Source organism: Acipenser ruthenus, chromosome 11 (assembly GCF_902713425.1).
Source record: "Acipenser ruthenus chromosome 11, fAciRut3.2 maternal haplotype, whole genome shotgun sequence".
In the NCBI taxonomy this organism is placed as follows: domain Eukaryota; kingdom Metazoa; phylum Chordata; class Actinopteri; order Acipenseriformes; family Acipenseridae; genus Acipenser; species Acipenser ruthenus.
The window spans coordinates 21,908,962-22,197,319 of NC_081199.1; the positions used below are offsets into that span (position 1 = coordinate 21,908,962).

The window sequence follows — 288,358 nt, forward strand, 5'->3', positions numbered from 1 at the left end:
AGGCAGTATAATTATTTTTAAGTAGTTTTAGACTAAAAAATCTCTCGCTCTCACTTGCATGTTGTAATGATGAGTCCAAGCGTTATATTGTTTTACGTTGCTTAGAAGCCTGTTCTCCAACTAATCAGGCTATTTTTAGTTGGCTAATTTACAACCGAAACTCATTTACCTAGCACTGCATAAATAGACTGTTCAAAAGAGTAATCACAAGGTCATTAATCTGTAGGCTGAAAAAAAGCCTACTGAATTGAGCAAAATGTGTACATTTGTGATGTCCCCAAATTGTAAAAACTGTTCACAAACTAATTACCGGTAAGTGTTTTATTTATTTATTTATTTATTTTGATTTTTTGGAGTGGATTCTCATGCTCTTTTCTGTATACATGAGAATCTGCTAACACTCTTTATGGTGATGCCCTCTTTCAAAGCCTGCTTCCCTTATTGGCTGGCAGAGGATGAGATAAACACAGGCTTCCCATGAGAAATGACTCCTGTAATCCCCCCCCCCCCCCCCCCCCCCCCCCCCCTTTGCACAGAGAGCCTCTCTTATCTGATAACATTCCCATTGAAGATGTGTTCAATGCACATTTTGTTTGTTGGAACAAGGGACATTCTAGCTTTGCAAGTGCTTCCTTGTTATGTTAAAATCGTTCTATTCTGTGCAAGTTATACTTACGGTTGTGTCAAACAATTAACTATTTATAATATGGTTCAGGAATATTTCATTTAATTGTTTGATTAAGGGTGCATGTAGATTTTGCACTACACATAATACATAAACCAGTGAATGCACATAAAGAGGGTCATTATGGCCAGTCAGGTAATAATTGTAGTAAAGGTAAAAATATTTGTCTAAAAGCAAGAGTTTATCGGATTATAACCAAATGCAATCCAAAACATCTACAGCAGACTAGAAGGGTAAGATAACGGTTTGATGAACATTGTTGCAAAATCAAGGCTCACAGTGTGACAGACGGATGGACGTGATCAGTGCATAAGGGTCTTTTGAATGAGGACTCTAAACACTAACCTGCATGAAGCAGCACCGAGTTCATAATCGGCTCTGTTGTTTTTGTTGTGAAAGTAGCAGTGTTTGTGATTTAGCAGCGGTCACAAAGGTATTAGAGTGGGCTGTTGAAAAGGAGTAGTAGTAGGGATGTTGCTGTGAACAGTCTCTCCCTGAAGGCATTAATGCCCTTAGCTTTAAGCATCTATCATTTTCTATATTTACTGCTGCATGCCTGTAAATCGCCCAAAAATACAAAAAATGTAGGTTGCATTTGTGCAACAGACTCACAGCTCTCTATTAATAACTGATGGACAAACTGCAATAACACTGACCATCTGTTATTAATCTACTAATATTATTATGTTTTTAAGCACATGTATTGACATAAGTGTTGAGATTAGCACCATTAATTGCTTTTTGGAGTTTCTAACAAGAACTTTATCTAGAGGTAACAATTATCATTTATCTTTTTGGTCAATAAAGCTGTGCGGCTACTTACATGGATGTGTGATGTTTTTTAAGGTCTTGTATGTATTACTGTAGTTGGTTGTCTGTACTTCTGTATTATACTTTTAAACTACATTTTTTCACATTTACAGTACTGCAGATTTAACTTCTGTGGTGTGCGTGTATACATCTATTTAGCCTAGAACAAAGAAGATAATTAAGAAATTAAAAGAATTAACGCATAACTGCAATCTGATTACATTTTTGCAGTAATTTGTAATTCTTTTTTCAGCAGGTAACTAAATGTGGTAACGGATTACATTGTATGTGAAAAAATAATAGTTTATTTTAGTTACATTTAACTTTTTTATAGTTGGCTGATATAAAACTAGCTATCTTATTGTCTTACCGGACTTGCTATGTAAAGTATTCATAGAAGCTTCTCCACCACTTTTGACACAAAGTCATTTCAGACATATTTATCACACCTGTTAATACCTCTGCAATTTCAACAAAGAAAACTGAATTTCTGGCACTTGGTTATGGCAGTACTCTTATTGGTGTGTGGGTGTGTATCTCTGTGTTACCCATGCATACTGTATCACCAATGTATTCCTTTTGAACATCAATATCTTTGTTTCCCTTAACAGTACCTTTTTCTACATCGGCTAAGCCTACCTCATTAGATGATTTAAATTTTCTTTGGAAGCAGGTAAACCTTCCCTCAACTGGCTAGATGTTTATGGAAAATAAACGTGCTTTGGAACAGCCACCTACATGGCGTGCAGCATGCTTAGTGCGGGTCTGCCACAAGTATACAAATCTGAGCAGCAATGAATAACTCACTTGGTCGTCTCCGCATGCAATTACTTACTGATCTGAAATGTGTTACCAGGGCAGACCCCCTGCAATGTAACATCTCATTAACAGGACTGTCTTGATGACAGTAGCAGCAGGAATAACTGAAGAAGCAAACATTGTGTGTTTAAACACCAGCAACAGAATGTTTAAGACCCAGCTGTGTTACATTACTGAGTCCTTGGAATTCTCACACATGGTTCTGCATATCTATAATAAACAACCTGTAAATATTAAAGGCCTATTTTCTGAAGCAAAGGCACTTTCTCTGAAAGGAATAACATTGCAGAACAACAACTTAGTTGCAGGCAGGAAATTGTCCTGAGTAGTTGCTTGATAGCTTTATACCAGTAGAAGTGTTTTATTTCTTTCAGACACTTTGTACTTCAGAACACTGTCCTGTTTTTGTTTTTGTTTTGTGATGATATAAAAAAAACCAATTATCATTAACCTGTTGACTGCCATGATACATATAACCTCTCCTGCTTTGCCACCAACTGCCCAATTTAGAATGTTGAATTGTGTTCCCTCACCACAGGAAGCATCCTCCGATCCCACAGCCAGCCTCTTTACACCCAGGAGCTCAATGATAGATGTCAGTGAGCTACCAGCCCCTGGAGTGCAAAGGCCAGCCCTGCAGGTATCTGCCTGAGCCCCCTGGGCTCCTGGGCCTCCATAATCTGCAGGAGCACCATGCCTATGCAAAGCTTATCCCCTGGGAAGATCTGCAACATGACACAGCAAGGACGCAAACCCTGACTGTATGATTCACCCTGCACACAACACGACCGTGCCTTTACCAGGTCAGCTACTCTGACACCCATTGTCTTAAAACCTTTGATTGTTTTACAACCACACAACATTATAGATATAATCTAATAGAAATGATTCAGTGAAGAGAAGATTTCAGAAACCATTATAACCTGTGTCTGTGTTGTAAATCTGCCTCGCTTCGCACACGCTACTCCACTACTCCGCTCGCTCCACTGGCTCCCGATCACCGCTCGCATCCAGTTCAAGACTCTTGTACTAGCCTACAGTCTGCACCCAGCTACCTCCAGACCCTCATCTCTCCCTACACCCCCACTCGACCTCTCCGCTCCGCCTGCACTAGAAGACTAGCTCTACCACCGCTACGCTCCCCTGCCTCCAAAGCCCGCTCCTTCTCCACCCTTGCTCCGCAGTGGTGGAATGACCTTCCTACAGATGTCAGGACTGCCCAGTCCCTGACCACATTCCGGCGCCTCCTTAAGACTCACCTCTTCAAAGAGCACCTGTAGAACTCTTCTGTTTGTATCCTGGGACACTATCACCCTTCATGTAAATGTGCTTTATTTTGCTCTTATCAGCCCCTATTTTACTGCATTTAATCCTGTACTTCAGAATACTGTAATCTGCCAAGTTTTTAACCTGTAGTACTTTGTATTTAATCACATCCTGATGTAACTATCACTATTTAATCATATCCTGATGTAACTATCACTATTACCTGCTGTATTATTGAATTGTGGTTTGTCAAACTTGTACTTTACTTAAACAAAAGTTATTGTATTTCTTGCTCTTATTGTATTACTTGTATTGTAACGCTTGAAATGTTTTTGCTTACGATTGTAAGTCGCCCTGGATAAGGGCGTCTGCTAAGAAATAAATAATAATAATAATAAATTTGTTTACAGAAACAGCTGTCTAATCCTGATTGCTTACAGATATGTATAAAAACTTGTGCTATTGTAATGTAAAACATATTTCATATATCTAAATTGGTTATATTCCTCATCTATGTTTTCTAATGCAGACCTTTGAAAAAAACTTATGCAGCATTGCATTCCTTCCAGAATCTGTATTTTAAACTCATTTCCATTTAGCTTTTTTATGATACAATCTGTCACTATTGTGCAGAAGTAAAAGGCTAAGGATAATTTGGTTTATAAAGCATTCCTCAAAGGTAGCTTTAGGGAATTATTGGTTGCAAATGACTGTTGTTGCTCTTATTCTTGTAACAATTCCTTGAGGAGAAAAGTGTGAAAGACTGTATATCCCTTGCTTCTCAAGGCATCTGTTGTGGTTTAACACACATTTTAGTGGGTTTTCTTTCATTAAAATGAAAATGAATACAAAATTTAATGCACATTGAAGTTGTCGATTCACACTGAAACACAGTTAAATGTTAGCTGTTATTAATTTATAATCCCTTCTACTTATCTTTCCTGCATTATGGATAGATAAACGGAAAAGTATGTTCCCAAAATGATGAAACAGTTGACCTGTCTCTGCTGCAAATAGTTTCCATGGGAACGCAACATGTAAACAGAAGAGATCTTTATTAGGGTAAGAAGCAGCATTTCAAGTGATTAATAAGTAAGTGTATCATGCAATAGCAGTAATTTACTTGTTGGGGTTAATGTCAATTCAAAAAAACTGTTTAAAAACATATTATCAGTATAACTGTTGTTTGCCGGTTTGCTTGGTGTATTGAAACACTAAAGGCAATAAAAAGACAATGGTATTAGGAACCTTGTAATTATTTGCTATTGATTGCAAATTGTAATGGTTATTACCATTATGAAATCAACACAAAAGTAATTGTAATAAAATACAGGGGGAATCTTTGTATTCAATGACAGAATTACTCAAGCTGCTCCTTCTCAGGTTTCACAGAAACAGACAACAAAGTGCATTGAACTGAGAACTATATTCGGTGTCAAGAAGTAATGTTACTGTAATCTGATGACATTTTTCCGTAACTTGTAACTCTAGTGGTTCCTTTTTGAGACAAGTAAATAAATAAGGAAATGCATTACATTTTACGTGGAAGGTTGTTTTTTTAGACTACAGTAATGCCTAACGTGGAAATCATAAAGCGCTTAAGCAGTGCAGGTCAAACCTTACAGTCCCAGGAACACGCTTCTCATCATCTTTCTAAAAAAAGGCATCAAAGGAGGGAACGAGTGGGTTCGATAGCTGGGTCTTCAAGGAAAATTTCAAGCTGCAGCCTGAAAGGTCCGCCTAGCGCTTTCTGAAGCTTATACAAGCGTAGACGTACAGACCGGATCTCATCATCAATTAATTAGTAGACAGTTTTTATATCAGAAATTCAAATTTTTTATATCACCAATTCTATTTTTTATATTGACTATTCTATTTTTGATATAAAAATAAAAGGTACTATTTTTGATATCAACAATTTTATTTGATATAAAAAAATATTTTTGATATTGAAAATAATATTGAGAATTGTTCATATCAAAAATGTTGTGAATGTTACATTACATTCAGCTTGCATTAATGACATGTTAGGGTAATGAATAACATGTAGAAATTGCCAGCTGTTTAACCTCATTAAACAAGGATGTGTTGGGTTATCAAATCATGTGACTTACATGCTACTCTGGAATTGACCATTTGACGTAAAGTTTTATTTCGTGAGTAAAGGCTATGACTGAAGGCTTCAAGCCTCCCCATTTACATTTGTAAAAAAATGTTGCTAACAAAATAACAAGATTTACAATAAATAAAATGCCACTATTACATGTTGCATTAAAATACCATATAATGTCTTCATACATAAAATTTGGTAGTTATGAAATGTTTATAGACAACCAAGTATGAATTCCATTCCAAAACCATTTAGTATGAGGACAGGAATAAAATAACTGTTCTAAAGATTCAATATTAGACAGCCAAAATACACAACACTTGTTTTCAAAACTAAATATTTTATGAAAAAATTCACTGGCTGGATATATAGAGCTAATGATTTTAAAGTGAGTTTCTTTAGCTTTTGGTGGAAGTGGGCAGGTTAAATAGAAGATTCTTGATTTTCTAAGCCTTAACTGATCCATGATGTCATGCTTGTACTTTGATTTGAAATCATTAAATATGGCCATATTTAGAGCATCACAAAGCCATTTGTTATTACATTTATTATTTAGAAAGTGTAAATCACTAATCAATAAGGTTGGGTAAGTAGGATTAACTTCATAATACTGAAGTGAACCTCTAATGAGGATTACTAAAGCATTGCATATGGCTTTAATAATTGTATTTAATTGTTTGTTAGTAATTAAGAGGTTGAGTTTGTGTAGCAAATCATTATAAGATAGATGTAAACACTGAGCATCCAGTAAATCACTGTCAAATAACATTTTTATCAAACCATTCATTTTTATACACCGATTTCTTATTTCTCTATTATTCCATAGCTATGAGTTGTGAAATTGTGAGAATATAGCATTGCCTGTTTGTAATAGTCTTGAAACATCATAGTCACATTTAAGCAAGAACTCCAAACCTCCAGAGAACTCCAGTTCTCTAAATAAATGATTTGGAATATGAAACCCCATAGAATCACTATTGTATATACAGGCCCTTAACCAGTTTAGCTTAAGGTCCCGATAAAGGATTCAAAGTCAATGGCTTTGAGCCCACCATCTGAATAATCTCTGGGTTTTGTTACGCCACATACATTTAAATATGATATAATTTATGTGCTTAATATTTGGGGTGGAAACATATAATGACTGAGATGGGTTTATCAATCTGGCTAACCCCTCTGTATTTGATAAGAGAATATGTCCAAAGATAGATAGATCTCTCTGTAACCAAAAGCTGAGTGCTAGTTTAGTTTTTTCCAGTCTATTGTTGATATTCAACAACTCTCTATTTTTTTTAGTTTTTAGCAATGGCAATTCCTAGGTACTTCATTTCATTTTTGATTGGAATAGAGTCTATGTTGTCTATCTCACATTTATGAATAGGCATAAATTCACATTTTGTTAAGTTAAGACACAAGCCTGAAGCCTTAGAGAACACAGCAAATTTATCAACAATCGGGGGGGAGGATCCTGAACTCAAGGAAACAGAGCTATTTCTCACCAAACCCAAATGATTTTAGGGCTCTGAATAGGAATGGGTTTTCCAACGTATCAAAGGCTTTTATAAAATTAAGAAAAAAATAAACCTGTTTTCCTCTATTAAATCGCTATAATCCAGCATATCTAATACTAGACATATGTGATTATGAATATGCCTGCCTTTCATAAAGGCTGATTGGGTTTCACTGATAACTTAAGCAATGCATTTTTTAATCTATTTGTATAAATGTGGGCTAATAACTTGTAATCAGAACATAATAAAGTAACTGGACGCCAATTATCCAGAAATAAAGGGTCTTTACCCGGCTTAGGTAACAGAGTTATAAGGCCTTGTTTCATAGTATATGACAATGAATTTAATTTAATGCATTCACTGAAAGCTGAAAATAAAAGCTCCCTAAGATCTGACTAAAAACATTTATAGAACTTGGCAGTTAAACCACCAGGGCCAGGTGACTGTCCATTGGGTAACTCTTTAATGGCAATATCTAGTTCCCTGATTTCAAGATCAGATCCGGTTATATTTTTGTAGTCTTCATCAATTTGAGGTATAAGAAAATCAATGGCATTAAAAAAATTATCTAAGTCACTTTGAGAAAATGTGGAATTTATATACATGTTTGTAAAAATTATAAATTTCACTAGCAACTTAATTTTTATCATCTATCTTTTGATTATTAATGAGGAGAGTAGTTATAGATTGTTTAATTTTCCTTTGCAGTAATTGAATTGCTGGTATCAGAAACTGAGAATTAGTTGTTAAAACTGCTTCTTCAAAAAGGTTTTCCTAGAGATTTTTTAAATTAATAAAAAAAAGAAAGTACTGTTTGTACTGATCCTGCTGACCCCAAAAAAATCTAAATGTTTTCTCATAACCTTTAACAAAACAAGCAGCAACAGAAAGGGATGATGGATTTGTAGGGCTGTCTTTATAGGTTACTAATTGTGTCAGTTGGTTAGGTTCTCATTATCAAACAGGTCAGTGTACTCCAAAGCTGTAAACGCTCCTTACAATGTAAATGTCAAGTAGTCTAAGCGATGCAATCCAAAATATAACCTAAAAACTCATTAAACAAATGTTGGTTAACAGCATAAACAATTGGTTAACAGCATAAATACCATCCACAGAGGTCACTACTTGTAAATAATGGACCTTTTTATAAGCACCCTCACTTTTGACTTCTTACACTATTTATTAAAATATTTGTAAACTATTTACAGTATCCAGTAGTTACTACCCACCACTTTGGAAGACATTAATGCTTAATCATAGACTGATGAGGATTTTTCAGCCAATCAGAGCACACATTTCCCCTTCTGCATTCCACGACACATCATGGAGAAACTGAATTCAATACATCAGCCATGCCATTTTGAGTTTTTACTGTGTTTTATTCTCCATATCAGTGCGGCTGACATCATGAATATGACAATAGATTAAATATAGGTCAGTAATGATTAGTACATGATACAGTTATATGGGTTCCAGTATTTTGACAACACGTAAACAGATGTCGCCTTTAGTCTCGGCCCATTCACTTCTATATTATATACCCTATATGATATACCTAGTGGAATGTTTGACACTGTCTCAGCCAATCAGGATGCAGGGTTGCCAGTCTGGGACTCACTAGTGAAAGCTGCATCACTTTGATTAGGTTCTAATGCATTTGTCTACCACAGTATGCCTTATAATAGGTAAGGACCACTGTAACACCTAAAAGCATTGTGAAGTGCAGGCAAGCAAAGTAAATCACAGAGAAGTACTGCAGGGTTATTTTATACATGCACACAAGCTAAGGGAACCCAGCTAGTTTACCAGTTATGTCAGCTATATCTAAATGTTTTAATATATGAAACAAGTTGTTTTGGTTAAAACATGATGCTGGTCTTGAGACATGGCCAAGAAGTATAAAGAAAATTGACAAAATCAGTATCTTCTAGTGAACTTTACACGGTAAACAATGTGTTTTTTTTATATAAGTATGTATGTAAACTACGCAATCAAGGGCATTTGTTTAATATCTTACATTTACAAAAAAAAAAACTTGTTTTAACACTATAAAGATAGCCGGAGGCACTGGCTCCATTAGTTTTCCCTATCTGCAATGGACTTCAATACAAACTGCAAAAATTCACATGTGCTTTAAAAGATTTTTCATTGGATGAATCACACCATTTTTCTTTTTTTTTTTTTTATCAAGGGAGGCAAGTCTCCGGAAATGCTTCCAACCTTGCTCATTTCAATATAATTATTATCTTATTTTATTATACCCAATGTTATTACACATGCGCTGTTGGAGTTAGTGGAGAGAGTATATTCAAAGTTGATAGTAGACATCTTTGCCCGTATTAAAGCGATTTAATTTAATACAATTCTGTATGTGAGGTAAATATTATTCAATTTGATTTTGGACGAAGGTAGGAAACATTATTTAATTTTCTTATATTAAAATTACAGTGAATTCCGCGGTGCCAGTGCCACTGTGTTAAATGGCTGAGGCCATGAATGTGATGGATCAGTTGCTAATGTCTCCCTTTGGTACTTTAGAATATACTGAGAAAGTTTGTATAAAATCCGAGGGTAGACCTCAGCCTCAAAAATAAAGAAGAAAATACTGGGAAGAAAACTACTACTACTAGATCATTTCATTGTCATTGTCACTGGTATAATAGAGTGGATTGGCTGACAGGCAGCACAATTACAAACCGCCTGTATTGTTGGCCTTGTTTACTTTTCTGTATTTCTGCTAGTACTTGAACAAAATACGGATATAATGATATAAAAAATCTGGATTGAGCAGTAAAACGACATTCCAAAGCAAAAGACCACGTCAATGACAAAGAGAAAGTGAAGCTGCTAGGACAAATTCGCATTGAGCATGTGTGACAGTCTGGCTCGCAGTGGTGAAGTGTGATGACGTCACAGACCAGGAAGTACAGAAACCAAACAACAGTGGATGGGAGGGTGAAGCTGAATGCAATTGCATTCAGCGTATTTAATAAACAAACAAATGATTTTAACAAAACACAAAACAAAAGGGCACGAGGGCCGAACAAATAAACAAACAAGTAAGGGTCGTGCTGGATAATCAAGCACGTTTTAGCAATTGTTTTTAAATGTTGTTCTTTCTCTCCGCTCCCCGTACTCTCCTCTCTACACTCAACCCCGAGTGCAGAGAGCTGCAGGTTTATATACTCTGGCCGAGGGATTAACTAGTTGTTAATTATCTTATTACCCCTCGGCCAGAGTCTGCGCGCGTTTGGTAAGGATGCATGACTGTCAGCTAGTTAAATAATCAGTAGCTGATCAGCCATGCATCCTCACATGGTTTTTAAATATAATAATAAAAGACGCAGCGCTTTTATCCGCGCCGCAAAAAATAACACAAATAATAATAATAGGGGCGGGACACTCCGCCACACATGCCCCCCCTTGTGCGCAGCACACATGTCCTTTTCGGCCACCTTCCCCCTTATTCCCTAAAGTCCCGGTTAGCAGTCCTGGCGCAGGAACAGGGGCAGCAACGGGCCAAAGGTGGCGGCCACAGTGGGATGTCCTCCTCCCACCCAAACAACTGTAGCGTCCCAGTGGACCACACACAGGCCGGTTCCTCTGGCCAGAAAAATTTTGGGGGTGGTCTCCAGACCTGCCCCCCCTTCTTCATGGCCGGCAGCTCCCCTCCGTGGGGCTCCGGCCACCCTTTCTCCTGCAGTGAAATTGTTGCGGGGGAAGCTGGTCTCCTGACCTCTCCCCCCTTCTTCATGGCTGGCAGCTGCCCTTCACGGGGCTCCAGCCACAGTATTTCCTGCCACGAAAGTGCGGCTGGGGGAGCTGGTCTCCTGACCCCCCCCCCCCTTTTCCGTGGCCGACAGCTGCCCTTCATGGGGCTCCAGCCACTGTATTTCCTGCCGCATGGCAGGACTGGTAGCGACCCCAGGCAAAACAGGACCCTCGGGAGGCGAAGGTAGCAGCTGCAGACCTTCGGCAGGCAATGGCAGCAGCAGCAGCGGACCCTCGGGGGGCGACGGCAGCAGCAGCAGACCCTCGGGGGGCAACGGCAGCCGCAGCGGACCCTCGGGGGGCGACGGCAGCAGCAGCAGACCCTCGGGGGGCGACGGCAGCAGCAGCAGCGGACCCTCGGTATTCACCCTCTGCTGGTAGAGGTGGGAGGGGAAAGCAGTCCTCCCACGGCGGCTGAGGCGGAACCAGCAGGCATTCACCCTCTGCTGGTGGAGGTGGCAGAGGCAGAGGCAGCTCTTGCTGCTCTGCTCCTGGCGATGGTGGAGACAGAAGCAGCTCCTGCTGCTCTGCTCCTGGTGGTGGTGGAGACAGAGGCAGCTCCTGCTGCTCTGCTTCTGGTGGTGGTGGAGACAGAGGCAGCTCCTGCTGCTCTGCTCCTGGTTCTGGAGACGGCAGCAATGGCTCCTCTCCCTCTGGCGCTGGAGAAGGCAGCGATGGCTCCTCTCCCTCTGGCGCTGGAGAAGGCAGCGATGGCTCCTCTCCCTCTGGCGCTGGAGAAGGCAGCGATGGCTCCTCTCCCTCTGGCGCTGGAGAAGGCAGCGATGGCTCCTCTCCCTCTGGCGCTGGAGAAGGCAGCGATGGCTCCTCTCCCTCTGGCGCTGGAGAAGGCAGCGATGGCTCCTCTCCCTCTGGCGCTGGAGAAGGCAGCGATGACTCTTCTCCCTCTGGCACTGGAGATGGCAGCGATGGCTCCTCTCCCTCTGGCGCTGGAGAAGGCAGCGATGATTCCTCTCCCTCTGGCGCTGGAGACGGCAGCACTGGCTCCTCTCCCTCTGGCGCTGGAAACAGCAGCGGGGCCCCTCCCATATCTGTTTCTGTTCCCTGGCCTCCCAGCGCTCCCCATCTCTCGCCCACAGGAGGTTGATCACAGCAGGGAGGGCAACCATTATATCCCTCTCAGGCTCCACCAGCCAGTCCCAGATTCCCTCAGAGGAGGCAGGATTCTTCCGCCTCGGAGGATGTGGGTCCTCTCTCACCCTTGCTGGATGCTCGGGCTCCTTCCTCTCCTGCCATGGAGGGGGTTGGTCCGGTACCACGTGCCCGACCTCACCAACCGCGAAGCACCACTCCTCACCCTTCAGGCAGGTGAGGTAGACGTCCAGCCTCCTGCTGCTGTTGTTGTTGCTGCTGCTGCTGTTTTCTCCTCCGGCTACTTTTCCCCATTTTTTTTTTCCTCCCTTCACAAAAAAACAAACACTTTTTTTGAAAAAATGAACACAAAAAAAAACTTCCTTTGCTGTTCCTGGTCCGGCTGTTGGAGGCGTTGTTTGTCCCACGCAGGACACCATATGGGACAGTCTGGCTCGCAGTGGTGAAGTGTGATGAAGTCACGGACCAGGAAGTACAGAAACCAAACAACAGTGGATGGGCGGGTGAAGCTGAATGCAATTGCATTCAGCGTATTTAATAAACAAACAAATGATTTTAACAAAACACAAAACAAAAGGGCACGAGGGCCAAACGAATAAACAAACAGACAAGTAAGTGTCGTGCTGGATAATCCAGCACGTTTTAGCAATTGTTTTTAAATGTTGTTCTTTCTCTCCGCTCCCCGTACTCTCCTCTCTACACTCAACCCCGAGTGCAGAGAGCTGCAGGTTTATATACTCTGGCCGAGGGATTAACTAGTTGTTAATTATCTTATTACCCCTCGGCCAGAGTCTGCACGCGTTTGGTAAGGATGCATGACTGTCAGCTAGTTAAATAATCAGTAGCTGATCAGCCATGCATCCTCACAGGGTTTTTAAATATAATAATAAAAGACGCAGTGCTTTTATCCGCGCCGCAAAAAATAACACAAATAATAATAATAATAGGGGCGGGACACTCCGCCACAGCATGTTATAGATGAAGGTGTACGGATTCAAGTAGCAAAACACAACGAAGCCATGAGAAGGAACATGGCTGTTTTAAAACATCTAATAGATTAAACAACTTTCTTGGGATACCAGGAATTATCATTCAGAGGGCACGACAAGATGGCGGATTCTTTAAACAAGGGGGTCTGTCGGGAGCTTACAGAGGTAATAGCTTGCTATTATGAATTGCTTGCCACTCATATTGAACAGTCTAGTGTATTTACAGGAATGTCAAAAACAATTCAAAATGATTTGATTTCTTCTATCTCCTTATCCGTGCTTCAGGAGATAAAAAAGAAAGTGAATACTGCCCCTTTTTTTGCATGGCAGATAGATGAATCAACTGACATTGCCTGTCATTCTCAGCTTTCTATAATTGGCAGTATGTGGAAGAATTGGGAAATATGCAAGAGCGTTCCCAGTGGGCGAGATATGCAATCAGTTTTCAACCTCGTTAGCTCAACAATGGCAGAGTATGATTTTGAAGAGAAACTGGTTGCACAAATGTATGGTGGAGCTGCAGTGATGGCTTCTGAATTAAACAGGCTACAAGCCAAAGTATGAGAAGTAGCTCCAAGTGTTGTCTTTATACACTGCAACGTGCATCATTTAAACCTCGTGTTAAGCCAAGGAGCAAAATGAATTACACAGGCCAGGCTATTCTTTGTAACACTAGGGGGATTTCCGTCATTCTTTTCCAATTCCACCAAAAGGGTAGCTTTGCTGGAAGAAACTTGTTGTCCTTGACTGCCAAAAAATGCTCCAACTCACTGTAACCTCAGTTCAATGTGCTTTGTTCTACAGAGGAGAAAAGGACTGAAGGAGCATTTAATACATTGTACGAAAAAGCAGCCATCTTGACAGAAGACCCAGCTGACACACGCAGGAGAAGACTCGACAACGGCAGGGTGAGCTCCAAGACGTAAAGCAGCAATACCGCACACTGTACTTTTCCATTTTGGACAATGTAATACTCCAGATTCGTCATCGATATGCAAGCCTGGATAAGCTGCAATTCCTTGAGCTGTTGAATCGTGAGAAATTTGCAGCCATGAAGAACGTATTCCCAGATGAAGCATTTAACTGCTTAACTGAGGTATATGGCTGATTTATTGACATGGAACATTTGAAAACAGAGCTGCACGTTTTCTATTTGGACACTGATTTGCAAGGTGACAGTGGCAAAATTTCAGATTTGCTGCGGTACTTCAAGGGCAGTAGTCTTGACAAAGATATGCACCAGCTGTACAAGCTGATGTGTTTAATAGCAACAATCAGAGCAACATCTGCCGATGTGGAAAGAAGCTTTTCCTGTCTCAGAAGGCTAAAGAGCTATACAAGAAACACAAGAAACACAAGGGCACAAGAACGCCTTAAAAAAGGTAATTGTGAAGGCTCTGGAAAAGAACCCTCGCTGGTACAACCAGGTCATTGACCATTTTGCAACCCAGAAAGAGTAAAGGTAAGAAAATGTTTTAATCAACTTAAGTATTCTATTTTTGAACTTGCCCTTTACTGTTAAATTATCAATTATAGTAACATTTTTTTTATTTAGCACTCAGTTTTACCATTTTTATGTATACCCTTTTTTTCAAATGCCTATTTATGCAAAAATGCCTATGATACTGAGTTGAGAAAAAATATACTATAAAACATATATTTTTTATTTCTATACTTCTGGGTATTACTGTATGATTGTTATCTGCTCTGACTTATAAATATATATTGTCAGAAAAGGGAAGCAAGTAGGCACATGCATTTAGTCCAGTCAATCCGTGGTTTGATCGAGACAAAATTGCAACAGAAATGGGTTTTGCTGTAACTAACCCCGCCAAACCCTCCCAAACAGCATATCAAAAATGTAGGTGGGGCAAAAATGTTAATTTGCATAAATCCAAGATGGCCACTCGATGCACTATTTTCTGTCAATGTGGCTCTGCGTATACTATATTTAGAGGAGAATTATTCAAATGATGCCAAAAACTTCACTTAGGTATTCATACTGATTACTTTTAGAAAGACCTTGGCCAACTAAATTTCCAAGATGGCTATCATTTTCAGATGGCCGCCGGTTACCCCACCAATGTCCATCTCCAATACAAGAATAGATGTAGGAGTCCGATTTGAACGTTCTTAGTGTCTGATTGTATGTTTATGACCATGCTTAATACCACAGGCTTAATTCCATCTGTGTTTTTGGCATATATAGCATAGCAGAGTAGCATTAAGTAATAATGAATCCATTCAATCGTAACTCGAAACACTGTGTTTCCAAGTTCCTCACTCATGTCATCCATAGAAACAAAGGATGAGTTTGTACAGCTGACACCCCTGCACTCTCCACATGCAGCTGTGCATTCTAGCCCATGCTTCTTGCAGTTGCACCTTTGTGTATCACAGTCTGTTTTGCAGTTACATCTGATGACCCTCACAAGAATCTTAGGAGCTGATGGCAAATCTGTCATTCGTGGCTCAAGATGATCCTGCATTCAAAGCCATCCCCATTGTTCTGGGTCTAAGTTGCCAGATTTTCCCATCCACTGCTGAACATGGTGATACGAGCAATGTGATGGCAGGCAGCCGCTTCTGTGGGGGGAAGACTGTGCACCTGTACACAAGTGATGCTTGATGACACCTTCTCACAGAAACGTCTGTAACGCAATGCATCCGAGCCCTCACCAGGATGGCCTCCATATAAACAAGTGAGAGCCTTCTCGCCAGCACAGACTATGTCATCCTTAGATGCTTCACTGGAGAACACTTCAGACTGTTTCTTGAAATAAGGATCAGTACTCATCTTCCAGAGAGCAACTCCCTTCCCAGTGCCAAACAAGCGTGATGTGGTGTTGCATCCAGAAATTGCATGCACAAATGGCAACAAGTGGCACATCTCTGGCCCCAACACATTCTGCAGCCAGTTATTGTTCCAAATTTGTAATTTTTATGTGTTCTTTCTCCTTTCTGACCTGAAAAATAGGCCAAATGAGTTGGGGTCTGCATGAAAACACAGTAGCACTAAGAGATCTGTATCTTCTCCTATGACAGTAGTGACACGTTTAGCAGCACAATCCACTGCTGTCCGGGTAATGAGTAGGTCGGCAACACCTTCCGCATGGATTGATTTAAATCCATTTCCATTCAGCTTCTCGCTGAGCATGAGGATAAACCTGTTTGTACTGTTGGCCAAGAAGTGTTCTTTCTTCGTCTGATGGGCATCCCTCCAACAAAGTTCACTTGGGCACTGTAGCAGGGCGGTAGTGAGCCCTGTACATTTATTTGTTTATTTACTTTTAGATAGGGGTCTCCCTCTCCGCCCCTGTGCAGTGTGTTTTGTATTTGTTTTGTTTGATTTTAGTATTGTATTATGATTTAGTTAGTATATTTATATGACGGCGAAGCACCGCATATTTTGTTATGGTTTTGTTTATAGAAGTGTCGGCGTAGCCATTTGTTTGTTTATTATTTAGTAGCGTGGATGGGAAGCCCCATCCACACAGTATTTAGTAAACTCGTGCAGAAGGTGGCCATCTCCCTGAATATAAAAAGCCTGCAGCTCTCCAGCTCGTGGTGGGTGTATGAGGCGCGAGAGTAGAGAGCGAGGAGTGAGGAAAACATAAATTAAAAAGATACAGGAACAGTGAAGGCTACAGCCCAGCCTGACCTGTGTGGTTTGTTTATTTATTATTTTGTGTTCGAGACTTGTTTTGTTTACACCTTTTATTTTGCTCTGTGAGCACAGTCTTTTTGTTCAAACCTTTCATTTATTTTTGTTGCTTAATAAATAAACGGCAAACGCCACCTTGAACTGCAGTACTTGGCTGGTGTCAGTATTTTTCCCTTCCTGCTTCTGCCTGACGTCACCGCCCAGTCATTCCTGTCACAGGCACCTACAACACCTTTTCATCGCCAAAGATGTGTGGTATCTTTTGTAGATTAGCCTGCATCGTAACCATCAAAAACAATGACAGGGCTGCTGTATTTGCATTGAACATAATCTACATAGCTGTTGCAAACGCAGTCAAATGTTGCATCTCATTTCCACGGTAGTTGTTGGATGAGTGAGCCACCATCAAGCACACAACACATTCCTTCTTTGTCTGGTGCAGGCATATCATTCCGTCATCCCACAGTCCAAATTGCATCAGCAAGTAATGGCTTGTTTGCCTTCCAAAGGAGTCCAGTTGGATCAAACAGAGATGATGGATTGCTGCAGAGCTCATATTTAAGATTTCTTCAATGTTTTCCGTGACTTTACCTGCAAATGTTATCAAATGCTGGAAAAGCAGCTGAGGATTCACCTGGATGGACTCACTATCAACTTTGGCAGAAACCTTGTGGCCCATTGTGACTACCAGATAATTTTTTCTTGAATGTGTAATCCAGAGCATTCTTCCCCTCCATGGTTCTAAGATGTTCTCCATGTTGCTTCCTACTTCCTTCGCTTTATGAGCATTCACAGTGACGTCAGCTGTAACACCGGTGGCAATGTTTCTCAGAGATGGATCCAGTACAAAGGGATTTCAGTCCTGAAGGAACCCAAGGAGAGACAGGTTATCTTTGTCATCTTTTGTAATCCTGGCCTTTGCCACATCTTTATGCTGATCGCTTGTCAGATTGATTGTGTCTGTGAGATCCTGCATGGCACCATTTACATCAGCACATGTTGGCATAGACAGCAGCCATGGTGTGTGTTGTGACTCGGCCATTCCCCGACCACATGTCAGTCCACCTGTTGTCTTCATGCTTCTCGTTAACACCTGTTCTATTACCAAGTCTGATGACAGCCCCGCCCAGTAGGGATCACTATGCCGAATAACATGGTGCCCAGCAATAAAGAAAGCATAAATGTCTGGATGCTGCGTCTCGAGCTGAAGCATTTGCTGGAGGCAAATGTACACTGATTTGGCATATAAATTATGCCCCACAGCAGCAAAATATGGCAGCATTCTTGGAGTGGCTGTAGATGAAGACTCCAGTTCCTCATCTGTTCTGCTTTGATAAACTGGCGGAGCAGACCAACCATTTCCATATGCTGCACCCACAGACGTGCGGTTGGGTGACTAGCCATTACAGTTTTTTGTTCCTCCAGTTTTTCATGGACTCTTTCAAGCAGATTTTCTGAACAGACTGCATCTTCAGAAACTTCGCCAGCAATAAGTTTGTCTGCAGTTGGATTGTGTTCTAGAGGTCTTCTGGAATATCAGCCTGCGTTTCACTTGGCTCTGTTTCCCTGTGGCAATCTACCAGCTCAGGTTCTTCCACTGTCTGCTCTATGTTCTCAGCCATGTGGACTTCAGGAAGGGGGACTGGAGCAGGGCAGCAGGAGAGAGCCCTGCCCACTATTTAAGGGGCAGGACAAAGCCCTGCTAATATAAAGTGTATTTGTTTTGTTATTATTATTATTATTATTATTATTATTATTATTATTATTATTATTAGTAGTAGTAGTAGTAGTAGTAATATTAGTATTATTATTAGTATTATTATGTATAAATATGACAGCAAAAAGCTGTGTGTTTTGTTATTGTTTGATTTGAATGGGTATTTTGTTTTGTATTTAAAATACAATGTTTTGTTATTGTTTGGCAGCGTGGATGGGGAAGCAATTTAAGATTGAGTGGTTTTTAATATTAGCCGTCTCACTGTCTGACAGTGTCCATATTATACAGTAACACTATAGAATTGTTTACAGCACACTTTCATGTTTGAAGTTTATGGTACAGGTAGCTCTGTGGTGTATTTTACTCTTTGTACACATCTGTAAATGTTGGTAACTGTCAATGACCCCTAAGTTGGTCTGTATATCCCTAAGTTGGCCTGTATATAATTAGCATTCCACCTTAAACAAAACCACACATAGACTGGCAGAAAGAAATGTTCTGGTAAAACTCTCCTTTCAGCCTACAAATACAATCAAATATATTTTCAAATAACCATCTGTCTATAAAGACCCAGTTTTCGATGCATTTCTCATGGTAAAATTCAACCCGCTCATATGTGCACCAATTATATAAGGACCAAACCCTAGTATGCTAGTCATCCAGCACTACACTCTATGTGCCTGTCAATGAAAGGGCTGCCATAATAATAAAAAAAAAGCAGATGCAAATGACCGCTTCAGTATGGGGTCTGTCAAATCTCAACATGTTCTCACTTGTTCCTTTAATACCATGACTGTTTAATTTCACTTAAGTACTTTAGGTTATCTTGGTGGGATTTTATAAACTAATAGAAAGTCATTAAAATAAACAACGGAAGTCATATGCACGCACTTCTCGCTCTCATCTGGGAAGTTTTTATGGGGTAGGCACATTTATTTGTTTGAAGATTATAATATAGGCCCACTACTGGTATATAATGCACTTATTTTGTATTGTTGACAGCTGAAAGCAATTAACAGCCTTTAGAGAATACAGTGGCAGCAGACCCAACAGCAACATGTGTCGAAAACACTTTGAATAAATCATTTTACATTTGAACAAGGTACTTTCCCTGACTGTTTGGATGTGGTTGTAATTCATTTTTCATTTAAAGAAGATACAGACGTGCTCAAATTTGTTGGTACCCCTCCACAAAAAACGAAGAATGCACAATTTTCTCTGAAATAACTTGAAACTGACAAAAGTAATTGGCATCCACCATTGTTTATTCCATATTTAATAGAAATCAGACTTTGCTTTTGATTTTTTATTCAACATAATATTGTAAATAAGAAAACAAATGAAAATGGCATGGACAAAAATGACGGGACCGCTAACCTAATATTTTGTTGCACAATCTTTAGAGGCAATCACTGCAATCAAACGTTTTCTGTAGCTCTCAGTGAGACTTCTGCACCTGTTAACAGGTAGTTTGGCCCACTCTTCCTGAGCAAACTGCTCCAGCTGTCTCAGGTTTGATGGGTGCCTTCTCCAGACTGCAAGTTTCAGCTCTTTCCATAGATGTTCGATAGGATTCAGATCAGGACTCATAGAAGGCCACTTCAGAATAGTCCAATGTTTTGTTCTTATCCATTCTTGGGTGCTTTTAGCTGTGTGTTTTGGGTCATTATCCTGGTGGAGGACCCATGACCTGCGACTGAGACAGAGCTTTCTGACACTGGGCAGTACGTTTCGCTCCAGAATGCCTTGATAGTCTTGAGATTTCATTGTGCCCTGCACAGATTCAAGGCACCCTGTGCCAGGCGCAGCAAAGCAGCCCCAAAACATAACCGAGCCTCCTCCATGTTTCACTGTAGGTATGGTGTTCTTTTCTTTGAAAGCTTCATTTTTTCATCTGTGAACATAGAGCTGATGTGACTTGCCAAAAAGCTCCAGTTTTGACTCATCTGTCCAAAGGACATTCTCCCAGAAGGATTGTGGCTTGTCAATATGCATTTTAGCAAATTCCAGTCTGGCTTTTTTATGTTTTTCTTTCAAAAGTGGAGTCCTCCTGGGTCTTCTTCCATGGAGCCCACTTTCGCTCAAAAAGCGATGGATGGTGCGATCAGAAACTGACGTACCTTCACCTTGGAGTTCAGCTTGTATCTCTCTGGCAGTTATCCTTGGTTCTTTTTCTACCATTCGCACTATCCTTCTGTTCAATCTGGGGTCGATTTTCCTCTTGCGGCCGCGCCCAGGGAGGTTGGCTACAATTCCATGGACCTTAAACTTCTTAATAATATTTGCAACTGTTGTCACAGGAACATCAAGCTGCTTGGAGATGGTCTTGTAGCCTTTACCTTTACCATGCTTGTCTATTATTTTCTTTCTGATCTCCTCAGACAACTCTCTCCTTTGCTTTCTCTGGTCCGTGTTCAGTGTGGTGCACACGATACCAAACAGCACAGTGACTACTTTTCTCCATTTAAATAGGCTAAATGACTGATTACAAGATTGGAGACATGTGTGATACTAATTAAAGAAACTAATTAGTTTGAAATATCACTATAATCCAATTATTTATTATCTTTTCTAAGGGGTACCAACAAATGTGTCCAGGCCATTTTAGAATATCTTTGTAGAATAAGCAATAATTCATCTCTTTTCACAGCTTCTTTGCTTTATTCTATGACATACCAAAGGCATGCAAGTATACATGATAAAATAGCTTTTAATTTCATCACTTTTCAGGAGGAATGAAGTATTATTTCAATGAGCTGTAAGGGTACCAACAAATTTGAGCACGTCTGTATTACAGCTGTTGACACAAGTCCTTGTAAAACCACAAGCCAGGTACAACATTAAGACAGATGCAATAATCTGCCTTAAACTTCTCTTCTAAGGCACAGTGCTCCAGGCTTCTGTCATTTTTACGATGCTTGTTATGTGAAACAGGTGTTTAGTATATGAAGTGTGTCATGTTGCTGCCAACAGATTAGCAGCTCATCCAGCTAAAGGAACAAAGTGCATTTGGACTTGGGAAGAAACTCGTTTTAGAAGTGCACCCTGTACTTATTTGAATGTGTTATGGGTTATTATTTTCTTCAAAGGCTTCCTTCTTTGTAGGGGAATAATGTTTTGTTTACAGAGCGACTAGCTTCAAATTTGACATTACATTAGATGTTTTGTTCCCCTACCTGCTGTAAGTATGATCTGAAACAGAAACGCCCAGTTATCAAAAGTGCCCAGCCATTTAAAATGGCAATATTAAAAACACAAGCCCAAGTTTTAAGAAACCATTGGGGCAACCTTGCCCAGCACAAAGCAAATAGGCACAACTGTAAAACCGATGGGGGCCAAGGTTGTCCCAATTGTTGCCCCAATTCCCGCCAATGTCCAGCTCATCAACCAGTCACATCCATGCTCTGCAACCCCCGAAAACAGCAACACACATTCTCCCCACTCATTCACTCACTCCCACATAGATCTTTAATAGTGGCTGTGAGTTTTTAACTCGATTCAATTTCTTATTAGTAGACCCACTTTGTGTCTGAAGTAAAAATGAATATTTTACCCCAGCTTCTAGGAACACAATCAGGTAATGTATACAAAATGATGGCTTGATTATTGAAGTATAGAGCAGCTATATATCCACTTGGTTGAGAGTCCCTATGGAGACGTTGCTGGGTGGTACTTTTTTTCAAGCACCACATGTTTCAAGGTACCTAATCAGTAAGGGTCTGAGGTGAACTGTTCTTAGACGATTTTCTTCCCTAACTCACTTTTCTTTTATTATGTATCAATCAATCAGTGTGCATATGTATCAATATGTGTCTGTGTTTCTGTCTAATAATCTTCCAGCTGGCAGTATCTAAGGTTTCAATCCCCAAGGCCCCATGTGACTCACCCTTCTGACTTAAGTGAGAAAATACTCCAAATAGCCAAAGTTTGAAATATAATCAAAGTGCATTGGCTTTTTTTTATCCCCACCTGTGACTATTAAATCTCCTACCAAATTCTAACTTCACATTTTTCCATGAAGATGCTCATTATTTAGATTTGTCTGTGTCCTGTTCTTCAGGATGGTATCATTTTTTATATTGTGAGTGGTGTGTTGTGTTGAACAGTCATTGGCAGAAAGTTTGTAACATGCATGCTTTTAAAGACAGGAGCTACAATGAAGTCGAAATTCAAGAATAATAATAATAATAACAATAATAATAATAATAATAATTATATATGCTTTTTATGTAGAGTGGTGGACATGCTGGCCAATATGACCAGTATTATAAATATGATCACAGTGACTTACAAACTGTCTCAGTTTGACTTCTTGGGAATTGATTCAGTCAAACACAGGACCAGCATTATTTCCCTGTTCTATGGTGTCTTAAATGTGCTGACTTATTATACACCAGCAAAAAGCCGAAAAATTTCCAAACTTTTGTTCCATTTTCAGCAGGGCTGGTACCCACTTGTCTAGTGAATAAGTCTGTCTAGGTTGTAAGTGATCAGAATTCAATCTATTCCAGGACCAATGGCTGGATTAATTAGTTTCCACGCCACCTTCAAGGTGATTGAGAGGTCACACAAGTACTCCACAACAAATGAAAGATGTATTCAATACATACCAAGTAGTATCCGTTTGTTTTAGTGAGGGGTTGTTAAGCCACCAATGTCCCTGTGACAGGATGGCGCAAGGGATGAGGCCCAGAGACAGTCTGCAGTTCAAACAAAAGACACAACATAAACAGACACAAGGGCCAAACAAAAAAGGTTCTTAAACACAAAGACAAGAAACACAAAGTAAAACTTACAAAAATAAGGCTTCCAGGCTGAGCTTTGCCTTCACTGGATTGCAACATGAATAAAAAAACAGCACACAAAAAAAACAACCTTGCTTCCTCAGCTACCTCTCCCTACTGAGGTGCTGAGGCCTCCATTTATGTCAGGTGGCTGGGTGTTAATTGATTGATAATTGCTCCCACCTGACACAATAAACCTGGGCAGGGAGGAGAATTTAACCCCATCCCTGCCAATATTTTCAAGGGTAGAGCCCTGCTCTGCCACACACCTCCCCTCACGTACAAAGTACATAGGCCGCAATTGGCCAAACCCCCCCCCCCCCCCCCTTTGAACCCAAGTCCTCCCCCCAAGAGTCCCTTTATGTCCCTCGGGTGGGCTATTTCAGCAGGCAGTGGTGGGCGGGGTTGATGTCGGATCCCCCAAGCTTTCTTCAATGCTGGGGGTCCCAGACCTTCAAAGCACGCAAATACTGGCAGGGAACCTGGACCCACCAGCAGGAGCAGCGCTAGTGGCACCTCTGGTGGCGGAGGCGGGAACGGCGGCCCGTCCCCCTCTGGTGGCGGAGGCGGGAACGGCGGCCCATCCCCCTCTGGTGGCGGAGGCGGGAACGGCAGACCCTCAGGAACAGCAGGCGGACGGCGGATCCTAGAAGCATCCTGCCCACTTGTGGCCGTATTCCTCGCAGCGCTCACACCAGTCCGCTGGTGGCACCTCTGGGCAGGATCTCCAGCAGTGGTCCTCCTTCCCACACCAGGAACACCAGGGGAAAAGGCTGGCTGGGTCCTCCAGCTGGGGTAGCAGCAGCTTGTGTTGCTCACAAAAAAATTTGCTAGTCACAAAAAAAAAAATCCTGCAGTACTGCTCTGAACCTCCTGGCGGTGCTATATCCCACTCTGACACCACATGTGACAGGTTGGCGCAAGGGATGAGGCCCAGAGACAGACTGCAGTTCAAACAAAAGACTTTTAATAAATAAAAGACACAAAATAAACAGGCACAAGGGCCAAACAAAAAAGGTTCTTAAACACAAAGACAAGAAACATAAAGTAAAACTTACAAAAATAAGGCTTCCAGGCTGAGCTTTGCCTTCACTGGATTGCAAAATGAACAAAAAAACAGCACACAAAGGAAAACACCCTTGCTTCCTCAGCTACCTCTCCCTACTGAGGCGCTGGGGCCTCCTTTTATGTCAGGTGGCTGGGTGTTAATTGATTGATAATTGTTCCCACCTGACACAATAAACCTGGGCAGGGAGGAGAATTTAACCCCATCCCTGCCAATATTTTCAAGGGTAGAGCCCTGCTCTGCCACAGTCCCTTTGGGAAGTTTAGGGGAAATCAAGGCAGGCTGTATCAGTGCAGTTCAAAATGGACAATTATCCACACAGCAAACCACATATCACTAATGACTCCAATTGTAATCCTTGCCTCCTCTGCCTTTGTAAACGGGCTAGTCCTTCCATGAGTTGAGGCACACTGTGTGCGGAAATGGATACGTGAGACTGTGATAGCATATGCTGTGCCTGAGGATCTTTTAACATACTAAATTCGCCACAGAATGCCTGTCTAACACCTTCTGTGCGCCGAACCTGTATTCAGAATGCAATGCATCACTTTGAACCACAGTAGAATTATTATTTTTAAATACTGCTTCAGATGCTAGCTACTCTTTTTGATCCCAGACAGCATCAAACTACCTTGCAATTCCTTATATAGCATGGTTAAAAAAAAGAGGGCTGGCGGTATATACATAGAGTAATCAAGAACTTGGTTGTTAGCGTTTCTTGGTTTGCTGTGTATTTCATGAGCTTCAGGAAAAGCACTTGTCGGGGGAGCAAGAGTGTCTTTGTGAGTGCCTGAGCCAAGGCTTCTCTGTCACTGTCAGATCAGAGAGAAGACGATTCCCAGACAAGTGCTTCTTACTCCTTCTGATACATTAGAAATCAATTATCTATGCTGCTCGGCTGAGGTTTCTTTAATCTTTTTCTTTTATCCAATTAAACAGTAACAGAGGAGCACTGTGGGATCTGAACCCCCCCCCCCCCCCCCCCCCCCCCCACTTCTATTCCACCGAGCTTCCTCAGACCTGGGATTGGAACTTGTATTTGTTTTATCTGTCAGGGAACTGCTGAGGCAGGATGATAGGAAGAAAAGTGCAAATGTACCCTGTTGAATAAAGAAATACTATGCTCTGTTCTCGAAGCTCTACCACATTCGAAACCCACTTTTTCTGATGAGCTGAAGGATAGTTTTAGGATAAACCTTAAATGACACTTTTATTCAATATTCAGATCATTCAGTAATAATATCTGGTACTACGCTGTCATAGTTTTATTTTTATAGACAACCCAGAATGTGTTTAGGTACACCACAGCATAGTGTTAAAGTGTTAGAATAAGAACCATTAGTAATTATAACCTATACCATTTTTCATAGCAAAAGTAATGTAACATATATTATATTACATATATTTCGCTGTTTGATAATGTATACAATTATTAATAATATTATAATCCATTATAGGAATGGAACATGCATTCTGCTTTTTATTTCTGTAACATGGTGTTATTAATGCTGTACAAATCTGATAATTCCTAAATAGGTTGACCTCATGCATAATTGGTAGGTTAACTAGAATGAGTCAGTGTGTCGTTTTTTTGACTGTATTCTGCAAGGGTAACTGTCATCAGAAGATCTCAATTGGTTTATTTTTATTTTCAGTTTTTTGTGAATGTTTAGGGTCCTCATTCAAAAATCCAGAATTCTCAATGGTGATAAAACAGAGATGTGGCTTTACTTTTGTGATAAACAGAAACAGAGTATCGATGTATTGAGCACTCAGTTATATGATAATTGCATACAAAATCAGTAAACTGACATTAACATCAATTCCACACATTCACATTCTCAGTTCCACCCCTGTCATTAATAAGTCTGAGAGGAGGGGCTCCCGAGTGGTAAAGGCGTTCCGCGTGGAGTGCAGGAAGCGCCCCGTCTGATTTTCTGCATTTTTGCACATTTTTGACACTGAATGTTATCAGATCATCAACCAAAATCTAATATTAAATAAAAGAGACCCTGAGTGAACACAACGGTGCTCAGCGTTTTATTAACTAAATAAACCAAAATATTTAAACAAACAAAACACAACAAAACAAAAGGGCACGTTGGCCAAACAAATAGAAATAAACAAATAAGCGTGCTGGTTTTACCCCAGCACGATACTTAGCAGTTGTTTCTCTTTTCGCCTCGCTCTCTCCGCTCCCCGTACTCTCCTCTGTACACTCAACCCCGCAGCACGGACAGCTGCAGGTTCTTATACTCTGGCCGAGGGGTTAACTAGCTGTTAATTATCTTATTACCCCTTGGCCACAGTCTGCACGAGTTTAGTAATGAAGCGTGACTGTCAGCTAGTTAAATAATCAGTTGCTGATCAGCCACGCATCCTCACAAGAATTTTAAAAATACAAAAAACAATAACAAAAGATGCAGTGCTTTTATCCACGCCGCAAACAAAAATACAAATAATAATAAATATATATATAGGGGCGGGACACTCCGCCACACCCCTTAGACTCAATAACTGGTTACGCCACCTTTAGCAGCAATAACTGCAACCAAACGCTTCCTGTAGTTATTGATTAGTGTCTCACAGCACCGTGGAGGAATTTTGGCCCACTCCTCCATGCAGAACTGCTTCAACTCAGTGACATTTGTGGGCTTTCGAGCATGAACTGCTCATTTCAGGTCCTGCCACAACATCTCAATAGGGTTTCGCTCTGGACTTTGACTAGGCCATTCCAAAACTTTAAATTTCTTGTTCTTCAACCATTCTGATGTAGACTTGCGTGTGTGTTTCGGATCATTGTCTTGCTGCATGACCCAGCTGCGCTTCAGCTTCAGCTCATGGACGGATGGCCTGACATTCTCCTGTAGAATTCTCTGATACAGAGCAGAATTCATGGTTCCTTCAATGATGGCAAGGCGTCCAGGTACTGATGCAGCAAAGCATCCCCAAACCATGACACTACCACCACCATGCTTGATCATTGGTATGAGGTTCTTACTGTGGAATGCAGTGTTTGGTTTTCGCCAGACATAATGGGGCCCATGTCGGCCAAAAAGTTCCACTTTTGACTCATCTGTCCATAGAACATTGTTCCAGAACTCTTGAGGATCATCCAGGTGCTTTTTGGCAAACTTGAGACGAGCATTCATGTTCTTCTTAGTGAGCAATGGTTTCCGCCTTGCTACTCTGCCATGAATCCCATTTTTGCCCAGTGTGTTTCTGATGGTGGAGTCATGAACACTGACCTTAGCCGAGGCAAGACAGGCCTGCAGATCCCTGGATGTTGTTCTAGGATTTTTTGTGACTTCCTGGACGATTTTATGCCTTGCTCTTGGAGAGATTTTGGCAGGACGGCCACTCCTGGGAAGATTCACTACTGTCCCCAGAGCCTTAGATATGACTTTGTAACCCTTTCCAGACTGACAGGCATCAACAACTTTTTTCCGGAGGTCTTCAGGAATTTCTTTTGTTCGTGGCATGATGTGCCTCTAGAACCTGTGTGCTGACAACTTCACTCTGATGGTAAGGGCCAAAGTTAGTCAGATTTATATTTTGCAGAGCTGGCCCAAATCAGGCCTGGTTGTTAACCAAAGTACTCAAACAGCTGACCCTAATTATCCCTTTAATTGGGTTGAGTTAACTAGGGGGGGGCAATAACTTTTTCACACCTGAAGATTGCATGTTTGATTACCTTGCACACCAAACAAATGAAAGAAGCACCAAACTTTGGTGTCATTTTTTCTCCCAGACTCCCTTTATATACTACTACAACCCACAAAAAAATCTGACTAAATACAATGTGAAAAATGTGCAAAAATGCAGAAAATCAGACAGGGGGCAAATACTTTTTCATGGCACTGTATACGTCGCCGGTTCAAGTCCAGGCTATTCCCACGCTACTCCACTACTCCGCTCGCTCCACTGGCTTCCGATCACCGCTCGCATCCAGTTCAAGACTCTTGTACTAGCCTAAAGATGCCTTGACCAGACTGCACCCAGCTACCTCCAGACCCTCATCTCTCCCTACACCCCCACTCGACCTCTCCTCTCCGCCTGCACTAGAAGACTAGCTCTACCTCCGCTACGCTCCCCTGCCTCCAGAGCCCGCTCCTTCTCCACCCTTGCTCCGCAGTGGTGGAATGACCTTCCTACAGATGTCAGGACTGCCCAGTCCCTGACCACATTCCGGCGCCTCCTTAAGACTCACCTCTTCAAAGAGCACCTGTAGAACTCCTCTGTTTGTATCCTGGGACACTATCACCCTTCATGTAAATGTGCTTTATTTTGCTCTTATCTGCCCCCTATTTTACTGCATTTAATCCTGTACTTCAGAATACTGTAATCTGCCAAGTGTTTAACCTGTAGTACTTTGTATTTAATCACATCCTGATGTAACTATCACTATTTAATCATATCCTGATGTAACTATCACTATTATCTGCTGTATTATTGAATTGTGGTTTGTCACACTTGTACTTTGCTTGAACAAAAGTTATTGTATTCTTGCTCTTATTGTATTACTTGTATTGTAACACTTGAAATGTATTTGCTTACGATTGTAAGTCGCCCTGGATAAGGGCGTCTGCTAAGAAATAAATAATAATAATAATAATAATATTCCACTGCCGACCGTGGACGGGAGCTCCGAGGGGGCGGCGCACAATTGGCTGAGCGCCGCCCGGTGGGGGGAGGGCTTAGGTCGGCCAGGGTGTCCTCGGCTCAGCCCTAGAGCCGTCCCACGAGCACCACTTGTGCCGTTGCCCCTAGTGGAAGCTCCGTTTGAGCGTATTGGGATGGACATACTTGGGCCATTAGAAAGGAGTGCGGCGGGATACACACACCTATTGGTCATTTTGGATTACGCGACGCGTTATCCAGAGGCTATACCCCTCCGATCTGTGTCCGCTAAGTCTGTTGCCAACGAGCTCGTGAAGGTTTTCTCCCGGGTGGGGATCCCCAGGGAGATACTGACCGACCAAGGCACCAACTTTATGTCCCGGCTAATCCGCGGAACATGTAAACTTTTGGGAATAAAGACCATTAGGACCTCGGTGTTTCATCCTCAGACCGATGGTCTTGTGGAGCACTTTAATAAGACCCTTAAGAGCATGTTGCGCAGATTTATTAGCAGTGATGTGCGGTACTGGGACCAGCTGATTCCTCCCCTTCTCTTTGCGATCAGAGAGGTACCCCAGGCTTCCACGGGTTTTTCGCCATTCGAGCTGCTGTATGGGCGAAGACCCCGGGGTGTGCTCGATCTGGTCAGAGAGATGTGGGAGGAACAGCAGGATAATTCGACTAATACAGTCCGGTATGTGTTGGACCTGCGCAAACGTCTGGAGTCTGTTGGAAAATGGGCGCATGATAATTTGCAGCAGGCACAACACAGACAGGAGACCCAATACAATAGAGGAGCCCGGTTACGCACATTTCAGCCGGGGGATAAAGTGCTTCTATTATTACCCAGTTCTGAGTCAAAACTTCTGGCTAAGTGGCAAGGACCCTTTGAGGTTACACGCCGGATTGGGATGGTGGATTATGAGATCTGCCAGCCGGAGCGACGGAGAGAGAAACACATTTATCATGTTAACCTCTTGAAGCCCTGGCTGCAACCGGAGGCATTGGTAGTGGCGCAGGCAGATGACGTCACCGACCTGGGACCTGATCTTTCTGTGTTGGCGAAAACAGGGTCGGTACAGATTGCAGAGAATCTGACACCAACACAGAAATGTCAGGCTCGGGCGCTGGTGACGGAATTTCCTGATGTGTTTTCTCCCGTCCCGGGGCAGACTCGAGTAGCCCATCATCACATTGAAGTTGAGCCGGGGGCGCCAGTTCGCCAGAGGCCATACCGTGTACCTGAACGTAAAAGACAGGTAATAAAAACGGAGATTGATGAAATGCTGAGACTGGGGGTAATAGAAGAGTCCCAAAGTGACTGGAATAGTCCAATTGTTTTAGTGGATAAGCCGGACGGTTCAACTCGATTTTGCATTGACTTCAGGCGAGTTAATGAAAAATCGAAGTTTGACGCTTATCCCATGCCCCGGGTAGATGAGTTGCTGGAGCATCTAGGCACGGCTCATTTTATGACGACACTGGATTTAACGAAGGGGTACTGGCAGATACCCATGACCCCGGAATCCAGAGAGAGGACGGCGTTTTCGACTCCCTTCGGGTTATACCAATTTAGGACCATGCCCTTTGGGTTGCACAGAGCACCAGCCACTTTCCAGCGGATGATGGATCGCATTTTGCGGCCCCATCAGCAGTACGCCGCTGCTTACATAGATGACGTGGTTATCCACAGTGAGGATTGGCCGAGTCATCTGTGTAAGGTAGCGGCGGTATTGCAATCCTTGCGGGAGGCTGGGCTCACTGCTAACCCAAAGAAATGTGCCATTGGGAAGAGTGAGTCGGAGTATTTGGGGTATCGAGTAGGGGGTGGCCAGATCAGACCGCTGATTGCTAAGGTGAAAGCCTTGGCTGACTGGCCGGTCCCTACAACCAAAACCCAGGTGCGCTCTTTCTTGGGACTAGCGGGCTATTACAGGAAGTTAATTCCGAACTTCGCCACGCTTGCTACTCCCTTGACAGAACTCACCAGGAAGGCTGCCCCAAATACGGTTCAGTGAACGGAGCCGTGCCAGAGGGCCTTTCTCGCTTTGAAGCGGAGATTGTGTAGTAAGCCAGTGCTATACAGTCCGGATTTCGGTAAGAGGTTCACCCTGCAGACGGATGCGTCAGAGACAGGTCTCGGGGCAGTGTTGTCTCAGGATGTGCGGGGAAGCGAGCACCCGGTCCTGTATATCAGCAGGAAGCTCCTTCCCCGCGAGAAAAACTATAGTACCATCGAGAAGGAGTGTCTCGCAGTAAAATGGGCAGTCGAGTCACTCCGGTACTAGCTTCTGGGGCGACACTTCACCCTGGTTACAGATCATGCCCCCTTGGCATGGCTTCACCGGATGAAGGATAACAACGCCAGAATCACGCGGTGGTACTTGGCCCTGCAGCCCTATGCCTTCAGGGTTGTCCACCGAGCAGGAAAGCTGCATCAAAACGCAGATTTTTTCTCTCGGGAAGGCATGGGGATGTAGGATTTTCGAATGGACCGGTGGTGCCATTCTAAGGGGGAGGATATGTAACAGGGGGAGACCTGTGCTGACTCTTCTGATGTGTTCATAGTGCTGCAGGGAGAGGGCAGCAGGCCGTCAATATCCGCCTGTCAGTCATGGCAGTGACACGGAGAGGGGGGAGAGTGGATGTGCGGACTTTCCTTCTCTCTGAGTGGCTGAGAGGCGGGTCTTGGGGGAATTGCTGGCCCTATAAGTTAACATTCTGCTGTTCCCTCAGGTCTGCCCTCCGAGACATAAAAGGTGTGCGGAAGCGCTGGAGAAAAATCAGCAGGGACGGAAATCCCCACAAGAAAAATAAATAAACAAATAAAGAAAAGAATTAGCGGTAGCGGGGAAAACTCTTGGGCAGCCCCGGTAAAGAGTGTATAGCAGGCTGAGGGAGCCGCTAGTGTAGGATGGAGACCCGGGCCGTGCGGGTAGTGACGGTTGGGGTGAAGCTGCCGAGCGCAGCACCTTTTATTTTGTAGTTTTGTTTACTGTGTTTTATTTTTCCTGTTCCTTTCGCCTTTTGATTATTGTTTTGTTGAAACTCTGTACCCTGTACCGCCCTGGTATAGTTGTGGCTCTGTCGCTACCTTAGCTGGTACGGCAGACCACAGACAACAGCGCGCTGAAAAGAAATTAAGCTCCCATAATAAAACTGGGCACCTGTGCGGTGTTTCAGAATTACTTCTCTGTGTCCTGTGTCAGTGAATTACCCACCACCCTTCCACAGGTAGTTTTTAATAAGAAGGGTCTCTTGGTAGTAAAATGAGTCAATTACAATCCTGTAGTCAAAGCTGCATTCCTTATTCTCCAGCCAGTCACCCTTTCTGAGTGTTTTTTTTTCAGTAAAGAGTCTTGAATTCAGCAAGAAACGATCTACGCATGCCAGGGTACACATGCCACTGTATCCAGTGGTAATCTGTTTTGAGATGAAATTGCTATAGAATTTTGTCTGTCATTGATGAGGAAATATGTGGAGATCGATTGTCAAGATTATTTTTAGCTCATATGAATGGGGGAATATTTATTGATTGTCCCAGCTCTGACATTAAATATGAGAAAAACAGAATATATTGAAAACTAACCAAGAGTGCGTATAATTACTCAAAACTGGCTTTAAGTATCAGTTAACAAATTTACCAGCTTTGAAAATCAGATATATTATCCCAGGGTACATTTAACAGGATTTTAACAGTCTTCAATTAGAGGCTGAAAATATCACTGCAGTACAGGGGAGAAGCCACAATATAGTACTGTGGATCTTATTTAAAATGGGCTATAAAGTCGCTTCTTGGGTTTTGCAGCGTTTTTCAATATATCTGGAAAACTGCATATCCAATTGTGCTGAAACTTGGTGTTAACATTGTTTACCATAAGTTATTTAGAGTAATACATTTTGGGGTTATATGGAGGTGTCTCACTGTCTGGAATTCCATTCATCAGTATGTCGCACTAATATATTTATTTGTGTCTAGAGAATACAGGAAGGTATTTCACAGCCATTGTAATATACTTCATCATGATATATAACACTAACTAATTTGCTTACATCATGACAGGTCTCCAATATCACGTTTCCTTATTAAACTATTCAAATGCCATTTCTAAATCTATACTATTCTGTACATACTGTTGATGTACGTCATGGTTGCAAACGTTTTCGGGATATATGTTACTGACATACTTGTTTTAGACACACCTGTTCATCCACCCAATAGTTCAAATAGTTTCTTTCAGAAATGTCTCTTCAGCCGTCTGTATAGTTAAAAGGACAAGCTACACTTTGATATGCTTTTACTATGGTACACTTTTATATGGTTTGCTCTTGGTTGGGCTCGCTCCAGGGTCACAATGTCTCTTTGGTACTGTGGTGACCAGAATTAGACACAGTACTCTAAGTGTGGTCTCACAGTGCATTATACACCCTCATCATTACCTCCTTTGATTTGTACTCTACACGTTTGGCTATGTATCCCAGCAAGACCACTTTGCAGGGGATTTCATCCTCGGCGAGGGATAATAGTAATAATAATAAATAATAGTAACCTTTATTTTTAAAATGGTTATTAAAGCATTCTCTAGTCAAGTTGAGTGAGCACATATATACAGACGTGCTCAAATTTGTTGGTACCCTTACAGCTCATTGAAATAATGCTTCATTCCTCCTGAAAAGTGATGAAATTAAAAGCTATTTTATCATGTATACTTGCATGCCTTTGGTATGTCATAGAATAAAGCAAAGAAGCTGTGAAAAGAGATGAATTATTGCTTATTCTACAAAGATATTTTAAAATGGTCTGGACACATTTGTTGGTACCCCTTAGAAAAGATAATAAATAATTGGATTATAGTGATATTTCAAACTAATTAGTATCACACATATCACACATGTCTCCAATCTTGTAATCAGTCATTCAGCCTATTTAAATGGAGAAAAGTAGTCACTGTGCTATTTGGTATCATTGTGTGCACCACACTGAACATGGACCAGAGAAAGCAAAGGAGAGAGTTGTCTGAGGAGATCAGAAAGAAAATAATAGACAAGCATGGTAAAGGTAAAGGCTACAAGACCATCTCCAAGCAGCTTGATGTTCCTGTGACAACAGTTGCAAATATTATTAAGAAGTTTAAGGTCCATGGAACTGTAGCCAACCTACCTGGGCGCGGCCGCAAGAGGAAAATCGAACCCAGATTGAACAGAAGGATAGTGCGAATGGTAGAAAAAGAACCAAGGATAACTGCCAAAGAGATACAAGCTGAACTCCAAGGTGAAGGTACGTCAGTTTCTGATCGCACCATCCGTCGCTTTTTGAGTGAAAGTGGGCTCCATGGAAGAAGACCCAGGAGGACTCCACTTTTGAAAGAAAAACATAAAAAAAGCCAGAGTGGAATTTGCTAAAATGCATATTGACAAGCCACAATCCTTCTGGGAGAATGTCCTTTGGACAGATGAGTCAAAACTGGAGCTTTTTGGCAAGTTACATCAGCTTTATGTTCACAGACGAAAAAATGAAGCTTTCAAAGAAAAGAACACCATACCTACAGTGAAACATGGAGGAGGCTCGGTTATGTTTTGGGGCTGCTTTGCTGCGCCTGGCACAGGGTGCCTTGAATCTGTGCAGGGCACAATGAAATCTCAAGACTATCAAGGCATTCTGGAGCGAAACGTACTGCCCAGTGTCAGAAAGCTCTGTCTCAGTCGCAGGTCATGGGTCCTCCACCAGGATAATGACCCAAAACACACAGCTAAAAGCACCCAAGAATGGGTAAGAACAAAACATTGGACTATTCTGAAGTGGCCTTCTATGAGTCCTGATCTGAATCCTATCGAACATCTATGGAAAGAGCTGAAACTTGCAGTCTGGAGAAGGCACCCATCAAACCTGAGACAGCTGGAGCAGTTTGCTCAGGAAGAGTGGGCCAAACTACCTGTTAACAGGTGCAGAAGTCTCATTGAGAGCTACAGAAAACGTTTGATTGCAGTGATTGCCTCTAAAGGTTGTACAACAAAATATTAGGTTAGTGGTCCCATCATTTTTGTCCATGCCATTTTCATTTGTTTTATTATTTATAATATTATGTTGAATAAAAAATCAAAAGCAAAGTCTGATTTCTATTAAATATGGAATAAACAATGGTGGATGCCAATTACTTTTGTCAGTTTCAAGTTATTTCAGAGAAAATTGTGCATTCTTCGTTTTTTGTGGAGGGGTACCAACAAATTTGAGCACGTCTGTATTTAATGTTATGTTACTGATTATGTTAAAGCAAACTTTAGCAAAAAACTATGAGCAAAAGCTTGGTGCTCAAAGAGAATGCATGCAAGCATGCACATGAGATTGTAATACTGGGCAATGGAAATTGAGTTTCTATTCACCCTGTATTGCCAGGCTGGTTGGGGCTGTGATGGATGGTAGCTTTACTGCTTTGCTGCTTTAATATGAATATCTCTCCATGCAATGCATTATCAAACATAATCAATTTCCATTTTATTTTGTCTGGGATTGACAAATTGTGTTCCAGAAGGGCAAATGTTTTTATTTCAAGGGAGCACTTTACAAATCAATACAGGTATAACGTATCCCTACAATGGGTTTGTCAATATTTAATTGATAATGATCTCTGTAAATATTTCTAAAACACTAACATAAAAACACAAGACATATGTTACATAAATTGATAGAAATATCCACAAATGCCATCAGGCACAGTACAGGATTTTTAAGCCCATAACCGTCACCATAAGGAAAACATATCCTTGTGTACAACCTTTTAATTCCACTAGACCACACAAATAAAGGTTTGGTTTCACCCTTTGTTATGCTTTATAGTGCATGTGGATGTATTTTTTTGGAAAGCAGACTAAATCCTTGACTTGATTGTATTGTGCTATAATCTTACTCTAATCTTCCATTTATCTGAGGTCCCGTGATTTAGATTTACAGTACATACAGGAAACTGCTAATTGGTTTATGTTATAGACCAGGTTAATTAGAGTGGGTTTAGTTTAGGAGCAGTTTAACATTGTGTGACAAAGAAGGAGATTAAATCTCAATGTAGTGTGCTGCCTTATTTTAGGCAGGATGAATGTCGTCCAACTCCTCGGGATTAAAACAAAAATTTAAGATGTCACACCAGTGGTATTTTACAGATTCTCTACAGCTGCGTCTTGTAGAGGATGTGCCATTTAACGTGGTATAAAACACATGAATTCAAGAATGATATGACCTGCATTAGGTAAGGTGGGTCCTTATGAAGCATAAACATTTAAAAAAAAACAACAAAACATATACACACAGTATAAAATGGGAATATCACCATATACTGTAATACACCAAACACAACAAAATATGTATATAATAATGATATTTAATCATTTAAAGAATCATTAAAACCCAAATACAATCTTGATATCTAGCTGTATCGATTTATTTTACAAAACTGAATAGCTAAAATAAAGCTGTTTTGTTTGAGAAACAAATACATGTTTTGAAGTTGTGAATGCTCTATTATTGAGTGACAGTCATTAACATATTTAACAGTTTGTTGGCCCTTTTTCTTCATTTTTTTAAGCTTTTCACACATTTTAGTTATAAGGAATGCAAACATAAGGTGTAATAGGCCTACAGTCTGCAGGAATAGGATAACAGTCAGTAGTAGGCCTGTATATAATTTTCTAGAGCACATACAGTTTTAAAAAAACAAATAGCATCATATTTTTGCCATTAGCAATGCATACCAACACCCCCCTCCCAAGGGACTAGCATACTTAAATATCACAGTGATGCTTAAATTAATAATGAAAGAGAGAAATACATGTTTTCTTCCATCTGTTGTTGCAAAGCTTCTAATGTGGGCGTCAGTGCTGAATAGTGAAAATTGTACTTCAGTGCCATCCCAAGAAGTCAAATACCTCCCCTTATATCTGCCCTTCCATTTGCAGCATTCTAATTTTTTGAAATTTGCACAGCTTAATAGAATGCACATGCCGCCTCAATTGTAGATGTAATGTGCCCCAATGACCATGATTTTAAATGCAGCTTTAATAATAATGACAGGATAACAGGTTAATCCAAACATACAAGCAGAAAACCTTTGAAAACATCTATGTAATACTGGAAATGTATTTGTGTGTTTAAAAGAAGAAGGGAAGCTATTTACAAGGTGAAGAGCTTCTAATATATGTATATCAACACAACAGAATGAAGCTCTCTGCAATACCACACACAACACTGTTTATCTGATCAGCTCCTTCTAACAGACAAGCTGTTAGGGGTAAAATCACAATGTATTCCAGGGTCATTAGCACCATGTTTTTCCTGAAAGAAGAAACACCTGTGGAAGATACGAAACTAGAAAGAAACACAATATAAGAATACACAACGGCCTTGAACTCATTTCTGATTTTTGTTTGTTTGTTTGTTTGTTTTATGGTTTGCAACAGATGGGTTTTTTTTGTCTTTTCATAAATGTGCTAATGACACTGGAGTAAATTTGAGAATTTCTGACTTTGTCTGCAAACAACCTATTTTGTTATTTATCCGTCTATTCCAAATATTATAAAATATTTTTCATCATGGAATTATGAGTCAAAATGTAACAACTTACTGTCATTTTTAATTGGTATAGTAGTTTGAACAACCATGTTTTAAGTAGCTAGTGTATTTTCATACTTGGTCCCATGCTGGCTGTGCTGTCTGAGGTGAAGTCCTGAACACCAGCGGGGGTTATCACTAGTTTATTCCATGATATTGTCAAATTCAATTGAAAGAATCTTCTAAGACTGGTCTAGCAATTATTAATACTCTATGGCAAAGGTCTTCAACTACTGATTTCCATTACACGAGAGTAGATGTTAAAACTTCAAGCTGATTTGAACTCGGCTCTCACCAAGAATAGCACCAACTAAGATGTAGCTTTACAGTAAACTAATGTGATCCATCTGTGTCTCCATCCATTTGCGTTTTCTTCCATATGATGATGTAGATATAATTCTGCCTGGTGTTGATGGCTGAAGTGTAATGCTGGCTCCAGGGATCAGCTTATTTTGCCTCCCTAGCGCATCAGCACACACAACGGCTGCGATGCTGGCTCCGGGGATCAACCACAGTGCGGCCTCCCCAGCGCATCAGCATGACAACCGTCTGGATTGAGCTAAGTAGGGTACATCTCTGGGGTCTTCAAGTGGGCACCTTCTATCCTCAGTGTTTCGTCGACTAGCCCACGACACCTCAAGAGGGCTCGACGGTGATTCTGGCATCCCATCATCACCCCCCTCCGTCCCCCACTCAACTCAGCCCAGCTTACTTACCTGTACATCAGCGTTTCTTTCTTTCTATTGTGCTTGAGATCCCCAGCCAGAATCTTTCCGTCTCAACCACAGCCAGTTGCTGCTCCTCTCTGCTGCTTCAGATAAGTTCTTCACTGTGCGACGCAACTCTTGGCCACTGAATCTGACGTCTCTGAGAAACTGGGTTGTAGAGTGTGCCACAAATCCTCGACAACCCACCTCCACTGGGTAAACCCGGACTCTCCATCCTCGCTGTTTCGCTTCAGTGGCTAGTTGAGCATACTGCAGTTTCTTCCTCTCATACGCCTCATCTACAGCATCCTCCCATGGCACTGTTAACTCTACCAGGTGAACAAGGCGTGCTGATCCAGACCACAAGACAATATCTGGTCGAGGGTTAGTGGTGGCAATCTCAGGTGGAAAAATAAGCCGTTGACCAACATCTGCCAGCATTTTCCAGTCTCTAGCAGCTTCCAGTTGTCCTGGGCGAGGATTGGTTTTAACACCTTTTCTTGGTGGTTGCTCTCCTGGGTGGAGGAATGTTGTCTTTTGTGTGTAATGTTTTGCTGGAACAGGTGGCAACTGCTCAATCAATTAACTAGTATTATCTGAAATGAAATTCATCTTTCTAATTCTATAAAAAGGGGGTTGTAATGTACGATTCAACAGGCCAAAAAAGTGAATTCCATACAAAACATATTTAGTCTATTAAAATAGTTGAAGCTTTGTGTATAGTGCCAAATGTCACTTTAATCTACCTTGGAGCTGGTAAAGTTCAGTTGTTAACTTTTAAAAGTTTGTAGACAAGTATCCACCTAAAATCTGAGATATTTCAATAATACATTGCAGCATATTGGTACAGCACCATTGAAGTTCCTGTTCGTTTTATAAAGGCTAGTCAAGGGAACAGAGGTAATGATGTTGTTATGGCTATGTATAAGATTACCATAAAACTTCAAATAACTGCCGGGTCTCAAATAATTGCATGTCTCCAATACGCGTCGGGTCTGCTGGCAAATATTGTAAATAAACGCTGGGTCTCTGTCTTCGCCATTGAAGCTGAGGAAGATGAGGAGGAGCTTGAGTGTAATAAAATGCTAATAAGTGACAGCGATGAAAGTGACCCTTAGGATTAATTAATAATAATAATAATAATAATAATAATAATAATAGAAAATGTAATTTAAGGTAGGCCTACATGTAATGCATATTTGTTTAAAGTCCATATGTCACCTATTTCACATTACAATCTGATTATATTTTATTAAACTACACTACAATAGTGTTCTAAAAATATATATATATATATCATTTATACTTTTGCGCTGTAACTGTAAGAAATGTACAATCATAAACCTTGTTTTGAGTGCTTCCGCCAAAAAGCCTTGATTTCGAATCTTGTGACATCACTAGGGGAAAACACAAAATATAAACCATAAACATACATGCATGTCTCTGGCATAAACAAAACGATCATGCATACAGGCCTATTTTGCAATGGTTAAACTGCGTCAAAAATACATTTCACCTCAGATAGGCACAAAGGAATGCATTGCAAGAAAAAAGTACTGTATTCCGTGAAAGTAAAATTAACGAGTTCGTCAGCGCACAATGCAACGATCACTTCGTACAACAAGGAACACAGAGACTAAAGCTTTTGTTAGTTGGTTTTTTGCAGGTACAAATTTTATTTTTTCTCTTTTGTAAGACACTGGTACACAAGTTCACAAACACACGCTTTACAAAGACAGCTGTTCACAAAGACAATCAAGTGACCGTTGATTCATTTTCCCCTGACAACAGCGGAACCATTTAGAAACTGCAATATATATATATATTTTTTACCAGCCTTAATTAAACAATTTTGTACCAGCCTTAATTAAACAATTTTGTACGTTTACCTGCGGAGATGGGGAGCGACTACGGGAGGCCTGCACATCGGAGATGCCTAGCAGGGGGTCCTGGGACAGGTCATGGAGGAGGGGCTCTGGGCCTGTAATAGCCACCGACTGCAGCACTGTTTCTCACAGTGAAGACACATGTTATCGTCCCAGATAAAACTTACTAAAAGCATATCAAAGTTCAATAAAGCATAGTAAAGGTATGCTAAAGCATAGGTAAGCATTGTAAAACCCAGATAGGGATGATAAGGCATATACAAAATATGACAAACCATGGTAAAAGCATGGGAAAACTAAAAAAATTACTGTTATAAATTTGTATAAGGGGTAAACCTTCCATACACGTCTGTTTCAGTCTGAAATCTGTATTTTATCACTGCACTGCATTGCTGTCTCCTAGGTAATATAAACAATGTAATGTTATGCACTGGTAAAATGCTTTAGCAAAGATTTGAATAGAACAAATTAAAATTATAACAGAAGTAGAGTAGTAACACCAACTTGTGTGGCAGTCAAACGAAACAGTAAGTATTACATTGCCTTGTGATTGTTATGGAACATCAGCATTAAAACATTGTGAAAAAAAGAGATCCTGGAGGATTAGCACAGAAACTGGTGCAAAGTGCCTTAGCAGTGCCTCAGATTTTTTGTCGTGCACTAAGTGAACAATTTGGACTGAATGCAGGCGTGATTTGGACAGTTTTGCCCAGGACCTTCAGGGTCCCTGGGAGTCACCATCAATTGAGGTGAGACTCTTACTCTGTCAACCAAGGCCATTTGGAACATTTTGGGAGCAGGCAGGCACTGGATTTAAGCAGTAGCTTAACCAATGATGGTAGCGAAGGGAGATTGTAACCTTGCTGCTAGAATCACAGCATGCCTCTATGTTTATGATGCACTGTATGCACAGAGTACAGACCAGCATTGAACTCCATCTCAGATGTTTCTCAGTATGCAAGGAAGATTTTTGTATGAGCCCTGAAAAGGTATTTTTGCACTTTTCCCATGGATATACTTCACATTTACCATAGTTTACCCTGGTTTGCCATAGTTTTCAATATTGTTTACCATACCTCGCCATGCTTTACAGTGTTTACCTGTACCACTGTGCTTTACTATGGGGAAAAAAAGAGATTCTCTGTCTTTGCCATTGCTCTTGAGTGTCCTAACAACTGGTCACTCTGCTGAAGCAGATGAGTTCATCATTTTGTACTCAGTTGTATGAAGGTCTCTGTGAATAGGGCAGTGACAGTTTTACTGTGAATACACAGCTCTTAAGTAGTACAAAATAAATCACTGGTCTGGTTACACTCTCCTCTATAACTCGCACAGGGTTTTGGACCAGATTTTGTAGTGGCCTAGCAGTATATTATACCAAATTAGTATGTAATTGTTTTCAGGTACGCTGTAAAAAGTGATACGCAGCGCACTGCTATTGCTCACACATGCCTAAACAACTTCCGCTTAGAAAGCACAGAAGTGCCCATTCAAATCTGGTATGTTATGCTGTTTTCATTCTTTTTCATCTTTTTAAATTAATATTTTCCCACCATTAAGAAAACAGTATGTGAATATTTATCATATGCAATACATTGGGTTCTTGTACATTTTTTTTTTTTTACTTCTGCAACTTTGCGGTGGACTTCTCATTTTGTCTTCGTCGTGAATTGCTTTTTTTCTTTTTAGAGAAATTGAGTGTCTGTTTCCAGTTTAAGTTTGCAAAAAAATATGTATTAATGACAAATGTACCTCTCTTTGACAATAAGAAAAGACATCACATCGCAATTGGTTGCACCTGTACCAAAATTTAACAACGTACCGCTTTGAATGTGACAGCGTATCACTTTCTAACATTACACGGGTCAAGTTGTGAGAATTGCGAGGGTCTGGAACCAACTCCCCAGTAATGTTGTTGAAGCCGACACCTTGGGAGCCTTCAAGAAGCTGCTTGGTGAAATTCTGGGATCAATAAGCTACTAAAAACCAAACGAGCAAGATGGGCTGAATGGCCTCCTCTCGTTTGTAAACTTTCTTAACCAACTCTCTGCTTAAGTTTTGGTACGCGTACAACACTGTAACGATGTACCGCTTTACAACACTACACCATGACTCCATATTTTAATTATTATTCTAATCAATATACCAATGAATATTTACATATCTTATATTGTAGTCTTTCTACAGTTCAGCCCATTTACTGGAAAATGTGTTTTTTTTCTTTCTAAACTAAGTTAAATGCAGTAAAAAATATATATATTTAGCTAAATGATATTAAATCATAATTGTTGCTCTCTGTAAACAAAATCACTTGCTTTTTCACAGCGCTGCCAATTGCTTAGCAGCATTCACCTGCCAAACCTCTTGTAACCCAATCGCTTATTTCCTCCCTTGCTCCCTGTTTGTCCAATCAGCTTTGGGGAAAAGACTGACAGCTTGCAACGAAAGAAGCCCAGTCAAAGAGCTTGTGCGCGCTTCTGTCCTTGCCGCAGTTTGTGATAGGCTTGGAGCTTTTGGGGCTGTGTCGAGTAGAGCGTATGTTTCCTTCCTTGCCCAATCAGATTCCGCTTGTTTTGTTGATGCTCGTTCGCGAGGGGAGACTCCGTGAGAGTGGCCGTAGTCTTTCAGTCTGAGATTGGATTCAACGTGGTGTGTGTAAGATTTGAGAGACAGTAGTTGACTACAGGCGGTGAATAAGTGTGTGATCAAATTTAATGGCGGAGGAGCTATCCCAGATCTAAGACCATCTTCTTACAAACAACTGGACACGGTAAGCGTAGGGGTACTAGGGTAGCGTGTAAGAGGGTAGCGAGGGATGCGGATCTGCAATTCTTACGTGCCTGTGCTAGAGTATTTGTATTAAAAGCTGGGTTTGTAAATTTCTTTCGCTAGTGTGTCTGCATCCCTGATGCAGTTCGTGGGTTTCCGATCAATACCAACAACGTCAATATTGTTGATGTTCTTTTCACGTTGTTAAAACCGCAGTGGTGGTTGTTATTGTTAGTCTTTTTGTAACAGAAACAAAGATCTTATTTGAAAACTAAGATTCATTAAATGTATCAATTAGTTGTGAGTCGTCCAGTGGGGACACAGTGAATGAATGAACATACTAGGGGTTGAATTCAATTAGGCTAGCATACTGTTGCTTAATTAAAACGAAACAATACATTGATACCCCCCCCCCCCCCCCCGTTATTTTATCAATCCCACCATGAATCATCAAACGCATGCATGAGCAGAAACTGTTGTGTAATTGTATGTCATATTATTATTAATAATTGAATCTAGTGTTATGTACATCTTTATTCAAACATAATTGCTTGAGTGCTAACTTAAGAGTGTGTATGTGTGAGGTGTTTTATATTTTTCATAACTATAATTGTACATTTTCTTGCAGTATTTCTGTGTTATAATTTACTGGGCATATCTTTTTGATTAACTCTTTGACAGGTGGCGGGGTTCAGAGTAACATGTTAAGTAAATGTTACCGGCTGCCCAGATTCTTGTAGGTTCAATCTATAGTAACTTAGGCCTTGTAGGAAATTAAACCTGGTGTTATTCAGCCTGCAACTGACAAATACAATCTTAATTACTTTGAGTGTTGATTGGGAGTTGCAGAGACAGGCTAACTGACTGATTTGAGAAGATGTCCTTCCATTTGCATCCTTACTCCTGACAGATCTGTAATGTGTGAATAATGCCTGTAGGTTTCATTGGTAGTAATTATATGTGGGTTCAGGCCAGATGAGAACAGTCATTTTCTGTGTGAGTTGTACAGCTCACTGGGTTTTAGTTAGTTGCATAAATATATTCGCTACAACCTTTTTGCCTTACAGTAGTGAGTGTTCGGTGTACATAGCTCTATGGGAATGGACAGATGGTGACAGGACAGCTTTGTGTTTTAAATAAATTACTGTAAACAAAACATGCTGTAAGGTACTGGTGCATTGATTTGGTGGGTTTCCTGTTTGAATTTTGACCAAGATGGATCAGCAGCAGTACGATTGCTGAGTAAATGGTTTGCTATCCCAAATTAGCTTGTAGTCAGAATGCGTAGAGGCCAGATTTAACCTTCGACTGACCAGTGAAGGGCAGAGGTACAGTCAGCGTGATGTGGTTTTTGACATGCTCATACTCTTTTGTCATTTAGAGACTAACACAATCCCTGTAATGCGTTGGTAGCGATTTGTGCAGCTTTTGGCTAGTCTGCAGCAATTCGTAGCTGTCTGTGAAAATTACACTTTTTGTAGGGTTTCGTGCCTTCACTCCCCCCCCCCCCTCCCCCCCTCAGATTTTCTCCCTCCACGTCTTAGGAAAGTGAACACCTGTCTTACTCACTGGAGTCTAAATGGGGCTGCAACCCAGCTCCAAGTCCTCCTGCCATCTTCCCTGGCACTGTGAGGACTCTGCATTCTGATGCAATGGTTTGACACACTAGCACACTAGTTAACTTGTACCACCACAGTGGATGTTAACTTACCGTTTCTTGCCATTTGGTGGTGTGTCCAGAAAGGAAAGTGCCATTTATACATTGAATAAGAGTTATTTTATTGTTTTTGTTTTCTTTGTTTTTCCCACAAAAAGTCCCATTTCCTTTCAAAGTTCCTTCCAAACTTAATCAAACATTGCACAAGGTTTTGGAGTGTTTGTTCGCAATTCATCCAGCAGCTCTCTTAAATCATGACTGTGTAAATTAACATTGTAGATAATGTAGGTTACATGGTCATAGAGTGTTGTACGGTTACCCTGTAATTTAATGCCTTAATAAACAGGACAGTATTTATTTCCCAAAACTAAAAGCTTAATAATGTGCTTCCTTTTATTTATTTAATTAATTTTTTTGTGCATGGATTGGATGAGGACAGGGTGCACACAGCATCTTCCCAGCTGTTCAGTACTCCTGTCTGGTGAAACTACAACTGCAGTACGTTTCCTGCAGCCCTAGGTTTCAGACCCCAAAGCATTGAGAGATACAGTTTACTGTTCACAGCTAATTCGCCCCAGTGTTACTTACCGCTGTTTAACATCTGATGCAGTAAAGCTGTCTATATGCAGTTTTAAGTTTTGACCTTTTTCCTGTTTGGGTGGTTTTATTTTTTTTGTATTTCTGTAAAGGACATTACATACAAAATGAAACGTGTTCGTATCAGAAGGCCAGTGCACCTACAGGTAGCCTTACAAGTGTCACAGGCATCATGTTATGTAATTCATACTTTCTGAGTATTACTTCTGTCATGTTTACCCATGCCCCCTAGTTTTTATTTACATACTGTCAGAGTAAATCACTATTTCACATGGGGAGTGGGAAAATGTCTAGTCCATTGAAATTGAACTGAAACCATAATTTGTGGAAACAAAAATGCTAAACTGGTTAACTTTATGCTAAACTGGTTAACTATTATATTTGCCTAGGTCAGAAGCATAGCTATACAATCAAGCGTTATATTGATCAGTTTTAGGAGGTCTGGCGATTTTGACATGACCTTAATTTAGAAATGCTAAAATAAACTTTAAATAAATACAATGACAAATGTCTCTTTTGAATGTTTTTGGTTCATTTCTAACAACAGAAAATTGCAGTGCAGTGTGCTTAAATCCTTTTATTTAGTTAAAATTTAAACTGAACTAGGGGTGCAAATCGCTTATGATTTTTATGGTTTTTACTGTTTTTTGATGTCCAGTCGTTTATCTATGTATTTAACTTTGTCTTAAAATGTATAATTTAATATGTCACCTAGATTTATGTCAGCTAGAACTAGAACTCAGGCCGTTCTTGTTTAGTATGTATGCTGGTGTATTGTAGCCCGTTAACTGTAATGCATATGATTCTGGATAAGGGCCGTACACTTGAATTCAGTCAATATGCCTATAGAATGCAGCATTGGAATATACAAAACTAATTTCAATAAGTGCACAGTAAATGAAGCTACCTTAATACAAAGAAACTGACTTGCGCACATAAGCATCTAATTTAAAGCAGCGTCCAGATATTTGTCTGCAGTGTCCCTTTTGCTTGTTTTGCAGCTTCGCAATGGTTCGGGACCTCCACGTTTTATTAACTTTCAATACTGTTGTATCTGGCTGTTTTAGTCAGTTTAGTATCATGATTACATTTTTTATTAGGTCTACAGTACACAGAGTAAAAACCTGAACACCCGGACTAAATATGAAGCCGTGGTTACCTCTACTGAGGACAGTCAGGTACGGCTTGTCGTAGCTTTTTACTTATGATACCAAATTAAAATTGATAAGGGATGTTAATATGAACAGTCTACAGTACATACAACAAAGTGCGCGCTAAGCTCACGGAAATGTTGTTGGCTTAGTGCTGAAACTGCCAACATTTTCATTGTACAAAGAAATGCGGTTTTGGTTCGTTTTATCTTTTGGCAGTATAATTCGGTTTGGAATTGTATGCGTATTTCGGTTTCGTTTTGGGAAAATCCTAACCGTTGCATCCCTGCTTTGAACTCAAGCAAGATTTCTTGATAGTACAGAGTACAGTAGGAGGAACATGTAGCCTGTATGGAAAAAGCTGCATGTTTTGTTCATACTGTACTGTGTGCTTTTCCATAATATTTTGTTTTAAAAGCCTGTGTGAAGGAAGCACAGCATGAAACACAAATTCTCCTTAAATAAAATAATACCTCTGTTTTGTGTCTTTTAAAATATTGTTGTTTAGTACATTTATTTTGTACTCCACATGTATTTGAGCATTGCAGTAGCCTATAACATTAACCAGATGGTTGCAGTTTCATCTCTAAAAAGCATCCAGTAACACCCGTCTTAAACCTAGAATATGAACTAACATCTGTTCAGCAAAAGTCCTGTGAAAACAAACATGAGTTATCTTTTTACTACTGATTAAATATCTTAGATGATAACATACGAACTTCAGCTTTTACTCTGCATTTTTAGTTTGCATGTACACTATGTAAGGGATAACAATATTACTGTGTTATGCTAGTTAAAAATAGAACCCTCAAGTCAATACATTGCCATTATCGCATTTTTTACAACTTTTTAAATGTATTTACCTTTGTCTGAAATACCATTGTTGTTCACTGATAGTTATTTTTTGAGAGCAGTGCTCAAGAGTCCTTGTGAAGCGTTTCATCAATAAGCAGTGGTTTTTTTTTTTTAGAACAGGTGTTGTTAATTAGTGTTGTCTTTTTCAGACATGCTTTATTTGCAGTTAAAAACTTAATTTTATCCAGAAAACCGATTTGCAGGAAAGAGCAGCTTGGGAATCGGGTTTAGTTTTAATTTGGGTTATATTTCCTTATATTTACAAATGTACTTTAACTGGGATGGAATTATTGTCTGCTAAGAAATAAATTATTGCTTTCTTATACACTGACTGGTCAAAAAAAACAAAAAAAAAAACAGAATACTTTTTTTTTTTTTTTTTACAAATTTGTGATAATGTGATGTCATGATCCGCTAAACCTTAAAAAAAAAACAAAAAAAAAAAAACCCGGTATTTTCACAGTGGTGAGTATCTGTGCAACTGTCAGCCAGGGGCGGACAAATTGGTAGTCCGGAAGACCGGGACTACCGAAAATGAGGTCCGGACTACTGAACTGTGATGTTCCAAAGCTCGTGGGACTACCGGCGGCTTCCAAATTATTATTATTTTTAACCAGTAGTACAGACTTTATACTTGCTTTTTGTCTTGATTGATGAAGCATGTGGGGGCGAGTTCTACATGGGCTGTACGCTGAACACTGAGCTGTGATTGGTTGTTCACTGGGCTCTACGCTGAACACTGAGCTGTGATTGGTTGTTCCGCTGGGTTTGGTGCAGGCGGAAGTTTGCAGAATGCCTAAAGCAGACGTTAAAACTGCATTGTAAAAAAACAACAAAATTATATATATATATATATATATATATATATATATATATATATATAATATATATATATATATATATAATATATATATAAAATCATCAAAGTAATGGTAAGCCACATTTATTAGGAATTCCTGTTTTTAAATTGTAGATCGTGATATTGTCATTTAAGTCGAGCCCCGTGTGTGTAATTGTTAACAAGGTGTTTGCCGTTTAGTTGTAAGACTGCAGTCTTTTATATATAATTTTGTGTGAAGATCGCTCGCTGTCTTTGGATTCCTCGCAGTCGGAAGGGAAAGTTTGCAGCAACATTTCATTTATTTATTTATTTATTTATTTATTTATTATTTTTTAATAACCATAGGGTAACTGTATTTATGCACGAGGGCTGATATGGAGGAGAAGACCATTTCTCTGTCCGGATGAGAGAGTGTATGCGGGAGCTGCTTTATTGTCCTCGAACTCTCACAGACCGATGTGAGTCCCATTGCAGAAGTAAAACAAGGCTTAATTGAATTATTTTATGCGCTTACTACGCCTTAACTTAGAACCTTCACAACTTGTTGCTATAACAGGCTCATGTTGCAGAAAGCACGTAGGCTACTGTTTGAATGTACATGGATATATGTCTAAAATTTTACATTATGAAAGTTAGCCTAATTGAAAACGTATTTGTTTTACTGGAATGCGTCACCATGTCTGCATGTGTTGACTGCTTGTCTTCTTAATTTAGCTGAGGGCCCTGATCACATGGAGAAAGGAAAGGACATACAGTAGGACTAGCATATCCACTGAGCAAATCATGAGACGAGAAGAAACTATGACAAAATATATGACAAGAATAAACGCAGGCACACACATAATTTGCATTGGAAAAATACCTTCAGTTGGTTAAATACAAAGGACGTCCCTGGTGGTGAAAAAGAAAGCAGTGATAGTGATGGCGAAAAAATAAAGTACCCAGAGTCGGCAGATAGAACTAGTCCGTTATTTGCAGGCACTAGTAACTTTCGAATTGAAACTGTTGAAAGCACAATGTCTCTAACACTGCCTATGCATGCGCAATGAAAGCCAAGCCTCTCGCTGATTATCAGCTTGATTCTCAGAAAAAGAATGAAGTAGATATAGGAAGTAACTGTTTGTCAAGAAAGGCAGGTGTAGAATGCATTGCACACAAAATGCAGATTGATTTAAAAGAAGAGGTAAATAAGGCAAGATACATATGTGTTTTAGCTGCCTCTTCTACTGACAAGGCAGTTGTTGAGGAAGAATCAATTTTTCTGAGATATGTAGATGGTAATGTACCAGTCACAAAACTAGTCGGTTTGCAGGATCTTAAACATGCAAATGCTAATGGTATTCTTCAAGCTATTAACTGTGGCTTAGGAACGGTAGACCTTTCATTAGAAAAATTGACAGACAATGAGCCTCTTTAGTATGTTGTAACTTTGATGGTGTTGCACTCATGATGGGGGTTTGATCAGGAGTTGCTACTCAGCTTCAAAGTAAAATGCCTTGGATCATACCAATTCACTGTGTTAATCACAAACTGGGGCTTGGTATTTTAGATTCAGTAAAAGAGTTCAGTTACCTTGCATAATTTGAAAAAAGTATGAAAGGCTTATTCAAATTATACTACTTTTCTCCAAGAGAAGACGAGAGCTTAGTGAAGCGTGGGGAAATTTTAAATGCCGAAGCGTCAAGGTATGGTGACATTAAGTCAGTTAGATGGGTTTTATCAAAATTAAGATCTGTAACTGCACTAAAAACACATCTTGTACAATTCTTCACTTGGAACATTTGAGCAGCAGCAGAAATACAGATGAAGCTGCAAAGGCAAAGAAACTTCTCCAGACAATGAAATTGGTTAGGTTTATACAATTCATGTATGCAATGCAAAACGTTTTGACCCCAGTTACAAACTTGTCTTTAAAGTTTCAAAGGCACTGTTACCTGTTGTCTAATATTCTGGTGGATCTAGATCTCCTCAAAGAAACATTGCTTGATCTGGCAGAGAATGGTGGTCTAAGCATGAACTCTTTTAATGTAAGCTGCAACAGGGAAACTAAGAAACTAAGCTAGGGCAGAGGTGTGGAGTAATGGTTAGGGCTCTGGATTCTTGACCGGAGGGTCGTGGGTTCAATCCCAGGTGGGGGGACACTGCTGCTGTACCCTTGAGCCAGGTGCTTTACCTAGATTGCTCCAGTAAAAACCCAACTGTATAAATGGGTAATTGTGTGTAAAAAAATTAATGTAATTCTATGTAAAAATAATGTGATATCTTGTAACAATTGTAAGTTGCCCTGGATAAGGGCGTCTGCTAAGAAATAAACCTACTAATCACTTTGAAGAGACAAGAGAATTTTTATTGTGAAACAACAGTTAATGGGAAAAAAAAAACAAAAAAAAACCTGAAATGTCTTGGTTAGATAAGTATTCACCCCCCTGAGTCAATACTTGATAGAACCATCTTTGGCAGCAATTACAGCTGTGAGTCTTTTGGGGTAAGTCTATACCAGGTTTGGACATCTGGATCAATCAGATTCAAGTCCGGCCTTTGACTGGGCCACTCTAGGACATTCACTTTCTTTTTTTTAAGCCACTCCAGTGTTGCTTTGACTGTGTGCTTGGGGTCATTGTCCTGCTGAAAGGTGAATCTCGATCCCAGTCATAGGTCTTTTGCAGACTGAAGCAGGTTTTCCTGAGCTATTGTTGACACATGGACAGTTTCTTCCATCTCAGCCATGGAACACTGTAGGTCTTTCAGAGTTGTCATTGGCCTCTTGCTGGCTTCTCTGACCAATGCCCTTCTTACCCGGCTGCTCAGTTTGGGAGGACGGCCTGCTCTAAGCAGATTCTGGGTGGTGCTGTATACCTTCTACTTCTTAATGATCGACTTGACTGCTCCAAGGGATATTCAATGCCTTTTAAATATTTTTATACTCCTCCCCTGATCTGTGCCTTTCCACAACTTTATCCCGGAGTTGTTTTAAAAGCTCCTTGATCTTCATGGTAGTATCTTTGCTTTGAATGCACTACCAAACTGTGGGACCTTACAGAGACAGGTGTATTTAATCTGAAATCATGTGAACCACTTTTATTGCACACAGATGGACTCCATTTAACTTATTGTGTGAATGCTGACGGCAATTGGTTGCACCTGAGCTCATTTAGGAGTGTCATAGCAAAGGGGGTGAATACTTATCTAATGAAGACTTTTCAGGTTTTTATTTTTAATTGATTTGTTTTTTCACCCCCCCCCCCCCCCTCCCATTTTTTCACGCATTGAAAGTGTTGAGTAAGTTGTGTAAAAAAAAATCCCATTTAAATGCATCAAGATTTCAGGTTGTAACACAACAAACTCTGAAAACGTCCAAGGGGTGTGAATATTTCCTATAGGCACTGTAGTGCTGAATACTAAATGACAGCATGCACTTGGCAATACTAATTGGTTAAAACGTTGATTCATGACTTTTTTGCAGGCTGTGCAAATGCTCATTCATAAACTAAAGTTAACGAGAAAAGATACCGGTGCGACCGTACCGCAACCACACCCCTCCCTCTGAGCACCCCCACTTCCCGTGTCCCTGATGTCAGGTATTCTAGAGTTGGTTAAGATTCTTCTTACTATTAGCCAAGGGAACTAGACACCTACAAGGAGACACTGCACCCACCCAAACCAAGTCTGTGTCAGAAGAAACTCATACTGACTTTGTTTCTGATGATAGTATTGACAGTGATTTTTGAATTTAAAGGATTTGAATAGAAAGACACCTCTTAACAATGCCTTACAGTACTTTTTATTTTACACTTAAACTTGCAAAACAATATTTTTTTTCCCTAACATCTACAAAAAAATAAAATGCTGGAGATTGTCTTTTGTTTTACAGAAATTTGGGATGATTTTATTTTGTACTTGTAAAAACTGAATAGCATTTAGTAATGCTGTAGTCCTTTTTAAGAGGCTTATCCAGGCTTAACATTTTATTTTCACTTGATTTATAATTTAAGGTGCACTTTATTTGATTTATTTCAGCATGTGTACTTTCTTCTAGCCATAGGGCAAAAAGTTTCACATGACAAATATTTGAGTGGTGATTGTTGAAACATTCGAAAAACAAAAGAAAAAAACAAAAAACATAATTACATAAACTATCTTATGTACTTGGAGTGTTTGTCTGTTTCTTCTCTGATCCTTTTACCACCTTACAATTGTATCTGTCTACATTTTTTTTAATGGTGCGTTAAATGGAAATGTTTATTCAATGAAAAATATGGGCTAACAAAATGTGTGGTTTACCTTTTGGTAGCCCAGTGGAGTTGTGATTTTTCCACCCCTGTCAGCATTTACCAGCATGTCCATCAAGGGCAGTCTCCTGAGTGTGCCTGGTATGGCAGTGTTTGCAGAAAGCTACTCTAGAAAGCTCAACTGATCGCAAGTGGGTAATGATGGATAGAGTCTGCAGATGTTTGAAGCCTATTAGGACAAGCAACACATGTGATACACAAGCCCAAATCACAGAAACCTTAACTGGACAAGGTGCCCCTGTTTCCACTGGGAAGTTGCCAGTCTGCATATATTTATTGTATACTTGAGACATTAATTATCAGGTAGTATGCATTTTAGGGTTTCAGTAGGACTAAATACTAAGGTTGTACAGTATTTCTACAAAATGTTATCCAAATCAGATCATTAGTTATTTAAGAAAGGTGAAAACAGAAGCTGGGCATGTTTTGACCCATTTCATGTATTTCCCAGCAACAGTAACCAAGTTTATACTTCATTCATTCATCTGTATAGCGTCACTTGGCATCATTACTTTTTACTTAAGCCCTGTAATGCCTTGTGGCGTCCACTGTTCTGCTTCCCCCACATGGCGTCATGCCATTTATGACTTGTTTTTCAGTAAACCAGTCCTATTCCAGCCTTTAAAAAAAAATGCATGGACCAATAGAAAAGCTTCTGCCCAAGACAGTATATCCAAATAAGGTGGGGGGTTCATATTGAAGATAAAACAAAGATTGTGACTGGGTGATCTGTGTTCAGTGCTCCTGATGTCTTGCATCACGCATCACAGTTTGCCGTGGTTCCAAATGAGTTAACTGTTCAAAAGTTAATCTGTAGTGGATCAACGAGTCCACTCCTGTTGTGAAGATGTCAAACAGTACTGGCTTGGCATTGTGTGACCTGGACCTGGTTGTCACAATTTTTGGCTGTCACTTAGTTCACCTGTCCGATAGTAGCCCACTAAGTTTGTGAGATACGGAGCATGAAAAATGAACAGACCAGCAGATGGAAAGCACCCATTGTAATATACTGTGCCTCATTTTACATGGCTGATGACAATTTTACTTGTCTAAATGTAGCTAAAATGCACAAATCCGGGACAGGTAGATTGTATTCAAGAAGGAAAAAAACATCTTGATCATTTGTTTGCCGTTTTAGCTTTAAATGCTATTAAACACGATTTTATCAAAAAAAAAAGAGCTCTATGCTTAGATGCATCCTACTCTACCTTTTATCTGGGCTCTGAGGACATTCAAATTTCTGTTTTCTGTGGCTATGGGTCAGGCACACTTTATTACCAAAAAAATATAACCAAACAGGCACTGGCTGTGACAACTTTGTAATAGCAAACCTCATGCTGGGCAATAGTTAGGGTTTTGGGCAAGTGGCTTAAAAAGGGCTCCAGATAGATGCAGTTACGGTATAACTTCAGTAGGCTTCTCTACTGATTTCATTGAAGGCTGTGTGGTCCAGTGGTTAAAGAAAAGGGCTTGTAACCAGGAGGTCCCTGGTTCAAATCCCACCTCAGCTACTGACTCATTGTGTGACCCTCAGCAAGTCACTTAACCTAGTTGTAAGTTACTCTGCAGCTGATGCATAGTTCACACACCCGGTAAGTCGCCTTGGATAAAGGCGTCTGCTAAATAAACAAATAATAATTGAGCATTACGCTGGTCTGCTGTTGAGGGTAGCAGAGCCATTGATCTGCAGAGACGAGCTGTAGAGCTGAGGCCTGATTCATACCAGAATCTTTCCCTTCTTTTACTCCAGCCCAGGGACTGCTGCTTTAAGCCTTTCCTTTATCCTGTGGTCTCAACACACACAAAAAAACAAACAGATCACTCGAATGGATGACTTTGGGCCATTCTAACACCAGCTCTCTAGTGCATACTTCTACCTTATACACCATTTTTTACATTTAATAAGATATTTGGTCAAATCTGTTTGTGTTTCTTTGATTGTTTTAATATACAGGGAAACCTGAACCATGTTTGGTCCTAAACTGAATGCATTCGGACCTGGTGATGATTGCTAATGCACTTCTGCACTGTCTACAGGAAGCAGATGGCTGAAATGCCACTTCTGAATTTGGCATCTTGCACAACCCCTGCGAGCCAACGTTCTGTTTGAGGCAGCATCGCCATCTGTTACGGTTTTATGGACCATTTTTGATTTGTCGACACTGTCCAACTATTTTTTTTATTATTATTTATTTATTTAATTACACACGCGCTGACTTACAAATATTTGCACTGCATAGTGTGCAGTCCGGTGGGAGAAATACTGGAATCTAATTTCAATTTGAAACATCCATTTCAAATTACAGAGATTTTTAAAGATCCAAAATAAATATTTCAAATAAAACATATGTGATTTTGACCTTTCGCGGTCTATTGCATTTTAAGAGAGTGATCTGTTTGTTTTTTTTGTGTGTTTTTTTTTCATTAGATAAGAACTCATTAGGTTATCGGGATCAAGGAAAAAAATATCAGCATAGGTCTATGACGACAGTGGTGATTTTGTCAGAACAATAATCCCTCCCGGTATTTGTCGGGTCCACAAATGTCACAAATGAAAAAGGATTAGTTGACTTATCTGTGCAGAGGAAACCTTTCTCCATTTTACATACAACTGTCTATTTGATTGCTTTGCTTTCTTTCTTGCTTGAATGAAGAAGCGGTACTGCATCCTGTGTAAACATCTGGAGAATTCACATGATGCTGTGTGCCTGTGTCGGCACTCTTCATTCCAGTACTGTGAGTCCCAACAAGGGTATTTAAACCCACAGCCATTGTAGGTTTCTGAATACTGCTGGCCTTTTTCTGCCTAGTCCTTTGATCCAGAATTTAAATACGGCTGTCATACCTGCAGAACACTCATCATTTTGTTGTTTAAACAACAGGGAAGGGTTAATCTAATAAATCGTGGGGTGTACTTTAATAATCAAAATGGTGACGGATTAAATAGTCATCATTTAATAGACTGTCGGGTGTGCAATTTTTAAAAAAACTTCTTGCCCAAGGGACAAAATGCTAGAAGAATCTACTTATACTTCTTAAAAATATCTACTTGTCCCCTCCCCGACGCACAAAACACGCACATAAAAGTAGAATTGTAGCTTGACTGGTTCACTACATTTTTCACAACCGGTTCCCTGTGACCCCACCTCACCTCAACAAATGTATAACATACTTTAAGTAAATGTTCCTTTCAGTGCAGTTTGGAACATATTTGCTAGTAAATGTAAGTAACATACAAATAGTACAACTCTAATAAGAGAACCATGGGAGTTATTCAGATATAAAAATAGCTTCACGGGGCGGAGCTATGCCACCTGATAGTGTTTATTGACAGAGTTAGTAAACATATACACATGGAGAGAGGGGCTCCGCCTCTTCCAGGCCCAACATTTACTTGATCGATAGACACGATAAACAGGAGGGGGGCCACCGTCTTTGAGGTGACCCGACATACCAGAGGGGCATCGTCTCTAAGGTTACCCGACATACAAAGAGGCTCGCGAACCGGAAAGAAAACATTAATTAGTATTGATAACACAAAAGAAGTTCCGGCTCTTCCTGACTCAACATATACAGTAGGGGGGTTCCGTCGCTGAGGAGACCCGACAAACAGGAGGGGGGCCACCGTCTTTGAGGTGACCCGATATACCAAGAGGGGCACCGTCTCTGAGGTTACCCGACATACCAAGAGGCTCGCGAACCGGAAAGAAAACATAAAGTTAGTATTTGTTAAAACATATAATGCATGGTGTTCCACCTCTTTGAAACCCAACATAATAGAAGGGGGGTTCCGTCGCTGAGGAGACCCGACAAACAGGAGAGGGGCCACCGTCTTTGAGGAGACCCGACAAACACGAGGGATGCCACCGCTTGGGGACCCTCACATAGAGGCATCAGACCTGAAAGAAGAATCCCAAAAGAAACATACATGCAGATGGAAGGGTTTGGCCGGGGGTCCCCTCTGACTCATGGAGAACCCTCCTCTATGAGGTAAATGAAGCGGAGCTTAACAAAGGGTTGGAGAAAGTGGAATCACTAACCCCTCCGAAGAGACCGATGCAAAGGCGGTTGAGATGCTAGAGGAGGAGGAGGGAGGAGGAGGAAACGAAAAAAACACAAGACAGCGAGGTAAAGGTGACTAATGTTTAAATAAGGTAGATTTAATTGATGACAGGAGATGATAGGTTGTTGGTGCCTAGCTCCGCCCCCTGAACCCCACCTATAGGTTAACATTTCTGTCTGTTTTTTCCAGTCTTCGTCTATACGCTGAATTAAACCCCTGATGTACAGGTGTTTTAGTTTGTTGCATCACAAAAGTCATTGCCAACTATCACTGCTGCTTTGTGGAATTCAGATTTTTCTTGACGTTCTTTCAGTTTTGTAACGGCTGAACCCCAGATTTTTAAAGGACTTTTGTATAACCTGTCAAGTTTCTCTGCATTTTGTACTGTTGTTCTACCAAAATGCACACTATTTACAGTAGTCGCCATCAAATTGTGCAAAGACAAAATATTGTACAGATAATCCTCATATATGTGCATTTCATTTCTATCATATAAACATATTTTTCAATCTTCATGTTTTAATAGTTTCACAAATCAAAGGATTGTGCATGTCCAATAAATAACTAATATTGCTTCTGATAAAATCTAGTAAAAAAAAAAAAAGAATTAAGTAATATAGCGTTTAAATCTTAAAAAATATGGTTAAATGGCAAACTAAGTTAGCAACACTACAATTGAAATCTTTTTTTTGCCAGGGAAAGTTTGTCTTGAAATCCTCCTAACAGTAAACTATGTTTTTTTTTTAAAGTACACACTTGACCACAAAATAGACTCAGAAATAATTGTATAAATGATACAACAGTTTTTTTTTTTTTTGTAATCCGCTAATACCTCATAGCGATTATGATTGATTTATTTCTTTTCTTTTCTTTGTAACTTTACTAGATTGCTGCATTTTAAATGTCTGGTTCATGTATTAAGAAAACAGTATCACTTGTTTGTTAATTTACAAAAAACGTAAAATAATACCTTCAGTTTTTAGAAGAGGAGTCTGTCTCTTGCCAGGCTTCCTTGGCAGCCATTTCTGGGTTTCTTTGTAACCAATAGAAGATCAACTTTTTCCACAGCTAGCCAATCAGAAGTGACAGGGGTGGGACGTAAACACTTTATTAACATGTTTGTGCTCAGGTGCTAGACTTCCAGACAGTTTTCAGAAACTTGTGTGGCTCTCTAGAAATATACCCAGAGTGTTTTTCTAGCAACAGAACAAACATAGGGTATTTTATTTAAATAAATACCTTTTCCACATATATTAAGTCTTTGTCATGCATTGATATTTGTTTACCAAACAAAAAGAGGCAACATAGAGCACAAATCCTCTTTAATTGCATCACGATTGTATCACATTGATATGTGTACTGGTACACCTTTCTAAGTTTCTGTTATCTCCTTCACAGTTAATCTCGATCCACTACAGGGGACACTGGTTTCACACAAAAAAATGCTTCTAGGCTGGCGCGGTTTACGCGATCGTACCACAAGGACAGCTTCTTGATCCAGCTTTCGATTTTGTCAGTGAGAGAAAAGACAAATATATCTCGTCCATGGAGTGATGTGTTAAGAATATTGAAGCAATCACAAATATCTGCCCGTAAACCATGCAAAGCAAGGCATTTAGCAGAAGCTTTTTTTTACTGCTGATCGGGTTATTGTTGTCGGCACTTCTTTTGCTGCAGTGCTACTCGATTCCCCTTCATTACTCCCGTTTCAACACTTTTCTTCAGAAAACTGTCAATTGTTTGATATTTATAAAGCAACTTATTGAACTCACTTCACAAAGTAAAAAATGGCAATAATAATACATTAATGTACCTGTTTCTTAAACATAAATGTTTTTATTTTTATTTCGCAGGTATTTGACACATAACTTCGTTTTGACCGCTCCACCTTTACACACCTCCCTTTTCTATTTTGAAGCCCGCTGCTGGGCTCTGCGTGCGAATACTGGAAATCGACAGCTTGAGACTAGTTTGATAGATGCGTTTTCAGTCGATTAATCATGCCTAACCTGACATCATATGTTGCCAAATAAAAAACCAAGAGAGCACAGTTGAGACGGTGCAGGGCCTTCTCATAAGGATTTTCAGGCTCACGACTGGCATAATAATCAGTGTTGGCACATCTACTGTGTCATTTCTTTATGAATGCTTTGTTGCTCTGTGATCAAATTAGTAAAGCCTATTAGTTATGGTTTGAATGTCCTTTCTTTGATACCGCTATATAACACCAGAAATGTACTTTTAGGACTTTGTTTGGACTGTACCCAACACACTTCATGAGAAGAACAGATAGGAACTTACAGAGTAAACAGGTATTGAAATGAAGTCTGTCTCCTGCAGACTCCAGTTGCTACAGTCTATTTGCTCTCATGGTTTGCTCAATGTCTTGCCATCTCAGTTTATCTGATACATTACAGTACCAGAATGTATTTGCATACCCCCAGGGTTAAAAGAAGATCTTTCGCTTCAGCTGGGTGAGATGGAAAAAGTACCTCTGTCCCTCATGATTGTATGTGAATAAAATGATCCAGCACGGCTCTACCTAAAACAATACACCAGGATTCATACGGGGCTTAGGAAAATCTTATTGTTTTTTGGATTGGCCGGGAAAAGCCTTGAAAATTGTGGAACCGTTGTTCCACCGTGTTTTCGTTGCGTCTTGCTATGAAAAGTATTCTCGTTATCTGTCTAGACGGAGATGTGCATGCAGCGTCTCTCCGTGGAGTCAGTCACAATTGTTATTTAATTTAATTTTTTTTTTGTTTTTTTTGTATGTGAACGTGCTGCATCACAAAACTGGTTGAAGTATGGTAGTTTATTTATTTATTTATTTATTTATTTATTTATTTAATTTAAATGTTAGTAAACCAACAGCACTTAACCTGTTGTATGGTTCTAAGCGACTTCATTTTGTAAAATGACATCTTTCAGAGATTACTTTATTTTGTAAATATACTTTATAATACAGTATTTTAATGATCTGTATTTACACAGTTTAGTATTTAATTTTTTTTTTTTTTTTTTTTTTACTGAATGCATTATTTTAATAACCTATTTTAACCTTTATGCTTTTGTACCGTCCGTAAGTAATACTATAGCCAGGGCTAGAAGTTAACTTTAAGGCAGCAGTGATGAAAGTAGGTAGCAAAATGGTTTTATTGGGTAGCGGTTTATTAGACTAATAATTATATATAAAATTATTTAAAAAATAAACACCTACCTACTGTTTTAAATAGACTGACTATCCCAAACTATCACATAGTAGGCCTATATTTAAATCAGAAAATACTTATTGAAACCACTTTGTGCTCAACTAAGTAATGGAACTATGCAATTCCTTGTCAAAATGTGTTTTGTTTTATCCTTAAGTTCTAAAAGAATGCAACAATATCTGTCATCTAAGCATTTGATAAGCCATCAGTACGGTTAACCAGGTTATGTTTCATCACTGCAAATTAAGTGGTGCAAAATTATCCTCTTATCTGTCTTCAGTTGTTGATTGAGATTTTGGAAACTGAAATGACCTTATAAATTATGAGGTTACAAACACAACCAAGCTGTTTTGAAAATGAAAGCTAACTGGTTTGAAATATGTATGCTCTCACCCTGCCTTTTCACTGCATTTTTAAATGCTGTACAATTTTGAAGAAATTAACTAAGAAGTAATAACAGAATAAGGGATATCAACCAAGATTAAAAAAAAAAACCAAACACATGCTGGGTTTGTTTTATTAAACCATGACATTAGTTAGTATGTGTGTAAATTATAGTTTGATGGTGCTATATATATATATATATATATATATATATATATATATATATATATATATATAAATATATATATATATAAATATATATATAGCACCCTCTCTCTCTCTCTCTCTCTCTCTCTCTCTCTCTCTCTCTCTCATATATATATATAGATATATAGATATATATATATATATATATATATATACAGTGCCGTGAAAAAGTTTTTGCCACCTGTCTGGTTTTCTGCATTTTTGCATATTTTTCACACTGAATGTTATCAGATCTTCAACCAAAACCTAATATTAGATAAACGGGACCCTGAGTGAACAAATAACACAAAAATGTGATAGATATTTCATTTATTTATTAAAGAAAGTTATGCAACACCCAATGCCCCTGTGTGAAAAACTAATCTCCCCCTTAGACTCAATAACTGGTTACGCCACCTTTAGCAGCAATAACTGCAACCAAACGCTTCCTGTAGTTATTGATTAGTCTCTCACAGCGCCGTGGAGGAATTTTGGCCCACTTCTCTATGCAGAACTGCTTCAACTCAGTGACATTTGTGGGTTTTCGAACATGAACTGCTCATTTCAGGTCCTGCCACAACATCTCAATGGGGTTTAGGTCTGGACTTTGACTAGGCCATTCCAAAACTTTAAATTTCTTGTTCTTCGACCATTCTGATGTAGACTTGCTTGTGTGTTTCGGTTCATTGTCTTGCTGCATGACCCAGCTGCGCTTCAGCTTCAGCTCATGGACGCATGGCCTGACATTCTCCTGTTGAATTCTCTGATACAGAGCAGAATTCATGGTTCCTTCAATGATGGCAAGACGTCCAGGTCCTGATGCAGCAAAGCATCCCCAAACCATGACGCTACCACCACCATGCTTGATCATTGGTATGAGGTTCTTACTGTGGAATGCAGTGTTTGGTTTTTCGCTAGACATAACGGGGCCCATGTCAGCCAAAAAGTTCCACTTTTTGTTCCAGAACTCTTGAGGATCAGCCAGATGCTTTTTGGCAAACTTGAGACGAGCATTCATGTTCTTCTTAGTGAGCAATGGTTTCCGCCTTGCTACTCTGCCATGAATCCCATTTTTGCCCAGTGTGTTTCTGATGGTGGAGTCATGAACACTGACCTTAGCCAAGGCGAGAGAGGCCTGCAGATCCCTGGATGTTGTTCTAGGATTTTTTGTGACTTCCTGGACGATTTTACGCCTTGCTCTTGGAGAGATTTTGGCAGGACGGCCACTCCTGGGAAGATTCACTACTGTCCCAAACTTTCTCCATTTGGACAATATGGCTCTGACCGTGGTTCGGTGGAGCCCCAGAGCCTTAGATATGACTTTGTAACCCTTTCCAGACTGACAGGCATCAACAACTTTTTTTCCGGAGGTCTTCAGGAATTTCTTTTGTTCGTGGCATGATGTGCCTCTAGAACCTGTGTGCTGACAACTTCACTCTGATGGTAAGGGCCAAAGTTAGTCAGATTTATATTGGGCAGAGCTGGCCCAAATCAGGCCTGGTTGTTAACCAAAGTACTCAAACAGCTGACCCTAATTATCCCTTTAAGGGTTGAGTTAACTAGGGGGGGGGGGGGGGGGGGGCAATAACTTTTTCACACCTGAAGATTGCATGTTTGATTACCTTGCACACCAAACAAATGAAAGAAGCACCAAACTGGTGTCATTTTTTTTCTCTCAGACTCCCTCTATATACTACTACAACCCACAAAAACATCTGACCAAATACAATGTGAAAAATATGTAAAAATGCAGAAAATCAGTTTTTCAACATTTCTTGCATTCATGTCAGTGTGTTCTCCTGTGTGATTCCTCAGTTTGGATGCAATTGATTTTTGCACAGTGTGACAGACCATTACATTCCTCAGACAGGTCGTTTCACAAAACACTTTGAAAATAGTGTTTGTTCCTGGTGTGTTTTTTTTTTTTAATTATTTTTTACTTTAAGTAGTCTTCATATTTTGTTAGTGATTTATAACAATCATACTGTAATTATACAGTATTTGTATGTCCCTCCTTTGCTGCCACATCAATTTATCGAATGTTTTGTTACTATTTATTTATATTCTGCAAGAATTTACTAGTAACAGTCATGTTCATTAGTTGCATAATACAAATGACCGGGTCCAAATGTTAAATAGTTTCACTTCCTTTTCAGTATGACAACAATTATTTAACACATCTCTTGACCGGTTAGAACATACGAGTTGCTGAGCAACACCTGTGTCCAGTTTGTTCATTTGTTAATAAGACCCCTTCTTGTTGGGTTAGAAAATTGATCCTGTTGCTCAAAAGAATCCGTGATTTCGCATGTTAATGGTTTCGTATATAACCGCAATCTACAGTAACAATGTTAAAGTTTAAATGTTTAGGCCCCCCCCCGCCCCCCCTCCCCTGGTAAAAGCGTGGCTCTTGTGTGCAGTCAGGGGAGCACAGATGCTGGTCTTCTCTGGAGATTCAGGAGGGAGAGTTGTATTAGCTCTGGCACTCCCGCTGGTCAGGGAGACCAGACCGGTGGGGCTGTTTCTCCTCATCGCACTACAGCGGACCCTACTGGCCAGGTTCAAATGTTTTAATGGGTTTACTCATAAAGTTTAAACATTAGGAAACTAAACATAATCTGACATCTATAGTTTTAATTGGGGGACCAAAAATAATGTTAAAAAGGTAATCGCACACAGGTAAAACTTTAGGGAATGTTTTCTTTAAAGAGATGGAATTACTATGATGTTCCAGATATTATAGTACAATAAAACAGACACATTACTGTATATTCTGTGCAGTACACTCCCTTTCAAGTTATGTATTGGACATATGCAAGTAGATATCGGTGCTTGTGTGGTGTTTTGAAGGTTGTCATGCTTTGAGTAATGTTTACCTCTGACTGGAGTGGCAGCAGTTGCTACATTCCTGACTCCCTGAATAGTGTGTGACAGACATAACATGTGACGTGAAATATAGAGGCATGCTTGCATACCTTGGCTTGAACACATGCAGCTGTGTGTGGTACATTTTAATAAAGTGAAGTAGATGTAATTTTTCCTGTTTTCATTAAGATTTAGCCGGAGGCTACCGCAGCTGCTACAAGCAAAGCACTTAGTCTGTACGAGATTAGTGCTGGTTGTTAAAAAAACAGCTTAGCTGTGTTGTTTTCAACAATGATCTTTAAGAAATTAAGTTGGTAACCATTTCTACCACCAATGTCTGGTACTGAATCCATCACCCAAGCATTCAGACTTACAGGAGGCGTACAGATGCTGGACTGGAGATACCTTCCTACACATAGCAGGATGGTGTCAGAAAACCATAGGACTGCCCTGTTTTACACAAGATGCCTGTGTACAGCTGGGTATCAACATTAAACCGTGCCTGTGCTGCAGTAAACTGTTTCCGTTTGCAACACCTCTACAGTATACAGTACAGGAGTAAAATCAAATGAATGCCTAGCACACCATCTTTTTATTTTAGTCTATAGGCTACTGGTAACAAAATGCTGCTGCATTGTACACATTACTGCACAATGTGGAAATAACACAATATTATTTTAAATTGGAACTAAATTATTTCAGTGCATTTTCTTTACTGTAGCCTACGTAGTACACAGTTAACACGTTATGATACTATACAGTACCTTATATATACTGCACACACTTTAGAGAAATAAATCATTTTTAAATTGACAAAGGGAAATGGTACAGTGTACTGTACGAGTGACTGGAAGTAAAACATATATCCTACCTGCTACTTTTGATCTCTTTTGGTATGAGTCAGACTTTCTTTGCAAAAGCAATTAAAGACTTCAAATTCCACATTTTTAAATATTAGCCCACATGTGTTTCGATCCACTGGAATAACTCAGTTTTTCTGAAAGGTTCTTGCCGTTTTACAACCAATCAAACGCAATTAATATAAACTCTGTAGAGTATGAGTTTATATGCCCGCTTTTAATCATGTGCTTAATTTTTGTGGTTTAGTAGGCTACTTGATTGGATTTTATTGGGGGACATACGTTGTGGCCGGCATTTCCGAATGTACGGTATAACGGTGTCTGTATTAACGAGGGACTACTGTACCTCCATTCCAGCAAATGTTTAGTACTTTAGTACAGCAACACTTTTATACAGAATGTAATACACAGCATATCAGAAATTTAAAGCTACCGTGAAATTGACACTTATTAAACCAAACTACAATGTCTTTCCTTGCTGATTCCTTTAAAGGTATGAAATACGAAACCCTAAGAATAAAGTGAGGCTGCTTAGCAAGTGTCCAGCAACAAAGCTCTTCAGAATTCAAGCTGCTTAATATAAAGTGCTATAGTAAATTAATTATCCTAATGATGTGCAAGCTCAGATTAAGCCTGTTAACCATTCCAATAGGGGCAAACGACAGTAGAAGTGGCTGGATGAAATGCCCTTTGCTTGGATTCAAGCCCTATCTGGAACTTCACTTCATTAACTGTTAGGAATTGCTGTCTTGGGTTTAAACACCATGATCTGTGGGTCCATTTCTTTTCTTCAGTGGTGAGTTTAAAGCTGTCAAGACGTAGACTTACAGTATTAGTCCTGTGGAATGAAAAAAGAGTCTATTAATATTAGATAATGCCATTTATTATCCTTTTTCAGGCTTGCATCCTATACAATTATTGGATTTTTCCAGTTAAATTGGTTAGAATCTCCATCAATTTCTGACTACAGTATATGCATGAAAAAATGTATATTGTAAGCCCATCCTGTAAAGACCACAACTGTATTCTGAAAAAACAAAACCTTGGACACTATTTTGGTATCTCTAAATTTGTTGAAGTGTTAGGCTACAGAACCCCCTGCAGTGTTTCCAAGAAAAAACATTACTTGACCTTTGCTGTACTGTGTTGTCAATATTGCAGTAATTGTTTTGATATTTTTATTCAACCATCATAGGTGAATCAACTAAGGAATTGCTTCAAAAAACAAACAAACAAAAAACTTTTACTCCAAATGTTTACCAAGAGAAAAAAGCATTATAGCAGGAAGGAGCATAATCTAGATTATCTTTCTCCCGTGGAAGGATTCTGAAAAGAATGTTGAGAAATGTATTAATCAGTTTTTTTATGAGCTGTGATGTGTGATAAAACATGTCCAAAAAAGTTGAGACTATAACGCTGTGATACAGACAACACGGGGCAATGGTAATGGAATTGTAAACATCATACAGTGTTCTGTAATAGTTTTTTAAAATGATTCCCCTACTTGCTCAGCTTCACTGGGACTGTAATTATGAAGTTAGTGTTCTGCAGTGTGTGTTAAGCCGATATAACCCGAAACAATTGTAACTGCTTTTTAAAACTTGGCCGCAGTCGTCCAGACAATACAGAAGATCAGTTTGTGGATGAAATGCTTATTTACACACCCCAGGATTTATTAAGGTTAGAAACAGCAAGTACTGTAGTAAGAGATTTAAGTGTGATGCAGTTGTACTTGAATTACTGCTGTGCTTGTACTATACCATTCTACCCACTCACAGTGATTAATTCTACTTCAAGATGTCTTCTTGTTCTGTAAGCTATTTAATTTTTTTATTTCTTAAATACATTCTGTTTGTTTAAAATTGCCTTCATTCGCTGAATTCATTGTTGGCATTTCAATAAAGAATTGCAGTGAAGTTAGAATTAAGTACAGTACATTATATTTCTTTATCATATAAGATTTTTTCTTTTTCTTTTTGAAAAGCTTTTGCATAGAGCTGAGAAAGCAAAAATTGTGATGGCATATATTTATATAAGATCACAGTTTTCTAGGGCTGGGTATCAGCAGTGTCTTCACGATATGTATCGTGATACGGTGGTCACGATACGATATGTATCACAATACAGTAAATGAAACATTAAAATCACACAATTGTCGCATTTATTTGTGCAAAATGGTCGCCAAATCCAATTGCTGGGTGCCACTTCAAGAGCAATTTGGTTGCTATCATTCAATTGCTTAAAATACAACAGCTTGCTAAGACACTAAAGTAATACCAGGCAAGAAAGCGGGTGAGATTCACCAAAACAACGTAGACGCCCCCATGGAGACTGTCAATGTGGGGACTGTCAGAGTGTGGGGAGACGGTAAATCGTTTAAGAAATAGAAGTCTTACCGAATCCCATTCATTTATGGTCTTTTCACTTCCATTTAAGTAGTCAAATCCAAAGGCAAAGACATTTGAATTTAAGTTGATGGAGTTTGTAAATATAACTATTTTTATTAGCTAACCTTGGCGTTTAAGGTTAGCTAAAAGAGCATAATAAATAGATTTAAAAAAACACGCCAAAACATTTGTTTGAATTTACTATTAAATATAATTTAGCAGTTACTATCTGCACAAAAAACTATTAAATAGTTATTAATAGCAGAAGTTCGTAAACATCCACTTATATATATATATATATATATATATAACCCCTCACTTAGTTAAAGAATGTAGAGATGCCCAAATAATAGAAACAGCATTGGTGTTTATTATTCAGAAAAAAAAAGAAAAGGACTGATGTGAATGTAAAGCCCGACGGAGAAAACTGCGTGATAGATTTGCGAAGAGCAAGAAAACCCTGATGTAAAGAGTGGAGTCGGAAGCTCGTGCAGCACTTTGCTGGGAATTGACAGTTCCTATTTGCAGTGTGACTGCAAGTCTTTCTGCAGGTGTCACTGGCATCACATGTATATTTTTGCGTTGAAGCAATGGTTCTAACAGATCGTCAAACCTTTCACCTGTCATTCTAAAAACATGTCTTTCTTTCTGTCAACAGTGAGTCTTGTTACAGCCTTGCCTGCTGTCGCAGCACAAAACTTTATCCGACTAGTCGCCATGTTGATGTCACCAAACTGTTGCTTTAATCCAGTCACCGGTGCATGTACTTCCGCCTCACCAGTTTCTTAGCAATGGTGAATAAAACAACACGCCCATTCTTACACCATGGGCAATAGTCTCCATCTGTCATGTGATTTTTCAAAGGAACACCTTCCACCTCCACTCCAAGAAGATAAAATGGCTGAATGAAAAAAACTGCTGAACGGCTATTCTGTGACTTAACAGAAAGTGAATTGCAAAACATACTACAAAAGAAAAAAAAACTTGCAGTAAGACAAAAACAAGTTCTGTAATTTATTTATGATGTTTAGTTATTTACTTATGATCGATCAGATAGATTTTAACAAAATACTGTAAAGCCATAAATATTTGCGACCAAAATATTTGGTGAATCACACCCATAAAACCTATTTTGCTCCAGAAATGTTGGTGATCTGTTGCTCTGGTAGTACTATATTACTTCATTATATGTATAGCACTAAGATATTCCTGCCAAAAATGATTTTTTATATTATTTTTTTTCATATGCGAAAAACGTATAATAAAAGGCTCTCAAATATTTATGGCTTTACAATATATAAAGTCATATTTACTATCCAACCTTGCCTTTCATTATTTTGACTGACTCCTCAGCATTATAGCCTCCTGTCGGTAACAATAGTCTTCCCTTGGGTACTATAACTTTCCACTATAGCCCTCCTCTCCAGTCCATATTTACTATATTTTATATATATATATATATATATATATATATATATATATATATATATATATATATATATATATATATATATACATACAGACGTGCTCAAATTTGTTGGTACCCCTCCACAAAAAACGAAGAATGCACAATTTTCTCTGAAATAACTTGAAACTGACAAAAGTAATTGGCATCCACCATTGTTTATTCCATATTTAATAGAAATCAGACTTTGCTTTTGATTTTTTATTCAACATAATATTGTAAATAATAAAACAAATGAAAATGGCATGGACAAAAATGATGGGACCGCTAACCTAATATTTTGTTGTACAACCTTTAGAGGCAATCACTGCAATCAAACGTTTTCTGTAGCTCTCAATGAGACTTCTGCACCTGTTAACAGGTAGTTTGGCCCACTCTTCCTGAGCAAACTGCTCCAGCTGTCTCAGGTTTGATGGGTGCCTTCTCCAGACTGCAAGTTTCAGCTCTTTCCATAGATGTTCGATAGGATTCAGATCAGGACTCATAGAAGGCCACTTCAGAATAGTCCAATGTTTTGTTCTTATCCATTCTTGGGTGCTTTTAGCTGTGTGTTTTGGGTCATTATCCTGGTGGAGGACCCATGACCTGCGACTGAGACAGAGCTTTCTGACACTGGGCAGTACGTTTCGCTCCAGAATGCCTTGATAGTCTTGAGATTTCATTGTGCCCTGCACAGATTCAAGGCACCCTGTGCCAGGCGCAGCAAAGCAGCCCCAAAACATAACCGAGCCTCCTCCATGTTTCACTGTAGGTATGGTGTTCTTTTCTTTGAAAGCTTCATTTTTTCGTCTGTGAACATAGAGCTGATGTGACTTGCCAAAAAGCTCCAGTTTTGACTCATCTGTCCAAAGGACATTCTCCCAGAAGGATTGTGGCTTGTCAATATGCATTTTAGCAAATTCCAGTCTGGCTTTTTTATGTTTTTCTTTCAAAAGTGGAGTCCTCCTGGGTCTTCTTCCATGGAGCCCACTTTTGCTCAAAAAGCGACGGATGGTGCGATCAGAAACTGACGTACCTTCACCTTGGAGTTCAGCTTGTATCTCTTTGGCAGTTATCCTTGGTTCTTTTTCTACCATTCGCACTATCCTTCTGTTCAATCTGGGGTCGATTTTCCTCTTGCGGCCGCGCCCAGGGAGGTTGGCTACAGTTCCATGGACCTTAAACTTCTTAATAATATTTGCAACTGTTGTCACAGGAACATCAAGCTGCTTGGAGATGGTCTTGTAGCCTTTACCTTTACCATGCTTGTCTATTATTTTCTTTCTGATCTCCTCAGACAACTCTCTCCTTTGCTTTCTCTGGTCCATGTTCAGTGTGGTGCACACAATGATACCAAACAGCACAGTGACTACTTTTCTCCATTTAAATAGGCTGAATGACTGATTACAAGTTTGGAGACATGTGTGATACTGTCACAAAGACGGCCAGAGTGGGTGGCGTCAGACCGGAAGCAGGAAGGAATTCAAACACAGACAGACGGTGATGGTGATGAGCTGAGTGCAATGGCTGCACTCAGCGTTTATTAACAAATAAAAGGTTTGAAAACAACGGAATACAAAACACAGGACACGGCACTACACGCCAAAATAAAAGGACAAACAAAACGTACTAACACACAAACGGTGGATGCACAGACAAACAAACAAACACGGTGAGTGAAAACACTATTTTTACGTTACGTTCTTTTACTTTATTTCTCCTCCTCTCTCCCGTTCTCCACTCACCGAACACCCAACCCTGAGTGCAAGAAATGTGCGTCTATATATACTATTGTGCTGGGATTCAATTACTAATTAATTATTCACTTGAATCCCAGCACGTGAATTAATTCTGTGCAACCCCGTGCTCACATATTACATTTAACCAGCACGTGAAGTGATTTGTGCTCTCCTCGTGCCTAAATACAAATCTACACTTTTTAAACACACGTGAAACACAGACCCGTTTATATCCTGTGTACCAATCTATACACCAACATTTACATACGCACGCATACATACACAGAACACACAAATGCACACAGGGGCGGGGCACTTTGCCACAGATACTAATTAAAGAAACTAATTAGTTTGAAATATCACTATAATCCAATTATTTATTATCTTTTCTAAGGGGTACCAACAAATGTGTCCAGGCCATTTTAGAATATCTTTGTAGAATAAGCAATAATTCATCTCTTTTCACAGCTTCTTTGCTTTATTCTATGACATAGCAAAGGCATGCAAGTATACATGATAAAATAGCTTTTAATTTCATCACTTTTGAGGAGGAATGAAGCATTATTTCAATGAGCTGTAAGGGTACCAACAAATTTGAGCACGTCTGTATATATAGTGTCACTTCCAAAATTATTGGCACCCTTGATAAATATGAGCAAAAAAAGGCTGTATAAAGTAAACAACACAGGTAATGAGCTATATTTTATGCTCAAATATATGGGAAAACCATATTCTTTTATTATAATACAATTGCTCAGAGAAAGTTTTTTTTATTAACAAGTAAAAACATTTATTCTCAAAAAGATGGTATCAGAATTATTGGCACCACTAAAGATTCTTATAAATAAAATCAAACAAAATTAAATCTGCATTAACATTCTACTTCTTTACGTTCATCTCAGTCTTAAGGAACTGTATTGTGGCCTTCCATGGCTTCCTGTTTCACTGGGGTATAAAAATGAGGTAACACGCATATGAAATCCATTTGTCATCCATCACCATGAGGAAAGGCAAAGAACTCACAAATGAAAAGAGACAAATGGTTGTTGACCTTCATAAATCAGGCAATGGGTACAAAACAATATCTAACCACTTACCACTATTAGGGCAATAATTTAAGAAGTTCAATACCACTGCAACAGTGGTAAACTTGCCTGGTAGAGGACGCAAGTGTATCTTGCCCCCACGCACAGTGAGGCAGATGGTTCGGGAGGCAAAGGGAAATCCAAGGGCCACAGTTGGAGAATTACAGAACTTGGTTGCATCTTGGGGTCACCAAGTCTCCAAATGTACAATTAGACGCCACCTCCATGCCAATAGGCTATTTGGAAGGGTTGCCAGAAAAAAAGCCTTTATTGAGAGCAACCAACAAACAAAATAAATAGTACATAAAGTTGACACCACATTTTATTTATTTTTTTACTTTTTTTTCCCCTTCCTTGCCATTGACATATCTTGACAGTAAACAGTGGCCATAGACACATTTTCATAAAGTAATAACATGAGGTTTACTTGTGCCTTTTTGTAGCAGAACAAGCAAACGAAAACTGAAATGTAACTTTAAACACTTCAAATAAAACAAACGTGGAAATGGCGTTGTAAAATGAAGGGGAAAACTCACCACTTTGGTTCTCATTTATTACATTCCACATAAGTCACAACAAAAAATACATAATATTCAAAATCTATATAAAAATCACTACACAATTTCCAGCAAGTTGGGCACTGTTTAAGTGAGGCATTTCAGAATGACGTGCTTGCCTTTCTGTCCCATGAGATTCTGACTCGCTCTAAAGCAGCACACACTTTTGACCCAGATGACCTTCCTTAGAAATCACTATGCGCGCACGCACATAATCTGGTTTGTTTACTTTTTGCTGTCTAAAACTTATAAATAGAGCCCCAAGAGCTGCTGTGTTGATCCTGTGTGTTTTATTTTAATTTTTTTAAATTTTTTTATATATTAAATCTCACATCTCACATCTCACAGAGCGTTTTTTCATTTGCCATTACGCAACTTCTGGTGAAGTGGTAAATAAGTGCAGGTTTTTTTTTGTCATTTCTAGCGAATACGAACATCTGATGTTTGTATTCAAATACATGTCAAATATTCGTTCGACAGCACTTATTGCATATACACATTGTACAGTCACGGACATAAGAATTTGTGGACCAAGGTTATGAAAATCAGACATTTACTGTAACATTTCTGTTTAAAAAAATGTGTTATTTCTGAGATGAGAGCATTCTTCATTGGGAAGATTTCCAGTTCCCTTCATGTACTGTAACAACAAGCATTTAAATTGTAGGCTCATTTTAGTATTGCTTGATGAGACCTTTTTAGGAAAATGTAACTGTTACAAAACCTTCTGTGAACTAGTTACTGGTTTTTTAACAGTAACAGATTTCTCCTTTTTCAAAAAGCAGTGCAACTTGCAATTTGGTGTAAAGACCTTGGTGTCAAATCAAGGCCTTATTTTACTATTTAGACTAAGATTAAACATTTACAGTAGGGTACAGTATAGTAGTCTACTTCAGATTCTTATTTCACAAGACTCTGGCACGGTCAGACCCTAATGATAAGCTGATGGTTCTTCTAACCTTGCAGGTTTGAAATACTGTCTTCCCAAGTGTGTGCCTGCGAGTTCTCTCACAGGCTGAATAAGTATTTGTTTGTGCAAGAAGGAAGGCTTTGTCCTAGGTCCTCCCATCTGCTGTCAGAACAGAAAGGACGGTAGCCCAAGGATATCCTATTGGGCTCTTGACTGCAGTGCTAATAAAATACACTGCATCCTCCCGTTGATGTATTACAAGGTTGTCTGTGTGTGTGTTGCTATTGCTTTAGACACAGTCTGACGTAGTAAAGCGTCATAGTACATTAAATGCAATTAATTCATCCAGAATCGTTGAGGAAAAAGTGACCGTATTCTGACCTTTAAGCAGAGCAGTGTCCCCATGTTGCAGTACAGTAATTGCTGTAGGATGGGCAGAGGAACACTTTTCTGTAAAATCCCTCATCATTCTGAGTTTGAATACCAGTGCAGTAATTGGTCACTGTTTTAACCTTGAGCAAGTTGCAAATTGAGTTCTATCCTTGCTGTGAAATGGGTGAAGTAAGATCCGACGAGAATGGACTAGATGTTGTTTTTATTTTTCTGTTGAGCTTTATTTATTTATTTATTTATTTATTTATTTTATTCAAAATATTATGTACAGGATTGTGATAGGGGAGAGATCTGTGCTGACTCTGCTGGCGTGTTCACAGTGCTGCAGGAGGGGGGCGGCAGTCATCCAACAACCGCCTGTCAGTCATGTCCGTGACACGGGGAGGTGGGAGAGAGTGTGTGTGGACTCTCCCTCTCTCTGAATGGCTGGGAGGCGGGTCTTGGGGAGATTGTTGGCCCTATAAGATAATGCTCTGCTGTTTCCTCAGGTCTGCCGTTTTAGACGCGCTGGAGGTGCGGAAAGTGCTGACCGGGAGCGAGGATCAGCGGAGAGAAAGGAGCCTCCGGATAGAGAGAATTAGGGAGAGCGGGGTACCTTTGGGCAGAACCCCAGTAGTGAATAGGCAAGCATAGCGAGCCGGGAGAGTAGGACGGAGATCCGGGTCGTGCGGGTAGCGGCGACTGGGATATCGTTGCCAAGGGCAGCACCTTTTTCTTTGGAGGTTTATTACTGTGTTTTATTTTCTCTTTTTCTTTGGTCTTTTGTTTTCATTGTTTTGTTTGAGGCACCTGCGAGTGCTACTGCCCGATCCCTGGTTTACCAGACTCCTGGTATTCTCTGTGGCTCTGTTTACCATCGGTGGTAAGCAGACCACGGACCCACAGCGCCATCTGCGGGCTAAAGAAACCAAATCCCTGCTCAAAACGAAAATAAAACTGGGCACCTGTGTGGTGACTCCAAATACACCTGTCTGTCTCTGCGTCAGTGAATTACCCACAACCCTTCCACAAGGATTTTAATGCAGAGTCTTTCCTGGTTGGTAGCACAATTTGTCTGACGTCATTAAATCAATGGCAGATTTACAGCAGATAATCGGCTTAAATGTTTGGTTTTCCTGGAAAAGGAACATTGAGACAGCTCATGATTTGTCAGGATGAGGGAAAAAAAATAATTTATATATAGTGCAGAATAAAAATAATAATCAGCATGTTGAGCATTTTAGGTTATGCAGCTCCAATAGCCCCTTGCAGGACTGTATTGTGACTGATTTTGATAGATTACAGTCTCCATGAACACGGCTTTCTTGTGCAGACTATCCCATACACAATTTTATCTTTTTATCCAATTAAACATGTCATTTGTACCTCTGCATCACTTTCAAATGTGCAGGATCATAGTCCATAATCTTTACTTTGTCTCTCTGCAGTAGCCCTGGCTGTTGCCTGTGCTGTGCTGCGCTGCAGTAACAGTGCTACCCTTTATCATGGCTGCCCTGTCGTGTGTGTGTGTGTGTGCGCGTGCGTGCGTGTGTGTCCCACACTTGCAGCAGTGCAGAATCAAATGCTCTGCTGTTGTCTCACTCTCCTTAATGTTTTCACACAGGGCACCCTGCCGTTTCACCTGCCACAGTACCAACTGTGCAGTCTGTATCTTCAAGCTTCAGACTGAACTATAATTCTCCTGTAAGTAGTGTATCTTTATTCTTTATTGTATTACAGATCCATTTCAGAAGCCTTTTGTTATGACTGTACATAGTTATGAACTGAGCTAGGGTGTGCCCTTTTGTATAATATGTGTTCAGCGTGTTTAAGAGCTTTATAAAGCATACTTCAATTAATTCCTAATCTTAAAGGCTCTAGTTATCCTTATCCTCCACTTACTAATTTCAATCAATGTTAGGATTTTCATTTATTTAACTTAATGTACCTTGTATGATTTTTAGAATAAAAATCCCAACATACCACGGATTATGATTACACAGGAACAAACAGCCCTAAGATCATGTAAATTGTGCACAATGCATTCACTAGGCTGTAACAGATTTGTAGCAACCAATTCAGAGCTGCCAAACTGACGGTGCTGTTGGGGATTAACAATTACTTTCCAACTATAATGGTAGACGGCTAACAGTGAAACCCTAAGGGCGTTAGACCGCAGTCCCTGTCTTTCTGAATCAGTCAGTTTTCTAGCTGAATTGAAGGGCTGTGTTCTGAAGCTGCTTGGACTTCACTGCAAGTGTTCCAAGTTTTACACTGTCAAAGTAAACAAGACCAGGGAAAGATAGTGCCAAAGCATCACACCCAGCTCGTTTTGTGAAAGCATATTCTGACTCATTGTGGATTTTTATTAGACTGCTGGCTGGCTTCGAGTGATCTGCTAAGGAGATTCTTTAATTGAACTTTCTCATGCATTCTGGCCTAATCTTCCACAAGGGCTGCTGCAGAATCTGATCTGAAATCCGTTCGTTCAAAAAGAAGACTTTATACATGCGCTGTTAACAGGGATTTAGTAAAACCCCTCGCCCTGAATATCAAATCCCTTCTTTGTTTGCAGTTGCATTTTACTTGAATGTTCCACTTAATAATACATTTAGTAGCTTCAGTGCTTGCTTGCTGGGGTATGTGGAGCAGTAAAGTAGCCAATCAGGTACATATTCAAGCATCTCTGTGATAGGAATCACTATGCTGTCTTTTTTCTGTGTTCACTGCTGTAAGTTGCTTATATTACTAGTGTAGGTAGGATAAGAATGCCCGTGAAGGATATATTCTTGCTGATAGGGATATACTGCACTGAACACAATGGACATGGAAACTACTTGATCAGAATTAAAAAAACAATAAAATAATTTTGAAATTCACTTTTGTAAAACACATTTGTTATACTTTTTGTCATGTATTACAAAAATATAACTTTCTAAGATTGTGTGTGTGTTTTATTTATTTTTTTAAAATAGGATATCTTCATAGTAATTTGAATGTAACCATAGCTACGGATAGATTGTTGCTTCCTATTATCATTGCGAAACATCCACTAGTTTGCCTTACACACCCTGCTTGTGGTCTTAACTTGCAAATGATAAATGCTCTTATTAAGGGTGTTGAGATTTATAGCTCTCTGTGCCATCAGCATAAATCTCCTGAGTTATCTGTTCACATGTATATGTTTTATCACTTCCCCTCAGCTGTATCTAGAGGAGCAGTATGTTCTATGTTATCTGTATGGGCAGTTGTCAGAAGGCACAAAGAATCCTAAGTTGTTGCTAAAAGTCTGTTGTCATGATGTGTTGTCAGCTGGCATTACAGACTTCAGTGCACAGAAGAAGCTAAAGCACAAAGGGGCAGATTCATGCGGTTTCCACACTAGGCTTTCATTTGGTAGCGAGGGCACACTCCGGCTGGACTCGAGGACAATCGTGGAACTAAACACCTAACATAGGTCCATGGCCTGCATTAGTGTGTATAAAAATAATGTAACTCAGCATCTGCATTGTAGAAATCCAACGATTGTTGATTATTGATTGCCAGGGTTTTTATTTTCCAAGTCTCACACCTTCATTTCAGGATTAATATTCTGAGCCTCACGTAGCTACTTACCCATGTGCTTTCCTTGCGCTTTGCTACAATAGACAAAAGCTGTATTTGTATTTGTTTTGTGGTGAAAAATGGCATGAAAAAATCTGATATGTTTTTGATTTATTACCTGTCTGATTGTTTGCTGTTTGATCTTCTGCTGTTCCTTACTACATATAATACATTTTCATGCAGTCTAGACAATACACTTTGAGTTACTGTCTTAATAATTGGTCGATAGCTGTATCTATTAAGTTCCATTATTGGTGTTGTCCAGTTAAAATTACCCATGTCACGTCCACAACTTTTTAACCTGGCTACATCAGTGATTCAGTTAACACTCTTTGACATATGATTATTATTATTATTATTATTATTATTTATTTCTTAGCAGACGTCCTTATCCAGGGCGACTTACAATTGTTACAAGATATCACATTATTTTTACATACAATTACCCATTTATACAGTTGGGTTTTTACTGGAGCAATCTAGGTAAAGTACCTTGCTCAAGGGTACAGCAGCAGTGTCCCCCACCGGGGATTGAACCCACGACCCTCCGGTCAAGAGTCCAGAGCCCTAACCACTACTCCACACTGCTGACATAGTGCCTTTACAGAGCTGTATTCTATGATTCCTTCAATCAAGTTCCATTATTGGTGGCGAACCATTTCACCCACAGCAATGATAAAGATCTTTTTTTCACAAATCCATTTGACTTCTTGTTTATAAACCATTCAATCTAATAAGTCATACCTTGTACTGCACATTATGCCCTATGGAATGCTTTGTTTTATAACTGATCTAAACTGAAAAAATAACCTGTTTACTAAATTCTGATGTACACTACAGAGGCACACACGATACAGTGCCAGTGTGCCTTAGTCTTGATGTGGAGAAACAACTCTCCAGACTTGGAGTCTAGTCTTCATACCTGTTTTAATACAGTGTTTCATTTTGTTCAGCGTTTACCAAGTGTTAGTTTGGTTTGCACTAGGGCTGTAAAGTGATTAAAAAAAATAAAAATAAAAAAATAATAATAATAATCACGATTAAATCTTGTGATTTAAAAAAAAAAAAAACTTGGTTAATATTGGTTAATCACATATTTAATTGATACAATTACTGCATCCATCTCAATTTCTTCTTCTTCTTCCTCTTCCTCTTCCTCTTCCTCTTCCTCTTCTTCCTAAAATTTGTTTGAACTCTGTTGGAGCCGGGGCATTATAAACAATTCTAGTAGTGATTAGACAGATAATAGACATTGCTCTCTGTTTCATTTTGTTGTGCTGGGCTTGTGGGCATATTATAGAACACTTTCTTTGACAAATACATAAGTGTTTTATATAAATCTGTAGATATGAGAATTGAGTGTTTTAATGTAATTTAAACCACATCATTTAAACTAGTCATGATTCTAAGATGCACCTTCACTTCTCAATGTTTGTTTCTGAATGAAAATGAGATCTTGAAAATAGTGCTTTAATCTTCAAATCACTTTGGCAACATTTGCTCAGTCAACAAAATTTATAAATATCTTCATCCAGAGTTGGTAGCAGGGTCCATGATATATGTGCTTACTATTTTGGAGAAAAAAAAAAAAAAAACATGATACAAATAGCAGTCTGAACACATCTAGAAAAGGGACAAAAAGCTTGAGACCATGTATTAATACAAGGAGAAAGTTGTTTGTGGAAAAGAAATGACTGATGAACAAAACACTTTTAAAGATTTAAACATATTTATTCAACATAACACAACAAAATTATTTACATTGAAGTTTCCAGATAATTAGTTTAATTGCATTTATTATAGAGGTTGCTTTTGGTATTTGTAAACTGTCATTTTTAAATGCAAGGTAATGTTAAACACACTCAATGCAAATAAAAGATATGTATCTCTCAATTCAAAATAACTGAAAATTAGCTAGATGGTATTACAGCAATGACAAAAAAGAAATTAAGAAATTAAGAAATTATTAATTATTAAGTTGAAGTTTTTGACGTTCATACTTCAGTCTTGTTAAAACCTGGTTGATGTTGAATCTTTTCAAAATTGCCATACCCTCAGGACTGCAGCCTAGAGCTTTCTTGGTGCAATCTTGTGAAATGGGTCCAGAAGAAATTATGTTCTTGCACGTGATTGCAATTATGAAAGAAGATTCACTAGAGTGAAAGAGCCCTTTAACAGTACTGCTTCTGGTGGATGGTGGAACTGTTTCTGAAGTACAGCTGTCTTCATCTAATAACTTGTTGACACGGTCATTGAGTGTCTCGGATTCTCTTGGCAACTCGACAGCACTCTCATCTTGCCCACCTTCCTGACTGTCTTTAGAAGAATACCGCCATTCTCCTCTTAATTTGTCATATACCTTTCTTGCATCAATGTTTGCTTCTATGTCACTAGTCTTGATCTTACCATATCAAGACTGATTGTCTGGGACCACCTCTTCTTCAAACACAGAGTGGACAGTTTGTAGCAGATGACCAGTCCAAATAAACTTCCCAGGTGACTGAGCTGGCGTCGCCTCCTGTTTGTCCTGGGATGTGGATGGCTGGCCTGAATCCGGGATGTCATTGGCTGGCTTGGCTTTCTCACCTCGCATGACTTCTGACAACTGCTTTGCAGCTGCCACTGATGTGTGCTTCCTCTCCACCACCCTGTATCACTTACTAGCAGTTTCAACTCTGGCACATTAAATCTGCCAAGTTCACTTTCCTGTTGGGTTGCTTTTGGTGTATGGCTGAAACTGCAGTTTTTCTGACAAGTGTACATGATGTCTTCCCCCAGTCCAGCTTTCTTCCAAGCTGACTGAACTGCCCTTGAGATATGTCCACTCAGCAGCTTTTCAGCATTCCATGTTAAAAAAACACTTGTTTGATCATCTTTTTCCTTGGTAACTTGTGAGTGAACTTCTTTGACAAAGATTGATAACCAACTGAAGAGTGCATGATTAAGAATAACCTTGGCAGGACTCTGGGTATAAGCAGTCTTGTGTCGAGTTACTGAGATGATGAAATGGTCATCCTATACATACAGTAACCTATACATAATATAATGTACATGTATATAAACTTAAGTTTATGTTCAAATACCTGTAAATAAATAAACATACATACATACATAAATATCTTCCAAACCTAAAATAAGTCTGGAAACTTTCAAACTGGCATGGAAAAAGGGAATTTCAACATTTAGACTCCAAAATAAACCACTACATTAATTAATATCCATAACCCTAACCCTAATGTTACAAATGTTCCCCAAACAGATATTTTGCAGGATAAACAAAAAACGTTGATATAAAACTTTTACCGAGACACTGCAGAGAGGAACCCCCCCCCCCTTGATTGGGAGGAAACCTCTGGTCCCGCAGAGATATGGCCCCCACTCCAGCCATACTTGCAATATTCTGTTGGGCTGAATAAATAACAGGAAGTAAAGAACGATTGTAAGATTCCAGAGCCCCATTTTTTTTATTTGGTTAACGTAACTTTAGCTGCCTAGGGTGCCGTACCGATATGAAAGGAATAGGGAATAGAATTGAGGGGACAGGCCAGCTTTAGAAATGAGAGAGGAAAGCGAAGTAGAAAATTTGTGTTTTGATGTCATGGTTAGCATTGATGGAGAGGATCAGAAGGTTTGCAGGAATTGTGGCAGGAAAGACAGTGGGATAGGGAGGAATAAGGACAAAGAGGGGAGTTGAGTTTACACAGGAACACGAATTGACCCTGGCGGAGCTGGTCTGTTTTGGAGATAAGAAGAAAGGAGATAGTGAGAATTGGGGACTAGAGCGAGTTTGCAGGAATGAAAACCCTGGGATGGAAAACTGAAAGGAGAGGGGACAGCGAATTCGGAACAGCAGAGAAAGAAAGACAAAGAGATTCCATGAATATCATTGAAAGGAGAAACAGCCTCGACAGAGGATTGAGATTAGATGCAAGAGAATATCAGTAGTGATGGGGAGATGGGAAGAAGAAAGAGGAGCACTGTTTGCCATCCCCTTAAGGAGAAGGCAAATGGCAGGGATAGATGAGAGGCGGGGATGAGATATGAGAGACGATAGTGGTATTGAATGCCAGCTAGATAAGATTTGAGAGTTCCCAGGGAGAGGTGCAGTTAAGTGTGAACGAGAAAAGATCGAATGACATTCTGGTTGAAGGGTGAAGGGAATGTTCGATTTTGCTTGCAGAACCAGCGTAGGAGGAGCGGGTGGATGGAGCGTGGGCAGCAGCCATATCATTTTGTGCAGAAGCCAGGAGATTGCAAAGGGTAGACTCTAGTTCAGTATAAGATTGCTGAATGGAGGAATAGTCAGAGGGGAAGGCGGTTCCTGAAGGGGTGAGAGTTGAGAGCAGGGGCGGGGTGTAATGAAGCCGATCAGGAGGCTGTTTTGGGGCAGAGAGGGGTGGAGTGTTGGGTCTTTTAGCTGATTTAGTATCTGGAATAAAAACGCTGTGCAACTCTGAAACAGAAAGATGCAATTGTGCAATATTATTTTGGATATGGTATCACAGTAACCTTAGTAAATGCCACTGTAGTTTCCAGAATGCTTTGTTGTAGTGATAATACCTACTTAATGCATTAGTTAGATATCCAAGTGTCTGGTTTCACAGACCCATATTAGACTGCAGTACTTCACCCATGGTAACAGAGTAAATTATTATTATTATTATTATTATTATTATTATTATTATTTATTTCTTGGCAGACGCCCTTATCCAGGGCAACTTACAATTGTTACAAGATATCACATAATTTTTACATACAATTACCCATTTATACAGTTGGGTTTTTACTAGAGCAATCTAGGTAAAGTACCTTGCTCAAGGGTACAGCAGCAGTGTCCCCCACCTGGGATTGAACCCACGAACCTCCGGTCAGGAGTCCAGAGCCCTAACCACTATTCCATACTCCTGCATGTGAATATACATCTGTGAAACCAGCCATAAAAGATTCAGTAATAGTATTTCGTTTTTAGTATTTAGTGTTTCAAAATGCTGTAGCCATAAGAGACTGTGCAATGTGTATTCTGCCTCTTATAACAAGCATGTAAATTGTAGTGTAAATGGGAGCCATGACCATACCACCCAATAACCTGCTCTGTGGTGTACAAGAATGCCTTACTGTATTAGAACTTTCTGACACTGGGCCATATGTCTTTCCACATTTTTTTTATTGTTACATTTTCAGCTGCAGGCAGATTTTCTTTAAATGTTTTAAAACTTCTTGCCACTCCTATCATCCAGGCAAAGGTTATGTCACCTGATAGTTCTGCTGTAGCTAAGGAAAGCAAAATAAACATGTAAACAAATGAAAAAAAAAGATCTGAACTGCTTTGAAATGGTTATTTTGTTCATAGTACAATCAAACAGTAGGTGCCTAATGGAGTGGATATTATCTACATAATTTGAATGGTAAACTCACCATGTTTGTAAAATGGGATGGGGCAATGCAGTGCATTCCAGCACAATCCTAGCTACAGAACAGCCAGTCTGTAATAGCATGTTTGTGTTGTGAAGCTGTTGGCTTTCTTCAATAATTCATGAACAGGATCTGTAATGGAAAGCAGTGGTGCATGGAGATGCTTCTTTCATCACAGAATTCATTTCTATCAAGTAGTTTGGCTTAACAAAGTCATTTATTGTCTTGTCCTGTTCAGCAAAGCAAAATACAATCAGAGTCATGCCTAGGCCTGGGCGATGCGTTTGGGTTGAAAAACTCTCCTTGCCTGCCCCTTTCATCACTCAGTTCCGCACTGCCGTCATTGAAAGTGGATGGAATTTACTGGGTGTGAGAGTGTGGACGCTTACGTTTCCAAAATTGCGGTTAATCTGTTTTTTTGGAAAATATGTAAGCATATTGTGCGATGAGGTAATGGAATAAACTGCCAACCAAGTTTAAAAAATACAGTATATTTTTAAATCTCTCATTATCATAGCCCCCCCTCCCCCCCCCTTTGAAAACCTTTTGGGTCTAATGTGTTTTTTTAAATTGAATTTAAGCAAATACTTTTAAATACAATGTACTGCAGATGAAAGCTTGCTGTTGTGTGTGTGTATACAGGTCCCAGCAACTCTACTTTTTTACCGCTGGACATAAAAACGTTTCTGCTTTTGAAACCCTCGTTTGCACTGGTGAGGATGATTGTTGACTCAGCGTGTCTTTGTAAAACAAGCCCGCAAAAAATTGTGTGGACAGGGTGTTGTTGCTATAATTGAGCACTGATTTGATAGCAGTTGTTACTCTAGCTAATCAGACGGTCTCCCAGAGTGATATCTACATGGGTGAATATGGAGGCCACAGGGTAACTAATCAAAACTACTCTGGCTGTGTAGGGCAAGTCCGCACCACCATGGTTTTACAACCCATGTAAAGCAACGTGTTGTTTAAGACCCCATTCACACTTGCAATTTGAGGCGGCCCAGGGCCGCGTTTTCCCATATGTGAACGCTCCCAAAAAGAAAAGGCAACCCAGGGCTGGCCCAGATTTAGGCCGCCGTTTCGATGCGTCCCAGGGTCTGCAATCCAGGACTAGGGCCGGCCTTTACATATGTATTGCAAAGCAGATTTAGGGCCGGCCTTTCGTATCACATGACCAATGTGGTTATGTAGCTCAGTAGACACGCCCATACTCCTATGTGCATGAAAGGTAAATAGAAAGCTGAATGCTGTGCTGGGTAAGACGGCAGTGGAGCAATATTGAATGGTAATTATTTCGACATCATACAGCTTTAATTATAAAAATATTAAATTTAAAATAATCTAGCGCGTTAACATTCAGGTTGTTTCTTTCACATAATATTCAGTGCATTCATAATTATGCTTAATTTGTCACAATTCCCTTTTCTTCCTGTTATTTAGCAACTAAGCGATTTAAATATAAAAACTGCAGAGTTGTGGATCTCAATAATGGTGGCGACTTGGCATATTCAGCCACCATTGTCTATTTTGCACGCAACAATATACATAGCTACAGAAGTGTGTGTCTTTACATTAAAATGCTGATCATTTCTTTTAGCTGCTTGCTTTTACACACACATAAAATACTGTTCTCATCCACAAATATTAAGATCGTTGATGCACCATGTGAGGGTGAGACCCTCACTGTAATATTTCAGTACCTGTTATTGTGATTATTATTGTTAATGTTATTCTACTGGCACTAGTGCAGTGGTTTATTATGTGTCGTGCAAAGTGTATTTGATATGTGACGGCTTATTGCTGTATTTAGGTTAGGGCGATTCCCTTAATGAAGTTGTTGTTTACATGTGGGACAAGGGTTTTGCTGTAGACATATGTTCGGTAATCTTCCAAGAGAATAATAATAACAATGATAATAATAACGAGTAAACGATAGGATAGTTTAACGACTGTGTTTGTAAACAAAGACGGTATTCATGAAGGTTAAACAAATACGTATAAATGAGACGAAACACGTGTAATGTATTTAACATTATTTAGTGCTGTGTCTTTCCTTAGGAAGGAGCAGTAGTACTATTAGGTGGTCAGTCGTGAGTTTGTCTTGTGACTGTCAGTCATTGTGTACAACCTGTGGCTAAGTGGTACGTGCAGGTGCAGTACAGTAATCCAACAAGAAACGACAGACAAAAAAAGTACGGGTGAAAAGGTTTCTGTTTATTTTAATCCAGGGGTCTGATGACCAAACAGAGACAAACAATGATGGCTGGCACACAACGACATGTATTACACACAACGTCGTGTATTACGACCCCTATTTATACTGTCACTCATGGTAAACGATTGCAGCCGCTCCTCCAATCCGCGGCTGCCACATCATTTCTCTTCCGGGTCAATGAGCTAGTGTACTGAAGCTCCGTCTCTTTTCTACATGACCAACTTTTTAACCCTCGGAACGAAGTTTCAGGCCAAGTAGTCCAGAATACTCTGTTCCCGTTACTTAGCCCCCTCACAGGTCAGGAGGGAGATTTACCACCAAGAATCATTGTCTTTCTGCCACAAACCTGATAGTCATTTGCAATCCGAGTGATGTATCCATTATGAAAATAAATATTTATACCTATCAACACTAGAAAGCCGAAATCGGGGGTATTTCTACATAAAGGCTTTTTTCAATGCTGGTTTGAGTCGGGCCTACTTGAAACCGGTCTACTTCAGACTGTACATTCCTCAGGACCACAGTGAACAAAAGACATGATTTCAAGTATATCCTTTGTAACACAACCTCTCCCAGATGACTGCTTTCTCTTCAGGTTTCAACCTTTATGTGAGGTGGAGCGTTTGGGCTCTTTAAGATAGTAAGCGACAGTGCCAAAGAGAGGGGGTGACTTATTTTGTCTCTTTCATTTTTCCCCTTTTTTTTTTTGGCAACAGTTTTTTTCGGTTAGGCTCCATTGGTGCCTGTAACACAAAACAATACTGCCTCTCTCTTTAAAAATGTCAGTATTTCTGAAGTGTGAGAAGGGTAACAATCTGACTGAACACAGGCACCTGGAAGTCCAGAGGTGCTGTATTAATACCAGCAGTTTCATGCAACAGTTCTGATAGTGACCAAATGTACTGTTGTGTAAAAATGTTGCTTAAAATGAACAGTTGTATAGAAATTTTGAACAAGAACAATGAAAAACTAAAATAAAAATAAACTTAAGGTTTGTGCGTAGCACACGTGCCATTAACAAATGCCCTGATGTTTCTCATCAAGTTGAAAAATGATTTCTAAAAAGGTACACAAGAGCTGTCTGTATGTAGCTGATTCATTGGTTAAGTGGTTAAAGTGTTTAAAAGTTGTTGATTTGCATTAGTAAAATATATATTACTGACACAAGTTCAAAAAGCTAGTCAATATCCATTGAAAAGAGCCTTGTGGACAATATCAAAGTAATGGGTTTTATTATAAACACAGGTGCTGCATTGCTTTTATTTTATGATGTGAGTTAATGAAGTTCGCATTGCAGTCAGGAAATAACTTGATGCTCTCAATATGTTAGAAGAAAGGGAAACCATTCCAAATGTGTCCTCTTCCTCTTTTTTATTTTCTTAATCTTTATTCAACCGTGGATTTCATGCTTTGTATCAGCCTGTCGGCACCTCGTTAAAAAATAAAACATAAAACAGATGTTTAAGAATCCTGGTTTTAACACCCTCCTCGTTGATCATCGGAATTATAAAGATACAGATCTGAAAGATAATATATGGGAGTCCATTTCGAAGGAACTGGATATGCCTGGTATGTATGATTTATTGCCATATATGTTGAAATACTGTCAGAGAAGACACTCATAAATTCCACATCATGTTGACGAATCAGTCTTGATCATAGTTTTGTCAAAAGTAGTTTTTTTGTTGAATTGATTTGCAGTTTTCAAATCTGTCGTGTCACGTCTGTGCTGCTTCAGGTGTGTATGGTCATGTCGCTGCAAAAGTATCTTGTCCGATGAAAAATCGCATCGCGTCTGGTGTGTAGCGGCCTTTACAGGGGCACAGAGAGACAACTGCCTACTCATTAGGGGTGTAACGATGCATCTAAGTTCACACTGAAAACATGCCAGTCACAGGAAAGCAGTGATTTGTACTCAAATGCAATGCGTCTCGCTTCTGGGAGTTGTATTTCTTTCCTCCATAAAATAAATGGCAAACTCATACAACCTGCTTCCACATTTTCTTTCAGGGCAGAAAATAACTGCTGCTTACTAGAGGTTGTGTCCGGGGAATGTCAGTTTTTAATGTCTTTTGAATGTGTTTACCTTGCTAAAGTGGAAGCAAAATGTTGTTTAATATTCTGTATTCATCACTGTAAGGCTCTTTTCTTTTTCTTTACAGTTGTCTTTTAAATTGATGTCGCCTTATGCAACTGAAAGCCAGAATTTTTTTTTTTTTTTTTTAAGTTGCTGACAACTACACTGTAGATTCCCTTTAAAAAAAAAAAAAAAAAAAAAAAAAAAGTGATTTACTATACCCCTGCAGATCATTGGCTGCTGGTAGCCCTCCATGTCGCTATTTAATGCTTGCAATACCCAATTCGTTACCACAGTTTATTATTCCCCCACCAGGGATGAAATCCCCTGCGAACAGGATTTTTGCATATATGATATAGGTTGAGAATTGTCATAAATCTTGGTATTTAGTTTAAGCTATGCCTCATTTCCACTGCCTTTCCCCAGGTATCACTGAGCTGGACGATCTGGGCAAGGTGTAGCTTGAGGGTGATTCTACTGATGCTCAGCTATACCCTAGCTACACCTCAGACAGTACAGTTTTGTATCTCATACCAAACGGGGCCAAACTGCTGTGCGAAAGTGCTAAGAGACAAAAGATTGAACAACGGCGGCTGTAAGCAAAGGCTGTGTTAAAAACAAACCCGACGGAAATTCTGTGGCAGCAAGTGTTGATTCCACTGCTATTCAGTGTTGTTGAAATAAATTGAAAAAATTGAAAATAAATACAATCTAAAAGATAATAACACTTGACCTTTTTGCTGCCGCTACTACTACTTTCTTGGTCAGCTATACCTGACAATAACACTGAGACGCAGACAGCCATCTTTAACAATATCAATACTGATAATCATATTCTGAGGATATATAGGGGGTGTCTGATATATTGGGTAGTGATTTATATATCTGGAGAATCGCTTATGAAATTGTGAATTAACATTTTATGACTAACTGCTATACTATACTGTTCTGTAATACTGCTGATATGTCATAGTCAACAACGTTTTCATCAAATTGATGGCTCTGATTTTGACTATAGTCATGTGAGGGACGTATGTTACAGACCTTCTTCTTCTTCTTCTTCTTCTTCTTCTTCTTCTTCTTCTTCTTCTTCTTCTTCTTCTTCTTCTTCTTCTTCTTCTTCTTCTTCTTCTTCTTCTTCTTCTTCTTCTTCTTCTTCTTCTTCTTCTTCTTCTTCTTCTTCTTCTTCTTCTTCTTCTTCTTCTTCTTCTTCTTCTTCTTCTTCTTCTTCTTCTTCTTCTTCTTCTTCTTCTTCTTCTTCTTCTTCTTCTTCTTCTTCTTCTTCTTCTTCTTCTTCTTCTTCTTCTTCTTCTTCTTCTTCTTCTTCTTCTTCTTCTTCTTCTTCGTTTATGTAAATACACGAAAGCAAGCATTTAAGATCAAATGCTAGAATGGAAGCAATAGATTTAAAAGCTTCTTAAAAGTTGTTCCAGGGTATTGGTTAGGTTAGCCTGTCTACCATATGAAATTGTAGTGTTGGCAGAACCATTGAGATTATTAGATTAGTTCCCTGCAAGAAACCTCAACAAGGGATCGAGACTGAGGTCAGCGTTTCACTAATGGTTTGACTATTACATTTAATTTAGTAACTGCTGTAAATTTCAGTCTGCCAAGTTATTACATTATATATCTTTTTTTTGTTTGTTTTTTTTTGTTACCTACATGTTGGTACCATTATTTAAAAATCAAAATGACCATATACAACAGGATTAATGTTCCTACTGCAAGCCAAATGTCTTATAGAAATAGTGAAAACTACACACAAAATCCAGTTCAAGGTTTTAAAAAAAATAAAAAAAGCTATTTATTTCCATTAATTACCTAAATAGTTTTTTTGTGAGACAATTTATGGTTCTCCCACACAAGAACATAAGAAAAATTAGCCTATCTATGGTTGTTTGGTTCCTATTATCTGATTCATGTGAACACTTTGTTGATTTCAGTATCAACAACATGACTAGGTAACCCATTTCATACCCTCACCACTTCTTTGTGTAAAGAACTGTCTTTCCCCACAGTGCTAAGTCTGCTGTCTACCCCCTGATCAGCTTTGCAAGTGTGAAATCATTAAATTAGTGGTTGGGAGCTAGAATGTGGTCCAACATTTTTCATGGTAATTCTACCTGTATAAATGCTGCAAAGGGTGTGAATATAGTATCGGGCTGAAGGGAATACTTATTTTGTGTAATGCTTGTTTTAATGTTACTCCAGAATTAAAATATTTGTTATTTATTTGGCTTTCATATTTTGTGGAAATGTTACACTTGTTTTCTTTCTGTCTTCCCTCTGCACGTCTGCTTTTCAGCTGACTGGCATTGACCGCAGGAGATCTTTAATGGATGAATATGTGTTTTTTAAGGTCAATAATTTATTGAGTCTCTGCTGCTTGTTTCCAGTACATTGCGGACATTGTTTCAAAAAGAGAAGTCCTGATTTTGTTTTGACAGTTTTAATTTTATACCAGCAATGCATGTAGCTCTTCCGCACTGTACCTCTGGCAGAAGAATCATCTGCAACAAGGAAACAAGCCATTTTCCCTCAAGGGAATGCTGCTTTGTGGTAGCTGGGCTCCACTAGCCTCCAGCTTGCCATCTTACATGAACAGGCACTACACTTGTTTACTGTTGTATGCTGCAAAAATGGAGGCAACATCTTTCTGAGTGGGTGGGTAACTCACGTCTACTCTGGTTTGTTGGACTTTAAAGATCACTTGTCAAAGAGCAGTAGGAGTTGTTATATCTGCAACCAGTTCATCTTTAATACTGATATATTCAAATCTGATGCTGATTTATCTAAAAACTGTCAAGTTGGATCTTAGAGTCCCAGTGATTCTGCATCAACAACTTGGTAACCCATTCCATACCCTCTTCATTCTCTGTGTGAAACTGTGTCTCCTTCCCTCTTTCCTGTATATCGCTAGATAATTTTCAACTGTGTCCTCTGGTCCTGGTTTCTGTTTTGCGCTTAAAGTATTGGTTAGGGTTACCTTTAATCAAAGACTTCGATCAAGTTCCTCCCTCCTAATTCTTCTTTTTTCTAGGCTAAATAGATTCAATTATTTCAACATTGCTCATTCCTTTAAGCCCTGGGATTAGTCTGGCTGCTCTTTGTTGGACTCTCTACAGAGCCACAATGTCCCGTGTGTCTCAAATGCATTATACAACCTCATCATAACCTACTTTTGATTTGTACTCTACACTTGAGGCTATATACCCACAAATTCTGTTTGCCTTTTCGATTGCTTCCTCACCCTGTCTGGAAGTTGGGTTGGGTCTGGCTATCACGTAAGGGACATTATCATCTTTCTTTTTTTTTTTTTAATATAGATATTTTTAATAATTAATATAATTAATGTAAACCTCTCAAATAATTCTCAACTGAAAACATTATTGCAAAATTATTAAAATGAATACACCTGACAATGCAGATTAAATACCTGGTTTGTGGCATGATACACATTTAAAATGTAAATTTACTTTGGAGCCATGAAACCTTTAAAAGGAAAAGAAAATCATTACTTAAGTACTTTTCAGCAGTATTTATTTATTTATCCTTTTTTATATTAATACATACTGTATCTTAGATGGTAATCTCCCAGGAGACTTTTGTAAAATTACCTGCAGTTGCAAGTAGGTTACATTTTTCAACTTCATACTGAGGTTTGTAATAACCTAAATGGATGGCATGCTGTTTTTAGGCCAGGTCTATTTTTGCTACAGATAGGTACAGTACACTTATTACAACAGTTAATCATTGAAGAGAATGAATAATGCATGTTGTGAATCAAATACTGCACATTTGGGTCATTCACTTTTGTGTATGGAAAGTTTTGGGCCACATTTTAAAAAGACTGGTTTACTCTAACTCTCTCTACCCATTATTTAAACCTAAGCAAATATTTTAATGCAATCAACGACACCAATTATACTGTTTCTTCCAGTAGTTCTTGATTTTAGATAACCAGAAATAGAAAGCATTATTTTAATATAATACCAGCAAACTGTTCAACTTCTTCAGTATCCAGCTTTTGGGTTGAAATCTTACTTGTTTAGCACTTCCAGTAGCTACATCCCTTATAATAATGTACAACACTAATTTTGCAGTTTTCTCATGGTAATACGCAGTTTGTTTTCTAGAACAATTTACAGCACTGGAAAAACATTGGGATGGGGGCGGGGGCGGGGGCGGGGGCGGGGGGCGGGGGGCGGGGGGCGGGGGGCGGGGGGGGGGGGGGGAAATAACCACCAACATACATGTAGGGTAGTTATACAGCAAAACCAATATCATAAACATGTTTTGTTTAAATTACAAAGGATTAAGGATTTTTTGTTTGTTTGTTAGTCTCTTTTGTTATACTTTCAGCATTTTACATTACATTTGATACATTATATGCCTCCTAAATGAATGTTTGTCTTTATTCAAGTATTGAAATGTGTGCCCCACCACTGTATGTAATGCCAAAGCCTTGCAGGGGTGTCAAACTCAGTTCCTGGAGGGCCGCAGTATCTTCTGGTTTTCGTTCCAACCGAGCTTTCAGTTACTTAATTGGTCTAATTATTTGATTAACTGGACACATTTAACACTTCTCTTCAGGCCTCAAAATGTTTTATAGGTAGTCTACCTTGAATGAAGTGCATTTTTAAAACCATCAACTGTAAAAGACCTTGAAAAATATTAAATGTCAAATTCAACAAATATTTAGATCAATTATGTTAATTTAGAGCTTAAGTTGGAATGAAAACCAGAAGACCCTGCGGCCCTCGAGGACTGGAGTTTGACACCCCTCAAAGGGAACAACATAAACACAGAGCACGCAGCCCACTAGCTGTGGTTGTCACAACAGATGCTGTCCTGATGATTTAGCTTCCTGCTTGACAGGCTAGAAAATAGGACTGGCGCAAGTACTGCTGCACATGGAGGCTTATAAATGGTGTAACATTGCCCTGATTTAGGCAGAGGAATTTTAATTACAGTTTTGTTCACGACCTGTACATGAAATCTCTGTGGTATTTTGTGGGGGAGTTGAGTAGATTTTTAAAAAGAACACTCCAGAAAGATGATCCATTTTTTATTAATTCGTCTCGAGCAAATAAAATGAGCAGAGGTATCTTTGCAGAAGGAAACTCCTCAATATTTAGAAAATGTATTCAACTGATTGCAGAGGCTTCCGATTTTATATAAAGCTCCCATTCTGTCTGATTTAACAAGCATAGGCATTTCAACAATATACTGTGGAATGGTGAACCACTTTGTCTGTTAATGGGTTGAATTATTAGAAACTGGAGATTAATCGATTTTGAGACAGGGTTTTTATTTCAAGAGCCTCAATTAAACATTTATTGACACATACTTTCTTTGTGCGTTGTTAAGCAAAAAAGTATATGTTTGTATTGTTTTGTGATGAGTAATGGCACACTAATAAAGAAATCTGATTCTTGCTTTGTAATGTTCTCAATGCATGTATTATACCGTGTATAATATGCAATATATATTTACAGCTGTAGTTGAAGGCTTTTGTGAAGTCAATTTTTTCCTCTTCTTGCTTTTGAAAAATAGTCATCTCAATACATTAATTATTGCAAAATTATATTACCAGTACGATATTTGATTAGGAAAATGGCTCTATCTGTAACGATATTTCAAACCCACATTTATAACTTACAACATTAACGCTAAAGTAGTTCATGCTGTTTTATTTCAGCCTTTCCAGTTTAATAATAATAAAAAACACTAAGAAAAATAAAGTATGTTAAAAAAATATGGCTTTGATAAGATGGATCAGAAGGATTTTCCAAATTAAAAAGCTGTTATTTACAAACCAGAATCTTAAATGTGGTTGCGTGCCCCTTAGTTTTAAAAGGAGTGTGTGCCTTGCAGGAAGGAAACTAAAAATAACAATTTCAATGCTAGAGAATCCTAGTTTTACGTTTCTGTTTTTATGCTTTTGAATTGACTTCAAGGTTTGATTGAGCCTTACCCTTATTGTAAATTCTTATTATACAAATTTACTTAACACACATTTCCTGTTTGTGTGAATTATTTTGGAGCCCTCCCAGGAAAGAAAAAGTTGAATAAAACAAATCTCTCTAGTTCGAACAGCTGAATGTAAAGGATTTTGGGAAATGTATTAGCTTGCATCCAGATTAGCGTTTTGGGATATATCTTATCGTAATTAAGGTAGGTATCCTTTGTGTTGTGATACAAGACTAAAAGCACAACACAGCTGATTGTAGTCCACCAAATGGTTCTTGAATGAAGAGTAAGTATGTTTTATAGTTGATATGAATACAAACTTACATTTTTGTCTTAACAAAATGGTCCATTTGATCTTCTTATGCATTATACAAATAGCCCACCAGGACAAACACATGTATTGTACATATTATATTGCGACCTGCAAATCTTGATACATACTGCATAGTTACATTAGATTGCATTAAGACATGACCGGGTGTGTGTTATATACTCCTTTATAAACCTGTTGGAGGTTATTACTGGAATGCTGTCTTCTGATTGGTTGCTGTAGAGGGCATTAATGGCCAGGAAGTGCCCTCAGAATGTCCACATAGCCATCGCCGATAAAGTAAAGGCTGATTTATACTTCCGACTGCGACCCAGTTTTTGGTCTCAGTGGTCTCCGACGGTCGGAATGACATCATTCGCACTGTCGCGAGCTGCGTTTTTTTTTTTTATTTTATAAAGTCGTACGGCCTTTTTCTTGTGTGTCTGCGACCGCAAAACACAGGTTCGGATGATGTTGAAAAAGTCAAACATTTGTCGCATGGTCGCAAGCCAGTGAAGCGCGATAGAGCAAGTTTTTGAGGAACCCAATAAACATTAACAACAGAACAGGATTTTAAACTTGACTTTAAACTTAATGAAATTAAAGCATAAATGAACCTTTGCTAAAATGAATATTGGTGCTTACATAGGCTACCATGCGCAGCAACCACTTGTATAATAATAAATACAATGCATTTTTATTTGTATTATTGCTATTCTTTTTATATATTTGAGTCACTAATGAGTTAACGTCGCTATTTATTTTCTGTATGCAATTACTTTTCCCATCAAATCAGTAACGTTGCTCAGCTGTTCAATACGTCTGATCGGAAGCAGTATGGAAAACAGCTGATCAGTTTTACTTGTTTGCTGATCATAAAAATATATATGAGCCAATTTACACATTTACTTCATTCATGAGACGGGCAATTTTAAAATCCTGTCTCAAAGTGTCCCGGGATTGTGGAGCCTGTGGCAGCCCTAGTCACAAGTTGACACCGGCAGTAACGCAGACTGGCTGAAAGTATGACTGGCAGCTACGACCACTTTGCTGAGTCAAAAAGGGGGGGTTTAATCCTTCTGGCGCACCCGTAGAAGTGCCTGCAGCTGACGTACGGCTTTTGTCTGCGAGAGAAGTATAAACCAACCTTTAGGGTACATTTTGACCTTCGAAGGTTCGGAACACATTACCGAAGGAAGGTTAGAACCGTCGATGTTACTAATTTGCATAATTTACTTGTGACGTCACCATAGCTACTTATTTATATTTGATTGAAAATCCTATTTTACAGGTAAGCCATATAAATGGAATAAAACATTCATATGTAGTTTAAAAATACATTATGCAGAGCAGTAATCATGTTTTTATAATTTAAATAAAAATAAAAAGTACACGTTGCTGCTTGCATTGCAGCAGCACTAACTGCAGCGGACTTGGGCAAAACAAACTTAATTTAACAGTCACCGTTCCAAGCAGGTTATCAGTCACAGTCACATTTTACTACGACTATGACTACGACTACGACTACTACTAATAATAATAATATGAATTTACGATTGTAAAGTGACCCAGAGATTGGATGTGCCTCCATGATACATCAACAGTCGCTCGCACAGTTTGCATTAAACTTTTTTTTTTTTTGGTCGTCTGGGCATTTAACAAAAAAAATCCCAAACAGCAGTGGGGTTTCGAGACATTTCTTTCAATACAGCTTATGCTATACAGCGCTTTGCTGTCGAAATGGTAAATGAAGAAATTTGCCTCTGGTTAACACAGGCTGGAGGGGGGAGGGACGGACGATGCTGTTTTTTTCGAAAATTTAAATTATTAGCGTATATTTTGTAGGTTTCAAACATATTCTAGCATAGCACTTCTCTTACACTGTCTTGTACACTAGGTATTCAGTACATATTTTAGTGAAGCACTACAATCCTATGATACCTCCCAGTGCTTTGGATAATATACCCTGCTCTGTACACGGCAGCGGCACATATAGAGTTGCTACGTATAAAGATTTGGTTGGATTTTAATACAACAACTTTTGTTTAAGTACTATGCATTATACAATTAAAAAGATCGAATTTTGCATGCTAGTGACATTTTAATGTGTGATTTGTAGTATTCACACATTGTCAAACAATTTCTAACAGAAAAAAAAACACACACAGTGTGTGAATGGCGTCTGACGAACCTTTGAAGGTTTAAAACAATCTTCAAATTCCTGGCTAGCGAACGAACCTTGAACCTTCTAATACAGCCCTACCAAGGTATCAATCCGCCAAAAAGAACATCTACTATAACTGTCGGAACCACAACAAACCCATGGAATAATGGCTATAACAGGTCACAAAAAAAGTCCTCTATAAACAATTACTGGCTCCATCTGTATCCAACAAACGAGAAAGGTCTTCACATCTTTCCAATGTCTTAACTACTGCAATTATTGATGTCCACCAGCTGTCAATAGTTGAAAATCAGCAGCAAACCTTCCAACAAACTGCAAACCTGCAAAAGCACATTCAAAAAGCGAAGCCCAATGCTTTGCTCCACCCTCAGAAATCTCAGCCACGAACATACCTGCTGTTTCAAAACTGCACTTTCACAGGAAACCTGCAATTCAACTTGAAATAAACTTAAAAAAACAAACAAAAAAAGAACTTTACAAAATAAATAACTCAAATATTTAAATTACTAATTTAATTCCTTTATTTTAAGAACACATTAATTTGTTTAATAATACTGTTAGTTATAGAATCAATTTGTTATATTTACCTATTTAAAACTGTAACTTTTCTTTTCGTAAAAGCAGACAAAACACAACGGTCTTAAATGTTTTCCCTGTCCTTAAATAAATTAAAAACTAAACTGTATTTCGATTTTTTAAAGTTTGGTTTGTTTGTTAAGAAAAAATATTTCCCTTCGCTGTTCACTGGTGGACTTACACCGTCGAAGAACCGCTGCAGCAGCACGGGACGAGCACCGCAGAGCTTCTAGAAAAAAATAAATAAAACGTTATAAATCTTAATGTTATTTGCTGTTAAAACCATAAAGATGGTTTATAATAGCAATAATGTCCTCCAGGCAGGGCATTTCCTGGCCGTTAATGCCCTTGCTGGGTTAAAGTACCTCGGCTTACACCTTGGGCCTTCAACTCTCCCAGCCAGGAAATGCGCTGCCTGCCGGTCATTATTGCTTAAATATCACCACGCCCCGGGTGCGTTGCAAGACACAAGGCAAAGCACAGTGTCTTCAACCGTCCGAGGCCTGGTGATATTAGAGTATATCACACACCCGAAGTGCCTTATTGTGCTTATAAACTGGGTTAACTAACTAAATTGAAAGAAAAAAAAAGGTAATTTTTTTTTAATTAACAAAAAAGTCATTTTTATTAAATATCCTTCCGCCTAAACCTGAACTAAGAAAAAATAGTTCCATATAACTTTGCATGGAATACCCGGTTACTTATCAAACTGACTTTGCAGTTTACAGCTGGACAATGTGGAGAACTACTTGGCCAGTGTTAAGAAACAATTTAAAACAATGCAGGGCACAGCAGAAGAGATGATACCATCATACCTGAACACATTTAAAAGGTATGGCAGGAATTGTCAAGATGGATTTCTAAATATTCTGCATCAGATCACACAGCTGCGCTGGGTCCAGTGGCAGCAGGCAGGCAGACCGACCAGAGGAGAAGAACGCACAAACCGGGAGCAACGGCAACAAAACACCCATTTAACCACTCAAAGTCTCCCAAATCTTTTGTAAAAAGCTGCAAGTTTAAGATATTTTATTTTTAAGTTTAACTATTTATTTTCAAAATGGGATATGAAAATGCTGTAGTTCAGGGAGAAGGAGCAGTGCGATCAGAATGGCGAGTTTTGAATTGATTTGAGTACGTACTTTTTGCTTTTTTTTCACTACTTTCAATTATTCATTGGTGTCTGATTCAGACTCATTCAATATCTCATGTACACTTTGGTTACCCAAAAGGTCAACATTTACATACATCTCGTCAGCCATGTTTATTGTGATAAATTCCAATATGTCTGCAGTCTTTTTTTTTCAAAATTGTAGTTGTGTATGGATATCTACCAGTGATTTGACTCTTTTTGAAAGAAATGCCGACCCATGGTGATATGCTATAATAGCAACACCCCCATGTGACCTCTTTTGACCAATCAGGATAAAGTACTTAAAATACCCATTTTATAATCATAATTATTACACGATCGAGGACCCTCTGTACTGTATGTTCCTGCAGCGGTTTTATTTTAAGGTACAAGTGCAGCTGGAAATTTCAAAGCACTGAAGAATCTGTATTAAGTGATTATTCTTTTTTTATGATTTGTTAGTGATTTATAGTACGCTCGCAGAGTTGTGTTTTCTGCTTTTGAGTTACAGGTAACTGCTTAGAGTGGTGTGGTGCAGAACAAGCCTTTTATGAAGCACCTATAAACCTAAATTCATTGAGTAAAAAGGGTATGAAATTATTTTAGGTTTGTATTACATCATTCATACTAGAGGGAAATGATCTGGGGAAAATGTATAATGCACTGACAGCAACACAGGTAACAACATGTTTATTCATTGCTATTTTTATTATTATTCTTTGTTCATTTTTGAGGTATTACTACAGAGAAAAACTAAACAAACTGCTACATATATGTTTTGTTATTTTCATGTGTGTTTTTTTGTTTTTGTTTAAGTTTTTCTTACAGTTCCTAGTCAATACAGTATCTAACAAACCATGAAAAAAAAACAAGCTCTCAAAATAACTATTTAACAAAATCCGTCTGTGCTTCAGTAAACTGTGGTATATAGAGTACATTTATGACTATTTGAGACTTGAGAAAACAACTTAAGTCAGATTTTATAAAAATTGTTTTGCAATAAAATTGCATTGTGTAGAAGCTTCCAAGTAAAATGACACACCGGTTCCTGCTCCAGGGCAAACAATTGCCAATGAGGTCATTACAGTGCATCTCTTGTATTATTATTATTATTTGTTTATTTAGCACAGGCCTTTATCCTAGGTGACTTACAGAGACTAGGGTGTGTGAACTATGCATCAGCTGCAGAGTCACTTACAACTACGTCTCACCCGAAAGACGGAGCACAAGGAGGTTAAGTGACTTGCTCGGGGTCACACAATGAGTCAGTGGCTGAGGTGGGATTTGAACCGGGGACCTCCTGGTTACAAGCCCTTTTCTTTAACCACTGGACCACATAGCCTCCCATGTTGAATGCAGTGTGAAGCATTGTACAGAAATCGCAGCATTGCTACAAGGGTTTCTGGACAGTTCAATTGTGTTGGTCTTGGGAATTCTAGATGACAAGAAGTGAAGTTAATGAATCAATCAAGCATGCGTATAACCACTGTGCTACTGTACATACAAATGAAAGATCTTTGTTTCTGCTAAGTGATTGTTTATTAACCATACTTAATTTGTCTTTTCTACATTCATTGGTTGGAAAAGTGCATTTATCTGGGAGCCTCATACCTTAAAGTACCCTTATAATCGCAATTTGTAATATAACACAGTGAAAGAATAAATCATAGGGAAGCTTTGTAAAGCCAAGCATGGTATGGTAAAGCATATAAAAAAACATGACACACAATGGTAAACTTACAAAAGGGTACTGGTGCCTTTTAGTAATATAAGAGTACAGTACTATGGGACAGCCTATGTTCAAAATGGCATTACAATAACACCACCTTTCTCGTTAAGGCTGAACCCAAAAGGCACTGTCTCATAACTACAGTACGATTCCCCACTGAATCTTCATTGGTGGAGTTTCCATGCGTGGTTTTTTTTCAGCTCGAGACATTTGCTTGAGAAAAATGTATTGTGTAAAATTCCTTTTTGGGTTTCCAATCGCTCAGTTTATTTTACTTGAGTAAACTGGGCTTTTCACCTGACGTCATGAAAATGAATGGGAAAGGTGGGGGGTTGATATGTAGATTAGCAATGCGTGAAGTACTTGTGCTGTTTTTGAAGATTACTTGTGAAATTTTGTGAAAATGTGGTTTCCATGCACAGAGAACTGGTACAGTAACTGGTAAGTGAATCTAAGCTGCTGTAATAAAGCAAAATACCTTGTGCCTGGTTGGATAATAATGTGTTTTACTGCTCTTGCCCAAATTGTTTTTCAAATGTCACTAGTGGGGTGTCATGTTGTTAGTAGTGAATACTGTTTCAACTCATTTATCTTACGACTCATTAATTAAAAATGAACTCGAAGGTATGAAATGAAACTGATCAACAGATATTGCAGATCACCATGGCTGAAAACTGGCAGATATATATATATTTCCCTTTCATTCAGGCAATAGAGCATATAGGGGATCAGGTGATGCTGCGTATACTACCCTGGCTTAGAAACCCTACCAGCTGGTGAGGAAGCATTCAACACCACTCTTGGGTAAATACGGGTTACCCGTGTTGCGGCACTGCCTTTCAAAACAAGCCCAAAACCCATGTTAGAGTATGGGTGTTTATGCAAATTCCAACCTGCGACACTCAAAGAAACAAGCCTAATACTGCTTATTATAGCAGACTTGGCAACTGTGAAGGTTACCTTAGCCGCCAATTTCAATTGGACAGCAGCGATCTGAGGAGGCTCGTGCTGTCAGGAGATTCTCTCCTTTCTTTTAAGTTGTGTTGGATTTACTGTTGTGTTAAATATTATTGAGGCAAGCAAATAAAACACAATCAATACATTCATTTGCACTTTTATTTGGTCCGTTCTGAGAGGGCATCAACAACTTGTTGGTATATATGTTGTTACAAAAAGGAAGGGGTTTGGCAATTGCCTCTAAGTAGCTTTTCTAATTGGTGCAATACAAAGATTGACACTGGGATGGGGTTTTATTCTCGATTGATCTGGCACTTCAGTGGTGCACTGTGTGTGTTTATGCCTGTAGTAGGCATGGTATGATATCAATTCCACGGCAGGGTTAAATAACCTTAATGACCAGCGAGTTTGTTCTATATTTAAAATGGCATCTCTAAACAAAGGAAGCCACGTTTGGAAGTATTTTGAGGACAGGACGAGAAAACCGTGGTATGTAAATAATTATGCCAAAGAAAATTGCCGTACCACAAAAACACAAGTTCAATGCTTCACAGTTGTAAAATGAAAACGTTCATAATTATTGTGGCTGGAGTTACTGATGGCAATAGAAAGCAAACATCCATAACAACATTTGCTATAGATTTAGCCGAACATTGGTCGTTATCACGTTATCCCCTGAGGACAGTGGGTGTAAATCGTGAATGCAGCAGTTTTGAAATCGATGTAAGATTATTATTATTATTATTTATTTCTTAGCAGACGCCCTTATCCAATTGTTACAAGATATCACATTATTTTGTACATTCAATTACATTATTTTTTACACATTATTTATTTATTTTTTTTTACATACAATTATTCATTTATACAGCTGGGTTTTTACTGGAGCAATCTGGGTAAAGTACCTTGCTCAAGGGTACAGCAGCAGTGTCCTCCACCGGGGATTGAACCCATGACCCTCCGGTCAAGAGTCCAGAGCCCTAACCACTACTCCACACTGCTGCCCCTTTATCCCAATAATGTGCTGACCCATAAAATAATAACAGCGAGACTGGAAAAACTTAAAGAAAATCGTGCTGCAGCTGTTCATACAAAACTTTCAAAGGGAGAAAAAGTTGCAATTACCACAGACTCATGGACCCCATTCCCAAATCTTCCAATAGGTGGAAGGCTTTTTTCACTTGAAATTGTTCTGTAAGCTTTTGGACCGAACGACTGATTATGTTTAGTACAGTTTTTATTTGTATGTTGGAACTACTGCACTAAAGTAAAGGACCACTGAGAGACCGTTCAAACAGGTAGGCCAGGCATCTCTTTAATGTAAAGTTGTGTGCATACGTGAATTTGAATGCTTTACGTTATGTAGTAATACTTGACCATATACAATGAACTGCACAAGGCAAACATTATATTAATTACTTAATATATTACTTGATTTGGGTGTTAGTTTGGCATTTAAAACAGGACTTGTGGCAATGACTGGGAGGTTTATGTACACTAGTACAGTATGTAGAGGAGAGTGGCGTTTGATAAAATCCCATCGCTACTATCAAAGACCGCAAACTTTTAAATCTCTGAGGCAGACTTTAATATCAGTCACAGTGCTCTTAAAATTCCAAAATATTGTGCTATTTTATCCTTGGTAATTACCTTTTCCAGAAGTGAAAGTATTTTCAAATTTTTTTCAATTGTAAGCACAACTCGCATTTGCTTTCGCGCTGTACAGTGGGTGATATTCATCTCTTTTTAATTTTTTTTTAAACCATATCATTTGGGGCAAAGTTACTTATAACCAAAAAAAAAAAAAATACAAAAAAACGGAATAGGTTTCTGTTTTGTTGTTGTTAATAAATAAACATTTAAGCAACACACTATTCTAAAAACGTTATACTATCCGGAAATGTGTTCAATATGTATATAGTATAAAGTTATAGCTTCACTAGCAACTTTATTTACAACCATACATATAAACATTTCAATATATACTTTGATGTGTAGTACTAACCAGGGCTGTCAGTATCAGAATGTAATATAAAGTGTGTGTAGATATGGTTTAAACATTTAAACGCTGACATTGCAAAGAGTTTAAAGTTCTCTATCTGCAATATTTAAACAAAAGTAGAATTTACTATCGATCTATATATATATATATATATATATATATTTTTTTTTTCTGTTGAAAAGTACCAGTACATTCAAAGGTCATTGCCACTGACTATAAAATTCTAATGAAACTGGTAAGAAAGCACAACACTTAGTGTTATTTCTTACATATAAAAAGAGACAGCTTCAAATACTCCAATTACAAGGAATCTCTGAATTCTTATATATAACAAAATAACACAGAAATACATTCCTTGAAGCAGACTTTTTATAACTAGGCCAGATGTTTTACATACAGGGGCATCTTAGAAGTGCTCTAAAAATGATGAGCAAGGAATGAAAAAATGAAACACTGTTGTGGAAGCTGATTTACTTGGGAACAGATATCATTGGAAAGCCCCAACCTCCCTCTTTAATTTGTTATATTGATGTGTTCCTAGCTCTTTTACTTTTTGAGTTACAGGCACTTGAACACACATACCGGTTTGCTGCTTGTCAGAGCACTGTAGCACTGAATGAGGACGGGGTAGAAAGTATGCATACGGGCATGCCTGGCATCAATGGAAAACGCAAAGCCTGCTCTTTTAAGTGACATTGAAACCGAAACGCTATCTGTTAAAGTGACCGAGTAATTGGCAACAAACGAAACTTAGGAGCTGACTCATGTCGTATGACTCAAGCCTTGGAAGCTAGCTATATTATTATTATTATTATTATTATTATTATTATTATTATTATTTATTTATTTATTTATTTATTTATTTATTTATTTATTTATTTTAATTTGGAATCGCCAATCATTTTTTCTAATTTTCTCCCCAATTATTTTAATTTCAACCCGGCTCTCCGCTGACTCGGGAGAGACGAAGACGGACACAATCCTCCGAAATGTGTGCCGTCAGCCGTCAGCTTCTTTTCACTCTGCAGGCCCGCCATGCAGCCACCTCAGAGCTACAGCATCAGAACCACGCAGCTCCAGGCAACTTACAGGCAGGCCCGCAGGCGCCTGGCCAGTCTACAGGGGTCGCTGATGCGCGGTGAGCCGAGGACACCCTGGCTGACTCAAGCCCTCCCAACCCGTGGGGCGCTTAGCCAATTGTGCACCACCCCTTGGGAACTCCCGTCCACGACCGGCAGTGGAATAGCCTGGACCCGAACCGGCGACCTCCAGGCTATAGGGCGCATCCTGCACTCCATGTGGAGCGCCTTTACCGGATGCGCCACTTGGGAGCCCCAAGCTAGCTATATTCTGAGATATTCACGTGAGAAGGTCGGGCCTGCCGATACACTACGCTTGGGGTCCACACAGACCCCAAACCTAAAACAATCTGGGAAATTCAACCAGGCTACCTGGACTAGAATTATCCAATGCATAGTGTAACAGGATGGGTATCTGGCAACTACCTAAAAGGAAACAAAAATCAAGTCACTAGATCCACATGATAACTGATACTAAAGCACCGTGGAGTCCGAAATGGATCCCAGGTTACCTTATTAGGGTTAATGAGTCATTTAGCAGACACTTTTTTATCCAAAGCGACTTACAGAGACTAGGGGGTGAACTGTGCATCATCAGCAACTGCTGCTGCAGTCACTTACAATATGACCTCGGTTTTTATGTCTGGTCCGAAGGACAGAGCACTAGGAGTTTAAGTGACTTGCTCAGGGTCACACACAGTGCGTCAGTGGCTGAGCTGGGATTTGAACTGGGAACCTCTTGGTATTTAGTCCCTTTCTTTAACCACTGGACCACCAAGAACTGAAGAAACTACAGTAAAAGAAAAGAAGTAAACTTTGGCAAAGAGAATGGGGTGACAACCTAAAAGATGTTTCAGTAACTTGGTGTTGTTTCCTCTCTTGTTTCACTTCTTCTTTAAAACACTTTCGACATTTTGGCTGTCCGCATTAAACCAGATTGCCGTTGCCATCTGGCTGAAATCCGAAATAGCTCCACACCAAACTTCTTTCTCCGGCATTCGCCATTACTGCTGCAGTAATTACGTTTTCCCAGAACACGCAAGGTAGTCGGTCACTTCCACTAAGCGGAAATGAGTAAGCTTAATTCATATTGTTTTTAAAGCACACAACCAAAAATCGTGATACTTCGATATTTTTATTTATCCCTATATTAAGTATCTTAGGATTTTGGTATCATGATATACCGTGGGTATCGATATACCATGGAACACTAGTTATAATTATACATATGATTTACGCTACATCTGAGTCCCTTTCACATTTCCGACAATAACATTTACGTGAAACTACTCAATCTGGAAGGAAGTTATAATCAAAATAAATTGATTTGCTCAATGGCAAACAGAGGTTGCCATTGCTTTGTTTTAAAACCTTAAGCCCGGGACAGACTGACAGGCGCGGCATGGCACCCGAGGCATTTTGCCACTTGTATTGCTGCCATTGCTTTCATATGGTGTTGGACAGGTCGGCGTGGGACGATACCACTAGTCCCGCGGTGACGCTGAGCTGTACCGCTCAAATCGAATCCAGAGCGATTTTTTTTCTGGCTGCTGCACGGTACTGTCGCTGGATTAACCAATCACAGCCAAGTGCTGACAACACGTGCTTGCCAGGAAAAATATTGAATTAAACTGTTGTCTACGGAGATGTCCAAGCGCTGTGAAGTGTTTGATCCCTCCCATATTTCATACAAGGACAGGTAAGTCAGTATTTTATACATCGCCCCTGATAAGCATCCTTCCTGTTGCCAAATTTGATACTGTTATCACGTTTTGCCTTTGTCAGCAAGATATTGTATGATTCTTTGCTAAGCTGATGACTGATTAAAAACAACTTTAAAGAACAAACTGTGTTTTTATTTAGTAGATTATATGGAGGTCATTACAGCTATGGCCAAAGGTTTTGCATCACCCCCTATTGAATTAATAATGTTACGTTGACATATTGAAATTACACATCGCTTTGTAGTTTTCCAAAAATTGAAAAATGTGACATTTCAATATCTAACCTGAAATACTGTACTTCTATTGTAGTTTCCAGTAGACTTTTGAGATACCATTTTGTAGTTTCTTAGATTGCATGATGTTAAATAAAATTTTAAATTATGTCTGCATCCTAATATTCTACTAGGTGATGCAAAACTTTTGGCCATATATGTAGATTATATTCGAGTACATAGCCTACGGTGTGGTACTGACAACTACTGTACCGTGTAGTGCATACCGCTCCTGTGTGTCCGGGTGCAGTCCAGCGGTATCGCGCCACGCCTGTCTGTCTCGGGCTTTAGCCAAAAATGGCCAAAAATGAAATACAAGTTGATTCTCCTTTACTGGAACTAACATAGGGTAAATATACTGTAAATGAACTTATCTATTGCCACATACTCATCATTATATAAACTCTCGCTATGTTTATAATGATTACAGTATTGCATTTATATTATTATATTAAAATGTTACAGCTGCCATCCTAACCTAATACACATGTTCAGTAACATGGTGGCAGTACTGTGCACTGTGCACTGTGCACTGTACACTTCTCCAAGTCGAGTCATTTGATGGCAATGACTCGAGTCAAGTCGTCACGAAAAATTGAGACTTGTTTCCGAGTCGAGTCATTTAATTCAATTCAAACCTTTATTTAACCAGGTAAAGACATTGAGAACAAGTTCTCATTAAAATGCTGATCTGGCCAAGAGGCAACATAAATATAACAAACAACAATACATAGACAGTTAGAGACGTTACAGCAATACGAAATCAATTAAAAAAAAAAAACCCTAATAAAATCAGTCTGCTTTGACAAGCACATGAAACAGGGAAAAGAGCTTCAAGTCTAGAAAAGAAAGCACCCTCCGAGATAAAACCAGGGAGTTTAAGCATTGATTGTAACTCATTCCAATCATGACCAGCTGCATATTGGAATGAGTTATGCCCAACAGCAGTAAAAACACGAGGGACAATTAAACTAATCAAATTGCTGAATCGAAGGTTGTAAGAGGAGACCGATATAGTCAACAATTCGCTTAAATAGAGGGGTGATTTGACGATTAGGGTTTTATAAATGAGTCTGTACCAATGACATAGCCGACGTGTTTGAAGTGAGGGCCAGCCAGCCAAAGTGTAGAGATCACAGTGATGAGAGCGGTAGGGAGCACCAGTGACAAATCTTATTGCAGAGTGATATAAAGCATCAAGCTTCCTAAGGGCAACATCAGAAGCAGCTTTATAAATGACATCTCCATAATCTAAAATGGATAGTACAGACATCTGTACCAATAAGTACTTAGCTGGCCGAGTGAAGCATGATTGACTCAAGTTATTACAAATCTGGCAGAACAAAATCCCTGCACTGTGTATCAAACTTCTTGCACAAAACTGCTGGTGGTTTCTAGCCCATGCCCTGACAAAATTGACCAATAACTAATCTTTGCAAATAATGCTTGCTGGTGTACAATGCAATGGTAAGACAAAATGTCATGCTGTGCTTTAACAGTCTTCAGCTCTTGTTTAAGCAAAGAAACGCCACTGATTCTCTTACCTAGCATAGCAAGGGCCCAATCTGTTGTAATCGCTGTTATTTTTTTTTTCCGGTGGTACATCAAGCTTTTTCAAGACATCCATTACAGCAATTTTTATTTCCTCTCCTGGTGTGGCATTTTGCAGTGGAACCGTTTCCAAATGTTCTTCTGTCACATTGAGTTCAGGAGCAGCAGCTCTGACAAATATCAGTAACTGCAGGATATCATTGATATCCAGGCTTTTGTCCACCACAAGGCTAACAAACTCAGAGGCACACAACCTTTCCTTCAGTATATTTTCAATGTTTTCAGAAATTTCCGAAGCCCTCCTTGAGACAGTAGAATCTGAAAGTTGCATTTTTTTCAACAACTCTTTTTCTAGCTCCTTTTTGTCAGGGAACAGTGTTGAACATGCAATGAAGATGCAGTCTTTATCATCTCACCGTCTACATAAGGTTTCATTAGTTTTATTATTTCGTGTGTAATTTTGTAGGCAGCCATTGTAACTTGTAGGTTTATGTTACAAACCCTGCGAAACATGCATTGTTGATTCACTGTTTGCTGCTTGAGGTTTTAGTTTGTGTTCTTTGAGCTCACTGCCTGGCGGGAAATCGTTGTCAGTCTTAGAGTGAGTAGTTTGGTAATGTCTCTCCAAATTCATTTTTTTGAATTGAGCAAATGCAGTGTCGCATAATAAGCAGATGCATTTACCTCCTTTTCCAATTCTTCATGGAAAGATATGTATTCATCTTCATATTTTTGTTTTGTAACTGTCACCATTGTGTTGCATTCCTTCAGTTACAGACCTACCATAGCTCTTCATTAGCAACAAAACACATGATCATAGTAAAAACATCCTGATTTGTTAATTCTTTAGTGCGCAAATTCTATTTGCATTGCTTATAGGGAAATGTTGTTTTATAACTTGTTTTACATTATTCCTGACTGAAGTACATATACACACTCAGAGTCCTTCGATATCATATGCTGCAGAGAGCCGTAGAAGACACGTTAGAGCCACTTGCGGCTCGCGAGCCTCAGTCTGAGTATCATTGCCATAAGGGTAAATATGGCACTCTGCAGTTAATTTCTGCAAGTATACCCCTATGACAGTTCCATTAATGGGAACTATATCATTTTTGACAATCACCCATCTTACAGAATCTTGTAATCCTTTTTTTCTATATTTCTTTACAATAAAGTACCTTAATTATTCCCTTCTCCATGCTAAAATGTGTTTATTGTGATTGAGAGAGAGAGAGTAATCTGTGGAAAGATAGATTCTCCATGTTTTGCAGTGTTCAGGTCAGCTGCAGTCTGAAGAACTTTATTATAAATCCCTGTCCCAGAGTATAATAATCTCTTAAAGCCAAGTGGAAAAAGTTATACATGTATGAAACAGACTGGGTCTACCTGAGATTTTCCACGAATAATATTTCCTTTAGGGAAGTGGAAGAAAGTCAAGGACATAAATCAGATTTTTAGAACTACTGCTATATGTGTGTGTGTGTGTGTGTGTGTGTGTGTGTGTGTGTGCATACAGCATTTATTTTTTATCCTGAAAACGATTTTCCCCAGGATAGATCATAGAAATGAAATCCAGTATCATCTTTTCAGTGAGGTTTTGCTTGAACCATATGCTTATTGTTTTGACCCGAAGTCACATTCCCACAATTCATCCAACAATGAAACTTGCTAAGATCATTCTTTTCACAATGTGAGGGTATTCCATTTTTACATACAATACCTGACCCCTTTAGTAGAATATTTATCTAAGATGTGTTGGGGCCACCATTGCCTCTGATCACAGCCTTGACACAGCGTAGCATAGACTCCACAAGGTGCTGGAGGGTGTCTCTAATAATTGGTGCAGAGTGGAAGGCAGAGGATCTTGATGACGAATGTGTTGGTCTCCTTTGTTCCAAACATGCTCAGTTGGATTGAGATCTATGGATTGTGGTGGTCATGGAAGAAACCTGTAATCTAGGTCATGCTCCTCAAATTATTTGCTCACAGTTCTGGCAGGGTGGATGGATACATTATCTCCAAAGTAGCCGTCATCATCAGGGTACAAGTGTAGCGTTGTTGGGTCAACTTAATCCACAATGATGTCGAAGTAAACTAGCATTTGTTCGCCTTCCAGTGTAATCGAGGGATACCGGCTATAGTAGAACTTGTCTCACACCAGAGCGATGACAAATTCAGTTGAGTAGACAGGCCCAAATAAAGTGTATGGTCATATGGTGGATCTAGGCCATGGTAATTTAGTTTTTCATCATGCTAATGCATCATGCTCTAATTTTGTATGTACAGTTGATGTGGGTTGTTTTGTATGTTGTTCTCATTGCTGTTATTTCTGCTTAAATTGATTCTTACATTATAATACACAGCATATACTCTCCTACCTGTTTGGATCACAGGGTTAAGGACATTTTAAAAAGATTGTAAATGCACTTAACATACAACAAAGTCAGCCTTCTAATAAAGTAGAATTTCACAGAAAACTACTGTGGAAGAACACTGTGACAAAGACACCAATTAATTTGAGTAAAAGGTGATTGTGGTACACCACATCTTTAGGAAGCGCTCATTCGATTGTGATGGAAATTGGAATGGACATTCATCTGCAAAAGTTCTTCAGGGTATCTGAATATAGGTCATGGTGACCTGTCCTCTGATTGGGTGGGCTAGTATTGGCTTTATCTTCAGAGCTGCTTTGGGCATTTGTTAAGAAAACTACACACCATGGATTTAGAGTAGGTCATGGTGACCTACATTTTGTTATAGCCAACTATATATATATATATATATATATATATATATATATATATATATATATATAGTATTTTTTTATCCATGGGGGGAGGGAGATATGTTATTGGATTACCTTGTTTTTACAGGCGATTAAAATGTTGTTCTATATTTACAGTATAATTTGTACTAAAGTTAAAAAATCCCTTCTTTTTAATGTCTGGAGCTTGATTTGTGAACATATGGATTTGTAGCACGTTGCTGTTTATGCACTATTTTAAAACTGCTTGGATTTTTGTTTCATTTTTTTTTTTTTTTAAACTATACACTTTCCAAAGAGCCATTGATGTTACTGGATTGCAACTGCACTTATGTCTCTGAAACGTAACGGTTCATAATTTCAATTAAAAAAGCTGAATGCAATTGCAATTGCAATTGTTACTATATACAGTTTAAACACACACAAACATTACTGTTTTTGTTAAGTCTGTTAAGCTGCTTCTTTGAAGTTGAGTGACGTCGTGTGACGTGCAGTTAGTCAACCTGCCAGTTTCGGAGGTCAGCTGTTCGGTGCTACCCCCAAAACACGTGTTCCCAAAAATATAAAAATGTGAACTGAAGCTCATTTTAATATTAAAGACATTGAGAAAGACTTGCTGTCAAAGTTTGTGCATTGAATTGTGTTTCTTTTAGTATTATTGTGTTCTGGAAGTCAGGACTTTTTAAAATCAGTTTAATGTACTCATGCTTGCTACTATTTTGACAACCTTTAGTTAATGTCTAATTGTTTCATGTGGTTGTTGTCATATACATGTATAATATAACCCTGGTTTAATTTGCGTGCTATGTAATTAAACCCTTTAATCACAGAGCCACTTAAATGGCTGCTAAATGCACAATGCAATATGCACTGCTGAATATAACAGTTTCAGTTTGTTAAATGTTTGCTGTCTAACTTTAGGTAGGTCCATGCATCCCAAAAAAGGGTTCATTTTTTATTTTAGTGAAAATCCCAAATTAATAATGTAGGGTGTACCATGGCAACATGCACTTCAGCATCTCTGCAAAAATATTTTCATAAACTTCTGACCTTTGCCTTGGAGCTGTTAAATAAAGTAACTGCAGGGTATGTGCCTTTCCTAGTCACCTCTCCTTGTTCATGTTGCATTGATGTCTCACACAAGTTCACTAAAATGGCTGACCTGAGGATAAACAGTTCCCTGCACAAGCAGACTTGAGTCATCCTCTGCCTCCTGCTCTGAGCGCTTGGGTGGATTGAGGTGCTTGACATACAGAGGCTACTATTTAAATCAAGGTTGGCTGATTTAAATCAAGTCAATTTCAATCATGATTTTAATTGCTTGATTTAAAAAAAACAAACAAACCAAAAAAAAAACACATTGATTTAAATAATTTTTTCATTTACTACCTATTTTATATAGTTTCTCAAGGAAAATACATAAGTATGTTTTAAAAACCTTTTATTAACACAAACTCTTAAGACTGTATTCTGATCACAGCGCAAATGCGAGTACAAGTGTGAACGGCGCTTGCCCCCGATTCTGTGGCGCATAAATGGAGCGAAGACGTAAAAAAAAAAAAATAATACTGTACTGTACTGAAATGGTATTCTGAAGACATGTCTTGCCCCATCATTAACATATTCGCCAAAGCGATTCTGATGACAGTGCAAAGGGGTCCCAAATAGACAACTGAGCACTGTGTTAAATCCCACTGAAACCAGGTTTATTTAGTGGTGAAATCAGGAACTTTAACAATTGAACACGCTATGAAAAGCAAAGTAGTCCTAAGTAACAACTGCGTGTGTTTGGACTGACATAGAAAGAGGAAATCAAAGAAAGAAAAGTAAAAGAAAAGAATGACTGGAATGAGTGAGGGATATTTCTCTGGTGTACTCCATCGCTAAATTCTTGTAGTTCACATTTAGAGGATGCCACAATGATAAATAATTTGTTTATTTATGTTTTCATTTAAGATTGAGTAATTTAGTTTGGTACATGTAACTATTCCCAAACCACCATTTCCAACATCCTTAAATTTACAGTATGGCGATACTGTAGAGCTACAAGTTCGGTACTACAAAAAAAAAAAAAGTACAGAAACCAGAACTGGAGATACAGTTGGAAATGAAGTGACGATAGACTTAGGACAGAGGGAAGGAGACATTCCCCCACACAGAGAGTGGTGAGGGCATGGAATGGGTTTACCTAGTCATGTTGGGCAGCAGTGTGGAGTAGTGGTTAGGGCTTTGGACTCTTGACCGGAGGGTCGTGGGTTCAATCCCAGGTGGGGGACACTGCTGCTGTACCCTTGAGTAAGGTACTTTACCTAGATTGCTCCAGTAAAAACCTATATAAATGGGTAATTGTATGTAAAAATAATGTGATATCTTGTAACAATTGTATTATTAATAATAATAATAATAATAATAATAATAATAATAATAATAATAATAATAATAATAATAATAATAATAATGTTGTTGAGGCAGAATTGCTTGGATCCTTTAAGACCAAACTAGACAAAAGTTCTGTGATAAATCTGCGACTTGTTTGTATATTGCCTTATGTTCTTACTAAACAAAAGCTGATTATAGTCTTTTTCAGCTTTATCCAATGCATGATAACAAATTCATTTTTTTTTTAAAGTAAGATTTATTTATTTATTTTATAATTTATAGTACACCTTCCAAACAATGTACTGCTCTATTTTGCAGTGCTACCCACTCATCCTTTATAACTGCAGCTTCTTTTCAGCTAATAAGGCATGTTACAATATGTCTAACTTAAAAACAAGTCACAACCACAACTTGCGTGCTGTGCGTGCACTTTTCAGTTTTTATCCTTGCGATTTTAGAGAGGTTCCTTCTAATTTTATTTGTTAGACCTCTAATAACACAGCGGGAAGCTTCTATTCTCTTTCAAAACAGAAAGCTTGAAACAATTATGGTTGCAGTCCTGTTTTTTATTTAGTACTTCATACTATTTCACGAGCAGTGAGGCACTGTAGGTGGCCAGAACATTGTGGTTAACCCTGGTACTCGGAATGTCTGGATAGGCAGGTTGTTTACTGATGCAGGAAATCTTCTGCTGTGTAGCAGTACTGCTGGGTACATATGAGTTTGGTGCTTAGGCTTTTCTTATGCGTTTACTGTTATTGCCCTTTTGTTAATACTTAAATGTCGTAAAGGGGTTATACTGTAGCTAATTACATAATTATATACATCTTACCTGATGTGCACTTCCATTCAAGGTCTTATAGCCTACTCTGCAGTTTTGAATGAAACACATGTTATAGCAGACATGTTATTATAAAAAAATGTATATCCAGTACCGTACTACAAGAAGACAACTGTTTGCACGTCTTACTTTGCACTTCCTAGGTAGTTTCATCTGAAGAGGGAAATTCAACCCCACTTTAACACCTTCTTTTCTGGCTAGTGTACTTTACAGGGTGCTACAGAACATTATCTTGCTGTGTCCCTTGTTGTCAGTATGTCAGTGTTATATTTTTAAATGTTTTGCCAACTCTTTTAAAACCTTTACTCAGTAACGGCCGCCAAAAAGAAAGTTTATCCAGACCACGCTCCCTCCTGAAACAGTGCTAGTTTTCTGTTCTCACAATGCAACACTGTTGCAGGAACTGGGTACACTGGAATGTTTACCTATGATGTACGAACAAATAAAATATGTAAAAACGGGAATATGCTTTGATATATATTATAGACAACAGCACAAAAAGCAGAGGTAAGTAATGTGTTTTTTTGTAAACCCTGCAGGGGGTTCAATACAGACCTGCTTTGCAGCCAGTTACATGCTTCACCATGAAGACACTGCTGAGGTGAAATGACCTGTGAAGTGAAACAGACCACCTGAAAGTAAGGCATGCAAAATGAAAGGTTTCTTTGCCCATATATAGCAGACACCCTTATCCAGGGTGACTTACAATTGTTGCAAGTTATCAAAGTACAAAGTTATCGCATTATTATTATTATTTATTTCTTAGCAGACGCCCTTATCCAGGGCGACTTACAATTGTTACAACATATCACATTATTTCACATATCACATTATTTTTACATACAATTACCCATTTATACAGTTGGGTTATTACTGGAGCAATCTAGGTAAAGTACCTTGCTCAAGGGTACAACAGCAGTGTCCCCCACTGGGGATTGAACCCACAACCCTCCGGTCAAGAGTCCAGAGCCCTAACCACTACTCCACAGCATTATAGGTTATCACATTATAAAATGTCACATTACAGAATATCATAATACAGATAAGAGCAGATGTGAAAGTACAGTAAAAATAATTTCAAGTAAGCATACAGTAACTTATAAGTAAGTCGACCAAGTGCAGTTTAACCTTTATAGTAACTATTTGCTTATATACGTAAATTTACCGCAATTTAAGTAGACCCTGTATATAAGTCAACAATATTACTGCACTGCTGTTTACTTTTCTTTCTACACAGCTGAAGAAGGGCCTTTGCCGGAAACGTCCTGAAATATATATATATATATATTTTTAATAATGTAAACTTTTTGTGTACATCAATTTAATTTTATTTTTTAAAATATGTTCTTCTTATCTCTTTGAGCTAATATATATATATATATATATATATATATATATATATATATATATATAGATAGATAGATAGATATATATCAGGGCCAAGGGCGTAGGTTTGGTTTGAACATTGGTGGGGACACAATTTTGTAGGGGGGCGGAGTCACGGTCGCTAGTGGGGTTCGGGGGCATGCCCCCCCGGGAAGAAATTTTTTAGGAGACAGCTGTTAAATGGTAACTTCTGGTGGCTTGAAATGAATGCTGGACATGAATCGAGGACAATTTGATTGACATGAAGTTGGCTGGTATACACTTAAAACACTATGATAAAGTGTCCCTCCTAGAAGCTGGTTTGACATCCCTGCTGTAGAATTACTAATAACCTGAATTATAACCTATCCCAGCCTTACTGTAAGCTACCAATACCCCTGGCGCTACAAGCATGAGCACATGCACGCTCACGTGCTCTGCCTGCCTCTCCTGTGTCTGTGCTGCTGCTCTTACCTGGGTGCATTGCTTCATTCAGCTGATAAAATAATAAATTGATGCATGCCATATAGAGAGAAAATATATGGCTATGCTAACTTATACAGCATTAGCCTACTATTATATCACAATGTGCCTCAAACAATAATATCTCAAAACTGAGTCTAACACTTTCACTGTTATAATCACTAAGCCATTACAGACCTCACCTGCAACCCTTTTGCTCCACCTGCCTCTGTACTGCTTTTACCAGGTTGCACTGCTTCACTCGCCTGATAAAATGATAAATTGTTGCATGCTGTTTAGAGAGAAAGTATGACTGCTAACTTCATTAGTAAATTATTTTTACATTTGCTATGAGAATCATTATCAATTGTGTTTATTACTTTAATAACATCTTACTACTTACACTTTTTGTAAAAAAAACTTCCTTATGTCCATCTTTCTTTTTTTGGTTGCTATTATGCTTTAGTCACCTAAAGCCAAATTGAAGTGATTAGCTAACGTTAGTTGGATGACGATATCAAAACATGCTCACGCACACTCACACACTCTTTCTCTCACACACATAATTATTTAGCTGTGAAACAAGCTAGCTAGCCACCAAGGACGTTGGGTTATCAGCTAGTAATGGGTCGCTAACGTAATAGGTAGGTAGGTCGGTAGGTTTATTCTCTCAAACTATGTTGCTGACGAGCTGACAATACCTTCAGCCCCGGCACCTGGCTTTCATTCAGTCAGTGGCTCACACTCATATCAGACTGACCGGCAAGCGGCAACTTCAGATGAGCGTCTTTCCAGAGTCCAGCCTAAGCCAGCGGGCCTCAACCTTTTTTTACTCACGCCCCACTGAAATGTATTTGTATATCTGTCGTTGTCGTCCTCCGCCCCCGTTTAATTTGACTTTTCAATATATATTTTTTATTACTGCCTATATAATATAGAGCGTTTATTTAGCCGCCTGGATAGTCACACTGTCCATTCAATCAAATACATATGTTCGTGTTCGCTTTTTACACACATGATACAAAAATATCAAGCAAGTAGTAAGTTAGTTACAAAGGGAGGAAGGAGGAGGATTGAAATAATGTGACAACGCATTAACCAACAAACACAAACATCGAATTAAACGGATTATATTTATTCTTATTTTTTAAAATAAATGTGAAAATTGTGGCACAATATACACCGTTTAAGAATGACTAGAATTTTCCTTATTTTAAACCCGGAGAGTTACCTTTCACGCCCGAGTCCTTGTGCACTTCCGCACTTCAATGAAATCAACACACTCTGGTGGTCCCTGACGTCAGCCACGCACTGAGTCCGTGTTACAGTGATGCATTATGGAAGGGCCTAAGCCAATCAAATTAGCGTTTTTTTGGGGGGGTTTGTTTTTTTGGAGGAGGGAGGAGTAACGAGGGGGAGGGGCGGGGGGCTTGAGAGAGTTAACCCTTTGTGGAGCAGATAAAATGACTTGACAAAAGACGTTTCAGATTTATCAAAATTATTGGTAGGGACAATTCAACGGTCCCTTGACATTGGTAGGGACATGTCCCTACCGTCCCTAGCTAAATCTACGCCGGTGATCAGGGCTGTGTCTGAAGGTTCGTTCGCTAGCAAGGGATTCGAAGATTGTTTTAAACCTTCGAAGGTTCGTCAGACAGGTTAACGCAGTGTTTTTTTTTTCTGCCTATACTATATATAATAAATCAAACATTACATGTCACTCACATGCAAAATTCGATCTTTTGATTTGTATAATGCATATTAAGTAAACAAAAGGTGTTAATAAAATCTGCTACCACATCTTTATACATTACGTACAACTGGAGCAGGGTATAGTATCCAAAGCAGTGGGCTCGTACCTCTGGTGGCTGTATTGCTTCAGTAAAATATGAACTGAATATCTAGTGTACAAGACAGTGTAAGAGAAGTGCTATGGTAGAATATGCTTGAAATACAAAATATACGGTAACACAAATCATTTTAATTTTGAAACCTGAGCACTGTCCACCCCTCCCCGCTCCAGCTCGTGTTATCCAGAGGCAAACCTTTAATTTCTTCATTCGCCATCTCGACAGTAAAGCGCTGTATAGCGTAAGCTGTATTTAAAGAAATGTCTCGAAACCCCTCTGCTTTTTATGTTAAATGCCCAGACAACCAAAAAAAAGTTAAATGCAAACTGTGCGTTCACTTGACAAGTGTAAGTTCATATTGTTATTAGTACTGTATTAATATTTTTAGTAGTAGTAGAACGGTGACTTTTAAAGCTTTGTCCGCTGCAGTTGGTGCTGGTGCAATGCAAGCTTACTGCATAGATAGCAAGCAGGCTCAATTACGTGTAAATAAACAATGTGTATTTTTATTTAAATTATAAAAACATGATTACTGTTCTATATAACGTTTTTTTAAACTACATGTGACTGTTTTATTCCATGTATATGGATTACCTGTAAAATAATAGGATTTTTAATCAAATATAAACAAGTAGCTATGGTGACCAATCAATTATGCAAATGAGTACCATCAAAGGTTCAAACCTTTCTTCGGTAATGTGTTGCTAACCTTCGAAGGTCAAGCAGCCCTAATATATATATGCGTCCGCATCGGATGTCCCTTTAATATTTGTAATAAAAATACTATATTTTAACAGAAGTAATTTCTATCTGAACTATGGTTGTTCATTGCTGTTAATGTTTTATGTCCAAAGCAGAACATTTTAATTAATCTCACAATTCCTGTCTAATTTAACTACTGTACTAAATTCAGCTTCTTTTTATATAATATTGCCATGTAATCCAAACACAACATGCTTTGAAACAAAAGGTAATTGGTAAATTTAAAACACACAAAAAAAAACTTATTGCCTTCATTTTTAAATAGAAACAAAACATGAATACAATAGATCTACTTCTGATTTGGCTTGTCAACGCGTATGTAGAGGCCTAAAGTGCGTATCCTTGTTTATCTGCCTTACTAGCACTAAATGAAGCGCATTCTTACACACTCAAGGTTTGAATGCAAACCGGCAACAGGAGACTTCAAACTGGGTTCTAATTTGATGCATCGATTTGCCAATATGTTATCGAAGCTCCGGAAATTTAAGGAAAGATGATCAATAATCAATGCATCGATTAATTGTTGCACCACTTATATATACTTTTTTTTTTTTTTTTTGCAAAAATGTATTTTAAGACTGCACGTGTAAAACCTACAAAGTGAATGAAAATGTATGATTTTATAGAATAGGTATGATTTTATAGAATTTGCCATACTCTCTATCCCTTTTAATATCTGTTTGACATTAGCCTTTCCATTTGAGTCAATAGCTATTAAGAGACTTCAGTAAAATGTAAATTATTTTCCTTACAGGTGGGTCCATACTGCATGCTGTCACACACTGAATGTTGAAACGTTTGAAGCTTCAGATTGAAACCTACAGATACTCACTGACACTGACTTGCATACTTGCGCTGTGAGGTAACATTTTTAAAATGATTGACAAACATCTAAATGTCTTTTCATGTATACCTCAGAATTCATGATTTGAGCTTTCTGCTCTACAGCCTTATGACCACAACCTGTGTTTAGATCTTAAGTAAAATATTACATGGTGAGTTTTCAAATCCTGCTAAGTTTAAAGCAGTCTGGTGGCCTCAGTCGAGCTCTCAGAACAATTGTCCTGTGCCTCTGCAACACTCCCCCTAGCCCCTAGTGCACGTAACCAATACATTTGTAAGAAATACCAGTTTTGCAGCAGGACAGGCTAATAGTTACACTCATAAGTAGATTACACAACTATATTGAGGTCATATTAAAAACATAGAACATAAGAAAATCTACAAACAAAGAGGCCATTCGGTCCATCTAAGGTCATTCGGTTCCTAGTTAATTGATTGCAGAACTTTGTCACATTATCTCTTATGGGATCCAAGTGATTCTGCCTCAACAACATGACTAAGCAGCCCATTCCATTCCCTCACCAATCTCTGTGTGAACAAGTGTCTCCTTCAACAACATGACTAAGCAGCCCATTCCATTCCCTCACCACTCTCTGTGTGAAGAAGTGTCTCCTTCCCTCTTTCCTAAGTCTGTCTGTGCTTAATTTCCAGCTGTCTCTGGTCCTGGTTTCTGTGCTGTGCTTGCTGTCTGAGCATACTTGATATGCTCAGACAGGTTCTGTGAACCAATATATTCTTGTTGAGGCATTTTAAAGTCACCAGGATATGATGAATGAAACACAATTGTATAGAAAGTGAAAAAAACAAGAATATATTAGTTAATATAACTCTGATATAGTAATACTATTTCATACCCATATCAAGTTTGCTCAGACAGCAAGGTTAAAATGAACCTTATTAATTACAATTTTCCATTTGCCAATGTAAAACAGCACTTGCACGTCAATTTCACCTGAGGGCTTGGTGTGTGTTTTGGAGAGTACCCAATCTATTATATGGCTTTGTTATTCTCTCACTGAAAGATGTAACTGATTCATCTACAAAACATGAGTAACAATGATAAATACCAAAGGGCTCTTTCATGGCACTTGGTTGCCATGCCTAATGGATAAACAATTACTATTTGAATTTAATTGCAAAACAAAAAGGGTATATTCTACTAGAGAAAGGCACTGAAGTAGGTGAACATGTATATCAATACATCTATAGGGGGCTGTATTTATTCCAGATCTTGAACCTGGAAATATGACCAGGTTTGTATTCGTTCATATAACAGAATTTATAAATGGCAGTATCAAAAGGATGTCATGCAACAAAAATGGAATCGGTCATAAATAACCTACTTTCTACTGTAGTTTAACTCTACTGTTTGATTTGATTTGGTTGTACAAATTCTACTTTTGTTTTTCAGCCAATTCAAAATTCAAGAATATTTGAATATTCTTTACATTTTGAAAGACTATTTAATAATCTCATGTTTGTTCCAGCACTATCATAAGGCCTTATTAAAATGCTAAATGACTATAAATAATAATAGTAATTATAATAATTATCAAAAAGATACATTTTTGTGCTTCAGTTGTTGGCCTTCTCCATCCCTACTGTCACGCTACCCAGTGCTTTGTCAGTTAGTATAGTAAGAGTTAATGGCCACACTTGATGTCCTTCGCAATGCTGCCCCATATTAGAGTTGTTTTTAAAACAGCTGTGTTGTACGGTCCCATTTCCAGACAGACGTTTATGAAATCATGAAGTCCTGTGACGTAAGTAGACAGGAGAGGGGGCCTGTTCTGGCTCCAAGTGTGGTTTGGAGTGGGGTCAAGGTTAAATTTCGTGATTTAAAATTGTGGCGTCTGATCCTTGTGGTTTCAAAGAGTGATGTTTTGTGAACGACACTCTCCCCTTATCATTTCTGTGCCAAGCACACAATAAAATCTGATCTAATAAGAGAAAACTTTAGCAGAATGGTGAATGAACATTTAAACGTAGGAGTTTAAAGAACCTACTATAATGTTTTACTCTTTAACAGATCATGTCCCTGTGTTTTTTTTTCTTTGATAATTTAGTATGTGTGTTGTGAGGTCATGTAGCTGTCAATCAGTTTATAGGAAGAGGATGGTCAGTACTGGGGTCCACTGGGGTGGCTAGTAAAAGGAACTGCTTCACTACTGCTTTGTTTTAACTTCTGACCATATCAATAATACAGACTACATTGAGATCATGTCTTTTGAGAGCATTTGTCCACAGCTGTTTTCTATGATTCTCTTGATGTAAAATTGTACTAATTATACCAATGGGTGTGCATATGCCCAGTGAGAAACAGTGGAAGCATATGGACATAAAGCTGGGTAGAAAATGAAAAAAAACCATCTGCCAAAGATAATACCCTGTTTAATTACTGCAGATCATTTCTAAAACTGGGTCTAATTGGCATTACAAGGAACAATGCTCCATATCCAGCCAGCCTTATTGGATAGGAGTCTTCTCATTGATGAAAGCATTGTCTACTTTCTTCTAAGTTACCTCTGTGTGATGGTGCAAGCCCATCCCCTATAGAAATAATTAAATAATTTGAAGCCTTGCTTGATGAGATTGCAATGGGACTTTTTACTATTACTATCAAGGACAGAGTAATAACAACAACACCATTCTGTTTATGTAAAATGCAATTGACTGCAATGTAAATGTTTTGTTACAGACTATTGATAACCAAAAGGAAAAAAACAAACATGTACTTACCTGTGGTTTTGAAGGGATGGTGCAGCAGGTTGAAGTCTATATAATATAAGTATAATATAAATTGTATTATACGTTAATATTTAAAAGTAAATATCCAACAAAACATGTGCTGTTTACGCACTGCCTCTGAACTGCAACTCCAATTACTGCCTGTAATTTTTATTTTTTTTATTTTGGCAACACATGATGTCAGGTAAGGCATGTCGGGTAAGTCGGCTGAAAACGCATCTATCAAACTAGTCTCAAGCTGTCGATTTCCATTATTCGCACGCAGAGCCCAGCAGCTGGCGTCAAAATAGAAAAGGGAGGAGTGTAAAGGTGGAGCGGTCAAAACAAAGTTGTGTCAAATACCTGCAAAATAAAAATAAAAACATTTTAGTTTAAGAAGCAGGTACGTTAATGTATTGTTATTATTATTATTGCCACTTTTTACTCAATTGTACTCCCAGCGAGTCCCTCGCCCTACCTGCCTTTGTCTGAAAGTTCTGAACTGGTTCCCTAGCAACCAACTTGCCATGTCAGCGGGTTGCACTACTGTAGTCTCTTTTGATTTTTGTTATGAAGGGAGTTCAAAAAGTTGCTTTATAAATATCAAACAATTGACAGTTTTCTGAAGAAAAGTGTTGAAACGGGAGTAATGAAGGGGAATCGAGTAGCACTGCAGCAAAAGAAGTGCCGACAACAATGACCCGATCAGCAGTAAAAATAAATAAATAAATAAATAAAATAAACAAAAAGCTTCTGCTAACTGCTTGCTTTGCATGCTTACCTGGCAAAGATATTTTTTTTATCACTTCAATATTCTTAAAACATTCTTACTGACTAAATCGAAAGCTGGATCAAGAAGCTGTCCTTGTGGTACGATCGCATAAACCGTGGCAGCTTAGAAGCATTTGTAATTTAATTTAATTTAATTTTTTACTGTTGACTGTAATCAATATTGCGTAGTCATTTGTATTGCTAGAACTAGGGGGTCACAGTGCAGCAGAGTTTGAGAACCGCTGCTCTATGATAACAGATGACATTTTCATTCATCTTGAGTAGCGCGTTTTTTTTTTGTTTGTTTGTTTTTTTAAACTAAGATGTTTTAGTTCAGTAGTTGTGGGCACAGTTTGATAAAGTTGCATTTTATCTGTGGTCATTTCAAGCAACTAAAAAAATCTTGTCTTTTTTTACGTACTTGCTTTTAATAAAAATCCCTTTAAAACCCTTTGCGGTCCATTTATTCAGCGTGTCTCGGGCACGTCAGGTCCAATTTATTTTCACACTCGCAGTTTATTTTAGACGCGCTGTTTAAAAGTATTTTTTTCACAATAAAACAGGTTTAAAAGGCACTGCATATCAACAGGACAGCATCTCCAGCCCCACCCCTTGTTCGCTGTATTTTTCATATACATCTTCATAGTCGTGCATACTGATAAATCATCTCCTGATCACTCGTTTTATCACCAAACTTCTCAATAATGCGATCCAAGTCATTATTTTATTATTATAACATCTGAAAAAGCTCTGCAAATGTCAGTGATATTCTTTGAGCGCTGGATGCAGAAGCGGCTATCTTGTTTGTTTATGGCCGTGTTATCTCTGTGGTGCCTTGGCTATGTGTATTGCTCAGATCCACACCTTTTTTTTTTAGGCTTCTCTCGGCTCCTATTGGTCTCACTCGGCCATTGAATGGTTTTCTCGGCTTTTCCGGAGAAAAAACGACTAGAGACCTGTGTTTTACGTCTTTTTGATGATGTCCGCCATAGGACCGGAAAGGGGAAATTGTAAGCAAAGGGTTAAACTATTTGATTTCTATCTGTTAACCATTTAACTGTAGTTACACCATCACACTAAATACCCTTTAAATAAATACACTTTCCACATATATTTAGTCTTTGTCATGAATTGACATTTGTTTACCAAACATACAAAGAGGCAACTTAAGAGCACAATTCCACTTTAATTTCATCACGATTGTATCACATTGACAATGTGTGTACCGGGTACATCTTTCTAAGTTTCTAGTATCTCCTTCGTTAATCTCGATCCACTACAGGGGACACTGGTTTCACATAAAATAAAACACCATTTAAAAAAAAAATATACACGTTACCATCCCATAAACTTAGCGTACCAATCAACAATTCATTTTTCAAGATTTTGTATGAATTAATGCTATGAATCAGTTTTAAATTATATTTACATCCCTAGTTGGTACCATTTGGTAATGGCGGTTACGCTGAATCAGTGTGGTGTATGGGCAGCGCCATGTTTGGGCAGGCCCTGGGGGACAGTGAGACTCCATGTACATGTGGGGCATATGAGAGCTCGGTTTTACCATAAATCCTGTATAACAGGCGCAAGTAGAATTGGATTATACCGTATTGTCGGATTGAAAGACAGACGGTTCTATTTATAAAATAAAAGGTTTCTGGGCTTGATTTGTTGTGGTATTTTGATTTAGAATGTAGTGGTTTCATGTAAATACTATTATGTATTTGTATGCGCGTTTCGGGGACTGCATTTTAATGTTTTTAGAGTTTATTGGTTTAATTCTTGGTTTGTTCCAAAGGGAGGAGTTACCTGAGCCAAGGTATAAAAAGGGGGAGGTTGTAAGGGAAAAGTTAGTATGGTAAAGAGGGATTGAGGTGAGGTGTTAGCACCCTGACCAGGCTTCCATTCTAGTTTCTGTTATTTATCCTGCACTCAGGAGTTTTTTTTTTATTTTTTATTATTATTAACTATAAATGGATTTACTTTCTTTTTAAAGTTATTTTGGTTTGAGTTAGTAATCGTTCAGTTTCCTGTAACTTAAAAAGAAAAGAAAAAAACAAGATTGCAACCTTCACTTCTATTATCTGTCTGCTTACCTGCAATTACATCTACGACCACTCGGATTCAACACTCAGCGGTTGATACAGTCAGCACTCACATATCCAACCCTATAAAATGTTGACTTCAGTGACGGTTAAACGCGTGTGACGCATATCTGATTATTTCATTTCGGCCTGTTCCATCCCTTGTCTGTTTTTCGGGGGAACACAAAAAACAGACAAGGGATAGAACAGAGAGGGGGGAGGGGGGGAGGACACGGCTGGCTTGCAGGCCAAAACAAAACAAGAAAAACAATCCACTCCACAAATCCTGTGCATGAAAATGTGCTCTTGCTTTCAGCGGTGTGGTGGTGAGTGCTGGTGTCGTGAGGTGAGGGTGCTGGTGTCGTGAGGTGAGGGTAGTGCTCAATTGGTTGGGCTGGCTCCATGGCAGCAGCCGCTGGCTCCGTCCTCCTCTGCGAGACACAAAAAACAAACACGTAACAAAAACAAACATACACTGCTCCGGCTGTATGTTACATTTCAACGCAAGGAGCCGTACTCGCGCAACTGCATCCCCTTTGAACCACCAAACTCCTCCCTGCACTCAGCCCGTTGCCATGGTTTATCCAATCGCTGCCTGACCCGTATCTGATCGCAGTGGAGTTGTTTAGAGTACTTGTAGTTACGCTCTTTCCCCAAGATGGCCGACTTCCGGTTTCCACCCACCGTCGAGTCAACCAGTCTATGGAGGAGTGTACTACCAACTTTACCCCAGCACCCTTTCCGATCGGGAGGGAGATTTACAGCATCGATTCTTTCTCTTTATCACAGTATATAGCAGTATGTAAAATTTCCCATTAACGACCTAACGGCAAAATGAAATCTAAATGTTATCCATGCACAGAACTGCATAAAACGTAAAATGCAATGCAATTTAGCAAAACCAAAAGATTAAAAAATAAATAAAAACAAAACAGTTTCCAGAATTAAAACTATCCAAAGTCAGTATTCAAAATTGCAGAATATAGTTCTCTATAAGGCCCTAATGTCATAGTTCACTTGCAAATGAAGATGCACAAAAACAACTAAATCACGGATGAAAAATAAAATAAAATACATCACAGTATGCAGAACTGTTTAATGATTAACTGTTACATTACCCCAGCTTGTCTCGTTCACTTTGTTTTGGCTGCATTTTCGTCATGTGAAAGTGCTGAGTTAATGCAGCGAACTGTCCTGGAGATGCAGTATATTATTATTATTATTTATTTCTTAGCAGACACCCTTATCCAGGGCGACTTACAATTGTTACAAGATATCACATTATTTTTACATACAATTACATTATTTTTACATACAATTACCTATTTATACAGTTTGTTTTTTTTAACTGGAGCAATCTAGGTAAAGTACCTTGCTCAAGGGTACAGCAGCAGTGTCCCCCACCTGGGATTGAACCCACAACCCTCTGGTCAAGAGTCCAGAGCCCTAACCTCTACTCCACACTGCTGCCCTATAGCAGTATAGCAACAATCAATTTATCTGAACGGTTACTCCTGGAAAAACTATCTCGTCGCTTTTCTATTTCAGACTCTTGTTGCTTTTTCTCCTGTGTCTACAGTGTGCGAGGTCACCAGTTCGCCCCAGCCCTATTACTCTGGCTACTTATTAGATTGCTGTCACTGTCACTGTGGATGGTTATTCCATAGGGACCATTTCATTAAGATTGCAACCAAGAGCCCAGAGTAAGTTTAGTTACCTAAAGTTTTTCCCCACAATGTTTGTGTCCAGTGTTCACTATATTTTTTCTAGAGCTTCAAGCACATTACAACACAGACCCATGTTAATTTGAGAGAGTTTGATTTTTTTTTTTTTTTTCCTTGTGCAGTCTTATCCTAGTTTCCTTTTTAAAATACACACGTTAGACAGAATATATTTTTGTTAGGAGTATTTGCTCTCTAGTCCCACAACTGCTTAGAAATTGACAAGGATTGTCTAAGATGGCATGAACATCTGCTCCATAGAAAACCCACAGTAAAAACCATGCTGAGTTGCATAGGAACCTCAGCCTATACTGTAAATCTCAGCAAGCTACATTGTTGTATTTTATTTCTTGCTCTGTGTTTATAACAGGATTCAAAAATGTGTTTTTGTACTGTTTCTTTAAAAAGTACAATCAACCCACTACTGGCTTCCTTGTATTCAGCTACATCATTTAATCACACAGAAGTATCTCAAACCAAAGTCCTGCAGGATTTGGAGCAAAAGTTTAAAAATAAATAAAGTGCTGCACTAACAATTGTGTCATCCAGTTGAAATGAAAACACTAAAATCTGTCGCCATTATCTGAGTTTGGATGGGTGAATTTTGTCTTGTTTGTGTCTGATGCTTTTTCTGTTTTTCTGTTTTTCTGTTTTCTGCGGTGCTTTATCTCCTGGTTAATCAGAATATTTCAACACCTACAGTAATAGCCCTACGGGACAGCTGAGACGGTACTCCGTGTCAATTATTATTGATCTTGTCCACTTCTGACAAAACATCCCTGTTTTTGACAAGGGATTTATATTTAGTCTTGTGGATGTTAAATCCTTGTTCTGTCTGTGCTGCTTATCTAAGAATAATGTGACATTATCTCAACCTAAAATATCTTCCCTGCAAAACCAACTTCAGATGTTTAGAGGAGAATTGGCTGCATGCTCTCGAGGATATATTGCATTTATTATTAATATGCTTGTATAATACTTCTTCAAGCATGTCAGCTTGGTTGCTATGCCATCACAGTATCATGAACTGTACTGATTCAGCTGATGCCAGTAAAGGTCTTAAACCATGTCAACTGGAGTTCTTTGAGAATGCTGGGATGAACATGGGGTTTTCATGTTGGAATATTTTTTCAGTATTCAAACCAATTTTAGTCTTAATTTAAAATTAGCCAAAAAAAAAGAATAATTACTAGAATATACCTAGAACCCCATACGAGAATTTGTGTTATTTACGATATCATTCCTATATGGCTTTCCTTTGCGTGATATCTTTGTGATAGTCATTTATCAATGTTATAAGAGTGCATACAAACATGATACGTTTCAATAGATGTTTGCTTTCAGTACTAAATATAAATAAAGGCTGTATACACACACACACTGATGCAATGTGTTTCCATTTCACTGAAGTACAGTAGTATTACTTTCCTACCTTCCTGACATTTCCCACCTATTTAGTTATTTTGTCTTGCTGTTTACCATGAGCAATATGCACACAGCTGCTCTATTAAGTACATTGAGTCTTTTGTTACCCCTACATCTTAAACCTGACCCAGCAGTGTTTAGTTGGGTTCATAACTGGAGCTATACCAGGGGCTAAGAACCTTGATGTTTCCACCTGGTGTCATAAAATTTGAGTTAAAATCAACACCCATAGCAAAATGTGTGTCAATGCTTATGACCACTGCTGCAATATACACACGTTCCTTTTAATAATACACTGCGTCATTCTTAATGAAAATTAAGCCTACGCTTTGCCATGGCTTTTTGCACTGATAGACTGCCTCCGTCAGCAAACAAAGCTCCCAGACCAACCCTGCAGTTCTGATGGATCTGACTCACTGCTAGAGAAAGAGAGACTGCAGTTAAAATCATGTCTTGCAAAGACAATGAGTGGTCTCGGCAAACATGCTGAATAAACTGAAACTGCTGATTAGTTGAGTGAGGCTGTTTCGGTAAGCTAGTTCTTTCAGTTATGCAGTTTTGCCCCTTAGCACAATTTCCCCCATCCTTTTCAAATGCTTGAAATGCTGCTGTTGCAACCTCCGCAGTTCTGGCGCACAGAATAACACAATTACCCTGTTCATTTTCAGGCTTAAATGGGTTTGGCAAAATAAAAACTACAGCATGCAGAGTGCCATGATTATGAAACATATATTACTTAACATGCATTTGCTGTCACTGAATAGTTTCTGAAATCTGGAAAGCTATTAATTTAGGCAAACAGTTTTCTCTCAGAATTATTTTTTTAAGGAAGTATTTTGAATGGCACACAGTTCTTGTGAGAGTACTGTATGTATTTTTGGCCAAGTACCAGTACGCTAGTGTCTTTGTGAAAGCTGTTAATGTTTAGAGGGGAATTCTGCAACCAAGTTTCTAATAGAATATCGACAATATTCAAAACACTCTTCACAAAAGCCTTTGAATACAACTGAAGACATTCATTTGTATATTATTATGCATAGTAATATAATCTGTGCATTGAGAAAACTATTATAGTAAAAAGTAGGAAGACATGATTTTAAGTTAGTCTGCCATTTCTCATCAGAAAACAAATATAAATGAATGGGTTTTATTCTAGCAACACACAGCTAGATCGCATGTTTCTGTGTAGCTAGCTACTGTACGTGAAGCACCAAATAGGGAATGTTATATCAAGGCTTGCAAAATAAAAGCCATGGTGATTCATTGTTGTGTTCTATTAATGTCATAAAAACCAACAACTAACAATTCCACAACAAACTAGTTTTGAAATGTATTTAAATAACAAATACTGTTAAGTAGCTGCTGATCTCCAAGTGTATCATGGTCCATATCTCCACTCCACCATAGCTTGTGTGCACTTTTCAGACTCCTGGCTATGTGCAGCGAATCAATTTAATGCTACTGCCCAATCAGATTACATTGTTAGTGTAATTACAATTTTTGCTAATTAACTCAGAAGATGTAATTAGCTATTTGGATTAAACAGGGATGAGATTGAATTATCCTCAACTTGGTAAAGGGATCTTTTAATACAGTGTCAGGTGGTTTATAGACTAAAGGATAGTGGTACATGTTCATGGTCAAACACTTACAGCTGACCCATTTTCTGTCACATTAACGGATGCTTATTGAAGTTAGACACGGAGTAAAAGTGTAAATAAAAGCATTCCATGTTAAGATCCCCTTTGAGAGAGTTGGCTCTTGGGAGTGAAGTGGTATCAGTGTAAAGGGCTTGTGTCTGACTGTGACAGAGACAGAATGATTCTTGGTGATAAATCTCCCTCTCGACCTGTGAGGGCGCTGTGTAAAGGGAACAGAGTGCCCTGGACTGGATGGCCAGACAATTCATTCCCAGGGTTAGGCAGACGTCGGCCATCTAGAAAGGGGCGGAGCTACGGTACACTAAATCATCGACCCGGAAGGGAAACGATGTGGCAGCCGCGGATTGGAGGAGCAGTTGCAATCGTTAACCAAGGGGGAGTAGCGAGGTGATCTGTTCTTTTGTTATGGTTAACGCTAACCCGGAAGGAGAACCAAGTTATATATCGTGAGTGTTTTTGTTTGTTTGTCATATCTAATTATATACTTGTGTTTTGTTATTAGACGGTTAACACGATCCGGAGCTGTCGCTACAGGCCAGCACAAACCCGGACAATACTGCACTTGTTTCACGATATATTGTACTTGCACCACGAGCACTACAGCACTCACTTTGGACTTGTGACCGTGTTTGTATATTGTGTGTGTATTAAGGACTGTGTTTATTATTTCGGGACTGAACCCCGTGGCTTCATTGAACAATACGCATCATTGTGTATTACCTGTTAACTTTATTATATAGTGTTGTCAAGTGACTTTGGATTGCAAAATAAACCATCATTTCACCAGTCAAATTTGTTGTTATCATTCTCTTGAGCACTCCATCACCTTTACACCAGTGCACTGCAAACCACTTTGCCACACTGACATACTGTCTTCTGGAGGAAATGCAAAGTTGAGAATGAGATCTTATAGGCTATGTGAGATTGATAAGATCTGTTGGTACATGTTGAAGAACAGGGGTGCTGATATTGCTGCACAGACAGATTCCCTGCTCATGGTCTGCGATAAGAGTAGGCATGCTCAAAAGACTGTCTGGATGAACTGCCTTAGTTTAAATGGCTGCAGAGCATCTCAGCTAATTTCCTTTCTTTTTGATATTGTTAAAGCCCAAGGACAAAGCAAGCCAGAGCTATACTGCAAGAACTACTGAAATCAACTCACTCGAGGCTTTCCAGTTCACGGAAATTACCCTACTGCCTGTGATCAAGGTAGGCGATTTACTGTACTATCATAAACATACGGTTTTATTATTGTTGGTGCTATTAATGTACCAATTAGTGTGTGGACAAAATGTGTCCCAAAATAGCTCTTAAAACTATAACCTTCCCTGATGAAACAGCCCAACCTGCAGAATTGCTTGATTTCAGAGCCTTCCTGCAGCAAGATCTTTATTACTGACAACTATTAAACTGTAATTACTTTATATACCACTTTGCTATGCTTCTAGGGATTCCAGACAATGTGATCAATATTTACATCATTATATTAATACTGCATTGCGCACTATTGTTCTGCTATTTTTGCTCTAGAAGTGCACTCAGGGAATGGCACTAAACCCACAAGTGTGGCTCCAAATTCAGTGACTGATAACAACCTGCTGCTAAGAGCCCAGTGAGGCTCGGCACCAAATTCGCTGTACCTTGTGAATGTTAAAACGATCAGTTACCAACAGTGGGACCATGGTAAATGAACATTGCTGTCTTTAAATCAGCAGGTAACCTGTTATATATATACATCATCAGGGGAGACTTGTTACTAGTAGACTATAGAAGAAGTGTGATCTGTTTATCTTATTTTCAACAAGGTCCTTATCGAAAACCAAGCTGGGTGCAGGACAACTGAGTTCCCCCACCCCTGTGGAATGGTGTTGGTTTCTAAGTTCTAGAACAGTGGAGTCATTTTGCATTGTGATCTAATAAAGATCTTTATATGGAAAAAGACTGAACTCTTGTGTTGTTCTGGAAAATGAAACGCAGCATTTGCTTACTGCTTGATCACCTTGCAAATTAGTAATGCAGTTATTGCAGAATGCAAGGTGTGAATAAAGTGTCATGTACTGTAGGGCAGGAGTGTAATCCTATCTGTGGTGCCTGCAGTTCATGTAAGAGCAAAGAAGCGGAAACTGGGGCTTGTGAAGTCTAGTCTGATCTTATCACTATAAAAAATGATTCAGGACATCTGCTTAACACAAGTCTAAACTGTGTAATTTTTATGGATTGCGGTCTTCTGCAGCTGCGAATTCCATTAACCGATCAGTACCTGCGGCTTGACCCCAGGGATAGATTATATATGTATCATGATAGGCGTAGAGATTTCAGTGGACTTCAGTTCAAATTTGAGTGCTCAAAACGTGAAATTGACTGTCTGGACTAGACCGTACACAATATTAATAACAAAATTTAACGAGCATACTGCAAAATACTGTAATATTGGGAATAAACCATTCCCCTTTAATGCTGGTCCACCAATATTGTGTGATTTTAGAATTTCCATGTTTCTTTCCAACCTTCTTGGAGTTATGATTTATTCATCTGCTGCTAGCCAGACTCCGATTGTAATGTATTACCTGGTTACTGAAAATGCCTTTTACATCAATCAATTTACCGTACATAAAACCAATAAAATAATTCCAGCAAGTCTTCTGTAATATGTATTTCCATCACTACGTAGATCGTTCATAATGGTATTTCATATCTGAAGTATAAATTAACAATTGCTGATTTGGTTGCTGCAGATATTTTGGTGCCGCACTTCTGGCTTGTCCTTGCATTCAACCTACACTGGATTGAAATACAATGCAGAATCAAGAAACGTTTACCATAATGCGTGTGTTTTATAAAGAATGTTTACGGTTTTTGATGGGATAGCAGCTTGATCTTTTATTGGACAGCAGTGTATTTGTGTTGTTCAGTATAGTAACTGTATTGCTGGGAGCCTTATTGGAAGGATTTTACTTGAAAGCCTTTATATTTTAAATTGTGAATAATGCTCAATGCAATCTCAGGTCACAATTCAGCAGTGGCGTGCCGTCAGGACCTTCAAGGTATTCTCTGCTGACAAGACAGTGCCAAGTAGACCGTCAGTCAAATGACATTACGTTGCCTCACTCACTTGCGTACAGTGTGCTTGCTTATACTATGAAACTTTTTTTAAGAGTCTAGGGGTTTCCTGAAGGGGATGCGATCAGTCAGTAAGAGATCTGCATTTCCCCCGCATAAGTCTAAAACAATGACCAGACACTAGAAAAAAAACAGTTAAGGGTATTCTCTGTTTCATTTGAAGGTCTTGAGTGAGTTTAACCAACAGGCAAATCGAAGAATGTCCTTTTTTTTTTTTTAGACAGGCGACCAATAAGGGATGAGCAGAGGCGGGCCATAAATCTCCCAGGGTATTCCCTGCCTCACTTGAAGGCCCTTCTTTAGCAAGCAATGGGAAAGCAAAAGCTGTGACAGCTGACCAATCATTAGTGAGCAACCCCAAAACATGAATATTCCTTGGTTAGCACTGCAGTTAGGAGGATAGCTGGATTTCGCACAATATTGCTTATAAATATACATTAATAAATATAAATACCTTTACAACATCTAATTAATTCGAATTTTATTTTACACTAAAATAAAAATGTGAGAAAACTGAGACATTATAGTCGATTTGGTTACGAATCCTTTTTCATTGTACATTTATTTAAATTATTAATTTACTACAATCTGTCATAATAAACACATACAATAACTCAATTGGGATGCCCTGTCTACCTCACTGGGATTAAATTTAGCTACAAAAATGAATATCATCATATACAATGTATATAGTCAAAGAATACAAATAATTTTGATATCAGGCTATTTTGAACCAGTTAGCATGATCTTTTCCTATCAGAACAATTACAATGTTTCCTGTACTGTACAAGGTAGATTTTCAGATTGACTGGCGGTAGTCTGCTGATGGTTTATCTCATATATAAGAGAATATTACAAATGATGTACTGCACTGCATGTTAAAATTGGTTTGAAGAGGTCTGTTCAATTCTGTATGGATTTGTATCTGCAAACTTAACGATGCAGAAACTGCACACAAGTGTATTCTACTGAAAGGCTCATGCTTCTGAATCCTTTTACCCACTGGCTGCTAAGATGCAATGCTTGGTGTTTTTCATCACTTTATCTCAGCCGCAACCTGTGCTAGTCGGTCCCTTGGTAGCGGTAGTATTACAGAGATGTTGGTGCTATTTGATTTGAATGATTTCAGCCTGCATTAGTGGAAGTCAGTCCTGATGTGGGACGAGACGTGATAAAAAAAAAAAAAGACATTAGGATAAGGGACAAGAAATAAATCTGTGTAAAAATGCAAGAGCTCAGTTAAACGCTAAAAGTTTTTCCAGAAAATTTACATTTATTTAGAAGCTTTAACTAGCAGAGACAAACCTCTGATTCAGACAGTTAGAAATACAGATTTAAAAACATTAAATCATAAAAAAAGATTAAATATGTTATATAAAAAAAAAAAAAATCTTAATGTAATTGCTCATGTCCCAAACCTTCACAGATCATCATTTTACTAACATGATTAATACAATTATTATAATTACTTCTATGTCATGTAATCCATACCATTGCATTTATTTCATGGTAATTTATTAGGTGTTGTGTAATAAATAACTTTTTTAACTTTAGGAATATTAGAAACTTGAGATGAACTCAAAGCATACATGTAGCTGTTATCTTTTCTACTGAAGTGTTCAGTCAGGTACATGGACAGACTTACCATATAAAATAACAGTTTTGGAACGCTAAATTGTTACATGATAAGAAAATCCTCTTTTCAGTCTACAGTTTATATGGGATTACATTTATTAGTTTAAGACCTGTGTTTCTTACTAGTCACCTGTTGGTAGCATACATTGCATAAAACTAAATTCCTTGGCAGACAATTCCTATACAAGTCATATAATCTGAAAATCTTCAGTCTTGTTTGTATGTGGTCATAAATTATTTATATTGTATTTGGAAGACACATTCCTATAGGAAATGTACTGAACAGCAGAACACACTGTAGAGCAGGCTGGCATACTGTGAAGCCAGTGGAGACATGCACAGATACAGCACTATGAAGAATTCACAAGCTTGCTGCTTACTTAACCCCTTTCTCTAACAAAACACACTTGACAGTGGATCATTAGGCTACATGTGTAATGATGTATACATTTTGTTTCTTGCTTTTGAAACTTAAGACAGAACAAATGAGGGAACCATGAACTGTTTATAGTTATGTTGCAACTGAATGTCTGCTAGCAATGGAGCAGTACTCCACTTGTTTATCCACAGAGCAGGAAAGCCACTGACCACCACATTGTTGATTTTTCCATTGTTGATTTCCATTTCACTGTCTTCCAAATAAATTAAATAGTTGAAATATTAAAAGGAGCTGGCAAAGTTAACTGTAACTTGTACTTTTACGGCAGCACAGAAACCAGTACCAAAGGAAACACTTGGAAATTAACTGGAGTTATACTTAGGACAGAGGGTTGGACACATTTCTTCACACAGAGAGTAGAGAGGGTGTATGGAATGGGTTACTGTGGCAAAGTGGCTGATTGTGTACAGGTGCAGGAGTGATGCAGTGCGTGATGAATCAAACAAGGAGAGTTATAATCCAGTTGGAAAGGTATTTTTATTTTTTTATCCAGGTCTGGTGACCAAATGATAAGACCCCGGCAATACACAACAATGTGTATTACAGTCCTTACAGTTCAAAAGTTTAAACCAAGCGAAGGAACAGATTACGATTCTCCGTCCCCTTTTATGCCGTCACACATGACCCCTTGTTAAACGAGTGCAACCGCCTCTCCAGTCTGTGGCTGCCACTTCGTTTCCCTTCCGTTCTTGCAACGGAGTCTCGCCTTCATCCAGACTGTCAGACCAGCTCGTCCAAAGCACTCTGTTCTCGCTGCTTAGCGCCCTCACAGGTCGGGAGGGAGATTTACAACCAAGAATCATTGTATTTCTGTCACAGTTACCTAGTCATATTGTTGATGCTGAAACATCATGATCCTTTCAGACCCAACTTGACAAAGGTTTGAGATCAATCAGCTATTCTTGCATTGATGAATGGCCTCTTCCAGTTTGTCAATTTCCTTATGTTTTTTTTCTAATCCAGTCATTTTATAAGCCTCATTTTATAAGCCTCAAAACGTGAAATTGACTGTCTGTAAGACAGTCCATGTAAGAACAAAAAAGTGGAAACTGGGGCTTGTGAAATCTAGTCCGGTCTTATCACTATAAAAAATAATTAAGGACATCTGCTTAACACACATCTAAAATGTGTAATTTTTATGAATTGCGGTCTTCTGCAGCTGCAAATCCTGGTCACAACCTGCGGCTCGACTCCTCAGGGATAGATTATATATGTATCGTGGTAGGCGTAGAGCATTTCAGTGGACTTCAGTTCAAACTGTGCTCAAAACGTGAAATTGACTGTCTGGACTAGACTGTACACAATATTAATAAAAGGTTGACGAACATACTGCAAAATACTGTAATATTGGAAATAAACCATTCCCCTTTAATGCTGGGCAACAAATATTGTGTGATTTTAATTTATAAATATACTACTGGAAAACCACAAAGTGTTGTGTGCTTATGTGCAGCTGTCACAGTACTGGACTAAGGCCCTGTGAAAATCACGGAAATCTTCTTTAAAATTCACGGCAGTGTCACGGGTAAAGTGTCGTATTTCACAGAATGTGCACGGAAATATGTTATAAATTACATGTACAGATCATTATTATTTTTTTACAAATACACAAATCAAAATAACATCAAAGTTATTCAAGCACTTTACAATAGCTTGTGAAACGGTGTTGTAATTAACAGCCTGTAGGTAAAGTGTATCTGCAAGGACAGCTTTCAGTTCTAGTATGTCAGGTGCATGTTCACCATTTAGGTCTTGCAAAACAAATACAATGTGTAACAAATACTAATCTTGGGCATCAGTCAACTCGTCAGTGACCACTGACAAGCAGCCAGACTGTTTTACCAATTCCATAATCTTCTGCTTGTGATACTCGGCAGCTTTAGGTAAGTATTCAGCTGGGCTGATGAAAGAATCACTGCACCATTTGCTACACTCTGTCTGAAAAATTTCTGTAACTTTTGGTTGTCCAATTTTTCAAAATGGATATTTGAGCAAACAAACGCCTCTGTCAGGTCAAAATTTAATAAGTGGACTTTTGGAATATGGAAGTTACTTTTTTTTTTGTTTCCTTGCAAGTAAAGCAGTGGCAGTACTGTTCTGGATTTCCGCCTTTCTCTTTTTGTGAATACTTGCTGTCAAGTTTCGGTAGTGATCTACAGTAACGTTGCAGGACGTACAGAAGAGCTTACCTCCATTGCTGTGTAAACTCCTGCTGGATACTGCTTTACGTGATCTGCTGCAGACACATTTGTAGCCTTTTTAGAGACATCCATTTTCTTATTTACAGTGTGTAGTATTTTAATTTCCCGCTTAGATTGCATATAGTCACATGGTGTGCATGGCGAATATTACACGCAGGCACATATCAGAGCTGTACAGTTTTGTTAATGATTTTTTTTTGTATGAAATACAAATTAATTATTAAATTATTTTTATTTTAAGAATTTTGTAAATATCGCGGTATTGGGCTAATTTCACAATTTCCACGCAACCCGTGAAATCGCGATTTTCGCAGGACCCTATACTGGACTTCGGAAACTGCAGTTTGAAGAACAGTGTGCGGTGGCGCCCCCTACTGATACAATGACATATTTCAACTTGCCATTGGGGGAAATTCGAAACCCACAAGATTACACGAGGGATGCCCTGCTTAAATTGTAATTTGTAACCGGTAAAGCATGTCATTGTACCCAAAATCCATTCTAATGAATGGAAAATGCTTGTTTGGAGCTGAAGAGTACCACAATCATGTGAGTCAAAGGAGTGCTCCTGCTGCCAATTGCAATAATAAGAAGGTGATTGCCTTTTTTTACCCAAACAGTGCCCTATATACATTTTCAACATAGACTTTTAAGGTAACACTTTCCTGAATAAACCAAATGAGTTAGTACATCTTAAATGGAATATTTCAAAATAATCTTTTCTGGTGAACAAACCAAATTAGGATCACCAAACGCAGTAGCTCAGATTACACGAGATCCTGGTGTAGCTTTTGAGTTTTGGCAGAGCAAGTGAAAACAAACCCAATACTTGTCCCTGAGTTATGCAGAGAAAGGTGAAGTTCTTGTAAACGATAATGAACATTAATCTTAGATGATTACTGTAGCATAGTCATTTAGAGAGAATCCATCTTTACAGTGGAAATAAAAGAAAACATCTACTCTTTTTGAAATCACTGACTTACTACAAAATCTCTCTCTCTCTCTCTCTCTCTCTCTCTCTCTCTCTCTCTATATATATATATATATATATATATATTAGGGTTGGACGATAATGACATTTTCAGTTATCGATTATCGGCTGTAAATTATCACGATAATCATGATTATCGGCTGAAAAAATAACATGTAAAATGTCTTGGAATTTATTAAATTTAAAGCTATATATGACAACTGCCTCTACGAGTTTAGAAGAAATAAAACGAGACAATTTTCAAAAAAACCAGCATCTTTAATAAAAGTTATGAAACAATGGTTGGTTACAAAAAAGCACAAATAATATAACTAGGGACCTACCTAATTCGCGATTTCGCGGAAATCGTGAAATTGAGGGGTCACCGCGAAATTCACCTCTTAGGGGCCAATGCATACAAACAAGTACGGTGAGGAAAAAAAAAGAAAACTTGTTTAAATGAACTACTGTACAACACAAGCGATGCAAACTATGTATCTTCCTTCTGTAGATAGCCCATTTTTATTCCTTCGGCGTCCCGTGTGCATTGCACTTAAGCAAAAAAAAAAAAAAATGTCCACAAGTAACATTTACAAAATAATTTCTCCAAAGCAGTTAACGTTCTTGTTTACTATTCAAATGACAAAGTTTTCAGCCTATCAGTGCGTCTTTACTGCTTTTATGTGACCTGTACTGTGCAGGAGGGGGCGGGACAAAGTTGCATTGTTTTCATTTAGGTTGCTAAAAAAAAATCTAGTTTTCAGCATTGGAGGGAAAATAGTAGAAATGGACGACAAAAAAAGCAAAGTATATTTCGGCTGATGATCGTTTAAAGATATTTCACAAAGAAACTACATGCAGACTGAGGTAATTGTTTTCCATATCTTAATGTGAATTTGGAGAAAGTACGATCGATCGCTATATAGCTTCAAAATCACGCATTAAACAAACGGCTACTTCAGAGGCTGCTGAACAAAACGTAAAATAAACAGCTTTCAGAAACCAAACTGAAAAGTCAGTGCAGACAAGAAGTATTCCTGTCTGCAAGTTAAATCAGTACTAAAACGATCTAGCACAGCCACCTCGCTTCAACCTGCTGCTTACATTACAGTTGGAAATTTAGACCCGAATAGCCACGTCTTCTTTGTTTTGACTCGGTACTAATAAAATAAATTATTGGGACAAATAACATGACAACGAACGTGCTGCATACATTGCCTTTATTAAAGTATGCCAGATGCCCTTGTGTAACCGAGTTTTGGGGCTGTTTCTAATCGATTTCCACATCTTTATAACTTGGCAGGCTTTGCCTTAACTTCCAGCAATTCAGTGGATGCAGACGTGCAGTCTCAATGTATAGGCAAGTCAACTGCAGGGGGATGCTGCATACTCGCCTTTAACAAATTACAGCACTCTGTTTTAGAAATGAAGCAAGTACAACTATTTTTAGGCTTTATAGTGTTCTGAAATACTGTCTACTTGGGTTTATTTAATGTTTAAACAGGTCCGCGAAATGACCTCGAAATCCTAATTTTATTCCGCAACATAGCCGTGAAAAATACGTAAATTTACCGCGATTTAAGTAGACCCCTAAATATAACCAAATCTTTAGTAGCTTTTAAACTTTTGAAATATAGGCTACTTATTAAAAAAAGTGTTTAAAAAAAAACAAACAAACAAATAATAAATTGCGATTAAAAAATATCAGCTTTTCCATACTGCCTACAGACGGGCTTATTACCTTGCGGATCACTTTCTGTCACTCCAAAAAAACTGCCACACAGGACTGATGCTGATTCTTTTTGCTAAAATGTTTTCGGAAGGTTTGGTATTTTCTGCAGTTGCCATAGCTCAAACGTTTGCCTTTACTCCGTGAATCTTACGTCACATGTTACAACTTCCCACTACGCAGTGCGCGCACAGATCACGTGTTGCGCCTCACACAGACAGTTAAGTCCTGTCTTAATGCTTCAATGCAGAGTTACTGTTACACACAAGCATATCATAGTGGGTAACGGACGATAAAATGATTATCGATAATTATTTTTCAACGCAATACAATTATCGATGCAAAAACATTATCGATAATATCACGATAATCGATTATTGTTCCAACCCTAATATATATATATATATATATATATATATATGTATATACATGCATTTGTCTCACCTGGTCAAAAGATGTTTGCTACTGTTTTGGCATTGCTGTGAACAAGTCTCCTCAGTTCAGATTCTGTTTTTCTGCTTTTCTGATTCTCATGCAACTGGTAATAACATTACGTAAGCTGGGAATAATGTTTACAGCTATTGTTTTATATTGCAGTGTGTTAGAAGTTTTTGCTGAGCTTCACTTACGTATGGCTCATTCTAATGGAGCTCTTAAGAATTTATTTTTCAACTTCACAATAACAAAGACAATCAATCAATCTTTATTTTATATAGCACTGTGACAGGATTGACCGAGGTTTGAGACTCAGAGACAGTTTGAAGTTCAAAATAAAGCTTTTTAATAAACAAAAATACAAAATAAATAGGCACAAGGGCCAAACAAAAAGGTTTCAAAAACACAAAACAATCAACACAAAACAAAACTTACAAAATAAAGCTTCCAGGCTGGGCGTTGCCTTCACTGGTTTCAATAACACAGCACAAACAAAAACACTCTTCTTCTCCTTCCAGAACTCTCTTCCCTTAGCCAGGGCCTCTCCCCTGGCTTTTATCCCCTGTGGCTGGAGCCCAATTAATCAATAATTGCTGATTATTCAATTAGGGCTCCAGCCACATTCTCACATGTTTTCCTGGCAGGGAGGAATTTTAACCCCCTCCCTGCCAGTCCCAACCACGTTCATAAAGACGGGGCAGCCCCCCGTCACAAGCACCTTTCATAGTGGACCACCATCACAACGTGCTTTACAGTTGTTCATGTTATATTATTTGTATCATGATATGTATCGTATTGAAACCTATGTATTGTATTGTTGTGAACCCAAATGTACACACTGCTAATTTTAACTGCTGCAAGGGGTGTTCGTTCTTCATTTTATCTATGTTGCTGTCTCGTGGAAAAGGAAAGGAATAAAATATAAATGTCTATTAGACAGATTTTGCTAAAACACGGAAGGATATTATTCAAAGGTAAGCTGGCCAACTCATGAACCATTACATCCTTTTGAAGGTATTTCTGGAGTGTGTTTTCAGTGGTGCAGTGACTTCTTTACTGAATTACATACAATTTATATAAAACGCCAATTAGATACGATTTTATACAGAGCTGTCCAATCTTTTTGACTGAGGCAAAAATCTGGGGAAGTATTTTTGAATGTTTAAAACTGCTCTTTTAAACACGTTTTCAAGTTTATACAAACACAACATAATTTAACTGCATAATGTTTTTGCATTCTGACGTGCTGCTTCCAAAATCTACACCTCCTTAAAAAGAGCCAAAATCTTCACCTCCTAATAAAAAGAGCCAAAATCTACACCTCCTAATAAAAAGAGCCAAAATCTTCACCTCCTAATAAAAAGAGAATATTAAAAGAGAGCTGGAACTCATTTGTCGTACGGACATAGGGTTGCTAATCTCCTCTATGTAAGACCTACTGATCATGTAAACAGTGCTTGTGGAATGATCTGTCAACCCCTTCCATTTATCGTAAGGGTAACACAAGTAATACAATGTCCAGCTTCAACAAAACCTCACTGATCCCGAACTACAGCCCTTGTTTGGACATTTCCAGGATTTAGTGGTGCCATAGAATCAATGTCACTTTGTCATATGTGACAAATATGCCAGACATTTACTCCAATACATCTTGCTTTCAAACGTGACAAAAGGTGTAGTGCCTCATACAGGTTTCATATAGTTTTTACATATTTAAGAAGGTTGTTACCTTATAAGCCCATGCTTACAATGTCAGCTGTCTAGGTCCCAGAGATGGTAGTAAAAATAATCATACTGTAATCTGGAGATACATCCAAATAGTAGCAGAAAGAGATTCATTACCTAATATTGCCAGTAGTTTCTTTTTATTTTGTAATGATGATATTTTAGCAGTAATTAAGTAAAAATGAATTGTAGTACATAGAATGTAAAGTTACATAGAATGATCTGCCTGTAAAGTTTGTAGCAATCATGTCCTAAGCAGTATTTCCATAAAAAAATATATTCCACGATTTCGCATGAAAATATTGGCAGCATTTCATCTGAGATTTAATCCTGGACAGGCATTTACACACAAGTGGGTAATAATTGTGAAGCACATGACCTCATTGTCTATTAATGTCTAATCCCTTCACATGTTGAGGCTGTCATATTTTGATTTCTCTGAGCCAGATAATTCCTGCTTATTTATTGGGTCCTTTTGTGATAAAGCTCCCTACTTAACATTAAAAGCACAAAAACAAGTCTAGTTTTTGTTCTCTATTGACAACTTTGCGCTTGATTTAATTATGTTGCCTTCCTGTTATTTGAATATACCACAAAATGACACAGTCCTACATACACATCTCTGTATGCTCTGATATCTGAGTTTTATGGTTAATTGTGAAAACGTACATTCAAGTAAATCAAATTGTATTCTTGAGTGAATATTTGTGCTGGATGGAGAGATGGACTAATTCATAAATAACTCTGTGTGCAATTAAGGTGAAACATCATGAGGTTACCAAGCTAACCCTATAATATCATTTCTTGAGTGAGCAGAACCACTTCATGTATATGCTGTAAGTCAACAGATCTCACATATTTTAGCAGGTGCATGCTGTATATATTACAGTATAACAAATGTCATATAAATAGCACTCGGGTCTCCTCTGCTTGTTACACACGTTGAGTTTGTTGCTGATTTTGCCACATACTGTAAAACTGGAAGGTGATTTCTGAGGAAAAACGAAATATTAATGTTATGTATTTGATGATGTCTGGTGCTCTGTTTATGAGTGTACATTTTCATAGCACCTTCCTGATTGTGCAATATATAACTGCTCTAAATTTCTTTTAAACTATTTCTTAATGTTCTAAAATGTAGTTTTCTATTTTAAAGGACTGCAACCACAGCAGCACTTCCATCCATCTGAAACCGCACAACCCCTTCGCAACCCCTTCACAACCCCTTCGCAACCCCTTCACAACCCCTTCACAACCCCTTCACAACCCCTTCACATGGTTGTCGTCAACTACCAGTTTCTGAGCTTGACCGTCACTTTTCTAGACGACTATTCTGCGATGATTGTGGCTTTTATTTTGCAAGTTTCAATTATGTTTTTTTCAGTGCATTATTATTTCCAGTTCGATTAGGAAATCAGAACAAAGAGAATTCAATTATTGTGATACATCTCACTCGTTTATCTATCTTTGTTTGGGTTGTAGTCTACATGGATTATTATTAGCATAATCACAGACAAAATATTTAACTGGTTTATAGAATCCAAGGAAGGAAACATTCCTGGACAGTAATATTTTGCCTGCAAACTTAAAAATATGCAAGTGTAAAGATCATATTTTCATGGAAAGATTTTTTTTCACGGGTCTGTGATAGTTTATGATATGGATTGGACAGGTGAGAGGTTTGCGAGGATCCTTCTTCAAACTACACATGGTAAAGTACATTATGAAGCATACTTTGTTTAATGATCTTTCTGCACTAATGACTATCCTCCTCTTGGAGTGAATATTATGCTTGAGTAACTAATCCTCGTGGAAATTTATGACTACATTTTCTTGGCAGCATTAAAACAATCCAATCAGGGTTAAAGAAGTTAATTTTATTTTCCGTAGAGGTTATTGTCATTGTCATATATTTATATGTAGATGATGTGTTCTAAATAAATAAATTAACGTTACGTGTACCTTGTAGTTATATAGCAGGCTCCTGTCCTATATGGTAATGTATTACTTTCTGCAAGGCTGGGTGTAGAGAACTGCGTTCTTCATAGTCATACCACTACTTTTGTCTTTTAAAAATTATTCTTTTAACATATTCTCATGAAAGTAAAAAAAATATATTATTTACTTTTGCATGCCTTGAACCTCTGAAGGCCTGGGATAGAATCTGGCTTTAGTCAAAAAAGATTAATAAAATAAAATAAATGGTTGTCCAAATCAGAAAACTCCCAAAAGAATTGTTTGGCAATCTCTGCCTGGGAACTGTCGAGGACTGAGGAACGATTAAAGGGCCGTAAGGACTTCTCGGTCTGAAATCGCTGTAAAACTCTTAAATGAATATCTTCGATAGCTATAGTGGAGCTTTGCCATTTCATAATGTATTTAGTACATTTCTGCGTGTTGCATCAGACGTTCACAGATTGGCGAAAACACATTAGCTTCCCTGTCATCAGAATGACATTAAGCATAAGACTTTGAGACAACATAATCTCACAGTAAATGTTCTTAAATATCTTGAAATGGCAGTCTGATTTTTTTTTAAAGATTTTTTTTAAAACTGCCTCACTTTGAAAAGAAACTTGCAAGACCAATACACACATTATAACACATTTCCAGAATCTAACACATTAAAATGTACAGTAGACGGTATTTTTATTGGAGTGTAATTTAATCTTTGCAAAATATAACCCTTTATCCCCTTGTTATATGTCTGTACAGGAGGAGGTGGCGAGACAATATTAACAGGATATTTAAATTGCAGTACAGTGAAAAACCACACAGTCCGTTTTATCACTACGTTATTGAATCAACTGTGTACTGCACTGAAAATTGCATTCCCTTTTGCACACAGCACTAAATCTTCCTAATTGAATCAATCACTTTATATCTTCAAAATGAAGGTACTATATGCAAACACAATTACACTAAGAAGTTTCCACTATACAGTGGAACGTCGCATATCCGACCGTCACATAACCGCCCTGATCAATTAACCACCTCGCTAAATAAATAAATAAATATTAAAAGTAGGCTACAAGAGTAATGGCATTGGCAGCAAATGCAGCTTCCGCGGAAAAATAAAAAAACGTTATAGCAATCAGCCTTTTGGTGTGTTCCCCTTTAAGAGAGTCGGGCTGTGTGCGTGTGTCAGTCAGCTGCGTGTAGCAGTGACGTTTCAATACACCAGTCGAGAGTTTTTTTTTGTGCAATGTGTTTATATGATGGAGCGCACGGTTGCAGTTATTGGCAGTGTGTTGTTGTAGCTTTTAAATGCATTTGAATTAAACAAAGCAAGCTTCATAAACGCAATGCTTACCAGCCGTTTGCTTAAAATAGCCAAAGCAATATTCAAACCGAGCTGCTTATCGGCTGTTGGCAATATCAAGGAAGAGCGCAAAGTACCGTGACAGAGATATTAAGGAAGCAGAACCAGGGAGGCAGGGACTTCTGGAGTTAAGAAAGAAGCCATCAGTTGCAGGTTACTGTACATCTACCATTTTTGTTTAAAGCTTTGCGTGGAGATGGCTTATAGCAAACTGCATAGCAACACTGTGTATTTGTAGCCTAATTAATCTCATTTACGTTTGCTTACTTTTAAAGCAAAAACTTTCCCCATGTTTGAAGCAGTTTGCATTGTTTTTGTTCACTAACCTGTTTATGGATGTGTAAATGCTTTTTCTATAGATGTTCGCAACTCCGACTTTTTCACATATCCGCCTATACCCCAGTCCACAGGGGGTTGGATATGCGACATTGTACTGTGCCTCCAAACTAGTTTATTAAATAGAAAGCCACCCTTTTAGAAATGCACACTTTTCTGCGCTATCCTGTAAGCTTATGCTATCCTGTAAGCTTATTGTATTACTTGTATTGTAACACTTGAAATGTATTTGCTTATGATTGTAAGTCGCCCTGGATAAGGGCGTCTGCTAAGAAATAAATAATAATAATAATAATAATAATTATGCTTTGTGGAGCACTGCCTTCAAGGAACCTTTTTCACCTGCTTTAAAAAGAGTGGCCGTATTTGAAACTTATCTCCAAGGTGGGCATGCTCTATTAACTAACCATTAGTTAATTGAGGGGAGCACTGATTTGTATAATTCTGCAGGAGTGTGTGACCTTAATTTTACAGCACGTTCCTCTGTGCTGCTGATTTATTCAGTAGTCACTGGCCCCTTCCTCCCTTGTTGCCTGTCCTTGGCTCCCCTGACAGGAAATCACACATTAATTATATTGTCCCTGAGCTGATTCTTTTTGTTTTTTCCAGCTTGTGGGTCACTTGGGCACAGTGTAAACGGTGTGTTTTTTTTATTTCAATTTTTATAAAGCCTTTAACGTTCTTGACGCTGAGAGATTGGTTTGAAATTCGAAGAGCATAACTGTGAGTGAGTGCAGCTTAATAAAATCTGGTTTAATCTAAAACAAAGCTGCAACATGCACATACTACATAGTATTTCTATATGTTGTCCTGCCAAAAATAATGATTGGATTTGATCAGTCTGCTGACATCTGTGAAGTTCACTCCATTGGACCTCCCTTTACACGCCTGATCAGTGGTGTAAAGCCCCTTCTCTTGTGTTCAGTCTCTCCTCAGAATCGATGCATAATGTCATCCTTGTAGGACATGCTTGTCAGGAAGGAAATTAAGTATTGCAAATATAGCTACTCCTGCTGTTTTTATATTTAGGTGCAAATACCAAATAACCTTGCTCTATCTTAACCCATGGTTGTCAGCCCATTTTCAACACTATCCTGAGATAACCTTGACATACTCTCTGGGTAAGCTCATCTAATAATACTGATCCTGCTGTTTCAAGCGATAGATGATGTTCCTTGATACTGTTACACCTCCACAATCTTGAAGTGGCCAGGTGTATCCAAGATGTGTGCAGCTGGTGGCCTAGTTTACAAGTGATAGTTAGGTCAAAGAGACGGTTGAAGTGTAAACAAAGTTTCCAGTTACTGATTATGCTTTTTGAATCACCAATGCTATCTGCCAAGTATCAGGTTGGGGTCTACTGTGGTGCCAGACTCCTCCCACAGCTACGCCTTGCTGCACGTAGTAATCAGCAGTGACAAGCAAGTTCAGAGTTTGGATTGATTCATGTTTTCCACTATAGGCAAAAGCAGTGCGTCAGTTTGGAAATGGCTGTTAAAGTCAAACTAAATTAATTATATAAAGAATAATTAATTTTTATGAAATTATGGCAGAGCCTTGGCTAAGTTACCCTTTATGAAAATTAGGACATCTGTGTGACCTTGATATCTAAACTCATCCAGACTAAACTAATTGGCAGCAGAACCGCAGAAGGACCTTTTTAAACCGCTGGAAAAGATTTAGAAAGGTTCTGCAACTGTCAATCAATGTCTCCGCATTTCTCCGGGTTGCATGGTCTCTGCAGTCTTTTGCTTTGGTTTATGTGTATCACCCTCAATTTTATATCCTGCTACTGTGTACTGTCTTGTGAATGCATTGCCTGGGGCTTTGGATAACAGATTAATCTTGTTTGAAAACCATTTTCTTCTAGTGAACAGTTCTTTAATACAGTCCCTGGACACATTCCCTGCAGCAAACACAAATTGTTTTAATGAAGTTGAGATTTGGTTTTGATTTTTTTTTTTTCTTATCGCTTAATGAATAATGTTTTCTAGATGTGCATGATCGGAACACTTTTGTAGAGGTTGGAGGGTTAGTGCTATGACAGCTAGAGTGGAAAATATCAGGCTGTTTCATGAAAACATTATGTGGGGGTGGGGAGAGAGTCCAACTGCATTATGGGAGTAGAAGGGAAATTTTGTAAAGCTTGGAAATATAAATTGTACTGAACAACCAATAAAATAATTCAGTTCTCCAGATATTAGTTTTATTCAATCTTTGTATGGTCCTTAGGAAAACGTGTTGCTTACGTTCTGGTGTTCTATCTGCGGCTGGTTGTCCAGAGCAACAATGACAACAAAACAACGTTGTGATACAAGACCAAAAGCACAACATAGCTTGTTTTAGTTCAAGTGGTTCTTGAATTAGTGTGCTGTATAGTTGGTATAAGAACATCTAAGCTTGCCCGGTCCCTTGTAGCCGATTGATCTCAGAACTTGATCAAGTTGGGTCTTAAAGGATCCAAGTGATTCTGCCTCAACAACATGAAATAACCACAGCACTCCATGAATGTTCCTGGCGTATCTTCCATGTAACCCAGTGCGTGTGAAGGCTGTTTTTCTTAAGTGTAAAATAATTTAATTTCATCCCAATGTGTATCTGCAATTATTTACTTTTGTCTGACTTAACTTGCGGCACTTCAGTACTCCAGTACTACCAGAGATGACACCCCATCAGTGACGTGCCCCTTTGACCACCGTACAGTGCATGGGTAACTGTGGCAATGTGTCCCACCCCTGTGTACATATTATGTGTTGTATGGTGCGTGCGTGTGTTAATGTTGGTGTATAGTCATTGGTACACGGGATATAAACGGGTCTGTGTTTCACGTGTATTTAAAAATGTAGATTTGTATTTAGGCACGAGGAGGGCACAAATCACTTCACGTGCTGGTTAAATGTAATAGGTGAGCACGGGGTTGCACGTAATGAATTCACGTGCTGGGATTCAAGTGAATAATTAATTAGTAATTGAATCCCAGCACAACAGTATATATAGAGACACGTAGCACTCAGTCGGGGTTGGGTGTTCGGTGAGTGGAGAACGGGAGAGAGAGAGAGAAGAAATAAAGTAAAATAACGTAACGTAAAAATAGTGTTTTCACTCACCGTGTTTGTTTGTTTGTCTGTGCATCCACCGTTTGTGTGTTAGTACGTTTTGTTTGTCCTTTTATTTTGGCGTATAGTGCCGTGTCCAGTGTTTTTGTCTGTTCAAACCTTTTATTTTCTGTTCTGTTATTAAATGCTGAGCGAAAGCATTCGCTCAGCTTCACCAAACCACAAATCTCTGTCTGTTTATTTCCTGCATCTGGTCTGACACCACCCACTCCGGCCGTCTTTGTGACAGTAACACAGTGTTGATAAACCTCTGAACTCCTAAGCATTCCTGGATAGGGATTTCACAGACACTCATGTGACTGCAGAATAACATTAAACTATATTTCTCAGGTCATAGTTAAATATTTTAATTACAAGCCCAGATGGGCATTCATCTATAAAGGGTTCCCTTGTCTATTACCATTAAAAGAACATGCATGATCCTGAAAGGATGCCCCACATTACAGTATATTAATACTGCCTGAAGGGGATGCATAGAGGAGGCGCCTAGAAGTCTATACGCAGTTCATATTTTACATAGCTCTAGAGAGCATCCAGTTCTGAACTCCTTATCAACATTCTTTAGCAAAAGTATGTTTGAATGTCAGAATCTGGGAATAAATCAACCAATTTGTTTCAGTATGTACATATGTCACATATATGATTAATTTTTTTTTTTTTTTTTTTAAATACAGCACTTAATCAGTTGTGTTGAATGCTGGTAAGACCATTCTTTACCACGAGTTGGAGAGAGTATTTCAGTCTAGGGATATATGAGGCTGTCTGTCTGTGCCTACAGTATGTCGCTTACATTTCTATGCACTGTGTGGATGTAGGTCATGGCAGTCATGATAGCTCTGATATTTGGTTTACAGAACACTGACAGCCATTAAGAACACAGAAAAAAGCATAAGAGATATTCAAGCCCAATAATGTACAGTAGCATCAGATGAAATATTAATTGCAGAAAATACATAAGTCTGTATAGGACTGTCAATTAAATAAGTGAGGCAGAATTTGCTTTAAAATACAAAAAAAACCTCTGTATTAGAGGTGGTAGAAAAAAAATAAAAAATTCCCTAATGGAACAATGCGCAGCCAGTTAGATCATTCCTGGATAGTTATTCTCTAGGAAAGGAAAATTTCAGTTGCTTTACAAAAATGAATGAATTGAAATATCTCAACTAGAGGTTTTGAGAGGTTAGTCATTCATCACCTTTCCAGCCAGTTTCCTTTCGCCTAGTCTGTATGCGTCATGCATGCCTCTCCAGTCTGAGAGAGTTTACACAAAGGTCAAGTAGACTTGGCGGCAGCTAACAGGAGAGCCTCATCAGTTTCTAATTGGACCTATCAGCCCACGTTATCAGTCCTGAGAGCCACGAAAAATGAACGATTGTAAACAGAAAAAAAATCCAGATAAGACATGAACAGATTGTTGTTGTTGGCAGCCAATGGAACCTTAACCCAGAATAATAGCTTGTTTGATACATTACATTCAAATAAGAGACTGGTAAGCTTTGATGCCTTTCATCCCATTGCCAAGGGGAAGTGTTTTGTTTTTCATTTGGGTTCGTTAACTGGACATTTTGTTTGTATTTAAGCATTTACACATTATTTCTGCCTTCTGCAATAACTAGTATTTCTGTAAAAGTGATAACTTGTGACTTCCCCTGTCCAGTGCAGTGTTTCAGGCATATAATATATTTATTTTTATATAGTGCCTTTCGTAGTGGACCACCATCACAAAGCGTTTACAGAGGTAGGCTGTGAACTGTGCATTATATGAAGAGTCACTTCCAATAAGACATTGATTTAACATCTCAGGATGGAGCACAGGGAGGTTAAGTGACTTGCTCAGGGTCACACAGTGAGTCAGTCAGTGGCAGAGGTGGTGATTTGAACCGGTGACCACCTGGTTACAAGCCCTGGACTTTAACCACTGGACCACACTGCTTCCTTATATTGCTAATTATCTTTCTGTGGTACAAGAACAACTCCCGAAACCTCATTTTTCCTTTTTTTTATTTTAGCATTGCTCAATGTCATATCTGGGCTCATGGTTCTGGATGATGAATCATCACTAATACCCATTAGTGATTTATCATCTCCTTCGGTCCTCAGTGGACTGTGTGCAGTTCAGCTGCCTGGTACCTGGCTGTCCTTTCGGCCTGATGTAGCACTCCTGGCGACAGCCTGGCACAGCTGTGTCTACTCCTGGCCCATCCCTTAACAGTTGCCCAAATGCTACAAGAAATATTTTTGAATCAGTCTTTTGCCAGGATGATTTAGCATCCTTGCAAGGGGAGCCAATATGTTGTTGTGATTCTGCAGCCTGTCTTGCTGCCACGTTGTAACCAGAGCAATGATAAGACCACATGCTTTGAGATACTGGCTTTACAGTTGGTACACAGCCCCATTGTTTTAACCACTGGTCATATCATTGATAAAGTACATGTCTTTTATTCCATATACACAGTACTTCATGTTTATGGCACCCTGACGAAGGCACTTCTGTGTCGAAATGTTGGTGACAAGTTTTTTTATTTATTAAAAATATTTTGGAGTGCAATTGAGTGTGCGGGTCTCTCTTTTTCTATATCTATTCCATGCCATTTGCCTTGCATCACTGGGGAATGCTCTATTTTTATTAAATAATAATTAAAATCAAATACCAATAATAGCCCACACTATAAAATAACAGGAGCAACAAGCATGTTTTGTTTTTTTTTTACTCAAAAATTTGCTAATTTGTTCTTTCTGGGAGAGCTAAATCAATTCCACATATGAACAGCAGTCAGTTTCACAGCCAGTATGTGGAGCTTGTGCAGTACAGCAGATTAATGATGGAAGGACAACCTCAAATAAAATGTGGGATAAAAAGGACTATTAAAGCTACAGTGTCTCAGGATTTTAAAACATGTGAAACAACAGCAAGCACACTGTAGCATGCAATGCCATGGAGCTTGCATGCCAAGGCTGTGAAATGATCTGTTCCATTTTAAGAGCTAATGATAATAGTCTGTTTTTAACTTTTATGTTTGTTGGTCATTTTGAATGAATCGATATTGAAAAAAAGGGGTCTCTTAAGCAGTAAATGTTCCTGTCTGTCTGTTTATCACACTCTGCAGTACAGAACTGCCTTGATTTTACAACAATCTTCACTTTTATCATACTCTCCCAGTAGACAATTGAGATTGCATAAGGCTATAATCACATTCAAACTGCTTCACTGAAAAAGATTAACAATATTACACTTGTAATAAATCATATATTAGAAAAACATAGCTGTTATAAATCTGTTTCAGGTGGGATTTTTAGGACAGAAAATAGATAACTCTGTTGCACGATAGAAAACAGTTTTTGTAGTATAAAATTGTTGCTTTTAAAATTGAACTGTAACACACATTTCAGTACAGAACATTTCTAAGAACAGCTGAACCCTTTCTTCACCCATCAGATGTTTTGTTGTTTGGGGTTTGGGGTTTTGCAGTTACAATGTTCGTGTGTTTAGCTGTGAGGTAGTCTATTCCTGGATTGTGACTTAGTTAAACCTGGGATGCACTTGATTTACTGAAATTACAGAACTCACATTTGTTTGTTTTTCAAGTATTTTGTTTATATGGTACAGATGAAACGTCGCTTGCTGTTTTTGATTAATAAGCTTTTGTAAGTTTGGTTTCGCAGTTTTCTACAGACATGCTGTCTCTTGGGGATATCCTGTTCAACAGAGCTTCATACAGTGCTTCCAGTCCTCAGATTATATTCGAACTCCAGCTTTTATCCGGTACATACTCACGATAAATGTAAAAATGTGTGTGTGACAGACTGATAGACCGATTTACATAGAGGGACATAGAGTTTCATCACAATTAAATAAGTGGCTCTGTGTGCAACTCCAGCTTCCACAATCAAAGATGGATAAATATATGGCTAGACATACTGATGCTAAATAATTTTATAACAAGTGTCATCACAATTGGATAAGTGGGTTTCCAGATCTTTTGTAAAAATATCACACGTATGTACGCCTCCTCTATCCCCATTTCCGGGGATTTAATCCCCTGTTTTTTTCATTGTAAACATGTTCCTTCTCTTCTGTACAGTTTTAATTTTCTTTGTTTCTGCTTTGTAGTAATGATTTTATTTATGAATTTTTATATTGCACTCCAGTGTAAGTTCTTGGATAAATATATGTTGTATTATTATGAATTTAACATTAATTTAATATCTATATTGTTTTATATACATTTCCACAAGTGCTGCCTATGTGTGAGAGCTTGTGTGCTTGTTTCTGTGCTAATACTAACCTCCGGTCCTAACTTCCTTTGCTGGCACTGCTAACAAGACTCTATTGTTTGAGGAGTAGTTGTGTCTTATGTATTTATTTTACAAGTTAAATTAGTCACCAAGAAAACAGAACCTGATTATTGAGTGCTGGGGCAAGTCAATGCACATTACAGAACAGATAAGAAAAACTTAAACAGACACCTTAGTCTACCAAGTAATGAGAGTACTGTATGTTGAAAAAACTACATTTAAAGTTGGTTTGATTTTTCTGAGGCAGTTTTTTTCTTGTTTCTTTTAGTGAAAAGTTATATGCCATTACACTATGTAACACAATTTTTGTTCCTGGGTAGTAAATGTTATTTCCTAATTGCTTATGCCTCAAAAGTATAGAAAATGGCTATTATTCCCCACAAACTTTGCTTTTGTGACCAGGACAGTGATATTTTGAAATTTACCTATTTCCAATGAGAAAACGGGCGAATTTGTGTCTTTTCGTTCACATAGTCAGAAAAAACAACATATGAATCCAAATTAACATGTATTTATACTAAAGTAATACAAAAATGACTACAAAAGTGAGTAGTTTTTCGAGATTTACGATTATACTGTAAATCACTTTCACGAATCAGCCCCCAAATGTAGTCTCCCATCATGTTCTCGTTATACTGTCCTTGGTAGCGGCGTTCAAAGTCCAGTATATCCTGGTGGAAGCGCTCGCCTTGCTCCTCCGAGTACGCTCCCATGTTCTCCTTGAATTTATCAAGATGAGCATCAAGGATATAGACTTTGAGGGACATCCTACAGCCCATTGTGCCGTAGTTCTTCACCAGAGTCTCAACCAGCTCCACATAGTTTTTGTCCTTGTGATTGCCCAGGAAGCCCCGAACCACTGCGACAAAGCTGTTCCAAGCCGCTTTCTCCTTACTAGTGAGCTTCTTGGGGAATTCATTGCACTCCAGGATCTTCTTTATCTGTGATCCGACGAAGACACCGGCTTTGACCTTTGGCTCAGACAGCTTAGGGAAGAAGTCTTGAAGGTACTTGAAGGCTGCCAACTCCTTACCTAGAGCTCTGACAAATTGTTTCATAAGGCCCAATTTGATGTGCAGTGGTGGCATCAGCACCATCCGGGGGTCCCAGCCATACTCATCGTACTTCAAGTTGTCCAGCAAGGTCTTGATGCTGTTGTAATCCTCTTTGAGGTGCACCGAGTGAGCCAGGGGAAGAGACGGGTACTTGTTACCATTATGGAGCAGCACGGCTTTGAGGCTCCTGGATGAGCTGTCAACGAAGGACAGTATAACGAGAACATGATGGGAGACTACATTTGGGGGCTGATTCGTGAAAGTGATTTACAGTATAATCGTAAATCTCGAAAAACTACTCGCTTCTAAATCTTTTGTAGTCATTTTTGTATTACTTTAGTATAAATACATGTTAATTTGGATTCATATGTTGTTTTTTTCTGACTTTATGTGAACGAAAAGACACAAATTCGCCCGTTTTCTCATTGGAAATAGGTAAATTTCAAAATATCACTGTCCTGGTCACAAAAGCAAAGTTTGTGGGGAATAATAGCCATTTTCTATACTTTTGAGGCACAAGCAATTAGGAAATAACACTTACTACCCAGGAACCAAAAAAAAAAAAAAAAAAATTGTTACACGGTGTTATCAATGCAAATAATGGAATATGATAGAATCCAGGCTGTGTACAGGGCTTTTAACTTGATACGATTGTGCAACATTTAAAAACGATAAAACTCTTGCTGGAATACAGTATGTTAACCTTTACTGTACAGAGTTGAATATCTGTAAGTCTATTAACGAGATCACCAGATCAATAACCAGACAATTACCTGATCCCAATAAGAGGGTTTTTTTTTTTTTTTTTTTTTTTAAATGAATATTACTTTATTTTTTAACTAGTATTGTGCATTCATTTGGTGTTTTGCTGTCTACAAAGGTTCATAATTTTTACGTTTTTGAAGTAGACGACTTTTTTTGTTTGTTTTCTCCTGGCTACAGGTGTGCTTTGAACTGCTGAGGTTTAACCTTTTCATTAATGGCGTCCTCATATGGGGACAGAAAAAAAACAAACAAACTGTAGTCTTTTATATGGGAACATGCGGAAGATGCAGAAGCATGATACCCTCATATGAGGATGCCATTTTCCCCATATAAAGTAATGGACTTTATACTTGTTATATACCTTTTATACTCGTCATAAGGCGGAATACAAATAGCACGGTCGTGTAACTATGGCTTCCCACTATAGCGTTATAAAGGGTGAGTACTGTATATATATTTCATGCATGAAATGGTTAAAAAGTCACTATGGTGTGATGACTGAAACAGAAATAAGTGAATCTAAGAAGAAGGCATTGGTTAACTGCAATTTCAGACCCCACCAAGTACTGTGGGAACAAAAAAGACTTGTGAAGACTTCACATGCAGTTGATGTACAGTTAGTAAGGGATACTTTCTACAGTAGCTCTCTAGTGCCCTCTAGTGGGTCTCTTCTGAAATTCCAGAACAATCTGTGGTGGATATTTTTACATAGGCTTGTATTCAGTATGCTGTCCCAGACCACTTTTGAGAACACAGATTTCTGACATGTGTAATTGGGTTGATTTTTAGTTAGTAGTAAAGGGTTGGTGAAAGGTAAGGGATCTGCAGCATACAGAGCAAATCCCTGAACTTGATTGATGTACAGTCTTATTTATCAGCTGTCTGGAACTGTAGCTCATAGGCAGCAGGGTGAGACACAAAGAAGTAACATTGCTCGTTATTCATGACAACATATAGCTATGTACCCAGTTTTTAGTATATGCAGGTAATTATCATGCACAATTATGATGTGTCCTACAAACATGACGCAAGATGTATTGCATTAGAATTAGCCACTAGCTACTGTCACAAAGACGACTGGAGTGGGTGGCGTCAGACCAGAAAGGAATACACAGACAGACGGTGGTGATGAGAAGCTGAGTGCAAATGGTAGCACTCAGCGTTTATTAACAAAGTAAAAGGTTTAAACAGAACACAAAACAGGACACGGCACTTGTAGCCAAAATAAACCAGACAAACAAAACGCACTAACACTTAACAAACGGTGCACGGAGAGACAAACAAACACGGTGAGTACAACACTTATATTTACATTCTTATTTATTTTAACTCCTCTCTCTCTCTCTCAACTGTTCTCCACTCTCGAACACCCAACCCCGAGTGAAAGAAATGTGCATCTATATATACTGTTGTGCTGGGATTCAATTACTAATTAATTATTCACTTGAATCCCAGCACGTGAATTAATTCTGTGCAACCCCGTGCTCACATACTATACTTTAATACTCGTGCTGTACACACCCATTTATATCCCGTGTACAAACTACAATACACCAACATTTAACACACCACACGCAACATACAACATATAACACACACATGCACACAGGGGCGGGGCACATTGCCACACTACTTTACATAGGTAGTCCCAAAACTTTGAGGATCAAACTTCTGTGTATAGGATAGCCCAATCGCCTTAAGTGTTGTGTTTGCCACCGACATCAGTGTAACAAATGTACCAATGTCATGGTATGCTCCCATGGCAGAATTCAATATCATAAAAGTCACTCGGAGTGGTGCTGTGGATAGAGAACAAAAGCCCTTTAAGGGAGTCGTGTGTCCCTTTTGAAAGTGTAGCATTCTATATAATGATGGAACCCACCCTTGAGGGAAATGATGCCTATATAAAAAAGTAAATTGGAACAGATCTGAAATATCAATTATCTTAAGTACTGTAGTATTCGTGTTTGGTTTATGACTTTTAATGTGCCACTGCACTGTAGTCCAAAAGTCCTCAAAGACATTCTCGCCAAGTTCAGCTGGTACACCAGTGTAACCATTAACCTGTCCCACTGCAACACTCTGCCCCTAGGGAATGAATCAGTAGGGAATACACCAGAGAACAAATGTTCTTACATCCACTTGGGGGCAAAGTGTACCAGCCATTTTGAGGCCACAGTGTTGTATTAAACCTCTTTTATGTATATATATATATATATATATATATATATATATATATATATATATATATATATATAATATATATATATATAAAGTCCCCAGGATGTTGTGACAATAATATTAAATTAATTAAGAACATCAGAGCATTTACAAATGAGAGGAGGCCATTCGGCACATCTAAACTCGTCCGGTTCCTAGTAGCCGATTGATCTTAAAACTTTGTTAAGTTGTGCCTTAAAGGATTCAAGTGATTCTGCCCCATTCCATATCCTCGCCACTCTCTGTGTGAGGCAGTGTCTCCTTCCCTCTCTGCTTAGTCCAGTCAACTTCATTTCCAAAGGTGCCCTTTGGTCCTGGTTTCTGTACTGCGCTTAAAGTATCGGTTCAGGTTAACTATGTCTATTCCATTAATTAAATTAACGACTTCAGTCAGTTCCCCTGTTGTTTTAGGCTAATTAGATGCAGTTCTTTTAGCCTATCATCATAGCTTATTCCTGAGCCCTGGGCTTAGTGTGTTTGCTCTTTGTTGGACTTTCCAGGGTGACCTGAGATAATATAAATGATATTTCATACCCATACCAAATTGTTCTTTAAGCAGGAATGCAATAACTTGTACAGCAGGTGTCTGCTAAAGTAGCTCTTCTAGTTCAGCAGGAACTCTGCCATGGGTAAACAAAGAGGGACACTGTAAGTTTCCTGGCTTGCTAGCCCTGCCTTGCAATAACATTTTCATTGGTTGTTTTATCTCCTCTCCTACTGTGAAGTGTATTATTTTGTACTGTTTATCTGGAATGGGATTGAGGTTTTAGCGCCAACAAAACATTATTAAATCATAAAAAGTTACTTTGAAAAATGTAATTTTTTTGTGGTTGAACTTGGACCGCAAAAAATGGCAGTTTGTTAGTAAGGCAAGTCAATAACTCTGATTGAGAAAGCAGGTGCTAGTAGTAAACCAAAGCCAGTCAGCTGGAGACTCTGCCTCCATGCTGTGTGTTTATAAACTGAAATTATCCCTCAGATAGTTATTTCAGTTTGTACTTTATTAGCTTGGGAAGGTAGCAGATATTTTAACATTTAAGGTACTGGTTAACATTTTCCTTTGTATTTAGGCATTCCTGTGAGGGACTGATATATTTAGGTCATATTACTTCTGCAGTTTCAGCTGTGCTCTGAGTTATTGTGTTGGTACCCAGCTGTATTAATTGATTTTCCATTATTGGTGTTGTCCAGTAAACCCTGCATTGCTTTAACTTCTGGCCATATCTACCAAGGTCAGAACATCCAAATGAGTGAGATTTGGGAGGACTCCATGACAATGCTTTGTCATTGCCTTTTGTTTCAGGTATGAGACTGCTAAAATTGGCCCAAACAAGTACATGAGTGAGTCTCGCTCCAAATGAGTAAGACCTGACATGTCTGAGTGTCTTTATAGTTGGTACACTGCTGTATTCTATGATTCTCTCAGTACAGTTCCATTGAAGCTGATGTCCAGGAGATATTACCCATTTCACTGCCACATTTGTCTAAGTGGTGTGTAAGTTAGTCATTTGACATTAGTCTTTACTCTATTTTGCCACATCATTAACTCGCAGTGCTATAAAAAAGAAACAGTAATGATGGTCCCTGCTCTGTGGCAGGTCAGGTCATAAAGACTGTAAACCTCTACCTCCCTGTAAGGTAGACAGATGCAATTTGACTAATCACAGGTTAGTTATTTTTCTGGTAATTTACAAATCCAGATCAGCTGTTCAGTTGGCAGTGAGATTGCATTTGAATTTCAGACATAACCGCTGTGCAGCATCTAGTCTGTGCTGTGTAAGTGGTTGCGGGGAAAAGAAAACCAAGACGGAGTTGTTCTTATTTCCAACTAATGAAGGGACTTACACACAATTATAGCAGTACTGTGTTATTTCAAGTGGGCAGCAGTGTGGAGTAGTGGTTAGGGCTCTGGACTCTTGACCAGAGGGTTGTGGGTTCAGTCCCAGGTGGGGGAAACTGCTGCTGTAGCCTTGAGCAAGGTAATTTACCTAGATTGCTCCAGTAAAAAAACAACTGTATAAATGGGTAATTGTATGTAAAAAATAATGTAATTGTATGTAAAAATAATGTGATATCTTATAACAATTGTAAATCGTCCTGGATAAGGGTGTCTGCTAAGAAATAAATAATAATAATATACGTCCCCAAAGTCTTATATGTAGCTCCACTGATTCGGAATGTTTGCAGAATGGACACGTATCAAATAAACTAGCAAATGAGATGCGGAAACTATGTATTTTCATCTTTGAGGATGATCCAACCTAAAAAAATAAATATTGCATTTTTTCATCCTTCGTATTTGGTTTTTATTTGTATTTCCTGACACAACACATGCACAATCATCTACACACCGTTGAGTAGGAAAGTCAAATTCGGCCACAAATTCCATCTCCCTATCAGTTTCTGAACAATCTGATGTTGAAATACTGTCTGACATTATTTTGGACGTTCCCTGTGTACAGTCACACTGTGTTGCTGAGGAAATTTAGAACTGAAAATGTTTTTTTTTTTTTTTTTTTTTTTATTGAATGCAACATTAATCATAATATACATCAAAGTACAACATGGGAAGGAAACATGTACAGTGTGAAAAATGTCTACTACACAAAACGAAAGCAGGTACAATTTCCTTCCTTATGGAAAATTAGACGACCATGTTTGTCACACAGACTAGTGTGTTTCCACATGGAGGTAATATAGCTTATATAATGTTTCATTGGGCATGCGCCGGTACGTTTCAGAGCACATGTGAGGGTACATGCGGAAGTCATGTTTTTTGCTCGAGAACAGTGATTTTGGACATAGCATTGTGGCAATATGCAGATGTTTGGGCGCATACAGATTATTATACATACTTTCATATTTTCAAATTGCATTGCATTGCTTGTGTGGTGGGACTAGCATTACCTCATTAAAGCAGCAGTGGTCAGTCTTCTTACCCTGGGTTGGGGGGGGGGGGGGTATGGGGGGGGGGGTACAATTGACACACAGTAGATGGTCCTATTAACATTAGCTAGATAGATTACATTTACAATCAGACATGCTTCAAATTTGCGGGTCATGTGCCACAGACTAAAAAAAAAATATTTTTAAATTAAAATTTAGACTGGATATGTTACCATTGCTATTTCTGAGAAAATTGCACTATTAAAACCCCCTTTTTTTTTTTTTTTTTTACCAGTGCTGTGTTGTTCTAGTAACACTTTTTGAAGACGCTGCCTCATGCATGCAAAGTTTGAATGTCCTAATCCTAACCCTTTTGTAGTACTGCAGAAGGTTGTGTAAAGTACACTTTTCAGAACATAACTACTTTTAATTGCTTTGTTGCAGATCGCTGGATCTGAGAAGTACTTCACAGTGCTATAAGAGGTATGTAATTGCAGTTTGGCTCACTCTTACCTTGTTTGCACGAGGCACACTACTGAAATCTTCTTTATTCCCAGCTTTATTGCTTATAAACTTATGTCAGACAGAAAAATTTGACACCATAGAAGCCTAAAGTTCTGTTAGATGGTCATGTTGCCACAGTACCTCTTCACACAGAATGAGGGTATGGAATATGATACCTAGTCATGTTCCAGCTTGACAACGTTTTGAGAAAATCAGTCAGAACGGCACGAGTTTAGGTGGGCTGTAGATTTTCTAAGAACATAAGAAAATTTGCGAAAAAGTAGAGGCAATTTGGCCCATCTAAGCTTGTCCGGTTCTTAGTAGCTGATGTATTTCAAACATTTGTCAGGTTGATTCTTTAAGGATCCAAGTGATTCAGCTTCAACAGCATGACTAGGTAATCCATTCCATACCCTCACCACACTCCTTCCCTCTAACATAATTCTATCTCCACTAAATTTCCAGCTGTGTATCCTGGTCCTGATTTCTGTGCTGTGCTTAAAGTATTAGTTCGGGTTTACAATGTCAGTTCCTTTTAAGATTGTAAAGACTGCAATCCTGTCCCCACTAATTCTTTTTTGTTCCAGGCTAAATAGATTTAGTTATTTCAAGCCCTGGGATTAGTTTGGTTTATAAATGTTATTATGTATTGCCTGGACAGTAAGGCAATACTGTCAGACCACTTATTGGCTTTTGACAGGAAAGAAAATAACTGAATCTGGCCTTGTTTTATTATACCATGAAATCAAATTGAAAAATGTTGACGTTTAGGAGGGATACTTTGATCTAGTTAATTAACTATTGATTGAAAAGTAGTTTCAATGTGCATGCAGTTACTGGAATAATGGGTGTAGTAGGGACAGTCAGCTCCTGAATATGCCCACTAGGTGGCAGTATTTCACCTCATTTTTTTGTGTTCAACACAATTATATACTAATGCAAACAAGAAGTAAACGGATTGGAGAATACTTAATATGTGAAGTACTGTATGATGTGCAAGGAAATGTGTTGAGGTAAAAAGAAATTGCAAACAAATTCCCATTTTTTTCTGGTAAATACCAGGGTTAATACTGGGTACAGAAAGGCAGCTTGTCTACTTATATCAGTTATAAGTTGTTTATTGATAACCTGTATCAATAAATGACTTGTATTGCACTAAAACAAATTCATTATTTACATCACCTTATCTACAACATGTGAAATCATGCATTTTCTAGATACAACTCACATTCTTAAATTGAGGGGAGATTTGTACAAAACACAACTAATAACTTTTTTTGAGGGGTAAAAAGCAGTGAAGATAAAAGGCTTTGATATATTTTGCCCAATTATTGTGCTGTACCTTAGGAGTTGGTCCTGCTCCAGTATCAAAAACAACTCTTCATTAGAAGTGGCTGGAAAAGCCTCTTGATTACTAAGTGTTGCTGAAACTGCAAGTCTGGTGACCACCACAAGATGTCGCTATAGCACAAAGTACAGCTTTTCTGGAATAAATCTATAGCAAGTACAATAACTCTGTTTTTACAGAGAAACAAGATATGACTTGGATTTGTAGTTAAAAACTATAAAATGTGTCCTTTTAGACATCAGTATTGTAGGCATTTGTGTGGTTCAGTGCAAATTAATTTTATTGTCTTCATGTCATTCAGAATGAAAAATGATTCATGGGGTTCTATTCATAAACCTTTGACTGTTTTGAGGAATGTTTTTTAGGAATGTTTTATTAAAGCCCAATTTGATTCATTGAGTCACGTTTGTAGATCTGTTTTTGAGAGTTTGCATCAAAATTTCAGAGACCACTGTCATTTACAAAAGCAAACCTTAAACATTCTTTAAACAGTCCTTTAACAATTTTTGAATTGGGCACATAACATAGAACACATAGGAAGTCCAATGTGTCAAACAAAGCACTGTACTATACAAGTTTTTCATTGTAAATGAATGCAGCTTGGCCTTTGCAGTTACTTTGACCCAACACTAGGTGGTTCCACATTTTAATTTCCTTTATAACACATGTACCAATTCTACTATTTTACAGTTCCAGAAAAAATATTGCTTGTAATTTTACTTCAGTTGTGCCTTTTGAACAAAAGGTTGCACTCTACGAGGTCCGGTCACATTATTATTATTATTATTATTATTATTATTATTATTATTATTATTATTATTATTATTTATTTCTTAGCAGACACCCTTATCCAGGGCGACTTACAGTCGTAAACAAAAATATATTTCAAGAATCACAGTACAAGTAATAATACAATTAAGAGCAATAATTAAATACAAAATACTACAGATTAAATAACACTTGACAGATTACAGTACTCTAAAGTACAGGATTAAATGCAGTAAAATAGGGGGCAGATAAGACCAAGTAAAGCGCATTTAAGGAAGAGTGATAAGTGTCCAGAGGGAAAAAAAAGAGGAGTTCTACAGGTGCTGTCTGAAGAGGTGAGTCTTGAGGAGGTGAGGAAGGTGGTCAGGGACTGGGCAGACCTGACATCTGTAGGAAGGTCATTCCACCACTGAGGGGCGAGGGTGGAGACGGAGCGGGAGAAGATACAACCTGTAAAATGTGGTTTTATATACAGTAAGCCCCTGAGCTGTAGTAAGATATCGAGTAGTTTAATGTGTGGGGTGTTAACTGTGCTTGCAAGGGGCAAGATAGTCAGTGCATGAGTGGTTTGTGCATCAACACCTGTTGTAGCTGGTTGGGATATATTGAATCACACTGGTTTAGTGTCTTTTTTGTAATAAGAACAGCAGCTGAACTTCTTGGATGAACTTCATCAGATCCATCAGTATTTGTCAACGGTATTGCCTCATGCATGGAGTTTCCATACAGGGACAATTGTTGTGGAATGGAGCAGTTTTATTTTATTTTTTAATTAACAGAGATGCTAGTGATCCATACAGAAATTGTGCCTTTCCCTCTATGGATTGTGAGGACTGATACATGTGCAGTAATTACACTATTTTAATTACTGTATGACTTAAGTCAAAACTTTGTACTAAACTGTGGAATGTGTTTTTCAAATGTGTGGGCATCAGTAATTGGTTCCAGTAATTTGATTTTGTATTTCTGTTACATCTAGATCTGTTTTCTGTGCTAAACATGACCATAATCTTTCAAGATCCAACTGTGGTTAACTAATATTCATTACTATGCCAATAGGTTATGTAAACTGTTTGAATCTTAAATATAGAGCACATATTTTATAACTGGTTCTTGTTACTCTTAAATTTACTTTGCTACTGAAAGTTTATATTTTTATTTTAGTTGCCTCTGACTGGCAAGAGAAACTGACCACCCATAGAAAAAGCTTTTCTTTGTTTGGGATCTGTTTGGTTTGCCCAAACTGATTTAAAGTTGGCTTTCTCCCATATATAGAGACCTTGGTTCTATAAAACCCTGCAAATATTAAAGAATGAACTGATATGAGTTGTTTAAAATGAACATGTCCGGGGTGTTCTGTTACAGAGAAGGATTTGTCATGCTTTGGGCGATGTTAATTATGCTTTTAAATTAGGTTTCCGGAAACTTAGACTCTAGAGAATGTTTGTTATAAATTAGCTGTGATAAAGAACCCAAATCCCCCATTCTACTATATCTGCCATTAACAGCTCACATATTTCATGCAATTAGGTCATCGCTTGCCTTAACATGTTGCTGGTTTTTTGATACATGCTGTCATTTAATAAAGGACGGAAGTCTTTATAATCGCAAACTGTGTTTTTATTGACTAGTTTTCTACATCATTTGTTAAACCTGATTTTTGTTTGCAAATGCAGGCCTCATTTTGAAAATGAAATGTATACTTTTAGGCAATGTTGAGAGAAATGATTAAAACGCTGTATCGTTTGGAACAAATTGGAATGATTGTTGAAAACAAAAAAAATATTGTGATTGTTCAGCTTTCTGAGTTGGCAGGTCAGAGTTTAAATCTCCATTATCCATCGGCCACACAAACAAGAATTTCCTGCCCAGCCATATCAGTTCAAAAAACCCCTGGCACCATTGTTTAAATTACAGAGGTGTTTTTCTTTTGTGTGAATCGTGACTTTTTACCGCTGATATTTTTTTAATGGGACACACTGCAATGAAGATAGATTATATTGCTAAGCATACTGCATATCATTTAAAACACTATTTACAAAACATTGATATTCACAAAACAGTAAGGGGTAGCTGTACTAAGATGGGCCAGTCGCAGCGCAAACATACCGCAATTTGAATTTTTGTTACAACAATTTGCAAAGTGCACATTTTGTCGTATGTACTAAGAAAAAATATGTTAATGAAGAGAGCCGCAATATACTCATTTAAATATCATTTGCATCATCTTAGCGAGATCTCTAGCGAGAGTTGTGCAACATTTTTTCAAATAACATACATTTGCAGTTCTCAATGTATTTTAAATATAAATCACTGCGCTGAAATAACACTAATGTGTTTTGGGTAGGCTACACATTACATTATGTAAAAATATAAATCTTTACAGTAGGCCTATACAGTACAGTAGTAAAATCAAATTAATATCTAGCGCACTTGTTTGTACTTTAGCCTACTGGTAACACAAAATAAATCCCGCTGCTGCATTGCACACATTGGTGCTGTTTTGTACCATGCAAATAAAAGATTTTTTTTAAATTGAAACTAAATGATTTTATGATTTTTTTTATTTTAATTATTATTATTTTTTAACTTGGTCTACTTAGTAACCTAGACAATTAACACACAATAGAGCATGGTCCTATACAGATGCTCAGAATGAGCTGGAGGGGTTAGTGGCACATGTGTGCAGTCTATTGTTCCCAACACGCTGGGAAAACCAGAAATGTCAGAAATGTGTTTTCAAGGCTTGGAAGTACACCCTAATTGTGAAAATTTGATATTTGGGTGTTCGTCTCAAAAATACATTGAGCACAACTGACAACACACGAGAAAAAGCGGACTGGGAAATGACAGCAACAATTGCAGCTGTTTAAAACATGCTTTCAAAAGCTCTTAACAAATTGATGCAATTGTAGTACATCTCAATACAATATTTTTGCTCACTCATTTGCATCTCCACCCTGTTTTTGAGAATTTCTGCAAGAACGGCCAGAATTACATATTCATTTAAAGGCTAAAGTGCAAATAAGAACTGCGGCTGCAAAGCATTCGTTAAAATGATGCTAACAGTGTTGCGTTTGTTTAGTACATTTCATGCTACACTTCCGACTGGTTTGCAATGACTGCGACAGATGCAACACTTTAGTACATATACCCCTAAATATTTAAGATGGAAGTAACTTTGATCTATGTTTTTACATAGATTTTTATTAGAGAAATTTCAAAAAGACAAAACAACAGGTATGAAGAATGCAGTTCTCTAAACCCAGCTTACCTGTAGGAAGGGATCAGCTCTGTACTGCCTCGTATCTTCAAATAAGTTTGGGTAGCTACAGTGTATAGAAAATGTAAACATTCGTTCCATCATATATCATGAAAACCCAAGACATGCGCTGTTCATGTCGTCAGCGATGAGCGGCTGAAGGCTCTTTTTCTTTATCGCCGTGTCCGCCCATGATGTAAATACCGTATGTCACGGTCATTCAGGACCTTTCCTGAAGTTCTTCACTCCTGGTGCTTCCCAGCTGCTTGTGTTTTATTACTGTGAGGCTGCTTGCTTTGTACGGATTTTGCTGGAGTTTCTTGCAACCCCTCCCCGTATGGGTCTTGATTAGATATGTACTTAACTAGTAGACATGTATAAGTGCTTTCTTATTTCATACCCAAGGAAAACCAATTTCACCCTCAATAAGTTACAGTATGTACAGTACTGTGCAAAAGTTTTAGGCAGGTGTGAAAAAATGCTGTAAAGTAAGAATGCTTTCAAAAATAGACATGTTAATAGTTTATATTTATCAATTAACAAAATGCAAAGTGAGTGAACAGAAGAAAAATCTACATCAAATCAATATTTGGTGTGACCACCCTTTACCTTCAAAACAGCATCAATTCTTCTAGGTACACTTGCACACAGTTTTTGAAGGAACTCGGCAGGTAGGTTGGCCCAAACATCTTGGAGAACTAACCACAGTTCTTCTGTGGATTTAGGCAGCCTCAGTTGCTTCTCTCTCTTCATGTAATCCCAGACAGACTCGATGATGTTGAGATCAGGGCTCTGTGGGGGCCATACCATCACTTCCAGGACTCCTTGTTCTTCTTTACGCTGAAGATAGTTCTTAATGACTTTCGCTGTATGTTTGGGGTCGTTGTCATGCTGCAGAATAAATTTGGGGCCAATCAGATGCCTCCCTGATGGTATTGCATGATGGATAAGTATCTGCCTGTACTTCTCAGCATTGAGGAGACCATTAATTCTGACCAAATCCCCAACTCCATTTGCAGAAATGCAGCCCCAAACTTGCAAGGAACCTCCACCATGCTTCACTGTTGCCTGCAGACACTCATTCGTGTACCGCTCTCCAGCCCTTCGGCGAACAAACTGCCTTCTGCTACAGCCAAATATTTCAAATTTTGACTCATCAGTCCAGAGCACCTGCTGCCATTTTTCTGCACCCCAGTTCCTGTGTTTTCGTGCATAGTTGAGTCGCTTGGCCTTGCTTCCATGTCGGAGGTATGGCTTTTTGGCCGCAAGTCTTCCATGAAGGCCACTTCTGATCAGACTTCTCCGGACAGTAGATGGGTGTACCAGGGTCCCACTGTTTTCTGCCAATTCTGAGCTGATGGCACTGCTGGACATCTTCCGATTGTGAAGGGAAGTAAGCATGATGTGTCTTTCATCTGCTGCAGTAAGTTTCCTTGGCCAACCACTGCGTCTACGGTCCTCAGCGTTGCCCGTTTCTTTGTGCTTCAAAAGAGCTTGGACAGCACATCTGGAAACCCCTGTCTGCCTTGAAATTTCTGCCTGGGAGAGACCTTGCTGATGCAGTATAACTACCTTGTGTCTTGTTGCTGTGCTCATTCTTGCCATGGTGTATGACTTTTGACAGTAAACTGTCTTCAGCAACCTCACCTTGTTAGCTGAGTTTGGCTGTTCCTCACCCAGTTTTATTCCTCCTACACAGCTGTTTCTGTTTCAGTTAATGATTGTGTTTCAACCTACATATTGAATTGATGATCATTAGCACCTGTTTGGTATAATTGTTTAATCATACACCTGACTATATGCCTACAAAATCCCTGACTTTGTGCAAGTGTACCTAGAAGAATTGATGCTGTTTTGAAGGCAAAGGGTGGTCACACCAAATATGGATTTGATTTAGATTTTTCTTCTGTTCACTCACTTTGCATTTAGTTAATTGATAAATAAATTGATAAATCTATTAACATGTCTATTTTTGAAAGCATTCTTACTTTACAGCATTTTTTCACACCTGCCTAAAACTTTTGCACAGTACTCTAGGTGCATATGTACTATACATACATATATAAATAATAAGTTAGGTAACTTCTCTTTACAGTAAAATATTATTGTGCGGTACTGTGCCATGGTAGACTGTGCCAGATGCTTATGTTAGGGATGATTTGCCATGTGGATCCACCTATTACCACTGTTGGGGAAGTTATTTTAAAAAGTAACCTATTAGTTACAAGACTGTAACTAGTGTTTTAACGTAAATGCATGAACTGCCCACTAAATACATTTAGCACACAAACGGAACCATTTGTCCTCAGATTTTACAGTTTTTCTTTTTAGTACGTCTATAGACTGCTTGTCATAGTAAATCTTGCAGAGACCAGTTCACTCATTTTTTTCTCTACCCCGACATGCTGTGAAAAATATGTTTGGCATAAAAAAATGCCTAGATATATTGACGTGTCTTGCCATTACGGTTTTTGCTACTGAATCATATATACTGTACTTACCAGTGTGAAAAAAACAAATGGTTTAATTTCATGTTCTGCAATGGAATATTCTGATGTGAAAAGGAAGATTGGTGGGATGCTGTTTCCATCTTAACGCAATACTCCTGGAGTCTGCTTTTCCCATTACTGCAAGGAATAAGTTCCTTTAAAAAATGAGAGCATGTTTTGCTCTGAAGTCAGATCTGTCATCAGTGTTTTCCTCCGCTTGTGTCTGAACCAGTATTCACAGGAAAAAGATTTAGAACAAAGCCCACAAGAGAGGTAGAGACAACAAAATGAATTGGAACCACCCTGTGGGAAGGGATCATTCAGTTCTGTTTTATGTAATAGGTTACAGCAGTCAGATTTTAATAGGCAGACACTGATAGAATTAAAGACATTTAGGGGGACTGTTCTGCACTGTTTCTATAGTCGTCTCTCTTCCTGTCTGAATGCATATAAAGATTTCTACTGTGTTAAACTGATGCAAAGTCAACAGCTTTGGGATCTGGATGACATTTTCAGTCTGCTGTGTGCACGTTTCGAGAGGATAATTAACTCTAGGATTAAACATTGTTAAGGTTCAAGGAGATGACTGTTGTCATAAAGGAGTGTTACTGTGAGCTTGCATTTGACTGATTTTGTTCTTAGCCAGCTTGCAAAGTGAAATACAAGCAAAGTTGGTTTCGGACCTGCATAAAAGAGTGTCTATTAGGGGGTGGAGAGAAAAGGTTTCCCAGAAGGAGATGGATGTTTGCTGAATATCTGAAGGAATGTTCCGAGTGCCTTGGGTTTAATGGATTTTTGTTGTTTGTGGCAGATCAAGCACAGGTGAACTGTGTGCAGTCTCTCATTGGTTGCAGGGAAGGCGTCGTGTCAAGGTGTAATATGCCGAATTAAGGAGCTCCTTGCTTCAGCAAATTGCTGGACGCCATATAGGGTTAACTGTCACAGGCGGCTCTCTTCACAGATGGCAGGCATGAAATGAAATACTAATACACTGAATGAATGCATCAGATAGCAGCATCGCCCTCCTTTTAACTAGGTCCCTGCTCTCTTCTGAAGTTGTCAGTCCGAGCTGGGGAATGCTGAGCATGCTGCCTCCTCCTTGCCTCTGTGAGCCAGCTGCTGGTAATGGGCAGTGTAGAGAGAGGGAGTGTTAGTGTGCCGGTGTGAGTTAGCACAGTGCTGATTCCAAGCCAGCAGTGATACACACAGCTAAGGGGGACTGAATGGCTCTCTGCCTGGACGGAGCTACCAACATGGGGGCCTTCTACTGCCTGATCAGGCGGCGGTTCAAGCGGAGACGCAAGAAGCGGTCCGAGCGCAAAGGTACCCCTTTATTCAGTGGTGCCTCTGTTTGTAATTAATCTCAGTACTGAAGTAAAATAATGGTTAACAAAGTGACTTTAAGTGCAGTTTATTTTTTAACAAATGTGCAGATTAATTTTATCAAATGTCCTTTTAGTCAACCTGCATCTCTTTTTATAAATGTGTATTTTTTTTAAGGGTTTTCTTAATTTGTGTAACTCAAGACCAATGTGATCTGCTGTCTCCTAGTGTTCTTATTTTGTCAGATGACTATTTTCATATAAATATGATTAGAATTGTATTGGGTATTATTATTGCATTAGTAAAAAAGAATGTAGCTAGTTGTAGCTCTTCCTATTTAGACCTATTGGTGTGACTGCCTGTAAATTTGTTCCCCATATTAAAACCCCTTTAATACCCTTAACTAGTATATGGGTGAATATGAGATATCATAGAGCAGTAGTTTTATTTCCCCTCACACTCTCCTGTATCTCCTGTAATATGTTAAGTTAAATTGGCTGAAATTTTATTTTGTGATACATTATTTTTATGCTTTTTTTTCAGTTAAACAAAACTAACGCCATTATATCATTTTTTTTCCCCCTAAAACTGGTATGAACATTTAGAAATGCAGAGTGAGAGCATCTTGTTTAACAAAGAAGTGCAAGAGTGGACAGCCATGTAACAAGGGGTGTACAGTAACTATACACTAATGTCACGATACAGTACGCTGACCGGACTTGTGTGATGCATAATAAGATCAAATTTATCATTTAATCAACTAGTTTATTAAAAGAAAAGTGTGAATGAGATAGGGAGAGTATGTATTCATACAAACTATAAAACACACTTATTCTTCAAACAAGAATTATTTGGTGAGCTACAATACAATGAGCTACTGTATGCTGTGCTATTGGTACTATATCCCAAGCTGTACGATATATCATGTCTACAGGTACGGTACCAGTGATAATGTGTTAAGGCATAATAATGTTAGAATATTATTCCCACGTCACACTTATTTACACACAGTCAATAAAAGAACATGAAGACGACAAGCAGCCACAGTCTAATTGACACAGATGTCAAGTACCACTCTTAGTTACTGTTTACGGTACTGCATCTTTTATTAGGGCTGCTGTACTTATTATTGTAGGAAGAATGTTCAGTGTTAAACTTGAATAGTGTAATATATAACAACCAGAGGAATGAATGATGTGAATGGAATAAAATTGTATTTTTTATAGTTGAATAAACTGTTACATAAATGGACGCATTTCAGTGGTTAGAGGGTACCCCCAAACCATAAGCTGTGTTTCCACACTATCAGGTGCATGTGCAGGTTAGTTTTTATTGAGTATGGAGCTCGTGAGCCAATTATGAACAGCAATCGTATCCACTGAAAGTAAGAAGTACATTTATTAACTAATTAGAAAGCAGTGTAGATCATTTTTATTTGTATTTTTTATAATTAGTATTATACAACAAGCATTTGGTGATCTTGAGTGAATATTTGTATTGCTCGTTCTCATTTTGGAATTTATCTTGCGTTCAGTCAAATCCAACAACAGAATGACCGGGCTGATCCCACTGTTCCAGAATACACCCCGTTGCTAAGCAGTTGCAGAGCTTGATCAAATGAAAGTAATTCTCTATCTGCTGTTAAATAAATACATTTAAAAAACCACTGCTGTGGTTCTTTCACTCATGAGGATAGCTGTACAAAAAACAGGTTGACGGCTTTGGGGGCTCGTGGGTTATTCGGCTGTCCTGCATTGCTCCATGAATGATCATGGTGTATCCTCTATAAATACATAACATACAATCTAAACACGATTTAAAGAAGTTTGAAGTGTTACAGAACACCCTGCAAAGTTTACAAGAAGTGCATTGCATTACCTTTGCTGTGTCCTGTGTTGTCTGTATCGCAGCATTATATTTATATTGTGACAGTTGACATAAATCAACAGGGCAACACATTTCTCAACATTTTCTCGTGAGTGTTCGCTAAGAGAAAAACAAAAAGTCTTCTAAGGACTGCAGTGCATCCAGATCACTGCAATGTATAAAATGAAAAAAAAATTCTCTCCTGGTGAACGTTCCTGAGTAAAAGCTGATAAACGACGTAATCGCTAGTTTTTTTTTTTTTTTTTACTATGATGTGTGAATATAGAAATATAAAATATCGGAAAAATACTGTTATATGGACAACACAGAACACAGCAACGGTAAAGTAGCGTGTTTCTCGTGAGCACTGCAGTGGATTTTGTAACGCTAAGATCTTCACGTCTTGAATGTCTTTTTTTCTTCACTCAACAATGACGTTCAGAACAGGGTTCATGGCAGTGGAAACACCACTTTAGTTTAATTTCTCATCTCATGTTGTGGAGAAATTGTTCTCTTTCTGGGCTAACGTTGACATAATTTAAAATAAATAAATCTGACGATACTCCTTCGCTTTGACCTATGACCTTACACGACTGTCATATCATGTGACATTCTGGTTTCTAAAGAGCAGGTGGGGCTAGCAGAGTTTAAAAGTCACATTCTCATTGATTTGAATGGAATGAGGAAGTAGATGAACATGCATGCAACTACCTATAAGAGGGATTATCCAAACAACCTTGAAGGCAGATATAAAGTATTATAACTCAATACTGGAGTAACAGAACCACTTGGAGTGAACCAAAAATGCATGCACAGATTTAAAATGTACAGTAACTTTTAAATGTAACTCTGTGACATGTACACTGGGAACTGCATTCATATCCGATTTTTTTTGTTAGATACTGGGTTCAATTCAGGTACTTTTTCAAGCAGAAAACATAATCCCTCCTATTAGGCTTTCTACTTGGAGAGCTTAAGCTATACAGGTCTGCTACTAATGGGAATTGATCATCATTGTGTCTTTGCATGTTTAAAATGTGTGTGTGTTACAAACTTGAAAAACCTAAAAGGTCTTGTTTCCATAAATAAATGAATAAACAATGAACATAAAAAACTAAAAGCTTTAAGAAATGACATGTGAAACTGATTAGTCAAAAATTTAAGTTATTTTTTTATTTTTAGTTTTTTTTGTTATTTTCCTTCTTAGTGTTATAGAACACCCTGCAGTGTTTACAAGACACACATTATGTTAACATTTGCTGTGTCCCGTGTTAACAGTGATATTTTTAAACATGTATCAGACTCTTTGTAAATGTTAAATCAACTGGCCAATACATGAACATTTACTCTGGAGTGATCCCCAGGAGAAATACAAATGTCTTCTAAGGATTGCAGTGTATTCCAGATCATGTTCCCTCCTGCAACAGGGTGGCATGTGGGTATCCAATTCACAGTTAGTGTACTTGATTAAAAGGTGAATGTCTCTAAATTATACAATCCCCATTAATATTATTGCAAAAATAACTGTTCAAATTATTGCAGTTAAAAATATATATATATATATATATATATATATATATATATATATATATATATATATATATATATATATATAAGAATGAGGTGGGTTTGATTTTCTCAGTAATTGAACTTTATTGCTGCATGGGGTACTGTGGCAATGTGCCCCGCCCCTGTGTGCAATTGTGTGTTATGTGTTGTATGTTGCGTGTGTAAATGTTGGTGTATAGTCATTGGTACACGGGATATAAACGGGTCTGTGTTTCACGTGTATTTAAAAAGTGTATATTTGTATTTAGGCACGGGATTGCACATCACGCACGTGCATTTAAAATATAATGTGTGGCACGGGGTTGCACGTAATGAATTCACGTGCTGGGATTCAAGTGAATAATTAATTAGTAATTGAATCCCAGCACAACAGTATATATAGATGCACGTTTAGTCACTCGTGGTTAGGTGTTCAGAGAGTGGAGAACGGGTGAGAGAGAAGGAGAGTTAAAATCGTAATCGTAAATATAATAAGTGTTTTCACTCACCGTGTTTGTTTGTGTCCTGCACCGTCTGTTTAGTGTTTAGTCCGTTTTGTTTATATGTTTCTTTTGGCTACCAGTGCCGTGTCCTGTTTTTGTACTGTTAAACCTTTTTATTTGTTAATAAACGCTGAGTGCAGCCATTGCACTCAGCTCATCATCACCACCGTCTCTGTCTGTGTATTCCTGTCTGGTCTGACGCCACCCACTCTGGCCGTCTTTGTGACAGGTACATATATTTATTGGGAACCAGGGATGTTGCATTAGTCTTGTTGAATTGCAGTTTTTTGCTTTTTATTTGTATGCATTTCTTTTTAGAGTTGTAGTGAAGTTCTGCACTGCTATTCTCCAGTGTTTACACATCTCAGAAGGCACATCATTATTAGTGTCTACAATCGTGTAATCTCCCCGTACTTTGAGGACCATTAAACTGATGCAGGCAATTAATTATAGCCCTAATTGATATTCACCTCACAGATCCCTCTGATTTAGTCAAAGAGGATGAGATAGTTGACCTGCTTGTCCTGGTCTCTACCATCACGGTGAGTGATTTTAAAGTGGTGTTTTTTGGCAACATCAAAAACATGTTAAAGTGACTTTCATTTACCTTCTGTTGCAGAACTGGTGTGTTGATCATTCCAATCTACACTACAAGTGTCTATTCACGTCATTCACCTGGTGTGTTGATCTCATATTCCAGTCTGCACAACAAGTGTCCATTCAGATGACGTTTCAAGGCAGCAGTGTGGAGTAGTGGTTAGGGCTCTGGACTCTTGACCGGTGGGTCGTGGGTTCAATCCCCGGTGGGGACACTGCTGCTGTACCCTTGAGCAAGGTACTTTACCTAGATTGCTCCAGTAAAAACCCAACTGTATAAATGGGTAATAGTATGTAAACATAATGTAATATCTTGTAACAATTGTAAGTCGCCCTGGATAAGGGCGTCTGCTAAGAAATAAATAATAATAATACAGAACTTTAGAAATACTAAAAGAAACCTTAATAAATTGAATGATAAACTTTTCAACAAGAAATCTTTCTCGATGTCTATAGTGTTGTAATTATTATTATTTTTTAACTTTGAAGACATTGAGAGAGAATTCTAGTCAAAGCATTTGGCATTGAATGTAGTATTTCTAAATTCAGCACTATTGAGTGTTTAATTGTGATGGACAAGTACAGAACTGAGAACACAACAGTAATTGTAAAGTCATCAAGTACTGTTTTGTAATGGATGTGCGGAAGTTTGTCTGGTTGAAAGCTTGGGACTTGACAGTGTGAACTAATATAGATCAATGAACATAATGTGCAAGCTGACATTGGTGTGATATGCAAACACCATTTCCAGTTAAGCATTCTTTTGAGGGGGCTTGTGTAAGTTATCACACCTACTACATTACACAATGTGTCCAGTAGAAATTAACTTTTCACATTTAAAATGAAAACCGAGGTAGCACTCTATGATTGTCATTCTTGACCCTGTCCTTTTTTTTTTGTTTTGAAAAGGGTTTACAACTAACTTAAGTGCCGTGCCAGTAGGTGTCATTTTATGGTAATTAAGGACGGGCTATGGTAATATTTCATTTAACACGCAGCAGAAGCACATATCAATAATTAAATGTGCATTGCATTAAGAAGGGTTTTACAACGACTGTCAGATTTTACAATATTACAGAAACGTTCCAATTTTATTGACCTAATCGTGGCCATGTGGGTTTACAATAGATGTGGTCATCTCTGGTTTTTTTTTTGTATCTTCAAGGATGGTTAAATGTATTTTGTTAAATATTTCTATTAAGATTAGCACAAAAGAGATCCCTTAATGTGCTGTGTTAAAGTTGTGCCAACACTCTACCGCTACTACTAATTCAATTAAGTTTATTTTTTTACTACGTAAGTTGCTTTGCTTTTTGGTTACTCGGCATTGCGACCTATCAGAATCGCTCCACTGTAACATGAACTTCAGAAAAAAAGTGTGTGGTAAAAGATATAAGATTCATAACTTAAAATCAATTAATTTTCAAAGAAAGGCTATAACGGCTATATTTATTATAAGAGAATTATTTTGTATTAAAATATTCCAAATTCTAGAAAAATAATGTGCCATTCTGGGTGTCAAAAGTCGTTGTAAACGTAGCCAGTGATAAATGGCTGGTGTCACAGACCTCAATTATCACAAATCTTGTACTTACTGATGTTATTTTAGGTAAAGCAGTGCAAGGTTAGTGCTAATCAGACTGAAACCAGCAGAAAGTCTTCTTCACATTTCCATTTTACAGTATGTTTGCAAACCATTCCGTCTGATATGACATGCCTCTTAAATTATGCCTCTGGAGATGCTTTGTTTTTGTTAACAAAACCTCCCACTTTTAGTAACTGGAATGATCTAAACTAGACCTTGACATAGTTCTGCATGACACAAATGAAAGTATCAGATGCGAACCACAGAACAGGATATCCACACTTACCCACCATGTGTTGCTTGTCTAGCGCAGTTAAAAAATATCACAAAGAGAATACAAATACCATCCACGCGTCATTTTCATAAGAAAATTGAAAGAAGTTATTTACAAGCCGCTAATCAAGATCATCCACAAAAAGGGAGACAAAACCGAACCAGGTAACTACAGACCAATAAGCCTGACTTCTATTATATGTAAACTTATGGAAACTATAATAAGATCCAAAATGGAAAATTACCTATGTGGTAACAGTATCCTGGGAGACAGTCAACATGGTTTTAGGAAAGGGAGATTGTGTCTAATTAACCTGCTTGACTTTTTTGAGGATGCAACATCGACAATGGATAACTGCAAAATATATGACATGGTTTATTTAGATTTCCAGAAAGCTTTTGACAAAGTCCCGCATAAAGGATTAATTCTCAAACTGAACGCAGCATTCAAGGAAATGCATGCACATGAATTAGGGAGTGGTTAACGTGTAGAAAACAAAGTACTGATTAGAGGAGAAACCTCAAAATGGAGCGAGGAAACCGGTGGAGTACCACAGGGATCAGTATTAGGTCCTCTGCTATTCCTAATCTACATTAATGACTTAGATTCTGGTATAGTAAGCAAACTTGTTACATTTGCAGTTGACACAAAAATAGGAGGAGTGGCACACACTGTTGCAGCGGCAAAGGTCATTCAAAATGATCTAGCCAGCATTCAGAACTGGGCAGACACATGGCAAATGACATTTAATAAAGAAAAGTGTAAGGTACTGCACGCAGGCAATAAAAATGTGCATTATAAATATCATATGGGAGATACTGAAATTGAAGAAGGAATCTATGAAAAAGACCTAGGAGTTTATGTTGACTCAGAAATGTCTTCATCTAGACAATGTGGGGAAGCTATAAAAAAGGCCAACAAGATGCTTGGATATATATGAAAAGTGTTGAATTTAAATCAAGGGAAGTAATGTTAAAACTTTACAATGCATTGGTAAGACCTCATCTAGAATATTGTGTTCAGTTGTGGTCACCTCGCTACAAAAAGGATATTGCTGCTCTAGAAAGAGTGCAAAGGAGAGCAACCAGAATTATTCCGGGTTTAAAAGGCATGTCATATGCAGACAGGCTTAAAGAATTGAATCTATTCGTCTTGAACAAAGAAGATTCAAGCATTCAAAATTCTAAAAGGTATAGACAATGTCGACCCAAGGGACTTTTTCGACCTGAAAAAAGAAACTAGGACCAGGGGTCACAAATGGAGATTAGATAAAGGGGCATTCAGAACAGGAAACAGGAGGCACTTTTTTACACAGAGAATTGTGAGGGTCTGGAACCAACTCCCCTGTAATGTTGTTGAAGCTGACACCCTGGGATCCTTCAAGAAGCTGCTTGATGAGATTCTGGGATTAATAAGCTACTAACAACCAAACGAGCAAGATGGGCCGAATGGCCTCCTCTCGTTTGTAAACTTTCTTATGTTCTTATGTTCTCAAGGGTTTTTAATACAAAGTATGAATCTAAATGATAGAATTTTGATTCTTTATTTATACAGTGAGAGAAATGATGTGTTACAAAACAAATCACATCCAAATCACAAGGACAAAGGTACCCTGCAAAGTATTTGCTGTGTCCTCTGCTTATTTAGTTCAAATAGCAATGGTCTGTTTCACCCGCAGGGTTTCTGCTGATCGTTGCGGGCGATACGGCTATCTTGCTGCTATCAGGTGCTGCCTGAAATTCTGCTGATAAACACCCACAGATCTGCAGCCAAACGGAGATCTTTCCTAGAGCGCTGCTATCTCACTGTGACCTTTCACACAAAACGTATCTGTGCCTGTCTGTGCCAATAACTCAAAGCTGTCTGTCAATATTACTGCAAAAGTTGGTAATCCTAAATCTTCAGGGTGTGAAATTAAAAAAAAATTGCATGGTTTAAATGTTGCCAAGAACTTTATTTTTCCTGCTGATATTGACATGCTTGCCTGGCAGTGAATTTAATATGATCTGATAGTCATCTGTTTATAAACAGCATAGGCAGTGGTGTGAAGAAAATTAGGCCAGTCAGAGTGGAAACGAGACTTTTCTCTGGCTGGTGAACACTACTGTAAGTGTGTTGATTTAAACAGTAGGGTTATTAAAATTTTAACACCATTACAAATTCACACACATACACTTTTTATTATTATTACCAAAGACTGTAAGGTTTCAACATGAAAGGGAAAATAAAAGGAGGAGGTGTTTATCCCACTTGGACCTATTTGCAATAATGTATCCTATAGCATCTCCATGGGGAAAACGGTTGAAAGCTCTTTTGAGAATGCTAATCATTGGGAATGGATAAGAATGGCTTCAGATTTAAACTACAGAATATATTCAATTACATTCCGGTTATTAACACATGGTGTGGTCGATTTGATTAAATTAGAAGCGTTTTTTCCCCATTTCACCCTTCTCTTTGCTATAATAAATGAAAAGTGCACATGGCTTGGTTACCTCCTTCTCCCTCAATCTGTTTTACTGGCAGCACACCCTTGGTGTCATTAGCCTGCAGCTGATTGGGAAAGAAATGCACAACAGGGATCTAGTGTTCAGAAGCAATTTGTCTCCTGTAATTTTCTGATCTTGAGCACTGGGAGTGTTGCCATTTTCAGGACACAACCAATAAATGGATTTCATCCTACTGGGTGTTTGCCAGACTTGCCGCACCGGGACTTGGCTTGTTGTATGTAGGTCCTGTATTCCTGCTGCAAAATTTTGAGTTAAGGACGTGTTGAAAAGGGTTGATCTTTGAAAACTATAAAATAGACCAAACCTTTTAAATCTTTTCATAGTAAGTTGCAGGGAGCATATCGTCACAGAGCATATAAATAAATGATATATATGTGGCACTATATTGTCTAGGGGTATAGATATACTAATGCCATGTGCGACAAGGCGAGAGCCCTGCCAGTGTGTTTGTTGGGGATGCACTGTATGTGTGGTAATATTTGTAGTGCACGACAGAGGTGTCATGGCCGTAGGGCTAAAAGACTACAGGTCCCAGAAGCCTTCAGGGCTAAATGGGATTCACCCGGGTGCACTTGGGGATAGTTTAAGTTAATTATTGTTTAAGTGTTTGTAATTAATGTAATGTCTTGTGTATAAAATCCTGTCATTGTCTGTTTGGTGGGTTGAAGTAGGAGTCAGTGTGAAGTCTGTGTGTCTGTCTGTCTGTGTGTCAGTAACTGGTGGTTTGAGAACTGTGAGTACTGTGTGCGTGATTAAACAACTGTGTGCTGTGTGGTTTACAACTGTGTGTAAAAAAGATGTTTTGAAATGGGTAAATCGCTTTCCAGTCCCGTAATAATTAGTTTGGGTGGAAAAGTGTTGCTATTTCTCCACCTGGGAGCTAGGCTTTTGTTTTCTGTTTTTGTTTTGTTTTATTCTGTGTGAATAAAAGTGCACAAAAGTGTGTAAAAGTGCAGGTCTTGTGTCTGGGTCTGCTGTGTAAAGGGTGCAAAAGAGCCGAAGCAGAGAGAGGCTCCGTTACACATGAGACGTATCGTGATATGAAATGTGTCACAATACATCTGATTGTCCGGATGAGCTGCTTGTATGTATGATGCATAATAACATCAAAAGATGAACCTGCATACAACAAACCAAATACTTCACACGGGCCCGGTGTCAGGAAATACACAAAGAGAGACACCAGCTTTTCTGTGTTGGGGCTTGTTTACATACACTACGTATATGAAGATACACACACAAACACGTGTGTGCATAACACAAACGTTGTACCGCTATTTAAATACAAGAACAAGTGGCATAAATAATAATCATAGTAATACTATAATAATACTAATGATCCAAAAGTGCTTTATGGCTAGTAGGGGGGACTCACTTCATCCACCACTGAAATTAGCAAATGACAACTAAATAAGCAAATAGCTATCAACAGATCAACAAAATATAACGGCAAAGCACATTGATTAAATACAAAAACCAATGTCGTGAAGAAAACGTCCTCAGTAAAGCTGCAGCCTTCGCTTTCCTTTTGCATTACATTTTTTCATTACTACTTCTCTCCACTCGCCATGAAACATGCGGGTCAAATCCTTCTCAAAGGCCAATTGTATGAGGTGCACTTTGTGGATGTGAAGCTTGTTCCTTTTGTGTGTGTTCAGCACGTTGGTAAGGGTAGAACAGGAGTTTTCAGTCATAGCAGTAGACGTCCCAAAAGTCAAAGCAAGTCGTAACACACTCGCAACACTTGGCATATTGTAGCACTTCAATAAGTTTAGCATTGCGTTCATTAAAACGAGCTGAGAGTTCAACGAGTACAGCATCCAGCACACCATACATCCTCTTCAGCTCACTTTCGTTATCAGTTTCACCCCCTGGCTGACAAACAGATCCTTCAACCACAAAGTCTTCTAGGTACTGCTTAAAACTCTTCATTTCTTACATAGCACAGTTGTTTCACCATACTCCAGAAGATCATTAAAAACACAATGCCGCAATACACTCTGAAGCACTACGAATGGCTTCTACAGCATAAAGAAGATTGCTTTTTTTCTCCCTGAAACATTTTGTTTGGAGTGTCTAGTGTACTCAAACATTTTAGCATCATGTGTGCAATAGCTGACACCTGCTTTAATAATCCAGTAACTTCAATCTTAGCTTTGGTTCCATGTCCTCGAGTACTTTGGATTTCTGATAATTCTGCAATGCTGTTTAGTGACTTGACAACAACCCCAACTGTACAGTAATGCCCAGTCCAACGGTGCTCAACTAATCGTTTAAGTTTCTCACCTTTTGTAGAGAACAGCAACAGTTGGCTTCCTTAGAAATTTGTACAATGAGTTGCACACATTGAAGAATTCTTCATCCTTTTCTTCTGACGGCATGGCATGCACAATGACCAAGTGTAGCTGGTGATTAAAGCAATGGATGTACGGTATCTGCTTGCGTCAGCGATTATTTACGTGAATAGGGTGTGGTCTCAAAGGGGTTACTCAGGGGCGGACAACCTGGGCATTGCAAATAAATACATGAATACATATCGAAGCAGATACACTCTTTATAAGAGAAATAGAAACTTGAAAATACAGTAAAAAGCTCTACAATTTATATAGCATATTAATGGTTTATCAAGGCTGAGAGAAGAATAAAACTGGGGGGACACCAGGCTGGCTTCGGACGGGCTTCTGACTTAACATTACCCATACTGTATTTTATACTACGTTTTAGACTCACTGTAGTTCCCCCTTCTTAATGTTTCACAGTCATGTAAAACTAATGGTTGTTGTGGTTTACCGTAGTCAGCAAGATATATTGCAGTTTAAACTATTGCACAATGTTAAAATTAGTATTTAATTAAAACACATAGTGCAAGATAAGCATAGCTTACCTAATGATCACTTTCAATATTCATTGCAGACTTCCCTTATACAGTACCAAAAAATACAGCGTTATACGTCCCCTCGTGTTGCTACAACTGTTTAAATAACATACCTGAAATTTTTCTTTTCATTGTGAACATCCTGCCAACTTTTTGCTCTCATAACTTTTAAAATCTGTTTCAAAGCTATTTTCAAAATGGCCGCTCTAGTGCACTAGGGTTTGACATCTATCCTCCAAAATCACTGCAGGAAGAGCGATTTTCCGTACCACATCATGGATCGTTATTGCTGTGTTACCTGTTTGACAATGTGGGCAGTAATCCTTGCACTATCAGTGCGCTAGAGTGGCCATTTTGAAAAGAGCTTTGAAACAGACTTTAAAGTTCTAAGTGTAAAAAGTTGTCAGGATGTTAATAAAAATTAATTACAGGTAGGTTATTTAAACAGTTGTAGCAACACTTGGGGACGTGTAACACTATTTTTTCGTGACCCAGCTACTTACTCTTTAAGTTTAAGTGTTTTATGCACAATTGACTTCCCACGGAGCACTAGTATTTGCATTGTACTTACGCAAGGCAGCTAGCTATGTGTTGCAAGATGTGAATGACAAACCTCCAAAATGAATATTTATCTAAGTTAAAACACGGATGGTTTTTTAAAAAGTCATTGTTAACCTAAAAATGAAAAATAAAAACATTCCTACAATATAATGTACAGTGATGCATATCGCTTTATTCAGGAGACTGTCCTTAAGGAAGCCAGGGATGAGAACTGATTTTATTTGCATTCATTTGCATTATATTGCCGTTGAACAGAAAACTGTGTGTTTTTTTTTTTTTTAATATACTTAATGATATTAAATTAAAATTCTGATCCATACGTTAATTTAAAAACATTGCTGGAAGTATATCAGAATTTTAAGGGGCTTGATTTGACTGCATTACAGTAGTATTTTGTGATTGAAATATTTAGAAGCTGATTTCTGCCATGATGCGTGGATATGATGTCATCGAAAAAGCGTTATTATACTCAGAGTTCCCCATCCTCAGGCTAATAACATTAGATTAGAAGCTAGTTTTGCAATCAGAGTCCTATAAATACTAAAATTAGACAGCCTGCTAAATCCAAGATACTAAACCTGAGTGTCCAAAAAACAAAATGAAGAAAGATCCATCCTCTTTTGTGTATAAGTACTCTGTTAACTGTAATTGGAAATGTCTGTACAAGGTTAAGTTAGAACCAACCACTGGAAAATTAGATCTGTTTTTTCATCAGCAAACAAAATATTGCATTGTGTGGTTGCAGGTTGGACTCTTTTTCATTGGAATGTATTTTTACAGTAAAATTAATGTTAGCTTCAGTAGTATTTTATTAAAGACGTCATGGACTAATAGGGAGCATAAATTAAAATAGAATGTGTGTTGTGTTGTGGTTGTTTGATATGCTGTAGCTTTGGGAAGTAACATGCAACATGTGACACTTGACACATACACTGGTCAGTACAAGCTGCAAGGGGCAGCAGTGTGGAGTAGTGGTTAGGGCTGTGGACTCTTGACCGGTGGGTCGTGGGTTCAGTCCCAGGTGGGGGACACTGCTGCTGTACTCTTGAGCAAGGCACTTTACCTAGATTGCTCCAGTAAAAACCCAACTGTATAAATGGGTAATTGTATGTAAAAAATAATGTGATATCTGGATAATGTGAAATAATGTATAATGTGATATCTTGTAACAATTGTAAGTCACCCTGGATAAGGGCGTCTGCTAAGAAATAAATAATAATAATAATACAAGCCTGTTTTCTAAGTCAAGTGCAGCAGTCTTTAAAGTAAAAATCAATAGCTATACATAATGTTACCATCTAGTGCTTGTTCCCTAACAGGAGTTTTGCAAGGATTTACTCGTAGGCTGGTTGTAATGGCACAGCATCGATTCATGGAAAGAGCCCAGGCCAATGTGAAGGGGGGGCTAGCAGTGGCACAAGGTGGCAAGGTTTATTCAGGTGGGGGTGGTGGGGCTTGGTGGACTTCCATTTTCAGTTATGTTTTCTACAGGTCGCTTATGACTGCCTTCGAGTTGCTGAGTGTAAAAGGGCATTTGGCATGACCTTCAGTTCTCCTGCAGTGAGGGAACATCTAAATTAGGGTAAAAAATCAGGTGAAATAAAAAAAAAAATTATAATAATAATAATAATACAATGCAGTGTTATAGTGCGTCTTGGTAATGTAGAGAAAATCGCTTCCTAGTTGCCATTTAAGGATGCATGACTGGCAACACTGAACTTGCATTTTTATTTTTGTCAGTGCTGTGCCGGCAAATGAAATCGTTCTGCTCTCCTCCCAAAGTCCCCTGGGAGCCACTTAACCTGCCGTCTCCACCTCTGCTGTTATTCTGTGCAGGTTAGTGAGTGGAATTGATATAGGGTTTACATGGACAGAGAGGCACCCGGGGACCACAGCACAAATTAGAGCTGTCATATAAATTTTACAGGTCCTGCTGAAAATGTGGAAAGGATGGCAGGCACTAAACGTCCTTGAAGAGCAGAGCAAATGATTTTTATTAGCAGTGCTGCTATCGCATTGGTGACCTACATTGGAGGTCCTAGCCATTTTGTGGAAGTTAACTCATTTCAGAGAGATACAGTACATAGACTGATTGATAGATAAGAGGGATGGAGTCTGTGTGTGTGTGTTTATACATGCTGATGAAAACTCAAGGTGATGAGTTGAAATGCTCGGAATGATTTCCTTGCAACAGGGTCAATCAAGACAAGGATACAGTGCAAACTCTACCAAACAGAGTGTTGGTGTGCAAGTTATATCTGTACTGGGGTTTTGATTTTGAAATGCAAGTCCATTTTAACCTAGTCTGTTACTAAACTGACCTCCTTTGCTTCAATGACTTACATTTCCAACATAGACAAGCATGCCTTTGCAGAATGCCACTTTGATCCTCTTTTTACCTTACTGTTAATGTGCTGCTGGGATCCCGACAAGTGTTTTTGACTGGCTAAAGTTTATTTACAAACTTTCAAGACTGTTGCAAACAAAAACAGCCCCAAACTATGATACTACCTCCCACATTGCTGAGGCATCTGTTCTTTGAGATACTGGTGTTTGATACTGTTATACATCCTGTGGTGTAAATCGTGTTACAGTGGGCCCTAGTCAGGTGCCTGGGGAGATTGAACAGACACCTGCAGGGCTGACCTCCAGGGGCAGTGGATGTGATTGTCTTGCTGGTGGGATAAGAGGACAAACTCAGTTTTGTTTCTCATGAATTGTTGTGAGAGGTTACGGGGTGAGGGAACATAATTGGAGATTCTAAATTGGGTTAAAAAATGTTTAAGTCAGTGAGACATTTTATCTTTTGAAGTGGGGGGGGGGGGGGGTAGTCAAGAGGGGCACGCACACACCTGTAGTTCTTACATTTAATTTTTTTCCCCCAAAAATGACAAGTGGTATGGAGGGGGTTGGATTGCCCGCAGGTGGCAGTACTGCATCTCAGCTGACAACCAGGCACAGCGTCTGGGACATTTCCTTATTAACAGCCTGGTGCTTTAGCATAAGTTATCCACAGTGCAGAATGATAAGCACCAAAGGGACTGGTAGTGGTTTACAGAGCTACAGTTGTGTTAGGGATGACCTTATTAGTTTTGTCTTCAGGTACAGTAAGGGAATCGTCATTATTTTAATTTCTTTTTTTATGCTGTGTATTACTGACCTCTTAAATCCTATGCTGTTGCAATTGAGTCAGCTCTATAGAGTAGTCATTTAATTGGAATAGATTTGTTTTTAGAAAGGGATAATGTAACTAGAGATACTGGTGTTACCATGCAGTGTACTGTCATTGATGTTTCATTAACACACAGGTACATGTAGAGTACAGTTTAATGATGTTAGTGAAACACAGATCATTTATAGTATATGACGTGCAAGCCGTTGACTGCTTACGGTTTTGTGTTTGTGGAAGTTCAGGTAAATACTGATATTCTCCAAAAAATAGTTTTAGACATTTGCGCTTAAAGGACAAATGCCATCTTATTTTGGCCACTCATCACAATGTGTCCATGTAGTTGTCATTAGGTTGTCTATTGTCCAGTATCCACAATAATCTACAAGCGCTACCTTGTTTAAACTTCAGATAGACTGAAAGTACTGTAATGTTACCGTGCTTCCACTTAGTGAGCCTTTAGTGGCCTGTTTCCATAGTGACGCATTATCCGGTATGATGGTTGACAACTTTACTGCAATAACTAATAAATGAACATTTTCACAAATCAGCCTTAAACTTGGTGAAAGCCAGGTAAAACCAAGGTCCAGAAACATGTTTAAAATAGTTTTATTCCCAACATTACAAATGTATTGTGACCCATGAGGTTACTGCATGAACTAAAGCACATTTTCATTCACTCCATTAAGAATCCAGAATCTTTTACAGTTTGATTGCCAGTCACCATTGGTTAGTGCCAGCTAACATTTACCCCCCATTTATGATGATGGTGTATTTCGCCATGTCGATATTCCATCTAGTTCTTGAGAAATTATATGATATTGTAACTTTTCACTCTTTTGTCTATACCTATGCTGCAGCAGTATAACACCAAGCAGGTGCAGCCAAGGAGCTGCAAAGAACTAGGAATGCACCAAATAAAGTTTTTGGGATTCGGCCAAATACCGAATCCATCTCAAAAGATTTGTCAGAATACCGAATCCTACAGAAATTGTGAAGAAAACTGAAGAAAACTGTTGAATGAAAAACAGACTGGCAGCTACTAACAAGGGACGCGCACAATATATAGTCTTGAGCCTTTTAGTTCATAGTATTTTTATTAACAAATGGAAATATATCCCTGAGTAAGATTTTAGTTTGAAATTTACACAATTTACCGCTATACCCCCCCCCCCCCAACAGAAATGTCAAAATGCAGAACCGTTTACTTTACCTTTACAAGAAAGGTGAGCTGCATCTTTGCCATAACCCACTATTTTCTTTAATGACGTTTCAACCTGTGTCAGTTGATCTGAGAGCTATGAGGAAAAAATTGTTCAACGTCTTGCACATCTGACAGTTGTAAAGTTACAAAAAATATATATTTCTGTGCACAAAGCAACAAAGCACGAAAGTGTACAACAGTTTGCCGTTACTATAAATTACAGGTTTACTGCATAACTTTACTCCATGAAAAGTGTGATGTGACTGTGCTGTGTTGCATACGGGGGTATGTTTGCAGTCAGCAGCTGCGTGACGTGTTTAGTGTGTGCGCCACCAGTAATTTAGGGAGTTGAGAGCTGCGACAGAGTTCATCAAACGTGTTCTTGTTCTTGAATTACGTTCAATACCGGATTCGTGTCTATTTAAAGAAGAACTGCACACATTGGAGGGATGTATTAAAATTGATGTGTGTTTGGGCGGGTATATGATTCGGATTCGGTTCACTGAATCCTGGATTCAGTGTATCCCTACAAAGAACAGAATAGTGAAGTTAGATACAATATTTTACATATATATAGTGCCACCTGCGATGCAAATGAAACTTCTTAAAGCAGAACTAAATGCATTCCATCGTGAGTGCTGGGTGCTTCACAGCTTAAAGGGGTTACCTAGTTTAAAGAGGTTCCCTTAGAAAGCATGAACAAAACTGAAATGCAATACAGTAATATATATCTATATATATATATATATATAAAATATCTCAGATCTATTCTCGGTACGAAGGCACCCAATTTATCTAACCCCGGCTTTATATACTTGTCTATCCATCAAAATTAGCATCATGGACAACATGGTGGCAGTCACAGCAGCAGCTCCTACCATATTTGCAGAAGTATGCTTTTTGATATGGCATTCATCACTGTCTACAGTACCTGTCTACTTGATGGCAAAAGCTTTTTATTTTTAGCCAATTGTATAATACATCTTTGTTTAGGAACTGCCAGATTTCTTATTGCTTGGAGCGGGTTCGTCGTATTTGGCTATAGACACATGGAAGGCATGGTTAAATATATATATATATATATATATATATTCTATATCTGTTCTATTCTATATATATATCTGTGGCGCATACAAGAAATCATGACATCGTGATGAGATCAGTAATACAAAAACAACCATTGATACACTATTATAAATGTATTTCTTAGAATCTTAATGAAATGTAATTTATTAATACTTTTACATTTTAACAGGTGACGTTATCAGCAATTGTTTTTTTTTACCCCATTTTCTCCCCAATTTGAAATGCCCATTTTTAAGGGAGAGATGTAGACGACACGTCCTCTGACACGTGTGCCGTCACCCGTCCGCTTCTTTTCACTCTGCAGGCCCGCCATGCAGCTACCTCAGAGCTACAGCGTCGGAGGACCACGCAGCTATGGGCCACTAGCAGGCAGGCCCGCAGGCACCCGGCCAGTCTGCAGGGGTCGCTGGTGCGCGGTGAGCCGAGTACACCCTGGCTGACCTAAGCCCACCCCACCCCGGGCAGTGCTCAGCCAAGTGTGGTCCACCCCCTGGGAACTCCCGGCAGTGGAATAGCCTGGACCTCAACTGGCAACCTCCAGGCTATAGGGCGCATCCTGCACTCCATGTAGATTGCCTTTACTGGATGCGCCACTCAGGAGCCCATTAGTCTGCAGTTTTGAGTGGAGTTATCTTTACAAGACCTGCTCTGAATACAGGTCTGCAGTGAGTTACTGTGTAGATGAAATGACTTTGGTCTGCTTCTGTTTCCACCCCAAGGCTTGCTTAGAACCAAACACAGTCAGGATTTCAAGTGTCAACCAGTACTAATAGAAACTTCTGAAATAAACACCAAGTTATATTTTCATCACAGTGATGGTTTGCTGCTATTATTATTGTGATACAATAATCAATATATTCTCGCCTTTTAGCACTGGTTTGAATTGTGTAATTTCTTTTAGTATGTTGTTGTGTAAAAATCTATGGTTCAGTAGTTAAGCTTTTATCAAATGGACATAATAAACTTTGGCCACTAGTGTCATAAGCTATTGTCAGATACTCACCATGCAGTCTCTGCCACATAGTTAGACAATAAATTATATTTATGATGATGTGTGAGTCTTTTAATATTAAATACATCTTTTTTTCTTTCTTAGGAACCAACGGAAAACTAATGGCTGAAGGTATGCGTTCTTTTACTTTTAAACATTTATGAGTATATTTAAAAAAAAAAAAAAATCATTTTGTGAAAGTCAAGGATATTCTATGATTCTCTTAATAAAAGTTACATTTCAGGTGGTGTCCATTACAAATGAACCATTTCACTGCCACATTTTTTAGCCTCTGGGAATATCAATAATATCTTCCACGTATCTGTTTTACTTTGTTTACAAACCGAATAAGACATAACCTTCAATTTATACCCCTGGGGATGCTTTGTTTTTGTTCACAAAAAAAACGGTTCTAGTTGCTTTCGTGTGACTGTTAATTCACAGGATGATCAAATGCTTTGATGTACTCTACCGTTTGCTTCTCATTTGATCCAGTTCTTAAAATCATATTAGTTTACCACATTGAATCCTGATATTTCATAAATAAATGTGTTTTAGGAGTATAAAACACAAACTGTGAACCATGTATATAAAATACTGGTATATCTTATTGGTATATGTATTTATGGAAAAGTGGTAGGCAGAATTTCACAACTAATTGCAACAAATATTATTCTGTCTCTGTGACAACCAAAGCACCCTGTTTCCTTAATCAAGATTTTGATTAAGGAATAAAACTATTGTCTGTGCTTGGTGTGTTACTTCAGTAATTCAGTTCTTCAGTCGGCTGCATATTATGCCTGCTGTTAGGGACGAGAAAAAATGAAAAACAGAATGAGAGAAAATTGCTATGCTGAGCAAAGTAAAACACACCCCTGTTGGCCTTGTTGTTGAGAAATCATTTAGGCATTCGAGAATAAATCCTGAGCTCAGCAAGGTACTGGCTGCCACTTGTCATGTTTTGCAGTTTTAAATGGACCTCTTATCTGACAATGGTATAAAAGATGCATTTCTTTAAAATACTGCCTAGAAAATTGATGAGGGACACATATCTTAATAACCAGGTCCAATTGTCATAAAACTGTCTCATATGACATTCCTTTGCAGAATTTCTACAAAACAGGATATAACCAAGGTCCACAAACTTTTTAATTTTGTATTTTTTAAATCCATTACAATGTACTGCAGGAAGGCTTTGATGGGTACATTTTAAACAGCTTTGCTATGAAAATGAAAGACAAACTTTCAGATACAATGCAAAAGATGTATTTATGAACATCATATCTAACATTTTTATAGTAGTAAACACCGCATGACAAAAAAAAGAAAAACTATAATAAAATAAACATTTGAAAAAAGAAAATTGTGTGAACAGGTGTAAACTGCTATATGTACATACAAAATTGTAAAAACTAAGTAATTATTTACAAAAAACATAAGGCTTTTTTTTTCCACATTACCGCATACAGTCAGCACTCACATATCCGACTCTACAACACCAATTTCCAGAATTAAAACAGTATCCAAAGTCTTCAAAATTGCAGAATATAGTGCTTGATAAGGCCCTAATGTCACAGTTCACTTGCAAATGGAAATGCACAAAAGCAACTAAAGATCACAGATTTAAAAAGAAAGTATCTAAAACTGTCTAATGATCAACCTGTATGTTACCGTGCCTAGTCTCGTTTGCTTTGTTTTTGGAGGAAGCGCTATATAACTGCAGTGCACAATAAAGACTGATTTGCCATGCCAGAAAAAAAAATGCAGGCTGTGACGGTTAAACAAGTCAATTGAAACATTGAAGAGATGGGCTTTGTATCAGAAAACTGGTGACGGAGTCAGAAATCGCCTGTAACAGGTACGTGCATTAAATGTTACATATATATATATAATGGGGATTGTTTTTATTCTTAATACAAGGATGGTAAAATGTGACTGACGTAAAAAAGAAGTAATTATTTATAAAAAAAATAACATAAAGAAAATAACTCAATTCCCATTGTGAAACGTGAATGCGCATTCAGGGAAACATACTTCAAGTAGCCCCCATATTAGCACAATCCACGCAGATGTAAAGCTTATCAACTTGTCGTGTGCATTTACCACATGCTGCTCTTCCACACTGGGTACAGATATCAGAAGTTTTATTTGTATTGCATTTAGTTACCTGGTATTGTTTTCTGTTGCGAATGTCACGTGGTGCACGCTGCATCCAGGTTGAGCTGCGTTTCCCAACCGCTTTGCAGTTTTCTGATCGAAATGTTTCTGCCAAAGCTCTGTGGCTAGCATCAAGATGAAATCTTTCCTACTGATATTTTCCCCGGTGCATTCCTTGTACAAAACAAAGGAATTGATGACTGTCATGTCCAGTACATTGTAAAATACAGCAACTGGACACTGGTGATTGCTTTCACTGAGTACTAAGTTTTGCGCAGATGGTGGAAACTCTCTTCTCGCTTTGTTTACTGTTCCAACCAGGCTGTTTTTTTCCCCCTTCAACTGTTTTGCTAATTACAGTGAAATAAAAAAAAATGTCATTGGTAACTTTCATCCTTATATCACCCTAAGTACCGGTTATATCACCCTAAGTACCACATTGTCACCCAGTCTCTGACCAGCTGGGCGAGTTTCATCTTTGCACAGGTAGGGGTAGGGTCCGCTATCAGCCAAACTTGATCCCAAATTTGACAGGTTTGTTTGACAATTATTGTTTCCAGCGACAGAAGCCCTGATTATAAGACAGCAGACTATATATGCTCATGTAGACAGCCAGACGGCAGTTCTCCAAGGAATTGATAGGATTCCAACAGATATTTGGATAACACATATCTAGACTTTAAGAGCAATATTCTGTTCAAATACATACTGCTGTAAACTCAGTGAAGGTAGAGATAACAAACTGGCTTGTATACAGATAAAACATAGCGTGTTGTCGGTTATATTAACAATAAAAGCATGTATTGTAATAAGCCGTCAAAATGACGGCTTTTGGCGGTTCTAGGTAGAAGTACTCATAACTTTTTTATTTCTGCGATTCTGACTTTCAAACACCGTCAGGGTATTTAATACATGTATTTAGGAAAAGGCAAAAACAGACAACCATGGATCTTTAACACACGCAGAGTAATTTAAATTTTAAAAGTGAAAACCGTCAAAATGACTGCCTTGGCGGTTCTAGTGTTAAAAAAACATATATATATATATATATATATATATATATATATATATAAATCTATTTGATTGCGGGGTAATGTGATATCATAAATCATGAGCGCAAACCCTGTGCACTACAACTTGGGCCACAGTGTAAATATAGCTACTATCCATGTAATTAGGTATATATCTATGATTCTACCTCTGTGAAATACTTCCATATGAAATTTACAGTAAAGCAGTGCAGGGATTTTACTTGTATGAGCTTGCTGAATCTATAGAGATGGGTGCTCTTCTACAAATATCAGGATCACTCACCTCTTGCATGTGTTATAAAGCAGTCCATTGTGCTGTGACACACGCTGTGCTAACAGTAGAGCTGCCTCGGGCCCTCTAATGAAAAAAGAGTAATGTTTGATAAGGTTGACACGCTCGCCAGAAAGCATGCTTCTGAATAACCGAACCACAAAGGTTTCACATAACAGTACTGACAGTTAATTTAGTTAACAGAGTGGCCAAGCGGTCTTGTAAACAAACTAGTACATAACTGTTAATGTTTGTTTTCAGTGTTGAATGACTGACATTTCCTATTGATAAACTTCAGGGGAGGCATGGTTTAATTTATAGCAAGGTAAATGTGAGACATGTATAATTAAAAAATGTTATTACCCACTCAAGACACAGCTGTAGAAATGTTATAGAAGTGAAGAAACACATATGTTGTATCAGGGGTTAATAAATAATGAACACTCATACAAATATCTATTATGAGTCGGAATTGTGTAGTGTGTGTTTGTATGCAGTGAAAGCCTGTTACGAAAGTGTCCATAATAATTAATTAGAAAGTTATGGTTCTAATAATCTGTATTTCAACAATGTATTGAAGAACTGACTTCTATTCTTAGGAATCCTGTCTGCAAAAGAGTTGTCAAGCTTTCAAAAACAGTGTTGGGCAAAAACATCATTAAAGGTCATTAAAAATAGTTATTGCATTCAAACCAGTCTTTTTTTATATACAAGCTTGATAGCTGAAACTATGAACAAGGACAAGATAACTTACTATTTTAAATAGAGCACTATAGTAGCATATATAGCAGTGAAAACCCAATGCTGGAAGAATAAACTGTTACAATTATAGACATGTATCTCTAACAATCTCTAACCTAAAAGCATTGAAAACTACCTTCATTGAAGAAGCTAGTGACCTGTGTCCAATTGCCCCATTATTTTTTTGTTCGGGTAGGTGAAATGACATGCAAACTGACAGCTCCCTGATTAAATGAACATCAAATACCGTGTGGCTTTGCTTATCATGCTATCTGTAGACAAGCGAACAGCGGCTTGGTTCAAATAAATTCCTCTGATGTAATTCAATAGTTGAAACCTGTTGCCATGGCAGCTCTGCCGCATTGAGCAATGTCTTCTATTATCTCCCTTTCTTTCAAGCTGACTATCGCTGTCTGCAGAACAGCAAGCTTGATGTCATTTCAGTCAACTGAACATCAATTCAAGATCCCTATCGGAGCCTGTGGTAGGGTGTGGGAAGACACAAGACAGACACAAAGTTAAAATATGAAACACCAGCACAGGCGCCCAGATTTATTAGGGTGAGCTTGGTTGGCAGGTGTTTTGTTATAGTTCGGGGAACTCTACCAGCAATGGTATTGTGTCCCGTCTTCATACAACACACACAGGTGTGTAATCCAAAGGAACAATAAGTGAAAAGGCGAAAGGAAAAAGGAAAACAGAATACTTTAAGGAAAAACTACAAAATAAAGTGTGCAGGTTTTTACCGCGGCTCGTTGCTCCCTCTAGTGGTGGGAGCCCCGAGGAACAGGCACTGTTCTGCACCCTCTCATACACTGTGGGACGGCTCAGTCCCGTTAAACTCACTCACTAAAAACAGTCTCCCAGTAAATAAACCCGTGTGGCTTGCTTGCACCCCGGGTCTATAAGCCTCGCTCTGAATTGCCACTCCGTCTCTCCGAGTCGCTGCTCCAGAGCCTCTGACTGTACAGGATTTGGCTGTGAAGTCACGCTCCGCTATGTTTCCTGTATGAGCCAGAGAGGATACAAAACAGCGCCTTTTTATTAATTCATTCACCCCGTGTAGTCCCACCCCCCAGCCAATGACAGAACGTCAGCTGATTTCCTCACAGCTGAGTCCTGTCAACAAAACATTGCCTGACAGTGTGGGAATACACAGAGAATACAAAACCCCTACAGGCTCCCGCATGCACCTGACAGTCAGTCCAAATCCCTCCCCTCTCTCATATCCTCCCCCTCAGAATGGCACCACCGGTCCATTTGAAAATCCTACACCTCTATGCCTTCCCGAGAGAAAAAAATCTGCATTTTGGTGCAGTTTTCCTGCTCGGTGGACAACCCTGAAGGCATAGGGCTGCAGTGCCAGGTACCACCGTGTGATACGGGCGTTGTTATCTTTCATTCGGTGGAGCCATGCCAAGGGGGCATGATCTGTGATGAGGGTGAAGTGTCGCCCCAGGAGGTAGTACTGCGAGACACTCCTTCTAGATGGTACTGTAGTTGTTCTCGCGGGGAAGGAGCTTCCTGCTGATATACAGGACCAGGTGCTCGCTTCCCCGCACCTCCTGAGACAACACTGCTCCGAGACCTGTCTCAGATGCATCCGTCTGTAGGGTAAACCTCCGACTAAAGTCCGGACTGCACAGCACTGGCTTGCTACACAGCCTACTCTTCAAGGCGAGAAAGGCCCTCTGACATGGCTCCGTCCACTGGAACGTATTTGGGGCAACCTTCTGGGTTAGGTCTGTCAAGGGAGCGGCGAGAGTAGCAAAGTTTGGGATGAACTTACGATAATATCCTGCCAGTCCCAAGAAAGAGCGCACCTGGGTTTTTGTGGTAGGAGTCGGCCAGTCAGCCAAGGCTTTCACCTTTGCAACAAGCGGTCTGATCTGGCCGCCACCTACCCGATACCCCAAATACTCTGACTCACTCTTCCCAATTGCACACTACTTTGGGTTAGTAGTGAGCCCGGCCTCCCGCAAGGATTGCAGCACTGCCGCTACCTTACCCAGATGACTCGGCCAGTCCTCCAGTCCTCACTGTGGATAACCACGTCATCTATGTAAGCAGCGGCGTACTGCTGATGGGGCCGCAAAATGCGATCCATCATCCGCTGGAAAGTGGCCGGCGCTCCATGCAACCCAAAGGACATGGTAGTAAACTGGTATAACCCGAAGGGAGTCAAAAACGCTGTTCTCTCCCGTGATTCTGGGGTCAGGGGTATCTGCCAGTACCCCTTCGTTAAATCCAGTGTCGTCATAATGTGAGCCGTGCCTAGACGCTCCAGCAATTCATCTACCCGGGGCATGGGATAAGCATCAAACTTTGATTTTTCATTCACTCTCCTAAAATCAATGCAAAATCTTGTCGACCCGTCTAGCTTATCTACTAAAACGATTGGACTATTCCAGTCACTTTGGGACTCTTCTATTACCCCCAGCTTGAGCATTTCCTCAATCTCCGCTTTCACTACCTGCCTTTTACATTCAGGTATGCGGTATAGCCTTTGACAAACTCGTGTCCCCGGCTCAATTTCAATATGATGATGGGCTACTCGAGTCTGCCCTGGGACTGGAGAGAACACGTCAGGAAAAGCAGCCACCAGATTGTGAACCTCACGTTTCTGTCTTGGTGTCAGGTTATTACCAACCTGAACCGACCCCATCCTCGCCAAGACAGAAAGATCAGGTCCCAAATCAGTGACGTCATCTATGGGTGTTGCTAACAATGTCTCCCATTGGACCCAAGGCTTCAGGAGGTTCACATGATAAATGTACTTTTCCCTCCTTCGTCCCGGCTAGCAGACCTCGTAATCCATGGTACCAACCCGGCGTGTAACCTCAAAGGGTCCTTGCCACTTTGCCAGGAGTTTAGACTCAGAGCTGGGTAATAATAAAAGCACTTTATCTCCCGGCTGAAATGTGCGCAAACGGGCCCTTCTATTGTAATTGGTCTCCTGCCTGTGTTGTGCCTGCTGCAGATTGTCACGAGCCCATTGACCTACAGACTCAAGCCGTCTGCGCAGATCCAACAGATCCAAGCGGGTCGGGTTTGTGCCGGAATGTGAACTTTTTTGCAATTTGCAGTTCGGGTGCGGGTCAGAAAATGTTAATTTCGGGTCAGGCTCGGGTCTGAATTTTAATCGCCAAAAGGTTTTCTGTATTTTCAGCGTACTCGTCTGTAACCCTTTCCCAAATAACGTATTAGAAGGTAAATGTACCAGTATTTCCTGCACTAAAGAAGGAGGCTATTAGGGAGGAGTTGGCTGATTAAGCAGTGTTCTCGGTTTGTATTGCCACTTGTTTGATACGTCGCAAGATCCTTTTATCACTGCTATTAAAAATATATGTGGATGAGGTGAAACAAAAGCGCAGGGTTTATATCATGTGGAGGATAATAGTTTGAGAGCTGAATCGAGTGTGTAATTCTTTTGGAATCATAGCGAATTAAAATAATGAACATGTGACTAGATTCATTGCTTGTAAAACAATATGTCATTATGTTTGTATACAGCAGCCACTAAACTGGTACATCATTTCTGCGAAAGCACAGGTGTAGCTCCCTTTCAACTGGTGGCATGAAAGGAATAGACAGGTATTTTATAGTAAAGTAAGTAGAGATAGTTAATATGTTACTATGTTAAAATATATTCAGACCACTAGAGAAAGCTACCACGCTGTATAGCCTATTGTATAAACTCAATCTGTGGAGAATGGTAGAGATATCTATGTGTGAATGTGAGAGCGTGAGAGAGTCAGTTGACACAGGCAGTAGGTAAAGGACAAAAACTTGCAGGGTCGGGTTGCGTGTCTTATTAAAGCGGTTTGGGTTGGGTTGCGTGTAAGAAGACAGTGTTGCAGCAGGTTCGGGTCGGGTCTGTAGTAGCGGAGCTGGGTCGGAAGCGGGTTGTAAAAATAAGACCTGCGCAGGACTCTGCCTTGGATCATTGTCAGAGAGGCTGAATTTATCTAGCAGATGCACATGAACATAGAAAAGTAATTCAAGATGAAAAAATGAAAATGAAATGGCAAACAAACAAACAGAAATAGAAAAAGGTATCAAACCTCATTGTGAACTCTTCTTTAACTTAAAAACTTAAACAGGATCAATGCAAAGTTACACGATTTCCCCCAATTCTCTTGTAACCATTTTTTGTATGATAACCCAAGATATTTGCATTTTTTAAATTTTGGGATTCCGGTGTTTTATGTGTAGTTTCATTGCTAGATGGGCATAATTAACAATAGTGTTCAGATCATGGCTTGAGACTGGAGTATGTGTGGTGCATAAACCTAAAAGTAGATTTTCAGGATGAATAGTATATGATGTTTCTTTAAACAATTGAAATACGATTTTAAAATAGATTTCTAAAGAGGTTGGATTTTACGTGAGAATTTTACGAAAGAGGCAGCCATTCGACTTAGAGGCGTAGAGGCTCAGGAAGTGGGTCAGACAGACCACGTTACTGGGATAAGCCAACAAGACAAAGTTCTGGGATTGATCAGCATGAAGATTTGGAAAAGCATTCGTTAATGTTCTTATTTTTACTTTCTTATTTTTGTACCAAGCCCCTCGGTTGCTAACCACAGTGCAGTGTTTAAATGTATTTTAAAAGTGTCTGTCTCATTAAACCACACAGAGCAAAGTGTGTTTATTGGAGATATCTATCAACTTGCAGTTGGAGCAAGAAAGGGTCCAATCGCAACTGTATGGATTATGGGTTTCTGCTATCTTCAGGCAGGTGCTGGAGAGGCGAGAGCAGCTTGTGCATTTGAAGTGTGTTTCAGATAACTAAATGCAATCCTTCCTCAATCACTTTAAAAGCACATAGTGGTTTGCGATTACATAAAATGTAATTACCTGTTTTTTTGGGGGGTGGGGGGGTGAATTATTTTGTATTAAAGTTCCCCACAGCACTACAACTCCCTGCTCACTCAACGCTATCTCAAAAGCACAGACAAGTGGCAAGTTGGAGATGAAAGACAGGAGTCAAGCTATTTATTTTTTCCATTGCTGGTAGCAAGATACCAGAGATTTGACATATTTTAGTCTTCTACTAAACCTTTGCTACATGTTAATGGATGGAAGGAGTGTTTTAGGGTGTTCCAGGTTCAAAACATTTACGAGTACAGTTCCTGAAACATAGATTATAGTCATTAGTCACTAGACTAAAGTGTAGAGAGCTGCTGTCTGATATAAATGAAGCAGATACTTATCTGGTTCTCCCATTTTAGTTTGATACCCACCTATTAATCTTTAATAGGCTAATAATTGTGGTAGGATATTTCCTGTCACCCGCCATTAGCTCAAATGAATTAGGCCATTTAGTTTAGCAACAAAAAAAGAAAAAGTGCCAAAGGTGAAAAATGACAGCAGGGAAACCAAACAGGTTGAATCAGCAGATGTCGATTACCTTTTGAATAAGTGTTGCTTCAGGATTTCCAATTATTTATACTATTACTTGAATGTATCGTGTCCCATACATTTTATTATTGTTTTTCCTTTATAATGTTAGCAGTGTGAGCTTTAACAGATCATTTACAACATCCCCCTGCTACAGGTAGTAGCATGAGCATTTATAATTGCAAGCAGGTCTAGTGAACCTAGATTATTTCCAAAGGGATAACCAACCTGGACAGTCAACAGTGTTTTAAATTAAGCATGCCCCTACATTCAGCTTGAGAACATTCCTTAAAGTTATCTTGTTTAATGTATTTGGGTTACTATTAATTGTGATATTGGTGTTGCAATGAAGCTATTTTTTTTAGCTAACTAAATGCCTTTCTTTAATATGTTACTGCATTTTCTCATCTGCAGTTAGAAAGTTTATACTTCCATACAATATAATAATAATATATTTCTTTTTTATATAGCGACTTTCATAGTGGACCATCACAAAGCGCTTTACAGAAGTAGGCTGTGAACTGTGCACTATGCAGAATCATTTACAATAGGACACTCATTTAACACATCTTTCTGAGCACAAGGAGGTTAAGAGGTTAAGTGACTTGCTCAGGGTCACACCGTGAGTCAGTCAATGGCAGAGGTGGGATTTGAACCGGTGACCTTCTGGTTATAAACCCTGGACTTTAACCACTGGACCACACTGCCTCCTTGTATTAAATAAAATTGGAAAACGATATAGAATCTCATTCATTTTCTTTTTTTCTACAAATCCAATTACATGGTAAAATATCAGATTGACTTGGCTCATAAACTGGAGCCCCATAGTGCAGTGAAAGCATAGCCCATTTAATTTAGTTAAATACATACTGTATTCAATTTCACTCTCGGCTCCACAAAGTTATAAGTGAATGGGAAAATCAAGAAGAATTTAAACATAAGGGGATTCATAACTGAATCAAACAGAATAGAACATATATATAAATATGGATACATTTAGTATGGGGTGGTCACGTGGTGAATTGTTCTTTATACAATGCTCAAGGTTGTATCAGCCAATCGTAACACAGATAGCCATTGGTTTAACCAATCATATAGCCATGCCATTATACTACAGCCCTGGATGTAATGTGTATCCCAGTTGAATTACATGCAATATATGTTCTGTGGTTTAGTTCAAATACAGCACATCTTGGTTTTGTAAGCATACCAGCCATGCACTTCTTTGACCTGAGTAGGCTACTGAACTTCTGTCTAAAACTGCACAGACTGAACAAACTGTGAGCTTCAATATTCAAAGCATTGCATAAATGAAATAATTGAGCAGCATTACTCGAACTAAAAGGCCTCATATTGTAATCATTAGTTTTATTCAAACGTAATTTCAGTTTTGCTTAGAGATGAGTAGGTGGTTCAAGTGTTGAGGCCGTGGAGACACTACATTTTAGTGGAAAGCAGGGAAGTTTAGATTGGGGCTTCATGGTTTCAGCGTACACCAAGGTACAAAGTGATGAACACACCTGCCATCTAAAAAGCCAAATATGGCCACCAGTCAGTCACCTTTAATCAGATCATCTCTAAAGTCGAACCAGCACTGATCAGTAAAACGTGAAATAAATTAATTGATACAATTTGTGGTATTAGGAAAAAAATTCAAGATGGTTTCCAGACAGACATCAAGTTCCAAAGTTTCGTAACAAATCCCCCATTGGTTGCTATTATTATTATTATTTATTTCTTAGCAGACACCCTTATCCAGGGCGACTTACAATCGCAAGCAAATACAAATACATTCAAGTGTTACAATACAAGTCATACAATAAGAGCAAGAAATACAATATATATTTTTTTTTTTCAAGTGTGACAAACCACAATTCAATAATACAGCAGATAATAGTGAAAGTTACATCAGGATATGATTAAATAGTGATAGTTACATCAGGATATGATTAAGTACAAAATACTACAGGTTAAACACTTGGCAGATTACAATATTCTGAAGTACAGGATTAAATGCAGTAAAATAGGGGGCAGATAAGAGCAAAGTAAAGCATATTTAAATGAAGGGTGATAGTGTCCCAGGATACAACAGAGGAGTTCTACAGGTGCTGTTTGAAGAGGTGAGTCTTAAGGAGGCGCCGGAATGTGGTCAGGGACTGGGCATACCTGAGCTGCTTCACGTCCTTTAGTAACAGTATGACGTTTTAGAAATGCTGCAGGTGGGTTCATAGCAAATGTACCCTACTATGTATATTTTCCCTTTCCCTTGCCTTTCTTTATTGTTTGCAATCATCTCAAACCCCATACCAGACTACAACCTTTCAAATAGATATCTATTTGTCTTCATGGTGACTTGAAATTTCCCATGCAAAACAATGTAGATGGTACAAAGGCAAACAGTGTGTTAATCATGCTAATTATCTGGTTTAACACCTACTGGGGGTGTCAGGGCCCTGGTTAGCACTAATCATAGCCTACCTGTTGTTGTCTTAGCTAAGGTAATCCAAGATTAGTGTTAATCAGGGTATGTGAAACCAGCCATTTACTGTAAAGTGACATTGGGGAAAAGCTATTTCTCTGTTTTATATTGATCTGTTTATTTTCAATCACAAGTTAACCATACGTAATGCTGTCTAAGTTCACTGTTAGAAGTTATGAACTCCTACATGTTTTATTTTGTATTTGTAGATAAATAATTCAGTGCTGATACATTTCCTATAGGGAAAGTCTGGATAGGACCATGCAATAGCTGGTTTCCCTAGTCCATTGAAGGTTGCAAAAAGAAATGATAATTTATGTATATATGAGCTATGTTATATAGATAGATAGTTAAATGACATTTTAAATAATAAGAAATAATAATACCAATAATAATTTTAAAAAATATCACTCGGCTTAGCTTTTCTTCCCCCTCACAGATAAAGATTTGTCTAATTGGTGATTTGTGATTTTGATTTATTCCACAAGTTCTCTGCCCATACTTTTGCATTTGGTCTTGTATTCCCTGTTGTCTGCTGCATTTTATTTCAAATATTATTTTACTTATTTTGTGTCTCAAAATGAAACATCCTTGATTTACCATTCAGTTCATGTGTGTAGCACCTGTATGTGAGGTCCCCCGGGTGCCTAATACTGTTGTCTTTCTGTTTCCCGCAGAGAGAAGCAGTGTCCGTCAGACAAGAAGCCAGCAGAAATACTTTGCAATGGATGTAGACGAAGAAGAAAACATGAGTAAGCGCCCTAGTGTCTGCGTTCTCCTTAAACTATGACACACAGTAGGACTAAAGGATCTTGGTTATAGAATGAGACAAATATTTTTACGAAAGTCTTTGTCCAGGTGTTCTAGTACATTTTTTGTTGCATTTTATACTAACTGGGCCACAGCAACCTGCAGTTGCCATTGAGATATTACCAAGTCAATTCAGAGTGACCAATTATAATTATTATTATTATTATTCATTTCTTAGCTTTTACTGGAGCAATCTAGGTAAAGTACCTTGCTCAAGGGTACAGCAACAGTGTCCCCCACCTGGGATTGAACCCACGACCCTCTGGTCAAGAGTCCAGAGCCCTGACCACTACTCCACACTGCTTTATAATTTTTTTTATTTATTTTTCCCCCATTTGGAATGTCCAATTATGTTTTTTCTCCTCGCCACAGCAAGTCCCGACACAGCATAGTTCTGAGGGTGTGTGAGCGTGTGTCCTTTGATCTCACAAGCCTAAAGCCAGAATTGCTTTTACGTCGAGCAAAGGTGGGCGGACTACCAATCCCGGAGAACAGAGACCTCTATCCACTCTGAATGTGCTCGGTGTCTGGCCAGTAGGGTTCGCTGTTGTGCGATGAGGAGAAGCAATCCCTACCGATTTCCCATCTGTGACTCATCCTGCACTTTCCTTGCCTCAATCATATCTGAAAAATACTAGTTGCTGTCCAGTTAATATAAAGTATGGAACTTTTTTGTTTGTTTCCATAGAGCAGTAATTTATAGTGAAATTAACTGGTCATTTAGTGACTGCTTAAGATAGAGGTTGCCTTATTATCCCTCACTAGGGATGAAACCGCCTGCAAAGGGGATATAGTGGTGGCGGCCACACTTCTGAGAATTCTCCAAAAAGCGCTCATCAAGTTGTCATTGTAACTTGGTAACTGTTACTCTCTACTGTTCTGTACATGACATTGATGTACGTCATCAGCTTGATGTACAGCTGGGGCAGGGAATGCATGTTACTGACATACAGCACGTGTTCAAGATACCACATTTTAAATGACCTTTTCCCCTAATCTACTTAACTAATGTTAACTTCTCTTAAAGTTTTACAATAGAGACCAGCAGTATCACTTTAATGATCCTGTCTCCCTTCCCCTTTCATTAATAAGATACAAAGCCTTTTCCTTGTGATTTTTAAGCTTTGTCACATCTTGCAGAAATGTCATCTGCTATAACAATGTGTTCAATTCACGTTACTCTACTTTTGGTTGCAGGTGTTCCCTGTGCATTTTAATCTGAAAGCATCTGAAGCATAAAACATCAGCTTTAAAGGAAAATAATTCAATTAATCTTGTCTGCGACTCAATTCTGTGTAGTGGAACAGCGATTTGAAATCTATCTGAATAAAAATAAAATAATCTGGTTTTCTCAGCGATCATATTCCAGATCCAAGAATAGTCATAATGTAAGATTGTCAGTTTGAAATGTGCCATTAAAAAATACACCCTTGATCATAAGGTTCAGTATACATTAATTTCAGGACCATTCTAATAGAATGTATGCCTTGAAAATCAGAGTGGAAGCTGTAACCTGTCTGGAATTTCTTGTTTTGAACTTCAGACTAGCCACTTTTAAATAGCAATTCTGTATGGATGTGAACTGCCCGAGTTATCTCATCTCAGTCACTTTTAAAACTCAAAAGTTTTAATGCTCTTTGTCCTCAGGATCACTTCTACCCTTAAGTACTTCTGGTACATCAGCGTATAAACATGAACCTTCCCCCCTGCAGTACTCAATGAATGTGTATTTCTTACACAGTGTTGCAGGGGGACAAGTTAATGGTCACACTGTGGTGTACATCATGGACATGATTTGGAGGGCTCTGTTGATGTCACTGGGGTAATTTAAAGCTCTTAGTTTTAAACACAGGTCACCAGACTAATGTATGAATTGAGATAACTCTCAAACTTATAGGTATGTGAGTACCAGTAAGATGTATGACTTGGATGGTAAAAAGATGGATAGTAACATAGGGATAATATAAGTTTCTAGTTTGATTTATAAACTTGTTCAAAATAACCATATACTGAACAATGGTTTTGCACATTAATGTGTGCCTGTGTTTACAATTGACTAGTATAACATTGTTACTGAGAAGCTTATATGCAGGAAAAATGCATGGTAAGTGCTTAGAAATCCTACAGTTAATGCAAACACTATACCTGTCGGATCACATCCAAATCCGCTCAGTTAGAATCAGTCAAAATAGATTTGAGCTCTTTTAAGATACTGTGAGATCCTTTCATAGTTTTCTTTGGTAAGCATGACACGATTGCCTGTGACCTACTCAACATCACTGTAATACACAATAACAACATTGCTGTACTTTCATGAAATCTTTCATGACAGTTCAGATATTCCATTTGTGACACTTCTTTTTAGTTTTTATTAAAGCTGAAGAAACCAAGTCAAGTATACCAATGTTTCAGCTTGTAGGATTTCAGTTTTTCCCTTTTTCATTTAATAACGAATACTGATTCTTAGAAGAAGCTACAAGTTGAATTTGGAGTTACTAAATATTGTATTATTCTTTTGGTCTTGTATTATAAAGGCCAGCATCAAGTGGGAACATGTCCAAGTAACCATTGAAGACCTTGGTTTAATTAAGTCTTGAGAAGTGTCAAAGTATCAGTACCTCTATTTACAGTTGTCAGAACAAAAACACATCAACTCCAAAATGCATTTTAATAAAGTGGGACTTACTAATATCATTGCTGGCTTGAAGTGGAACGTATTTATCAGTCGGCAACTGAGAGACCAAATACAGCCCTCATAACCTTTTCAATGCCCACAGTGAGGGCTCTCTTCATGTTATGTTGGCTGTATAAATGCCTTATATTGCACAGAAGAAGTAGTTCGGCGGTACTTTACATGACCTCTTATTTCTGGTCATGTGATGTTCATCTGATATTTTAGAGAGTAAGTGGCTTGAACTGTAGCTTCGACTGTCTCTTACTGTTGAATTGTGTTGGGCACACACAAGACCACAGTTAATGTCAAAAGCTCTGAAATAATTATATGGATGTTAAACTGTCAAACCACTGTAAGATAATTGCAATATCTTGCCTCAGATATTTAAAAAAGAAAAGAAAAGAAAACTGTTACTTTTTTTTTTAATAATGACCTAAAGTGTATATTAATTACAATTGTACTAATCACATATAGGGTATGTAGGAGGAAAAAAATAATGACATTGTTAATAGCAGGAAGAAGCAGCATTAAAGCTTAACAGTAAAGCTTCCCTTTCGGCAGAGCTTGAAACAGGAAGACTCTGAGCTTTGTTCATTAGCCTCTGACAATGTATTCAAATAAGTTGACTCTGTGGGTATCGCTCAGTTCTTTTATTATTATTATTATTATTATTATTATTTGTTTATTTAGCAGACGCCTTTACCCAAGGCGACTTACAGAGACTAGGGTGTGTGAACTATGCATCAGCTGCAGAGTCACTTACAATTACATCTCACCCGAAAGACGGAGTACAAGGCGGTTAAGTGACTTGCTCAGGGTCACACAGTGAGGCAGTGGCTGAGGTGAGATTTGAACCAGGGACCTCCTGGTTACAAGCCCTTTTCTTTAACCACTGGACCACACAGCCTCCCAGTTCTTCCCAATCCTGGGGGCAACAAGACCTTCAATACGCAGTTAGAAACGCTTTGCAAAATAAATTGTACACCGTGAGCTAGATTCTCAAAGCTCTTCAGAATTTCCATTGTCATTAGCACAACTCACAAATGAAGATACCAGACCAGATATAAACCACAGTTTTTTTTCTGGTCTTAAAGGTAGAATAAATGAAGTGTATAAAATTAAATAATACTCTCATTTATGTTGTTTTTTTCTTCCGTTTTCTTCACGTCTGAAAAGTTTGAGCTCAGCATGGTTCACAACAATATTTTATCTTCTGAAGATTGTTGCAAGATGCTTCTAGTTTTCCACAGGGGCTGCTTGTGTCATAAATGAGAGACTAAAGGAAAGAGAGTGAGACTGATTTGATTATTAGTCTCACCTCTGACAGCTTTGTGAGCTTCCCTGTAAAGAGAAAAAAAACACCAGACTCAATGCATCTTGTTAGCAGCAACACTTACCTACAGTATTAACATCACAATGTAAAAGCAGGTGAGACTAAAAATCAAAGCGTCACATTCATGACACAAAAAGCCCTTGTAGGGAACTAGCTAGAAGCATCTTAATGGTCTATAGCAGAGAACATATAGCTATGAACCCTGCAAAGCTCAAACTCTTTAAAAATAGGTTTCAACGTAATGATTGAAAAATGTAAAACAAAACAAGAATTGGAAACATAATACCATGAAGGATACAGTGTGTGGTTTGTGGGTGATTATTATTTGCTTTAGCATTGTATTATCGGTACCCAAATTGTGAACAAAACCAGTATGGGTGGTGTAGTTTGTATCTTCTAAATGAACATTCGGTTGCAAGGAGACGTTTGATTGTTCTATATGATTTTAATAGTAAAATTGTATAAGGCTGTAAGTGCTCACTTCTTTGACGTCGGCTTTTCAAAACAAATTCTGTGACACAATTCTGTCTCAATCAGTCACGGTACAGAATAAAAAACGATGCTGTCTTTAAACATTCTCGGAGGCAGACAGGAGCCTTTTATTTTCTTTTTGTTTTTTTAAATATAAAATATTGTGTGATCGGGGTTTATTGGGGACAAAAAGGTAAAAATCTGTGAAAATAATGAATTTCCCTGTTTCCAGGTAAATATTGGGGATGAACAGAAAAGCAGTTCACCTGCTTCTGTTTGTGAAAAGTGGTGAAAAATACCTGTATCAGTCTTAAAATCAGTATTTTTAACAGATTTTTTTAATATATTTTTTATTAACAAAATTGTATTCACCACAGTAAATACCGACAGCTTATATACTGTAAAACCTGGGCATTTTTCAGTAACAAACGGTAAAAACTGTGAATGAAGGGCCTTGAGTATTATTATTATTATTATTATTATTATTATTGTGACATAGTATGACCATGGGCAAACTGCTTTGATTCCTCTGTGTTCATTTCACCAGCTAATAGACACATGTAAATTACATTTCCACACCAATGCCTTCTACTACTAGAAAGATTACAGAGTTGGCTTTTTCAAGGGTAGAAATAAATAAGTATTTATTGGGTTTTAAATTATTCCTCTCACTTGTATATTTGCTCTCTAAAACAGTCATTTGGTGCATTTGCAGATTTTTCACAGCTACTGTCAGTTTTTGATAAAGGTAGGGTTAAGTAGCTGGGCTGTATTAAAATGACTGTGACCTTTCACATAAAGCATGTATTGTCAAAATGCTTACATAAGGAAAATGAGGAGTTTTTAAATTACATCCAGGACTCCTGGAAGTTTGTGGTAGTCATTAAGCTGAGCACAATGAAACAGCATGTCAAGCCTAAAACAGGATTGCAGATTCTGGTTTTGAAGAAGCTTTTCGCTGTGAGGATCAGTGGTTCAGGAGTCAGATCATCAAAAGTATCCCATTACACAGTTTATACTACTCATGTTTCTTTGCATATAATGCCAGGATATTTAAAGAAGCGGAATACGGAGTATAGCTTGCAGCATCGGTATGTTCATAATATTTAATGTTTTACCTGTTTATTTGTATCTATCAATATACAGTAAAACCTGTCTAATCCAGCCCCTCTACATACTGGCATTCTGTATAATGCGGCATCATTTTTGGTTCCCAACCAAATCCCTAGTCAAATTAATGATGCGATACCCTCAACAATTCGAAACCTGTTTATTCTGGAATCTTGCAAGATTTGTCAAATAAATGTAAGCCCGGTGCTGAGCCATGTGATTTTTTTTTTTTTTTTTTGAAGTGTAAAATCAAATACACACATGTCCCGCAGGTTTGGGTGATCAAAAGTAAAATCCTTGTAACATAATGGAGAAAGTCAAATAACAATAATATGAATTAATATTACAGGGTTACCTGTACAGTACTTCTGCTGTGTGTACTTTAAAATTGTGAGTTTTTTTTAAGTGTTCAAAGAGTCATTTATACCTTTTTATTGTACTTTAGATACAGTATCACATTTTACAGCACCATGGTAAACGAGCACACTGTGTAATCCGGCATAATTTTCCAGTCCCAAGCGAAGCTGCATTAGATTTAGGTTTGCCGTATGTTGTTCTTTCTGCTGATACGTTTTTGTTGTCAAAAATTTACCTTTTCACTAACCACTAAAAGCACTAACCACTAAAAGCTGAATAACTTGAAGTGGTTTGACCACTAGTGGTGTGCAGCTGTTCTATCAGTCCCCTCTGAGACTGATTTTTGTAAAGAAATGTTCCATTTATTAACTAACAATTAGTTGTTCGAATTCTAGTGGTCCGTTCTAAAACCACTCCCTTCAGAAATTCTTTCAGGTCTGGTTGAAAAAGTGCTATTTTGTTGTGGTAGTTAGTACATAATGATCCAAGCTGAGGACTGATTTAAACAGAGAAGAAATTAAATATTCTGAAAATGGAGATGACAAAGTATCTTGTGTTTTTTTTTTTTTTTTTTAACGGTTTTGTGTGTGTGGTTGGGGAGGAATGCTATTAACCTTGTCTGGTGAGTTTTATTGATTTGCATGCTCATATGATATACACATATCCCTTCAAACAGGATCTGCAGTAAATGACCAACTCTGAACTCCCATGGTGAATCAAACCTCCCAAGCCCAGCAATTTAGTTGGACGAGTCTCCTTTGATATATGTAAAGGAAATACAGTATAAAGAATATGATGTGTTGTACCTGTTCTGCATAGCCCCTAATATGCAGCCCCCAACAGTTTTCACAGTATTCATAGTCACATTTGATAGCTATGTTCCAACACAATTGTGACCTAAATCCAATGTATGATGCCCGGGGCATTGACAAGGCAGAATATGAATTTCACTTTTTCAAATTTCAGTTTACTTGTGTACCTCTGTAACACTTCTTGGGTTTATCTTCTTTATATATGTGTTCTTTTAATTGTCTGCTAGTGTGGGTCTTCATTTTTCAACACCTTTCTTCTTTCTCCTCAATTAGCCCCATCTCCCTTAAAGCCATTTACCATTTTTTTTTTGTATGATTTTGTTGCTATTATCCCTTATGAATGTTTACCATAGTACAAGTATAACAAAAAGTAATAAAGCATGGTAAAACATAGATAAGCATTGCAAAGTATGGTAAACTATGATGATTGCATATTATAACCATGGAAAAGGCATGGGAAAAGTACAGTGCAAATGTATGGTGGTAAACTTTTCTAAGAGATTGGATATCTCATTTGAAGTAACATCTTGCGAAGCTCTTGCACACGGCTTTTCTCATGAAACCAGTTTATCTTTTGCCGCTTTCTTTTAAATGCACGCCCAGATTTATTGTTAATAGCATGGCTTGAATTTTGCAAAACTGATTACTGATGTGTTGTTGGTGCTAATTAGGTTTTAAAGAGAAACCGACCTTCTAATATTCAGCATAACACGAAATTGTGATTCCATATGCTAAATGTAACACTCAATGTAAAACAGATCTCATGTGAAACATATTGAGACCCAACCACCCCAGACTCATTGAAAGAAAAAACTGTTTGATACGGGGGATAAAAAACTCCCCATGCAAACTTTACATAGGCTTTACTGATTTGGTTATGTATTGCTTCCCTATGTGAACATTCAGATTTATACAATTCCTCTGAATCCCAAATTTCACAGCAGGGGTGTTGCTTCATGCAGATTTTTTATTATTACCAACAAAAACTAATGAGGAAACTAAATTTGTTGTCAGGGGGGGGGGGGGATCAAGTTTATTTTAAAATAGAAAAGCAAATTCCACTTTCTAAATACGAACGGTTGCTTACATTTGACAGCCCCCATTGTCTGCTCTTGCTTGACTGGGAATTTAAAAGTGATTCACAGCTTTTGAAGGTTTGCTAATAAAATGTGGTTTGGCTTAGTCACAGATTGTGGCAAATCCATAGCTAACTGAAGAACCAGTTTTTGCATACATTATAGCCTGTTCTAGTTCTGTACTAAATACCCCACTGCTTTCTTTAGAGCTATGTTCATTTGATCCAAATAACAGCTGTCATTTAAAACATTAAAATATTAATCTTCCTGAGATTTTTCATGTTTTCGTGATAGAAAAAAAAAGTGTTTATTTAGCAGACGCCTTTATCCAAGGCGACTTACAGAGACTAGGGTGTGTAAACTATGCATTAGCTGCAGAGTCACATACATCTACGTCTCACCCAAAAGACAGCACACAAGGAGGTTAAGTGACTTGCTTAGGGTCACACAATGAGTCAGTGGCTGAGGTGGGATTTGAACCGGGGACCTCCTGGTTACAAGCCCTTTTCTTTAACCACTGGACCACACAGCCTCCTGATTGTCATAACCCTCGGCCCTTTATTAATTATTTAAAATGTGGCAGTATTTAGATCAGTCTGTTTTGATCAATTGGACATAACACCAATGTCTTCAAAGATGATTGGTAAAGAATTGTTTGACTGTTATTAGTAGTGGAGCTTCTTACTTTCCCAGACAAGCACCTGTAGAGCCAGAGTCAGTTTGGTTTTGTAGAATGTTTCCTTCACTTTTCCTCTTCTCTCCTCCTCTTCCTGCTCCACTGGCGTCTCACCTCTCCACTCCCGTGTAAGACTCCCTCTTTCCTCCATGAATTCCCACACTGTGGCACTTTGAATTTTTTTTCTTCTGAGCACCGAAAGGAGTAACCTATTGAGCTTTTGTTGGAGGATGTTATAAATGAAAATTTAGTAAACGTTCCATCGGCTTTGTCAACAGGATGCAGTGATGTGTGTTGCTTACCAGAAAAACCATGTGGCTTCACCAACAAGGCCTTTAAACTGGGTTGGAATCTTATTTTTTCCTGGTTTAAATTCGAGGTGGCAATGAAACGGGTTTTCAAACAGAAATTGGCTAAAACCCAACCATATTGTAACAGTGCTGCTAACACCAATTTCAGTGAACTATGAGGGTAGAAAGTTTGTAAATGATAATCATAATGATACATTTATTGTGTGCATCCACATCTATTGGGACCATATATAAAACCTCTTCAAACACAGAGTACACCGATTTACACAGTCTACTAGACCATTGTGTGCCTGTCAATAAAGTGCAGGTTATCTTATGTTGCTGTTTCCAAAAATACACCTCACCTCCAACCCTAGTTGCCAAATATTTATTAATTACAGGACTGCTGATGTAATGCCCACTCCATATTCAAGCTTTCCATTCCAATTGTTTTGAACCAATAGATTTAGTTTTAAAGTGTTATGAGTAAAATAGTAACGAAATTGAATTGGCCTAATGTTCTCTGGGGTTTTATTTATTTAATTTCTTTCTTTTTATGAGCTATACTATTTATCAAATATTGTTTAATGCAAACTGCATAGATTGGCCAACCATAGAAGCCTTCAGGTTAAACAAAACTCAAAGGTCTCATTTCAGAAATGCCTTAATTTGTATCTATTTAACATCCAACCTCCCCTAACACCCCTATCTGAATTTATAGAACACACATCACTTGTTCGGTTACAAAGAGTGATAAAGGAATCTATAAATTTTACATTTACAAGATCCTGCAACGAAGGCGTTGTAAGTTACTCTTTCTGGGCACCGCAGGTTTGTGCAGCACCGATGTTAAGGAAAATCGCAACCTGGACAACGTCTCTTCAAAGGAAACTTTGGGTGAAGGGGTCCAACTCCCCAATGGAGGCAGTGGCAGCAGGAAGCGCCCACTCGAGGAGGGTAATAACGGCCACTCGCATTCCAAGTTCCGGGCCAAGAAACGAAAGAAAACTCCGGGACCCGTCTTACCAAAGAATGCCCTAATGCAGCTCAATGAGATCAAGCCAGGGCTGCAGTATAAGCTGCTGTCTCAGACTGGGCCAGTCCATGCTCCTGTGTTCGTCATGACAGTGGAGGTCAACGGGCAGCTTTTCGAAGGCTCTGGTCCCACCAAGAAGAAGGCCAAGCTTAGCGCTGCAGAGAAGGCCCTGAGGTCTTTCGTCCAGTTCCCCAACGCATCAGAGGCCCACATGGCCATGGGTCGGACCCTGACTGTAAACACTGACTTCACTTCCGACCAGGCAGACTTCCCCGACACCCTCTTTAATGGTTTTGAGACCCCAGCTCAGGCCGATGTGGCCTATTACCTGGGCTCCAATGGAAATGGCTCCTTTAACTCCATAGGGGATTATCCTCTTCCCTCTTCTGGAGGGGCAGACAATCTCAGCCAGTCCCCTTTGCCCGCCCCATCTGCCCTTGCCCCCTCTAGCGGTAAGAACTCTGTCATGATCCTGAACGAGCTACGCCCGGGCCTAAAGTATGACTTTGTCTCCGAGAGCGGCGAGAGCCACGCCAAAAACTTTGTGATGTCAGTAACAGTGGATGGACAGACCTTTGAAGGTTCAGGGAGGAATAAGAAGCTGGCTAAGGCCCGTGCTGCCCAGGCAGCCCTCTCCAGCTTGTTTAACATGCAGCTTGACCAGACGCCGTCCCGACAGCCCATCCCCAGGGAAGGCTTACAGCTTCATCTTCCCCAGGTAAGAGTACAGGTAATACTGGTGATGGTGTTGGGAACTCAGACATACCAAGATTGGCCAAATCAGAAAGACCCAGAGAGTCATTATTCAAATTTTCATTGGGGCAGCATGTTGATGCATTTTTATTTCAAATAAGATATGTTAGGCATTGTCACAAAGACGGCTGCAGTGGGTGACGTCAGACCAGAAAACAGGAACACACACAGAGACTTGGGGTTTTGGTGAAGCTGAGCGCGTGATCGCGCTCAGCATTTAATAATTAACAGACAGAACAGAAAATAAAAACATACTAACACACAAAACAAGTGGACGAACATTTAAACAAGTACCGTGCTGGCACTTCCAGCACGCTGTAGCAATTGTTATTCCTAATAACTTATCTCCTCTCTCTCTCACCCGTTCTCCACTCATGAACACCCAACCCCGAGTGAGTGAAAACATGCTGCTTTTATGCAGTTGTACCGAGACTCGATTGCTAGTCAATCATTCAATTGGAATCTCGGTACAACTGCACGTGAATTAATTAAAGTGCACTTTCCCGTGTTCACATACTAATACTTGAAATGCACGTGATGTGATGTGCCATCCTCGTGCCTAAATACAAATATACAATTTAAATACTCGTTCTGCACACACCCATTTATATCCCGTGTACCAACTACAATACACCAACATTAACACACAACACATAACATGTAAACAAACTACGCACAAGGGCGTGGCCACATTGCCACAGGCATTTACATCAATAAAAAATATTGACTAGTAATGTCTGAAAATTGGTCCATAAATTTGGTCCAACTCTTGGTTGTTTGTGTAACCCTAAAGCTAGAAAGTGAATGTACAGTATGTGTGTGCATCTCTGCGGGTGGGAGAATATCAGCATGTGCATTAGTGGAAATTAGGCTTGCTCATTAGGGATAGCTATTCATCCAATTTTCTGTAATGTGAAACTGGGCTCCAGCAGAGTTGATGACGAGTCTTGGGTTATCTATCGCTTTTGAGAATGCATAAATTGGAATTGGAGCATGTTGTAATGTAATTGCGTGTGACCTGCTGAGTGGTTTTGCTGATATATTGTCATTAATAAGGCTGCCCTGGCTTTGTCATTTCATCAATGATTTTCCTGATCTGACTGCGTGAAGAGATAGAGCTGGAGGCTGAAGCCTCAGAGGCTAAAAGCAATGGTGTGATTCTTAGCTTAGAAATCAGTCAAACAATCTTGTTCCACATCTTTTTATGGATTAGTTAGATCTATTTCTTTGAGTCCCAGCCTGTTCAATTCACCTTGCAAATGTTTTGACAGAGCCAGCACTTCCTAATTGACTAATTCATTCACCATTGTAAAATATTTATTTAATTTACCTTCAGCTGTGCACAAAGGTGCCCGTTTAGTCAGAACTAATAAGAAAAACAGACTAGTGAATGGAAGGAATAGTTTGAATTTTTATTGTTGGAATTTAATACCTCATTAATTTTCTTCAAGGCTAATTAAGATGAGCTCCTGTAGTTCTGTGCAGCTTGAAAAACTGAAAATACATGTCAGCACAGTTTTTACTTGGAAGTACTCAAAAATAAATGATTAATGCCACTTTGATAATGGTAGGACGAAAGCATGTTACCCAAGCCATTGCAAATATGGTGTTCCTTAAGTCAAGTTAAACACAAATGGCAACTAAATAAAAGCTAAAAAGCCTCTTTTTATTTTCATAAATAACCTGTGTATGCATGTACCAACCTTTGTGTCATGTATATTATTGATGCTACTACAAGACATGTCAAGATGTGTGTACAGTATCGCTTACTAGCTGATAAAATAATAGTATTTCTGCCTTGTAAAAATCCAGTGTAAAAAAGAATGGTGCAGTGTCTGGTCTTCCACATAGAGATCAAATGTGTTTGTGTGGTTTTTGTAGGTTCTAGCCGACTCTGTTTCCCGTCTTGTTGTGGATAAATTCAGTGAACTGACCGACAATTTCACATCACCTCATGCACGCAGGAAAGTCTTGGCTGGGGTTGTCATGACAACAGGTACAGAAAACACTTTTTATTCAGATTTTTCTTTTGGTTCAGATTTATTTAAAAGTTATGTAAATGCTGAAAAAAAACCCAGAATGAATAAATAACACGAGTCTATAACAAACACAACGCAGTCTTGAGGACAAGGTAGGACCGGTTCTGCTTAATAGCTGCTACTTAATCTTACATTCAGTGATGGACATTACTTATGTTAATATTTTACATTACTCAAATGTGTTCCTTTTAACCTGTCCAGGCACTGACGTGAAAGATGCCGAGGTGATTTGTGTCTCCACGGGGACCAAGTGTATAAACGGGGAGTACATGAGCGACCGCGGCCTAGCCCTCAATGACTGCCATGCTGAAATTATCGCCCGAAGGTCCCTAATACGGTACCTCTATACCCAGCTTGAATACTTCTTGAGGTACGTTGTAATACAATTCACATATAATAGATCACGACTATGGAAAAAATGTAGTAAAACTATTTACAATACAAATATTACAGGTAGCCTTGCCTAAATCATGTTCTGTTTTCAGGGTTACTGTACATACTCTGTGTGCTTGGATATATATACAGAGAATTTAATCTATTCAGTCTTGAACAAAGAAGACTATGCAGTGATCTGATTCAAGCATTCAAAATTCTAAAAGGTATTGACAATGTCGACCCAGGGGACTTTTTCGACCTGAAAAAAGAAACAAGGACCAGGGGTCACAAATGGAGACTAGATAAAGGGGCATTCAGAACATAAAATAGGAGGTACTTTTTTACACAGAGAATTGTGAGGGTATGGAACCAACTCCCCAGTAATGTTGTTGAAGCTGACACCCTGGGATCCTTCAAGAAGCTGCTTGATGAGATTCTGGGATCAATAAGCTACTAACAACCAAACGAGCAAGATGGGCCGAATGGCCTCCTCTCGTTTGTAAACTTTCTTATGTTCTTATAATGCAAAGGGCACATAGCATACAGTTTATTGATAAATAAATTGTACTAGTATGTCTTAGGGGTGGGGGTGGTATAAATGTTTGCAGGACATAGTAATGTTATTGCTGCTGTCTTTTTTCCCCACAATTTTAACACGGTACACTTGTTTCTATCTTTTCTAGCAGCAACAAAGAAGATCAACAGAAATCAATTTTCATCCGGTGTGAGAGAGGTGGCTATAAACTGAAGGACAGTGTCCAGTTTCACCTGTACATAAGCACTTCACCATGCGGAGACGCCAGGATATTCTCCCCACATGAAGCTGGAATGGAGGGTAAGGGTCGGAGGGAGGGAGTCACATGGGGTCGAATCTAATATCAAGCAGAATTTAGATGTCCCTCCTGCTTTTACTCAGTGGGTGTGAGCAGGGTGCAATCTCTGAGTCGAGTTTGAGTGAGTCAGGGTGTTTGAATGTGAGCGTGAGCTTACCGTCTTGGGGAACATTGCTTGTCAGGTGTCAGGAGCTTTTAGAGGATATTTCTGTATGTGCTGCGGCCCCCCTGGTGACCCCAGTTAGATAAACTCTGATTTCAACTAAAACAGATATGACAAGGCGCAATTGAAGGCCCTACAAGCTGTCAAAGGCAAAATCAGATGTTGTTTATGTAACATTTTCGGTTTACTGAAATCTATTCTAAAACAATTTCTTAATAGGCTGTGAGTTGGGTCTGAAAACCTAATTGGATAAAAGAAGCAATTACTAGTTTCAGGACTTACCTTTACTTCCTGTTTAACACTAGAAGGACCGGAGATATACTCATACCTAGAAGCCCTGCAGCAGTCTTTTTGACGGCTGTATTCAAAACACTGTAAATAGTATAACGAAAGGAGAAACAGTCGGATGTAATTTTTTTTTTTTTTATTGAGTACGTTACAAACATCTGAACAACTGAAGCATATTATATATACAGTATATATATATATATATATATATATATATATATATATATATATATATATATATATATATATATATACAAACTTTTTTTTTTCAAATCAAAACAAGAAAATGTAAATAAATAAACATCTCAACAGACATCGGTTTACAACATACATATTATAAAACAACAATAGCAATACATTTTTAACTTTTCAACAGCAATCGGTTTATTATCAGATGTGCAAAAGCAACTGAACAACTTAGATAAATAAACTTAGAAAAAAAAACATTTTACAGAAGCGCACAGCACAAGAAGTTCTAATTTATTTATAATTTATAAAAAAATCTAATTTATTTTTCGACAAAGGGGTATTCCTTTACCTTGAGTCTAAGGCTGTTCACAATAAACACAGATAATGCGCTCCTCCATGCTGCCTTTCTGCAAAGTTTTATTTTTATTGCACTTGCCAACCTGGCATTGGCATCTCTTGCAGCTCTCAGCGGGGTTGCCAGCTTCAACTGTGGGTACACACTTGGTAGCCTCCCTCTGTTCCAAATGCTTCTCGCGAAGTTGCTGTACTAACTGTAAAATATATTCTCTCCTTGGTAAATTCTTCTCCATGCATTCTTTGTAAAGTACCCAGGAGTTGATGGCTGCTAGGTCCAATACATTGTAAAACACCTGAACAGACCACCGTCGGGAGTCAGCTTTCACGGAATACTTCCGTGCCATCTGATCCAAAACATCAACTCCATATTTTGTTGCGTTACAAAACTCCACGGTCTCTGGTATTTATTCTCACTCGTCCTGATTTTTACATTTTAAAACCAAAAACCGGCAAAATGACTGCCGCGGGGCTTCTAGTGTTAACAGGTGAATGCCAGTGCTTAATTTGAGCCGGAACAGGATCCGGCACCTCTCAGATTTGACTTTTTTCGTACCGGCACCTAATTTGCCTGTATCCGGTACCTCTCGCGGCATGATTTATTATTTTTTCCACTGTTTGCACTGTAAACATTCTAATAAAAGCGATCAGAGTTAAAGTTGCCTCTGCCTCCTTGTTATTTCTCCCGCCCCCCGTAAAAGCGCATCCTATCCAGCCACACCGATTCCAGACCTGCTCTCTTATTTGTACATAGAGGTTATGGGGCGGGCCGGCGAGGTAAGTAACTGATCATGAAACAGTGGTGGTCAGCTAGTGAGAGGTCCCTACGTAATCACGTCACGTAGCCTAGGCTAGTCATCGTTGCTGAATTTGAAACGTGTCGTGGGAATGGAAAGCCAAATCAAAAATGAGGGGGCTCCTGATGGCGATGCCATAGCTAGCAGCGCTGTCTGCGCTGCTAATCCCGCCAATTCAGCATCACCACCGACACGTCCTCCACTAGCTAGTAGGCCTACTAGTGAGTCAGACTCGGCGGGAGAGGGGGACGGGGTCAGGGAGGGCAGTGCATCCACCGACGAAGTGCCCGGAGCAGGTGCAGTTTGGACGGAGGCTCAGTTCAAGAAAAAGCAAATGTATAACCCCTGGCTTGTCATGCAAAATTCAAAGCTGGGCTATACAACATGCAAAAAGGTAGGGAGCTTGGGTCCGGAAAAGACTGGAGGGATGAAAGTAGCAAAAGAGTGGGTGGAATGTAGAGTAATGTCCTCTGCCTCCGACGTAAAAAAACAACAAAGAGCCCTCAGAAAAAAGGTTTTTGAACATGCCCGAACCAAGGCCCATTTAGCGGCAGCAAGCATTGTAGCCAAGGCTAAAGATGACACCTTAACACAGGTTATAGTTACATTGTCTGGCTACATTGTGTTTTGTCACTTTTTTTCTCATGTGTTCCGGGACCTCAGAGTCCCCTGGAACACCCCCCCTCTCGCACTCACTATGTGTTCTGGGACCTCCCGATTTACAAATTAAGCACTGGTGAATACATTGTTTTTAATAATATAAACAACAATGTCAGTCCAGAAGGACACATGTTGATGTGATGCACAGTAAACGTAATTTATTATTAATATTTACCCCATCAAATACTATAGTACAGTGCACTCCATTTATAAAAATCACTGATATAACAATCAACTGCATATAGTGATCAAAACCACTGGGACAAAATCATTCCTATACTAACCAATATAAAATACTCTGCTTATAAGAATCAAGCAATCCGCTTATAAGAATCATTTTGGGACAAACTGACTACGTGTAATACCGTACTTGATCAAGTGCAATGACGTGTACAGCCAATAAAGCTGTTTTTGAATTTGAATTTGATCACATCTCACGTGATTAGTCATGTACGCAGCGTGGACAGTGCAATGATGCAGGAAACACTGCATTGTTTGTAATCAAACGTGACTGCACCACTGCATTGTGCAGGTATATTTTTTGTGTTTTCTGTTAGTGAAAATGTATTTCAGTAAAGTGAATACACATTCATTGAATACATACTGAGTACAGCAGTGTTATTATGTGTATTATGTTATATATGCATGTAGAGGGAGTGGGATTGCGGTGCGCCGCGGTGAGAGGGGGGAGGGGGAGGGGGAGGGGGGGGTTGCAGAGCTTTGCATCTCTGCTTAATGAAAAACTGTGAGATTTGCATTGCAACAGAAAATAAGTAAGCCGCAGATGCTTAAATGCAGTGGTAGTCTTGACAATAAAATACCGTACTGTAATGTCATTTTAAGTCAAAGGCCATTACACGTAACACCGCACGACAGTTAAACTAGGCATCCTCATGAGAAGATCACGTCTCAAGTATACTGTAGTGAAATAGGATTCTGCAGCCTTGAGTACAGGTATACATAATCGTGATCATATAACAAGCTACTTATCCACAAGGACTTTTTTTGATGTATTGTCCTCAGTGATTGAGTATCATTGACATCTGTATACTGTATTTAAACTGCTGATGGCATGCTTTTGCTAATTGTAATGCAACAGGGTGGCCGAGGACAGTGTAAATGATCAGGCTGGAGTCTTGATTTACAGTTTTAAGCCGGTGTTGGTTTTATTTTTCTTACACTGCAGTGGCGAAACAACAGCTAATAAAACAAACAAAATAAACCTAGCTCTCAGTTGGAGGACTAAGTAAACAATACTGTGTGTGGAACAAACACTAGATCTCGTACTCTTACCTTTTTATCGAGGTGCCATTACCTTTAACAAGCAGACATTTAACCAATTGACCATTATCCTTAATTTGTTAAGGGAAAGTAGCTGTGGATTTTTCATGGGCGTACATACATGCGGGAACTGGTGACATCTAGTGGTCAACCCATTACACTGCAGGGAACAAGCTCTTATTCTCATGCTAACATTTTTATAAACGGAGTGCACTGTATAGACCAGGGGTGCCCAATCCTGGTCCTGGAGGGCCGGTGTCCCTCCTGGTTTTTGTTCCAACTGTACACTAAATTGCTTAATTGGACCAATTAAGCTTCTAATAAGTGCTTGATTAGTCCAATTAAGTAATTTAGGGGGCAGTTGGAACAAAAGCCAGGAGGACACCGGCCCTCCAGGACCAGGATTGGGCACCACCGGTATAGACAATGTATTCTTTTTTAACCTCAGTGGTGTGAAGTAATGTGTCATTCTCAGGACTGGTTGGAATTTTCACAGGATTCACAATGTGTCTGCTAATTGATTTGAATTGAAAGGTAAATACTGTTTATTAGGTGTTATGTACAAACATTATCTTTCAAGACCTCAATGAGGGGAGTGGAGTCTCTTTAGTCTATTTCTCTCTGTTGGGTCCTATGTTGTCAATGACTGCTGTCATATTGAAATCAACCACAACAAGTGAATACACCCGAGTAACTGCAGATTTTCCTACCTTGTTAGAAATGCACAGTCTGTGCTAAGGTGCTGTTACCTGAAAATATTATTCAAAGCTATTCTTACTCTGCAAAGACAGCAGTATGAAAACCCAACACTGTACCCTGCTTAAAACGATAACCCCATGGACAGTATCTATGGCTTAGGAGTTAGGAATCATACATTACAATGTAATGGTAGTCAATTGAATATCTGCAGAAAGATGCACTACAACAGAGTGTGCTGTACATAAGGCATCAAAAAGATATCTAAGAATATATTTTTAAAAAAATGTTTTTAATGAAATTACAGACCAAGGAGACAGGCACCCGAACCGGAAAGCTCGAGGTCAACTTCGGACGAAGATTGAGTCTGGCGAGGGGACGATCCCAGTACGGTCCAGTAACACCATCCAGACATGGGACGGGGTACTGCAGGGAGAGAGACTGCTCACAATGTCCTGCAGTGACAAGATTGCCAGGTCAGTTGCCTCTGCTCTTTGCCACACTCACCGCTCCTCACTGTAGTCTTTGAGTTCCCTTACCGGTACGGGTTTCTGTTTCAACCCCAGTACTTAAAGAAACTATTTGAAGACATTGACAACGTTGAAAAAGACATTGACATGTGTGTCATTGAATTTATTACCTTTCTAGCAGTTGTGTTTTATAGTTATGGATGGCACATGCAACAACACTCACAGCTACTATATTTGTTGGTAATAATGAATGTACAGTGTGGTTTTTAAACTCACCTGGCAACAGCTATGGGGGGGAAAAAAGTATCTTTCCCTAATTGCCGGCCCAGATTTATCAAGGTCTTTACATAACAATGAAACCTTTTTTGTGAAAATAAAATAATGTTACATAACTAGTAACAAGCAACATAGATGCACCTTTGAATCCTTAAATTAACAGTGATCTGTCTCTATATATAAAGTTCTGCAGTTTATTTTATTTTATAATATATATATTTGAAACAATAGAAGACTTACTCCATATAAATAAGGATGACATAGACATTGGCGATATTACCCAATGTGACTTATGCCGGTAGTTCTAGAATCTTGTTGCAAACCCTGTCGAGTTTCATTGCACTGCAGTAAATGGTTTCCACAAAACAGCAGCACAGTTAAAAGAAAAAAAACAATAGAGGTGAGAACCACTGCCTTTTGCCATTGGCAGGTACTGTATAATAACTTTTGACAATCTTTTGATCCGACTTTTCAAAGTCTGCAAACAGCATCATCTTGATAGGGAGGCAAAATTAGAGGCAATGATACCAGACGTGTGACTGATTGTATTTCAGTTTAGGACAGTGAAATATGTTAATGACTTGATAAAGCAGAAGTTCTGTTGTAGCTTTTTGAACTGTCAAAGTTCCCGGAAAGCCTTAGTGCTTAGGCTAATTGTACTCTGCAATTTCTTCACGTTTAAAAGAATACAATAAAATTCTCTTTTCACTACTGGATTGTTGGCCATCTTTAGGATGAAGAACACACACTATGTGGTAGTGTCTTTGAAGTGGCTAGATCCCGCACCTATAACATATCATTGTATACTGAATTTGACAGCAACCATCAAAATGTCTTTCGAATTAGAACTTCACTCCAGTAGGTATGTGTGTACTGAATGTAACCCTTATAAACAAATACATATGTAATTGGCAGTGTTGTGTGATACACTGCCGTTATGAATTCTGCCCACTGTCGTTGAGACTGGATGATTAAAAGCTCATGCAGACGAGCCCGGCTCTTTTGCATAGTTGTTAAGACACTTGTATACAGTGTGCGAGGTCACCCAGTTCCATAATACTTCCTCCCTAATACCTACAAATATAATCCCATGTTTACGGCATTCTCCATAGTTTATTGTTTGATTGATTGTTATTTAACTTCATCCTTCAAGGATCTGTTGTTTCAGCCTTTTTTGTTTATCCTAATACGCTTTGGTTTTCTTTTTATCGGAAGCGATATGCTTTGTAGTTTTTAATGATATTCCTGTTTCACTTGTACCCGATAACCTGGAACCCTGAAGGTCTCTTATTTATTATTTACTGATGATTTACATTTCCCATCCCTGCCAGACATCTCTTCCACCACAGGCAAACTCCATACGGAGAGAATACTTTTCTTCTTTTTTTTTAAATGACTGATATGATGTATATTATGCATATTATTATTATTTATTATTATTATTATTATTATTATTATTATTATTATTATTATTTATTTATTTATTTATTTATTTATTTATTTATTTATTTCTTAGCTGAGGCCCTTATCCAGGGCGACTTACAATTGTTACAAGATATCACATTATTTTTACATACAATTACCTATTTATACAGTTGGGTTTTTACTGGAGCAATCTAGGTAAAACACCTTGCTCAAGGGTACAGCAGCAGTGTCCTCCACCTGGGATTGAACCCACGACCCTCCGGTCAAGAGTCCAGAGCCCTAACCACTACTCCACACTGCTGCCCGAGTTATTTTCTTCACGTTTAAAAAATGCCTAAAAAATCTTGTTCAAGATCAGCCTTTTTATACCCAGTGGGGTGTAAAAAGGGCAATTCAATTTGTGACTTCCTAAAGCTGAACATAAAATGTAGCTTTTAGCAGTTTAAGCCTTTACAAGAAAATACTGAGTCAACTGATTTGTCTTGACATCCTAAGGCGCTGCATTTAATTTAAAGTACAATCACTACAGTCTGTCCATTCTCCCCTGTGTCGAAGTGCTGCACTTTCTTAATTAGGACTGTTGATTGCCTGTTGTGGAAATCCAAAGCCTCCTCTGGCTGTGTTCAATATAAAAGGACATGTTGAAACAGGACAAGCTAATGGCGTAGTTAACAAACACAAATGTGGTTTCAAAATATGCACATAGTGTATATGAAACCAAAAAGACCAATGTTATCAAGGTGCGTAATTCCGTATTCTGTGGACAATATTTTCCCTCTTAATTGTTATTTATTTTATTATTTAAGCCAGTGCTGATGTTTGTGAATAAAATAACTATGCTGATGCCCTGGGAGTTCTAGAGACTGTAAAAGGGATGTTCTGTTAGTGTGGGTATCGGCTGAGACACGAGAGAGACAGAGGGTTGAAACACCACTCAGGTGTCCAGGTTTTAACACACACAGGCAGTTGCAGTGGTTGGTGGCCACCACTAGGGTACCAGCAATGGACATACATACAGGTATACATAATCACAAAAATACAAAACAAAACACAGTACAAAAACAACTAAAAAAGCAAAGCAAAGTTGAATTTACTTAAACTAAAGAGATGTTTTAAAAATAGAGGTGAAAAATGGATAACGTTACAGCCTTCTCATTTCCAGCCGGCGGCCGACTAAATTGCGGTCTACTTTGCCAGATGAGCCACCTAAAATAGTTATTTCAAAAAGAAAAGAAAAAAAAAATACTTATTTCAAATAGAAATGAAAAAAAAACTAGTTATTTCAAAAAGAAAAGAAAAAAAAACTAGTTTTTATAGTGTTCGTATGTTCCAGCGAATAGTATTCAAAATGTTTATTTGGTTACAGTAAAATAGCGGGTATTTCCACAATTCATTACGTATGTAAGTCGAGTAAAACATTCCTTCTCTGAGGGCATTTCGTTTCTGGGCTTATGTTTCCATGGACACCGTGAATGGACCAATCAGTTTCGAGCTTACAAGCGATGTTGGCGATGAAGGCTGAACTGTAGTACAATCATATACCTGAGTCAGTAACTGTAGAGCAGTGTTATGACATTGTATAACTTTTTTTTTTTTTTTAACAAACAACCTACGTTTTCTATGTAAGATCGTCTTTTTTACTCGGTGTACGAAATACAGTGAGTATATGTTATACCATTGTAAAATGTCTTATGCATTGACTTAGAAGATCGATCTGAAACCAAGAATATACAATTCATTCAGGAAATGATATTCACATTGCGCAATTATGACTGATTATTTTATTTTTAAGTGCTTTGTTTTGCTGATTCAGTCTTTATTAAAAGAAAAATATCACTTATGAGCCACAAGATGTACCGGTCAGATCTTTTGGTGCATAATCTCAGTTGCTGAAAAACTGTGGTCAAGTAATATTATTGACAGTTTAGACACAATGCAGATAAAAAGTACAAAAGTATTATTGATTTATTTATTTATGCACTTGTGCATTCTCGGACTCGGTAGTTAATGAGAAACGGCCGTATGTATACTCTTGGAAGACTAAAATAAATGTAAGGACTGGTTGGTTCCATGAATATTTTTAGAAACTTAATGTGTCTTTTTTTGTAGCAAATGCAAAGGAAAAAATGGAATACATGAAAAGATAGAAAACAAAATACAGCTTATGGCTTACCTTTTCTGTATTAAAATGTACTACCAATTAATGCTGCTTCTTATCTTTAGTTTAGAAATTGCTTCACATTTTTTTCTTCCGTCTCACTTGGTATTATGGTATCTATATAATGTGACATTGTTTGTTTTTGTGCCTGAAATATAATTTCTCTGTTTCATTGGTGTCTGGTTCGGTCTTTCTTTCACCACATTTTTCTGTGTGTAATTATGCATAACCAAACAGTTTGCTTAAATATGTGGACTTTACTTACTTTGAAATTTACTGTGTGCTAAGACAAGTTTTTAAATTCTAATATAAATACATTATTTTGTAATTACTTTTAATAGACACAAGTAAATTTTACTTGCTCTTTAAGTCTCAATACCTAAAATAATAATAAAAATGAACAAAGTTATACACTTATTTAGAATTTCGGGTTTTAATTAAGGTACATATGTAGGCCCAGTATATACAGGATTTAGACCCCTATAAACCCTGCAATTCGTTTTCGGTGGGGGGCGTTGCCACTTGCACCCACAGGATTTTTAGCCTCTAGAAAATGAAAAGACTGAGGTTAATGAAACAGTACAGCTTCAGTATGTCTGTGTTCATTAAACACGCATCATGTTTAAACATAGCATCAGTCTTGCTGCATTTTGACTGACCATGCAGTATTAACAGTAGATATCTCAGGTAACATTGTAGATGTAAAGTTCTGTGGTACCTAATCAATGTATTGATAAGCAGTTCAAACTCCAAGCCAAGTTACCAGGATACAGCAGTTTATCTGTAGTGTTCTATAACATCTAAAGAACATTCACATTGGAGTAAAGGGGGGACAGTAACAGTGTTAGTAGCGGAGTTCTAACCAGTTAAATACAATACATTATATTATGTATTAGTAGCTTTAACTCGAGAGCAACAACTGGCTGAATAAGTGAGGTCTGATGCTGGTCAGTGCCTGACTCTGAGTCAGCCATCCTTTTTATTCAGCTTTTCACTGCGACTGTTTTTGCATTGTTGAAAACTGCCAGTCTCAAAGGACCATAATGTGAAACTTTTATAATGGCATTTTTGTTGCATTGCCCCTGCTGTCCGTTAGGGATTGGACTGCAGAACCTTTTATTATGCCATTTAAACATTAACATTTTCATGTCTTGGGCTGGAGGGGAACTGGCTGACTCAGATGTAGAAGAGTCTGTATCTATTTGGCAAATCCTGGCGCAGTGCAACCGTTTGACTATTCATATCCTTGTGTATATTTCAGGTGGAATGTGGTTGGAATCCAGGGATCCTTAATGAACTACTTCACGGAGCCCATTTACTTCTCCAGTATCATCCTTGGTAGTTTATACCACGCGGACCACCTCTCCCGGGCCATGTACCAGAGAATAGCTGACATTGAGGACCTGCCCCAGTCATTCACACTCAATAAACCTCTACTGAGTGGTAAGCGGTCTAGTGGTAATTACATCTATGCATGATTCACCTACAGTCTGTGTTTTATATATTTATATATAAAGCAAGAGTTGATATATAAAGCAAGATAAATATATACAGTATATTGCTTAGGTATAGGTGTGCTCGTGCTTTATATTTAAGACTGATTTGCTGCCTTTGCTAATAATCACAGAACGCTCTGCTGTGGGGTCCTGAGCCGTACCTACAGTATGAAGTCAAACCACAGCTGCTTGATTTTTGCAATTCATGTCAGTCTGTGCAAATTGAGCTTTCTATTGGAAGCTTCTGGGCACATTTGTATTTGTTTTTTACATGTTTTGTATCTTACCACCTCTTTATCCAGTCCAAGTGAGTTTAGTGGAGGTGCCCATACTGTTAGTTACACTTGTAGTATTTTAAGAACCCCTACGTCAGTTTTTATGAAACTTTGACTTTTTTTCATGAGTTTTGTACTCTTAATTGGTATGGTTAATGAAGGCTAGTATCATCTAGTATCTGGTAAAGGTCTATTTGGTATAGAAGTTTATAGAATATAAACAAAGTGTACAATTCATGTACAGAGAATGAATTAGATAAAAAAAATGCTTGGATTTCCAGTTGAATGTACAATATACATAAATATATATAGTACATTTCTGTATACTCAATGCGATTTGTCCTGCGATAAAATTGTACTTTTTCTGCGACACTAGCTTTCACACCAGTGGCATCAGGCACACGCAATGTGATAGACGACTCTCCTCCTCCATCATCAGCTGGAAAAAATCACACATATGATAGTCCTGTTGTACAGCTAATAAAAATGTAGAATACATAATAGCTTTTCAGAATACTTATTTCAGTAAAGGTAAATGAATCATACACACCAGCTGTACCCAGTTCCCTGGAAATGGACTCCCAGATGTTCTCCCTCATTGCCATGTCTTTTCTTCTGCCGAAGGTGCGCAAGGGAAGCCGTTCCTCATTGGTCAGTTCCCTAGCTGCCACGCTACAAAATTGCAAAAATAGACACCAAACAAATCAAAACACTCCAGTAACCACAATCCTCCTTGCACGAAACTGTGCTCTGGTGCAAGTGTGTGAATTGCAGGTGGTGCTTTGCTTTGCTGAGCTGTGCAGTGAGACGGTGAGTCAGGGTTAGTGCTGGCTCTGTGGCTGAAGCTCCATGCTCCATCCTATTCTTCTGCAACAACAAAAACAAACAAACAAATGCTGGCTCTGGCTGCGTAGTGAAAACTCAGCGTCCCCTTTGTACTATCCAACTCCGCCCTGCAAGCAGCCTGGTGCCAGGCTTTCTCCAGTCGCTGCCTGCCCCGTAGCCAATGGCAAGGGATTTGTTTCGTGTACGTTTCGCTATGCACTTCCGCCAAGATGGCCAACTTCCGGTTTCCACCCACCGTCGAGTCGACCAGTCTACGGGGAAGCATACCGTTCCCCTTACACAGCACCCTTTCTGGTCGGGAGGGAGATTTGCAGCTTAGACTCTTTCTTTGTCACAAGAATTAACAAATTTGGCTTCATAGAGTCAAATTAAACCTGCTGAATAATGTTACGTTAACATATTGAATTACATACCGCGTCACAAAAAACTGAAAAATTGAAAAATGTGATATTTAAAAATCTAATGTGAAGTACTGTACTACCATTATGGTTTCCGGTAGACTTTTGCAATACCATTTTGTAGTTTCTTTGATTACATGATGTTTAATAAAATATCTACATTTTGTTCATAAAGTTTTTATTTTATTTTATTATGTCTCAATCTTAAAATTCTAGGTGATGCAAAATGTTTAGCCATAGATCTAGGTCACCTCTAATTTTGTATGTACAGCATTGGCTGACGTGGTATGAGTTATCAGCCACAGTCCAGTTCTGCACCAGTGCACAACCCCTCTGTCCAGTCAACCCGGTAACTAAAGCCACTTCAGGATTTGCAGGAAGTAATTGGTCATAGTGGCAACTAAGTGGTTTCATTTAGTCTGCCTAGCACACAAGGTATCCACATCATTTTAAATGTCAGCTTGCATTGTCTCTTTGTCCTACAAAGCCTTCAGCAGTATCTCTTTTAAAAGGAAAATTGAACTAGCGAGATAATGGAGTGGCGATTAACCGTTTCCAGTTAAAGAATTTTAAAAAGGGATCACACAGTCCCTTAGAGTGAAATTGGAATTCAAAGTCATAATGATGGTTGTGTGGCTTGCAGCCTGCTGATGCCAGACTTTGATAAAGACTTCAACTGAGTGCAAGGGCTTTTACCTGAACCCACTGAGCCAGCGATTACCTGGCTGAATTTTGATGCAATCCTGAAGGAAGTTTTTAGCCATTGCTGTTTTTACTCCTCTTGCAAGGGAAACGTAAATAAGGCAGATTTACTGTGGAGCAAAGCAGCATGTGAAGATTAACATCAATCCCGAGCAGACACCTCATCTCACAGGCAGGACAAATAGAAGGAAATCTCCTGTACCTGATGGGAATTTGTAAGCAACTGTTTAACCACAGGGTTTGCAACACTGTTGAAAGACCATGTGAAATCTCTGGCAGTGCAATATGTTAAGGGGAATGCAAAGGTATGTCTTTAACATACACCCCCACCACTGCTTTATATTTAAAATGAGAGCCATCAGCAGGATGAAAAAGTTGATGACCATGGCATATAGCAATAGTATTACACAATAGTATTGAATAAGATGTTTAAAATGTTTAATCACAATTAGATAAGCGATTCTCCAGATTAATGCAAAAATGTAATTGTGTCATACAGACGGATGGATGAATGGACATAGACCCCCTGTGACAGGCTAGCTGCAGGGAGGACTTCAGGCCAGAAAGAAATACACAGACAGACGGTACTGGGCTTGAAACTGAGAAGCAATGGCTGCGCTCAGTGCGTTTAATAAACAAACAAAAGGTTTTAGACAGAAAACAGGACACGGCACTTGAGGCCAAAATAAATAGACAAACAAAACGGATTAACACAAAACAAACAGTGGACAAACAGACAAACAAACACGGTGAGTCTAAACATTTGTTGTTGTTGTTGTTGTTATTATTATCGTTTATTTTACCTCCTCTCCACACCCGTTCTCCACTCACCGAACACACAACCCCGAGTGAGTGAAACGTGCATCAATATATACTGTTGTGCCGGGATTCAATTGATAATTATTCACTTGAATCCCAGCACGTGAATTAATTATGTGCAACCCTGTGCTCACATATTAAATACTTTAAATGCACGTGAAGTGAAGTGCAATCCCCGTGCCTAAATACAATTATACATTTTAAATAACTCGTGCTGCACACACCCATTTATATCCCGTGCAGCCATCTCTATACACCAACATTAACACACCACACGCAACATAAAACACAAGAATACACATAGGGGCGGGACACATTGCCACATATACCCCCCCTAGTGTGCAGCACACATAGCCTCAATGGCCACCTCCCCCCTTAAAATCCCAAAAGTCCAGCACAAAGTCCCAAGCCAAGAACAGGGACTTTAAGGGGTTCATGGGTGGCAATGTTGCCAGTAGCCAGGCTGCTACTGGCAATGCTGTGAGCATAACTGCCGACAGCTCCCAGGCTGACCCCTTCAGCCGGGGCAGTCCTGGCTGCGGAAAAGCTGCGGGGGCAGGTGGTCCCCCGACCTCCACCCATCTTCAAAGCCAGCAGCTTCCCAGCTGACAGCGGAAGTGCAATCCCGTGCCTAAATACAATTATACATTTTAAATAACTCGTGCTGCACACACCCATTTATATCCCATGCAGCCATCTCTATACACCAACATTAACACACGCAACATACAACATATAACACACAAATGCACACAGGGGCGGGGCACATTGCCACACCCCCGTATCCCCAAAATCAGATATTCTCATTCATTTAAGATAATCATGTTACAACCAAGTTTCATGACAATTGAATAAGCGGTTTTCTAGATATATGCAACAATGTAAGACAATGTACCGACAGACAGACACTGTGTCTATCTCCAAAATCGGATATTCTCATAGGTACAACCTCTTCCACTTTATCCCCTTCGTAGGGAATAATAATACAGTGCTTTTCTTATGTTTTCCTTAGTTGGCTAATAGAGCTGAATGGTACTGTAGGTCTTAGTTGGTTTAAAATCAGAATCATAGCAGCCCCCCATACTACAGTATATTTGTTCTACAGAGTCTCTCTTACGAATATGTAAAATAATGCTATCCCTTACGTGGGATGCAAGCATGGGTGATGGAGATATAGTGGAGACGCCATTTAATCTGCCTGTCCAGATATACATACGGGTCCATTTCAATTGATTCAGACAGTAACGGATCTAAAACCAGCAACTAAGATAATTAGAATAAGTGAATCAAGGTTGTGAAAATCAAACATCTATTCAGTGCATTTCTTCTGGTAAAAATATATAGAACTCCAGAGAACACCCATTTCGTGATTTAAAGAATGGTGATATTTATGTTCAAATTTGTAAATCTATGTACAGAAATCCTGTTTAAATATCCTTGTTTCGCCTCTACATGTAATAACTAAGGCCCTGTGTAAATCGCGATTTCACAGACTGCGCGGCAATCATGAAATTAGCCCAATAACGCGATTTTATTCAATACTCCTCAGAAATTAAATACATTTTTTCATAATTATTATTTGTATTTCATAGGATAAAAAAAAAAAACACATTAATGAAATTGTACAGCTCTGCTGTGTGCCTGCGTGTACTGTTCACCATGCACATAGTGCTATGCAGTGATTATGTCATGTAGGGATGTCACGGTATCACATTTTGACGGTATGGTAACCATCATAAAATATACCACGGTTATGTCGTACCGCGGTATAATGTCATTTTTTTGTAATCCGTTTTTAAATGGCTATTTAAAGAAATACGCAAGTCAAGTCATTTTTTAACAAGAAAAATAACTTTCATTTAAAGTTTTAAAACAAATACAACACACTGGTACTACAGTTCTATCAGGCACTCCCTAACTGGAAGTAGTGTTCACTCCAGCCCACACAGGCTCAGCAAAATAATGCTGCTGTTTTATTTCAAATTACTGTGGAGAAACACCAAAATATTAACATTTTCTGGGCTCAGTCTGGAACAATAGGGGGTAAGGATGTGACCACTGCAACTGAATACCCTCTTCATCTTTATCAGTTTGGACGGCATCCTATTAGTTAAGACGTGTTTTCAACCAGGGGTATGCGTACCCCTGGGGGTACTTATAAGGGTCATAGGGGTAAGCAGGATGGCTCAGAAATGCACAAATGAAAGTGAAAGTAAGAGAAAATAATGATCTTGAATTTTTTTTTTTAACAGTATTATATATTCTCTAAACCACGATGTATACTTATTTAATCTTTGTTTAGCATCTCAAAGTGAATGGCTAATCAAAAAAACAAACAAAAAAAAAACACAGAATCTATCATGTCCACATTTTCCAGCTGCACGCTGGAATTTTGATTGCGTGGATTTCCACTCTGATATATAGGTGAAGCAGGTGTCTGGCAATTGTGCCTGGAGAGCTTTCTGTGCTGCTCATGATCTTTGCTGTTTTCAGCTTGTCGTATCAGTGAAGCACAGTTTTTCTGCATTTTTTAGAAGTATAAATGCTCTGGTAAACATAAATAGTCATCATACTTTGACGGTGTTTGTTTATTACCGCGGCTGCATTTTATTAACAGCAATAGCGGCTGGCTGAATATGTGTTCAGTGTTTGATACATTTCTTACTTGCAGTAGAAAAACAAAGGAAAACACAAAAGTCAGAAAGTGCAAAGCGACAAAGTTATACAGAGTCCCTTTGGTCCATTTTTAGTTAGTAATTAATTATAGTTTTATCTTGAGGTTAATGTTTTTGATATTGTAAACATTTTAAACAGCACACATGCTGAGGTGGGAAGTAACTGGTAATGTGATAAACATTTACAGTGCAGACTATTTTGTATTATTTATAATGACTTTTCCCAATAGAAAGCGAAAGATTCGTAAATACTGCCTTTTAATTCTTTGCATCCAAGTTAAGAATGAAGCCTACTGTCTGTCTCAGCAATTTGTCAGTCCCAGACTGTTGTGTAAAATGATGTATTAAATAAACAGGAGAAAAAATGTGTTTTTTTTTGGATTGCATGTTAAAAGCAACAAACACATAGGAAAGAAGAAAAGCTAAAGTAGGTATGACACCGTTGCAAAGTTAAGCGGCATCTAGGGGACTTCTTTTTTTTTTAAATGTGAATGAAATTGTATTCATTTTTGAATATATAAAACCAAAACCCTACAACATTATCAACTCAAGGAGACGGCAACATCTTTACAATACCGTTTAAAATAAAAAAATAATACAAATGCTTGTAGCATATTAGACTTAGTTATATAGTAGTAAATAGACTTTTGATTATCTGCATTGGTGTGTGCTAACTGTGTTTCTCTTGACCGATACGAGAGATAATAGCTGCTGTTACTTCTTTAGTTTGGTAAATTAATAGCAAGGCAGTGATGAAAAGTTTCAGTGTCTTATTCCTGCTGATATTTGAGTATTTGTGTTTCATTTACTGACAATCACATTTGCTAGCGATCTTGTTTAGTAGGGCTGTTTATATTAAATATGACGTCACTTATTTAATAGCCTATTCAGATAATCTAATGCATGGCAGTTTTCAGAACTTGAGATGTCTGTGTTCATTAGTTAGTTCTAACTATGATGTCTAAAGCTATCTGTTTTACACAGTGATTTTACACTGAGCGCAGCCTAAACAGGGATAACATCCTGGAAGAGGAATAAAGAAGGGGGGAGGGTGAACAAAATGATCCTCTTTAATTTATAAAAATTGTTCTGTGCGAAATACGATATTTTACCTGTGACACTGCCGTGAATTAAAAAAAAATGCAATTTTCACAGGGCCTTAGTAATAACATTTCAATATAGTATAGGATCTAAATTGAGGGTTTTGTTTACATGAGTAGCATGTCTTTCTTTTTTACAGCTGTCATTTTCTTTATACCTTTTCAGGTATTAGCAACGCAGAAGCCCGACAACCAGGCAAGGCTCCCAATTTCAGTGTGAACTGGACAGTGGGAGACCAGGCCCTTGAGGTCATTAACGCCACTACAGGAAAGGATGACATGGGCCGTGCATCCCGTCTCTGCAAGCATGTTCTGTACAGCCGCTGGATACGCCTGCAGTCAAAGGTATGTGTGTGAGGAGTATGGTATACATGATCCGTACAGAATGGATTTAAGTCTCAGCCATCTTTTGAAGAGTATGGTGTTGTCTGCATAATTACAGACGTCATTTGTTTTGGTAGGCAACCATTTTTTACTGAGGAAATCAGTGTATGTATGTATGTATGTATGTATTTATTTAATTATTTTCATATAGGTGATAAACTGTATTACTGTAGCTTTTTTTTTTTTTTTTCAAGAACAAGTCGACACAGATACATAGGTTAAGCAAGTCTGAGTAACAAATACATAAATTAAAAAAAGACGCTAAATTGAGGCAATGGTTTAAGTAACCTGTTCACCTGAGTTCCCAAGGTCCAGCATAGGATAGACTGGAGTGTCCTTTATAATTTTTTCTATTTGCTTCAAAATGTGGTGTTCTTCATTATATGCCTCAGATAAATTACAGGCCATTTTTTTCCAGCATTAGCATCTCCAAATATGAGCGAAGCCATTTGTCCCCACTTATGGGAGAAGGATATTGTAATTGGGGAGTGATCTGAATAAATCATATTCTGAATTTTAGATTCCCAGACATTTGATAAAATAGCTTGTGTAACCCAAAAAGCGTCAGTTCTAAAGTAACATTTATGAGGTCTGGAATACAATGTATAATCTCTTATTTTAGGGTTTATTAATCTCCAAACACCTGATATTCCTGCTCCTTTACACGTATCCGTTAAAGCATTTGAAATCCTTATGTCTGAGGGAGAAGGTTTATTTGTCTAAATTGAGGTTAGAAAAGTCCCCTCCCATCAGTACTGGAAGCTTTGTGTAACTGGCAAGTAGTTTGGTGATCTACAGTGGCTCTCAAAAGTATTCACCCCCCTTGGACTTTTCCACATTTTATTGTGGAATCAAAATGGATTTAATTAGGAGTTTTTGCCACTGATCAACACAAAAAAGTCCATAATGTCAAAGTGAAAAATAAAATCTACAAATTGTTCTAAATTAATTACAAATACAAAACAGAAAATAATTGATTGCATAAGTATTCACCCCCTTGAGTCAATATTTGGTAGATGCACCTTTGGCAGCAATTACAGCCATGAGTCTATTTGGATAAGTCTCTACCAGCTTTGCACATCTGGACACTGCAATTTTTGCCCATTCTTCTTTGCAAAATTGCTCAAGCTCTGTCAAGTTGGATGGGGACCTTTGGTGAACAGCAACTTTCAACTCTTTCCACATATTCTCAATTGGATTGAGGTCCGGGCTTTGACTGGGCCACTCCTGGACATTGACCTTTTTGTTTTTAAGCCACTCCAGTGTGGCTTTGGCTGTATGTTTGGGGTCATTGTCCTGCTGGAAGATGAATCTTCTCCCAAGCCCCAGGTCTCTTGCAGACTTCAGCAGGTTTTCCTCCAGGATTTCTCTGTACTGTGCTGCATCCATTTTGCCCACTATCTTCACAAGCTTTCCAGGCCCTGACGCAGAGAAGCATCCCCATAGCATGATGCTGCCACCACCATGCTTCACGGTGGGGATGGCGTTCTCAGGATAATGTTAGACTTGCGCCAAACATAGCGCTTAGCGTTGAGGCCAAAAAGCTCTATTTTTGTCTCATCAGACCACAGAATCTTCTTCCACTTGGTCCCAGAGTCTCCCACATGCCTTCTGGCAAACTCTAGCTGAGATTTGATTATTTTTTTTCAACAATGGCTTTCTTTTTGCCACTCTCCCATAAAGGCCAGTTTTGTGAAGCACCCGGGCTATTGTTGCCGTATGCACAGTGTCTCCCAGCTCAGCCGTGGAAGACTGTAACTCCTTTAGAGGCCATAGGCCTCTTGGTGGCCTCCCTGACTAGTGCCCTTCTCGCCCGGATACTCCGTTTTTGAGGACGGCCTGTTCTAGACAGATTCACAGTTGTGCCATATTCTCTCCATTTCTTAATAATGGACTTTACTGTGCTCCGGGGGATATTCAATGCCTTGGAAATGTTCTTATATCCTACCCCTGATTGGTGCTTTTGAAGAACCTTATTCCGGACTTGCTTTGAATGTTCCTTCGTCTTCATGATGTAGTTTTTGTTAGGAAATGTACTAACCAACTGTGGGACCTCCCAGAGACAGGTGTATTTAACCTGCAATCATGTGAAACACCTTAATTGCACACAGGTGGACTCCATTCAACTAATTATGTGACTTCTAAAGACAATTGGTTACACCAGAGCTTATTAGGTGTGTCATAGCAAAAGGGGTGAATACTTATGCAATCAATTATTTTCTGTTTTTATATTTGTAATTCATTTAGAACAATTTCTAGATTTTATTTTTCACTTTGACATTGTGGACTTTTTTTGTGTTGATCAGTGGCAAAAACTCCTAATTAAATCAATTTTGATTCCATGTTGTAACACAATAAAATGTGGAAAAGTCCAGGGAGGGATGAATACTTTTGAGAGCCACTGTAAGTGAAAGGGGCACTGGGTCATTATTTGGTGTGTATACATTCAACATTACGATCAGGTCATTATGTAGTATACCTTTTATCAATACATAGCGATCATCTTTGTCTTTGATAGTGTGCTGGACTGTAAAGGGAGTATTTTTATGTATAAGTATTGATACCCCTCTACTCCTTCTATTCTAACAGGAATAAAATATTTGTCCCACCCATTTTTGTTTTATTTCAAGGTTTCACTTTCTGTTAGATGGGTCTTTTGTATCAATGGAATTTCTGATTTAAGCTGTGCCAAAATTCTTATTAGTTTTATAGGACAATTAATCAATTTTACATTCCAGGAGGTAACAACCGTATTTTTCAGTTGTATTGCTGTCATGCGTAAATATCTAGTAAAAGACAACATGAAAATAATTCAGTAATAGTACTGCATGCCTGCAATCCACACCCATTGGTTTGGGACATACCAGTATGTGAGGTACGTTTCGTACAACATTGCCCCCTTGTGTTACAATATGGCTATTACATTTCTTTTATATTCACGAATACTTCAAACAAATAAACATTTCGCTGCTTCAGGAAAAGCTAAAACAGTTTTTAACTGCAAAATATTGACAAAAGTTAACAAAAATATACCCAACTGGGCATATTGGAACAATTCTGGTAACTCGACCCGTGAGTTAAGATCGGTATGCCCCAGCTATCAACATGAGCACCGGAACAGCAAATAGATTATATTTACCTCCTTAGATAAATTTGTGACACTCATTTAGAAAGGAATGTTTGATCATGTTAGAATCAGGGACAATACAGAAAACCTCTAGGCTAATGTCTCGTTGTGTGTTGTTTTTTTCCCCCCTTTCCCTCCTTCCTCAAAAGGCGGGAGCGTGGATATACAAACAACTTAAATGTAGTGCATGTAGCGGTTCACTGTACACATTGAAGTTGGAGATTGGGAAGCAGCTTCTGAAGATCCGTTTTAGCCTCTTGGGAGTTTTCAAAGATAAGCCTTTGCCCTTTAGCAATCACCCGAAGCTTTGCTCGGTAAAGTAGAGCATAGGGGATCTTTTCTTACCTGAGATATGACTTGATGTTGTTAGATCTCATTCTCTTTCATTGCAATTCTGCAGAAAGATCAAGAAGAACTTTTTGTTGTAGGTGAGTTGCTCGTTTTTCCTCGCCGCATTTATGAGCTTCTGTTTGTCGCAATATCTCGGTAATTTCAGGATAATTCCTCAGGGTTGCTTGCCATCGGAAGTTTTTGGTCTTAAAGACCTATGCACACGTTTGATTTCTTCTTTCGGCATGTTTAAAATATTTTTTTGCAATTCTAAGCACCATAATATTTCTACCTTCTGCGCCCTCAGGGATTCCAATTACACGGAAATTATTTCTTCTTGACCGATTTTCCAAATCATTGGTTTTTTTCTTCTAGCCAGGTCACTCATTTCTCTGTTTAGTTTTGTGTTACTTCCAGTGGCGATAGCTCGTCTTCCACTGATCCAAGACCCTTTGTTCACATTCAGCTAATCTTGTGCCGACAGCGGCCATATCAGTTTGGATATTGGACATCGTTTCTTGGAGGGAGGGCAGGCTTTTGTCTAGAACTTTTTGGATTCTAGACACATCTTTTATCATTTTCTTACCCCCACCGGGGCATTGTTCACCTTAACTTTGCTCTCGTAGTACTTGACCGTTCCATGCTTTGTTGCGAGTTAGAACTATCCTCACTTAATGGTGCTGTGTCTTTCTTTGAGCCCTTTTCTTTGTCTCTTTTTGGTCCAGGAGCGGATTCTGCGGCTGTAGACATCGCAACAAATATCTTATGAGGTTTATATTAATATGTATTTTTTTTTTTTCTGTTGATTGTTGGATGTTTTTATTAATTGTGACTCGTATTACTGTAGCTTTTATTAGGCAGGATTATAATACAATCCTAATAAAATCAGACGTTTAAATATAAATAAAAATGATGCTGCATAGTGAAGATAATAGCCTTAATACAAGTCATGAGGCTAAACCTGTGTATCTTCTGCTCTTTGCTGTTCTTTTTCTATTTTTTTTTTCTTGCTGTTTCTGGCAAGTTGTATTATGTTTATTTTTTAGCTGCGGTAATTCGTAAAATGACCTAGTGACTGGGGTACAGCATTACCCCAGGGTACCGTGTGAAGTCTCACATTATAGAGCTATATAGTGAGTTGACATGCATGGCAGGGGGAATTTATGGAACTATTTTGTAAGCTATATTTACTTTTAAGATATTATAAATACAGGTATGCCTCTCTGCACAAAGGCTATGCAGTTACTAATTGTTCTGTTTGTTTTATTGTTTGTTTCAGCTTCTCTCAAGTCTACGGATCAAACTGGCCAAGCCCAGCTCGTACTATGAAGTCAAGCAGGCTGCCACAGAATACCATTCAGCCAAGCAGGCAGTCATTAAGGCTTTTCATAAGGCTGGGCTGGGTGCCTGGGTGAAAAAGCCAATAGAACAGGACCAGTTCTCTCAGAGCCCATGAGGGGGTGTCGAGGATGGAGCCAAAACACAGTGAAACAAATTACCAGCTGCTGAGACTTCATGTGTTCAGCATATTTATTGTATTTCTCTAAGATTTTACCTGCATCTGAATTTTATTCCATTCCTCCTTTTTTATTTAATTTTATATATATATATATATATATATATATATATATATATATATATATATATATAATGTATTTATATATATATGTGTGTGTATATACATATATATATATATATATATATATATATATATATATATATATATATATAATTACATGAAGTCTTGCTATTTTAAACTGGAAACATTTGTGTATGTGTGTTAATTTAAAAAAAAAAAAAATTGTAAAGAAACATTTTTTTATAAATGAGAAGTTTTAACAAATGTAATGAGCCAGCTATCTACAGGAGAAAGAAGACTTTGCCTACAGAGCATGTTTAAGCCGAATAGTCGTAGTGTGGGTTAATTTGAACTGTGTACGGAGCTAGGGTTTGTTTTTTGTTTTTTTTAACTTTTTCTGGGAGAGTGTATGTCATTGAATCAAATTTAGCAAAGCTGTGTCAATTTATGCATTTTAGCAAGATGTTGTCTTTTTAGGGTTGTCAGGTCGTATCCACTTTTCTCATAGCGCCTCTGTAAGCTGGGTGTACGAAATAGTCTTTTTATAATTTTTTTATATTATGTTATGAACAAAAACTGGGGACTGTATTCTAGAGTACTGTGTGAATTTAGTTGACTCCCTCAATTTGAGTTCATTTGATCTGGACAGGGAATACTTTACTTTAAATGAAAAGTAACAATCTTAATCTGGGCTGCTTCAGTTCATAAGAATGGCCTTAGCTTGCTTGAATGTAAATATTCTTAATCTGACAGGTAAACTGATCAATTGTGAGGCCATTTTTTCACTGTTGATTAGGGCTTTGTCTGGGAATCAAAGTTGTATTCTTGCTCATTTAAAACAAATCTGGACCACCACTGCTTTGCCACACTCCACATTTTAATCAGTTTCAGTTTGATGATTTTTTGTATACTTTTAAAGAAGTGGAATGGCTTACTGGTTTTTATTTTATTACGATAGGTTTTACATTTTAGCATTTTTAAGAAATCTGTTTTTAGAAAACATTTATTTTAATTTTTTAACTCGATATCCGGTACCATACTAGGGTAAATAAATTCCTGTTTGCACACTTTGCATTCAGATAGTCTTGCACTTTCATGGGCATTTCACCTGAAGAGTGATGCAAACAGAAGTTATGCACAGAGGTTGCTCATTAGTTTTCAAGGATTACATTGAAAATACAATGTTTAGTCCTTGTTGCATTGAGACTGAAGGATTAGTGAGAACTGCAGCCCAGAATCAGAGCCAGCAAAATTAGCATTGCTGTCATCGTGTGTCCCTTCAGCTGTTCAATGTGTTTATTGTAGGGATCAACATACTAGTAGAGTTACTTTATCAGAATGACTCTTTCCATTAAAAAAAGAGAAAAATTGACTAGTGAGAGCTTTTTACCAAAATGTACTTTTTGTTCTTGTAGCTTGTGAAGAGAAATATGTTATTACCATGGCTGTGAATCTCTACCATGCTGCCCTGTGAGACCACATTGGCTTTGTTTTGTTTTGTTTCAAGATACGTGTTTGTAGCTATTGCTATGGTAACTGATTTTTTTTTTTTTAAACAAGTTTACACATTATCAAACAAGACAAATACCTGTTTTATTTCTAAGAACCCAATGTGCATCCAGTCCTTATGCTCTTGATGTTCTGATTTAATGTAATTTGAACATCCAACTTTGGCAATGCTAGTTTTCTTTTAATAACTATCAAATTACATTAATTCATTAAGCAAATAAAGGAACAGTATCACAGATATCTAGTCTAAAAACTAAAAAATAGATGTACTGCACCGCCTGTCTTTTTCTTGTGGTATTATCTGTATACAGTTTAATCCTCACCACTCACCACCTCTCCCATTTTACACTGTATATCTATAGAGGTGCCCCTCAGTAGAACCTGTTTTGCTGGCACACAGTGATGGGACATTGACACAACCAGCTCTGTTGGTTTAGGCCACAGTATTGCTGTCTCTTAACACCTGTAAAACTGATAATACAAACACTTTCCAAAATAACAAGTTCTACAATTTGTTGTGCTTGTTCTGGGGTAACCAAAGATACTGTAGATGTTTTTTATTCAAAAAAATATTTATTCTTCCAGCTTTGCATCCAGACATAGCCCTGTTAAGAGTACACAAGTATTTAAGTAACTGGTTTAATAATGTATATATTGCAAACCTATCTGATACTATTCTGTAAGAGACCAAAAAATCTACCTGTATTGCAATTGTTTGTAACAATGTCCAAAACACAATTTGAAGTCCACAGTGCAGAAAAACTGTTTTGTTTTTTCACTAAATGCGTGTATGTATTTCTGTTTAAGAAGTAACCCATTTTAATGTGTATTCAAATCTAAAGTTTCCATTATAACTTTCAGAGACAGCTACATTGGTATATGGCTTTTAATACACTTGTGTTGTTTGTTCACAAATATTCACCCTTTAAAAAGTCTGGAACCAAACTCTGAATAAGAAAGGGTTCATAGAAACCGTGGTAGAAAACCTCTCCTTGCTTAAGGAATTTGTAAACTTTTAAATCTGGAAATCATGTTTTGGTGATTGAGGTTGTGGCCCAGGTTGGTTCCCCTGGGCCATTGCACTGCTACATTCCATTCTGTCTTCTGTAGAATACAGCACATGAGCAACGTGCATGAGCTCCCACACTGAAGCTGTAGCCAGCCAAACCCAGCATGATAAACTGTTATGTGTAGAAAAAGGGAAATAGTTATTTAAAAAGAAGAAAAAGGGAAAATAAATCTGAAATTAGTTTATCTTTGTATGTGGATGTGTGTTTATTTTTTGCACTTTCATCAGTTAGTATGAATATGTGAAATATAGATAATATTAAACATTGTCAACTTGGTATATATTATCCTCCATAATTTCAACACACTGAAGTGTGAAGTACAACTATTAGAAATGTAAAACAACTGTTTTGGCTAGTGCCTTCTTCAGAGTACTCTACACAGAATGATAACTTTCCAAATATTCCCTTTAGTTTTATCACATAAATCCAGATTAAAATATTAATGATGAAACTGGCTCGCTTCCCTAGTGACCTGAGCTGGATTCAAGCTCTCTGAGATTAACTACTACAGTAGCCCCCAAACAATGTTTTTGATTTTTGCCACCTACAAAAAACTGAGGTCCTGGGGGCTCCCAAGTGGCTTATCTGGTAAAGGCACTCCACATGGAGTGCAGGATGCGACCTAGAGCCTAGAGGTCGCCGGTTCGAGTCCAGGCTATTCCACTGCTGACTATGGACGGGAGCTCCCAAGGGGCAGCCAGGGTGTCCTCGGCTCACCGCGCACCAACGACCCCTGTAGACTCGTTGACGCTGTAGCTCTGGGTTGGCTGCATGGTAGGCTTGCAGAGTGAAAAGAAGCTGACGGCACACGCTTCGGAGGACAGCATGTGATCATATTCTCCGCTCCTGAGTCAGCGCAGGGGTGGTAGCGATGAGCTGAGCCTAAAAATACAATTGGACATTTCAAATTGGGAGAAAAAACAGTGTAAAATCATTTGGCGACTACTATATTTTATACAAAAAAAACCAAAAAAAACTGAGGTCCCTCAAATTGCTGTAATGGTAATATCCGTAAAGGATTTGAATCTGTTTTCTACCCTTTGGAGTCACCTATTGGCTTTCTTTACTGCCCCAGACATCCAAGAAGAGGTGACCAGGAAACAAGACTCAAGGTAAGTTAAACTAGGCATATGTACTTACTCTGCCCTTCCTTTCATAAATTGCATAATACTACAACAACCAGAAACAGAACTACATGATAAAAAAACAGGTCATTTCGATTGTCAAATTAAAAACTTAGATTTACACAACAGACATGATTATGCCAACTTCACTTCCAGACAAACAAACACCCTGTGAAATCAGTCCAAGATAGAAGTGGAAAGAGTAACCATAGATAGCACCACCTACATTATTTTTACTCCTGCCTCCCCTTCTCTACTTCACAGACTAGTTCATTTATTTATGTATTTATTTATTTCCTATTCCACCCACTTTTGATCCAGAAAGCACCCACATGCCAATCTGTCACATAAACACTTTGGAGCAATGGGGCCTAGCTATCTGGGGAGTTGCTAAGGCACCATACAACAGTTTGTATTGAAAACACTAAAATTACGAAAGGACACAAAATAATAAGATGCGGTAGACAACTGGTGTAAAGAATACCAGTTATGAGGCCAATAACGAAATGTGTTTTGTGTCCTGATCGTTTTCTGATATTCCAATCCCATGATGTTTAAAGAGTACAACCAATGGTTCATATCTCACTTCATTCCACTGAGGAAAATCAATGTTCCATGTCCATAACATTTTAATAGAGCAAAAACATACTTGAAGGTGTGGGCCACTGCACTGCTACTGTACATGTCCTCTGTAGAAAACAGCACATCAGCAACCTGCATGAGCTCCCACACTGAAGCTGCACCTAGCCAAACCCAGCCTGATAAACTTACATGTACAGAAAGGGAAAACAACAAAAAAAATTCAAAATCTAACATGAAATACTCTACTACTATTTATGGCTTCTGGTAGACTTTTGCGGTATTATTTTGTAGTTTCTTTGGTTTACATGATGTTAAATAAAATATCTAAATTATGCTCATAGATTTTTTGGTTCATTACTTGTAGCGATCTATGGGAAATCCCACCGTGAACTGCCTTAAAGGGCTAAAGTCTTGAAAATCAATCATTTGGTTGCTGGGATCATGGGAAAGTTGTAATCCCATGGATTGCTTGCGTTTGCAAAAGTTGTGGAAAATTGAGTTCCTGAAACCAGTATAAAATATAACTACCATGAAGTGATGTTCTTTTATTAGCAGGAATTAAACCAGCTTGACTATCCTGCATTCAAAGTGAGATTAACTATGCTTAACATTTAGTACTTTAAAAACTGGTGGGAAAGAAAAGAAGTATGCAGTCCATCTTATGTATGACCTTTATGAAGAATCTACGAAAAAGTCAGTGTGATTATAATGTGCCGAGTTTGGTCAAACTCCAGGGTCATTCAGTTCCGATCAGATTATGTATCTTACATTTCAATTCTGTTTATAAAAGCTAAACAAGATAAGGCGTTGGTTGTTTTGTCTGGCAGGAGCCTGAGTTTAGTGCAATCCGTGCACAAGAAAATGCTTCCCGTTATTGGAAATTAGATTTCAGAAATAACGCATTGGTAATCTTGCAAAGGGCACGTCTTTGTGCACATTTTCCAGTTATATTTGTAGCTCTATTAGGTTTCCTCCTAATGGAAATTTACTTATCTCTCACATTGTCCATTGACATTTATTAAAGTACTAAATGGAAAAGGAAAATATTTTGGAAGGGGAGAAAATAAAGCAGTATAGGGGAGTATAGCAGTTGTGCTCTGTATTGTTCGGGGCTGGTCTCTTCTGCGCTATCTCAGCAGTCCACGTACAGATCTCCTCACAGTGTATTAAGAGGATATGACTTTGTGTCATATCAGCGCACAGCACCTGGACAGTGTGAAAAAGCAGCCATAATCTCTCAGAGGATTACCTGTCCTTCCTGCTATTGGAGAAAACCTGAAATAAGTTGTCAAATAAGTGCTTCTGCCACAGACAATGTTCAGCTAACTTGTGCAGCTAACAGCTTTGACTGCAGACGGCAGGACCAGTAAAAGTAGGTTTTAGTTCTTTGCCAAATTGAGGCTTGAGGATGCTTTTGTCGAGCAGATTTAAGGTGAAGAGGGATTAGTGGAGGAAGTCTCTTCATGCTTACCTTTTTCAAGTTTTATCTGCAAATTGTGTTTACTGCGATTCTGTCCAGCACTAGAGAAGTAAAGTTTGAAATGCTGACCTGTAACTGCTAGGATTTGCAGAACACTTCGTCGTCAGATTGTAAAGATTTTGAAGCTGTAAAGTTCCTAAATTTCCCTGAAATTAGATTTATAATGCAGTAGGAGTTATTTATTTTTCTTTCCTCGTCAGTTTTGTAAACTTAGAGGTTATTTTCAAAACATGACAACTGGATTTTGAGTAAGGGGTCATCCAAAATGATCATCAAATATAGCAAGCATACACAGCATGCTTTTTTTCAAGACCAATCTGCACTAACTGGAGAGACATTAACCCTGTCTCTGCCACCACATAAAACAGCAAACATCTTTACTTTCTCTTCGTAAACTTTTAGGTTATAAGTGCTAAGCTTGCGAGAATAATACAAACTGCTTACATTACTCCATGGAGTGGTCAAAACCTGCTGCAGATCAAAAGTGACAACTTTTAATGATGGATTTTGTTGTGCATTTTCTTTATCTACTTTATGTTGTCTGTCTTGAGCTTAAAAGGACACCTGCATGTTGTTAACTTTGTTCTCCAGGGGCAGGTAGCTCACTGTCATCCAATGTTGAGCTCTTGTGTGTTAAGAGGCAATTGGCATGGTCGTGGGATTAGAGGATGCCCACTGACCATCAGTTCTCCTGGGCTGTTGCAACACAACTGGATATTCTAAATTGGGGAGAAAATCAGGGGTTGATTTGATTAACCCATACCCTGACGGGATAAACCACAGCTCAATTTTCAACACTGGGGAATCCATCGGAATTGAATCAACCACTTGCTGTAAAATGCTTTACAGAAAGACTACCCCAGGACAACTAATTAATTAGTTCCAGTGTCTTATACTGAAAAGAAGATACAAATGGACTAATATTAGTTTAGTTAAATGGTCTGTTGTTTTGAGTTATTTTTTCTAAACCTGTATACAGGTCTGCAGTGTTGTAAAAGTTAAACGAGGAAGAACATAGGATTTATACATGTAAATGTCATCACTTGCTTTTTGCTCATGCACCTTGACAATAAAGTGGGTGTGTCTAGAATACTGCTATAGACACCATCGAAAAATGAATTATTCTACAGAAAAAGATTTTAAAACTTTGGTGTTTTAATGTACCTACAGTCTCCTAGCGTGTGACAAAATGACTGACAAGTACTTATTTATTTAAATCAGGCCTCTGTTTTTTTCAGGAATTGTCTTATGAATTCTAACACATGCTTTGTGTTGGGGCTGGAAAAGAAAAACTGAGAGACTGTTACAGAAAAAAAAAAAACATTAATGAAGATTAGAACATTATTTTTCATGTGTAAATGTCAAGGACTTTAAAGAAGCAGAATTATTCAAAATGTTGCAGTAAGTTATACATAATTCGTAAGACTTCGGCCGCCTGTTGGGTACAACCTGAGCTCTGATCATTTCTTCATAGAAGAACAACAAAACTAGAGCTGGGATATGCAGCTAACAAACATGAGCAGCTGCTCTAGCATATTAGGCTTGGATTAGCACATTACTGGCAGCAGAGCTGTTCTTTCAGCAGCACAAACAAATGTATAGGACATCACACATTCTCCTGATAAAATCTCAAACTCACGTTATAAACCACTTTTTTTTTTTTTAAGTAACATTTTCTCATGAAAATCCAATTGGCATTGTTAAAGCAAAAATGGCAACATTTGTTTTATATCAAAAGCAGGGGTAGCGCTGAATAGTTGACTAGTCCAATAGAAAAGTGGCAGTCGAAACTGGTAGCTGACTAATCAAATATCACGTACTTGTGAAAAGGGTAGTTTCAGGTGGAGCATAGCATGAGCCATCATCAAATATACAGTTGTAGTCAAAAGTTTACATACCCCAATGCAAATTTATAATTTCTAGAAATTTCTTGAAAACAAAGAATTTTAGGAAAAATCTTTTGTAGCAAAATTTTTGCTTTTGTGGATGAGGAAAACAAGTTACAAGAAATAGATGTCCAATTCAAAAGTATTATGAATTAGACATTAGACATTAGAATTAGACATAAAAAGTAATATAACAGAAATTATATTTTATATAATTGTGTGTGTGTTGGAAAGGTAACCAGACAAACAAGTAGCTAATGCGCGGCGTAATTCAGAATGTGCGCGGCAAAACATTAATTCATTTCTCTTGTTAAATGTTTTTATCTTCATGGCAACGCATGAAGCTCTCCTCACGATATTCAGAGTTGTTCTTTTCCTACTTAGTAAGCAGATATGGACATTTAAATGTCGCCTCCCCTAAATTACTATGAATTGAGTAATCTGCATTGGTATGGCCGATTTTTTTCCTAAATCAGAACTGCATAGCAACGCATTTCCTGAAAAGTATGGCAAACAGGTCATGAGGAAAACTGTCATGACTTGTGCATGTAAACGTGAAATTTGTTCACGCACAAGTTGGGGGAATAAGAGCAGTAAAAGACAAAAACTTGTCTGTTTTTTCAGGGAACACAAAAAACATACAATGTCAAAATACTAGCTGAAAGGACTGTTTTAAAATAAGTAGGTTCCAGGTACATGTAGTGTAGTTGGTTTTGTTGGTACAGTACTATATTTTCAACAGAAGAAGTATTTTAATTCAGAACAATATGATTCCACTTGCCAAAAGAGACGACACGTGGACTGTAATACAGTACACATTTTTAAATCTGGTATGTATTGTAGCAGTATGTAAAATTCCCCATTAATGACCGGACAGCAAAATGAAATCAAAATGTTACAATGTTACTGTAACGGGAGATCTGGACTGACTATTTGGCACATCCGTATTACTGCAGGTGGAGGGCAGCAATCTCGTGGGATCCGCCTGTCGGTCATGGCGATGACACGGAGAGGTGGGGAAGAGGGTGTGTGTGCTTTCCCTCTCTCCGAGTGGCTGAGGGGCGGGCCTTGGGAGACTGCTCGGCCCATAAGATCTGGCTTGGTTGTGCAATCGGGTGGCCGTGTTTGGGAACACACAGTGACACTGACAAAAGACGTCAGTTTTAAAACAAAACGAGGCAAACCTGGCTGGGGAAAACAGCCAGCCTTACAATAATTTAAAGAGGAAATAAATAACAGAAATCATCACGTACCTGAGGGGATGTGCTTAGTTGTATGGGGAACTCCGGCCATCCCAGTGTATAGAGGGTAACTGAGCGTAGGACAGAGGCTCGTTCTGACCGGCTTAGCGGCAGTGGGGGCACTGCGTAAGCAGCATTTTTGTTTGTAGTTTTATTACTGTGTTTTATTTTCCCTCTGCTGGATGGTAGGTGAACATTCTTAGAGAGTATAAAGGGGTTAGGCATAGGATGATTGCTGTCATTACCAGTAAGTCAATATGGGAAAAAGTAAACAGCTATCTGAAGACCTTAGGCAGAAAATTATTTATTGTCATAAAGATAGAGAAGGATACAAGAAGATTTCCAAGCATTTGTGAATCCCAATTTCAGCTATTGTTTCTATTAACAAGAAGTACAAGACTCATGGTACTGTCACAATGCTCCCTCGGTCTGGAAGAAAGAAGGTTCTTTCACCAAAAACAAGTAGAAGAATTGTGAGGAAGGTTAATAACAATCCGAGACTGACTGCGATATTCAGAGATATTCAAAGTGAATTGGCTGCAAGTGGGACTGGGGTTTCCATTTCAACCATAGGTCGAGTATTGTATGGTGAAGGAATCAATGGTTACAGTCCAAGGAAAAAGCCACTCTTAGGAAAACGTCACAAGGACAATCGCTTAAAGTTTGCAAAACGACTTTAGAATGATTGATATGAGTTCTGGTCAAAGGTTTTGTGGAGTGATGAAACAAAAATCGAGCTATTTGGTCACGCGGATAGTCGTTATGTATCTGGACCAAAAATTGTTACAGTATGAATCAAAATGGATCGTTTATTTACGCACAGTACAACCGGAGGGATTGAAAGAAGAACTTGCATTATTGTGTTTTCTATAGACTACTGTGCTGTTATATTTGTCTGAATTCCTGTAGACCCTAATAAGCTATTTTCTTTTCTTTTCCTTTTAACTTTGATATGGCCAAAACTGTGTAATTGATCTAATTTAAGCATGAGCTATGAATATTGATTATATATTGAAGATGACAACAATGCGCTGGAATGATGTAATTAACTAACTTTTTGAATATGACTTTATTGCGATGTAATTGTCCTGCTAGCTGTGAACATGCGGCCTATCCTTGTACTGCTTACTATTGTATTATTCCTGTTTATGCACATAATGCATCATATACAGTGCCATGCGAAAGTATTCGGCCCCCTTGAACTTTGCGACCTTTTGCCACATTTCAGGCTTCAAACATAAAGATATGAAACTGTAATTTTTTGTGAAGAATCAACAACAAGTGGGACACAATCATGAAGTGGAACGAAATTTATTGGATATTTCAAACTTTTTTAACAAATAAAAAACAGAAAAATTGGGCGTGCAAAATTATTCAGCCCCCTTAAGTTAATACTTTGTAGCGCCACCTTTTGCTGCGATTACAGCTGTAAGTCGCTTGGGGTATGTCTCTATCAGTTTTGCACATCGAGAGACTGAAATTTTTGCCCATTCCTCCTTGCAAAACAGCTCGAGCTCAGTGAGGTTGGATGGAGAGCATTTGTGAACAGCAGTTTTCAGTTCTTTCCACAGATTCTCGATTGGATTCAGGTCTGGACTTTGACTTGGCCATTCTAACACCTGGATATGTTTATTTGTGAACCATTCCATTGTAGATTTTGCTTTATGTTTTGGATCATTGTCTTGTTGGAAGACAAATCTCCGTCCCAGTCTCAGGTCTTTTGCAGACTCCATCAGGTTTTCTTCCAGAATGGTCCTGTATTTGGCTCCATCCATCTTCCCATCAATTTTAACCATCTTCCCTGTCCCTGCTGAAGAAAAGCAGGCCCAAACCATGATGCTGCCACCACCATGTTTGACAGTGGGGATGGTGTGTTCAGGGTGATGAGCTGTGCTGCTTTTACGCCAAACATAACGTTTTGCATTGTTGCCAAAAAGTTCGATTTTGGTTTCATCTGACCAGAGCACCTTCTTCCACATGTTTGGTGTGTCTCCCAGGTGGCTTGTGGCAAACTGTAAACAACACTTTTTATGGATATCTTTAAGAAATGGCTTTCTTCTTGCCACTCTTCCATAAAGGCCAGATTTGTGCAGTATACGACTGATTGTTGTCCTATGGACAGAGTCTCCCACCTCAGCTGTAGATCTCTGCAGTTCATCCAGAGTGATCATGGGCCTCTTGGCTGCATCTCTGATCAGTCTTCTCCTTGTATGAGCTGAAAGTTTAGAGGGACGGCCAGGTCTTGGTAGATTTGCAGTGGTCTGATACTCCTTCCATTTCAATATTATCGCTTGCACAGTGCTCCTTGGGATGTTTAAAGCTTGGGAAATCTTTTTGTATCCAAATCCGGCTTTAAACTTCTCCACAACAGTATCTCGGACCTGCCTGGTGTGTTCCTTGTTCTTCATGATGCTCTCTGCGCTTTAAACGGACCTCCGAGACTATCACAGTGCAGGTGCATTTATACGGAGACTTGATTACACACAGGTGAATTCTGTTTATCATCATTAGTCATTTAGGTCAACATTGGATCATTCAGAGATCCTCACTGAACTTCTGGAGAGAGTTTGCTGCACTGAAAGTAAAGGGGCTGAATAATTTTGCACGCCCAATTTTTCTGTTTTTTATTTGTTAAAAAAGTTTGAAATATCCAATAAATTTCGTTCCACTTCATGATTGTGTCCCACTTGTTGTTGATTCTTCACAAAAAATTACAGTTTCATATCTTTATGTTTGAAGCCTGAAATGTGGCAAAAGGTCGCAAAGTTCAAGGGGGCCGAATACTTTCGCATGGCACTGTATATGGTCCGTATATGTTGACATACTGTTTTTAATTGTTTGCAATTGCCTGTTTTGCACATGATTAGTATCACATCAATTTAGCTAATTGAAACAACTATTTATAAACGTGTTTGTTCTTTGTTTCTGGTAGCACTGATGATGGTCAATGTTTGACCGAAACGTTTGCACTTTGCACTTCTTGCACAGTATGCCCATTGTGTTCTAACCTGTCATTAATAAATACAGCTTGTTGTTTTGCATTGAATTTTGCGTTGGTACGCTTTTTTTTCCTCGGTGTGCGGATCTGTTCTGTGGTGTGTTACCAGTGCAGGTTTCAGACACAGTAAAGTACATTTCAGAAGCAAAGTCAAGTTATTCTTTATACAACATACAGAATTCTTTAGAGCTATAAAGCCTTCCCAGTTCTTGCTGCCACTTGGGAGAAGAACTCGACACATCATTTGAAATCTGCAGGAACCTTTAAAGCTCTAGCGAGACTGATTGAAGAATACTGTATCGTGGCAGCAGCATTGCTCTCATTAATGAATAAAGGTCTGGACAGTGGAACACTGGGAAGCTAGGTGAGAGCATTTGAGGCAGCCATCCTATTGAGGCTGTGTTACTGCCATGATCTATGGTGACCTTCCATCAAAGGTTTCACAAGGCCTGTGTATACATATTTTAAAATGCAGCCTCCTCAGTAGATCTGTCAATCTTCTCGCTTGCGTCTGTTCCCCATGTGGGTTCCTGGTTTAGCAATTCACTGCTACTTACGTTCAGCAGCCAACACAAAAAAATCATAATGGGTAAGGACATTAATTTGGTTTCAATTCCCAGTTCAACGCGGGAACCCCAGCTTTGTCCTTGTTCTAGTTTTATTCCATTACCGTCTCATGTCAGTGTCCTCTCCGATTCTTCTGGGCATTCCAGCAATCTGCCTGACGCTCCGTGGCATATCTAAGAGCTCCCCTCCTACTTCCCCCTCTTGACTTCCTATATCTTCAGATATTTTACAATTGCTCATATCACTCTTGCGAAAGGCTGTTTCAACCCCTTCGATCCCCTCATGGAAGTCATGTGCTTAACTGCTTTCTTTGGATTCTTCAGATGCTGTGAATATACAGTCCCATCTCTTTCCAGCTTCCCTTCTCGGCATCCGTTCCAACGACATCTCCTTAGTTCCAGATTCTCATTTCCTAATTATGCTCCACATCTCTAAGACAGATCAACTTCGTCAGGGTCAATTTATACAGCTGTCGAATATTAATTCCCCATTATGTCCCTACACTTCCATGTCCAGATACATCTACAGCAAGAAGCCTTTCCTCATGACAGATCCGCTGTTCATCAGCTCCTCCCTTTCATCAGCAGTAGTTACAAGACATTGGTTCTCAACTTATCTTGCCTCTCTCATCTCCAAAGCAGGCCTTTCTCCTCGGTTCTACACTCCTCACTCCTTTAGAATCAGAGCAGCCACTTAGGCAGCAAAATCCAACATCAATCAGCATCCAATTAAGAGCCTAGGGCGCTGGTCCTCCTCAGCAATAGAATCCTACATATGCACATCTTTTTCCGATATTGCCAGAGCTCACCAAAACATTATTAGCATGCCCGAAGTGGGGTCCACCAGAGGTCCCCCCCCCCCCCTAATGGGGGGGTGGGGGGGGGGTCCTCTTCACTGTGCGGCAGGTAAACACATAATTTCACTCTACCCATTTTGTTTGAAAATAAAAAAAAAAAATCGAATCCATCTTGATTTTCTTGTATGTCTTTTTGTGTGCCTATAGAAAGTCTACACCCCCTTGAACTTTTTTCACCTTTTGTTGTGTCAGTGCCTCAGAGTTTCATGCATTTAAATGAGGATGTTTTTCCACTTATCTACACACCATACTCCACACTGTTAAGGGGAAAAAGTTTTTATTGAGAAAAAAATTATATATTAAAAATACAAAACAGAATGATCATAATTGGATAAGTCTCCACCCCCCTGAGTTAATACTTGGTGGAAGCACCTTTGGCAGCAACTACAGCTGTGAGTCTGTTGGGATAGGTCTCTACCAACTTTGCACATCTAGATTTGGCAATATTTGACCATTCTTCTTTACAAAACTGTTCAAGCTCTGTCAAGTTCCTTGGGGAGCGTTGATGGACAGCAATCTTCAAGTCATGCCACAAATTTTCGATTGGATTTAGGTCGGGGCTCTGACTGGGCCACTCAAGGACATTTACCTTTTTGTTCCTTAGCCACTCCAGGGTAGCTTTGGCTGTGTGCTTTGGGTCGTTGTCAAAAAGGTGAACTTCTGTCCCAGTTTCAGCTTTCTTGCAGAGGGCAGCCGGTTTTCCTCAAGGACTTCTCTGTACTTTGCTCCATTCATTTTCCCTTCTATCCTGACAAGTGCCCGAGTCCCTGCCGATGAGAAACATCCCCATAACATGATGCTGCCACCACCATGCTTCACAGTAGGGATGGTGTTCTTTGGGTGATGCGCTGTGTTGGGTTTGCACCAAACATAACGCTTTGCATTTAGGCCAGAAAGTTCCATTTTAGTTTTGTCAGACCACAAAACTTTTTTGCCACATGGCTACAGAATCTCCTGAGTGTTGTTTTGCATACTTCAAACAGGATTCAAGGTAATGGCTTCCTTCTTGCCACCCTACCATCCAGGCCAGATTTGTGGAGTGCTTGGGATATTGTTGTCACATGCACACTTTGACCAGTCTTGGCCATAAAAGCCTGTAGCTCTTGCAAAGTTGCCATTGGCCTCTTGGCAGCCTCTCTTATCAGTCTCCTTCTTGCTCGGTCATCCAGTTTGGAGGGACGGCCTGATCTAGGCAGGGTCTTGGTGGTGCCATACACCTTCCACTTCTTAATAATCGTCTTGACCATGCTCCATGGGATATTCAAGGCCTTTGATATTTTTTTATACCCATCCACTGATCTGTGCCTTTCAACAACTTTGTCCCGGAGTTCTTTTGAAAGCGCCTTGGTGCTCATGGTTGAGTCTTTGCTTTGAAATGCACTACCCAGCAGAGGGAACCTACAGGAACTGCTGAATTTATCGTGAAATCATGTGAATCACTACAATTTAGCACAGGTGGAGGCCACTTAACTTGGTGTGTGATTTTGAAGGTGATTGGTTACACCTGAGCTAATTTAGGATTGCTATTACAAGGAGGGTGGACACTTATCCAACCAAGCTATTTCAGTTTTTATTTTTAATTAATTTTCTACAAATTTCTAGAATTTTTTTTCACTTGGAAGTTGTGGGGTAGGATGTGTAGATAAATGAAAAAAATATATATTTTAATGCATTTTAATTCCAGGCTGTAAGGCAACAAAAGGTGACAATTTTGAAAGGGGGTGTAGACTTTCTATAGGCACTGTATGTTAGGCATGTGAACTATTGTTTGCCCCACGGATGTGCGATTCTGTGGAGAGCCGGAGGTCCAACCTTTGGGTAGAAAGTGAGGCTCACTTCCCCGACCTTTATGGCCACTGCCATCCACGCCTCCTCCGAGGAGGGGGGGGTTCACCGCGTGATTCAGAGGGGACCCCAGCCACACACTATCCTTTAGCAGCTCGTGCTCTTTATCTTCCTCAAATTGAGACTGGGCTCTATTTCCCTCCCTCTTGTCATTCCTTTTCCAGGTTCTTCAGCGCAAGAGCCTATTTCTCCTATACGACTGCCGCTCCACAGAGCTTGTCGTGGGCTCCGCCGAGCCATTCTGTTTTCTGGTTCCCCGAGGCTGTTGAATAGCCTGCCTTCGAGGTCGCTCCCTCTCCTCTGGCCAAGAAGGCTCGCGCCAGTTAGGAACCTCTTTCCTTTCCTATCCTATCCCCTGAGGGCACTCCTCAAACTACCTCTCCAAGAAACAACCTTTCACTCCAGCCCTGGCTCTCACCCCATGAATTGAAAAAAAAATCATGTGACACTGAGGTATTTCAACTAGATATCCACCTTCCTTGAATATAGTATTTGAGTTAAATGACCCATTGCATTCTCTCCAAGAGAAACTGACCATCACAGCTTGCTTATTGTTGGAAAAGTTCCAGTAGCCTTTGGTTGTGTTCGGTTTCTTTAATTTGTCACAGATTGTTTCTCACTCTAATCAGCCTTCATTAAGCAGGTAATGGGGCAAAGGAGGGAATAGATTTAATAATGTTCTTTAACAGATGGTGCTTAGACATAATATATTCAATCACCAAAACACAAGAGTAAAATGTTCACAGTAGGCATTCTGTTAGAAAATATACTATTAAGCCCTTTTATCCTGGATACACATGTAAGCTGGCAAGTTTGACTTTTTTTCTGCATATATAAACTTTCATATGAAGTAAACTGGGCTTAATTATTTAATTACAGTGTTATAACTGCACTGGACAATTATACATTTTATCAGTCAGAAGTGATGGCTTAAAAATGTTAACCCAAATATTCTTGGAATGCAAACAAAGGAAATAATCATATTACACTTTTGGGAAAAGTGGTAGAGATGCACATTTTTATTATTATTATTATTATTGCTGATAATGATGATAATAATAATATAGGTACTTTGGTACGCTTCAGTCGTTGGCTTGACAACAGGAACAAAGTTTGCCCGTTGCTCGAGTCGTCCTGATCAGTAAGTTGCAGCAGCTACCTGTGGCTACAGAATTTTAACTTAATCCTATATATATATATATATATATATATAGGATTTATATATATATATATATATATACACACACACACACACACACACACACACACACACATGGAAAAGGTAACTTTTTAATGAATGATTATCATTCGGACAGGAGTATTAAAACCTACTGCTAGCCAATTCCCCTGACTTTAGTCACTTGGCAAAGATGTTAGATGATGTAAGCGGGAGAGATTATTTTGGTTCCAGTTTGGTTTTAGAACAGAAAACCAATTATATTCAAGGTTGTTGCTGATCAACTGAAATTACTGTTCAAGTAAAGGAGCCAGATTGCAGTATTGCATTCTTCAGTACGCTCCTTAACAACATTTGGTAAGACTGTTCTTTTTTTATTCTGAAAGTGCTGGATCATCATGGGAAGATGTACACTGACAGTGCAAGACTCTCAGAATTATATGATATTATATTATATATAAAACTCTTGTTTAAATTAGTTAGTTTAATTATCTGGACCTCAAGTTTTTGTTAGACTGAATAAATGCTTTGAGTAATAACTCACAAACACAATAAATAACCAACTCACTTTAATCTTCACATCAGCTCAGCAACAGCCCCATCTCAACTCTAAACCAAAAAAAACAACAGGTCAGTAAGACAGCTATTTATTAAAGTGAATGTTTCACTAAAAAAGTAGTCAACTGCTCCCCACTGCTGGATGGATGTATAATTTGATTCTTACTATTCACAGGAGTTTGAAATGACTAGGTGAATGGCATGACCTTGGTACTGCTGGTGGCTTTCGCTGTACCTGCTGCTGTGCATCTCTGTGTCGTTGTCTGAGGGACAGGCTTCATTCACTGAGGGTGTGATGGTCCATTGAACAATGTCTGGACTGGGTTTGCCTGCTGCATACCCAGTTGATTAAATATCAAAACACTGAATTAAAAAAATGCATGAAAATAAAATAACATCGCTACATTTGTTTCTAATTGAGCTTTACTGTGGCTGTAATTAGTTGAATGGTGTTTTATCTTTCTGTTTTCTTATATTTACTGCTACTTTAATGCTGAGTTATTAATGTGCCCATATAATCTCAATAAATCCAAGTATCTTCAAAGGTCATTATAATTTCTTTTTTTTTTTAAACATTTCCCTTGCTTTTTTACTGTGTTTCAACACAGTGACATTTGTTATTTTTTCATGTGCAATAATGGAAAATGTACTATAATAAATGTATTTTTTACAAAAAAAAACACAAACAAAAACACACCATACAGCTGATTTCCCATAGAGGAAGTAGCATTTTAAGCAGTCTTTACAGCAATTACTCTTTTTTTTATATCTAGCCTGTATTACATATGTCAGACAACAACGTCAGTTCTTGAATTCATAGTCAAAGCACCTTCACACACAAAACACAATATTTGAGTAATTGCACTAACCAACAAACAAATGGTCACAAACATCTTACAAAGGTTAAGGGGACAGTTTAAAAAAAAAAGAAAAGAAAATAGGATTTTAAGCTACCTAAACGCTGTCCTTCAATGTCTATCTATAAAATATTAACACCAACATTTGGAAAACACTGCAAGGATTACATCAACTGTAACAAAAAAACCAAACCCTTTTTGAGCCTGTAACCTGACAACACTCACTAAGTTATGCGTGAAGCGATGCAACACATAATTACTTTTTTCTGTCTTTTTAAATATATTTCCTATGGTGGGTCCAATCAGCTGGAACTGCACTGTACATTTACAAAGAAAAGTAGCTGCTAATATGACATGTAACAGCTGCTGTGAACCTGCTGGTAACAGCATGCCGTTGGAACGTGACTGTGTAAACATTATTCAGCTCCACGTCAGCTGTTTCCTGTTTTCTCTCACGACAGGCTTTCACATCATTTTTGTTAAATAGGGTGCTTTTAAAGGTGACCTTAGAGTAACAGCAATTCTTCTGTACAGATCCACATTTAGACACACCCCCCCTCACCCTACTTTGCTCAGCTGTTTTATTATTACAAGTCTCATTGCCTTCACCTCTCCTCGAGGCAGCATTGTACTGGAAGTGCCCTTGGTGTTGGTACAAGGGAATACTCAATGCTCCAGCCTCATTCATCATCTTCAAATTTACTCTTGATAAACAGGCTAGCGGGAACCAAAGTCTTGGTAACTGAAATCTGCTAAATACAGCTGGGATCTGGGGGCCAAATATTTATCTTTTTGGTAGACTTTTGAAAAATGAGCAGCATGTTGGCAAAAAATACCGCAGGCATCCCAGGCTGCATTGATTTTTAACTCGATATTATCTATGTCAACTCGGCACATTAGCCCAATGGCAATGGCAAATAGCCATTCAATCAAAATATGACCATTTGTTTAATTGCATCTATTTATTCATATAGAGGTTATGTACTGAATTGTCTCACATTGGAATGTTCTGATGAAACTCATGAAAGTAGTTATGTTTTGTTTTGTTATGTCACATTTTTTTCATGCGATAGCGAGAATTATGCAGTTTTTTTGTTTTTTTTAACAGTGGAATTTCTCAATTCAGCAAGGAGAATCCACTATGAATGAATGACGAGGCACGCGGCGAGGTGGTGGCTGGGGAGGATGGAGGCTGAAACAGAGAGAAGTGACATGAAAGAATAACACACAGAGCTTTTATGCACTTGCTGATGACGTATTGGTTAGGGGCAGATTCTCCTTTGCAGAAAAGTAACCAAGTTTACAATTCAGCACGGAGAATCCTCTATGAATGAATGGCAATGAATGAATGATGATGATTGCAATTGCAGATGATTAATGAACTGTGGAGGGCGCTCAGGGCCTGAGTGGAAGATAAATTTGGCCGGAGGCCTCGTCTGTGGGTGCCCAACGGCTACCTGCGCGAGGCCGGCTGGAAAAACATGACCAGTTACATGCATCCCAGTGCCGCAGATAGGAAGTGGCTATGACCAGCTCCCCCCAAAAAGATGAGGCCACCAAACCATGAAAGGAGAATAATAATAAATAATGCACCCCACAATGGCGAGATAAATTTGGCCGGACACCTCGTCCGTGGGTGCCCGATGGCTACCTGCACGAGGCCGGCTGGAAAAACATGAACAGTTACATGCATCCCAGTGCCGCAGATAGAAAGTGGCTGTGACCAGCTCCCCCGAAAAGACGAGGCCGCCAAACCATGAATGAATAATGAAATTAATGAAAATCCGAGACACGATCCGTCCCCCAGAGCATGACTGCGCTGGGGGAGAGAGTCCATCCTCTCCAAACCGATCACTCACACTGCAGAAGTAAATACGAACCGCTCAGCACTCAGGTAAGGAAAAAGCCCCTACACACATAATTTAAGATTTTTAGGGGGAAACCTCAGGAAATCCGTGGCTGAGGGTAACCCTTCCTCCAATCTCTAAGTAGCGACACGAAAGAATAACACATGGAGCTTTTATGCACTTGCTGATGACGTATTGGTTAGGGGCGGATTCTCCTTTGCAGAAAAGCAACAGAGTTTACAATTTTGGTATATAGTAATTTGTTTGTCATGTCCAAAACAAATTGAAGATTGTGAGTTACTGCAGACACACAGTGGCTAAAGAGGTAAGTGTATAGAAAAGGCTTGAATAATTTACCATGGCTTCTTAAAAATGACAACATGACAATTGTCACGTTAACATACTTTTCTGAGGTAAGGCCAACCCAAATTATCTCTAGCCACACTCTGAATTTAAAATGCAGTATATAATTATACAGTACCTTGTTTCCACTGCAAATCCGAACTGTGCCAGGGGCTCGTCCGGCAACAGAAGAGACTTGTATAGTTCCCACTGTAGGACCATGGCAGGGGCGGTGAGAGCAGTCAAAAACGTGACATCACTAGTGTCTCAACTGGTAAAAGCGCAGGTTCGTGTCCTGGCTGTGAACAAGTCCCAGGTCTTTGCTGAGGATTCCGGAGGAAGTGGTTAGGGAGACAAAACCGGCAGGGACTGTTTCTCCTCATTGCACTACAGTGAACCCTACCGGCCAGGAACCTAGCAATCTCAGTCAGACACCTGCAGGGTTGGCTTTTGTCCTCTGGAAACTGTTAGCTCGCTGACACCCACTCTCGAGGAGTGAAACTGGCTTGGTCATGGGATCACAGGATGCCCACTGAACCTTCAGTTCTCCTGAGCTGTGTGGGGAATTGTTACGGTGAGGGGAAAACATAAATTGAACATTCTAAATTGAGTAGAAAATTGGTGTTAAAATAATTGGACACACTAAATTTAAGAAAAAAAATACTGACGTCACACATATAGTAAATTGCAAACGCAATGCACAAGGAAGTGAAGCATGTTCTTATTGCATATAAATCTGTACTGTCCTAACAGACCTGTGAAGTAACATTGTTGTCTTTTCATCGTATTTTATGCAGCATAGTTGCAACTAATCAGATTTATGTTTGCACACTGTGAAACCCAAATACAACAGCACCATTCAGAAAGTAGGGGTTAATTCTCAGAGGAGTGTACAGTAAAATGCAGCTGTTGTTGGTATATATTTTTTATAAATGACTTGGTGCTGAAAATTACGTGTAGCTACACCATTCCATTTTTCATTTTGATTTCTAAAATACATTTCTCATGTGTTCTCGTGTGCTCCACCAGTCATTTTGCTTATCGGCAAATCTTCATTGTCATTCCCAGATTGGGAGGGTCAATACCTGCATGGTTACAGGGCTATTAAAAACTAAATCCTGTGGCACTTTCTGCGTAGGGCTAATTACTCCTCAAAATACAACATCAAAGCAGCCGCTCTGTCCTGCTATCTTTGAAATGATGGTTACCATGGAAGCAATTTAACTTTAAATATCTTTAATTAGGTTTGTTTTAATTAGTATTGCGTTTAAGTCAACCTTATTCTTCCTTGAAAACTGCTGCAGGGGAAGTAGTCACCCCTCAGAAATATTAATATTTCACAAAATATAATTATTCAAAATACTTACAATGTGTTTGTTACTAACTGCATAATATTAAAGACTAAATGATTGTGTGTTGCATTGTGTTGCAGAGAGAATATTACATGCATTTTGGGTCTGATTTTGAAGCAGAAAAATAGGGCAACATTTTTTAAAAGAAGAAAATAACATCATTATAACACTAGCTAGAAATAACTTGGTTATAGATTATCTTTGGAATTGCTTTAAGTTCTTTTTATCAATGATTATGACTTTGCCTGGCATTACATTTAACTTCAGGGAAGCTGTTACATTTTGCATCAGCATAACATTTAGCACGATTCATATAAGTTCTGACATTGTATAGGGTACACTACATTTACAGTAAATGACTGCATATATTTACTTTGGAGTCTAGAAGGTGCAGCTAATTAATTCAATATCACTTGTTGAGACGTTTGAATCCAGCATGATCACAAATGAAATGATGGCTTAACCTCCAACTCGGCACAACTGGCAGTCTGCTTAAGAAAGAGCTGTCAGACAGAGCTGTGATGGGAAGCTGCCCTGGTTCCTGCTGGCACTGGGCCTGACTGTAGCCTTTGCCCTCACACTTCATCATTACCACGAAATTTATGGGCAGCAATTTATTTTTTTAATTCTCTTTTATTACTGGCTTGTTTTATCTGGTCGACATCAAACAAGTTCTTTTTTTACGTTTCAATTAGTGCTACATTAACGGGATGATTTATATCACTACATTTTTCACAGTACAGTAGAGAGTAAATTATCCAAACTAATTGGGACCGATACTAGTTCACATAATCAATTTGTATGGATAATCAAACTGGTATTAATAACAATTACTGTACCTTTAATAATGTATAGTATAAAGTTAACACACAAGTACTTGGTACACAAGTACCTATTGATGATACATAGCTAGTAACCTATTCTATCACATTAAGCATACAAAATTACAAAGCTTTACAAAGCATGAAATTAATGCAATTCAGTAAAACTTTAACACCTACAGTTAAGGTAATGAAATACTGTAATTAAACGTACCATATACCAAACTTTGAAAATCATCAAAGAATACAATTAAGTACAACTTTGTCATATTACAGAATTTTAAGAATCATTAAACTCAAAATTCAGTAAAATGTTTCTATACTTTGATACTTGCTGTTAAGGCATTGTAATAACGTGCAATTGAAATGAATAAAATAAAAGTTCTAGCTGCTCAATAACATAGACAGGACCGCCAGTCCTTACTGATGAAATAGAAGAAAAAATCAAGAAGGAGATGACTGTTTTAATTTGCTTAACTGTAAAAGTTTAAAGCACACAATGGTCTCAATAATTCTGTAACTTTCATTGGCCTCAGTCTGCTGGTACTTTTTTTGGCAGCTAAATCTCGTAGCTATTTCATCAGCAGAAGCTGTGTGCGTAATACACCACACGTAATTCATCACGTGATTACAGATGCGTTCGGTTGATTAGACAGTACGGTTGATCAAAGACTGGATAATTAACTCTCTACTGTATTTAATTACTGACCTGGTCATATTTAATTATGTACTTATATTCTGTTTGGATCATTATTTACCAATGGCTACTTACTAACTATTCCAGCAATCATTTTCTTTTTCAGTACGAGCACTTAGGATTCTACAGACAAGCTCAGAAATCTCACAACTAGGTAAAAAGCAGATTTAGAGAAAAATGGTAGTGCCTCAATATTGGAACACAGAAATTGGTTGAAATGAGGAACCATAGGAGAAAATACCATGTTTCAGAAGCAGAAGCAGATGCAGGTGTGATCTTTACATGACAGGATCATGCATAAGCCCAATAGTATTGTAAAAAAAGATGAGCTTTACTGACAACAAACTCTGTTCAGGCTAAGCGCTAGTATTTGCACACAGAGTAAACCAACAATCGCAGCAGATGTTTAGTTATGTGTGTATTATATTATATTTTATTTTTTTGTGTTGGGGAAGTTCATTTTTAAAAGTAATCTGTTCCAGTTTCAAGTTAACTGAACACAATTGTAACACTTTGAAGAAATATAACTAAATTCCATTTTTCAACCTGCTAAATTAAGCCTGTTCTAAATTTGGGATGTGGCTAACCAAAAGGGTGGGGCTTGTTTGAGCTGGGCCGGTATAATCACCCGAGAAACCAGGGCAACTGCCCGGGCCCCGACACCAGAGGGGGGCCCACATACAGATAGAAATTGCAAATGAGTAAATGTACTATTTTTGTGTTAGCTAGCCTACTCAAGCAGCCTTTAGTGCTAGAAACGTTTGGTTTTTACTAAACTAAACTGTATGCATGCAGTGCAGTGAAACTTTTCAGATCTCCCCTTTTTTCCTGCTTGCGTCCTGTTCCCTTAATCCACCTCTTCTCACTCCCTTTGGCTTCTGTCATGCCCAGTTCTTCATAAAGCCGAAAGCTGGTGGCTGATCTTGACATAAAATTATATAAATGTGCCAATTAAAGACATTCTGTAATTGCCACATTTACTTTCCAACAATCAAGACTTTCATATGACAAGCGTTTTGTCGAGCCTCATTATAATAACATCAATTTTTATCATAACACCTAAATGTCTATTATAATTACAGGATTTTAAATCATTAACAATGAAACCTGCCGAACCTCTGGAACTTCCAAATAAAAAGAAACAGAAATCCGGATGTCAAAAAACAGACGGAGAAGACTACAACAAAAGAAAATAAAAAAAAACTGCAATGAGCACACGGTCAAATTAGTTTGTGTTCTGTTAATTGTATACAAAGTGGGCTACAGTAAAAAAAATGCTCTAAAATCATTTAGTTTTAATTAATAACTGATATTGTGTCGGCTTTTCTCCAAGCAGGTCCACCAGGACTGTATTTAGGTCGCGCAGTGAGCATGGTTAGCAGTGTGGAGTAGTTGTTAGGGCTCTGGACTCTTGACCGGAGGGTTGTGGGTTCAATCCTAGGTGGGGAACACTGCTGCTGTACCCTTGAGCAAGGTACTTTACCTAGATTGCTCCAGTAAAAACCCAACTGTCTAAATGGGTAATTATATGTAAGAATAATGTGAAATAATGTATAATGTGATATCTTGTAACAATTGTAAGTTGCCCTGGATAAGGGCGTCTGCTAAGAAATAAATAATAATATTATTATTATCTTCTTGTCTTTCTGATTGCTAAAATTTTAAAAAAAACTTCACAGCCCTGGGGGTGAGAATTGGCCTTGCAGGGTGACGATTAGCCTAGGACAGAACTCACCCGGGGTCAGAATTAGCCTGTAACACTGGCCCTGTGGTTGAGTCTTAATCTTCAGCTCTTTTGGTCACATTTGCTAAAATTATTATTATTATTATTATTCAAATGTACTATTCCATTTAATACTGTACTATTTAATTAATAGTCTTAAAAAATGGCCAAAAGTGGTTAATGAGGACTGGTTGTAGTTTTGTTAAAAGCCTGTTTGTGTCAATTTGCATGTATGTAACTCTAAGCCACATCTAAACTTAAACGCGTGGTCAGTACCCTTTATGAATACAGCCTATACTTAGTGCAAGATATTGATAGTATCATATTGGGGGCTGATATATGTATTTGTTCTCAAACATTTCATCTTTTCAGTGTCACAATAATAAATACAATTCCAAACTACCCATTACAACATAATATAGCATTTAAATCTTTGTTTAAGCATTTTACATCCAAGTAATCCAAATTGGTATAGTGTGACAGTGCTTGGGCATGGCTGGGAACAAATGTGTAGAATGCTCTGTGTATGAAAGCAGAAAATGATTTTGTGGGTGTTACTGGATATTGCAGATTTATCACCCTTGTATTAAAATCTGGATGCTCTGTGGTGGAAGTTTCTTATGATATTTCTGGGGGCTGTTGTAGCTGTTTAATATGTGCATTAATTACATGGCTGAAGGCTAGAGATCATTTTACCCATGCCGTGTTGGTTAATGTGATTAATCTTGGGGCTCAGATTTATGCTTCTGTGGACCCAACTGATTTGATTCTGTGGAAACTGATAGTATTGTCATCATTTTCCATGAGTTCTGCTACATATCATATATACACTCCTAGTCTTCAGACAAAAGGATGTTACTATCAATAATGTACTTGTTTCAGTCTTGCTTTAATTCAAAATTGTTTTTTGTTCACTTCCACTGAGTTGCAGTGATTGAAAATGAGACGTGACACTGTGAAAGAGTGATAGCCAATAGCTTATTTCTACTCCTTGGAGCTCCTGGCTACAGTTACCCACGGCAACAAAACAGGGTGTTTCCACTGAATCCACTACAGATCGGCATGGTTTTTATTTTGCAAGAGTCAATAAAACATGAATTGTTCGGTTAATCACACTGGTGCCCTATTTGGAGCCTCTCATTTCAGTGTTATTATATTTGTTGCTCATGCATGCTTTCAATTGTGTTTTGAAGGCTTTCGTGAAGAGCCTACATGTTTTGCTTATTTTGTCATTTTCTAATGTACACATGCTTGGTTTCACTTGTAATTGAAGGCTTTTGTGAATGTATTTGGCTTCTTGCTTTTGAATAATAAAGTTTCAGTGCATTGATTGTTCTTGATTATTACTTGCCCGATATTAGATTAGGAAATAGTTTGCTGATTGCACCTCTATACAGTAACTATTAAAAATACCTATATGTTTTATATGCCAGTTCACTGGGCGTGAGCTGGGGGGGAAGGATAAGGCAGAAGAAGTAGCAAGGAGCAGTTAGTAGGACAGAATGTGGTCACCGACTGGGGCCGACGCTGTCGACATCCCAGGAGCGGAGGACCCGGCAACCAGAAACAGGATAGAAAGAGGTCACCGACTGGGGCCGACGCTGTCGACATCCCAGGGGCGGAGGACCCGGCAACCTGAAAACACATATGAGGGTTATGACTTGGAAAGCCGCCCCTCGGGAGGAGATGAGAGAGGTACCCAGCATCTGAGGCTTCTGTAAGGGGCGCTCGTAAAACCCCCGATTGGCCGAGACATCACGCTGCCTGGGACCTGAAAATAAGGACAAAGCATTGAGGTTAGTATAGGATTCGGCACGAGTGACCACGTCCTGAAGAGAGGCAGAATAGAAGAGAGCCTCGAGTGAGATGAGCGCAGGAGCTGCGACAGAACAGAGTTTGGCCGGGGGTCCGCTCTGACTCACGCGGTGAGAACCCCTGAAGGTAAGGGAGGCGGCTGCCTAGCCCTGAGGTCGGGGAAGTGAGCCTCACTTGCCCCCCAAAGGATGGACCCCCGGCACCTCACGAAAACTCCCACACCGTGAGACAAACAAGACAGCACATGCCAACGCATAAAACATACACAAAAGACCAGAATGACGAACAGAGGGAGATTAGTAAATTTGTTAGTAGGATGCGACTATGTGTATACCTGCCGCTCAGTGGAGAGGAAAAAACCCCTTGAGGCAGATTAGGGGAAAACCTCTGGTGGCCCCGGCAAACAGGTAGCCCCCACTCCGGGCATGCAAGCGATTTTAAAATGGGCTGCAACTATATCGGAGGAGATGAATGAACGTAATAAATCTACTGCAGAAGAGGACCAGCGGCCCATGGTCTTGATCAGACTGTGGTTGATGCTGGCTCTTGCAGCGGAGGTAGCTGCACCTATACGAAATGAATGGGGAGAATACAGCTGAGGAGGGAAGCCTGCTCTAGAAAGGAGGGTGGAGAGGTGGGCTGATTAGGAGATCTTCGTCACTGCAGGGGAGTTTGAAGCTGAAGAAACTGTATTCTGAGCTTCTGAGGAAGCCGAAGAAGGCTGTGAGTGATGTTGGCCCTCGCAGCAGAGGGGGCTGTGCCTACGGAATGATGGGGGGGGGGGGGGGGGTGGCCCGCTCTGGAGGCGAGGTAGGTTGGTATCCAGTGACCAGTGATCCTAGGAGCGAGAGAAATCAATGAGGGGGTGTAGTAGAGGAGGGAGGCTTGCTCTGGAGGGTGGAAGGTGGGTTGAGAACCAGCGATGAGTGATGATAGGAGCGAGAGGAATCAATGAACTGAGGGTCCTGGGGGGGGAGGGGGGGGGGTTCTTGCTGGGAAGATACCTTGCTGATGAAAGGGGCAGATAGGGGACTCTTCTTGACAGCTGAATGGACTAACCACGTTGAAATTGATCCCTCTTGGAGGTACGACCGAATGGTGAAGTAAATTAGAAGCAGAAGAAACTGCGAGTTCTGAACGTAATAATCTACTGCGGAAGAGGACCAGTGGCCCATGGCTGAGAAGCAGATGAGATACCTTGACGTTGAAAATAAGGGGCAGATAGGGGAATCTGCTTGACAGCTGAATTAACTGACCTCGCTGAAATGGATCTGTCTGTAGGTACACGACTGAATGATGGAGTAAATTAGAACTGTGGATTCTGAGCTCCTAAGGAGACCGAAGAGGGCTCAGATGCAGATGATCTCCATAGGTAGATCCTTGTATGGGGAGAAGTGGCGTTTCAGAAGAGTAGAATGAGCAAACTGAGAATGGTCATTGATGCGGACAGCGGGAAGGTGAGGCAGAGGGGAAGGCTCTTAAGAATCAGCTGTTAGGCAGATGGTCTCCATGAGGAGATCTTCGTAAGGGGACAAGCAAACTTTCCGAAGAGTAGAGATGAGTGAAAGAGAATGTCCGTTGATATGGGCAGGCGGGAAGGTGCAGCGGGGGGTGGGGGGGCCGGGGGGGGACTTTGAAGATTCCACGAAGAGTCAGACAAACTACTGGTATGGAGAGAATGGTGGGAAGAAAAAATCCCTAGCTGGACGATGAAAGCCGTGATCTGGTTTGATTTGAAGGAATAGGATGAATCCGATTCTGGCACAGAACGTTTAAAACACTGACCAAGCTGTACAATATGAAGCTGTCGAAGGAGGGAGAGAGCTGCAGATATGAAATGCTGAGCAGATTGAAGGTTACTGAGAGTATGATTCAGTCAAATGACAGCTGGTGAAGCTGGTGAATTTGGGGGGGGGGGGGGGGGGGGGGGGGGGGGCACGCAGCAGACGGGACCAGTCGACAGGAACTTGAATACTAAAAGTGGAGGCCGAAGGGGAGCTGGAACTGACAGTTGAGGTAGCAGCTGGATCTGAACGAACGTGTGTAAGTCGACTGCTGGGTAAGCTCAGCACGCTTTGTGCTCCATTTACTGGAATGGAGGGCAGAGATGAGATGTTGACTATCCTATGTGTCAGTTAATACGGGATCGATCTGCGGACTGCTACTATCATGTCTGCTTGAAATGGAAAAGGTGAACTCACATTGAGAGACTGGGTTTCACAACTCCAGTTATTCTCCTAGAGTGGAACTCCTTAACTCATAAACAAGACAGATTTCCAGTCTCACCGCGTCTCGCACCATGTATTAATGCTGTAATATTTGAGAGGATGTGTGGACATTATAAATAGATTGCTGAGAAAGACAAGCACCTCGTATTTTTGATTAGATGGGGATTAGCATTAGCCTTGACTGCGGAATGCTTCCACGATCTGCGTATTGGAGGAAAGCGGAAGCGTTGGGAGATCTGGAGTAGTGCAGGTACAGATTTAGACTGAACTAAAGCAACTTGCATGCTATAACAGTGAGTAGATCTGAAGAGGGAGCAGAGATCTGCTGCAGTGAGGATCAATTAACAGTAGAGGACGGGATCTGCTGGACGGTGCAGAGATCTGAGGAAGTAAACAAAGAAGTGCTGTCAATAATGAGCGGTGGTCTGCTGTAGAGAGAGAGAGAGATCTGCTGAAGCAGTGATCTGTTATTGTGAATGGTGGACTGCCATTGGTAGAGCGTGCTGGTCTGCTGCAGAACGCAGATATCTGCTGAAGCAGGGATCTGTAATAGTGAATGGTGGATTGCCATCGGTAGTGTGATGATCTGCTGTAGAGCAGAGACATCTGCTGAATGCGGTGGATATTGGACTGTGAGTTAAAGTGATTTAGATGAAGCCAGAGATGGAGAATACATAGAGCTGAGGCTGCTGTAGAACCTAAGAGGATGAAGAATCCACTGCTCTGAGGCGGTTGAAAAATCTATTGATTTGGTCGGGAGCAGTCCACCTCAAAGGGGCGGGGTGAGGGGGGGTAAGAGTTGAAATTGAAGAATGTCATTTGATATAGATAGACAGAGGATGAGGCAGGAGAGGAACTCCCGAGAATCCATCCGAGTGAGAACTGCGGGAATAGATAGAAAAGCTGTAGTGTCCGAGCTTTGCAGCGAAACCAAACTGGTTTAATGTATAGAGAGAGAGAGAGCTTGTGGTGTTATACTGCCATCCAGAGGTTATGATTGGAATTACATCATTGACTTAAGTGAATCAGGGTAGAATCTATGAAGTTACCACGATTAAAATCCTTGTCTATGTAGAACAACATTTGCTTATTCCTTTAGATTTGAATAATAAATATTCTAGACATGTTTAGGACAGGTAGTCATGAATATAAATAAGTTAACGCAATATTTAGATGTTATGGTTCGGCGCGTTGAATTCGTCTCCGCCAGTTATGAAAGCGCAGCAACAGGAAGCAGGAAGATTGCAGTGAGGCGCAGAGCACGCAGAGCCTGATGAAGCTGCCTGGTCACCATGACAACTTACCACTCCCCGCAGTCACTCAATAAGGGCGTTGCCGTGGTAACCATAGTCTGTGAGGCGCCGGTGGAAAAGTTACAGTACAATAGTGTAGTTGGAGAATGTTGTGACCAGTCGAGTCACGAGCCGCCACTAGTTAAAAATTGAGTTTAGAATGGGCTGGATACATCTTTAAAATGTTGAACGTAGCTGATGGAGGTCCAGGGCAGGATCTCTGATGAAACGGTAATTGTGCTGGCTCAGTGGGAGCGGGGGGAGGGGCGTCTGATTGCAAGCGAGGAGTAAAGAATGATTAAGCCGACAAAACTTTGTGGTAGAATTAAATAGAGCTAAGGTAAGGCAATCGCAGACAACAGGAATGACGATGTCATGTCGAAGGAGCTTGAAAGTTTAACGGAGGACCAGACTTTCTGATAAAGTTGCAGACAAGTTGAGTAATGAAGCTGCACTTTGGACAGCTATGATGCCGAGGTGGAGACCGGATGGAACAGGAAAGAGTAACGTTGGAGCTCTTGGAGCCGAAAAGAGAAGCTGAATGAAAAGAAAGATCACCTGAGCAGGTAAGAAAATGATTGATAATATCTTGGCAGCGATGTGCAAAGAAACGACCTGCGTGAGCGAGGCAACGAAGTTTAGATATTAGCGGTGAAGCACGAAACGACGGCGTCTAAGCGTTTGCTACAAAAACGAAACACTAGACAGAAAAGGTGCAAGTGATCAGGTCTTAAATAGTAAATGAAACTAATTAACCGGAGATTAGAAAATTGAAAGATTAGAGATTAGCGGCCCCCCCCCCCGAACCTCGCAAGCTAACATGTGTATTTTTCTTTCCAATAATTAGAACTTTAAATACTGTCTTGTATGACTGGTAGGCAGTGTAATGCCCATCAAAATACATGCCTAAACCAGGACATTGCAGGACTTTACAAAAAGAGATACTGGTAGACACAAATTCACAATACTGAATACTAAATACAGAAGTAGCCTGTTCATATTATAGGTTTATATATTACTGCTGTTTTCTCACAAATTTATTTGATTTATACCCTTGTTGCTTTATTTTATTTTCAGTCAAAACTTCACAAAATCTTACACACTGGTCTTGACTTTATTACAGTGGCCATTGTTATTATTATTATTATTTATTTCTTAGCAGACGCCCTTATCCAGGGTGACTTACAATCGTAAGCAAATACATTTCAAGTATCACAGTACAAGTAATAATACAATTAAGAGCAAGATAAATACATACCAAAAGCAAACCAAAAGCCTTGTCCTTTTATGTCAATTTAGTGCACTTTGTAAGCATGGAAACTGAACTGCTCCATTGTTCCCCAAGAGATTGGTGCCTTCAGGGGCAGTATGTGGAAGTTCTCAATATAATAACTTGTGTCCCTGCTCCGTGGGTAGACTTGACTTTAGTCTCCAGTAATGCCATGACTTATGAGCAGTAATGCCATGACTTTCATGAGCAGTAATGCTATGACTTTCATGAGCAGTAATGCCATGACTTTCATGTAACGCTGTGACCTAAAGCTAGCTGCTTTTGAAGCTCTTCAAGTATAAAATGTGGAATCCCCAGCCCTTCAAGGCCAACATTGCATTTCCATTAAATGTTATGCTCTAGGGAGATGATATATGTAGCAATTTACAGCATATTGTGAAGCTTTGCAGCTAACAAGGATTTATTGGCTTCAGTTTATTGTGACCTTGTATTCCTGTCCATATAATCTCAGTCTACCCACTAGACAACCGTGACTACTAGTTGCATTTCTCAAGGGCCACATTTAGGAGTCACATACAGGATGTGGTAAATCTAATGTAAAGTTCACCCTGTTCTGTATGGTATCTTCTTTTGAGCATTTTCACCAAGCACTGGCTGCTGCTTAAGTCCTGTATCCTCGCTGACTGGTAGCAACACCACCTAGAGGTAGGTTTATCTGCAGTGGTGCTTTATGGCTTGCGTTGTTCCCCTGTTCTATGGTAACAATCGCGATTGCAGAAATACCATTTTTGGGGTAAAATGAAGACCAGATATTCCACCAGTTGCTCTGCATTAGTAGCGTGAATGGATAACTTTGGGGTAGCACTGCACTTAGGGGAAATCTTGCATATTAAGGAATGGATTCCAAGATACTTCGTGAACCAGGTTGATTTGTGGTTAAGGAAAATAAATCCCTCAACATCCTTGTCATTCATTAAAAATGGATCAATTTTGGGTTACCACTGCACTTGAGACAATTTGTGCATTAACATGATTTCCATATATTTGAAGAGTGGACAATCTATTCCAAAATAGCAAGCTGTGGGGTTGTTGGTGTTCATACATAATGTATGAACGCAAGTCACTCTCCTTGTGCAAACGCACAAAAAATGAATTACAACTTACTTGAAAAAAGACATTTGTGATCACACATCGGCGACTAGACATACCAACCAATTTAATGTAATTAATATTCAGAAAGAAGGTCACCATTTTTATGTCCTTGAGCAAATTGATCCATTTTATGCATAGATTGTTAGACATGTTGTCAGGCTTAAAAAATTGAGATCAAATGGAAAACATTATCTTGGAGCTCAGGTTTGTTAACTTGGGTGAAGTCTGCAGATTTCTTTGAAGCTGACAGAATAATTAAGAACATTGACTCTCTCTCTCTATTCATAAGTAGAAAAAAAACGTAATTTACATTTTGACCTTCTTGAGTCAATAGTGTGCCTGCCCTTCCCCCCCCCCCAACAATCGAAAAAAAAAGAAATAATAATAATAATAATAATCAAATACCACTGTGAAGTTGGAGTATGAGAAGAATAGATTTTAAAAAAAAATTCTATCATAAATGGTTTCATTTAGAAAGAGAATGTTTAGATTTTTGTGAGGGTGAGAGATGACAGGTAATGACTTTATGTCCTATGTTTCACAGTTATGTACTCCAAGCACTAGGAGCCTATTTGAATATATGTTCAAAGTCCAAGAATTGTTATAGAAATGTTACAGAAAATAGAACTGACTCGACATAATGTACTGGCATTTTGTTCTCCCATAACCTTGCATGCCTTGCTAAAGATAAGGAACCGCAAGATGCCTACACTGCAGCTGCGGCTGTGAGAAAAAAGGATGAGCCAGACGTGTCTTTTTGCACGTATACCCAAACCACCCATCCTTTTTATCTGCTTGCTTAGTTTTATGCCAAGTATGCATAGTTATAAGTTTTCTCTTATATGCTAATACCTGAATCATCATTGGCTAACCCTCTGCCTTGCTGACAATTTTAAGGTATATAAGAAACTGATCCAACTCTGTATGTTGGAACACTGCTCGATGATTATCTAGCACCCTGTGTGCTGAGAGTGTTCTCAGTTTGCAAACTTAAGAAATAAAGGCCTGTGTGTTTGGAATTCGCAGTCTCGCTTCCTTTATTAGAATTTCCACGACAATTCTTGGCGACCCAGATGGGACGGCTAGCTCCGTTTTCCGATTGCTCCCGGGGACTTTGAGGTTAACCGTGCACGGGGGCTGCTTAGGAGTGGCTCAGGGAACCACACTCTGAAATAGTTTCGGAGGTGAAGGACCCGCCTTGAACCCGGCTGGGAGCATCGGTGGACGGATACGCCGTACCGAACAAAGACAAAGGGTGAGACTGGTTTTCCTCATACATAAAATAGACCAATTGGTTCAGGTTCTGGGAACCTGATAAAACCCGTTCTGGGAACGGGCTGCGCAGAAAGAGTTCTGGGAACTCTATTGTCTAGAGGACAAAAAGATAGACCACGTGGTTCAGGTTCTGGGAACCTGATAAAACCCGTTCTGGGAACGGGCTGCGCAGAAAGAGTTCTGGGAACTCTATTGTCTAGAGGACAAAAAAGAGACCACGTGGTTCAGGTTCTGGGAACCTGATAAAACCCGTTCTGGGAACGGGCTGCGCAGAAAGAGTTCTGGGAACTCTATTGTCTAGAGGACAAAAAAGAGACCACGTGGTTCAGGTTCTGGGAACCTGATAAAACCCGTTCTGGGAACGGGCTGCGCAGAAAAGTTCTGGGAACTTTGTTGTCTAAGACATAGAAATCCTGATCCGGAAACAGGTAAATTAAGTGATTCGACTGATCTATGAATAATACTAATAAGTAATTACAAATTAAACTAGTTAAAAAGATATCGTATGAAATACCAAATATTGAACTAAAAATAACAATTGAAAAAATTAAATGCACAGTTTAAAAAAAAAAAAAAAAAAAAGTCATACTACTAGTGTAGTTGATCAATATACCAAGTGCACTGTTGGATGGTCAATTAAGAAAAGTAATTTTTCTGTGCAGGTGGTGCAAATAAAAATAGACAGTGATATAGTGTGGACGACAGATAACCGTGTGAATGAGTGAGTGAATGAGTGTTATCTGATAATTGTGTGTGTGTGCGCGTGTGGGTTTGATTACAATGAGGTCAAGTAATAGTAAAAAGGAGGTCTGTCTCCCGGACGCGCTGGTTGGACCGGGACGAACGATGGCTGATAAATGGGGTCGCGGTGTTGTAGACCAGGTTGTTCTGTGGCATAAAATAGCTGATTTTCCACTAAAAGCAACCCAGAGTGAAAGGAAGTTACAAGAATGTAGAGAAAAGTTAGAGTTTGAGAAGACAAAGAAAGAGAAAAAGACTGGGATGGTTATAGGAAATGAGAACGAGAAGCAGAAAGACAAACAGCATTGCAGGCTAAAAGCATAATGGTAAAAGCAAGTCAGAAAGATAGTACTGAGGAAGTGAAAAAAAGAAAAAAAAGACAGAGAAACAGAGATTACGATGAGGAAAGGGACTGCTCCCCCCCCGTATTGTGTTCCTGTTTCCACAGCCCCTGCTCCTGCTCCTCGGCCCGACCGGCCCGTCCAGGTCCATCAACAGCCTCCGCCCACAGCAGAGAGTCCGCTGCCCGCACCTCCGCCTCTGATATCCACCCCAAGCAACCCGACAGGTTTCCAAGGCGGTTCCCGGTGGACTTGGTCCCCTTGGTCGCCCCCTGGACTGAGCTTCTTATCATCGCCAGAATCCCCTGAGACATCAGGATCTTCCAGCACGCTCACTACACGGTTGGGACCAAAAGGCAATCTGAACAACGCCATTATCATGGCCCCCCTGACAGCGTACTGGCTGCCAGAGGTCCTGATTCAGCGCACCTGGAGACAAGATGAGATTAAAGACATTGCTAAAGACTTGCCCGACCCAACTAAGGATGCAGTTCAGTTCAGCGAGCAGATGACCCGTCTTGTGTGTCAATACAAACCCTCTGCCGCTGAAATAGGGCACATTATGCGATGCAAATTAAAGCTTCGCTGGGAGGACATCGAAGATACTTTTGACAAAAATCTGACGTGGAAACCGGCAGGGGATGGAGAATATCAACCGCAGTTTGAACAGTTGCTGGACAGATTGAAATGACAATACCCTACTAAAACCGATTGGGATGCTATACATAGAGCACACAGCACTCCAAAGAGTCTCTAGAGGAATATAGACAAAGATTGGAGACGTGCTTTCGCAAACACAGCGGACTCCGACCAGGCACCGATGAATACAACAGTCTTTTAAAAGCAGCCATAATAAACGGACTCGTACCTGCCCTCAATAAACAGGTACGGATGACATGCATTGGATGGGAGACGGCTCCCCTCATTACATTGCAAGCACGCTGAAAGACAACAACAGAAGCAAGAGAGCAATCAAAAGACAAAAGCTGAAAAAGGAGTTAAACTGCAAGCAGCTCAGCTGGCTTATTATCAGGGCAAAGGACCAACCCGAGGCGGATACCAACGCGGACGGGGCGGACGTGGGACGGGGGGTAGGGGGAAGCGGAGGCGGTGGCAACAGAAACTTCCACAACCAGGATAAAGACACTAGTTGCTATAATTATGGCCAGGAAGGACATTTTGCTAGAGAGTGTCGGAGACAGCAGCAGCAACAACAACAAACCAACGGGAGTAACTGGCAGAGCGCTCCCCCACCGCAAGTAACACTATACAAACCGAAACCAGAATGAAACGAGGCAGGGACAGCTGGCACCAAAACAGCGAACAAGCAGTACGTGCTAACTTTTTCTAAACCACAAGAAGCCCCCACCGTTGATCTCTTCGTGAATGGTGAGTCATTTGAATTCTTAATTGATACTGGTGCTGCAATGTTTGTCATAAATGCTAGAACTATGCATAACCCAATGATATCAAATGAATCAGTAAAAACAGTGGGAGCCTCGGGAGTAGTATTGAGGGAGAAAATTATGATGCCTTTACCCGTACATATGAAGGGAAAACGTTTATGCATCGGTTTATTTTCTCAGAATGCTGCCCTTGCAACCTAGCGGGACGAGATCTACTATGTAAATTCAATTGTGAAATTAAATGTGAATAAAGCGGAGTTACCATCTCGTGTCCCTTGATGATGGCCCAAATGATTGAGACCCGTAGTTGGTTCTATTCGTGGGATATACAAAACGGAGGTGAATAAATTGAGGAATTATTTAAATTGGCTCGACAACATTGGGGTCATGAAACTGGGTTTATATCACCTTATGCCTTACATTGCACTGCCCTGTACTCACCTTTATCAAGAGATTATGAATTTGAGAGAAAGTGGTTAGCACAACCTCCATCTAACGAAACAATTACGTGCAGCGCCTTGTATATAGGTTTACGCTTTTGTGTTGCAGCCATTAAACTAAATAGCGGTCAGTTTTTATTTTACCACACAACTGACTCTGTGCCACATATAAGCATAGCAAAAACCGATGATGTAGAGTGGAAAGATACTGGTGTCTGGCTTAAGTCTGTGTTGCAGGTGACTGACTGGCAAAGTGAAGACGGGTTCAAATTCTCCCCCAGTGCTCGCGCTGTTTGCGCTCCTTTCTTTTGGGTCACGCCTGTCCAACGGGGAATCCATGGGGCAGAGAACCGAGATGCGCCCCCTGAGGAAGCACTGGGAGGCACGTTTTCACCCTTGCTGATCGGCCTCCCCGATTCTCTATGGGCAAAAGATAAGTATGATATTGGCCTTATGAAAGGGGCAGAGCCCCTAACAGTCACACCAAAAAGCACACACCGGCCTAGCCGTGCCCAGTATCCTCTCAGCAAGGAAGCACAGGAAGGCATTGCTCCTGTGCATGCATCTTTGGTCTCTAGAGGAGCTATCGTGCCCTGCCCAGACTCGCCTTGCAACACCCCGATTCTCCCGGTCCGCAAAGCCTCGGGAGAATGGCGATTTGTCCAGACCTCAGGTTAGTAAATGACGCGATACATGCAAGGGCCCCTATTGTGCCAAACCCAGTTACTGTTTTGTCAGCTGTTCCCCCTGGTGGAAGCAAACTCATACAGTATGTGGATGATTTGCTTTTGTGTTCTAAAACTCAGCACGCATGCGAAACTGATGCAAGAGCTCTTTTAGAGTACCTAGCTTGTAATGGCCATAAGGTATAAAAAAAAAAGCTGCAGCTCGTGTCACCATCTATAAAATACTTGGGACACGATATTACACTGGAAGGCAGGAAATTGGGCCTGGAGCATGTCACTGCAATTCTGACACTGCCCCAGCCTGCCACAAAAAAAAATTAAAAAAAATAAAACACATGATGACGTTGCTAGGTATGGCTGGCTACTGTAGAGCTTGGATTCCAGATTATGCTGCAGTAACTCAGCCCCTAGCTGACTTGATACATGGCCATAAGATGACTATGAAAGACACAATTGACTGGACTCCTGACGGACTAACTGCCCACAAAAAACTTAAACAACTCTTGTCCTCTCCGCCCTGTCTTGGGTTACCCGATCACTCTAAACCTTTTAACCTGTTTGTTTGTAAAAAGGGAGGATTCATGTCAGCAGTACTGACACAAGAGCATGGGGGAAAACAACGTCCTGTGGCTTTTTACTCTAAGCGCCTTGGTAACGTAGCCTGAGGGCTAGTCTGTTGCTTGAGAGCGGTGGCCGCCGCCACTGAAGCTGTGCTGGCTAGTGCTGACCTAGTTGCAATGTGCCCTCTAACTGTACATGTTCCTCATGCAGTACATGCTCTCATTTCACAGGCCAAGACAGCACATCTGACTCCAGCTCGTCTATTACATTACCAGAATGTATTAATGACCATGTCACATGTTGTGGTAAAACGCTGTACTGTGCTTAACCCTTCTACACTTCTTCCTACAGAAGCCGAGAGCCTCACGATGGAGAGCCTCACGATGGAGAGCCTCACGATTGCACCACCTTAGTAGAACAGGTCTGCAAGCCACGACCCAATCTTACTGATGTGCCCCTATTGAACGCTGCTGTATGTAAATGCCAGGCACACACTAACGCTTCTGATTCTGTCTCTCAAGGGAATGCTGTTGCAGATGCTGCTGCTAAAGCAGTGGCCGCATCAGCTCAGGCCCCTGTGCTCCAAATGGTGTCATTACCTGCCTTAACTGAATATGTATTTTCTTTACAGGATGTAGCTGACTTACAACACAGTGTGGGACCTGCCGAGATAGCTCTGTGGAAAAACAAATGCTCTTATGATTCTACTCATAAGATTTGGCGAGGACCCACTGGGTTGCCTGCCCTTCCCCGTTCATGTTTCCCTTATGTAGCTAAGTTGGCACACGGCCAAGACCATGTGTCAAAGGGAGGGGTGGTGAATGTTGTTAACAATTTTTGGTTTGCTCCAGGTTTTTCTACATATGCTAACCAATTTTGTGCTAAATGTGTGATTTGTATGACCAATAATGTAGGCCGCAGCACGCCCATGTCCGTATCAGCTCATCCGAGGCCGGAGGGCCCCTTGAACATGTCATGATGGATTTTAATGAATTAACACCTTGCCAAGGTTACAAGTACTGCCTTGTGATAATTGATGCTTTTTCTAAATAGATTGAAGCATTCCCCTGCAGACATGCCACAGCTATGGCAGTAGTAAAAAGCCTGATGAGAGAGATTATACCCCGATGGGGTCTGCCACCTAAATTGACATCTGACAATGGTTCTCATTTTGCGAACAGTGTGGTACAGAACATTTCTGAAAGCCTACAAATTGATTTACGCACACACTGTAGCTACCACCCCGCAAGCGGAGGCTTGGTGGAGAGAGCGAACCAAACAATAAAAACTAAACTAACTAAGCTCATGGCTGAAACAGGGCTCTCCTGGGTTACAGTATTGCCATTGGCCCTGATGTACATGCGTGGACGCACGCACAGTACTACAGGGCTAGCACCTCATGAAGTGTTAACGGGACGCCCAATGCGGATGCTGAACACACCTTTTCCTCAAAATAGGCTCACCCTAATGGGATGTGAGGATGAAATGGTAAAATATTGTGCTGCTCTTAACAATGTTCTGAAGTTTATTTTTCCCAGGGTAAAAGCTGCTCTAACCGAACCGAAGGAACCGAAGGCTCCACAAGCTCCTGCCAGGGGACTGGGTGATCATCAAAGACCTCCGGAAGCATTGGCATCAACAACGCTGGACAGGTCCGTTCCAGGTGCTCCTGACAACGCAGACAGCGGTGAAAGTCGCTGAACGATCAACCTGTATCCACGCAAGCCATTGCGGAAAAGTGCCCTATAGCCCGAAGGAAGATGTATCGCCCCCTGGAACAACGTAGACGGCTCGGATGGCCTTGGGGACAGTCAGCTTTGGACCCCCAGAGTCCTGACTTATTTTTCTTGGCAGCATATTAACTGTGTTTCTCATCTGGCTCTTAACTGAACTAAAAGATAATAAAAAAGAGCCAGATACTACAAACCACAGCTACGCTGAAAATCGCACAGAACTCAGAACAAAAACAACATTGCACACATGGAGTGTAGAACATGATTGAAAACATGCGGACAATGGTTGGTGGGAAATGCTCAACCATACTGTACGGAACACTTTGAACATTACTGACACTGGTTTATATATGATGTAGTGATATTGTTGTTGTTTTTGCTTATCATAACTTGTGTGAAAAAGTTATGTACTAAAACTGTTGACACTGTTTTAAACATGCCCCTGCTTACTAATGATGACCAGTGTAATGATTCAAATGATGACCCTTTCAACAAAATGGCAGATGACCTGATGAGTTAAGATAGTGGGGAAAATCTGCAAGCGGGATACGTTGGGTCGTCACTTTGTTCATATTACACTACATGTTAAACTTTGTAAATCTCGCTTTAACTTGTACTATTGTGTGTGTGTTTGAATCCATTTTCTGAATAAGGTTGAGACAAAGTCTCAAAAGGGAGGGAATGTTATAGAAATGTTACAGAAAATAGAACTGACTCGACATAATGTACTGGCATTTTGTTCTCCCATAACCTTGCATGCCTTGCTAAAGATAAGGAACCGCAAGATGCCTACACTGCAGCTGCGGCTGTGAGAAAAAAGGATGAGCCAGACGTGTCTTTTTGCACGTATACCCAAACCACCCATCCTTTTTATCTGCTTGCTTAGTTTTATGCCAAGTATGCATAGTTATAAGTTTTCTCTTATATGCTAATACCTGAATCATCATTGGCTAACCCTCTGCCTTGCTGACAATTTTAAGGTATATAAGAAACTGATCCAACTCTGTATGTTGGAACACTGCTCGATGATTATCTAGCACCCTGTGTGCTGAGAGTGTTCTCAGTTTGCAAACTTAAGAAATAAAGGCCTGTGTGTTTGGAATTCGCAGTCTCGCTTCCTTTATTAGAATTTCCACGACAGAATACATATATGTATTTATTGCATAAAAAACAATGGGCACATGAATCTTCAATGCATTACATTTGTGTAGAAAGTGAAAAAGAAGGGCAGTTTGAAACAGTATATATATATATATTTTTTTACTTTTGGAATTCTGCAACCCTCAACTTGCCTTCTGTCACGGCAAATTTTGTAGAATTGTACATTTATTTTGTGGCTAATTGCCCTGTTTTTTCCCATAATTATAATGCCCAATTATGCTCCCTCACCACAGCAATCCCCCACAACAGCTCAGGAGCAGTGAAAGGCATTTCATATTCCCCAACCAAGCTCTACAGTGGATCTCAGTGAGCTAACGGCTCCTTGGAGACAAAGGCCACCTTGCAAGTGTCCGCTTTGAGCTCATCGGGTGCCTGGCTAGTAGGGTTCTCTATATAGCGTGGTATGGAGAAACAGTCCCTGATGATTTTACCACCAAAGCCATGGGAGTGCCAGAGCTGATGCAATGCGCCTTGTGGAATCCTTGGGCTTTGCCCTGACTTACCTGGCTGTGCCTTACCAGGTGAGCTACTTGGGGACTCCAAATTGATCATGTTTTTATTATGGTTACAAATGTATTTCACTTTATGTGTATATGGATTAATGATGTATTATGTAAAACGACACAACGTGGTTTGATTAAGGTATGAATGTAGGCTTAAAATATAATTGATAGGGACAATCTGGCCTATCTATAATCGGATGGACTTGTTTTCATATTTTTTGTGGGTAAAGTCCGTTTTTGGCAACATAAGCAAGACAGTTATCAACACCACAGAATTAGCTTTACCTTTGCATGCTTACATTTAAAATATCTGCGGGCAGACGCTGTAGAAGCGAACATGCTTTCTGCAGTGTACATAGCATCACACACGATGACCGGAGATGTAACCAATCAAACTGCAGTATGAATAGAAATGCAAGCAACAAGAGAATGTACAAGTGAGCGGGAGTGAAGAGTCGTGATAAGAAGACTGGACTGGACTGGACCGGACCACAGGTGATAAAAATCGGTACGTTTTTCTTCTTAGATACCTGCTTGTATTGAGAGGAACAGTAGTTCCTCGTACAAGTTAGAAAAAACTTGTTTGAAACTACCGAGTCTCTATACAGCTCAAAGAGTTTAGCTGTTTTTACCATGTTGCAGCGGCAAAACTAAATCACTTAGAATTACCATCTGTACCAGTATCAAAAGTCTGAAACTTTCTTACCTCAAATGTGAAAAAAAAACGTACATACCTCTTATACACAATGAGATATAAGTCGTCAAACTAAGGTAAAATTGTTATTCTCCTCCTTCTTCTTCCATCTACTTTTTAAGGGTGTGTAGCGACTATTCAAACAGAAAAGCTAAATAACTGGACATCTATCTACCAATCATGTGATTCCACATGTTGATCAACGTCAAAACATACCAGGGTATGCAAGCAGTTTGATATCCACACCATTTATATTAAACACGTTATTTATGTTTTAAAATAGCACATGTCGCAGGAAAAAATATATAAAAAATAAATACCGTGGTTTGAACTTACAACATGACGGTTTTGAAGAGCACACGACCTTAACCCACTGCGCCGTTGTTGAAATGCATTCATTTTTTAACCTTAAATCCAAGCCTGACCAGCTTCGATTTCCTGTCTCAAAATTTCTAGTTTCCTGTCTGTTAGGGTAGATACCATAGAATGGAATTGCACACAAGAGTGGCATGTAGCTTCCTTGTCTAATCTCTGATCTCATAGTTCCTCGTTTAATTAAAAATAAATAAAGGAATTATTTATTTGGTAGAAATAAATACATGATTTAAATAAATGCATAGAGGAATAAATACATTTAGAAATAAATATTTTTAAATAAATAAATGTAGAAATGAATACATGTTTATATTATAAATGTTTAAATAAATTAATAAATAGCAAGCTAGAAAACTACATGTCATATTAATTGATTTGGCTGATGCGTTTATCCACAGCAATTGACATTTATATACCTATATAAAAAGTATATATTGCAAGTTGCCTAAAATTAATAGCGCATCAAAAAAAGTCGCCGAGGTTGAAACATTTAATGGTAGCTACTGAGTCAGCATTTACATTGTAACGTTTGAATCAATCTTTTAAAATGTAACAAACAAGGGTCATTTAAATGTGTGGGCTGAAAAAAGTAACAAGCAGACAAAACTGATTAAAACTAAACAAGTTTGAATGACAAATTCGGCAACATTGTCGAGTTTTGTAAACATATAAAACTTGTATACAGTAATTAAACGGACTGTGTTGTATAGCGTTATGCTGACTTTGAAAAACAAAATATTAAAAACAGGATTTAATGCAAGTGACAAAACCGTTTTTCTTTACACAAACTAAATTATATATGACACACACGCGCGTACACAGACAGACAGACAGACAGACAGGACACACACAGACAGACAGACAGACAGACGCGCAGCCACACGCGCGCGTACACAGACTGACAGACGCGCGGACACACTCACAAACACGCACAAATCTGGCCCGTGAGCAGAAAAATAGTTATTTGTTAAACGCTAGCATGGGCAGCAGTATGAAGTAGTGGTTAGGGCTCTGGCCTCTTAACCGGAGGGTCGTGGGTTCAATCCAAGGTGGGGGACACTGCTGCTGTACTACAATAAATAACAATAATAATAATAGTGCATCTTGTTGCAGTTTGAACACTCGTGCTTTGTCTTTGTTGTGTAAAAACCTGTCCATATGCAGAAACTGCTCGTGCTGCATCCAGAGTTTGGTGGAATTGACAAAAAACAGCATGCAATTTTTGCCATGTTTCGGAATCTGATTTCATACCTCAGCCAGAAATCACCAATATTTACATTTTTCATGGTAGGCAGTCAAATACGTGAAATCTTGAATTTTCCGTGGCCTTACACAACGAGACACTAGCGATCCGTCGCTTGCAGCATCTGTGGAGTAGCGGTTAGAGCACTTTGATCTTGACTGGGTTCAATCACATGTGGGGGACACATTGCTGCTTTATCTAGATTGGTCCAGTAAAAAACCCGACTGTATAAATGGGTAATTGTATGTCACAATTGTAAGTTGGCCTGGATAAGTGTGTCTGCTAAAGTAATAATGATCATAATAATAATATGCGTGTTTGGTTGGTACTTGGATGGGAGACTGCCTGGCAATACCAGATACTTCAAACTTTTTTTTGAAGTTTTACTTGTATTATTAACAAATAGTAGATTAAACAGCAAAAATGAGCTGATTTACTTTTAATTTATTGAAATGGACCGCAAAGGGTATTAATCGCTATTGAAATAATTGCATAAGAGAAGTTATAAATATATTTATTTCACTCCTCCACCCGCTGTTTTAATTGCATTTGGATCATTCCAGACACCACCTGATAAGTGAGCGCAACAAACTCAGCAATGCATTGATCATTAATACATTTTAAAAACAAAACATCAAAGTCACAGCATGCATTATATTCGGGCGGGGACATTTCAATTTGATGAGAATAAGCAGAGTGTGACATTAACAGAAGTGACATTAAATTTATTGTATTATGGCTACGGCTGTCTTCTTTTCATACATTTACACTGTAAAACACGAGACTGAAGTTGGCTTATTCGCCAGCTTCTTATTCACAAGCTTTTAAGTGCATAAATGTATTTGTCTACGCTGAATAAGTAGCCTTGCATTTAATGGGTTAAATCACGTTGGGCCGCTGATTGCTCTGCAGGTACCCAGCTAGGGGCACCCCCTCTGGAAGCTACACCTGTATGTACCCCGGCCCAACATGGTTTACTGGGGTAGAACAGTGGGTACACTTGCTACATATGCCAATCGCTCAGCTTCTTATTCGCTCTTTATGTATCTATGTTGAATAAGTAGCCTTGAATTTAACGGGTTAAATCAGGTTGGGCCTCTGATTTTTCTGTAGGTACCTGACGAGGGGCACCCCCTCTGTAAACTACACCTGTATTTAGCCCGGCCCAATGTGATTTACTGGGGTAGAACAGCAGGCAATCATGCCATATATGCCAATCGCTCAGCTTCCTATTCGCTCTATGTATCTACGTTGAATAAGTACAGAAATCGGTGGCACAAGGTGATTTAACCTTTTAAATGCAAGGCTTTTTCCAGTGAAGAAGCTGTGCAATTGGCATATGCGGCATGTTTGCCCTCTGTTCTATTGGTAGAGCCGCGTCATTGAACATACTTGAACTTGAACATACGAATTACACACAGGCTGCTATGGCCTGGAACTTGGCATTTAGAAATTATGATCTGTAGCCTAATGTACACGATAGACACTGTAAAGCACGCTTTTTACAGGCTCTGTCAGTGTCATTTGTGACTTACAGAATGAAGTTGCATTTTATAATTTCTCTGCTATCTGTTTATATATCAACCACACATGATTACCCAACAAAAAAGCCAGTCACGCATACGCATTATCATACTTGAAATTTAAAATTGTTGTACAATCGAAAACACGATAATGTTGCTTTAGAAAGGGAGGCATATCTGACCTCAGGAAATGTACTCGGCTGGGAAATTAGTGTTGAAACAAGTGAGATATTTGATATTTCTTTTGTTAGTGAGTTTCCCGGTGGCGCAACAAGTTAGTAAGTCATGTAATTAGAAATGCTTGTCAAGCGCAGGATCGAATCCCTGCTCCTCCGAGGAAGTGTGCGTGTAGAGAACTTGTTTTAGATTTTAAAAAATAATAAAAGACTGGTTTTGAATCAAGAAGGCTATCATGGTAAAACTATGGAATTTCCATAATTATCATTGGGGTTGACAAACTTTTTCTCGGCACTGTATAGTGCTCTGAAATATTAGTGTATTTAATGTTTAAACAGGTCTGCGAAATGTCTGTGAAATCCTAATTATAACTCTAGTCCTAATTGGATGACTTGACCATGGGCATATGATTGAATCAATTTTCGTTCGGTATTTATTCTTTGTTGCTTTTTAGTGACAGGCTCGTCAACAACACCAGCCATCATGACACTTCGCCAGTAAAACCGGACGCCCAGGCGCACATACCAAGAAAAACACATGATGCATACCGCATCACATGACTGCAGGTTAACATGATTGGATAGCCGCATAGATGCAAATAACATTCCCTAAACTAGTAGAGTATGCTGTTGCACCGCGAGACAGTACAGCAGCCACTGGTACTCACCGTTCATCTGGGACTCACCGTTGCTTTCCAAAAATACAGTGGAATGGTGCTGCCCATCCCTTTTTTGGCTGAAATCGGTTTCGAAAAGCACTTAATTTTCTTGAGTCAGATGCCATTTTAAGTTAATCTGCACTCACAAGGCCAATATGTTGGACATCTTCAGTCTCAGATATTGTAGTACTTACATTAAATGACGGTCCCGCTAGCGTCTTTTCAGCACTGAGAACCTCACTTCCGTAAGTCCCTGAAACAGACCGTTCGGTTCTTATACTTGTATTATTATTTTGATCAGATTCATCCTTCCTCTGATCATCAGAAGAAAGCCGTGTTTTCTTTTTTTTTTTTTTTTTTTTTTAATTTAGTCGTTGCCAATTAGTTTTTTTTTTATTATTATTTTCTCCCTAATTTGAAATGCCCAATTATTTTTATTATGCTCAGCTCACCGCTACCACCCCTGCGCTGATTCGGGAGGGGGCGAAGACGAACACACACTGTCCTCCGAAGCGTGTGCCGTCAGCCGCCCGCTTCTTTACACACTGCGAACTCACCGTGCAGTCGCCTCAGAGCTACAGCGTCGGAGGACAACGCAGCTCTGGGCAGCTTACAGGCAAGCCCGCAGGCGCCCGGCCAGACTACAGGGGTTGCTGGTGCGCGGTGAGCCGAGTACACCCGGGCCGACCTAACCCTCCCTCCCCCCGGGCGACGCTTGGCAAATTGAGCGCCGCCACCTGGAAGCTCCCGTCCACGGTCGGCTGTGGAATAGCCTGAGAAAGCCGTGTTTTGTTCTTTTTGAAGGCTTCAAATAAACTTATTTGCTTCTGTTTGCTCATAACTGTTATACAATTCAAAAAGCTTAAAATATTGTAACATGCGCATACACACAGCAAAAGAAAAGGACCAGTGTTAGCTGCGGACCATGCCAAAATAAATAACAATATTAAATAACTCTGTCTCTATAGATTCTAATGTTCATGCTTCGCTATCGATCATCTCTTTTTCTGTCTCCACACGGCAATACTGTCAAAGTAGGCACTCCCCTTCTCTCCCCTATATATCCTCTCAACTTCGTCCCCGTCAGCGTTCAATAATCCCAGACAGGCATTAGCTGAACTCCGCTCCCTTAGTAAAATCAGGTGGCTGCGTGCCTGTCTATGATTGGTGGATCCAGCCCCGGGATCCAGCCCCAGGAAACATTTAGAACATAAACAAACAGACAACGCACAGACAAGTCCTGCTGCAGAGCAAAACACCGGGTCCCTTCATATACAGTATACAATATCCGTTTGAGGATCGCACTGATCGCAAGATTACTGAAATATTAAGAACCAATGGTACGCACAGTGCGTAACGTGCGTACGGCTACGGGCACCCATGTCAGCATCCAATTGACCCGAGAAGTATTTGTAGAAATTGAGTCATCTGAGGCGGAATTCTTGCATATAAACATGTTTACGATGTTTTCTTCTTAAAAGTAAAGCAGAAGTAAAAACTGAAGCACTTCAACTTCCATTTCTGTGTTGTCATGAATACCATGGAGGATAATTTGTACCAAAATGAAAAAATTAATATATAAATATGTAAAATATATAAATATATATAATAAATATATATATATATATATATATATATATATATATATATATATATATATATATATATATATGAGAGAGAGAGAGAGAGAGAGAGAGAGAGAGAGAGAGAGAGAGAGAGAGAGAGAGAATTTGTGATGGGGTGCCCACCCCTTATTCATTTATATATTATTTTTGTGCTGTTATGATCTATTACCATTTTTATGTATATATGTATTTGTTCCTTTTTATTATTATGATTTTGCGTTTGTGTGTTTTGGATCGGCAGGGCGGGGGTTAAATTCTTCCCTGCCAAAATACATGTGAGAATGTGACTGGAGCCTTAATTGAGTAATTGTTAATTACTGATTAATTGGGCTCCAGCCACAAACTATAAAAGTCAGGAGAGATCCTGAGTTTGTAGAGAGAAATAAACAATTGATACGTATGCTGGTTTCGCAACCAGCATACTACTTGTTACTGTTTGCTTGTTTGGCCCTTGTGCCCTTTTTGTTTGGTGTTTTGTTTTGTTTAAATCTTTTGTTTTATTATTTTATTATTATTTAATAAACGAGCTGCGCGCCGTTGCACTTCAGTTTTGCTCCACCATTCCTTGTTTTGACTCTGTGTTACTGGTCCGTGATGTCACCACACCTGCGCACTGCAACCACTCTGCCACAATATATATATATAGTAATAGAGTAGGTGTTCCCGATCTTAATTTGGAGGCTTTAGGACCCCGGGGGTTTAGGGAACATCTGCTCCATCTTGGTGAGGGTATCTGCAAAAGGCAGCCATGTTAATGAAAATGGTGTAATTGTAATTGTATGATTTGTTAATTGTTTTGGCAGTTGGCATGACCATTGTAAATTAGAGCCAGCTTCCCACACTTGTTACTATGGGGCATATAAGCCTCACAGTTTGTTAATTCAGGGTTGCTGAGTTGCAGGAAGCAGAAAGCTGTGTGCTCTGCTTCCAAACAGTCATGTAAAGTAAGTACTGTGTTTCTCTGTAACAACTGTGTGTTGTAGTTTCGTATCGGTAAGCAGCTTAGCTGCCCGATGGTCAGTCAGGGACTGTACTCTGTTTAGTTAGTACTCCTTTGAGGAGTTAGGCTTTTGTTTGTTTTGTTTGTTTTTTATGAATAAATATACAGGCCCTATCCTGTTTAAATTACATCTGTGATCAGTAAATATTTATTTTACACACAAGAATACAGTGAAAAGGTCTGGAGTTGTGGCAAGGCATCCCCACTTTGTCACATATGGTGCAGAATGCGGGCACAAATTTTAAAAGAAAAAAAAAACGGTAATATGGTCAACTGGCTCTGTTGTGAGTATTGTGGAGATCCAGTGCACCACTGGAAAGACTGCCGTGATCTCCCACCACAGATGGTGTGGCCTCTGTGAGAGGAATGGCCACACATGGGAGGAGTGCCCAGATACAGAGGAGCCTGAGTTGCTGGAGCCGGTCCAGTGCCTAACGCCTCTGCCCAGCTGCCCAGAGGTGAAACCTGCGGAGGTCGACAAACGGGAGCTGATGAAGCGATGGCTAGAGGAGCAGACCAGACTGGCCCTGAATGGAGCTGCATTCTGCCCTGCCTGTATGTAATATGTGCAGGATGAGGAAAACCATCTCCAGAGCCAAAGGCTGGCGGAGCCAGTGTTACTGGTGCCGAGATTCAAGGTGGAAGACCACCTGCAAACGAAGCAGAACCCACAAACCCCGAAATTTTCGGGGGGGGGGGGGGGGCAAGGGCAGGCGCTGCCTGCCAAAGAGACAGAGAGGGAGGAGCTACCAACCCACGTGCCTGAGAGGGAGGAGCGGCCATCCCACGTGCCCGAGAGGGAGTAGCCGCAGCCCTTCATGCCAGAGAAGGAGGAGCCGCCGCTACCTCCACAGCTACAGAGGGAGGAGCCGCCGCTGCCTCCACAGCCACAGAGCCTTAACATTCCCTCCCACCCACCAAGAATGAACACATTTCAGGGGAGGAGGTGGCCTTGGAATGGCCAAGTGTGCTGTGCACATGGGGGGAGGATGTGTAATAGAGTAGGTGTTCCTGATCTTAACCCTTTGTGGTCCTATGTCGGACCAGGTCCGACATTACAATTTTCAGGTCCCCGACATTACAATTTTCGCTTTCCCGTCCGATGTCGGACCCTGTCCGACATCATCAAAAACACAGGTCTAGCTGTTTTTTCTCCAGAAAAAGCTGAGAAAACCATTCAATGGCTGAGTGAGACCAATAGGAGCCGAGAGAAGCCGAAAAAAGGGGCGGATCTGAGCAATACACATAGCCCCGGCACCACAGAGATAACACGGCCATAAACAAACAAGATAGCTGCTTCTGCATCCAGTGCTCAAAGAATATCACAGACATTTGCAGAGGTTTTTGAGATGTTATAATAATAAAATAATGACTTGGATCGCATTATTGAGGAGTTTGGTGATAAAACGAGTGATCAGGGGATGATTTATCAGTATGCACGACTATGAAGAGGTATGTGAAAAATACAGCGAACAAGGGGTGGGGTGGGGCTGGAGTACTGAGTGTCCTGTTGATATGCAGTGCCTTTTAAACCTATTTTACTGTGACAATAAATACTTTTAAACAGCATGTCTAAAATAAACTGCTCGTGTGAAAATAAGTTGGATCTGACGCTCCTGAGACGCGCTGAATAAATGGACCGCAAAGGGTTAATTTGGAGGCTTTAGGGAACATCTACTCCATCTTGGTGAGGGTATCTGCAATGTTAATGAAAATGGTGTAATTGATTAATTGTAATTGTATGATTTGTTAATTGTTTTGGCAGCTGGCATGACCATTGTAAATTAGAGCCAGCTGCCCACACTATGGGGCATATAAGCCTCACAGTTTGTTAATTCAGGGCTGCCGAGTGGCAGGAAGCAGAAGCTGTGTGCTCTGCTTTCAAACAGTCATGTAAAGTAAGTGCTGTGTTTCTCTGTAACAACTGTGTGTTGTAGTTTCGTATCAGTAAGCAGCTTAGCTGCCCGATGGTCAGTCAGGGACTGTACTCTGTTTAGTTAGTACTCCTTTGAGGAGCTTTTGTTTGGTTTTTATGAATAAATATACAGGCCCTGTATAAATTACATCTGTGGTCCAGTAAATGTTTCTTTTACACACAAGAAGACAGTGAAAAGCTTCCGAATTGTGGCAAGGCACCCCTACTTTGGTGCATATATACATACAGTGCCTTGCATAAGTATTCACCCCCCTTGGACTTTTCCACATTTTGTAGTGTTACAATCTGGAATTAAAATGGATTTAATTAGGATTTTTTGTCACTGATCGACACAAAATAGTCCATAATGTCGAAGTGGGGAAAAAAAATCTATATATTTTTCAAAATTATTTACAAATAAAAAACTGAAAAGTCTTGATTGCATAAGTATTCAGCCTCTTTGCTGTGACACCCCTAAATAAGCTCTGGTGCAACCAATTGCCTTCAGAAGTCACATAATTAGTTGAATGGAGTCCACATGTGTGCAATTAAAGTGTCACATGATCTCAGATTAAATACACCTGTTTCTGGAAGTCCCCAGAGTTTGTTAGAGATCATATCTAAACAAACAGCATCATGAAGACCAAGGAGCTATCAAAACAAGTCCGGGATAAAGTTCTGGAGAAGCACCAATCAGGGTTGGGTTATAAAAAAATATCCCAAACTTTGAACATCCCCCGGAGCACCGTTAAATCCATTATTAAAAAATGGAAAGAATATGGCACAACCGTGACTCTGCCTAGAGAAGGCTGTCCTCCAAAACTCAGTGACCAGGTAAATAGGGCATTAGTCAGAGAAGCAACCAAGAGGCCAATGGTAACTCTGAAGGAGCTGGAGAGATCCACAGCTGAGATGGGAGAAACCGTCCATGGGACAACTATAACCCTGACGCTCCACAAAGCTGGGCTTTATGGAAGAGTGGCGAGAAGAAAGCCATTGCTGGAAAAAATCCATATCAAATCCTGTTTGGATTTTGCCAAAAGGCATGTGGGAGACACAGCAAACATGTGGAAAAAGGTTCTCTGGTCTGATGAGACCAAAATTGAACTTTGTGGCCTTAGCGCAAAACGCTATGTGTGGCGCAAAGCCAACACTGCTCATCACCCTGAGAACACCATCCCCACGGTGAAGCATGGTGGTGGCAGCATCATGTTATGGGGATGCTTTTCATCGGCAGGGACTGGGAAACTGGTCAGGATTGAGGGCAATATGGATGGAACCAAATACAGGGAAATTCTAGAGGAAAACCTGTTTCATTCTGCCAGAGACCCGGGACTGGGGCTGAGGTTCACCTTCCAGCAGAACAATGACCCTAAACACACAGCCAAAGCTACACTGGAGTGGTTTAAAAACAAGAACCTGAATGTCTTAGAATGGCCCAGTCAAAGCCTAGACCTCAATCCGATTGAGAATCTGTGGCAAGACTTGAAAATTCACCAACGGTCCCCATCCAACTTGACAGAGCTTGAGCATAGAAGAATGGGCAAAAATTGCAGGATCCAGATGTGCAAAGCTGGTAGAGACTTACCCAAAAAGACTCACAGCTGTAATTGCTGCCAAAGGTGCTTCTACCAAGTATTGACTCAGGGGGGTGAATACTTATACAACCAACAAATGTCTTTTTTTTTTGTTTAATTAACTTTTGTGTCACAATAAATTTTTTTGTGCACCTTCAAAGTGTTAAGTACGTTGTGTAAATCAAATGATAAAAATCCCAATTAAATCCATTTTAATTCCAGGTTGTAACACTACAAAATGTGGAAAAGTCCAAGGGGGGTGAATACTTAAGGCACTGTATATGCTGTATATCCTGTCAAAACCCCAGCCCCTCACAGACAATTTCCGCCTGGGGGGCTGTGCCCTTAAATAAATCACAATATCTTCCAAAGTATAGACAGCACAGGCATGGTTCAGGGCTTGAATTCAAGGTAACCCCTTGGGCATCAAGACTAAAACCTCAGGTGTGATAAAAGTCTTACTCAGTACCACACTGGAAGGCGATATCCAGAAGAAATACATAAAAAAAACAACAAACGCTTTTCATTTTTTTATGTTCTATAGTCATTTTTTCGACTTGTAGCATATTTTTTCCAGTGCTTCACCAACATGTCTACTATACTGGGTAAAAATTTGGAACTGTTTGAACAAAGAGATCAAATTCTACAGGAGTTTTTACAAAGCTAAGCCCAAGGGTCCCCAAACCTCTCCAAAAATAAATATTGTGTAAATCTTTATGTCAATTGATACACTAAGTTCTAAAACGGATGTTATCTTCTGGCACCTCACATGCTAGCCATTGCCACATGCATTTGCCTTTGAAAGGCTCTTTTTTTTCCCCCCTTATCTCATTCAAGAGGTGGGCGTGTTTGTTTGCACATCGATTACTCTGTGATGGATTGGGCTACAAACAAAGTAAAGGTATGAATGGAAAGCTTGTGACCTCCTGTCACAAAGACGGCCGGAGTGGGTGGCGTCAGACCAGAAACAGGAACACAAACGACAGAGAGATGGGATTTTGGTGAGGCTGAACGCGTGATCGCGTTCAGCATTTAATAAACAGAACAGAAAATAAAAGGTTGGAACACAAAAACACAGGACACGGCACTTGTAGCCAAAATAAACAGACGAACAAAACGGACTAGACAGTGCACAGACAGACGAACAAAACACGGTGAGCAGATAACACTAATATTTACGTTCTTATTTTACTCCTTCTCTCTCTCCCGTTCTCCACTCACCGAACACCTAACCCCGACTGCATGCTACGTGTCTCTATATATACTGTTGTGCTGGGATTCAATTACTAATTAATTATTCACTTGAATCCCAGCACGTGAATTAATTCTGTGCAACCCCGTGCTCACATATTACATTTAACCAGCACGTGAAGTGATTTGTGCTCTCCTCGTGCCTAAATACAAATCTACACTTTTTAAATATACGTGAAACACAGACCCGTTTATATCCCGTGTACCAATGACTATACACCAACATTAACACACGCACGCAACATACAAATGCACACAGGGACGGGGCACATTGCCACACCTCCCCTACAACGTGATCAGGGAGACTTCACCGTCATCAAGGTTGTAAGACCAGAGCAGCAAAACGCAAGCTAGTCGATTGCTTTTGTTTTGAATGCATGGGGGTACTAGACACATTGCGAATGGGATATCTCAGCGGTGAAATGACGGATTCGAAAAATTCCTTCGCTGTTTGACGGTAGGAAAACAGCGATTTTGATATCGAGTCAGCTTTTTTTCTCTTTTGC

The 288,358-nt window shown here is 39.0% G+C and overlaps 1 protein-coding gene across 12 annotated transcripts; it reads left to right on the forward strand.

Annotated features, from left to right (window-relative positions):
- Positions 1-42,611: 42,611 nt before the first annotated feature.
- Positions 42,612-234,733, forward strand: LOC117426916 (double-stranded RNA-specific editase 1). 12 transcript variants are annotated; one of them, XM_059033449.1, is made up of 16 exons: positions 42,612-42,884; positions 73,962-74,041; positions 111,658-111,756; positions 116,312-116,419; positions 127,897-127,998; positions 157,484-157,522; positions 185,608-185,634; positions 198,262-198,336; positions 208,025-208,947; positions 210,864-210,978; positions 211,223-211,391; positions 212,080-212,231; positions 216,965-217,133; positions 222,248-222,429; positions 229,464-229,642; positions 234,418-234,733. In XM_059033449.1, exons 7-16 carry the CDS (start codon positions 185,625-185,627, stop codon positions 234,592-234,594), a joined length of 2,151 nt encoding a protein of 716 aa, XP_058889432.1. In that variant the 5' UTR covers positions 42,612-42,884; positions 73,962-74,041; positions 111,658-111,756; positions 116,312-116,419; positions 127,897-127,998; positions 157,484-157,522; positions 185,608-185,624; the 3' UTR covers positions 234,595-234,733. The 12 variants fall into 12 exon arrangements, with proteins under 12 accessions (XP_058889432.1, XP_033901024.2, XP_058889433.1 ...); XM_034045133.3 differs by lacking the exon at positions 111,658-111,756; XM_059033450.1 differs by lacking the exon at positions 73,962-74,041.
- The last annotated feature ends 53,625 nt before the right edge of the window (positions 234,734-288,358 follow it).

Coding starts and splice junctions, on each gene's coding strand:
- LOC117426916 (XM_034045132.3), top strand. CDS start 166,634: ATGGCTCTCTGCCTGGACGGAGCTACCAACATGGGGGCCTTCTACTGC. Junction 185,635..198,261: donor CGGAAAACTAATGGCTGAAG/GTATGCGTTCTT, acceptor TGTTTCCCGCAG/AGAGAAGCAGTGTCCGTCAG. Junction 217,134..222,247: donor TGCAGTGACAAGATTGCCAG/GTCAGTTGCCTC, acceptor TGTATATTTCAG/GTGGAATGTGGTTGGAATCC.